The sequence below is a fragment of the Choloepus didactylus genome, chromosome 25 (assembly GCF_015220235.1).
Source record: "Choloepus didactylus isolate mChoDid1 chromosome 25, mChoDid1.pri, whole genome shotgun sequence".
NCBI lineage: Eukaryota > Metazoa > Chordata > Mammalia > Pilosa > Megalonychidae > Choloepus > Choloepus didactylus.
Genome location: NC_051331.1, coordinates 1,827,730 through 2,098,582, shown reverse-complemented (window position 1 = coordinate 2,098,582; position 270,853 = coordinate 1,827,730). Strand labels below are relative to the sequence as shown.

At 58.5% G+C, this 270,853-nt stretch overlaps 15 protein-coding genes and 1 long non-coding RNA gene across 35 annotated transcripts; 10 read left to right on the top strand and 6 right to left on the bottom strand.

The window, feature by feature from the left end:
* Nucleotides 1-12,582: 12,582 nt before the first annotated feature.
* On the bottom strand, nt 12,583-30,447 carry MAU2 (MAU2 sister chromatid cohesion factor). Of its 2 annotated transcripts, none has more exons than XM_037817995.1 (19): nt 30,132-30,447; nt 24,359-24,376; nt 20,944-21,009; nt 20,331-20,426; nt 19,141-19,235; nt 18,168-18,195; nt 17,893-18,048; nt 16,650-16,796; nt 16,479-16,569; nt 15,893-15,996; nt 15,560-15,637; nt 15,303-15,368; nt 14,832-14,915; nt 14,111-14,160; nt 13,936-14,013; nt 13,703-13,814; nt 13,504-13,594; nt 12,972-13,099; nt 12,583-12,790 (listed from the first exon to the last, which is right to left on the bottom strand). In XM_037817995.1, the coding sequence occupies exons 1-19, from the start codon at nt 30,405-30,407 to the stop codon at nt 12,716-12,718; spliced, it is 1,839 nt and encodes a 612-aa protein (XP_037673923.1). In that variant the 5' UTR covers nt 30,408-30,447; the 3' UTR covers nt 12,583-12,715. The 2 variants fall into 2 exon arrangements, with proteins under 2 accessions (XP_037673923.1, XP_037673922.1); XM_037817994.1 differs by having other exon boundaries at nt 14,829-14,915; nt 30,132-30,446.
* A 306-nt stretch (nt 30,448-30,753) lies between these two features.
* On the top strand, nt 30,754-49,037 carry SUGP1 (SURP and G-patch domain containing 1). 3 transcript variants are annotated; one of them, XM_037817991.1, is made up of 14 exons: nt 30,754-30,798; nt 32,406-32,577; nt 36,395-36,498; nt 36,879-37,106; nt 38,715-38,838; nt 39,916-40,016; nt 40,756-40,879; nt 45,608-45,933; nt 46,443-46,549; nt 47,092-47,269; nt 47,468-47,574; nt 48,093-48,238; nt 48,540-48,669; nt 48,848-49,037. In XM_037817991.1, the coding sequence occupies exons 1-14, from the start codon at nt 30,777-30,779 to the stop codon at nt 48,872-48,874; spliced, it is 1,896 nt and encodes a 631-aa protein (XP_037673919.1). In that variant the 5' UTR covers nt 30,754-30,776; the 3' UTR covers nt 48,875-49,037. The 3 variants fall into 3 exon arrangements, with proteins under 3 accessions (XP_037673919.1, XP_037673920.1, XP_037673921.1); XM_037817992.1 differs by having other exon boundaries at nt 30,777-30,798; nt 38,727-38,838; XM_037817993.1 differs by having other exon boundaries at nt 30,777-30,798; nt 40,768-40,879.
* A 2,348-nt stretch (nt 49,038-51,385) lies between these two features.
* On the top strand, nt 51,386-57,394 carry TM6SF2 (transmembrane 6 superfamily member 2). Of its 2 annotated transcripts, XM_037818019.1 has the most exons (10): nt 51,386-51,544; nt 52,906-53,009; nt 53,624-53,721; nt 53,792-53,895; nt 54,159-54,241; nt 54,754-54,878; nt 55,094-55,195; nt 55,507-55,599; nt 56,128-56,247; nt 56,830-57,394. In XM_037818019.1, exons 1-10 carry the CDS (start codon nt 51,450-51,452, stop codon nt 57,037-57,039), a joined length of 1,134 nt encoding a protein of 377 aa, XP_037673947.1. In that variant the 5' UTR covers nt 51,386-51,449; the 3' UTR covers nt 57,040-57,394. The 2 variants fall into 2 exon arrangements, with proteins under 2 accessions (XP_037673947.1, XP_037673948.1); XM_037818020.1 differs by lacking the exon at nt 52,906-53,009 and having other exon boundaries at nt 51,414-51,544.
* A 64-nt stretch (nt 57,395-57,458) lies between these two features.
* Nucleotides 57,459-65,687, top strand: HAPLN4 (hyaluronan and proteoglycan link protein 4). The gene is given in 7 exon segments (XM_037818011.1): nt 57,459-57,591; nt 58,024-58,094; nt 58,766-58,868; nt 59,091-59,453; nt 60,909-61,244; nt 61,695-62,047; nt 62,050-65,687. Coding segments are annotated over 6 exon segments (1,197 nt in total). The 5' UTR covers nt 57,459-57,591; nt 58,024-58,091; the 3' UTR covers nt 62,089-65,687.
* Nucleotides 65,688-67,625: 1,938 nt separating this feature from the next.
* NCAN (neurocan) lies at nt 67,626-88,677 on the bottom strand. 3 transcript variants are annotated; one of them, XM_037817967.1, is made up of 15 exons: nt 88,541-88,677; nt 84,696-84,775; nt 83,483-83,875; nt 81,709-81,883; nt 81,472-81,599; nt 80,892-81,185; nt 79,257-79,844; nt 77,728-79,065; nt 75,050-75,166; nt 73,790-73,903; nt 73,171-73,329; nt 71,994-72,076; nt 71,023-71,167; nt 70,091-70,273; nt 67,626-69,832 (listed from the first exon to the last, which is right to left on the bottom strand). In XM_037817967.1, exons 2-15 carry the CDS (start codon nt 84,766-84,768, stop codon nt 69,456-69,458), a joined length of 4,167 nt encoding a protein of 1,388 aa, XP_037673895.1. In that variant the 5' UTR covers nt 84,769-84,775; nt 88,541-88,677; the 3' UTR covers nt 67,626-69,455. The 3 variants fall into 3 exon arrangements, with proteins under 3 accessions (XP_037673895.1, XP_037673896.1, XP_037673897.1); XM_037817968.1 differs by lacking the exon at nt 88,541-88,677 and adding an exon at nt 85,860-85,962; XM_037817969.1 differs by having other exon boundaries at nt 69,556-69,836.
* Nucleotides 88,678-94,138: 5,461 nt separating this feature from the next.
* LOC119520302 (nuclear receptor 2C2 associated protein) lies at nt 94,139-95,845 on the top strand. Its single transcript, XM_037818056.1, has 5 exons — nt 94,139-94,351; nt 94,460-94,550; nt 94,678-94,783; nt 94,871-94,938; nt 95,151-95,845. Exons 1-5 carry the CDS (start codon nt 94,314-94,316, stop codon nt 95,265-95,267), a joined length of 420 nt encoding a protein of 139 aa, XP_037673984.1. The 5' UTR covers nt 94,139-94,313; the 3' UTR covers nt 95,268-95,845.
* On the bottom strand, nt 95,329-99,752 carry RFXANK (regulatory factor X associated ankyrin containing protein). 3 transcript variants are annotated; one of them, XM_037818031.1, is made up of 9 exons: nt 99,507-99,752; nt 98,984-99,142; nt 97,783-97,863; nt 97,589-97,654; nt 97,330-97,430; nt 97,063-97,161; nt 96,556-96,622; nt 96,177-96,257; nt 95,329-95,662 (listed from the first exon to the last, which is right to left on the bottom strand). In XM_037818031.1, the coding sequence occupies exons 1-9, from the start codon at nt 99,532-99,534 to the stop codon at nt 95,331-95,333; spliced, it is 1,014 nt and encodes a 337-aa protein (XP_037673959.1). In that variant the 5' UTR covers nt 99,535-99,752; the 3' UTR covers nt 95,329-95,330. The 3 variants fall into 3 exon arrangements, with proteins under 3 accessions (XP_037673959.1, XP_037673958.1, XP_037673960.1); XM_037818030.1 differs by having other exon boundaries at nt 97,063-97,188; nt 99,507-99,751; XM_037818032.1 differs by having other exon boundaries at nt 95,375-95,577; nt 97,063-97,188; nt 99,507-99,748.
* Nucleotides 99,753-100,210: 458 nt separating this feature from the next.
* BORCS8 (BLOC-1 related complex subunit 8) lies at nt 100,211-107,516 on the top strand. The gene is made up of 4 exons (XM_037818059.1): nt 100,211-100,549; nt 102,824-102,936; nt 103,340-103,404; nt 107,174-107,516. The coding sequence occupies exons 1-4, from the start codon at nt 100,513-100,515 to the stop codon at nt 107,286-107,288; spliced, it is 330 nt and encodes a 109-aa protein (XP_037673987.1). The 5' UTR covers nt 100,211-100,512; the 3' UTR covers nt 107,289-107,516.
* A 4,761-nt stretch (nt 107,517-112,277) lies between these two features.
* LOC119520282 (myocyte-specific enhancer factor 2B-like) lies at nt 112,278-125,584 on the top strand. 3 transcript variants are annotated; one of them, XM_037818021.1, is made up of 9 exons: nt 112,278-112,300; nt 121,834-121,916; nt 122,421-122,624; nt 123,517-123,651; nt 124,131-124,278; nt 124,429-124,562; nt 124,652-124,745; nt 124,848-124,959; nt 125,222-125,584. In XM_037818021.1, the coding sequence occupies exons 2-9, from the start codon at nt 121,863-121,865 to the stop codon at nt 125,445-125,447; spliced, it is 1,107 nt and encodes a 368-aa protein (XP_037673949.1). In that variant the 5' UTR covers nt 112,278-112,300; nt 121,834-121,862; the 3' UTR covers nt 125,448-125,584. The 3 variants fall into 3 exon arrangements, with proteins under 3 accessions (XP_037673949.1, XP_037673950.1, XP_037673951.1); XM_037818022.1 differs by having other exon boundaries at nt 112,281-112,310; XM_037818023.1 differs by lacking the exon at nt 112,278-112,300 and adding an exon at nt 118,365-118,449.
* Nucleotides 125,585-135,697: 10,113 nt separating this feature from the next.
* On the top strand, nt 135,698-159,293 carry TMEM161A (transmembrane protein 161A). Its single transcript, XM_037818001.1, has 12 exons — nt 135,698-135,758; nt 137,320-137,423; nt 137,770-137,850; nt 138,040-138,137; nt 138,219-138,372; nt 138,700-138,851; nt 146,332-146,392; nt 158,086-158,229; nt 158,311-158,388; nt 158,460-158,634; nt 158,722-158,818; nt 158,905-159,293. Exons 1-12 carry the CDS (start codon nt 135,756-135,758, stop codon nt 159,156-159,158), a joined length of 1,401 nt encoding a protein of 466 aa, XP_037673929.1. The 5' UTR covers nt 135,698-135,755; the 3' UTR covers nt 159,159-159,293.
* A 204-nt stretch (nt 159,294-159,497) lies between these two features.
* LOC119520305 lies at nt 159,498-162,577 on the top strand. Its single transcript, XR_005214156.1, has 2 exons — nt 159,498-160,293; nt 160,794-162,577. It is a non-coding gene; the product is annotated as an uncharacterized LOC119520305 (long non-coding RNA).
* Nucleotides 162,578-163,138: 561 nt separating this feature from the next.
* On the bottom strand, nt 163,139-182,941 carry SLC25A42 (solute carrier family 25 member 42). Of its 6 annotated transcripts, none has more exons than XM_037818015.1 (9): nt 182,891-182,941; nt 168,551-168,625; nt 168,139-168,257; nt 166,440-166,545; nt 165,572-165,597; nt 164,989-165,155; nt 164,570-164,686; nt 164,311-164,462; nt 163,370-163,842 (listed from the first exon to the last, which is right to left on the bottom strand). In XM_037818015.1, the coding sequence occupies exons 2-9, from the start codon at nt 168,597-168,599 to the stop codon at nt 163,517-163,519; spliced, it is 1,062 nt and encodes a 353-aa protein (XP_037673943.1). In that variant the 5' UTR covers nt 168,600-168,625; nt 182,891-182,941; the 3' UTR covers nt 163,370-163,516. The 6 variants fall into 6 exon arrangements, with proteins under 6 accessions (XP_037673942.1, XP_037673943.1, XP_037673944.1 ...); XM_037818016.1 differs by lacking the exon at nt 182,891-182,941 and adding an exon at nt 169,002-169,051; XM_037818018.1 differs by lacking the exon at nt 182,891-182,941 and adding an exon at nt 168,816-168,977.
* Nucleotides 182,942-184,075: 1,134 nt separating this feature from the next.
* LOC119520209 lies at nt 184,076-187,548 on the bottom strand. The gene is made up of 4 exons (XM_037817911.1): nt 187,388-187,548; nt 185,573-185,729; nt 184,274-185,510; nt 184,076-184,089 (listed from the first exon to the last, which is right to left on the bottom strand). Exons 1-3 carry the CDS (start codon nt 187,546-187,548, stop codon nt 184,794-184,796), a joined length of 1,035 nt encoding a protein of 344 aa, XP_037673839.1. The 3' UTR covers nt 184,076-184,089; nt 184,274-184,793.
* ARMC6 (armadillo repeat containing 6) lies at nt 187,046-204,426 on the bottom strand. Of its 3 annotated transcripts, none has more exons than XM_037817998.1 (8): nt 204,256-204,426; nt 197,725-197,888; nt 197,089-197,171; nt 191,310-191,883; nt 190,048-190,193; nt 189,431-189,562; nt 189,013-189,150; nt 187,046-187,865 (listed from the first exon to the last, which is right to left on the bottom strand). In XM_037817998.1, the coding sequence occupies exons 2-8, from the start codon at nt 197,843-197,845 to the stop codon at nt 187,653-187,655; spliced, it is 1,407 nt and encodes a 468-aa protein (XP_037673926.1). In that variant the 5' UTR covers nt 197,846-197,888; nt 204,256-204,426; the 3' UTR covers nt 187,046-187,652. The 3 variants fall into 3 exon arrangements, with proteins under 3 accessions (XP_037673926.1, XP_037673927.1, XP_037673928.1); XM_037817999.1 differs by lacking the exon at nt 204,256-204,426 and adding an exon at nt 204,075-204,086; XM_037818000.1 differs by lacking the exon at nt 204,256-204,426 and adding an exon at nt 203,963-203,982.
* Nucleotides 204,427-204,503: 77 nt separating this feature from the next.
* Nucleotides 204,504-236,583, top strand: SUGP2 (SURP and G-patch domain containing 2). Of its 2 annotated transcripts, none has more exons than XM_037817983.1 (12): nt 204,504-204,623; nt 205,018-205,142; nt 212,407-212,538; nt 215,453-217,042; nt 219,812-219,929; nt 225,536-226,014; nt 226,651-226,762; nt 230,181-230,653; nt 231,126-231,187; nt 233,819-233,955; nt 234,387-234,507; nt 236,368-236,583. In XM_037817983.1, exons 3-11 carry the CDS (start codon nt 212,418-212,420, stop codon nt 234,505-234,507), a joined length of 3,213 nt encoding a protein of 1,070 aa, XP_037673911.1. In that variant the 5' UTR covers nt 204,504-204,623; nt 205,018-205,142; nt 212,407-212,417; the 3' UTR covers nt 236,368-236,583. The 2 variants fall into 2 exon arrangements, with proteins under 2 accessions (XP_037673911.1, XP_037673912.1); XM_037817984.1 differs by lacking the exon at nt 236,368-236,583 and adding an exon at nt 234,690-236,361.
* Nucleotides 236,584-264,723: 28,140 nt separating this feature from the next.
* Nucleotides 264,724-270,692, top strand: HOMER3 (homer scaffold protein 3). Of its 2 annotated transcripts, none has more exons than XM_037818025.1 (9): nt 264,724-264,852; nt 266,262-266,340; nt 266,423-266,579; nt 266,667-266,798; nt 267,652-267,759; nt 268,370-268,491; nt 269,379-269,535; nt 269,645-269,842; nt 270,238-270,692. In XM_037818025.1, exons 2-9 carry the CDS (start codon nt 266,327-266,329, stop codon nt 270,427-270,429), a joined length of 1,080 nt encoding a protein of 359 aa, XP_037673953.1. In that variant the 5' UTR covers nt 264,724-264,852; nt 266,262-266,326; the 3' UTR covers nt 270,430-270,692. The 2 variants fall into 2 exon arrangements, with proteins under 2 accessions (XP_037673953.1, XP_037673954.1); XM_037818026.1 differs by lacking the exon at nt 264,724-264,852 and adding an exon at nt 265,335-265,524.
* Nucleotides 270,693-270,853: the final 161 nt, after the last annotated feature.

The following is a 270,853-nucleotide window of genomic DNA, read 5'->3' as shown; positions in this document are numbered from 1 at the left end:
TCACCACGGCGCATTACATCTAACAAATGCACCCAGATCAATATGGGTTTCTAACTATCCAGGGTTTTTTCTGGCTGCAAACATCCTTCAATTAAAAAAAAAAAAGCTTAAGAAACTTCCTGTTAGATAAAAGAGATGTGACGGTGGTGCCACCACCCGCCAGAGGGAAGTCTGTGGCCCCGAGAGACTGGCAGCACTCCGGTGGGGACGGCGCTCCCTTCCGAGCCACTCACCTTATTTTTTTAGCTTTGAAAAATAGTAGAAACTTCACTCCTTTCTCCTATGATGGAATATCTGCCCTTAAAAGAACTAAGAGAAATTTCAAGCTTGGCAGATATTTCTTTGCCTCGATCCCACAGTCGCTTTTTGCGTGTGAGGATGTTTTAAGGGAAAAAGCACCTTGGGAGCCTCCTGCGGCTGGGGGCCCAGCCCAGCTTCTCACCCACGGCTCCCCCCGGGTCGTGGCCATCAGGGGCAGACGTCGGCTTGCCCCCACTGGTGAGGGAAGAGGCTGAGCCGATCGCCGCGGCAGGGTTCTAGGGCTTTCTGATGGAACCATCTGCCCCACCCCCAGGCCCCCAAGCGCCGTCTCCACAGCTCTCGCCATCCCGGGGACTCCTGGGAGCTGGAGCTGAATTCTGATCTCCTCACGGGCACAAAGCCACCCGCTCAACACCGTTATTGTGCGGTGGGAAATGCCTTTGTACATCTCTTTCCCAGTCTTTTGTCCTCAAATCGGATCCCTTACCCTGAAAGGATGGTTCCCCTTTCAAGGTTCTGATGGGTAAGAACAAACCACCACATGCTTGAGCGGTCCCAGAATACGGATGCCAACAGTGTGACTGCAGTGACACGTCTCCCTGCTCGCCCTCGACCCACAGAGGGGAAAGCCAAGGGATACCCGCAAATCCGGCTCCCGTGTGGCATCGGAACACAGCTCAGCTTTGCCCCAAGTCTCAGGGAGGCCGTGGGCCTTGCAGGAACCACACAGGCTTCCTCCACTCTGGGCACATTCAGCCTGGGCAGGAGTCCGAGCACGTCCTGCTCTGGGGGTACCACAGCTGACCCCGAGTGTGCACTGGCCACGTGGCTGGCTCGTCGTCCCCGATTCGTCCATTTATTCATCCGCCCAGCGCCTTCCCACACGGTCACGGGGAAGCGTCCCCTCACTTCTGAGCCGGTGCCGGAGTGGGGCCACAACTTGTTCTCCTGCCCCACCCTGCAGGTCCTGTGGGTTTCGTTTAAAATCACTTTTCCGCCCCATCCCGGGACACCCTAACCCCTCAGCCGCTCTGCGCTGCCCGCCTTCATCCCCTTCCCCTCCGCTGCGCCCGCGGCTGACCAGGAAGGAGGCGACGGGCAGCCAGCTCTGCAGCAGCCACCTGCCCGGACTTGACTACACCAGGAGCGGAGGGCCCCGGAAACCCTCTAAGTGCTTCTGCACAGAGGAAAATAGCTCGAGTCGAAACTTGTGTCCACACGGTCCACTGACAGATTTAGAACTCAAATTATAGCCTGGGCAAGAGGCGTCACAGAGGACTCAAATTAAGGCAGACCCGGGTGGAGGCGAACAGGAGACGGCCAGCCTGAAATCGGTTCTAGCGGAGCCGGCCCGTCCGCCGAGAGCTCCGCTTCCGGAACATTCTCCCACGATCCGGGCCTGAGCCGAGCGTGTGGACACGAAGCGGTTACAAGTTACTCGGGTTTCACACTGAGCTCGTTCTGTCCCTCCGACCACCACTCAATGCGAGCATTCATCTCCTGGGCGCTGGGGCCCTGCATCTGGCAGAGCAGATAAAATTAGCCACTGCAGGGACTCAAAATCCAGGGTGGGCCACTGGGAAAAGCATGCCCGAGACCCGGGCCAGCCACGGAAAAATTTCCTCCGGGCCAGGCTGAAGTCACCGAGAACTCAGAGAGAGGGAGTAAACCCTCGGTCCCCGGCGTCCCTGCCCGGATCTGGGGCGACCCACTTCCTGCTTTGTGGTCCATAACTGGGGACCCTCCGGAGATCGAGGGGGGATGGCAGGGCCCAGGCAGGAAGAACCCCAAGGAGCATTCTCCTCCCTTTTTTACGGCGGGGGAGGCGGGGAGGTATGTGATGCCGGAGGGAGGCCTGGGGGACAGGAAGTTGGTCTGTCCCAGGCCTGACACTGTGAGAGGTGGAGACAACGCCCCTGCCGGGTCCCTCCTGCCTCCACGGCCGCCCGGCAGCTCTGCGGCGACCCCGCAGCTAGAAAACGGGGTGACTGAGCGAGTCATCTGATCCCCCAAACCGAACAGCCCTAGGGGGACAGGAGGGACAGCCCTCTCTTTCTCTGTCTCCTAACTTCTGCTCCAGCCACGAAACCCTCCAGGGTCCTGGAAGCTGAGACAAAAGTTCAGAGAAGACCCCAAGCCTGGCAAGAAAGAAGGCTGAATGGGGCCCATTTTTCTGATCTCTCGCTCCACGTTGGAGGGAAGGGTAACACAAGAGACACGAGGGGGCCTTAAAGTTGGGGGTCTAGAGGAGAAATGGGGGAAGGGCTTCTCCCTGACAAAGTCAGGAGGGAAGCCTCCGGAAAAGGGCACCCCTCAGGGCAGAGGGATCCACAGGGTGTCCCGTCAGGACAGGGGGTGCCTCGGAAAAGCAGACGTACACTTTGGAGATGCAAGGAGCCCGTGAGGGGAGGGGCAGCTCAAATTAGAGGCAGAACCTCCGGAGGAGCAGGGGGTCCCTCGGAAAATCGTGGCACCCATGGATCGGTGGGGGACCTGACAGAAATGGGAATATTTTGGAAAAGTGAGGGCACACCTCAGAGAGCTAAGAATCAATGGTGTTGGGGGTATGGGCCTTTCAGGATAGTGGGGGACCCCTCAGAGAAGTGGGGGATCAAAAAGGAGGGGATCCCATCAAAAGTGGGACAGCACAGAAAAGTAGGGAGCACAGTGGAGAAGGATTCTGTCAGAAGAATGTCTCAGGGGAATTGGGGGACACTTTGGAGATGGGGGATTACCCCAAGAAGTGGGAAACAGCCAAGCAAGAAAAAAGGGTCTCCAGAAAAGCTGGAAACACGGAAAACGACAGGTGCCCAAGGGATGTCAGAAAAGTTGGACAACAGCTCAGAGAAGCGGGGATCCCCTCAGCAAGGAGGGTCCCCCAGAGACTCCAGGTCTCCTTAGAGAAGCAGGGCCCCCCCACGGTGTCGGGGCTCCCCCCAGAGCATCCAGTGTCCCTGAGGGTCACTCCAAGAATCAGGGTCTCCCCCAGAGAGTCTGGGTGCCTTGGGGTCCCTCTTAGAGTTGGGGACCCCCCCCAGAAAGTCCAGGGTCCCCTGGGTCTCCCTCCAAGAATCCTGGTCCCCTCCAAGAGTTGGGGTCCCCCCAGAGAGTCTGGGGTCCCCTCAAGGTCCCTCAGAGTCTAGGGTCTCTCAGAAAGTGGGGGGCCCCTCAGAAAGTATGGGTCCTTCAGGGTCCCCAGAGTTCAGGTCCCCTCACAGTTGCTCCAAGAGTGGGGCCCCCCAGAGAGTCCGGGGTCCTCTGGGAGTCCCCTCCAAGAGTGGAGGACCCCCAGAGAGTCTGGTTCCCCTCCAAGAGTCGGGGTCCCCCCAGAGAGTCCGGGGTCCCCTCGAGGTCCCTCAGAGTCCAGGGTCTCTCAGAAAGTGGGGGCCCCTCAGAAAGTACGGGTCCTTCAGGGTCCCCCAGAGTCCAGGTCCCCTCACAGTTGCCCCAAGAGTGGGGCACCCCCCCCAGAGAGTCCGGGGTCCCCTGGGAGTCCCCTCCAAGAGTGGGGAACCCCCAGAGAGTCTGGTTCCTCTCCAAGAGTCGGGGTCCCCTCTGAGAACCCGGGTCCCCTCGGGGTCCCCCCGAGTCCAGGTCCCCTCACAGTCCCTCCAACAGTGGGGCCCCCCAGAGAGTCCGGGGTCCCCTGGGAGTCCCCTCCAAGAGTAGGGGACCCCCAGAGAGTCTGGTTCCCCTCCAAGAGTCGGGGTCCCCTCTGAGAGCCCGGGTCCCCTCGGGGTGCCCCGGCGTCCAGCTCCCCTCACAGTCCCTCCAAGAGCCCGGGACCCCCCCACAGCGCCGGGGCCCTGGGTCCCCCCGGGAGCTGCCCGCACTCACCCGAGCTGCTGGGCGCCCGCGGGCGGCACGGGCCGGTCGGGTCCGGTCGCGTCCCGCGGCGGCGGCGGCGACAGGCCGGCAGGACAGGACGCCCGCCCGCCGACCGACGGCGCGGGGGTGCGCGTGCGCGCGGTGCGGAGCGCTGACCCGGGCGGGAGGAGCGGCCGCCGCGCTCGGGGCCGTCGCTCGGCCTCGCCGCTCGCCGCGCACTGAAATTGCCCGCTTCGCCGCCCGGCTTCCCCGGTTGCTAGGCAGATTTCGCTGCACACACTTCCGGGTTGAGGCGCGTCTCGCGGAGTGGCGGCGCCGCGGGCCAATGAGGTCCCGCCCGGGTTCCGGGGCTCCGCGCCTCAGGCGGGGCGTGGCCCGCTCCGTGACGGACAGCGCGCGGCGGCCAACCAACGCGCGGGCCGGCTGGCCCACGGGTTCGCGCCGGCGGCCAAGGCGGGCCCGTAGGAGGTGGAGCTGGGTGACCGACAGGCGGCCAGCCAATGGAAGAGCTGAGCGAATCTCGGGACCAATCCGAGTCTGCGGGGGCGGGGCTTTAGAGTCAGGGCGGGAACCCCGCGAGAGGCGGGGCCTGGGACACGTCACTCCGTGGCCGGCTCGCTCGGACCCCGAGGGCGGTTCGGCTGGGGCGCCGGGCGGCAGGCGACTGGCCGGGCAGGGGGTTCCCCGCAGTGCTCAGCAGGGGCGCCCGACCCACAATGCACCGGAGGCGGCCCGGGCGGGCGGCGGGCGCGGCTGGGGGCGGCGCGTCCAGTCCCCGAGCGTTCCCGGGCCCCGCGCTCCTTCCTCTCCGGGCTGGGGCGCGACCCTCCGAGGACGGCCCGGCCGCCGACGCCGCTCGCGCGCTGGGGAGAACCCTCGGCCCGCGGCCCGCCCCGTTCCGAGGGGGATGTCGGGGTTCTCTCCCCGCCGTGTTCCGAGGGGGATGTCGGGGTTCTCTCCCCGCCGTGTTCCGAGGGGGATGTCGGGGTTCTCTCCCCGCCGTGTTCCGAGGGGGATGTCGGGGTTCTCTCCTTGCCTCTTCTGAGGGGAATTTGGGGGGTTCTTTCCTGATTCTGTTCTGAGGGGACACATCGGGATTCTTTCCCTGCATCCCCTTCTGAGGGGAATTGGGGGTTCTTCCCCTGACCCCATTCTGGGGGGACTTTGGGGTTCTCTCTATGCCCCCCATTCTGAGGAGAATTTGGGGTTCTCTTCCTGATCTTTCTTCTGAGGATAATTTGGGGTTCTCTCCCTAGCCTGTTCTGGGGAGAATTTGGGGTTCTCCCTGGTCCCCCCCAAGCAGGATCTGGGGGCCCGGGGCAGCTCTGCGCGTGTCTCTGACGGGAAGGGTGGACTCGGGCCCACCGGGCACCGGGTCTGGTTCTTCCCACGTGACTTGGTGGAACTGCGACACCCTTTCTCCAACGCCCACAGGCGCCGTGACCCAGGCTCCTGGACGGACAGACAGACCGACAGACCCACGTCCTTGAGTCCCAGGGGAATCACTTTTAGGGGACGTGCCGCATTGGTTTTGTAGACAGGAAAACAGAAGACGACGCCCGTCACCAACGGGTGAAGCCTGAACCCAGACTTCTCCCCCTTGGTGCCGTCTCTCCCAGGACGCTGTCGGGGAACAGGGTTGGAACCAGGCTGGCTTGGCACCCTGCCCCCCCAAATCACTACCACTCCTGCCCCCCCAAATCGCCGCCGCTCCTGCCCCCCAAATCGCCGCTGCTCACCCTCCCTGCGGTTGTGTGAGGTGGGTGAGGCCCCGTTCTCTGGGGGACTAAACAGGCCCCGGGTCCCGACGTGGCCCCAGACATGGGGATGAAGTAGAGCCGAGCCTGAGCTCCAGCCCAGACGTCCCGGTGCTCCCGCAGCCCCGTGTGGGGGGCCCGGACCCCAGCCCGGTGCAGCCGGCCCCCAGCCCACCTCCCTCCTCTGCATGTCTGCACTGACCCACTGCACAAAGTGGGCAGCTGGGTCCCTCTTTCCCTCTTTCCCGAATCCCCCCGAGACGCTGAGTTCCCGGAGGGGTCCCGGTGTTACGCACACACGGGCGCAGGCACACGGCGAGCCGCGCGCGAACAGAGATTGGGGGTCACAGCCCTCCTGGAGCGCCTGACCCCGTCTGCCCCCCTTGCGCACCCACACCCACGTCAGGGAACGCAGGGCCCTGAGGAGTGAAACTCCGCTGCTCCGTCTTTCCTTTCCCGAAGGAGGGCCCCAGAGAGCGGACGGAGTCCCGGTGCTGAGCTTGGGGCCTGCACTGTGCTCCTGTCCCCTGGGTGGACTCGGGGTCCCGGGGGCTCTGGCCACGCTTGTGGGTGGCACGTGGGTCTCGGCCAGGGGAGCTTCCGGCCCCAGCTGTCCTGTCGGGACAGGGCCTTGGGAGCAGCTTTCTGGAACACCCTGCCTTGGCCTGGCCCGGGCAGTCCTGCCCCTGCTCCCCTGTTGTCTGCCGCATTCTCCTCGTCTCCCCGGTGCTGCAGGGGTACAGGACGAACGAGAGGGGGACAGGGCTCTGAGACCGTCCACCAAGCTTCTAGAAGCACATCGGGCTGGGCAGGGGCTAGAGGGTGGTTGGAGGGAAGGAGACGACCGGCCCCGAGACCAGAGTTCACTACGCGTTTGCCGAGAAACCTTTCAGGGATTCACTCAGGCAAGGCCTCGGCCTTGGGGCCCCAGCAGGGAGCCGGAGGGAGGATGAAGCGGGGATGCTGCAGCCGAGGGGCTCGGGATTTACTGAGCCAGGCGCCCCGTTTCCCGTCAGTCAGCGTGGGGTCTGCAATCAGTCATGTCGGGGTGGCTGCAGTGGGCCCCCTGGGACCCGGGAATGCCCTCCTGGTGTCTCCCCGAGAAGGAACGGAAAGCGGGGACTCGAACAGCACAGGTGCTCAGGCACGAGGGTTCAGGCAGGTTATTCAGTCACCAGAACGTGGAGCCGCCTGGGTGTCCCTTGACGGGTGATGGAGAAACGAAACGTGGTGCACATACAGTAAAGAGAATTTAAAAAGCCACAAAAAGAAGCCAAGTGCCCCCACGTGCTATGACGTAGATGAACCTTGGCGACGTTGTGTTGAGGGAAATCAGCCAGATGTAGGGGGACAAACACGGCATGATCCCACTCTATGAAATAACCAGAAAAGGCAAATCCAGGGAGAGGGGCCAGGGACGGGAAATGGGGGGCCACGGCCGAGGGGTGTGGGGCTTCCATTTGGGGGGAGGGAAGCACGACGCCGAGAGCGGGAGGATCTCACTGCACAGTGAGCCCGGGAGGGGCCAAGATGGGAAAGTTCATGTGCGTGTTTCAAACATGGGGGAAAAGAGCAGCTGAAGAGACAATGATGATCAAATGCAATACATGATCCTGGACGGATCTAACAAAGGGGAACAGGCCCCAAAGGACATTATTGGGACATACGAAAAACTGGAATATGGTTCATCAGCTTTATGTCAACATTCAGTTTCTTGGGCTTGATGACTGCACTTAAGGAGGTCACATAAGTGAATATCTTGTTCTGAGGAATTATGAAGTGTTCAGGGAGCCTGATGTATATGCAGCCTACTGCAGAGGTTTGGAAAATAGATGGATGATAGGTAGATAGATGGAAACAAGGAAAAGAAAAGAAAAGAAAGAAAGAAATGAAAGAAGGAAAGAAAGAAAAAGGAAGGAAAGAGAAGGGAAGAGGAAAGAAGAAAAAGAGAAAAAAGAAAAGGAAAGTAAAATTAAGGAAAGAAAAAGGTAGGAAAGAAAAGGAAAGAAGGAAAGAAAGAAAGGAAGAGAAAAGGAATGAAAAGAGAAAAGAAAAGGAAAGAAGAAGAAAAAAGAAAAGGAAAGAAAGAGAAAGAAGAAAAAAGAAAAGGAAAGAAAGAAAGAAAAAGAAGGAAAAAAAGAAAAGGAAGGAAGGAAAAGAAAGAAGTAAAGAAGAAAAGAAAGCAAATGTGGCAAAACATTCCAGTTGCTGTCTCTGGGTATCCGCGTGGGGAGAATGCTGCAGTTCTCTGTACTGGGTTTGTAATGTTTTTGCAACCGTCCTGCAAGTTTGAAATTATATCAAAATCAAAAGTTTAAGAAAAAAGAGAGAGGCAAAAAACAAACTGGGGATACCCAATTAGATTTAAGCACACGCTTTTTATTAGGATGAGCGCATCGGACGCAGACCTAGGGGCCCTGCGGGACCCACCCCGGGGTTTGAGGGTCGCCCAGCAGCAGCCCCTGCTCTCGCCGGACCCAGGGTGGGAGCCGGGCGCCCCGGGGCGGGGAGGGGAGCAGATCCGGCGCTCGGAGGCCCCTGGCCCCCGACCGAGGTGACCATAACGTCCTTCCATGCCAGGAGGGCATGTGCGGCACATGGACGGGGGGCAGCGGCCTGGCCCCCACATGGACACGTGGCCCCTGACCCCTGGGGACCGCAGATCCACTTTCTGTTCCCGTGAACTTGCTCGTTCTAGATGCTTCATGCAGGTGGACTCAGGTGGCGCGTGGTGCTCTGCCCGGCTCCTGTCACCCGCTCCTTTCCGCAGCCGCGTGCTGTTCCACTGGATGGGTGGACCCACAGGGTTTCTCCGTTGACCTGGACGGTGGGAACGACACTGCACCATCTGTCCAAGTCCCCGTTTGCAGCTGTCTGGGGACTGGGCTTTGCTTTCTGAGGAGCCACCAGCAGGCGCTGCTTTTGCACCGAGCCCGATGCCCGGAGAGCGCACCCTGGGAGCGAGGAACCACGGGCCTGGCCCAGCTGGGGAGGACATCTCCACAGGGTGCCGTCCCCTCTCCTGGGGAGGGGTGGCTTGGGCAGGGTCCTTCCAGGCCCACAGCCCTCTCGGCCCTGTTGGTCAGTTCTGGGGACGGTGGCCCCACTGCAGGGACTTGGGCATTTTCCATTCTCTGGACATGGAGCCCTCAGTGTCCTCACACAGGGCGCAGGACGTCACCCGGGGCCAGGCCTTGGGGACAGTCATGGCTGCCCCTACTGGCCATGAAGAGGCTGTGGGCAGGGCCAGCAGCTGCCCGGCCACCCGGCGTCCACCCTCAGGGACCCCCGAGGCCTGGGGGCCCCGGAGCAGAGCTGGACGGCTGGGCCGCTGTGACCAGCTGCGTGCCCCTGCTGACCCCTGCTCTCTCCTCACACACGGTGACCCTCCTTGGGGGAACGCCCACTCCCCAGGGACAGGGAACTGGTCTCTTTAGGGTTCCTGCTGCGTCCCCAGCACCCGGACACAATAAGCGCCCCGTAAATATCTGCAGAATGAGTGGCACTGACACTTGGGGAATCACGGGGACAGGCCCAAGAGGGGAAACAGAGGCAGCGGGGTGCAGGCCATCCAACACCGGTGTCCACTGGGTCCGGCAACGTCCAGCCCAGCCTGTGCGTCTTCCATTCGGGGAGCCCGCGGTGGTCCCAGCAGGGGGGCCCCCTCCCTCCCACCCACCCACCGCCCGGCCTGTCGGGACGCTGCTCCGGGCCGGGCCCACTGCGCCCCCTGGCGGCCGATGCTGCAGAGCCTCGAGGCTCCCGAGGTTTCCCCGGCGTCTGTCTGTCTGTCTGTGACTAATTCTCCTTTCAGTCTGAGGACACCGGCGCCCCCCGCTCGCCCTCCCGGAAGGAACCTGCTCAGCTGCGCTCCGGATCCCCCGGCTCCATGGCCACGGCACGCTCCCTTCGTGCTCGGACACCCGTGTTTGGGGGCAGCTTCTCTGGGAGCTGCCGGCTGCCCAGCCAGGTCCCGGAGGCCCCCGAGCCGCCTCGGCCACCAGCGTTTGTGGGCACTCTCCTGTCCCGCTTCTTCTGGACCCCCTGCCCCGGCCGGCCCCCCCAGCCTCGCGACCTGGCTCAGGCAGCTCCCGGGGGTCCCGCACCCTCCCTGGGGTCAAGTGTGGCCTCTTGGATTCATCCTCGGGGGGTCAGCTCCAGCCTGACAGCGCCTCTGAGGGATGGGAGGACGGGAGGGGCCACTGCCTGCTGGGGGTCTCCTCCGGAACATTCTCCCAGCACGTGCTGACAGGTAGTGGCTCCGGGGAGGCGGTCATGGGCCAAGCTGCCGACCCCCGACAGCATCTGCTGGGAAGTGCCACGTGACGGTCCCCCGGGGGCCCAGCCCGTGTCCAGACAAGGCCACCGGCTCGTCCCGGGGCCGCACAGGGGACCCGGCACCATCGTGGGACCAGGGCTGCACACCCAGACTCAGTCAGGGGGTCCCAGGCTCACGGGGGCTGCGAGGACGAGGCAGGCGCCCACTGGGCTGTCAGCTGGCATCTGAGGTGGCCCCGAAGATGAAGGGTGAGCAGCGTCCCCAGAAACACAGAGGGGAGAGGAGCAGAGAACACAGGGTGGGTGGGGGGAGCCGTGCGACCCGAGGCCGTGGGGCCATCCTGTGTGCTCGGGAAGAAAAGGGGGTGCAGCTGCCAGAGGCTGGAGCGGTGGGGACGGGGAAGGGGTCCCGTGAGGTGGGGACGACTCGGGCGACAGGGGCTGACACACGAGCACTGACGCATCGGGCGATGGTCCCTCAGCTGTTTACTCTGAACACACAGGAAAAGGAACCCACAAACAGGGCGCTAGGTTCTATGGTTGCGTCGTATGAACATCGTTTTGTATTTACAAATTTTTTTTCCTGATCAAAGCACCGGCTGAAGTTACAGTTTGCTAAAATCATAAAACGTCACAAACTTAGTAAAAGACGTTAAACCAAGCACACTCCTATAAAAACCCGAAGGAAAACAGGCCGTGGTGTCCCAGGATGCTTCCTTGGCCCGTGTGTTCCAGAACCCTGGTACCAGCACGGGGGCCTCCCTGTCAGGGCCGGGAGTGAGCAGATGCACCCCCAGGCCTCACCCCACAGCCAGGCCCCTGTGAATGGGAGCCTCGGCCCCCCGCAGCCTGCAGAGGGGCTCAGGCCCGACGCGTCCACTGTCCCCATGTGACATGCACGGTGGTCTCCGGGGGACTTGCCACCCAGTGTGAATTCTTGCAACCAAATGAGAAATGCTGACATGCACCCTTCGCCCTGGTACAAGGGGCTTTATCCAGAACTTTCTGTAACGGGAAGACAGTGCTGGGAGTGGAGGGTCAAAGCTGGCACACACACACAAATGCACACACATGCACAAGAATGCACACACACAAATGCACACATATTGCACAAGAATGCACATTCACAAATGCAAACATGCACACATAAACACACACATGCACAAACGCACAAACCTGCGCACATATGCATGGACATGCACATGCCCAGACACACACAGATATGCACAAGAATGCACACACACACACACAAGTATGCACAAAAAAACACTTGCACTCACAAATGCAAACACTCAAAAACACACAAACATGCACACACAGGCACAAGCCCGCCCACATACATGCACATGTGTACAAGCACAGACATGCACAAATGTGTGGACACACACACGCACACCCACACACATGCACAGACACCCAGGCCCCCACACCCACCCTGACACGGTTTGGCCTCTGTAAAGCTAGGGTAGAGTAGTATCGAGTACTGAATTTGTAACTGTAAACGTTAACAATTTTATCCTTAACTTTACACACACAAAGAGAACAGGGCAGCCCCTAAAAGCACTTCCACATGGGGACGGAGGTAAGTTCTGAGCTTCTAATTTCAACTGCTCTACACGCAAAAGACCCTGAAAGTGAAAACAGACTTAATAAATACACAGACACGGACGTGCCCGAGGAGGGCCGGGGCTCCTATATAGGATGGAGCAGGCCCCGCGGCCTGGGGGTGTCGGGTCATCCACAGGACACCCCAATGCCTGCCCCTCGGGCCAGGGGCGTCCAACAGCCCCCGCGGGGACACTGACACTCTCAGAAGCCCAGGAGACCCTCGCCAGCCCCCTCACGGCACACCAGGGGCTCTTGGGGCCATGCCCCTGCCACAACCTCCCGAGCCATCGGAGACAGACGCGCAGAAGGGCTCAGATTCGGGTGGGGAACCCTCTGCCTGCCGCAGGCCACAGCGCCAGCTGCTGATGGAGCGCAAGCCGGTGAACATGGCGCCCTGGCGTCCACTCCCACCCCGGAAACCTCAGCCACCGCGGACAGGTGCCGGGGAGAGGGTGGCCTGTGGGCTCCGGAAGGTGCTGTGGGTGGACAGAGCCAGGCTCGGTGCACTCGGCGGCTCGGGCAGCGGAGAGGCCCACCCAGCTCAGACGACCGAGGGCTCACCCCCGACCCAGAAACGCTTCCCAGTGGGCGCAGCTCGGACTCGGGAAGAGGTGAGGGCAGGGAGCGTCCACCCTGAAGGCCGGCGCGGGCACACCGGCCCCGGCATCCATCCTGTCGGGTCGCAGGTGTCCCCTTCCCGCGAGGACGGCGGCCCCCAGCAGTCCCCACGGGCAAGGAAGCACAGGAACAGTCCGGGAGGACGACGGGCACCGCGGGGCCTCTTGGGAGCAGCGGCTCCAGCACTGCCCGGTGGGGAGGGCAGGAGCGCACAGAGCTTCCCAGAGCCGTGGAGATCCACAGAGGTCCGTGGAGGCCCATGGAGCTCACAGAGGGTCACGGATCCCTGTGGATCCCTGTGGAGATCCGCGCAGGCCCCAAGGCTGGTGTCCCCTCCGGAACCCGGTGCTGCCGTCCAACGTGCCTCACAGGAGACTGGCCAGGCTGGTGTTGGGTCCGTTCTGAGCTTGAAACTGCACGGGGGGCGGGCCCTCCGTCCACTGCAGGGGACGGACAAGCTCCGCTGAGGCCTTCCCGGGGGGGCAGCACCCCCAGCCCACGGCCCCCAGGAAGCCCCCATCGCCCGTCCAGGCCCCCCTTGGGTAGGGATTTAGGCACAGGCCCGGTGGGGTTCGTGGCCCCAGCTCTAGGTCCCTCCAAGCCCCCCACCGAGGCCCCTACCGTGATGAGGTTGTGCTCAGGGAGGCTGCAGGCCTCAATATGGTCCTGCAGCAGCTGCTGCGAGAAGTTCTGGTGCATCTGCGCGGCCTCGTGGGCATCCATGGCGTTGCCGCATGCTTTGTTCAGGTCTGGCGGGGACACACAGGTGGGGCCAGGCCCACCCTGCCACCCCGGCCCCCCGCACCTGCCCCACCACCCCCATCCCCCCATGCAACCACCCTGGGCCACTGGCCTTGTGGGGGTCTGGGACTCGGGAGAGCAGGGAGGGCCGGGGGAGCAGCAGGGGGGCCTAGGGACCCCAGGGGCAGGGAGCTCACTGGGCACCCAAGGCTGTTCAGCTGGGGTGGGGGTACCAACCAGTCTCCCCTGAGAGGTGTTTCCTAATCTGTAAAACGGGAGTGTCCCAAGAAGGCCCAACTAGCCCTGCTGTGCACTCGGCCCTCCCCAGTGGACACCACCACGGGGTGCCTGACCCCAGCATCCACTCGGGGGTCCCACGGAGAGCAGACCCTGCCCTGCACGCAGACCCCACCTCGCAGTAGCGCCGACGACCACAGCTGCACTGACATGTCTGGGATCTTGCTGGCGAGCTGCATGGCTGGCACCACCATGTTGTTGCTTTCCTGTGGGTGCAGGGGGGCACCTCAGGGCTATAGCTGGGACAGGGGGCCCCAGGGGCCCCCAACTCCCCGAGGTGCCCTCCCGCAGGCGCCACGCGGCAGGCCCCGCACCCTGTGGTTCCCCAGCACGTAGAAGATGTGGCCGAGCAGCACAAGGGAGCAGGCCGTCAGCCGGTTCAGGTCCTCCGCATTGGACATCTTCAGCGTTTCTCGCAGAAACCGCCTGCGGGAGGATGTGGGACATAGTGCTGAGCCCCTGCCCTCTGTCGGGGGCAGGAGGGGGTTGAGGGGCCTGGGGGGGCACCAGAAGAGGGAACCCAGGGCCCACTGTGCCCGCCACTCACTTGGCTTCGTTGTAGCGGCCCTGGAAGAAGGAGAAGAGGCCCCGCACGTAGAAGGCCGCCGCGCGGAGGCAGTGTGAGCTGGGGGGGGGGGGGGGGAATCAGAGGGGGTGTCAGGCCACCCCGCCGAGCCCCCGCCCCGGGGAGCCCGCCTGTCCCAGCCCTGGGAGGTGCCCACCTCACGGGGAAGCTGTGGTCCGGGTTGATGCGCTCCAGCAGGCTGTATAGCTGCAACGGACATGCCACTGAGACCCGGGCCCCAAACGCCAGGGCCTACCTGCCCTTGGGGTCCCGGGCTGCCTGGGCATCCCACCCTGCCAGGGGAGATGATCCCAGGACTCGTGGGGACGAGATGCACCCTTGGCCGGGGCTGGTGCCCTGGGTGCCGGGCGGCCAAGGAGCACAAGGGGCTGCGTGGCACGTGGAGGAGAGAGGGTGAGGGGGTGCCTAGGGGGCCCATCTGGAGGTGACAGGGAGCCCCTGGGGCTGTGTGAGCATGAGCCGGGGGTGGGGGCGGAAGTGGGGCCGAGGCCACACCACAGCAGACATGGGGGGCAGTGAGGGAATGGGGAGCCCGGGTGGCCCACTTCCCGGCCGCCAGAGCAGCTGGGGCCAGGCCTCCCACGCCATCACCACAGCCCGAGATCCCCGGGACCGGGAGACGAGCTGTGGCTGTGCCGATGCAGGGGCTGCAGTGTGAGACATGGCCAGACCAAGCCTCCCCGGAGGCAGGAGCCAGGAGCTGCGGGCATCTCTGACGGGGAACAGAACCCGTGGCTGGGGAGGGGGCTCTGGCCCGGCTGCTGCCCTGCTCCGGGCCACCCTGTGGTCTGGACGACGTCCCGGCCCCGGGAGGGGAGGAGAGCGGGCTCCCAGGCGGGCAGCGTGCCACCTACTACCTCCTGATGTCTGTTTCCTTCCCGGATGTAGACGCTCGCCAGGTTGGTCACGACGAAGGCCCACAGCTCCTGGTGGCTGGTGAGCTGCAGGGAAGGGTGCGTCACTCAGGCCCTTCGCTGCCGATGGAAAAGCTCACCCCCCAGCCCTTTCCCACATCCCCAATGGCCCCCTCGCCTCCCAGCCACAGATGACATGCAAGTGGATTCTTTGCATAAAACCTTCGTCCATGTCAGGAAGTTAGGAAAACAGGAAAGAAACCCCAGTGCCCTGACCCTGCTGCCAGAACGCAAGGGTGCTGGGCGCTGGCTCGACATCCTGCTCCTCTTGGGGACGGACCCAGCAGCTCCTCTGGGAGCCCCTGCCCACTTCGGCCTGTGTCCCCGTCCCGGGGAGGCCCCAGATGGGTGACACAGCTGCTGTGACGGGTGCTGGCTGCTGGCCCACCCGGCAGCCCCGGGGTGGCGTCTTACCCGCAGTGCTGTGGTGAACTGGGCCTCTGCGTTGTCCATGCAGTTGACCGAGACGCAGTACAGGCCCTGGGAGGAGGCACTGCGGTCAGGGGCCTCCCAGCGGGGGCCACACGGCCACCCCCAGCAGCCCCAATGCAGGGGGACGGGGAACGACCCGCCCCGAGGCTCTCAGGCCCATGAGCCGCCCGGCGCAGCAAAGCCTCTGGGGAATGTTCCAGATCTGACTCGGGGTGATGCCGGGGCGGCCATGCACTCACCAGCAGCGTGTGGAGCTGGGCTGCGTGGTTGGAGAAGAGCCTGGGTGACTGCTGGCAGAGCTGGCAGACCTGCGAGATCTGGGAGTGCGGGGTCGCGGGGTCACTTAGCCAAGCCTGATGATAGGGCACGCCATGCCGTCTGCCCACCCTGGGACCCGAAGTCCAGGGAACAGTCCCCCCAGGAAGGCAGTGTGCAGCCCTGATCCCATCCTGCCACTTGCCCCCTGCAGGGGCCCCAGGGCAGGAGGGCACAAGGACCCCAAGGGCACTGCCTGCACCCCCGTGTACCCGACTTGGGGAGAGGGTCTGTGGGCCCCCCGCGGCCCTGCCCACCTCCTGCAGTGCGGTGGCCTTGTGCCCGGTGACCAGCCGGCACATGACGATGTGCTCCAGCAGGATGACTTGGAAGGACGACAGGATGGGGCTGCAGTCGAGCACTGCGGAGGAGGCACCGGCTCAGACCCCAGCCCCCGCCCCTGGGGAATGGCACCCCCTCCCGAGGCGGGGTGACCATGAAGCTCCCTCGTGTAGGAGACCCTGGGAGCGGGAGGGCCAAGGCCATCCCCGAGGGGCTGGCAGGAAAGGACAGGGCACCCGTCAGGGCCACAGACTTGGGGACTCGCTTCCACCAAGCTGCCTTGGCAACTGCCGGTTCCTCCGCCAGTGCCTGCCAGGGCACGGGACAGGGGATGGTGCCCAGAGGCTCGGGGAGGCCCGAGGGCCGCGGCTGTGCCAGGCGGGGGCTGCAAGGGAGCACGGGTGCCGGGGACGGGCCCCCAACGTCGTCAGCCTCACACTGATACCAAGTGCGGAGAGAACCACCCGGCCTCGGCTGAGCCCCCGCCATCCCCGCAGGCACCACGCAGGGCCCAGGAGCAGGGACTCCAGGACTGGGGCTCCAGGCCAGCCCCCAACTCACTCTTGAGCTTCTCCAGCTGCATGAGGGCCTTATCTGTGTACTTCTGCGCCTTCTCCAGGTAGCCGGCCTGCATCGAGTGCATCACGGTCACCTGGAGGACAAGGCCACAGGCCACGGTCACGGGGGCCCGCGCCCCCCAGCCCCTGCCCCCCACCGGCGGGCTGCGCGCACCAGGTACACGAGCACACACATGTGCTCCTTGGGCAGCCAGTGGAAGAGGTCGGCGGGGTTGCTCGGCAGGATCTCGTCGTCGTGCAGCGTGGAGATGGTCTGGATGCACTGCTGCAGCTGCTTCAGGCATGGCTTCACGCTCTTCACCTGCGGGCGGGCGTGGGTGTGCACGTCTCCACCACACACCTCAGCTGCACACCTGGGCCATACACCCGGACATGCACATCTCCACCACACACCTGGGCCACACACCTGGAAGGCACATCTCCACCACACATCTGAGCACACACCTGGACGTGCACATCTCCACCACACCCCTGAGCTGCACACCTGGACGTGCACATCTCCACCACACCCCTGAGCTGCACACCTGAGCTACACACCTGGGCCATACACCTGGACATGCCCATCTCCACCACACACCTGGGTCACACACCTGGACGTGCACATCTCCACCACACACCTGGGCCCCACACCTGAGCCGCACACTTGGACGTGCACATCTCTGCCACACACCTGGGCCCCACACCTGAGCTGCACACCTGGATGTGCACATCTCCACCACACACCTGTCCTGCCACTGCCTCACCCTCGGTGCCAGGCCTCTTGGGAGGAGCCAGCCCCAGCCCCTCTGCCCCGCGGTCCCTATTCCAGGGGCTCCCTTCTCGTCACACCCACTCCCCGCGGCAGCCCTGTCCCCAGGTCAGGTGCTCGGCGCCTTTGTCGCGTGGGTGTCCAGTTAACCGGGTCAGGGCAGCTGACCAGGCCGACCAGAGGCCCTGCTTGAGTCATTCATACAGCCAGCCGGGAGGCGTCACCCCCTTTCTGCAGCCAGGCCGCCCAGAGGGGGCAGGATTGTCCTCAGGGGGCGGGAAGAGGGGAGCCCTGAGACCCCGTGGCCACAGGGAAGCTTCTCACTGCCTCCCCCACTGTGCCATCCCAGCAGCCCCGGGTGCCCATGAGGAGCCCCCGTCTGCTCTGTGCCCCCATGTCCAAACTCAGGGCTCGGCTCTGCACTCGCAGGGGCCCACATGGCTGAGGCCCGGCCAGCAGGGTGCAGGGGAGGGAGCCCTTCACCCAGGACAGGTGCCCACGGGACAGGCCCAGAAAGCCACCCGCGCCCCCACCGCCAGGAGATCGATCGCCAAGTGGAATCTCCAATGTGGTCCCCCAGCCCCAGCACCCATGGAGCCGATCCCAGCAAAGGCCAAGGGTGGGCAGCGCGGCCGCTCCGTCCCCGCACCTGCCCGGCGTCCAGGTAGTGGGTCACCTGCAGCACCAGGAAGAAGACCCGCAGGGACTCCTTCTGGATGGGGTTCCCCTGCCAGTTCTCGACGATCTGCCCGCACAGGGTCAGCAGCGGGTGCACTTCCTGCAGCTTCCGCTCCATGAGCAGCAGCTGGGGGGAGAGGGGTGTTGCTGGGGTGTCGGGGCCTGCCCAGCAGACGCCCCCACCCCGCCCCTGGGACCCCAACTTCAACCGTGAGCACAGGTGGGGGCCCGCCCGCACGGACTTACCATCCCTTTGCTGAGCAGGAACAGCGCCCTGGAACACAGAGGGGGCGTCAGGTCTGGGGGCAGGTGCACGGCCCGTGGGTGCTGCTGGAGGGGGAGGGGAGGGGGCCGGGTCCCCAGCATCCCGGGAGGCTGCTCGGCCCGTCCTCTGACATCTTTATTTGCCCTGCGCAGTTTAGACTCACAGTGGGCCCCAGGGGTCCGCTGAGGGGACGGGATGAGTTGGACACCCGGTGGGGATGGGGAGGACAAGAAGTGGCCCAGGTCCTTTAGACCTCCCTGCACTATCTCAACAAGCTCGTGCTGCTCCTGTTAGCGAGGAAGGTAACAACACGGACAGCTCTTTAGCTTCTGATCCCCAAAGCCGTCCTGCTGGGGGAAGGAGCCCAGCACAAGAGGCTGCGTGTTCTCTGCTCCCACTTACAGAAACACCCGGAATGTGTAACTTGCAGAGGAAGAAGCGGCTCAGGGTGGCAGTGAGGGGAGGAGAACAGGACATCAGGCACGACGGGTAGGGCTGGCTTGGGGGACAGAGGAGATTTGGCAACCGTGATGGTGACAGCAGCACAGCACTGAACATGATGACTGCCACCAAATCGTAACTTTACAAGCTATTAAAAGGGCGAGTATTGGTGTATGTGTTATGTGTATCACCATGGTAAAAGTAAGTCTAAGAAAAACCCATCAAGAGACGTTTACGAGATGGCAAGAAAACGGGCGGGGGCTGCCACGTGGGTGCCTGCTCAGAGGCTCTGGGCCCGAGCCAGCCGCAGGGAGGCCCCCCTCTCCTCACCCCAGGCTCAGAATTTTCCACCATATGAGTCTGTGGGGGCAGAAGGCCCCCCGAGGCAGCTCTAACTTGCTTCACCCGGGTTGGCTGGAATCTAAGTGCGGCTGGAGGGGGCTGAGGGGGGCCGGGGGTGCTGAGGGGTGCTGGGTGTGCTGGGGGGGGCACTTGGGGTGCTGGGGGACGTACCGTGTATACTCGGATCCCACCACCCGGGCGTACTCGGCCCCCACGCCCAGCAGGTCGCAGGCGGAGACCAGGTCCTTCTCGAGCGTGTGCAGCTGCTGCAGAGGAGAGGAGCACGATGCCGGTGCCACGTCGCTCCTGCTTCGAACAGAGCCCCGGCCGGCACCCAAGCAGCGCTGCCAGCGACTGAACAGAGCCTCTCGCCCAGGTGTCAACAAAATCACCTCAGCGCCAGCTCTGAGTGAAACGAATGCACTACCTCATCAGCATCAGCATGAACTGCTCCAGGTGTGAATTTCGCTCTGCCCTCAGCTGGTGCCATTGAGGCAGAACGGGGCATGGAGCCAGCATGTGTGGGGGCAGTGAAGGCCAGAGGGGGGATGTCTGGGGATAAGGGTCTCCAGGGAACTCCTGACCTGGAGGCCGCCAGGCTGCAAGTCAGGAGACTGCTGGGGGTGGTGCCAGGGAGGGGGCGGCCAGGGGCCCACTCAGTGCCCACGGCCCCTGCAACTGTGTGCAGTCGTGTGGACACGTCCCCACCTGCCCGGCGGGCACACACGCGTGCTTGGGAGGATGAAGGGGACAGGACACGAGGGCTTGCCCAGCCCTGAGGGGCGGGACCCAGCGTAGGAAAGGCCTGGAAGCCCTGGGGTGCGCTCTGCACAGTGGAGACAGTGGGGACCCCGAGAGCCAGGCCCTCCCTGGAGGATGTGCCCCCCAGGAGCGGGTGGACAGGGCAGCTCCAGCCCAGGGTGCAGCAGGCTGTGTAGACAGGCTGTGTAGATGGGCTGTCAGGGGCTGGGCTGGGGCAGAGGCCAGAGGGGGCCCCAAAGTATTTACTGGGGTGGTGGAGAGGCTGAGGCAGGGGTCCCAGTGGGGCAGGGGCAGGCAAAGCTGGGTGAGAGGGCAGCCCTGTCCCGCTCACTCTGCTGGACACCAGTCCCTCACCTGCAGCCACAAAGGCCCAGGATGGAAAACTGACACCCCCACCTCCGCAGTGTCTCAGACCACAGGGATCAGGGCACCCCAAGGACTGGGGGAGACAAAGCTCGCCTCAGGCCACGACTGCAGCCCCTTGGGATTCCAGGGCAGCTCTACAAGGTGCAGCAGGCCCTGGCCAGACGCTGCCGCCTGGCGACCACAGACAACCCACCACGGGCGCTGAGAGCCAGGCCTGGCCGGGCGGTACTCACGGCGAGCTGGAAGAGCAGGCGGCAGTGCCAGTACGGCGTCTGCTGGGACACCTGGATGGCTTTCCGCAGCAGGGGCTTCGCGGCGTCCACCGAGTTCTGAAAGGAAACGCTCGCGTTCGGGGAGGAAACAATGAACCGACTCCGAAGGCCGCGGGCTCAGGCCTGAAAGCCATCACCGCTCGAGCTCACTGGAGGATCCAGGGCTATCAGCCGACATGGTTGAAAGAGGAAAAGGGATTTTATCAGACTCACTAGCTGGGGAGTTTCTGAATCACTGTTAAAATAACCCCGTTCAACTAACGGAAAGTAGCCCTGGTTTGAAATCCTGCACAGTCACACCAGGGGACAGAATCCATCTTTGGCATTCGGTGACCAGAGACGTGGCGCCCCCAGTGCCCAGCACACCGCAAGGGGCACGGTCTGAGGGGAGAGGCGGCTCTCGGCCAAGGCCGGAACCAGGAACAAGAGGCCAGTTCCTGGACTTGCCCAGGCAACTTCCAGCAGCCCCGGGAGAGGGTGCAGCCGTCCCTGCCAGTGAGGCCGCGGGAGCCCGAGACCACCCAGAGCCCCCCTTCGCTGGGTGCCTCGGCCACAAGCCCTAACCCGTCCCTACCTCCTGGCAGTACAACTCGGACAGAAGACTTGCAGCCTCAAACTTCACATCTTCAAACTGAGGGATCTAGGGACGTCTCGTTAAGGAAACAGGACAGTTGCTAAGACATCAGTTTAAATGGCCTCAGCTTGGAGTGCCCCGGCTTTTTAAAGTTTTTATTCTAGTAACATAAACAGGACATCAAGTTTCCCACTTTAACCACATTGAGATTTGTGACTCAGTGGTGTTAGTTACATTCGCAACGCTGTGCAACCACCACCAGCATCTGGTACCGTGTTCCCATGGCCAACAGAAACTCTGCAGCAGTTCAGCTTTAACTCCCCCTTCCCGCCCCGCCCCAGCCCCTGGAAACCTGTATTCAAATTCTCGACTCTATGAGTTTGCATCTTATAATTATAAGTGAGATCATACAGTATTTGTCCTCGTGTCTGGCTGATTTCACTCAACACAATGCCTTCAGGATTCATCCATGTATCAGGACTCCGTTCCTCTTTACAACTAAATAATATTCCTTCGTATGCACAGACCACATTTTGTTTATTCATTCATCATGCGATGGACACTGGGGTGGCTTCCACCTGTTGGCAACTGTGAACGATGCTATGAACATGGGTGTGCAAATGTCTCAGTCCCTGCTCTCAGTTCTCTGGGCTATACACCTAGAGGTCGGATTCTGAATCATAAGGTTAATTCTTTCTTAACTTTCTGAACCACCAAACTGTCGCCCACAGCACCTGCACCATTTCAAATCCCCACCAGCATTGCATGAGGGTTCCTAATTCTCCATGTCCTCACCAACACCTGTTATTTCCCCTTTTTTTAAAAGAGTAGCCATCCTAATGGGTGTGAAATGGAATGGTCTCTCGTTTTGATTTGCATTTCCCTGATGGATAATGATTTTGAGCATCTTCTCATGTTTTTTGGCCATTCGTATATCTTCTCCAGAAAAACGTCTATTTAACTCTTTTTACCATTTGTTGTCTGAGTTGTTAGTCTTTTTGTTGTCAACACAGAGTATTTCCAAATAGGTTCTAGAAATTAAACTCAAACCAGATATACAGTTTCCAAATATTTTCTCTCAGGTGTAGGCTGTCTTTTCACTTTCTTCATGAAGTCTTTGACGCACAAAGGTTTTTAATTTTAATGAGGTCCTATTTACCTATTTTTTCTTCTCCTTTTCTTGCTTTTGGCATAAAATCCAAGAAACCGCTGCCTACACCAAGGTCCTGAAGACACTCACTACATTTTCTTCGAGGAGTTTTCTATTCCCGGTTCTTACTTAGGTCTTGAGCCATGTTGAGCTAATATCTGCACACGGTGTGAGGCTGGGTTCACCTCCAATCTTTGGCACCTGGACATCTAGCTCCCCCGGCACCATTTGTTGAAGAGACTATTCTTTCCCAATTGAGTGGACTCGGCACCCGTGTCAGAAACCAATTGGCCATAGATATCAAGTTGATTTCTGAACCCTCAATCCTATTCACTGGTCTCTCTATATACCCTTGTGCCCATTCCATGCTGTTCTGACCACAGTATTTAAAGCCAGGAAGTAAGTCCTCCAACTTCATTCGTTTTTAAGACGGCTTTAGCTATTCAGACCCCTTACTCTTCCAAACAAATTTGATGATTGGTGCTTCTATTTCTGCAAAGAAAGCTGTCAGAATTTTTATTGGGATGGGGTTGAATCTGTACATCACTTTGGGTCAAGTTAACATCTTAATTATAGTTAGGTCTAATAATGAGCGCAGAATGCCCTTCCATTTAAGTAGCTCTTTCACATCTTTTAGCGACTATTCCACGAATAGTCCTTTCTGGCCTTTGGTAAATGCATTACTAGTTGCAAATATAAACAAATTTTTGAAAAAACTTCTTCAGGTTGTTCATTACTAGAGTATAGAAACACTACTGATTTTTCAGGTGTTGATCCTGTACCCTGACACTCTGTTGAATTTCTTTATTAGCTCTAGGGGCTTCGTTACGGATTTCCTCAAGATTTTTGTATACAGGATCACGTCATCTGCAAACAGGGACAGTTTCACCCAGTACGATGCTGATTAATGGTGGTGACAGTGGGCAACCTTGTTCCCCATCTTAGAGGGAATGCTTCTGGTCTCTCACCGTTAGCTGCGGACTTTTCATATATGCCCTTTATTGTGCAGAGCAAGTTTCCTTCTGTTCTTAGTTTTCTGAGAGTTTTATCAAGAAAGGGTGCTAGATTTTGTCAAATGCCTTTTCTGTGCCAATTGAGATGATTAGGTGGTTTTTTCCCCTTCGTTTTGTTACTCTGGTGCATTACATTGATTTTCTTCTGCTGAACCAGCCTCGCATACCTGGGATAAAACCCACGTGATCATGGTGTATAATTCTATCCATGCTATTGGATTAGGTTAGTATTTTGCAGAGGATTTTTGCATCTATATTCTTAATAGACAAGGATCTGTAATTTTCTTTTCTTGTAGTATATTTATCTGGCTTTGGTATTAGGGTAATGTTGGCCTCATAGAATGAGTTAGTTTTTTCCTTCCTTTTCAATTTTCTGGAAGACTCTGAGCAGAACTGGTGTTAATTCCTCATGGAATGATTGGGAAAATCACCTGTGAAGCCATCTGGTCCTGGGCTTTTCGTTGTTGGGAGTTCTTTGATGACTGATTCAATCTCTTCACTTGTTATTGGTCTGTTGAGATCTTCTGTTTCCTTCGGTCAGTGTAGTAGTTTGGGTGTTTCCAGGAACTTGTCCATATCACCTAGATTCTCTAACTTGTGGGCGTATACCTGTTCACAGTATCTTCTTATGATTCTTTTTATTTCTGTGGGGTCAGTAAAAATGTCCCCCACCCCCCTATTTTTTAATTTACTGAAGTCTTTCAATGAAAGACCGCACTCAAAATACTTTTCATGTGTGCAGAGCTTCTGCTTGGGGCGATGGAAAAGCTGAGACAATGGGTGGCAGGCACAGTGGTAGGACACTGTGCACGTAACTGATGCAACTGAGCTGGATACTCGAAAGTGGTTAAAATGGGAATAATAAAATTCAAAACATTTAAAAAAGCAAAACTTCATCCTCTTTCCCAACTCTTTACAGCCCTCACAGAGCAGCTGCCCCGGCTCCCCCACCCCTGGCACCCCCCAAACCCGGGTCCCTTTTGAAGGTGGCACACGCTGCCAAGGAGCGCTGGGAAGGCACCACCAGATCCCCGTGGGCCCTCAGCTCCGTGTCCACGCAGTGCCCCGGCTTCTCCTGAGCCAGCTGCCGGGGACAAGGAGGACGACGTCCCCGGGACACTGTGGCCTCGAGCACAGACACAGGCTGACAGGGTCTCCGGGTGGCCTGGGACACGAGGCTCGAGTGGGCGCCGTGTGCCTCAGTTCACACACAGCCTTCCTCCGGGGAGCTGCACCGACGGGAAAAGGATACTTGCTGCGAGATCAGCCACTGAAAGAGAAAGAAACAAAGGTCACTCTTGGGCCCGAGCAGCAGTGCAGGCCGCTCGCTCCTTGGTGGGGTTTGCCCCGGTGCTGCTGTCGTGAAAGGCTGGAGTGGAGCTGGGGAGGCTGGAGTGGAGCTGGGGAGACGAGGGTGGGCTTGCTTCCTCCCCTATTCAGCAATGGGGAGTCAGCCGGCGGGGCCCAGGGAGGGAGGGCAGCAATTGCCCGGCCTCGCCAGGCAGAGAGACCGGGTCGGAGCCTGGGAGACCCTCCTGCCCAGCACGGCGGCAGCTTCAGATGGGAAGGAGCTCGGTGGCCCAGGCAGGGCGCCTGCACACACCACGGGGGGTGACGAAACAGCAGGTGACAGTGCAAGGGGGTCATTGCACCTGGGAAAGTGCATCCGGGGGCTCAGGCCTCCCTGAGGGGAGGGAGGGGCAGTGGGTCTGCCAGGGGCTCCGGGCAGGCAGGGGCCAGTTCCAGGGACCCAGGGCGGCACATGGAGAGAATGTGGCTTGGACAGCAGCAGGCTCAAGCTCGAGTGGTGGGCTCCAGAGCCCTGGGTGTGCCCGTGAAGTGGCCAGACTCCTGGCTGGACCCCCGAAGGTGCACCCCACCCTGGGAGGCCTGGCCACACCCAGCACCCCCCACAGAGCCCCTCAGCCACAAGCACCCACCCAGCAGCCAGCTGACGGGGGTCCCGAGGGCTGCGGGAAGGTAGACAGGCCTCGGGGAGGCTGGCGGGGAAGGAGGAGCTCTGGCAGGCAGAGGGGGCATGCGAGGCTGTCTGTGGGACAACAGGGACAGCTGCTGGGAATGCAGAGGCAGGTGTCCACCCTCCAGGAGCCCCAATTCCCCCACAGCCCCACATCAAAGCCCTGCAATCTGTGCGCCATCAGCACGTGCCAGGCCCGGCCCAGGGAAGGCCCGGCCCCAAAGGGCAGCCCCCAAGGGGTGCAAGGTGGGAAAGATGGTGCCGAAGCCCCCATAGGAGCAGGTCCCCTTCCACCCAGAGCACCGAACATGCCGAGTCTGGTGGCACGGGCAGCAACAGCCCACCCACCGGCAGCTGAGCCACCACAAAGCTGACCGCAGGCCCCAGCCCCCGAGTGCTTAGCACCCCAGTAGAGGTGAGCAGGCTGCCAAGGGAGAGAGCGGCACCCCTTCGTGTGGCCACAGGGACGCTGCCTTCCCAGCATAAGGTGCACCCCCAACTTGGAACTAAGGATGGCCCCACGAGACGCTGTGCCCACGCCCCCATCCTAGGTGGGCCCATACCAGACAAACCCCGTGCTAGCCTCCCCCCTGCCAGCCTGGCCCCCTAGCACTCTCCATCTGAGTTCTGTTCTGGGTGACGTCTGTCCAGGGGCAGTCAGCTGAACCGTGTGCCCGTGCATTTCCTCCATGAACTGGACGTGTGCTGATGACTGGCTTTCCTCTCGGCAGGCTCCCTCCATTTCCCGATGTGAGAGTTGGAGATCAAGGAGAAGAATCGGTCCACAGGCTTGAGCCCCAAACCGTCCAGAAGCTTTGCCCCCTGGCCTCTCGGGGAACGCCGGAGGTGCCGTCCAGGGCGCAGGGAATCCAGCCTGAGGCGTGGCCCTGCCATCTGAGTTGAGCGCTCCACATCAGTGTCCCTCGCTGCTGAAGCGTGGTATGGGGTCCCCATGGCTGCCAGCAACAGCGTTGTCTTCCAACAGCCCCCGACCTGTGGCCATTCCCCCACAGGGGTGCGACAGCTCCCCCAACTTTGAACACACACCCACAGTGGGTGCCAAGATATGGCCCCACAACAGCCGCCTTGGCCGGGGCATGTCCCAGAGCCCAGTGCACACCGGTGATTCGGCGACGGTCCCACCTGTCGGCGGGGAGGTGTCCTTTCACACAAATGTCCATGTTACCGAGGCTGCCCCGTCCCACGGCAAACCCGCCTTCCATGGCACCAGGCGCCTCCCTGTCGTCAACATCACGACACCTTCAGTGGTGACGTCCTGAGGGGTTACTACGCAGGGTCTCTCGTGAGGAAGGAGCCCCCGAAGGTCTGGGAAGACCCCAGGGCCAGAGTGTGTGACTCACTGCCCTGCTGGATGCCAATCGAACACCCTCGTCTTTGTATCTCTGCACAACTCTTAACACATAAAAACTCACTATTTGAGAACATGGAGAAATGAGGACGCCTATCCATCCTGCAGATAACGCGTGCAGGGTGCTCTACCCACAGCCACTCCTCGCCTGCACGATCCCGTGTCCTGTGACGTGAGGGAACAGCGTCCACGTCTTCAGCGCTGGCCCCTGCACGGGGATGGGAAGCCCAGCACTGCGGGCGGCCCAGAGAGCGGGATGGAAGGGCCAAAGGGGCCCCCAACTCCTGCCCAGTGGGCTCCGGGCAGGGCTGGGCCTCCAAGGTTCCTGCTTCTTGGGACCACAGGAACTTGTTTTCATCCTTCTAGAACAGTGCAGAGCTGCAGCAACTGCGGCTCCCTGGAAGAACGCTCAGCACTCGGGAGTGTGGTCTGGGGGGCCGGGCCGGGCCGCCTTCTGCAGGCACTCCACCCCAACCCCGCGGCACGGGCCCTGCCCGTCGGCGTCCTGCAGCTCTCACCAGTCGGTCAGCAGCCACCTGCCTCGCAGGCATGTGGAGGATTCGCTGGGACACCGGCTGGTGGATGGGGGGCCCTCAACACCCCACACAGATGAGAACCGGAAGAAAACGGGGAGCAGGAGCAGCCAGGCGACGAGACACTGGAGGGGGCCGGCGAGACCCAGAAAGTGCAGGACACAGAAACGAAAACAGGAGGAAGCCCGCATCGCTCTCCCACGAAAATGCTCAACAAGCTCCAGAGACACAGCTTCCGCCGGGCCTCTGCTCCCAGCCGTGGGTCCTGAGGACGAAAGGCTCCAGATCGAGCCCCGCAGGCCTTGGGAAGAGAAAGGGAAGTGTCTACTCGCTCGCTGGAAGAGCCAACCTGAGCCACGCAGGCCGAACCTGGAAGAATCAGTGAGGGGCTGAGCAGCACCTCCTGGAGCTGTTCACTGTCAGACGAGCAAACCCGCCATCAAAGGGCAGCTCAGCCCAGACACCGAAAACACACGCAGCCGGCACAGTTTCAGCAATCAGAAAAACCCACTCCTCAGACAACTGTCTGGAAAACAGAAAGCGACGGATGGCCGATTCCAAAGAACAGCACTTAGCCTCTGTGACTTTGGAATCAGGAACACGTGAGGGTCATGGCACACTTTTCGAGGAAACAAAAAGAAAGGTGATCATGGGGGAGAACTTCAAGGGGAAAGCAGACGTGCACCTGAGCCCACGTGTGCATCTTCTCTCGAGTCCACAGCAGGCGAGCAAGTGACTGAGACAAGATTGTCTGCTTCACAGATAGGTTTGAAAGCAAGACACACGCCTTGGAGCCTGAAAAAGGAGAGGAGACTGAAAACTCCCAAGGGAACAGGCAGGCTGCAGGAAAGCACAATAACGGAAAAGTGGAACAAAAAGGACACAGCCTGACAGTGTCAGCAGCAACAGTGCGGCAAATCCTCTCGGCCGTGACAGCTGTGAGGATGTGCCGAGCACACTGGGGACAGGGGGCCCACAGCTGCCCCGGGCCAGCCAGGGCAGGCTCCTTAGAGAGACCCAGACATCACCAACAGCCGCGCCCTCGAAAGAGCCCCTGCAGAGAAGGAGGAGCCCCCTCCGAGGCTGTGCCCGGAACACTCGACAGATGACCCTTCCTTCATTTCCTCTGAAGTCGGGAGACGTGTTGAAACACTAAATGGGTGAGAACATCGTCCGTTTCTCTGGACAGCCTCTAACAGACAAACACTGCGAGGGAGACAGACAGATACCCACAGATGGAAGGAAACATTATGGAAAAACATGACTACCAGGGAGGTGTGGCTCTCTTGGAAAGAAAACAAAGGACAACGAAGACAACAGGGAGAGATGCTGAGCGTGGGACTACATGAGGAGGCTCACCGAAGGTTTTACCCAGAGCGCTTACAAGTCAGAGCAAAGTATTGCAAACAAGAAAACAGGAGAACGGTCACGGAGAAAAGTGCCACAAAATACTTGACTCATTTACCTTTACGACAAAAAAAAATTGCTTCATTCCACGTTAGCCCCGGAGAAGAAAATAGAACCTCCTGGCCGTCTGCTCTCCAGAGATAAATATCAACAAACTATTTCAAAAGAAGAAGGTTCTCTAGTAGCTCTGGGAAAGGAAAGGAGAGAAGTGGATACCTGCCTCATTTGGGGAAAACGCCCATCCAATACAGAATAAAGACTAAAAGAGACATGCTCGCAGGTTGTGACACAAAAGGAGATGACAAAACTGCCCCAGAAGAAAAACTGCCAAGCTGCACATGGGGAAGCAGCGAGCAACGTGGAGGACAATGTCACTTTCAGTGAAACCTGGACAAGTTCCCAGCTGGGGGACGGGATCGACAGGCACAAAGCTGGCAAAGCCCTCACGAGATTCAGGGCTGCGTGGCACGGAGGGAGGGCACGTCCTGAAGACCAGGAGAAATGACGGTTTCAACAGCCAAGCTGGGCAAAATGCAGCCACCGAGCCGCGCCAGGCGACGGGCTGGGAGGCACCCCGGAGACAGCAGGAGGGAGACGGTGGGGTTTGTAGACAGTGGACAGTCCCCATCCTCGCCGGCCGCCCTGGGAGGCAACCCTGGCTGCTTCCTCCCACCACTTGGGCCGCCGTGCAGACATCCTCTCCACAGACAGAGATGCCCACCTTCACCCTTGTCCGTTTTTTCACGGTTCTGAGATCCCGACAGAACCTTCTCTCACCAGTGCATGTTCACTGTCTGCCTCCCTCACCTACGGAAGCTCATTAGATTGGCACGGACTGTGTTACCCATCGCTGATCCCCGGAGCCCAAGACGGGGCTGCCAACCAAAGACCCAATCTCCTCCCGAGGGCCACACGCTACCACCTGTGGGTGCATTCGGATCAATCAGGTTTACAAATCTGATCACTGATCCGAGAATCTCTCCTTTAAGCAGAATAAAGCCGGGTAAACAGCATTGGCGGGCACAGCTTCCACGGCGTTGCCATAACACGACCCCACTCCATAGTCCCAAAGTTGACTAAGGGGCAGAGTGCCCACTGCTTCCCCCCATGCCCCGAAGCAGCACCATCCTCTGGGTCCAGAAACGGGGTGCTGGACGGTGCTGTAAGGGGAGGACGGACTGGTAGGTAACAGGAGCCAGAGAAGCCACCAGCAGACGAAGGAGGGCTTTGGGGGGAGCAGGTACCGAACACGGTCCTGGATTCCAGCCCCTTCATTTCCACCTCCTCACAGGGCTCTGAATGGCCATGTCCTGGCCCCAGACCCCGGCCCAGCTGGTGGAGGACCCAAGACCCTCGAGATGCTCCGAGGAACCCAACTTCGGTGCCCAGGGAGGGGACGCGCTTCCAGACCTCAGATTCCCTTCCCCGACACCCACCTCTCCAGGATCACTCCAGGAAGGCTGACACTCTGGGAGAGCTGAGCCTGGGGGACCTACAGACGCAGGGACCTGGGTGGGGGTGGCCCGATGGCCCCAGTGAAAAGGGGGTCCCTCGCGAAGACCTGTCTCCGCTGACAGGAGACGACCCTCCGAATGTCCCAGAAGTTAAAAGGCTCGGGAACCCTCCCCTCCAGGGCCGGGCCTGGGCCCTTGGGAGAAAGGGCGGGGGCGCGGCTTCGCGCCCTCCCGAGTGGCTGGCGGCCCCGGGGCCCGGCCGAGGCGCGGGGGGCCCTGCTCACCGCCTTCTCCAGGTGGCTGCGAGCCTGCTCGCTGTTCTTGGTGTGGTGGTAGAGCACGGAACCGAGCTGCAGGTGCGTGCGGGCCTCGATGCGCGGCGGCGGCTTGAAGGGGAACACGGCCTGCAGGCAGTGCACGCACAGACGGATCTTGGGCGGGCTGGACGTGCGGAAGTGCTCGGCGAAGCCCAGCAGCGCCAGGTACCAAGACTCGGCCGCCTCGGCCTGCGCCGCCTGCGCCGCGGCCGCCTGGGCCGCCGCCGCCGCCTGCGCCGCCATCTTGGCCTCCGCGACCACCAGCCGCGGGGAGGCGGAAGCGGGCGCGCGGGGCGGGGCCCGGGCTGCTCGCGCCTCTCGCGAGAGCGGCCGCGCACAACATCCCGGGACTTGTAGTCCGCGTGTGGCGATTCCGCGGCTCCTAGCGGGGGTGAAGAGGGGCGACGACCTTCGGTGGGCGGCTCGGAGACACGACGGGGCCGGGGCCCCGAGGCTGGGAGCCCTGGGAGCGGGGAGGACCCCCTGTGTCCTCGCAGCGCGGGGGTGTGGCCGGCCGGCTCGAACTACATCTCCCATGAGGCCGTGCGCGCTATAACAGGACCCACCCCCGGAGACGTCGCCGGAGCATTGTGGGATTGAGCGAGTCTCAAGATGGACAACCGGGATGTTGCAGGTAACAGCCCCCGCCTCGCCTGCGGCGCCCGCCCGCGGCCCCGGGGCTTCGCGGCGGCCCCTCGCCCTCCTGTCTGGCCTGACTCCTTGCGCCGGCCCCTCGTCCCGGCTTCCGGGCGGCCCCCGGCGACGGCGGCTGCGCCCCCTGCGGTCCCCGGGACCCCAGACCCAGGCGGGCGCCGCGCTGCCGGGAAAGGCCGCCACCCGGGGCCGGCGCGAGCTCCGCTTCCCGAAGGGGCGGTGGCCTGGGGCTGTCCTGCGCCCCGCTTTCCGTCGCAGCTGCCCTCTGGCTGGCCGGGGTCCCGCTCTCTGTAGAAGCCGCTGCCCCGGCCCCGGGACCCCCGTAACGCGCTGACCCGGGGCTCCTGCGCCCCCCTCTCCTGCACAAGCGCTGTCTTCCCTCCCTCCCAGCCCTAAATCCCCAGACTGGGATGCACGGATATATGCAAGAAACAATTGGGGGTGCTCGCCAGGCGCTGGGGGTACAACAGTGACGAAAATGGGTCTCTGCCTCATGAAGCTTACTTTGTACTGGGGTGTCAGTCAATGCACAGGGGAGCGAGTGGGAGCGTGGAGTGGAGACCGCTGACAGAGGGCGGCCAGGGGAGGCCTTTCCCAAGAGAAGGCATGTGAGATGAGAAGATGCCAGCCGTGGGAAGAGCTGAGGGCCCAGCCTGGAGGGCAGATAGTAGAGGGGGAATGGCAGGTGCAAAGGCCCTGGGGTGGGATGGGCTTGTCATTCTGAAGAGCATCCAGGAGGCTGAGCAGAAATGGGGAAGGAAGTTGTAGATATGGGGTCAGGGGAGAGAGCAGGAACTGTCTCTGGCTGGGCCTTGAGGACTGACTTCCAGAATTGGGATGTTATTCCAAGTTCCTCAGGAAACCCTCGAGGTGTCTTTTCTGTCTCTGTAATCTTAAGATTAAGTTCTCCATTTGGAGGACAGCACCCACTTCCTTACTAGTCTCCTTGTTCCCTCTCCACTTGGCAACCAGAATGATGTTAAAGATAAAAATGCCGATTGGATTGCTTTATTCTGTGGCTTAGTACTCTCCTGTGTCTTCCTGAGCTCTTAAAGTGAAATCCCTTGTCACACCCACGTTTTTGTCCTCAGCCCCCTGCTCCCCCCTCAGCAGCCCACACTGGACCCTGGGCTGGTCCTCAAATGCTTTTTCCTACACCTTTTGCACTTTCTCCATCCTCCGTCTGAGCCACTCCCTGGTTGGCCCCACACAAGCCCATCCTTCCCGTGCTCTGCTTTCAGCTTTAGCACCTGCTTCTCCAGGCCAGTATTTCCTGGCCATCCTGGCTCGCAGGTGCTCCTTTGTTGTTCTGTCTCCCCCTCTTGGTTTCTAGCCGAGCCCTTACTGGGCTCTATAGTAATTTTTTTATTACAGGGCCCTGGTCTCCCCAGCGCAAGCAAGTCCCACATGGGCAGAAGCCACACCTCTTGCTTAGAGCCTGGGGTCTCCCCCAGTGCAGCGAGCCCCCCAGTCAGCGTCTGCTGACTCAGTTAAGGGTCAGACGGATGGTTGCTCTCTGGTCCATAGCAGGCCCTGGGGGACTGTGGAGCTGAGGCGATTTCCAACATGCTGCTTTTCCCTCCCCAGGAAAGGCAAACCGGTGGTTTGGGGTAGCGCCCCCCAAGTCTGGAAAAATGAACATGAACATCCTCCACCAGGAAGAACTCATTGCTCAGAAGAAACGGGAAATCGAAGCCAAAATGGAGCAGAAGGCCAGGCTGAACCAGGTGGCCAGCTCGCGGCCCCCGCTTCCCGGCGAGTGAGTGCCCCTCGGGGCCCGGGCTGGGGTCTGGGAGGCTCACTGGGAGAGCAGTGAGTGGGTAGCTGCACTCAGCCCCAGCTGCATGCAAGGAAGGCCCTGGGCCTCCCTCTCAGGAAGCCCAGGGGGGACAGGGGTCCATCTGCTACTCTGCTCCACAGTGGCTGTTTACCCACACTGGCTGCATGCCAGGAGCTGGGGGTGTAGCACAGAGCAGAACACAGACCCCTTCCCCACCCTAATGGGGCTCACAGCCTCCTGGTAAAGGGGGCTCGGCACCACCCCTGGAGCTGTCAGCAGATGAGGCAGTGTGTGTCTGCACACGGGCGAGGCTCTGAGTTCTAAGAGGCTGGCCTGGTTGGGGAGATGAAGGGAACAGAGCCCCTGTGCTTTAGGACGTGCACCTGATGGATCTGGCACCTGGTGGATCTAGGGACGGGGTCTGGAGTGAGGCAAGCAGGAGCTTGCGGAGGTTTTCCACCTGCGTGCTTTGACAAGTAGTGAGAGCACTGAATGCTTTTGAGGAGGGGGTGGTGATACGATCACGGTGACAAGATGCAAGAATTTCAGGCTGGAGATGGGTGACCACAGAGGCAGGCAGCACCTTCTCCATCTCCCGTGTCCTCAGCTTGGCAGGCCCCCTTTCTGGGGTCTCCTATGTGTGGGCCGTTGGTCCCAGCACCCTCCTTCTCTAGGAGCACGGTCACCCAGGGTCCGGCAGGAACCGGAGACCCGGTGTTGAGTGGCCAGCGGGTGGGCTCGTGGGCTCTCTCCCCTGGGGTTCTGGAAGGACTTGGGCCAACATGGCAAAGCCTGATAGAGCCCTTTCCAAGACGGTCCCCAGGGGCACTGCCAAGCTGCTGGGTGGCCACACCGGGATCCAGGAGCCTGAAAGGAGCGAGTCCAGGTAGTTTGGCAAACAAAGTTGTTTGCCCCGTTATAGAAGCAAAGTACAGGAGGGTGGTGACGGGAGCACAGTGTGTGAACCCAGGCCCTGCCACTGGCTCGGACGCTAGAGACGTCACAGTCGGACGTTTAAAGAAAAAGCCTTCCACAACCTCCCCCTCAAAAAACCAACCAAACAATAAAAACCGGCAAACCCTGGGGAAGGGGGACAGACCTGGCTTCCGGTGTTAATACATTACAATAGTCAAACGTCCAGTATTCAACAGAAAATCACAAGGCATAGAAAGAAACAGGAAGAGGTGGCCCAGTCAAAGGAGCAACATCAAACATTGAAAACAAAATTTAAAATTAGAAAAAAAAAAGAACACCAAGTTTTAGAATTGAGAGCTGAAAAAATAAAAAACATTGATTACCCAAGACATACATCTTGATATTTTCCCTTCTCATCTCTATTCTTTGTTTGGTTCAATGAAATTGGGGCCAATTCCACATCCTGCCTTTTTCTCTATGGTTAAAAGTATTTTCACGTATTCTAACGTGTTTTCAGAACCACCATACTTTTTTTTTTTTTTTTTTTTTTAAATTTTTAACATACCCTTTATTGATCAGATAGTTGCAGAGACAGGAAGAAGTTTAATCACGTATTAATTCGCCCTTAAATAGTTGCTGGGGCGACAAATCCCTCTTTCCTTTTCTAGAAAGGTGCCCTAGGTTGCATTTTTTTAAAAATTCAGTTTTATTGAGATATATTCACATACCTGCAGTCATCCGTGGTGTACAACCAACTGTTCACAGTAACATCATAGAGTTGTGCTTTCATCACCCCAATCTATTTTTGAACATTTTCCTTACACCAGAAAGAATAAAAATAAGAATAAAAAATAAAAGTGAAAAAGAACACCCAAATCATCCCATCCATCCCACTCTATTTTTCATTTAGTTTTTGTCCCCATTTTTCTACTCATTCATCCATACACTGGATAAAAGGAGTGTGAGCCATGAGGAGAACCACTGTACTTTTAAAGTTTTACTTATCATGAAATAAAATTAATGTGCCATTTTTTTTCTTCTTTAATGCAGTGTTACTGAGATACCTGCACGCACCACATAATCCATCCAAGTTGACAGTCAGCGGCTCTCAGCATCATCACGTGGTTGTGCGTTTACCACCATGATCGATTCACACGTTCTTAAAGCACTTAAGTCAGTGACATTCGGTGCATTCACGATGCCATTTGTCCAGTACCTGGTCCAGAATTCTCATCACCCCCAGAGGAGACCCCATCCCCACTAGCAGTCACATCTCACTGCCCACCTCCAGTCCCCCACAAACCCTGTCTGTTTTCTCTCTGTGCACTGGCCTCTCCTGCACACGTCGTATAACGGGGATGACACAGGATGTGTCCTTTTGCGTCTGCTGCTTCCACTTAGCACGTCTTTGGGGTTCGCCCGGGTTGCACTGTGGACTGGAGCTTCACTCCGTTTTACAGCTGAGTCACAGTCCATCGTGTGGGGTATAGACCCCTTCGTTTACACACCGGCCCTCGATGGACACTCGGGTTGCTTCCCTCTTTTAAAAGCTCTTGGAAATAATTCTGCACAAGCATCTGTTCAAGTCCCTGTTCTCAATTCAAATTCGAATACGTTTTGACATGAGCGGGTCCTTCCTGTAGATGCGCTTTAACATCCTATCTTTTTGTGTTCCACGGAATGCTGTATTTGGTCGCTTTACCTTCAAAATTTTAACATTGCAGGGCTGCCTGTCCTGCCCCATGATGTCAGTAATTTATCTAACCATAGCCTCTGGTTGAGCACGTGGGTTATCAGCCCTTTTTAGTTCTTTAGAACAGACTCCTGGAAGGGTTAGGCTCGATGTTAAAGGGGAAATGCTGGACTCCTGGGTGCACTGAGTTTTTCCCAGGACTCGGGGCATCACCACAGCGGGCTGTCAAGCCACTGCGGAAACCTTCCCAGGCGAGGTCTCACCGAGATTGGGAAAGAGCTTGTCGGATGGTAGACCCTGGAAGGAAAAAAGTGGGACACGTACCCATTAGCCACGTCCGATGCAAGCAGCTCTAATGCCTTCATTCATCAAGGGGGCAGGGTACAGGAACGGGGTGCTGTCCGAGGCTGGTGGCTGCCGTGTTGCGATGGGGAGACTTTGTCACATTCTCTCCTGGCTTTCTGCATCTTTTCCCTGCGTTTCCGTTGGCACCCCTACAGCTTTTATGATGGGGGAAAAGTAAATTTGAAAGAAAAGTACTTAGGCCTCTGGGTTTGTCTGCCTGCTGATTTGTTAAAAGTAGTTTCAGTTTTCTGAAATTATTAAAGTACAGCATACCCTTTGTTTAAAAAATAAGGAGAGGGGGTAGGTGTGATAGAAAACTAAACTCCCCCTGAACCCCATAACTGCCCACCAACCAACGGCCGCGGGTGTTTTCCTGGGTGCAGGGGACACTGCTCCATGGAGCTGGCAGTGCCCGCGCACACAGGCCCTGCTCTGAGAGCGGTCAAGTCTGGCTGGGAGGACGGACATTCAGGATGATAAAATCCTGGTACTCAGTTAGTGGCAGGAGTGGTAGAGGCCGTGGAGGCGGGAGCGGCCTGTCCCCACACACAGAGGAGCCGGTCCTGTCCAGGAGCCGGGTCGGGCTGCCCGGGACGGTGCTGCTCAAACCGGGAGGGAGGCCGCGCAGGCCTGCACGTGGCTGCCGCCCACCAAGACGAGGTGCGGCCTGCCCTCTGCAGCATGCATCCGGCCCCTGGGGTCTCAGGGGCGGCGGTGGGGCCCGTGCTGGCCGAGAAGGGCGTGCACGGGGAAATCCGCCCTGCCTGTGCGGTGTGGGCCTCCCACCATGCCTGCACTCCACCTCATGGGCCTCGTCCACCCTGTCCTCTGTCTTGTGTCTAGAATCGCAAACGCGTTCAACGCATCCTCCGCTTCCAACAAGTTTGCCAACGACGGCAGCTTCTTGCAGCAGTTTCTGAAGTTGCAGAAGGCGCAGACCACCACGGGTGAGCATTGCCCCTTCCCAGCATCCGTGCCGGGCTGCCCTTGCCCACCCACTGTCCCCACCCAGGGCCCCACCTCGCCTCGCCCATCTCAGCCGTCCGGGGACAGGCGTTGGGGTCATCTCCCCTGGGCACAGCGCAGCTGCTGAGACGGAGCTGGGCCTAGAGGAAGGCATGGCGGGAGGGGTTCGTGGGATCTGTCACTTGCGGTGTCCACGGGAAGATCTCCGAGTGGCCTGTCCTCGGCCGGTCAGCGCCACCGCCAGGAGTCGGGGGAACCGGGCTCAGGCAGGCACACAGGGTTCAGGGCCCACCTGGAGCAGCTGGTGTGAGCTGGGCTGGGGCGTTGGAAGCCCCGACACAGCCTCTCCCTCCTTCCGCAGACACCCCCCCCAGCTCGGCCAGCACCCCCCGCAGCGTGCCCACCCCCAGCGCCGGGAGGCGGCCCCTCCTGCTCAACAAGCGGCCCTCCCTGGGGCTGAGCAGCCCACCCGGCCCGGCCAAGAACTACTCCCACGCCAAGCAGCAACCCGTGGCGACCCGCCTCAGCGTCTTCCAGTCCCCAGATGAGGACGAGGAGGAGGACGACGAGCAGTGGCTGGAGATCAAAGGTAGGCAGGGGCTGGCTGTGGCCCCTGGGCCTAGGGTGCTGGGCGCATGGGCCTGGGGGGCTGTGGGGGGAGGCGTGTGGGGACCCCACCTGTGCTCCATCCCGAGAGCGGTGGGGACCCTCTGCTGTCCAGCTGTTCGGGGGCTGGGTTGCACAGCCTTTCTCGGGGAGCGCCGACACAGAGATGTGTCCCTGTGTGCAGTATGAGGGGGCAGCTCCTAGCCTGGGCGCCCACCACCCCTCCCTTCCGGGCCCACAAAGCCTCGTCCGTTCCCGCCAGTTGGGGCCGAGGTACACACGGGCAGCGGCCAGGGCAGCCTCCCCTGCGCTGGGGGTCCCGGGTGGCAGAGGAGGGGCAGGGGCAGCCGGCCTCCTTGGCACGCTTGCCCTGTCCACATTGAAAACGAGGCCCCTGAGGTGAGCAGGCGGCGGGGGACTGGACGCCGTGAGGAAAGGCCGGGCGGCCATTGAGTCACTGCAGCACCAGGTTCAGGCAGTGCCTGAGCAGCTCAAGGCCCGCTGGCCTATGGACCTCAGGGGTCAGAGGAGGCGGAAGGGTGGGGTGTGTGCTCAGACGACCCCACAGTCCTGGGGGCTCTACACGTCCACTCCCTGCAGACACACATCTGCCCCTGTAAACAGTGACCACGGCGGGTCATCACCGGGCCTGCGAGAGGGAGAGGCTCAGGGGACAGTGAGGCACACAGTGTCCTGGGGACCCTCCCCAGGCGTCACTGAGCTCCCTGGCAGCCCGTGCAATGAGGGGAACAGGAGCGGCCAAGCCCTGGTGTCTGGCCCAGCTGCTGGGAGGAGCAGACATTGCCAGGTGCAGGCAGCTGTGAGAACTCTCTCCTGGGAGTTTTTGTAAGAGGGATGCGGTGGCCCTGGTGGCCGATGGCCTCGGAAACGGCTCCCCTGGTGCAGGGCGGGGTTAGCACGTACGGGATCGCTGCATGGCTCTGGGCCCCAAAAGGCCCCGAGTCGCGCCGAGCCAGTGGCCTCGGTCTCCCCAGCACCCAGCACCTGGTGATGGTCCCGAAACGCCCTTTCCCCCTGAGGGAAGCCAGGACTTGGAGGCGTGGGTGGCTCTGGGTCGGGGCAGGAAGTGATTGGGATGTTCCCAGAACATCATGTCACAGCACGTGGCCACCGAGCCCCCAGACACTGCTAGGAGAGGCCCCAGCAGGAGCTCCAGAAGCGGCCCGAGTGGCAGTGGATTTGAGCCCGTCAAGAGTGTTTAAGGCTGAGTCCATCATACTTAAAAAAAAAAAAGAGAGAGAATTGGTCAACTTCAGAGAATAAAGGGAGCCAGTTGATTAGACTGAATCTGGTAAATAAAAGAACTAAGCATTCCGGAAAAGCAAACACGGAGGGAGCCCGGATGTGTTCCCAAGTCCACCCTGCCCGTCTGGGGACAGCACAGCCCCCTGCAACGGCATCCCCTCTGCCCCCGCGGCCGCAGCGACCCTCCCGCCGACCCCCCTCGCCGCGGATGCCCTGCGTGCTCCCCGCCTCTCACCCTCTCCCCTCTGTGTTGTGGTCCCTAGAGAGAGAGCCTGTTGGCTGTGGGGTGAGTGAGTTGGCCCCAGTACTGACAGCCTCCTTAAAGTTTCACCCCCAGAGGGAGCCGAGACTCGGAAAGTCATAGAGAAATTGGCCCGGTTTGTGGCAGAAGGAGGCCCCGAGTTAGAGAAAGTAGCCATGGAAGATCACAAGGATAACCCTGCCTTCTCGTGAGTACCTCCGCGGCCGGGGGGGCCGTTTTTTTTCCTCTTTTTTTTTTTTTAATTTTTTTTTTGGTAACATGTCCGTAACATAAAAGTTGCCATTTTCACTATTTTTGAGTGTGCAGTTGGGTGGCGTTACTTACATTCACAGCGTTGTACCTTTTCACCCCCATCGGTTACCGAAACATTTTCCGTCACCCCAGACCGAAACCCTTGTACATTAGGCGTTGACTCTCCGTTCCCTGTAAAGTGTGCTCTGTCCCCATGGATCTGCTTATTCCAGCTATTCTGCGTAAGCAGATTTCATGCCCTACCTTTCCTTTCGTGCCTAGCCCATATCCCTCGATCTGACGCCCTCAAGGCTCATGCATTCCATAACATCCGAATTTCCTGCCCTCTCACGGCTGAACAGTGTCCCGTCGCAGATGGACCGCGTTTTGCTTATCCGTTCATGGGTCGATGGACACGTGGGGGCCTCTACCTTTTAACTGTTGGAGAATCATGCTGTTCCAGTCCTTGGGGAACAAATACCCATCCCAGTCCCTGCTTCCGATTCTCTTGAAAGAATTGGAAAGAGTCCCACGAGCGCGGCTGCGGGTCCTACGGTAATTCGATGTTGCACTTCTCAAAGCACTGCCAGGCTGCCTTCCCCGGCAGCCGCGCCGTTCCACGTTCCCACCGCCAGAGCCCGAGGCGTCCTCCTCCCCGCGCTTCGCCAGCACTGGGCATTACCCGGACTCTATTTAGCTGTCTCCATGGCCGTGAAGTGGTACCCCATGATTGTGCTCTGCATCTTCTCGATGGTTCATGATGCTGAGCGTCTTGCTGTGCTCTCATTGGCCGTCTGTCTGTCCTCCTTGGGGAACCCATTTTATTTCCTTCCTGTGCAGTCGCACGTGAAGACACTCTGGGGTGCTGCTCACTCCCATGGGCCGGGAGCTGGTCGAGCACCTTCTAAGGGTGCCTGCGTGGTGCGAGACGGTTCTCTGCCCACCAGCTCACTCTCGCCTGTGCCGTCTCCCAGAGCTGCAGGACACCACCCACCTGGTAACTCACGCTCCTCTCTCGTCAAACTTCCGCCAGGTTTTTGCACGATAAGAACAGCAGGGAATTCCTCTACTACAGAAAGAAGGTGGCCGAGATCAGGAAGGAGGCGCAGAAGCCACAGGCCGCCCCCCAGAAAGGTGAGTGGGGGGGGGGGCTCTGGGAGCGTGGGTGAAAGACCACACCCCAACTTGGAAACGGGGTTCTGAGGCCCACGTCCGCCCAGCCTGGTGCCGTCCAGCTCTGGCTCTGCCCAGCCTGGCCTCGGTGGGCCTGGCGGCACCCTCCCCGCAGCGTGTTGACGTTCAGGGGCCTGGCACCCAGTGGCACTCACCCGCAGGCGGCCGTCCGCGTAGGGCAGGGTCGCGTCCAGCTTGGCGTCTGCTCGCACGTCCTGTGCCAGCCACCAGGGATGCTGCAAGGCAGAGGCCTTGGCCCAGGGGCTGGTGCTCGGGGGCAGGCGCACTTGGCGCCGGGACCTGGGTGGGCCAAGGGCAGAGGTGGAGGACATTGGCTGGTCCCTGCCCTACAGGAAGTAGATGCACCCCAGCCTGGTACTCATGGGCTGCAGAGCTCGGCTCACTGACCCACCCCATGACCTGGGGCGGACCCCCTGCCTCCACATCCCTCTGGCCGTGACTGGGAGCCCCATCACCCCCGTTGGGCGGCGCAGTGTGTCCTCGGGCCGGGATGGGCGGGCACACCCTGGGTGGGCAGGGGGACGTCGTCCGGTCCCAGCACATGCGTCTCACTGGCTCTTGCCTGTCTCTCTTTGCCTCGTTCCTAAAATAAGCCCCCGGTGGTGCCCGCGGGGCCCTTAGCGGCAGTTAGGCTGTGGGGTGTGGTGAGCTGGGCTCTGCACTGACGGGCTGCTTAAAGTTTCACCCCCAGAGGACGAAGAGGCCAAGAACCTCGCAGAAAAGTTGGCCAGGTTCATAGCGGACGGGGGGCCCGAGGTGGAGACCATCGCCCTCCAGAACAACCGGGAGAACCAGGCCTTCAGGTAAGGGGAGGGCCCCACCCTGCCCACACCCCCTGCCTGGAGGCCCGAGCCACGCGTTCTTGCCGTCCCTAGGACGAGGGGGAGTGAAGGCGGGGAGGAGCGTCCCCGCGTCTGTCCGCAGAGCAGGGACCCCAGCCTGCAGGCAGCTTCCAGAGACGGGTGACGGCGGCCGTGGCGGCCCAGCCCCCCACATGCCCACGACCAGGGGCAGGGAGGGGGCTCCTCTGTCACCAGGGCTCAGTCGGGAATGAACTCCAGGAGCGGTTGTCGCAGGGATGGTCAGTTCAGGGCCTTGGGACGGGGCTCCGGGTGGCAGCCGGTTGCAACTGCTGCACCTGAGCCAGGTGTGCACCGAGCGCAGGGTGTCCGAGGGACCGCCATGCTCGGCGGGTGGAGCAGCCAAGGCTGTGGGCCTGGCACAGAGCCCCATGGGGCTGGGGTGCAGGGCAGTGTTGGCACACGCTGGAGTGGGCTGTGGGGTGGGTGGGGTGCAGGCCCCGTGAGCGTTTGCAGCCACACTGCCCATGTCCTCCCCCTCTCCCAAGCCCTCAGAGGGGCCGAGCTGGGCAGGGACTGGCGACTGCTTCCAGGGTCCCTGGCCGCGGCTGTGGAGGGTGGGGTGAGGGCTGGGGGTGGGCCAGGACCTGGCGTAGGGGCTGCCCTCCGTCCGGGTGCATCTCTCACTGGGACCCAGGTGGCCCGGAGCCCTCGTGGAGCCCCAGGGTCGGGAGAGTTGGGGTCTGGGGTCTAGAGTTCAGAGAGGGGTCTGCCATGGGGCTGCAGCCCCCCAGGACGTCCCAAATCTCAACGTCTCAACCAACTGTGATGAGTTCTCGGAAGTAACACTTATCTAACGCTGAATAGGGAATGTCTTGTGTTCTGGCACTCGTCATAAATGAGTATCCACCACAGGCACCTTTCAGATGAAAGGCAGGCAGGCTGTGGAACCCGGCGAGATGTCAGGCCCTGGGCCTGCTTTCCCTGGAGGAGGGTCCAGGGACCCCGAGCTGCAGCCCAGCTGTGCTGTCGGGGACCCCAGCGCTCCCAAGAGGCCCTCGCCCGGCCCAGGGAACCACTACTGTGCGCCCAGCCAGCCTGAGGTCACTGGGAGGGTCTCGGAACAGGAATGGAGTCCAGTGGGCTGACGGGCTGAGAAGTCGCTGGAGGGGCCAGCCGGTGGGGTCCCCGGAGCAGGGTCCCCCCAGTACCCAATACCAGTGACAGGGACTTTCAGGTGCCGAGTCCTTGTCTCAGCTCCAGGTGGGGTGAGGCGTGAGGCAGCCCTGGGGCCCCAAAACACAGGGCAGACCGAACCATCCCCCACATCTCACAGGCACCCACGGCTCCTGTGGCTCGCGGCCCCACCCCATCCCTCCCAGTCCCTGGATCCTGGGCCCGTCATGGCTGCATACCCCAGCAGGCTGCGTTTTGGGAAATCATGAGCCAACCATGCATCTGGGGAGACGGGAGCCACTCACCCCTTTCTCTGTCACCCCACTTCCCAGATGCCATCCCCCTGCACCATCCATGACAGGGACACTGGGTAACAAGTTGAGCACCCGTGAGTGCCTCTCGCCGGCGAGGGCACGGCCCAAGGAGGCCTCTGACCCTTGGCCGCTGGGCCAGCGTCTGCAGGCGAGGAGATCGGGGCTCCGAGGCACGTGGAGGAAGGGGCCTCTGATCCGGGGAAGCCCACTCAGGGGTGCTCCCCCCTGCCCCAGCGGCAGCCCCCCACCCGGCCTGCTGCCTCAGAGGAACGAAATCACTTCAAAGTACACAGAAGACCCCTTCTCTCTGTCTAGGGCCTTCTCAAACCCAGCCCACCACCCACCTCCCTATTTCAACAAGTCCTTCCTTTTGCCTCGTTCTTTTAATTTTAACGTAACAATTTTTTATTGATGTGAAATTCACCTGAGGTTCAGCTAACCATCTTGAAGCGTACGCTTCGGGGGCTTGGCATGCGCACGGCAATGGGGTGCCTCTCCCACGTGAGAAACTTCCCGTCACCCCATGAAACAGCCCGGCCCCAGGCCCTCGTGCCCAGCCCTGCAGCCCCCGTCCGCTCTCCTCAGTGCAATGTCTTCAAGGCCCATCGTGTTGCCTAGTGTGCCAGAGTTCGTTCCTTTCCATGGCTGTGTCACGCTCCATTGTCCGTCCGGACCACATCTTGTTTATCCACCCTCAGGGGGTTCCACTTCTGAAGGGCGGCTCTGAACGAGGCTGCGATGATCTCACTGCGCCCACCTCTGCCTGAGTCCCTGCTTTCCTTTCTTTGGGGAGCGGGACTGCCGGGTCCCATGGCAAGTCTGTTTAGCTTTCCAAGGAGCCCCCAGATTTCTGTGGCGGGCGTCCTGTTTCTGTGTCCTCGTCAACATTCGTTATTTTCCGTTTTTCTAAGAACAGCCATCCCAGGGGCTGTGCATGGTGCCCCCGGGTTCTGATTGCCTTTCCCGGTGACTGAGGATACTGGGCGTCCCTTCATGTGCCTTCCACCCATTTGAACATCCTCTTTGGAGAAATGCCCATATCCCTCCTGTTCTGTTTGCTAATGCTGCCATCATGCAAAATGCCAGAAAGGGATTGGCATTTACAAAGGGGATTTATTAGGTTGCAATGTTACATTGAAGAACGGTGTCTGGAATGCCTCTGTCAGCTGGGAAGGCACGTGGCTGGCGTCTGCTGGCCCTGGGTTGTGTTTCAGCGCCTCTGTCAGCTCCTGTGTGTCCGTAGCTTAGCATCTCCAAACATCTTCCATCCACAACTCCAGGCATCTCTGAGCATCTCTGTCAGCTCCTAAGCATCTCTCCAAAAGTCTCGCAGCTGCTCTCGGGGCGTTTTGTCCTCTCTCAGCTTCTCCGGAGCAAAGTCTGGGCCAGCATCTCAAGATGTCAGCCGGCATCTGGCTCTTAGCCTAGCATATCCTGGGGCACTTGTGTCCCTCTGCTCTCTGTGACAGCTCCCTTTAAAGGACTCCAGTAAACCAATCAAGACCTACCCTGGATGGGCGTGGTCAAGTCTCCACGGAAACTTACAATCAAGAGGTCACACCCTAATCAAAAAGATTAAAAAATCTGCCCCCATAAGATGGCATTAAAGAATATGGTTTTTCAGGGAACATCATAAATCCAAACTGGCATACCTCCTTTGCCCATGTTTTTTTTTTTTTGTTATCATATTTTTTATTGTAGAATGTGATGATTTTCCAAGTACAAATTAACAAGGAGGTAGCGTATTACAAATAACATTATGGGTTACAGTTCCACAGTTTCAGTTATTTCCTTATTGTGAACTATAAGTATAGAAAGATAGTATCTTTCAGAATATGATTTAACAAGTAGTTATGTAGGAAATTCCAAAAATGTTATGAGTTACAGTATCATAGTTTCAGTTATTTTCTTATTGTGACATATAACACATACACAAAAGGTGATAACTTTCAAATTACAACTTAACAAGTAGCTATAGAGCAAATTTCAAGGGATGCTATGGGCTATGTTCCACCATTTCAGTTCTTTCCTTCTAGCTATTCTAATACCCTAGCAACCAAGAAAAAGAAAATTATATAAAGATTCAGTATTCATCATCCTTTGTTAAATTCCATTTTGTCTGTTGCTACCCCTTCCTCTAGTTTAATCCCAATCTTCAGGGATGTCTGGGCAGTGACCCTCCTAACCTGTTCGTGTTGAAAACGGGTGTCAACATTATGAGCAAACGGGACACATCTGGTTGATGTTCTAGAAGAGGCTGTTGCCTCTGGGTTTTGGGGCTTAGCCGGCACAGGAGCTCGCTGGAGGATTTAAGTTTCTCAAGAATAAACTCAGTGAGCGAAACTTTTATAGAGTCTCACAATAAGGATCTGGGTATTCCTTAGGGTTTTCAGGACTACCATTGACTTGTCCTTTGCCCATTTTTAAATTGAGTCGTTTGTCTTTCTGTTGTTGAGCTGATGGAGTCCTCGATGTATTCTACATGCTGGACCCTTCTCAGATGTGCAATTTGCAAATACCTTCTCCCATCTTCAGGTCATCTTTTCACTTCCTTGACGTCCTTTGACACTCAAAAGTGTTTCATTCTGATGGCGTCTGAATCTCCTTTTTCCTTTTGTCTCCCGTGCTTTTGACATCAAATCTAAGAACGCACTGCAGAAGCCCAGGTCGCGAAGCTTTACCCCGAGCTCTCTTCTAGAGTTAGTCTAATCTTGCTTAGGCCTCTGATCCATTCTGGGTTAGTTTTGGTGTCCAGCGTGAGGCAGGCACCCGTCCAGACAGGCTGTGGGCGTTTCTTTCCTTTGTTTCTCCTTGAAAGGAGAGGAGTCCCCGTGTCCTGCTTCTGCCCCGTGCCTTTGGAGCCCACGGTCTGGCTGTCCCCTCGTCAGGAGCTCTGTAAGGCAGATGCAGATGGGCCCTGGGGTGCCGGGCCTCTTGCCCCTCAAGGGGAGCTGTGCCACGGCCTTTATCTCTGGCCTGGCCCCCCAAGAAGTGGGGCCGCCAGCTCAGGGGACGTGCACAGGGCAATTGGCCTCTGACACCCAGGCTGGCTTGGAGCTCAGTGCCACCCCCTGGGGGCCCCCGGCCACCCCTCAGTTCACTTCAGAATTTCTCAGTGCTAGGGCCCCGTGCGTTCTGGGTCAGCCCACGACACCCAGAGCTAGGAGGTCACAGCAGAGACCCGAAGTGACCTGGGTCGGGGGCATGGGCCCAGCTGACAGGCTCCCCTTCTCCTTTGCAGCTTTCTATACGAACCTAACAGCAAAGCGTACAAGTACTACCGCCAGAAGCTGGAGGAGTTCCGGAAAGCCAAGGCGAGCCCCATGGGTGCTGCTACGGCGTCCGGCCCTCCTCCCGAGGCCTCGTCGGAGCCCATGCCCCCCACCACCGCCTGCCCCGCACCCCCCACGTCCTCCACCGCCCCCACTGCCACCCCAGCCCCCGCTGCCACCACCACCACGAAAAGGAAGCGCAAGAGCCGGTGGGGGCCCGAGGGGGACAAGGTGGAGCTCCCACCCGCCGAGCTGGTGCAAAGGGACGTGGACGCCTCGCCCTCACCGCTGTCAGGTAGGCCGACCCCTACCCAGGGCTCCCCATCCCCTCGGGAGGGACCCGGGGGACCGCTGCAGGGTGTTCTCCTGGGACAGGCCACTGCGGGCAGCTCCCCTGGCCCGTCAGCCTCCTCACCCAGCCTGGGGGCAGCTCTTTCCATCCCAGCACTTCCCCTGGCTTAGCACTGCCAGCCCTGGCCGAGCATGAATCTGAGGGGGACGGCACATCCCCTGGGGGGCTGGGGGGTCCCGCAGCTGAGTGGCAGCCCAGAGTCGAGTCCATGCCAGGCCCCCTGTGGATACACGTGCACACTCCCTGCTCAGCTCCTGTGTCTCCCTCTGCATTGCCCTGCCCAGTGGGCACCATGGACGGACATGCGCCAGGCATGGCAGCAGGGACGCCCTCTTGGTGCCCTGGGCCCGTTGTCCGGGATGGCTCTGCCAATGCTTCGGTTTCCGTGCAGGGACACTACACTGTCCCCCGGGGCGGGCCCCTCACCACCCGCCCACGTCCTCTATTTCCAGTTCAGGACCTCAAGGGGCTCGGCTACGAGAAGGGGAAGCCCGTGGGGCTGGTGGGCGTCACAGAGCTGTCGGACGCCCAGAAGAAGCAGCTGAAGGAGCAGCAGGAGGTGAGGCCCCATCCCCAGCACTGACCCGTCGTGAGGCTGCTTGTCGTGCGGTGTCTGCTCAGCGCCCGCTCGGTGCCTGGGGCGGCCACGGGGCATCACTCAACATGTTCCCTGAGCCTCCCCGGCAGGCCGGACCCCGCAACGAGGCCTCCCTTGAGAACCACCTCGGGGGGCTCAGAGCCCGGATCTGGCCGCTGGGGGCACTCGTGGCTGGTTGCGTCCATACAGTCTCCGTTTAGGCTTCCTTCCGGAACTTTCTCCCGGCCTCTGTGCGAGACAGAGTCCCAGTTAGCACAGGGGAGTCTGCGTGATGGCCCAGCTCACTCGGCCCTATCAGTTCTTGGGGAGTGCTCAGCACAGCCCCTGGGGCTGATGGCCGGACCTCTCCCCTCGACCCTCCCGGAGGTCAGCCGCGGCCCCGTGCCTGGGCCCAGATACACGGGGGTCCGTTTAGGCCCCATGAGGCAGCTGAGGGTCCCCCCGTGGAGCCCCCTGCCCGGGGCTGGGCAGCAGCCGCCGGCTCACTCCCCGCCCGCCCACAGATGCAGCAGATGTACGACATGATCATGCAGCACAAGCGCGCAGTGCAGGACATGCAGCTGCTGTGGGAGAAGGCGCTGCAGCAGCACCAGCACAGTTATGACAGCGACGAGGAGGTGGACAGCGAGCTTGGCACCTGGGAGCACCAGCTGCGGCGCATGGAGATGGACAAGACGCGGGGTGGGCGGGCAGCCCCGGCCAGGGAGGGGGCATCACTGGTGCCTGCTGAGTGGCCTCAGTTTCCTCGGCAGGAAAGGGGGTGGCCCCATGCCCCCGGGAGCAGGGACCAGTGCAGGGGAGCCCGCGGGGGTGGGTAGGGGGTGCTGTGGGGTCGCTGGGCCGGCCCCTCCCCCCCTGACGGCCCCCCTCTCCGGGCAGAGTGGGCCGAGCAGCTGACGAAGATGGGCCGCGGCAAGCACTTCATCGGAGACTTCCTGCCGCCCGACGAGCTGGAGAAGTTCATGGAGACCTTCAAGGCCCTGAAGGTGGGGGGCCCAGAGGGGCGGGGCCCACAGACAGCTGCTTTATGGTCATTTCCCTGGGCCGTTGGGAGGTTTTGCTTCCAGGGGGACCATTTAAGCCCAGTTCACAGGCAAAGCGTTTTCTCAAACACACGCCCTCCCTGTGGACTGGGCTCTCGAGGACAGGAGCTCTGCGTCCCTCCCCTGCCGCGGTCAGCTTCCAGGAGACCCAGCCAGCTGGCCCACCCCATCCCCTGCACTGGCCGTGTCCCCGGTGCAGGGCCTGGCTCTGCCCACCAGCCTTCACTCTGCCCCTTGGTGGCCGAAGCCCATGCAACTCATCCCCTTGCCCTCTTTGCCTTGGCCACCAGGGAGCTGAGCACTAAGTGTGCCTGTCGGGCCGGGGGGACCCTGGGGAGGAGGAGGGGCTGCAGTCAGTTCTTGCGGGGTCTGACCCTGTGGGAGAGAGACGGAAGGGCAGACAGCGCGGCCACAGGTGGGCCCTGGGGGCCTTGGCCTAACGGCCACCTGCTCGCCCACAGGAGGGCCGGGAGCCCGACTACTCGGAGTACAAGGAGTTCAAGCTGACGGTGGAGAACATCGGGTACCAGATGCTGATGAAGATGGGCTGGAAGGAGGGCGACGGGCTGGGCTCCGAGGGCCAGGGCATCAAGAACCCCGTCAGCAAGTGAGTGTGGGGCCCCAGAAGCCATGCCCACGGGGCATTACGCGGACCTGCCTCGTCCTTCCCTGGCCAGGCGGGCAGCCCCCACGGGGAAAGTGGAGCCCTCCTTCGAGTTCCGGGAAAGAGCGGGGCATTGGGGTGGAGGGGTGCTTTGGGGAGGTAGGGCGGGAGCTGAGCCCCCACGCCACCATGTCCAGCTGCCCCATCCAGGCCATACTGGCTCCTCCTCGCGCTGTGACCCCTGACCCTGCCCCCCAGTGGCCTCTCCGTGTCCCCGCACTCAGCTGCCTGTCCCCTCCGCCAGGGGCACTACCACAGTAGACGGCGCCGGCTTTGGCATTGACCGACCGGCTGAGCTCTCCAAGGAGGACGACGAGTACGAGGCCTTCCGCAAGAGGATGATGCTGGCTTACCGCTTCCGGCCCAACCCCCTGGTGCGTGGCCCCCGGCCCGGACCCCCAGCCTGGCCTCCCTTGCACTTGCCGTCGCCTCTCCACGAGGCCCTTGCAGCCCCCTCGGTCCACCTGCCTTGGTCCCTCCAGGCCGCCCCCTAGTCTGCCCTCTGCCCTCACCCTGGCCACCCCTTCTTCTATCTTTCTTTGCCTCCTGCAGAATAACCCCAGGCGGCCTTACTACTGAGTATCTCAAGAGAAACACAGACGTATTTTCCAAGTGGTCGTTCCTGGACTGCGGAATGTTCCAGCATTCCTGCCTGCTCTCCTGTTGTCGCGAGTGTCGTGTTGTGCATTAAAGTCCTGGAGCTCACCTGCTCGTGGCAGCCTGGTCCTGCCAGAACCCAGAACCCATGCGTGTTCCTTAGCAGGGCGCTGGGCATCAGAGGTGGTACTGTGGGGGGGGGGTTGCCCCTGGGGTCTCAGCCCTCAGGGAGCGTGCGTGGAGCTCCCTGGGGAGTGAGACAGGGAGAGGCCCTCAGTGGAGCTGCACCGTGCGGCCGCTGGAGGTGGGGGGCGCTGGGCACCGAGACCTGGCTGCCCTGGGGCGGGGGGACCCCCGGCCAAATCCAGCCTCACCTGCAGCTCCTGCGCTGGCCGTGAAGGCAGGGACACCGCAGGGCACACCTCAGCCCCTCCCCCAGCAGCGGGGGGCTGACCTGTCCTGTGGGCCTGGCCTCTTGCCTCTCAGCTGTCCCCACCGCTCATGTCTCAGGCTCCTTGGCACCCGACCCAGGGGCCCCCTGCCATCACTGGGGCTCTGCGTCCAGCTCTGGCCCCTCTAGGGGCCCTGGCGTGAATGCATGTGATGGGTGCACAAGTCCCTGGGTCCCATGCCTTTGGGGGACCCCACGTGGGGAGCAGCAGGCACCATGTCCACACATCAACACGCTGCGGTGCTGAGGGAGCCCGCAGGACAGGCTGGCAGGAGGGCTGCCCGGAGGAGGGCCCCTGGGGCAGTCAGCGGTGGGAGCCCTCAGTTCCCAGGGGTCTCCAGCACTCCCACCTGGTGTGCAAAGCGCAGCTGGAGTAGGGAGGCCCCGAACCCCACCTTGTGCCTTGGGGCCAGGGCCTCCCTGCTGCCTGTACCTGAAGGCTCAGAGCTGCAGTGGCTCTGGGGGCAGCAGCCACCACACGTTCTCTCGGCAAGTCCAAGCACCTGTGACCTGCGAGAGCCCGAGGGGCAGGGGAGGCGAGCAGTGGATCCCAAAGTGGCCCCTGAGGCTGACATGCTGCAGAGGAGAGAGGGAGCCGGGCACCCAAGGACCGGGGCGGTCTCTGAGGCCGGCAGCAGCACCACTGAGGCAGAGCGGGGGGTGCCGGCATGCTCAGGGCAGCTGGGTCCCCCCACGGGCCACTGGCCTCGGTCCCAGGTGTCCTGCCGCCCAGGGCCCCCCCTCTCTGAGCTCTGCTCCAATCACTCGGACATGGACTTTCCCCCAGGCCAGGGAGAGCCAGGAGCGCCGGAAGAGGCGGCCTCGGGAAGCCGAGTGCATGTCCGGTAAAGGCACCGGGCCAGGGCGCCGGGAGGGCTGCCTGGAGGAAGGGGAGCTTGAATCCCACCTGAGGGGGGGGGTCCCAGCTAAAGAGGAAGTACAGGAGGAAACAGGCCCGAAGAGATCCGAAGTTCACCCCTGGGGACGACTGGGGGAGGGGGCGAGGGGGGCCCCAGGCGGGAAGCTGGGGGCCTCCGCTGGCTTCATTTCCAAGGCCACAAACTGCAGGGGTGTCAGGCAGGTGGGCCCCTCTAGTTCTCGCCCCATGCCGGCGGCCCCTCACCGGTCCAGCCCCCACCTCCCCCCGGGACCCTGCCCGGCCTCCTCCCCACCCTTCTGAACCCTCCCAGGGCTCCCGGACGAGGTCCCTGGCCACTTCTCTAGCTTCGCCTTGGACTCGCCGGCTCCTCCATCAGGGCCCCCTAATCTCAGGCCCAGGCCCCTCACCCCCGTGAGAGCAGGGGCCACCGCCTCTGCTCCCCACCAGGCAGGGGCGGCCCACGAAACACACCCAAGAATAAGCAAATAACGGCACAGAATCATGACTCCTTTCGGGTACCCCCAACCCAAGGCGAGGCCGGGCCACGAGCGTGGGGAGGGGGGGACCCCGGGCCCAGCCACAGCTTCGCCCCCGGGAAGGCAAAGGGGCGCGCAGGGCGGTGGTCCAGGTGGAGGTGGGCGCCGGCGCCCTCACGCACAACGAACTCCCCTCGGACGCAGCTGCGCGGCCCCGGCACCTCCAGGCAGCAGAGCCGAAGCACCCGCCGCGTCGGGAAACTGAGGCTCGGTGTGACCCTCCGCGGTGTCCCGCAAGGGGACAGAGGGGCGGGGCCAGGGCAGAGGGGCGGGGCAAGGATGTGGAAGGGGCAGGGCCTGGGGAGGGGAGGATGGAGGGCGTGGCCTGAGAGGGAGAGAGGGGCGTTTGGTGGGCGGGGAGAGGGCGGGGAAATGATGGGGCGGGGCCGGGTGGAGGGAGGGTCCGGGGCCTGGAGTGGTTGCCAGGGGTGGGGAGTGGGCGGGGCCTGGGGAGGGGGCGAGGGGTAATGGAGAGGGCAGGGCTTGGGGGCGGGGCCTGGGTTGGTATGGGCGTGGCTTTGGGAGGGGGTGGGGCGCGCGTCGCGGGAGCTCCCCGGGAGCGCGCGAGGCGCCCTCGGCGGCGGCGGGGGGCGACCTTTGCGCGGGGCGGGCCGGGGCGGGGCCTGCGGGGCCCCAGCGCCGCCGAGCCGCTCTCCCGGGAGGCCGAGCCGGGCTGCGGGCGCTGCGGCCATGGAGCTGCCGCCGCTGGCCCGCGGGATCGCGGCGCTGTCGCTCGGCGCCGTCCCGGTGTCCTACGCGCTCAACCAGCTGGCGGGGCTCTCGCAGTACGTGCGGGGGGCGGGGGCGGCGGGCCCGCGCGAGGGGGCGCTGGGCTGGAAGGACCCCCAATACCCCCAAAAAAACCCTGCAAATGGAAGGACCCATTCCGCGGGACCCCTGGGTGGTTTGGGGCCTGGGGAGAAGGGACACTGAAGAGCGGAGCCCCTCAAGGGGCAGGGCTTGGGGGGCTCCCCGGGTCTTCTCCAGGGATGCGCCAGGCACACGCTCCCCGGCAGCGAGGGGTCCAGGGGTTGTCCCAGGCAGGGCTCCTTGGGCCCGGGGCTGGCCACACACGTCCCGCCATCGCCGCCGGGCGGGGGCCTGGGACTTTCTTCTGCCCCTCGCCTCGGTTTCCCCTACATGCATGGCCTGCTGCTGGCAGCTCTCTCTCCAGGTCCAGGCATCTTTCCCAGACCCGGCCCCGTGGGTCACCCACAGGAGTCTCCAAGCCCCTCACACTCCCAAACCCAGCCCAACCTGAGCCCAGATAGAAAGAACCTTGGCCCCAGGTTGCCCCCAACCCCCCCATCTACACTCCACCCCAATTCTCCATCCTCTCCTCACCCCAGCTCCTGAGTGAGCCAGGTGGCCACTAGGAGCCTCAGTCTCCTCATCCGTGTAATGGAGGTAATCGTGGATCAGCCCCGGGGTTGTGGGTGAGGATTAGGAATTGAGAGCACAGAGCCTGACAAGGTCTCCTCTGATTACTCTGATTGTGGGTGTTGGGAAGACAGCCAGGATGGGGTCCCGGGGTGGGGGGCAGAGGGACCTTGAGAGAGGACAGCCTCCCTGGACAGGCCTCCCACCCTCTCTGGGCCTCACTATGCCCACTCAGCCTCTTAGGCACTCTCCACACACCTGGGAGACCTGCCTTATCAAGACAGCGTTGGGCTGGAGTCCATGGGGGACCTGGACTTTCCCCGGGAGGAGTCAGGAGCCTCAGAGACAGGTGCTAGAGGGCATCCATCGGGCCTGGGAGCTGGGCCTGGCCAGAGGGGCTGGGAGTTGTGGAATCACTGACTGAGCAAATTCAATCAAAGGTAGATCAGCAAAGGATGGGTGAAATGGCACAGCCACAGCAGTTGTGTCCTCCTGTGTGCCTGACCCAAGCTAGCCACTGATTCCTTCTGGGGAGTCAGGGAGGACTTCCTGGAGGACAGGCAATGTAGACGGGCCGTGAAGGATGCGTAGGAGTTTGCCAAAAGAGACTTCCAGAAAGGGTTTCCAGGAGGGGGAGATGCAGGGCAAGAGCCTGGAGGTGAAGAGCAGGTTCAGGGAACGCATTGTTGAACGGACAGACGCATGGACACCTCACCAGGAACCTCCTGGAGGCCAGGCCTCCCTGATGGGGTTTCCCCCTGCACAGCCCCCTGGGGGTGGCATTGGCAAGCACCCTGATCCTGGCACTGCTCTTCGTGGCCATCCACGGCTTGTCCCACGATGAGATCTCCTACGACCCGCTGTATGCTGGTGAGTCGGACAGAGGGTTCCGGAAAAGGGGAGCTGTCTGGGCAAGGGCCTCTACCCTGAGGCTCAGAGCCATCGAAGGGCCTCCTCCATCAGACTGGGGGTCCTTGCAGGGCTTCTCCCATCCGAATGGAGAATTTCAAAGGGCCTCCCCGGTTAGACTGTGCCATTGAGTAGCCTCTGCCACCAGTCCCCCTTGAAGGGTCTCCCCTGTTAGGTTAAGGAACCTCAAAAGGCCTCCTCCTTCAGACTTGGGACTCCTGAGAGCCAGGCTGTGCCTCTTCCATCAGACACCCGGAATGGGGCAGGGCTGTGGGTCATGTGATCTGCGGGATAGGGGCCTGGAATCCTTGCCTGGAATCTGGGTCCCAGATGAGCAGCCTCCGGCCCCGCCCACACCAGTCAGTCACGCCCACACTGGTCTGGCCCTGCCCACACCAGCAGGCCCGCCCATGGTGGTCTGCCCCGCCCACACAAGCTGGCTCCGCCTTTTGCCGGTTTTGCCCTGCCCACATCCATCGGGTCCCGCCCACAGCGGTCTGGCTCTGCCCACAGTGACCACGCCCACATCTGCCAGGCCATGCCCACACCAGTCGCCCCGCCCCCTCTCCCCACAGTGTTCGGGGTCTTTGCCTTCACGTCGGTGGTGGACCTCATCATCTCCCTCCAGGAAGACGGCTACGTGGTGGGCTTCATGGAGTTCTATACCAAGGACGTAAGTGAGAGGGTGGGGGGAGGGATGCCCCTTTCGCCAGTGCCCCACTGAGCCCCCCACCTGCCCCCAGGGCGATCCCTACCTGCGCACGGCTCATGGGATCTTCATCTGCTACTGGGACGGCACCGTCCACTACCTTCTCTACCTGGCCATGGCCGGCGCCATCCGCAGAAGGTGGGGGCAGAGGGTGATCGGTTCCTCAGGGTGGGGTCCCCGACCAAGGTGCAGCCGGGGGAGGGGGTGGGAAATCAGGAGGCCCCTCTTCTAGAAGGTTCCAGCCAGTGTTGTCTAGGTTGGATTCTTGCCCCACCCGTCCTGAGCCAAGCTGGGAAGGACCCAGGGCTGGGGTTCCCCCAGGATGGTCTCTGGACCCTGGCTGGGGCCTGGAGATTCTGGGGTTGGGGGTGCCAGCTGGTCACCCTCGATCCCCTGCCCAGGAAGAGGTACCGGAACCTGGGACTCTACTGGCTGGGCTCCTTCGTCATGAGCATCATGGTCTTCCTCCCGGGAAACATCCTTGGTACGGACTCTGCCCCGGGGGACCCCCATCCTCCCTGGGCTGGAAGCCCCCCATTTCATCCTCTGTCCTCTCCCCAACATCTGCAGAGGCCCCTCCTCTCCCCACACCTCTCCCCTCCCAGCTTCAGCCAGCCTGCCCCCACCACCACCACCACTGCCACCTCTGGGTTCCCCATTTCTTCTTGGGGGCAGGAAGCTCGAACCCCCTTCCTCCCCAGACCACTGGCCTCTGACCCCAAGGATTTGGCCCAGAAACTGTTGACACAGGTAGGCTGGAGCCATATCCAGAAGGAGCTAGAGCTCAGAGGTAAACTGAGGCAGGCCACACAGCCTCTAAAGCCCAGGCTGAGGAGCATGGACTTATCTTCTGGGCACTGGGGAGCTATGGAGAGTGTTAGAGCATAGGCAGGGATGGTATTGGTAAATCCAGATGGGCAGTGGAGCCAGGGGTTCTGGTCCAGCCAGGCCTGGGAGCCCCTCCCCAAGTGACACCCCTGTCCCTCACCACGGCAGGCAAATACAGCTCGGAGATCAGGCCTGCCTTCTTCCTCACCATCCCCTACGTGCTGGTCCCATGTTGGGCTGGCCTGAGGGTTTTCAACCAGTCCCCGGAGCCAACCTGCTGTCCCCCCGCCATGGTGAGTGCCTCGCCCCCAGGCACCAAGCAGCCTCACCCCAACATTTGAGCGCCCCCTCACCCCCCGCCCCAGACCTCTTGTCCCCAACATGTCTGAACATCCTGTCTGATTTGCTTCTGGACAAGGACAATACCTCTTAGGAAGGGAGAGATTTCATGAGGGCCTGCTGGATACCGGACCACTCGTGTCATTTCTGGGCCTTTCCCATGGGGCAGGTGCAAGAGGAGCACAAAAAGGGCCTCCTGCAGCGGCCGGCTGACCTGGCCCTTGTCTTGTACCTCATTCTTGCTGGGTTCTTCACCCTTTTCCGGGGCCTGGTGAGTGTCCCCAGCCACCCTCTCCCACCCTCCCCCAGGGCCCTGCTCCCCATTCACCATTCCACACACGTTCCTTTATCCAGTACAAAAAGGGAAGTTCTTCCTCAAGTCTGACCTGAGTGTTCCATGACATAGCTCATTCCTTGCAGCCTCCTCCCCACCTCTTAATATCTTCGGATTCCTGGACAGAGGGAGAGGACCAGGGATGTGGGAAGCCAGAGCAAAGGGTGTGGCCCCTGCCTGAGAGGGCAGGAGAATCTTCTGGTAGGAGGGACGTCGGAGGTGAGCTTTAGCTTCTCTGTCCACCTCAGGTGGTGCTTGACTGCCCCACGGACGCCTGCTTTGTCTACATCTACCAGTACGAGCCATACCTGCGGGACCCCGTGGCCTACCCAAGGGTGCAGGTGAGAGACGCAAGTTAAAGTGGAGGCAGCACAAATGGCATTCATGGTTGTAGCTCAAAGAGTACAGATGGGGTCTTCAGGTATGGCTGGATCTAGGAGCTCAAGGAGAGTTCTGTCTCTGGGCTCTGCTTTCTTTGCAGAGATCACACTCCCAAGCAGACCCTTTGTGTGTGGCCTCTGGCAGCTCCAAACTTCCACTGGCCTTCCCAAAAAAACGGGAGCATTTATTTCCCTGAGACCTTAAGCACAATTTCGGGCAGCTTTGATTGGACAAACTCAAGTCACATGACCATCCTGTAGCCAATCATTATGGCCAGGGGATTGGAGGGTTTCTGATGGCCAGGCTGAGGTCATGTGACATTCCTGTGCCACATGGGAGGATTCTGCTCAATCTAGACAGAAAGAGGGTCTCCCCAAGGAAGATAGGGGAGCCATTCCCACAAGCAAGGGGTGGGGTGCTGGGGGCGGGGGAGGCCATCCCAGGAGACCCCCTGGGGCGGCTGCTCACCCCCTGGCTGTGTCCCCCAGATGCTGGTGTACATGTTTTACATGCTGCCCTTCTTCGGCCTGGCCGCCTACGCCCTCGTCGTGCCTGGCTGCTCCTGGCTGCCCGACTGGGCCCTGGTGTTTGCCGGAGCCATCGGCCAGGTGAGGCGAGGGCAGGTGCTTTACCTGCCGTCGTGCCTGCTCTGGGAAAGGGGATTCTGGGGCTCTGAGGGACCTCTGCCCCAGGTCCAAGAGGTCCCCAGTCTGAGGAGCACGGAGCCAAGCACAGACTCTCCACCCTTGGAAAGAGAAAGGGGAGGGACAGGAGCCAAGGAAGTGTCCCCAGCAGGAAGGTTTCCCAGGGGGTTGGGTCATAGGAGCTGGGCTTTGAAGTATAGATATGAGTTCTCCAGGCAGGAAAGAGCCTTCCAGAAGCAGAAACAGCATCAAGAAAGGGCAGAGGCGAGGGCAGTATTTAGCAGGGCCGCCACGTAGGGGAAGACGGAGGCAAGAGAAACCGGCAGCCAGATGCTGAGGGCTTTGATCTCTGGGTCTGGGAAGTTGGGCTGAGGGCAGTGGGGAGCCATGGGAGGTGCTTGAGCAGGGGAGGGCTCAGTCAGAGTCGGGGATCTGTTTCTGGGTTCCGGCCGTGCAGTGAGCCCAGACCAGGACAGTGGGGACCAGGAGGGCATGGACGGGGGCCCTGACGTTGTGCCCCCCCACTTCCCCCACCCCGGCCGCCAGGCGCAGTTCTCCCACATGGGCGCCTCCATGCACCCCCGCACCCCCTTCACCTACCGCGTGCCCGACGACACCTGGGCGTGCTTCTTCGTGTGCAACCTGCTGTACGCACTGTGCCCACACCTGCTGGCCTTCCGCTGCCTGCGCCAGCCCGCCTTCTTCCTGCGCCCACTGCCCCCCGGGTCCATGGCTCACCTCAAGAAGCAGCAGTGAGGGGCTGCCCGGGCACCCCGGACTCCGCTCACACGCCTGGCTGGCACTGCCCCAGGGGAGGGCAGGCTGGGGGGTTTTTTAGGGGTGGGAGGGACATCTCTGGGGGCCTTTGATCCTGGTGACTGGGACGAGAGACCTTGGGGCCCAGTGTCCAGGCAAAAGGGGGCCCTCTTCTTGGACCACATGAGGGACCCCCATCACTGCCACCCTGGATGTCGGGAGCCCGAGGTTGGCACGCAGCCGCGTTGCCCCGATGGGGCAATCGAAGGGCCAGCTGGCGGGATTGTTAATGTGTCTGTGTTACTAAGAAGAGCCAGCAGTCCCTGCTCCATCAATAAAGTTTAATAACTAAGAATGAGCATGGTGCCATTATTAAGCACCTATGGTACCCCAGCAGAGGTCGCCTGGGCCCCCTATTTCTGTGCTTATTGACACTTATTAGGCACCTGCTGTATGTCAGGTCATCAGGCCTCCACCAGGGAGCAGCGCATTTCCCAGAGACTGGCTCAGAGAGGGCGAGCATTTCACCCAAGGCCCCACAGCCGGCCAGGGGTAAAGTCGGATCCACAGTGCCATTCCCAGACACCCCCTTGGCCGAGTGTGTGGCTCCTGTGGGCCCCCCATCCTGTAGAGTGAGTGCCTTTGGGTTGTCAAAGCTGAGGACCCAGTGAGCAGAAGGACAGACACGCCAGGTCAAGCCCCTTTCTCAGGTTCCCCAGGCCCCCAGCCCCCCACACACACAGGGCATCCAAGAGGCTAAATTACAGCTTGACTCCATCAGACTCCCTCCTCCACTGTAAAGACAGGTAAACTGAGGCCCAGAGAGATTCCTCAGGAGGTCCAAGGTCAGCCAGTGGCAGCGGGAACGGGGCTTGCGGGACTCCACCCCAGCACTGCCCGCCCCCCGGCCCCGCCCCCCAGCGGAGCTCGCGCCGCGTCCCCTTTAACGCCCCCCCCCGCCCCGCCTCCCTCCTCCCCTTGCAGGCAGACGCCGGGATTGCGCCGCCCGCCCGCAGCGACCGACCCAGTCCTTCCCGGGGCGCGCGGGCAGGATGGTGAGTGGGACGCGGGCGCCGGGGGCAGGACGGGGAGCCGGGCTGGAGTGTCCCCCCACCCCACCCGAGTTTCTCTCGGTCCCCTTCTCTGTGCTTGTGTCGCTCTCTCCCTGTTCTCTCCGCGGCTCCTTCTTTCTCTCCCCCGCCCCAACTCCCCCTACCCCCGGACCTCTCCATCTCTCCCCCACCCCTTGCCCCTCTCTGTCCCTCTCTGTCCCTCTCTGTTCCCCCGTCTCTCCCGGCCTTTCTGTCCCGGTCCCTCTTCATGTTCTCCCCCCCACCCTCCATCCCTGTCCCCGTTTGCTGCAGTCTCCTGGCGCGCGGATAACCTTGCGCCGCTGAGCAGCTCCCCCCCCCCACTCCCGCCCGGTCCCTCCTCTCCCCCCCCGCCCCGGCCGGAAGGGGGCGGGGCTCCAGCTCGGGGAGGAGGGGTGGGGGTCATGCCGGACCGGGATGGGAGCGAGGGAGGGGGCGCCACCGGAGCGAGGGTGCCGGGTGGGCGCCGGCCTCCTCCTCCTCCTCCGGGAAGCCCGCCAGGGATGCTGGGCGCGGGAGGCGGCCCCACCGCCGGGACCCGGGTCAGGGGGGCCTGTCCTGGCCGGGCAGAGGCTGGGAGGCTGGGCCGGGCCGCGGTGGGCCCGCCCTGAGCCCTCCACCCCGGCGCCCCCCAGGTGAGTGCGGGGGCGCCCCTCTGGGCCGCGGCCTGGGGGGTCCTGCTGCTGGCGGCCCCCTCGGGCGCGCAGCGTGGCCGGAAGAAGGTCGTGCACGTGCTGGGTGAGTCGGGGCCGCGGGTCGTGGAGGGGAGCTTGGCCGCAGGAGCCGGGGGGTGGGGTGGGGGGGACCCCAGGAACCAAGGCCATGGAGGGGCGAGGGGTGCCCAGGTGGGTGAGGGGTGGGCGCCCCTCTGGCCGCCACGGTCCCTCATCCCCTCCCGTCCGGGTGGGGGGACCCCGCCACTTCCCCGCCGCCCCCTGACCCCTGCCCTGTCTCCCCCAGAGGGTGAGTCGGGCTCGGTGGTCGTGCAGACAGCGCCGGGGCAGGTGGTCAGCCACCGGGGCGGCACGATCGTCCTGCCCTGTCGCTACCACTACGAGGCGGCGGCCCACGGCCCCGACGGTGTCCGCCTCAAGTGGACCAAGGTGGTGGACCCGCTGGCCTTCGCCGACGTCTTCGTGGCCCTGGGCCCCCAGCACCGGGCCTTCGGCAGCTACCGCGGGCGGGCCGAGCTGCAGGGCGACGGGCCCGGCGACGCCTCCCTGGTGCTGCGCAATGTCACGCTGCAGGACTACGGGCGCTACGAGTGCGAGGTCACCAACGAGCTGGAGGATGACGCCGGCATGGTCAAGCTGGACCTGGAAGGTGGGCGCCGGGCAGGAGGGGCCGGGCCTGGGGCAGATGCTGGGTCAAGGTCACGTGAAGGACTTCAGGGCCTCTGGATGCAGGGCAGTGGTTCTCAGTCCCGGGGATTCCGCTCCAGAGGGGATGTTGACATTGCCTGGAGACATTTTTTGGGGTCACACTTGGGGGTCACACCTGCATCTGGCAGGTGGAAGCCAGGGGTGCCCCTAAAAAGCCTAGAATGCCTGGGATGGCCCAAGGGTCAGTAATGCTGAGGTTGAGAAAAGCTGGGGTAGTGTGAGCTTCAGGCACAGTGAGATCCAGGCACTCACAGGATGTCGGGAATCACCTTTCCACTCTGCTACTCTGAAGGCTCTTTCTCCCTGTATGGAACCAAAAACATTGGCCAGACTCGCACCCTTGGGTTTAGCAATCGATTTCCTGGGAGCTCCAGCGAGAGTCCCAGAGCCCTCTCTCATTGGCCCAGCTTGAGTCATGTGCCCCTCTCTAAGCCAATCACTGTGGCTGGGGGGCGGGGTGCACTGATTGGCTGGTCCTGGAGCAAGGAGGCGGGGATTTCTATCCGCAGAGCCCCTCCTAGCTGGTTTGCCTCGCTCAGTGGCCTTAGAAGATTCCAGGAAGAAGTCCAGTGCCCTCCTTTACTGAGCTTCATAACAGCAGCAAACAACAACCGCAGCAGCTTTCCTTTATTGGAGGTTTTCTCTGTGCCCCGTGCTTGGCTGATGGGCTTTCTTCAGTTCCCCCAAACAGTGGGGGAGACGCTGATGCCAGCAGTTGGGGAACGACTCAGAGAGGGAAGGGCCTTGTCCAGCCCCAGTTGCCCCTCTCATGCATCTGGGAAAGTATCCAACTCACCCCAAGCCCTGCACAGACACACAGGACTCTGTGAGCTGAGTTGACTGTGAGTCCGATGAGGGTTGAGCTGCCGAGTCTTAAGAACGGAAGGTGGAAGGGAAACCAACGGATACTGCCCCAGGAGATGCTGGGGATCAAAGGGGTCTTCGCTAGGGGCTCCCAGTCTGGGGGAGTCAGCACTGGACACATTCCCAGCTCCATGATGTCAGGGCTGGACCAGAAGGAAAGATCCAGAACTGAGGGGAGGAACACAGAGTAAAAGTACCTTGCACTGAATGGGGGAGGGTTATGAGAGTTGGGTTTTGAAGGCTGAATAGGAGTTCGGCATTGGGAAAGAGATGGAGGGAATAACATGAACAAAGGTATGCAGCGGCGGGAAAAGGGTGACGTGATTAAGTGTGCTGGGGGAAGGGTTAAGAGAATCCCAAGCTTGAGGCGAAGGGGAGCCACGGGGACAGGGGCGTGAGTGATGGAATGGAAGGGACCCAAACTGAGGCCCAGGAGTGGTCCACACGCCTCTGTGTGCCTCGGTTTCCCCAGCCGTTAGATGGCGGGCGCGAGTAGGCGGGTGCCTGGACTGACCCCCGTGCCGCCCCCCAGGCGTGGTCTTCCCCTACCACCCCCGCGGGGGCCGCTACAAGCTGACCTTCGCCGAGGCGCAGCGCGCGTGCGCCGAGCAGGACGGCATCCTGGCGTCGGCGGAGCAGCTGCACGCGGCCTGGCGCGACGGCCTGGACTGGTGCAACGCGGGCTGGCTCCGCGACGGCTCCGTGCAGTACCCGGTGAGCCGGCCCCGGGAGCCCTGCGGCGGCCTGGCGGGGAACGGGAACCCGGGGGCCGGCGGCGGCACCACCAACGCGGGCGTGCGCAACTACGGCTACCGCCACAACGCTGGGGAGCGCTACGACGCCTTCTGCTTCACCTCCAACCTGCCGGGTGCGTAGCCCTACAGACCCGGGAGTGCCAGGCCCCGCCCCGCCCGGGAAGCCCCGCTCTGGGCAGGGAGGCCCCGCCTCCAATCCCAGGTCTGCCACAGTCTTGCAGTCAGCTACCACGTGGCGGGGTCCCGGGCTGCAGGGGATGGGGTGGGGGTGGGGTGACCCCAATATCCAGGCTGGGATCCTGTTGCAAGGGGTGCCGGGGTGGTGGGGAGGGAGAGGAGGCCCGAGTACCTGGCCGGGGTTCCCGGGTTTTAAGGGTTGCGAAGCTGGAGAGGGGAGTCCCCAACACCCAGGTTGGGGTCCCGGGCTGCACGGGAACGGGTCCTGAATCCCCAGGCGGGGGCCCCGGGTTGTGGGCGTGCAGCGCGTGCGCGCTTGCAGAGGAACCGTGAGCCCCGAGGGCGGGGCGCGCGCGCGGCCCTGACCCCCCACCCACCCCCCGCAGGCCGCGTGTTCTTCCTGAAGCCGCTGCGGCCCGTGCCCTTCGCGGAGGCGGCGAGGGCGTGCGCGGCGCGCGGCGCGGCGGTGGCCAAGGTGGGGCAGCTGTTCGCCGCCTGGAAGCTGCAGCTGCTGGACCGCTGCGCCGCGGGCTGGCTGGCCGACGGGAGCGCGCGCTACCCCATTGTAAATCCGCGCGCGCGCTGCGGCGGCCGCCGGCCGGGGGTGCGCAGCCTGGGCTTCCCCGACGCCGCGCGCCGCCTCTTCGGCGTCTATTGCTACCGCGCGCCCGGAGCGCCCGACCCCGCGCCCGGGGTCTGGGGCTGGGGCTGGGCTGGCGGCGGGGGCTGGGCCGGGGGCGCGCGCGCGACCCCGCCTCCTGGACCCCGCTGCGCGTCTAGACCCGGGCGGGGAGGGACGGCCTAGTCTCCCGATGACCCCTGGGGACTGGCTGCGCCCCCTGAGCGCCCTGGAGACTGGCCGCGTCTCCTGAGTGCCCCCGGAGAGTGATCGCGCCCCCCTGAGGTCCCCTGGAGGCTGGCCAAGTCCCCCGGGGTCGCTGGAGACTGGCCGTGCCCCTAAGTTCCCCTGGACACTGGACACACCCCTGAGGTCCTCTGGACGCTGACCACGCCCCCTGTCCCCCAGGTCCCAGGACATTAACCACGCCTCTTGAGTCCCCAGGCAACTAGCCACGCCCCTAGGTCCCCTGGAGAATGACCACGCCCCCTTAAGTCCCCTGGACACTGGCGGCTCCTCCAGGGGTCAGGGGCTGACGATTGGACACGCCCCTGGGTGCCCTGGGGCCTGGCCACGCCCCTAGATCCCTAGGTACTGACCACGCCTCCTGAGTTCCCCTGGCAACTAGCCACGCCCCGAGGTTCCCTGGAGGGTGACCACGCCCCCTGACGTTCCTGGAGAGTGACTGCGACCCCTGAGGTCCCTGCACACTGGCCACGGCGCCGAGATACCTGGCGAATGACGGTACCCCCCTTTCCCGGGGTGCGGATCTCCCCCACCACCCCGACTTTTCCTGGAGAAGGACCTCTCCCAGACTAACAAAGGAGACCCCGCCGTTCCCCAAGGCCACCTGGAAACGCATGGAACAGCCCCCGCGGTCGTCTGGAGGCTGGACCCCCGGGATCACCTGGAGAGTGGCACACCCCCGCTTCCGGTCACCTGGAAACCTCAGGGTTCGCCAGGTGGCCATGCCCCCCGTGGTCACCTGGAGGCCCAGTCTTGTGCTCGCTCTCTCCACCGCCAGTCTGGATCCTTCCATCCCTCCCTCGCGAACCCCTCCAAGTTTCTGGGGTACCAGGTCACCGTCGAGAAGAGCCCCCCTCCAATTTCGGGGAGACTTCTCATGTCGTGCCTCACATGACCTCGCCGTGCCCCTCAAGAAGACACCTGAGGGGAGAACAAATCCGCCCCCCCCATGGAGGTTGGCGCCCCCTTCCCCAGCTGTCACCAAAGAGACCGTCCAGCTGCACGGGGGGTGGGGGGCCAGGCCCGCGTCACTGTCGCCATGGAGACCAGCCGCCCGCTGCCCACCGTCGCCAAGGAGACCGCTCAGCTTCTATCTCCTACCTGTCACCTGGAGGCCCAGCAGTGGAGACGCAGCAGCGGTTACCATGGATACCACGCCCCTCCCATCTCCCGGCCCCTCCAGGAGACCTACAAGCCCCCTTCCTGCTGTCCCTCCCCTGACCCACGGCCATGGAGACCACCCTTCCCCCACCTGACCCCGGGGTGACCCCAGCTTTGGTTCCCCTTCTCCGAAGGTCACCCCCTTCCTGCTCCCTACCCCCCAGCTCCTTCCCTGGCAGGCCTGGACGCCACCGCCATCGCCATGGAGACCAAAGTCTGCCGTCAAGGTAACTGAACACCTGTCCCCCAGGCGTTGCCTTGCCGACGCCCCGCCCCACCCAGCTGTCGCCATAGAGACTAGCAACATCGTTCCCATGACAACCGACCTCCCGCTCTCAGGAACTTCTCACGGTGGACCAGATGCCCGGGGCGCCTTCCACCCGGGTTCCAGATGTGCCCCTAGCTCCAGGCAGCATCTCCAGACAGTGGGGTGCTGGAGACACCCCTACCCCCCTCACACCCATTTTGCACGCTGTGCACAAGACGCCCGCAACAAAACTGCTCCTTGCAACACTGGTGACATGGGCACTGTCACATACGAGGAAACTAAGACTGGCGAGCCAGGTTTTGAGCTGTGCAGGCACAGGGACCCCCCTTTCCTCGCTGAGACCCCCATCCCTGTTCTCAACAAGCTCCAATGAGGATAGCTGACTTGGGGATGTGACCCAGAGACAAGTCCACCCCAGCCACCGGGAGACCCCTTCCCAGGGCTTGCCTGGAGGTGGGGGTGGGGGTAGGGGAGCTCTCCCCCCCCCCCCCCAGCCCCGTCACATCCCTCTCTAGGAAACCATCTGGCTTTGGAACCAGTGGACTCTGGTTCAAATCCCACCTCTGCCTCTTGATCACCGTGTGGCCAGGTGACAAAAACCTCTCTGAGCCTCAGTTTCCCCTTCTTTACAGCAGCTCCAACTAGGGCTGTTCTGAGATCCTGGAGAGAGTAAAGCACAAAGCAGGGGCTCAGTAAATCTTTATTTTGATGAATGAGAGAACGGGGCAGCCAGTTGGTAATTACTTAATAAATGCACGTTGGTGGACAAAATGTTTCCCAGCTGGGGTGCTTGGTGAAGAGCCAGTTGAGAAGGGTCCCTCGGGGCTCCCCACAGCCCTGACTCTCCCTCCCGCCTACGCCAATCTCTCTCCTCTCTGCTCCTCTCCCCTCTGCCACCCACCCCCCTCTCTCCCTTTGAGCCCCTTGTGGCCCTGCCATGACTCCGTCATTGACAAATCTCCTTGCACCCCTGCATACTCTGGGACCCCAAGAGTGTGAAGCTGGGTGAGGAGGTCCAAAAATTGCAAAGTTTCCCTGGTGTGGGGGAAAAGTTGTGCCCTAAGGAGCGCTGGAAAGTTTCTGGGATAGAAATAAAGAAGAAAAATAAAAGGTGTAAAAGCCTGACTCAGTGGCAGAAACAAAATGATTGGTGTAATTTAGGCTCAAGTTTAATCCCGCATGGGACAGAACTTCTAGAAGCCTCAGGAGCTCCTTGGGTAGGCTGCCTTGGGCTCCAGCTGGGCCCTAGCTTTCTCCAAGAGGGGCCTGGAAAGGGATGTGTTTCCGAAGGACGAGTGCAGGGGATTTTCTTTCTTCCTGGCCATTTACCCTGCTGCAATGCTTTCGGCCTCCCCAGCATTCCAGCCATCACCATCCCCATTTTCCCTCCCTCTCAGTCCTTGAGGGGCTGGAGGGCTGATTCCACCCCATTTGGCCAATGAATGTGGTTGCCATCTCCCTGGGTAACTTCAGCCCTCAGACACGAAGTTCGTGAGATTTGGGTGGCTGCACTGGGTCGCGGAAAGCTTCTTTCGGCTGGGGTTGCTGCACTGTTAGAATGGATGGATGGTAGCCTGGATACAGCCATTCCTGCAGCCCGTTTCAGAAAAGTCTCTCCCCCTCGTCTCTCCTCCACCCCCATTCAACTCCCAGAGCCCAGAGTTTCTTACCTGTCCTTGCAGACGTCTTTTATGTTCATTCAGGCATGTATACTTATATTTCTCCTATTTCCATACAAATGAGAGTGTGTAAACTCATTTGTATGTGACCAGAACATAAAAGTCACCCATTTTAGCCCATTTTAAAGTGGATAGTTCAGTGGCATTTAGTACATCTCTGATGTTGGGCTACTGCTATCTAGTTCCAGAACTTTTCATTTTTCATCACCCCAAAAGGAAACGCACACCCATTAAATAGTCACTCCGTGTCCCCCACACCCCCAGCCCCTGGCAACCACAGACCTGCCTTCTCTCTATATAAATTTGCCTATTCTGGATATTTCATGTATTTCATATACATGGGATCATTTTGGGTCTGGCTTTTGTATCTGGCTTCCTGTGATGGTTTGCAGCTGCAGGTACCCCAGAAAAGGCCATGTTCTTTTAATCCATTGCTGTGTGTGTAGAACTATTGTGGGTGGGACCTTTTGATTAGATTATTTCAGTTGGGGCCTGTCCCAGGCTGGTCTTAATCCTCTTACTGGTGTCCTTTATAAGAGGATAAAAGATAGAAGAAAAAAAACACAGAGAAGCTGAGTGTAAAGGACACACACAGAAGCTCAGAGAGGAAGCCACTGAGGCCACAAGCTGGGAGCAACGAAACCCAGGAGAGAAGGGAGAGAACTGCAGACATCACTTGCGCATGGCCCGGTGACGGGGGAGCTGAGGATGCCAGTGGCTGGTCTTGGGGAGAAGGTAGATTCCTGTTGATCGCTTGATTTGGACATTTCCATGGCCTCAGAACTGTAAACCTTGTATAGCTTATAAATCCCCATTGTACAAGCCCACTCTTTTCTGGTATATTGCATTTCATCAACTTTAGCAAACCAAAACTCTTCCTTCACTCAGTACGATGTTTTCAAGGTTTATCCGCATTGAAGCATGGATCAGCATTTCATTCCTTTTCATGGCTGAATAATATTCCACCATACAGATGGGCCACGTTTTGTTTCTCCTTCTTCACCCACTGGTGGACATTTGGGTTACTGCCACCTTTTGGTCATCATGAACAATGCTGCAATGAACAGACAGACATGCGCAGTAGTCACTTTGTAAGTAGCTTCTTTTTTTTACTTAATACTTTCTTTTTGAGATACATCCCCATCAGCATATAAAGAACTTCCCCATCCTTTTGTAGCTCGGAAAAGTTTTCCACTGTTTGGGCGTACCATACTTTTTTTTTAGCCAGTCCTCTAAGAGTGGACATTTAGATGGTTTCCTATGTTTTGCTGTTAGTAATAAGTTCACACATCATCTCACACAAGAGCAAGGATAACCATAGATAACTTCAGATGTTTGGCCAAGGGTCGTAATTTGCAATTTTAAATTAAATCTTCCCAGAGATGGGACCAACTTATATCCCACCGGTAAATGTGGGGTCAATAACTCGCCCTTCTCCCCACATTCCCCATGTCCTCATGAGCACAGTGTGTCATCAGTTTTTTACCTTTGCCAATCTGATAGGTGAAAAATAGTATCTCAATATGGTTGACACTTGCAATTCCCTTATTATATGTGAAGCTGAACATCTCCATCATACCCCCTGCTTTGAACTAGGTGCAGGGTGTTGGATAAATCATATATTATTCCCAATTCGGGCACATTGGTCTATGCAAGGCCATTTCTTGTTAAACCTATTTGTTTACTCCCTTAAGTTATGTTCACTTCCTTGTGCATTTTGGCATTCTTACAAAATGTGAATTATCTATATTTCGAGTCATCTATATTTCCTTTCTGTGAATTTTTGGTTCTTATCCTTTGCCCATTTGACTATCAGATTATATGTCTTTTTCCTATTGATTTGTAGGAGCTCTTTACATATTAAGTCAACAAATCCTTGATCTCTGATTTGAAAAATTGTTTCCAAGCTTGACGCCCACCTTTTGACTTTGCTTATGTTTTTCACCACTGTTGCTTTTAGAAAAAAGCCCACCTTCCTTGCCACGGCCAAATCAACTAATCCCTCACCAGCCTGTCTGCCTCAGTCCCCTCCACTCTTGCTCGCTCCTCTCCAGCCACTCTGAACTTGCTGTTTCTGAAATGAAACATGCTCCTTTCTGAAAGGCGGCCTTTGCCTCTGCCCTCCCTCTTTCTGAAATACCTCCTTTCCTCTGCTCCTCGTCTGGGTGATTCCACTCCTCCTGCCCTCCTCCTCCTCCGAGAAGTCTTCCCTGACCACATCCCACCTCTGTCCTCTTCTCCACTCTACCACCAGCACCCGGCAGAGCCCCTGGCTCTTAACAACCACTCAGCAAATATCCATTGAGGGAAGGAATGAATTAAGGGTCTGGAGTTGACAGGCAGGTTGAACTGTTAAAAAATTTTATTAAAATGTCCAAGAAATACATGAACGACCGAGTGTCAGAAACCAGAGACCCAGAGAGCACTGCCACTCACAGCAAAGTCAGCAGCACCCGACACTGCTCCGTGCACACGCACGCCCACGCGTGCCACACACATGGTACACACACGCACACACGTATCCCAAAGGGAAAGACCAAAAACACAAACCACCCACTTTAGAAAAGACCAGAGCCCCCTCCCTCCCGGCACGGAGCTGGGGTGGGGGCAGGGCGAGGGGCCCAGGGGGCTACTGGCAGGGAGCATAAACCCAGCTCTCCCCAAAAAACCTGCACCCCAGGACACCCCTTCCCCCACAAACACAGGAAAATTATTTTGTGACATGTGTGAGCATAGATGTTATTGTTATATGATTATTACTATCATATCTTTAAAAACCAAGAAGAGTCATCAAAGCAAGAAGACAAAACCTATATCCCTGGGGTCTCGCCGATCACCATGAGGTAGAACAGCGGAGTGCATCCTACAGGGAGGACTGAAGACACAGCGAAGGAAGGGTTTGCTTGCACTTCTCGATCATGTCCCAGATCTGCTCGTGCACGAGAGAAACTGAGCTTACATTTCAAGCCCTTCCCCGGTGAAAGAAGTATATTTGGAGCCAGAAAGAGACGGGTCTGAATCTCGATGTCCCTCCTGGCTGTGGACCAGTCACGCCAGGGCCTTCCCCTGTCTGCACCTCGGCTCTCCCTTGTGGGTATAACGGGAAAATAACGGCTTGAAGTCGCTGGAATGCCAAGACGACGCAAGGAGGTAGAGTGTGAAGGCTTGAACCTGCACCCACTCCACGCCTGTCAGCTATGAGTATCATTTCTGAAGGGGGATATAGGTTCCACCACACATATATCTCTCTACCTAACCCTTAGGCGGACCCTGCATCTGCTTTTTCTGCAAGGGCCACTCTCCGCTGTGGTTTTTAACACTGATGCACAGACTTCACCCACACTGGAAGTTGGCAAGAGTGGAGAAAGCACGAAACAAAGCTCCTGCAAGAGAGCAGGGGGCTGGAGGAGGCCTTTGACAGTTTGCAGACTTGGGGGAGAAAGGCGAGGCGAGTCTTTTCCCACTCAAAAAATTAAAACTTGGGGAGAAAAATGCATGTGTGTGCGCGTGTATTTCAGTTTTAACCCTGTGCACCTCTCGGCAATACGCCCCCGGGCAGGTGTGTTAACTACTCGAGGCAGAGACGGGGACTGGGCTAGAAAATTTGGCACCTCCTTGGTCTGCGGAGGAGGTTGTTTGTCTCCCTGAGACGTGGAGGGGGAAGAATCAGGGCTCAGCAGGCCCCAAATATCCTCAGAAGCGAAACCGCCAAATCTCAGTGCCGGACTAGGCTTGGGAGGGTCTGCAATACACTTTCCCTCGGATCCTATCCTTGTATTCCAACCCCTAACTCGAAGGGCTTGGAGGGAGGCTTCTAAAAGCATTCCTAAAATCCAGGACACGGGAGCTCCTTCCCACGTTTACCCACCAAGACCCAAGACCAAAGAGAGAGCCTTCATCAAGTTTTGTTCCATCCTTTTCTCCCACAGCTAATGACCTCAAATAAAGGCTCCAGCCCGCATTCAGGGACGCCCGACGGTTTACTGAGCCTGAATCTCTGGTGTGAAAAGCAATTCCTCAGTGTGGATTCAAACATACTCTCCAGGTGCCTCCTGAAAGGCTGTGTCAACAACCGGCAATCAGCCTTGCAAACAAAAGACCAAACCAGTGCAAACAATGATATTTGCTGATTGTGCTGCCCTCACCTGGGAGATCCGCCCAGAGTTCAGCCCGACTAGAATTGACTTTTCAGACACACAGCAACAACTGCCAAGAGGACCTCGTGTGTGCACGAAAGAGGAGAGGGGAGCTTTTTACAAAAGGAGTATGTGGGGGGAAGGGGGCGTGTGGCTCGGGGCACAGGAATTTCGGGACCATCTCGACTGGCTCTGGGCTCTGTCTCCCCAGGTGGAGGCTCCAGAGGACTTGTGGGAGGGGGAGTTGTGCTTTCTTTTGCCGCGTTCTTTTTCTCAGCAGAAATTCCCTTCTTGCTTCTCCCAGTCCTCCGCTGGGTGTTTCTTGTGTTTTCGGCGCTCCTTGCGTGATTTGTGGTGGTGATGCTGGTGGTGGTGCTGGTGGTGATGGTGATGTCGGCGCATGCGATGGGACCGTCTGGCTGCAGGGAAGGGAGGGAGGGAGGACAGGGGAGGGCGCCACGTGGTGAGAGAGGGTTGGCCTGAGGCCGCGGGCCTCCTGGGGGCGCGGAAACGGAAGAAACACCAGGCGGGCTGGTAAGTTCTCACTTATCTGCAAGGCTGTATTATCAGGCAGAAGTTAAGCCAGATCAACATGTGTAGTAATACGATGATTTAATTAGAGACTACAACTATCTGGAAACCTCTGTCGGAGTCTCTGGGGGCAGCCACTTACGTTTGGTGCAGACAATTTGAGGTCTCTCCCACTTGCCGTTGCCCCGGCAGTGGATGGTGGACACGTGGTGCTGGGCAAATCCTTCATTGCACTGGTAGCGTACAGTGGCATGGACATTGTACTTGGCCTTGCGGGCACCGATGAGCGAGGCGTTCTCCACTGCCGGAGGGGGGCCACACAGCACTGGGGACGGAGGGAACGCCAGTTGGGAAAGTGGTCAAGTCTGCGGCTGAACTGGTTTACTGTCTTGCTGGAAATGATATATCCCCCAGCCAGTTCCTCCCCTTTTGCCCATCCCTGACCTCCTAAGTGACTGTGTCTGGCTCTGTCTCCTCCACCCAAACCAAAGCTCCTTAGGGTCAGAAACCAGGTCTCCTTCCTCCCAGACACATCCCACCCCCTCATTCTTAAACCAAGCACAAGCCATGATAGAAATGGAGGAGATGGAAGGTAAAATAAATTGTCTGAACAAAGGAAAAGAAGAAAGGACATGAAGGTTGGCAAGGAAATGGAAGCAAGAAAGGACAAAAGTACAAGGGAAACATGAACATGTGCATGCCTACAAACAATTTCCTTAATATGTAAAGAGCTCTTAGAAATCAATAAGACTAACGCACTGGTTAAAAAAAAAACTAGACAAGGAAGATGAACTGGTTGGTCACAGAAAAATTAACAAACATAAATGGCTTATCAATATATAAATGGTTGCATATCATGAAAGACATGTAAACTAAAATAACAAGATACGATTTTTTTTATGATGAAGTGAGCAAAGATAAGTCTGAGAAGGCACAGACTTGGCGAAGGTGGGAGCACATGGGCACTCTTGATCACAGCTGGGCCGACTTCCACATTTATAAACTTAAATAAAAGGATGGACAGGTGAGCACAGGCAACAGGTAGTAAGGGCCGGCGGGCGAGGAGTGGAATACCCGTGCTTTTCTTGCAGATGTAGGGGAGGTTGTAGTTGCAGGGCACGTCATTCCACCGCCCACTCTCATGTGCCACCATCACCACACAATCCTCACCACCCGCGAAGAAATTGTCCGGCTGGTTCTCCCTCCAGTTCTCATATTGCTGCAGGAATGGAGAGCAGAGGGCGGGGAGAGGATGCTGAGGAGACCCACCTCCCGGCCCTGCCCACCGGGGGACCCCCCTAGCCAGTCCCTGCTCAAACATGCAGGGACTCCGTGTTCCCATCTCTACAATGGGCAGCACCCCACAGGCCCTAAAGCTGGTCACTCCCAAAGCCCAGGCCTCCTCATCTCTGGCCAGGGGACTGCAGAGGGACACTCCCTGGGCTTCCTGACTCCCATCTCACCCCCAGAGGCCCATTTTCCACGAGGGTTACTGTTCGTTAAATAGCATGAACAAAAGGTGAACTCAGCCTGGAAGTCCAGGAGGGCTTCCCTGAGGAGGTGACAGGTGAGCTGAGGAATCAAGGAAAGCAAGGGTCCAGGCAGGGAACAGAGTGTGCAAATGGCCCAGTGGCGGAACTGAGACTGGCCCATGTGAGGAGCCGAGTGGAGGTCAGTGGGGCTGGGGGTGCGCAATGGAGTGGGGTGTGGGCAGAGGGGGCGGGCAGATGGTTTGTTCAAGGTGAGAAGATGGAAACTAATCTCGGGAACATCGGGAGCCAGGGAGGGCTTGAAGCAGAGGAGAGTCCGGAGGGACGTGAGCATTTGAAAAGTCCTGCGGCCACCTGGGGAGGGCAGGGACTGTGCAGGTAGCAAGGGGGCGGGGTGTTGGGAAGTCAGGAGCAGCAGGATTTGGGCACCACCCTGAATCCCCTTTGTCCATTCCAGCATCTGGGAGCCACTGGGGATCCGTGGACGGCCACCTGCTGTGGCCCTGCCCAGGAGGGTACCAGGCGGACCCCTGGCCTGCGGCCCCTGCCACTCACCAGCCCCGTGTTGTCTGTCCACTGGAAATCTCGCTCCACGATCCTGTCGTTCAGGCCGATCCACGTGTTTTCATGCCCGAAGCCTGTGGGGTGGGCGGCCGTGAGGCTTGGACACCCCAGCTCCAGCCCCAGCCTCAGGAGGGGCGGGGCAGGAGGACCCAGAGCCCCTCCCCAACATGGGCGTGGCCTGGAGGACCCAGAGCCCTCCTCACCTGGGCGTGGCCTAGGACACAGAGCCCCTCCCCTAGCCTGAGCGTGGCTTGGAAAGCACAGAGCCCCTCCCAGCCGGAGCATGGACTGGAGCCCGGGTCCACCCCCACCCCCAGCAGGCGGGGACTCCGGTTGCCCCCTTACCCGGGGGTGGGGGGGGGGTTGCAGAAAGGGTTGGAATTAGGCCCCTGCCTTGCCACAGTTTGTGGCTTCAAACAACCAGAGGAAGGAATAAACAAAGGCAAAACATCTTTGGCAGGACTGAGGGTGTAAGGGGGCCGCGAGACCGAGCAGGGCCGGCACTGCCCAGGGGAGGGGGGCGAGCAGAGGTGGATGCCCTCGGTGAAGCCAAAGGACCAACGAGCGAGTGTTTGATGAAGTCAAAGGAAAAGAAACAAGTGGAGCAGGGACTGAACAAATGGGAGAATAACTGGGGGACAGAATGGGGGGAAACATGAATTAAGCAGAGAGATGAACAAACAGCAGGTCTCATGAATAAATCAATAAATGCCAACTGGGTGGATGCAGCATCTTTCTTCTCTCAGGGCTTCTGCAAAGCTCGTTCCTCCTTTCATCCCACACTTCACAGATGCCTCCTGTCTGCCCCACCCCCCATCCCCTAGCCCTGTTTCATTTGCCATCAGCTCACTTGGGACCAGCTAAAATGACAGTGTAGATTTATTTAATTAGACATTCACTTTTTTGTCTATCTCCTTCACTGGAACATCACTTCCCCAGGCCAAGGCAATGTCTTTCTCACTCACTGCTGGGTTTCGGTGCCTGGAGCTGTGCCCAGCACACAGCAGGCGCTCGGTCGATATTTGGTGAATGAACGGACGAATGAATGAATGGAGCGAACATGTGAATTAAGACGTGAGTGACAGAAGTGTGAATTTGTTAAGTGGTTGTGGCTTGCATTCACAAACATGGCTCGTTCGAGTGGCTTCCTCGGGCTGGGGTTCCCTACTGTTGATGAAGCTGTGCTCCTCGGGTGAGTGGACGCTGGTCAGATGGCCGGCTCGACGGCGACAGTCCCTCTCGGCGTCCTCCCACGCCCGCCGGTGGGCGGAATAGCGGTAGCAGTGGCCCTGGAACTTGTGCCAGCCGCGGTCACAGCCCTCCGTATCTGGGAGGTGGGATGGGAGCATGTGGGGAGGGGGGCTCAGTCCTAGGCCTGCCAGCTGGGAGCCCACCCATCCCACCAGGACGGGCACCCATCAGAGGTCACTGAGGGGCTAGCTCTCCCCTCTCCCCTCTCACTGAGCCTGCCCCTCCTGAGGCTTGCCCTCTCTCCATGCTAACATCTTTTCTTGCTGCTGAAAAATACTCATCAGCAGAATCACTACCTTCCCTCCCCTCTGTCCCAGTGGGGATGTTCCCTGAAATTCATGCTGCACCCTCCGTGTGGACCCAGAAGGCATGCAAGCACCTGGGAGCTCAGAAAATTGTCCTGGGAGGGCCTTAAATTGCCCCCAGGTGACACTCATGGCCAGGGAATCAGAGGTGTAGACCTGGGGTGGGAGATGGGGCCTCTGGCCAGGCACCCACCACATCCAGGTACCATTTCTGGTGTGGCAGAAACTAACCTTTCTCGCAGAGGCTGCCCCCGTAGCTGGGGAGGCAAATGCAGACGAAGCCATTGACCTCGTCGACACAGGTGCCTCCATTCTCGCAGGGGCTGCAGACGCAGTCGTCAATGTCTGGTGGGGAGCGGAGAGAGGCCGGTCAGGGGTCAGCGTCCCCTTGGCTCCACGGCCCACATCCCTGACCCTGCCATCTGTCCCGCCTGGGACCCAGTGCAGCAGGCAGCGATCTGCACAGATGGCCCGATGACCCTGTAGGCCAAGGGGGTGGAGCCTCACACAATTAACACGAATTAGCATTAACGAGAACAGATGCCACTGGGCCAGCCAAGGGCCAGGAGGTTAGCACTGCAGAATGTTCCACCTGAATCCATAAGGGTCAAGATTATACTCTTGCACTTGGCTTGCAGAACACTGAAGCTGGAAGATCTTTGGTGGGTATTTTAGACACACAGAAACTGCATTCTGGAGCATTTGCAGGGACTTGCCTAGAGCCACAAAGCTGTTTACAGCTAGAGCTTGATAGCCTATTTGAATTCCTTGTCTACCAATCCCTGTGTAGACAGTACTTGAGGCACATCTAATACAAGCAAGCAACTTCCCCTCTCTGAGATGGTTTCTTCTTTTTGCAAAGTGGTGGTAATAACAGAGCCTCCTCATGAATGAGCAGAGTCAATGCAAGGAGCTCAAGAAATTGTATCATTTATATTTATTGTTTTAGTTCTATAATTAGTGTGGATGTGAGTGGAGAGTCAAAGCAAGGAGCTCAATAAATTATATCACTTATATTTATTGTTTTAATTCTATAATTAGTAGTGTGGGCATGAGTGGAGAGTCAAGGCAAGGAGCTCAAGAAATTGTATTGCTTATATTTATTGTTATAATTACATAAGTATGAGTAGTTCCTGTGCTGGACTTTGAGGCTGGCATCCAAGGCGTCCAGTGGTAGTGCCGATACCCCTCCTCACTCAGCCGTGGGCAGGAGGAGACAGAGCCACATCATCCCTTTCTCTCCCCTCCCCTCCCTTGCCTGGTGGCAATGGGAGGCAGCACAGTGGAGCCTCTGCCCCTGGGATGAGAGCTCAGCTGTGGCAGATGGTTTGGTTCTGGTGCTACTTGGGACTGATTTAGCTGGATTTGAAGAGGAGAGAGGGGGCCTCTGAGGCCCTCACTTTGTGATCCCCTGAGTCCCGGCAGGCATTGCCTGCTAGGGCTCTGGAGTCAAATAAATCCAGCTTCAAATCCTGAGTTTGGGGCACTCACCGATCTCACAGTTCTCCCCGGCAAAGCCTTGGTCGCAGCTACAGCTGTACACGGTGTCATTGGCCTTGCAGGTGCCCCCGTGCAGGCAAGGGTTGTTCTCACAGGGCTCGGAAGGGGCTGCAGGAGAGACGGGCAGGGTGGGGTGGGGCTGGGCCACTGGCTCATTTGTCTGCCCAGAACCCAGACCTTGGGCCCCCAAAGCCCATCTTATGGGAGTCGCCTCTATAACTTCCTTAGCAAGCAGTCACCAACTTCCTCTTGCATGCCCCCTGTGATGGGGAGCTCACTCCTTCCAGAAACTGCCCAGAAGCACCTGTAGGCTGCCCTGCTTGTGGCAAAATCCTTCCTCAGACTGAGCTGGAATGGGGGTCCAGCAACCAGGGCTTCCTAGTTTAAGTGCCCTCCCTGGCTTGATCCCATCTTCTGCCTCAATGTCCCCTTCCTAGAAATTGCCCTCCTCCCAGTCTTGACGCCCTCCTCTTCTGCTGGACAAACACTGAAACTGAGGCCCAGGGAAGGACAAGCCCTGGCTCCAGGCCACACAGAGGGACAGTGCAAGAGCCGGGGCTGTTCCCCGGGAGCCCACGGTAAGGCCGTTCTCCAGCCCCTGTTCCCGAGAATCCATTCCTCTTTTGCCCTGGCCTGGGGCTTCACAGGAAATTGAGAGGGAAATAAGCAGTCACCTCCTTCCTTATCTCCCAGACTCTGCTTTCACCCTCTACAGGCAAACCTGAGTCAGACCACGACCCTCCTCTGCCTAGAACCCTCTATGGCTCCCCATCGCCCTCCCAGGAAAAGCTCAGCCCTCACAGCAGCCCACGGGGCTCTGCGCAGCCGGCTCCCGTCCCCTGCCCGCTCTCCCCTCCCCTTCACCATCCCTCGGTCCCTCTGCTCCAGTCACACAGGCCTCCTCGTGGTTCCTCCAACACGCCAGGAGCAGTCCTGTCTCAGGGCCTTTGCACGGGCTGGGAACGCTCTACCCCAGCTCCCCATGGCAACTCCCTCAGCTCCTTCAGGCTTCGCTCAAACTTTACCTCCTTAGAGAGCCTTTCCCGAACCCCCCATCAGATACTGCAACCCCCCAACATTCCTTCTGCCTCCGTCTGGCTTCACTCTTCTCTCTGGCTCTTATTTACTTTCTAACATGGGAGATAATTTCCTCATTTTTTAGGATTGCTGTTTCTTGTATCTGCTGGCCACATGCAGGCTATTTAAAGTTAAATTCACTAAAATGAAACAAAATTAGAAATGCAGTTTCTCAGTGACGCTGGCCACATTCAGAGAGCTGCAGAAAGCTCTGGAACATCAGCTGCCAGAGGTCGGGGCTTTGGGGAGTACATAGGGCCTGGGACACAGCAGGTGCTCAATGGTCTCTGTCCCCCGTGGGTGGCCGAGCCCGTCCCTGGGCTGCTGGGCCCCACACCCACCGTCGGGGGTGTCTGTCGCTGGTGTGGGCCCTGGCACGCACGTGTGCCCACCTGGGGCTGCCCGGCCGGGCCCACATGAGCCACACCAGGTGCCCAAAGCTGCTGGCACCTGCCCACGGGCGCGCGTGACTCAGCCACTAGCGGGTGCAGAGTGTATTTTTGGCTTCATTAGCATTTCTACTGCGAGCCGCGGGTGGGTGGGCACTGTCACCCCAGTGCTGCCTGCCTCCCCCACCCCAAGAATCCGTCCCAGTCCCAGACCTCCTGCCCGGACCCCAGGGGCTCCCGGAACAATCTCGATCGCTCTCTTCCACCGGCTTCTCGTCCCCCTCTCTGGCCGCCCTGAGGGATGGCCCCTTCCCTGTTCCTTGCTGGGTGTCACCCCCTCCCCGGCACCTCATTTATTTTTCACTCCAGTGAAATCAGGGTCAGGCTGTCCATTGGTGGGACACAGGCCTGGCCTCAGACACTGGGGGTCAAATCCCAGCCTGACCCCCTCCGAGCCAGACACCAGTGCTAATCACATCACCTCCCTGTGCCTCAGTTTCCCTGCCTCTTCAACCAGGATGATACCCGAATCAATCCCACGGGGACGTCATAAGGATGGACTGAATGGATTCCGTAAGTGTTTAAGCAATGCACCCCCAAACAAACAGACACTCCTGCCACACTCTGCCGCACCCTGGGGCCCACTTCTTTCCTGGACATCAAAGACAAGAGGATCCAGCCCCCCTGACACAGCCCAGAGGTAGGTGACAGGGACGGTGACAAAACCCCTCACCCCTGCTCTTTCGCTCGCTGCCATACTTTGCTTTCCAAAAACAGGAGCAAGTCAAAAGGCAGCAGAGAGCAGATGAAAGCTTTACGGCTCGGAGAAAGTGCTATGGGACCAGCTCCGCTCAGGGGGCAGCTTTTTCTGGAATCTTCCAGACATGGTGGCCATGGCGCTTGCCGGCTTGGGCAGCGAGGGAGGTTCAGCCCCTGACTGGCCTGGCATTGGTGTCAGTTTGCTCATCCATAGAATGGGGCAACACGCAAAACGCTGACGCCCCACCCCACCTGGCACCCCTGATCCACCACCTGCTGCCTACAGCCCCCCCATGCATTGCAATTCCAGCTCCAAAGCCCCCTTGTCCAGGAAGCTGTCCCTGGCCGGGCTGCAAGTGGGCAGAGACATGGTTTGCCGGCTGAACCCACCCTAAAATTCAAACTTTACCCAACGCCCCATCATCGCCCCAGTTGGAAACTCACCGTCTTCTTTGCTCCTGTTTGCAGGGAACCCCAGCAGGGCCAGCTCCTCTCCGCTGGCCGCCTCCTCCCAGAAGCTCTCCACACCTGGGGCCCCGGCCACGTCCACCAGATCAAACTCCCTGGGCCCCAGGGAGCCGGGCAGCAGGGTGCCAGGGGGGTCCCACGAGGCTGTGGGCTCCCCCAAGAAAACTGAGGCCGTCTCACCCCCAGATGGTGTCCAGGCAGGAGAAGCCGGTTCCCCCGGGGAGCTGCTCCCTTGCGGAGGGGCCGATGCTGCCAGCGTCCCCCGGGCCACCTCGGCCTCCGGCTCTGGGTGCGGCTGGGGACTCAGGGAGGCCAGTGGGGATGTGGCCAGGACCCCAATGTGGTCCTCCTGCCTCAGGGCTGTGAGGGACACGCCCATGCTTGTCTCCGCAGCTGCCTCGGGGCTCAAAGTGGGGCTTCTGGCTCCCTCAGGTACGTGGGATCCAGGACCCCAAATTCCACCAGCGTCTCCAGGGTCAGGTGTGGCTCCCAGGGGACCGGCCATGACTTCCCCAGCCTCCAAACTCGGGTTTTCTGCTCTGTCAAATGGGGTGACTCCAGGCCCCCCCGAGGGGGCGGCTGGAGAAGGGGGTTCCGACCCTGCAGTGTCCAGTGGGGGGCACGTGCTCTCCACCCCATCTGCGGTGGCCTCCAGGCCAGACGTGGGGCTCCCTGCTGTATGGAGGACGCCAGACCCAGAACTCAAGGGGTCTTGGACCCCCGCGGGCTCAGTGGCAGTCTGGGAGGGGGTGAGCTTGGCTACCATGTTTGCGGCCACTAAAGTCTGTGCTCTGGATCCGGGGAGCTCGGCTTTGCTGGATGGAGCCGGACTGGGCCCCCCGCTTTCTCCAGCATCTGCCCTGGTGGGGTCAGGGCCGACTCCGGCTTGCGTGTCCGTGGCCTCTCCTCCTGCTCCCGATGGGCCCGAGGAGGGGGTCAGGGGAAACGTGTCTGGGTCACTGGGTTCCTGGGAACTGGCTTTGACCTCGCCGTGTCCTTCGACCCCACCGCCCCCCGTGGGGAGGGGTGCAGGCTGGGTGGGAAGCCACGCTTTGGGGGCACGCAGCATGGCCACGACAGGGAGGTTTGAGGACGTGGCTGTTGGGGAACCCTCCTGGGTGGCCGAGCTGGTCTCCAGGCTGGTGGCCTCCGTGGGGTGACGGGGACGGTCAGATGCCACTGGCCTCGTGCCGGGGTCCTCAGCTTCCCTGAGCTCCAGTCCAGGGGGGTCCCTGCCGGGGCCTGAGATGCTGGCCGGGTCCAGGGTCGGGGGCCACAGCCAGATCTCTGGGGGTTTCCTGCCACCAGGGGAATCTGAAACAATATCAACGACAATAATAATAATTATCTCACCACACCTTCTCCTCCCAGATGGCCTGGCCAGGCTGGGGGACCCCGCTGGAAATGGGAGCCTCCCTCCCCCATCAGGGCACCCCAAGTGTGGCAGTGTCATCCCACCCCCAGCCCCCCAGCCAGGTCCTGCCGCCCCCCACACGCTGACTCACGGGCTTCATGTCCGTCCACCTCGTTGGTCAGGACGGCCCAGGGGTTTGGGCTCCGGCTGCCCACAGAGGCCTCCGTGGCTTGGGGGGCCGGGACAGCCTCCACGTGGTTCCCGGCAGCCCCCAGGGTGGGGGGCGAGGTGCTGGCCTCGAGGCCCCCCTCCAGCCCCTGCCCAGGCTCCTGCTGCTGGAAGTGGCGTCCATTCAACCCTTTGAAGCGCCCCCGCCTCCTGGGTGCTGGGGCGGCCTCAGTGGGCACATTGGCTGCAGAGCCCACTGCCAGGCTGCTGGGGCTCGGGGCCGCCGTGGTCAGCCACAACCCCTCAGCCTCCAGAGCTGGGGGTGAGGCCAGCGTGGGGACCCCGGGGGCAGGGCTGGGGGTCCCTTGGGGCGCCTGCTTCTCTGCCAAGATCAGGGGCTCGTTCCCCCCACTGGACACCAGAGGCTCCTGGAAGTCAGGGGTGATGGGCTCCTCCTCTGGGGGGCCGGGTTCTGATTCTCTGGCCAGTGGTCCTTCTGCCGACAGAATCTCCCCCTCATCTCCAGAGGTGGGGGTCTCAGGGTCTCCGTGTTGTGGTGTGGGGTGATGAGCTGTGGAAGAAAGCAAAAGAGGTGTTAAGCCTGGGATCTGGTTGGAAAGTTCTGCCTGACGTCTACCCATATTCCAGCATGCTGCATGCCCTCAGGGGCGTGGCCACTCAGGAAGCCCCCATCCAGGGGATGGCTTTTGGGGAGTGGTTTTCCCAGAGGGGCATGGTGTGGGCGTGGCCTCTGGCCACAGTCTGTCACGGAGGGGCGTGGCTATGAGAAGAGACATCCCGTTGGGGGCGTGGCCTGTGCAGGCACAGATATGCTGGGCTCTAGGGGCCCGACAGAAAAGGATGTACTCCTTGGGGCGTGGCTTTCCCTGAGGGGCGTGGTGAGTGGGCGTGGCTAATAAAGTAGCACTCCCGTGGGGTGTGGCCTACAGAAGCTGGTCCTAGGGACTGCCATCTGGTGGGGTGTCGCCCCAGGGCACGGCACCCTTGTGGGACGGGGACGTGGCGGAGGGGCAGCTGGATGTAAACGTGGTGGAGGCGGGGCCAGGTCGAGGGGCGGGGCCTCACGGGACGTGATGGTCGGGTGTGATCTTGCAGAAGGGCAGGCCCTCAAGAGATTTGGCTGGGATGGGGGGTGACCTCATGGAGAGGTGTGGTCATCTGGGTGGGGAATTGCGGAGGTGCAGGCCCTGGGGGCGTGGCCTCGTGGGGCGTGCCTATTAGGGCGGGGCCTCGTTGAGGGGCGGGCCTTGTGTGACGTGACCATGATGGGTGTGGCCTTGTGGGCGTGATCGTCGGGTGTGGCGTGGCCGTTGGGGCGTGGCCTCACTGAGGCGCGGGCCCTGGAGGGGCGTGGCATGGGTGGGGCCTGGACTCGTGGGCGTGATCGTCGGGTGTGAGGTAGCGGTCGGGGCGGGCCTGTGGGATGTGGCCATGGTGGGGCGTGGCCTTGTGGAGCGAGGCCGTTGGGGTGGCATCGCCGTAGGGGCGGGGCCATCAGGCGGGGCCTCGCGGAAGGTTCATGGCTTTCGGGGCGTGGCCTCACTGAGGGGCGTGGCCTCGCTTGGGGCGTGGCCGTCGGGGCGGGGTCCGCGCACACCTCGGAAGCAGTAGGCGTCGAAACGCGCGCCGGGCGCGGGGAAGCCGGTGCGGTTGGCAAAGCGGTAGACGGTGCGCACGCCCGGGGCCGGACCCCCGCAGCGCCGGCGCGGTGTTTGGATCGGGTAGCGCACGCTGCCGTCCGCCAGCCAGCCCGGGTCGCACTGGTCCAGGCCCTCGTTCCAGGCCAGGTGCAGCTGCCCCACCGACGCCAGCACGGCGCCCTGGCGGCGACACTGGGCCCGCGCCCCGGCCAGAGTCAGGCGGCGGGCGGGGCCCACGTAGAAGACCTCGCCTGCGGGAGGGGTGGGGGGTCAGGGCGGCCGGGGTGCACACAGTCGCAGACGGGGGGGGGGGGGTGCTCAGAGGAGGGGGCGTCAACCACTTTTTACAAACGAGGTGACCCAGCAGGGGCAAGTGGGGCTTCAGCGAGGGGAAGGGGCTCGGGAGGGGAGGCCGTGGCTGCAGGCTAAGAGGGGAGGAGCCTCGGGGGAGCTGGGCGGGGCCTCGGGGAGGGGTGAGGGAGGGGTGGTAAGAGGGGCTTGCGATGGGGTGGGCAGCCCTGCCAGCCCTGGACCTACCCCCCAGGTCGCGCGCAAAGCAGTAGACATCGTAGAGTTCTCGCGGGTCCCGCTGTCCGTAACTGCGCACCCCTGGCAGGCTGCTCCGGTCGCCATAGCAACCAGGACGGGACTGGGTGATAGGGTACCTGACAAGACGAGAAGGGACCCCTGTCGCATGCGTGCTCCTGGGGCCCCCAAGGACCCTCGTTCCCCCAGGGGCGAGCCTCCGCTTCCCCCAGCTCCCCTCCTGCCCACCTCACGGTGCGGTCGGAGAGCCAGCCGGCGTCGCAGTTGTCAAAGCCGTCCTCGAAGGCGGCCTGCAGGTGCCGGGGCGCCGCGATGGTGGCCGAGCTGCGGCGACAGGCCTCCTGGGCCTCGGCAAAGGTCAGCGCGTAGCGGTCCCGGGCGGCCCGGTAGTGGAACACGACACCTGCAGGGGAGCACCCATGGGGGTGGGAGGCGCTCGGGCTGGCATCTTGGGTAACACATCTCCCATGCAAAATGCAAAATGTCACCCCACCAGTCTGAAAATAATAGGCCTGCTGCGGGCCGGGCACCACATCCATCAGTGGGAGTGAGACCCCCGTGCCCCCATTTTACAGACAAGGAAACCAACAATAAAGACTCTAGCAGGCTACAAATGGTCATACAGCTACTTGGTGCAAAGCATGCGTAAACATTGTCTCGTCGAAATCTTATGACCCCCATTTTCCAGGGGGGGAAACTAAGTCTCAGAGGGACTGCAAGACATGTATCCAGGGTCACACAACCAGCACAGGGCATTGCCAGAATTCAAATCCAGGATAAGCTGATGCCTCAAGGCCAGGGTTACACCCTGGAGGTGACAAGAGGTGTGGGGAATGCTGAGAAGATTCTGCCTTTTAGGAATTAAGCACAGGCTGCAGGGGGAGGCCGTATGCAGTTCTTTGCCCATCCTGAAGATGGAGTCACGGAGGGCTTCCTGGAGGAGGTGACATGTAAGCCCAAGGTCAACCATTGATAATGGGCTCACTGTGATTCAATTTCTAAATTTGGGGATGAAAGAAACATGTGAGCAAAACAAAGGAATTAAAATTCTGCCCCATCTTAGACTGAGAGTTCCCACAGGGCAGGGAGCAAGCGGGTTGGGATGTGGTACGCACTCAAGATGTGTCTTGTTGAATGAATGAATTAAACGAACTCGGAGGTGGGATTCCCTTCCTTTACCACTAATCTGTTTTTTTGTCTTGTTTTGTTTTGTTGTTTTATTTTGTTGTGTATTGGAGTTTATTGTTTTTGAGAAGTGAGGCCTTTGAGAGGAGGTGAGTGGTGGATCCCCCAGTTCATGGCTGGAGCCGAGCTCAAGCACAGATTTCATAACCTTGTTTTAAGACCCCCTTACAGCTACCCAAGCCATGGGGCAGGGCATTTAGAGTCCTGTGGACAACCCCACAACAGAGTCAGGGAAATCGGTTTCTTGTCAGGAGTCCACCAACTGTTTCCACACAAAAATCCATCCACCGAGTCATTCAGCAAATATTTATTGTGCATCTATTACGTGTGAGGCGGATGCCATTCTAGGACTTGGCTTTAATCGTTTCATTCCTTTTTGGCTTTGTCCACCTTGATCAGTTAGGAAAACAGATATTTCAAAAGAGAATTTCATATAAGGAATTGGTTAAACAGGTATTAGGAAGACTGCTATTTACTTAATATATATTTTTAATCCACTTACTTTTTGGAAATAACCTCACCTTCTAGAAACTTAATTACATTTATTTTAAAGGGACATTTTATATCCTTGTTTCAAAAGCCAATATCCTTTGCTTTCCATAAAATCAGGTAGCCTTAAGAGGGGCTTAAAATAAGGTTATGAAATCCGTGCTTGATCTCGGCTCATAAAGGAGAAACAGGTTCAAGATGTTTCTTTGCCACTTCTCAGAACTCGAGCATGGAGAGGGGACGGTCATCTGGGACATGGCCATTAAGCAACCCTTGTGGGTGGGTCTCCGGCTCAGTCCCTTCCCTCCCACCCCCATCCCCGACTCACCGGTGACCTCCAGGGGCACCAGGTCCTGCTCGTCCTCGATTGCGCTCACCACCTGGCAGCGGAACAGTCCGGCATCGCTGGCCCTCAGTGGCCCCAGCAGCAGCGTGGCGTTGGCCCGGCGCCGGGGGTAGGCGGGCAGTGACACGCGTCCCTGCCAGCCCTTGGCCACCCTCACCACCTTGTCCTTCGCCACGAGCACGGGTGAGTCCTGGCGCTGGCCGGACGCCGTCCGCACCTTGGTCCACTTGATCCGCGGGGCATCCTGGGTGTCACCCAGCCGCGGGCGCAGGGTGAAGACACAGGGCAGGGCCACCAGCTCGGCCAGAGCTGCCCGCACTGGCCCGGACCCCATCTTTTGCAAGTGCAGCCCCTTCTCGGCGTCGTCCTGGGCGCCTGGGGTGGGATGGGGGGAGGCAGAGAGTCTCAGGGCCAAGGACAGAAGCGGTTACTATTTCTCCCATTTTACAGATGAGGAGACCGAGGCCAACGAGCACAACTGGCCCGTGCATCATCACCAAGCAGTGACAGCACTGTCCCCAAGTGGAAACGGAGAACTGGGGTCAGATCAGTTAACAGCTTTGCCTCTGCTCAAAACCCAGACCCACGGGCCTCTTTTTTTAAATGGGGACAGACATGTGAGTCCCAGGCCACTAACTTTCCCTCCTGGAGCACTGGGTTCCCCAAAAGTTAAGCAGTGGTGTTTGTGGACTCTTTTCCAGCTGCCAGCTTTTTTAATCTCCATTCTTTTTTGGTGGGTCCAGGAAACTGATGCCCAGAGAGGCAGTGGAACTTGCCAAAGGCCACACAGCAAATCAGTAAGGGCTCTCCGAAGTTTGGGCTTTTGATCCCCACCTGAGCAGATCCTGGAGAGGCACACGGACCCCGACTTCTCCTGCTCGCCCGTAGCAGACAGCGCTAATACATCTCTGCACTGTTCCCATCTCGCCCCCTCTCTCCCTCGCCCCCTCTCTCCAGCTCCTCCAGCAGAACTGTGAGAAGCGGGAACCTCCAGACTCCGTTGGCAGTGACTAAAAATAACACCTCAGGTGTCTCATTCGCTTTGGACTGTTCAAAGACCTTTTTCATCTATTCTCGCTTTATTCTCCAGACCAAGCCAAGGGACCGGCAGGAGAAGGCTCCGGAGTTAAAAAGCCTCCCTGGCGCATCACTCCCCCAGGCCTCGGCCCCTTCCCTTCTGCACAAGCCGACTCACCCTGCTCCCCAGCCACCAGCAGAAGCGTCTGGAACATCAGGAGGCTGGCGGTGTGGAGGGACAGGAACCCCATCCTGGACCTGGAAAGAGAGACCCAGGGGTGGATGGAAGGGAGGAGTTAGCCACTCGACATGGCAGAACCAAGCCCGCTAGTTCTGCAGAGCCGGAACCCAGAGCTCAGGGTGGCCGGCGTGTCATCCAGGGTCACAGGGCAAGCCCCAGGGTGGGCTGACTTCAGAATCAAGCAGTGAAGGCTCTTGGGGCAAAGCCTCGAGGGACTCAGACCCGGGGGGTTCTCTCTGCTTCTCCCTTGCTGTGTGACCCTGGGCAAACAGCTTAACCTTTCTGTGCCTCATGGGTCAGAAGGGACATGAAGTGGCTGGAAGGAACGGACGACTCAGTACATCTAAAAATGCTTAAAACAGCCCAGCACAGGCAAGCAAATCCAGCCGCCATTACAATTTTCATTATGATTGACCTTAAGGCGACCTAGATAGGGATCCCGTCCTCAGGTCTGCCTCTCCCATCAGACGGGGGGCTCCCAAGGGGCTGCAGCCTGCTGGGGTCCCAGGCCCTGACCCCCGGCTGGCCCCAGTGCCAGCCTTCCATCTGGGTTTGCTGACTGACACGATTCCCAGCTTTGCTTCCCGGGTTTGCTTGTCGCCATGATTCTATTCTTGGTTCCTGGGAGTTCTGAGGAGCTGCCAAGAACCAGCCGGAAGAGGGGGCCTCGCCCCAGCCCACCCCACTCGCCCCCTGACTTCTCGCTGCCTGGCAATGGTGCCTTCACGGCTCCCACTAAAGCAGCCAGCTGCGGCCCGCGGGCACGGACTGGACAATTATTAAGAGCCTACTGTGAGCGCGCCTCCTTCCAGGGCCCTCGCAAAGCTCACATTCTGCTGGGGACTGGCAATGCCGGGGAGGTGGGATTCTCTCGCCCCCCGGACCGCCCCCCGCTCCCCACCTCGGGCTCAGGAGGTAGGGGCAGACGGGAAAGGAGAACGTGCACCAGCTCAGCCCTTGTTGCCCCTCCTCAATAAAAGAATAACCCTAAGGGGTGTGGGTATGGGGCCTCGGAATGGGGCGCTATGAGGGGACAGCCCCCCAACACCCAGCACCCCTTCCCAGCTCCCAGAGGCCCCGGGCTGGGAGGCCAGCAGAGACCTGTCCGTGGTGCTGAACTGTCCGCCGGCCCCGCCGAGGAGCTGCCCCTTGGTCTCAGCCCTCCACCTGCTTTCGCGATGCCCCAGCGCCCAGAGAGGGTCAGCGGTTTGCCTGAAGCAGCACAGCAGGGCTGTAGCAGAGGCCAGTTCTCGGGCTGGTGCGCCCCATCCCCACCTCCACCTCCATCCCAAGCTGTCCTCAATTCTGTCCTTGGGGACCCTGAGGGAGTGGGTGCCCCTGCAGTGGCTGCACCTGCCCCAGGGAGCCCTAGAAGCAGTGACGTCAGAGAATTCACACACACACACACACACACACACACACACACACGCACACACGCACCCGTATGACTAAGAGTCAGACTGTGCCCTTAGATGACCTGGATTCAAACCTGCCTCTGCCACACTGGGCGGCCTTGGACACGGCGCTTCGTTGCTCTCTACCTCAGTTTCCCCATCTGCACAAAGGGGGATCATGCCCAGCACGAGCTTCATGGGTTGTCACGAGAAAGAAATGAGCTCACGGCGTCCTGGCACTACTCTCCCACGGGGTCCCGTGAGCTCACACACACCCAGCTGACCAGACACGGGCACGGACCCAGAATTCCGGGTTCCCAGCCCCCCACCCTCCCCGGCTCACCCCGTTACCTCCACCTCCCGACTTGCTCCCTCCTTAGCTCAAAATACCTCCTCCCCAGGGCGGCCAGAGGTGAGCGTTTGCACAGCTGTCTGGGGCCCGTTCCCTCATCAATAATGCATGAGCCACATGCATATGCAAGCAGGGGCCTGCGGGGCGCTGGGGGAGGGGCAGCCTGGGATGATGTGTGTGTGTATGTGTGTGTGTGTGCGCGCGCGCGTGTGCACGCGTGTCTTTTTCCCTTGCACCCACCTCCTGCCTCCCTGTGCCCCAGCTGGGTGAGTCTGCCCCTGCAGGTTTGGGGGTGCCTGTGACTGGGTGTGTGCCTGGGGTGCTGTGTCTGGGGACCCAGTGTGACCCCCCCAGATGTGCAGGTCCCCGTGTGTCTCAGGGACAGGGGTGAGTCCAAGTGTGTGCCCGTGCGTGTGCACGAGTTTGAATGTGGGACTCCTTGGAAGAGAAAGGAAGTCAGCTTAAGGACCCATCCGAGGCTGCCCCTTGGGGAACCCCAACCCCCTGCCCTGCAAATCCCCCCCTCCCCATCAGCTCCCCAAGTCCACACACAGACCACATCCCACACCCCGCACCCAGCGTCCACACACTGCCAGCCACATGGAGGGAAGCTGGCTGCAAACACAGGGACACAGGCACCGCCACACACCCCAGGCGCAGACCCCGGGAGCCACACACCCACCCATTCAAGCGGATGTTAACAAAGAGAGCACGACGACACGGGGGCTTCCAGGGCAGCCGGCTCGTCTTCTGCACAAAGACAGACACGAACAGGCCCACCAAGTAACCCCGTCAGGTGAAGCCCACACTCACACTCACACACCAGGATGCCTGCCCCCGGGCACCATCCAAGCAGGGCACGTGTGGCCTTGGTGACCGGCGCACACAAATCACCTTTCTACCTGGTGACGTGGGCCCCCAGCACAAGTTTCCTGACAAAGACACGATCCACCGCAGTCACATCCTGCTCACAGAGGACCCCGGACACCCCCTGCCCTGGCAGCCGCCCCTCCCCCCAGCCAGACGGCACAGTGGGGCTGCCGGGATTCCAGGGTCCCCCAGCCCCCCGCAGCTGCGTCCCCACCCCCCACGTCCTGGCGGCTCCCATTGATGCTACTGAGAGAAACAAAGCCCTGGGTGGCCCGGACAGCTGGGGTCCCCCTGCTCAGGCTGGCCTAGGGTCCCATCTCCCCGCTCCCCAATCCGAGCCAGCACCTGCCCCCCAGACGTATGGACAGAGGGAACTGAGGGGTGAGTCAAGGGTCTGAGTGGATGAGGAGGCGCTGGGGGTGGCCCCCTCTTGAGGCTGGGGGTCACATATGGGCCCTGGGGATCCAGAACTGGGGTGTCCAGGGTCTTCCCCCCAGTATTCGCCTGGAGGACCCAGTGTGCTCCCTGAGGGAGGGGACAACACCCCAAGTGCATATCCGAGGGATCAATGGGGAATCCTCAGGATGGGGGAGCCCCTAGAGCCTCCCCCCGGCCACAGCAGAGCACCCCAAAGGGCTTGGAGATCGCGGGGTGCCCTTCCCCTTGCCGAGGGGTCTCCCACTCATGCCTCAGCGCAGACCCCTTCCATTGCCCTCAGCTTGATTTGGGGGCCCCTCCTCGCTGCAGCCCTGCCTGGGATCCTCCATTCATTTGCAAATTGGGAATCCCCACTTAAAATCTTGGGGTGTCTGGGCTCAGACGCTCTTCCGGAGCCCCCCACCCAGCATCGGGGTGTCCGCCTCTTCTCTCCAAACTCAGGCGCCCCTCCCCCAGCCCTCGTTCCCGGGGCCCCCTCCCCAATCCCGAGACACCACCCCAATTCGAATCGCTCCCCAACGCGGGGTCGTCTGCGCCGTCGCCGGACAGCCCCTCCCCGAATCCGTGTTCCCCGGAGATTCCCAAGCCCCCCTCCCAGTTGGCGCCCCCTCCCCAGCCTGGGGCTCCCCCCTCCCCATTCTGGGGGCTTCGCGCTGATCCCAGGCCCCCGCCCCCATTCCGGGCTCGGTCTCCATCTCGGGGAGCCCTCCCCACGCCGGGCGCCCCACCTGGCTCCTAGCTCGGCCGCATCCCCGGGGCGGCCGCCCGGGCACAAAGGACGAGGGGCCCGGCTGGCTCCGCGCGGGGTGCAGCCCCGCGCCCTGCGCTCCGCTGGCCCCAGCGCGGCCCCGGCCGCTTATAAAGGGGCCGCGGGGCTGCTCTGCGCATGCGCGCCCGCCAGCCCGAGGCCGCCGGTTGCGCGAGGGGGGGCCCTCTCTTCACCAGCCCCCACCCCGCCTCGACCACTAACCGCGCCCAGGGGGAGACTGCGCCCGACACCCCAACTCGATGCAGGCCAGGAGCCTCGTGAACTGTCCCCAGCGGGACCCCCGGGGGGGGGGGGCAACCCCATTTTACAGGTGGGGAAACTGAGCCTGGCCGCGGCCGAGCTACTGCTCAAGGTCACGTGGAGGGGAGCGGCGGCGCTGGGGCTCGAACCCGGGGCTCCGGGGCTCAACATGACCGTCCAGGGATGGAAACAAGCTGCACGCTTGGGTCACACGAGGTGGTAAAAACACGCAGCGTTCCTGCTCCGGGCTGCTTCCACCAGGCCACAGCCAGAATGCGGAGTGCATTCATTCGTTCTTTCACTCATTCATTCATTCATCTGACAGCGTTTACTGGAGCACCCCTGTGTATTTGGCTGCAAAGATATTCTTGCTTTGGGCAAGGGGGTGAGCGTGTGTCCTTATGCAGAGACCCCAATCTTGACAAGCCAGGATCCGTGCTGTGGAATATTATTTGGCTAGAAAAAGGAAGTTCTGATTCACGCGACAACATGGGATGAACCTTGAAGACATGATGCTGAGTGAAAAGGAGCTAGACGTGAAAGGCCACTTATTGTCCGATTCCATTTGTGTGAAAGGCCCAGAGCAGGCAAATCCGTAGACAGCTCGGCGACAGGGTTTCTTTTGGGGGTGAGAAAAAAATTCTAGAACTAGGTAGAGATGGTGATTGTACAATATGGTGAATGCACTGAATGCCCGTGGATTGTCCACTTTAAAAATGGTTAAAATGGTACTTTATATATAGTGTATTTTGCCACAATAAAAAACATGCAAATAAGAAAATAAAAGCCGAGCGGGCTCAGCCAATGAGGGCCCTGGGCCGACTGCCCCCTCCTTCCCGGGGAGCCTCTCAGTGCAGAGATGGGGCTGCTGGGGCTGGGGGGTGGGTGAGCCCCCCAAACCCACCCCGAGTGTGCATCTGTGTTTGTTTGTGGGTCTCCGAGGTGGGTCTCATTCTGCTGTGGGGGGGGGGCCCACAAATGGGGGCCAGTCAGTTTCCATGAGATTATGGAAGCAGACCGCGGGAACAAAGGACGGAAGAGGGGACCCCATGTGAGGCCGCCATGTGTGCAGTTCAGCTCCCCATAGCCCAGGCTCTGCGCCTTCCCTGTCTCACAGCAGCAGTGCTTCTGGGTGAGTGAGCCATCTAATGTCTCCGTGCCTCAGTTTCCCCACCTAAAGTACAGATAATTAGCAGTCCCCGCCTTGCAGGATGGCTGGGAGGATGAACTGCAAAATCAGTGCACAGGATGGGGGGCTGCTCTCATGATGCCACCTGTTTCCCAGCTGGGGAAACTGAGGCTGGAGGGCATCCCTCACTGCTTACTTGAGGTTGCACAGCCTAGATGGGGGGGGGGCGCCTGGGTCTGTGGCCACAGAGGCCAGCCAACACCCCCAGCCACCCCCAGGGTCGGCGCCAGGGCTGAGCTCACAGGGGCTGGCTGGGGGCCCGGGGCCGGCTGTTGCTGGGGGCCTGAATGGAGGGGGACCTGCCTGGAAATCTGCTGTGCTCAAAGGGCTATTTATAGGCCTGTGTGGGGATTGGCTGAGCCCCCCTCAAGTTCTTGTCCCTTCTCTGCCCCCCCTACACTGGGGCCCGGCCAGGAGCTAAGTGGGGGGGCAGGGGGAGGGGGCTGGCTGGTCAGGACACGGGCTGGAGCCCCAGGGAAAGCTGGCTCTTGCGGTTGGACGGTGTCCCCCAAAATGCCTCTGAGCACCCCGACGGCAGCAGTGGTACCTGGACACTTCACACCCACCCACGTTCACATCTGTCACACACAATGTCACCAAGTTGCACCCCAGCCACACGCAAGCCACGCTCCTTGCACAACCGGACCTCCAGCCAAGACTGCACAGCTCGTCTCACAGCCCAGTCACCCCGGGAACCTTCACACACATGCACAGACGCCCCTGCTCATGACACCCGCAGCACGGCCTTTAACACCCGAGTCACTCACACCCACTGTGCACACTGCTTAACACCTAACTATGCAGCTGTGTCACACCCAACCTTGCAGCTGTCACACACAACCATTCAGCTGTCACACCCAATTGTGCAGCTGTGTCACACCCAACCATGCACACTGCTTCATACCCAACTGCGCAGCCATGTCACACCCAACTGTGCAACAGTGTCACACACAACCATGCAGCTGCATCACACCTAACCATGCAGCTGTCACACACTACTATGCAGCCATGTTACACTCAATCATACAGCTGCGTCACACCCAACTGTGCAGCTGTGACACACACAACCATGCACAGCACTTCACACCCAACTGCACAGCTGTGTCACACCCAATCATGCACACTACTTCAGACCCAACCATGCAGCTGTGTCACACCCAATCATGCAGCCACATCACACCGAACTGTACAGCTGTGTCACACACAACTGTGCAACCGCATCACACCCAATCATACAACTGTCACACACAACCGTACAGCTGTGTCACGCCCAATTATGTAGGCATATCACAGCCAAATGTGCAGCCATGTCACACATAACCATGCACACTGTTTCACACCCAACCATGCAGCTGTGTCACACCCAACCATGTAGCCGTGTCACATCCAACCATACAGCTGTCACACCCAACTGTGCAGCCATGTCGTACTCAACCATACAGCTGTGTCACACCCAACCATGCACCTGTGTCACACCCAACTGTGCAGCCGTGTCACACACAACCATGCACATTGCTTCACACCCAACCATGCAGTCATGCCACACCCAATCGTGCAGCCATATCACACTCAACCATGCAGCTGGCTCACACCCAATTGTGCAGCCACATCACACCTAACCATGCAGCCATGTCACACACAACTGTGCAATTGCATCACACCCCAACACACTGAAGCCTTGACTACAGCTCACAACATATTCAGCCTCACCCTGGTCACAAGCAGACACACATACAGCCACGGGTGATCCACCTGCTCACACTGCAGACCCTCGACATACCTCGCACTCCCCGTCTCCTGTACCCACACAGGGTGTGTCCGTGTCTTCTGAGCCCCACCAGATCTGTGCAGACCCAGGAGTCTAGGCCAGACCCGAGTCCTGGCCAGTCGGGGGGCTCCCAGCCCTGACAACCCAGCATACCCCCCCCAACCCCGACACCCTCTTCCTGCGTTGCAGCCTCCTGCAGACTCCTCAAGCTGGGATCTGGGAGCAACTGAGTAGCCATTCCCCAAAGGGGAAACTGAGCCCCAGAACTATCTGGGGGACCTCTCCTTGCCCCATTCCTGGATGACGGATCCAAGGACAGGGGGGGCCTGTTTGCTTCCTGGGTGGGGCAGCCTCACCTGAAGCAGCTGACGCCGAGTCCCCACTGCCCCAACCTTGCTGTGTGACTGTGACAAGTCTGGACCTTCTCTGAGCCTCAGTTTCCTCCCCTGAAAAGTGCAGAACTCAGCGCACCGAAGGGGACACAGGAATCAAACTGGAGTTCACATCCCAGTTCCCCTGAGTTCCCCAAGTGACTTAGTGGCTCTGTGCCTCAGTTTCCCCCACCGAACCACAGGAGCCACTCCTGGCCCTGCTAGAGCTCCCCCAGCCCCCCAGCCCCTGGGGTGGGGGAAGAGAGGGTGCACTCAGCCTCTCCGCCTCCCAGGGAAATGAATGGACCCCTTTTGGCAGCCGCCCTGGGAGCCCGGAACTGCCACTAATCCCCTGGAGAAACAGGAGGTCCTTTCATTCCCAGAAGCCGGTGGGGTGAGGAGGAGGGAAGGGGGCACGGAGCTGGCCTCATCCCAGTGGGCAAGACGGCCCCTGGCGAAGCCTGGTGTGGCAGGAGGGCTATAGGGCTATGCCTAACCTCCTGGGGGACCCGGTCAAGTCGCCATGCCTGGGGACCTCAGCCAGGTGACGATGGGACAGGCCACGGCAGGTGCAGTGAGCCAATGGACAGAAACACACTTGGCTTGGAGTGAGACACACAGCGACTGTCAACAACTACTGTTTTGTGTCAACCCTGAAGAGCCACTGAATTGTTTAATACTCCTGAGACTAGAATGCCCCTCCCCAATTTCACAAATGGGGAAACCAAGGCTCAGAGAGGTCAAGGTGCTTGTCTGAGGTCGCACAGCCAGGGAGTGGCCAAGCCAGGATTTCAGCCACATCTGAGCCTTCCCAGCTGCCTCTCAGAGAGGTGAGGGGGTGGTGGAGGTTTGCAGAGCTGAGTCTGGATGACACCAGCCCATGCCTGAATGCAGGACGTCCTGGCAGGCGGGGGCTGCCTCTGCTGACCCAGTTTCCTGGCCAGACCCTCCCCACATCCCAGGATGGGCTTGGGGAAGTTGCCCCCCAGCCCTTGAAGGAAGGGACTGGATTCCTGACCATTCAGCCAATGCCAGGAACTGCAGCTCTGTCTTGGAGCCCTCCGTTCATGCACAATCGAGGATGATTCGCCCGTTCTCTAACACCTTCCATGGCTCCTTGGGTCCTGGCAGGATCTGAGTCCACCTATTTTTGGACCTTTGCTGGGCTGTCATCCCTGCTGGGGACACCCTCCCAGACCCTGGGAAACTCCTGCCTACCCACTAAGGTGCAGAGGCAAGGTCACCTCCTCCAGGAAGCCCTCCCTCCAGGCAGAGCCCCTGCCCCCCACAGCCCCTTCTCATTCAACCCTGAACCCAAGGGCCTGGGAATGTCTGTGTCCAGCTCTGTCTTCCCCAGATCGGGGGGTTCCTCAGGCAAAGGGGCTGGAGCTGAACCTTTCCCTGTTCTCAGCCTCACTCAGCCCAGGACTGCACACAAGGGGGTGGCAGGAGGTGTTCAGTGTATCAAAAAACCAAATCTTTTTTTGGTAGCCCAGGCCTTGTGTGATCTGACCTGGCAAACTCCTATTCACCCTTCAAAACCCACTTTGCATGCCCCTTCTGCTAGAAGCCTTCCTTAACGGCATTTGGAGGGAAGACAGAAAAGGACCTCTGGTGTCACAGCGCGGACTCAAGGGGCTGCTGAGGACTGCCCCCTTTCTCAACTGTTCCTTTGGCTTCTAGAAAGCACTGAGGTGCAGAGGTTCTCAGGCTGCATTAGCACCTAGGGAATGGATTCATTGGAGATCTCAGGGTAGAAAGTCCTTCGGACTCCAAAACCAGTGCTCTGTACCCGCAGGCACCAAGAGACAGCTTCTCGCACGCCAGTGGCGCTAAATCGCTCTTGGTGCCCACTTCGCGGGAACCCCAATCATTACACTCAGCTCCTTTAAGAGGCGGGCCCAGAGGGGCGGAGTCACGATCTGCCCCGCCCCCCGGGAGCCACGGCTGGGCGTGGCCGCGCGTCCCACTGCGCCTGCGTCGCGCCCACGTGGTTCCGGGTTCCTGCTTGGGCTCCTGGCGCTGGGCGCGGGGATTCCTAGGCTGGAGGGCGCGACGATCGCCCCCGAAGCTCGCAGGAAGCCTCTTTCCCTGTGGCTTCGGTCATTTGCAGCCGCCTTGAACCCCCCAGCGTTCCCGGCAAGGGGAACCCTGTGGAGCCGAGATGACTCACTCTTTGGTTTGTGCGGAAACCGTGAGCAGGTGAGCAGGGGACCCGGTCAGGTGGTCGAGCGCCCAAGGGGACGGGGCTGGGGGCCAGGGGGCGCGGCCCAGCCCCCCTCTCCCCGTCCCTGACCCTGGTTTCTCCAGGGTCAGCTCGGTGCTCAATCGCAACACGCGGCAGTTTGGGAAAAAGCACCTGTTCGATCAGGACGAGGAGACCTGTTGGAATTCGGACCAGGTGAGGACCCCGGGGGTCCCAGGTGCTTGAGGAACTTCGGGGTGAACCCCTCCCCTACGCATTGCCGGGTCTGGCAGGCTCTGAGCCTGACTTGGCTGTAAGCCTCAGTTTCCCCGTCTGCTTCCAGGGCCCCTCCCAGTGGGTGATGCTTGAGTTCCCCCAGCGTGTCCGCATCTCCCAGCTGCAGATCCAGTACCAAGGGGGCTTCTCGAGTCGCCGGGGCCGCCTGGAAGGTGCTGGGAGGCCGCAGACGAGGGGCTGGAGGTGGGGGCTGCAGGGGGCGCCCCAGCCTCACCATCTGCCCCTTTTCTCCGCTGCAGTTTCGCAGGGGACTGAGGCGCTCCGTAAGATCGCAGATTTCTACCCCGAGGACAACAACTCCCTTCAGATATCCTGCCTCTGCCTCTGCCTCAGAAAGCCCCGGGCCCTGGGTGCAAATCCTGACACCGGACCTTGAACCTTCTAGGCCTCCTTTTTTTTCCTCCATCACTTAGGGCTGGGGGTGTCTGAGTTTGGGCTCTGACCCGGGTCTGGAAGGGATGGGGGCAGCTGGGTGGGAAACGAGTGGCTTTGTGTTGCCCTTGACTGCTCTGTGCTCACACCTTCCCCGTACCAGCCACCGAGGTGGACCAGCTGAAGGTGACGTTTGAGGACACCACCGACTTTTTTGGCCGTGTGGTCATCTACCACCTGCAGGTGCTAGGGGAGAAGGTATGAGGCTTCTGGGCCAGCCGCCGCCCCCAGGAAGCCCTCGGGGAATCACAGTGAGCCCACGAAGTTCTACACAAGAAGGTTTATTGGTTCTTCTCCGGAAGCATCCCATGCCCCCCAGGTCTGTCCTGAGCGTCTTCCCGCTGTCGGGAAGTGGGAGCCGCCCTTGAACCCAGTTCCGAGTCCTCCCGGCTCCGGGTCAACCCTTTGGTTCCCTGAGTAGCTGAGTCCCCAGCAGGTGGCCGTCACTCGGGGTCGGCGGGCACAAGGCTGCCCTGGAACAGTTTGAGGATGTGGTTCTCGATCGCCTGTTGCACTGGAGACGGGACAGGCGGGCGGCAGGTGTGAGCTCGGGCCCCACCACCCCGTGTCCTTCCCTCGGGGTCTCCGGGCCCTGAGACCTGGACGGAGGACCCCCTTTATCAGTCAGGAGCAGACGGTGGGGGGGTGGGGGGGTGGGGGCCCCTCCCTCCCCTTCCTGAGCACCACCGGGAAGACTGAGATTTTGTAAAACTTTTGTAAAGATTTATAAAAATGCCGTTTTTGAGGCTTTTTAGAGTTGTAAGAAAACATCTCTTATCGGAGTTGGCAAGTTGTGACTTTTATGAAAAAACAAGAGGGACTTGGTAGAACGATTTCTGTCCCAGACAGACTAAACCTCCCCCCCAAAAGGAAAGGGGATATGCCCTGAGCCCCATTTTATGTAACACATCCCCCCCCATTTTACAGCTGGGGAAGCCGGGGTCTGCTTCTTACTGTGGGACACCCTGGGAGAAGGTCGGGCAGAGGCCCGGCTGGTCCCCTCTTGGCGTGCTCACCCGCCAGGGCTTAGCACACACCACCGCCTTCCCTCCCGTGTCCCCGATCCCCACCTGCCCCCCAGCATGGGTCGGGGGCGCCCCATCTTGGGCCCACCTTTCCGGTACCCCAGGGCCACGGCGAGGTCCATCGGAGTATAGCCGGAGTCTGCCTCGGTGGTGAGATCGGCTCCCCAGGCTGCGAGTGGAGCAGGCGCCGAGTGGGGGGGATGTGGGGGCTCGGCAGGTCCAGTGACTGACCCCCCACCCACCGCCCAAACCAAGATGTGGTGAATCTCCACCTCTGGGATTCCCGAGGCCCCATGGCGAGTGCCGGAGTGGTCAGCCAGCCCCAGACTTCGGGGCTGCTCCACAATCTCCTCCCCCTACACTGGCCCTTGGAGAAAAGCCGAGGGTGCTGCCCTCTAATCCCCTCCAGAGCTGGGGCTCTGGGACCCCGGGGCCAGGGCCTCCCCCCACTCCTGACCCCCACTCACCCAGCAGGGCCTCGACACACTTCACATGGTTCCCCCGCACGGCGTACAGCAATGGCGTCCCTCCATTCTGTTGGGAGGCAGGGATAGGGGAAACCAGTGCTCTGTCCGTTCCCCAATTCTCAGGATGCCTCACACTCTCTGGGCTCCAAGCTGTGGTCCCTTCCGCTGCTTATCCTCTGGCCCAAACTTAGACACCCCTTCCTCCAGAAAGCCCTCCCTGACTTCCCTCCTCTGGATGGGCTGCCTCTTGGCTCCTGCAGCTGCCTGTGCACCTGCCATCACCAGTGCCATTCCCTAATTTTTAACTGTCTGTTTAGTTGTCTGCCTCTTCCTAGACCGGGAGTTCTGTGAGGCCTGAGGACAGCTCTGTCTAGTTTACGGCTGTGTTCCCAGCTCCCAGAGCAGGGCCTGGCACCCAGGAAGTGTCTGATAAACATTTGAAGGCAGCAACAGAGGCCAAGGGCTGTAGGGGTGCCTGGGGCGGTGAGGCAGGCAGGGGCACCTCACCCAGTCGTAGATGTTGATGTCCACGTCCCGCTCAAGCAGCAGCCCCACAATGTCCGTGTAGCCGCCAGTGCTGGCCAGTGACAGGGCACTCTCCCGCTCCTTGGCCAGGATGTGGGGGTCAGCCCCCTGGCAGGCACAGGGGGCGCTGAGCGGAGGTCTGGGGAGTCCCGGGGTCCCCCCTGCAGCCCCAGTTCACGGACAAGGCACCGGCAGCCGCCGCTGAGCCACCCCCACCCGCCAGCCACCCCGTCCTGGGCCCGGACGCACCCACTCCAGCAAGAAGCGGACAGTCTCGATCTCGCCAAAGGCCGAAGCCCAGATCAGGGGGGTGAAGCCGCGCTCGTCCGGCTTGTTGACAAGCTTGTCGCCTGCGGGGAGGGGGTGGGTGGGACCACTGGGTCGGGCCATGACAGGAAAGGGGGCTGGGGTCAGGCGCGGTGCGGCCCATGGGGAAACCGAGGCAGGGAAAACGAGCACACATGTGGACACCCATTGGTCCCACCAGCACCTGTGAACAGACACTCACCCTTCCTCAGGTGCTCCCTCAGCTGGCTCAGCTCCCCCTGGGCCGCGAGCTGGTGGATGGACAGGGCTAGGGGGAGCCGGAGAAGAGGAGAGCCATCCACACCTGCTCTGTGCCTCAGTTTACCCCCCACCCCGGCCAAAGGCACTCCTCTCAGCCCCTCCCACCCCGCCGGGCACTCCCTGGGCCTCACTCACAGTCCAGGGTAGCAGGCAGGGCTGACACTTCGTTTCCCCGCTGCCTGTTGGTGAGCGTGGTGGAGTGCTTCAGGGAGCTGCCTGCGGGGAGAGAGAGGAAGGGCCTCAGTTTCCCCAGATTGTCCCCATGATCTGTGATGGTTGGTTTATGTGTCAGCTTGGCCGGGTGATGGTGCCCAGCTGTCTGGTCAAGCAAGCACTGGCCTAATGTACTGCAACCACATTTTGTGGACTTAAATCATCAGTCAGTTGATTGCATCTGTGGCTGATGACATCTACAAACAACCAAGGGGAGCGTCTCCAGCCACGAGAGACGTTTCATACAACTGGTCAAAGGTTTTAAAAAAGGTGATGCCCTCAGAAGAGAACTTTCATCTCTACTTCAGCCAGCCAGCTTCTCCTGGGGAATTCGTCGGAAACCTTCATCCGAGCTGCCAGCTTGCAGCCTGCCCTACGGAATTTGGACTCATGCATCCCCACAGTTGCGTGAGACACTTTTATAGACTCTAACAATATTTACAGATATCTCCTGTCGGTTCTGTTGCCCTGGAGAATCCTAACACGTGATTGTTTCAGTTCTACACGAAATTTCTACACAAACATTCGCAGCAGCTTTATTTGCAACAGCCAAAAAATGGAGGAAATAGCCCAAATCTCCATCGGTGGATGAATGGAGAAATGAAATGTAGTGTGTCCAGACAATGGGATATTATTCCACCGTAAAAAGATATGAAACACTGAAACTTGCCACTACGTGGATGAACTTGAAAACATGCTGCGAGAAAGAAGCCAGACGCAAAGAGTCACAGATCGTCTGATTCATTTATGTGAAATTTCCAGAACAGGAAGATCCCTAGAGACAGAAGGCAGATTGGGGGTTGCCAGGGGCTGGGGGAGAAGGAATGAGGGGTGACGGCTGATGGGGACGGGGTTTCTTTTGCGGATAATGAAAAAGTTCTGGAAGCTGAGAGAGATGGGTGGCACAACAAGGTGAATGTCCCAAATACACTGCTGAATTTACTTTAAAATGGTTAAAACAGAATTTCAAGTTGTATATATTTTGCCACAATTAAAAAACGTGAAACAATAAAGTAAATAAACAGCCGCAGCCTGGCTGGGTGCAGAGGAAGCTGTGACCAGAGGCGGCCGTGAGTTCAGTGTCCTGTCCCCACTCCTGACAATCCGAGAGGATGAGTCTCACCTTGGGGTGAGGGGGCTCCCGCGTCCGCTTCAGGGGTTGCAGGCTCCGGGGTGCAGGGGAAGAGGCTGAGGACGATGGTGTCCGAGCCGTCTGGGTCCGGGGGCGGCTGGGCCGGGCTGAAGTCTTCTACAGGGTGGATGGTGGGCTCCATGGGGAAAGCTGATGAAGCCCCCCAAAAAGAAGAGAAGACAATAATCATCCACAGCTCTTAGGAAGTAGCTCTGAAGGTGGGTAAGCAGAAGCTCGGGGTGATCCCCAAATTGTGGCAGAGCCGGGAAATCAAACCAGGGTCCATTTGCTTCTCAGCCCCCCTCCACCCCACCCCCACCAGGGGATCCCAACAATGCAATGCTTGACAACCCCGGGTTTCAAAAAAGAAATCCTGCCTGTAAATGCAGGAGCAGGAGGCGGGATACAGGGGCGGAGTTAATGAATTTTCGCTGTGGTTATTTTTTGGGGGGATGGGGGGGTTTGGAACAAGTGAGGGTCCAGGAAAGATATACTTGGCCCCAGTCCCACCGACCTCTTCCCACCGGATCCGGGGGCTCCATTCAACCTCCTCACGAGCCTCCTCCGTCCCCCTGCGTCGCAAGCCGGGGTCCCCCAAAACTTGGGGGCCTAATTCACAAACTTTTATCCCCCAGTGGATGAAGGGGGGCACAGGATGGAGCCGGGACCCTCAGCACCCTGCCTTCCTCGGCCGGGACGGAGAGCAACTTGATACACGACCGCTGCCCCCACCCGGGAGTGCCCCCACTGCGCCTGCGTACCCCCGCCCCTCAAAACTGCGAAAGGGCCCGAGACCGAGGCGCTGCTTCTGGCCCTTTAAGACTCGAAGGAAGAGGCGTGGCTTCTGCTGGGGCCCGAGGATTACAGTTGCGCCTGCGCGTTCTTGCGCCCGCGGCATTAAAGGGAACGGGTCAGGCTCGATCGGGCTCTGAGGATTTCACTGCGCCTGCGCCCCTCCACTCTCAGCTCCGCCCACAGTTTTTTTTAGATGGAGCCAACCGGCTCGAGCTTGGGGCGAATGGGCGGAGCTTTCTCCAGTTGGAGGGCGGGGGCGGAAGTAGGCTGGATGTCCTGGATTTAAAGGGGCCACGTACCTATTACTGCCCCCCTCCTCCCATAATAACGTGCCCTCTGCGGTTCTGGGGGCCCATGAGCATGTGAGGCGGGGGGGCCACGGAGGGCGTTGAAACGGCCCGAGATGGGTAGAGTATGCAGTGTCCCCCTAACTCCGGAAAGGGGGGTTCTGGACAGGAGGGGTCCTACTGGAGTTTCGAGAGGGCTCCACTCCCTCCTTGCCCGGCCCCCAGCCGCGGTGCCTCCTTCCCCTGCATCTTTCACCCGGGGCTCCTTTCCCGTCCTGGGAGACGGAGAAAGGGAAGCGGGGGAGTGGTGTGGGGGAACCGACTGGTGCCGGAACTTGAGCAGCGAGGCGTCCGGTTTGCACGGGGGAAGACTTAGGCAGCCCTCCCCACGGCCGGACTTCCGGTTCCGGTCCCGGACGCTCCTGGGCCGCGGTCGCCATGGAGGAACCCGAGATGCAGCTCAAGGGAAAGAAAGGTGATGCCGGATCCCGGGCGGGACGGAGGGGGCCGCGTAGGGCCGGGAACTGGCGGAGGGGCGACCGGAGAAGGGGCGAAGGCGCGGGGCGAGCCGGCGGGGCAGGGGCGGGGGGTGGCGGGCGTGACTGCGCTGTCATGGAACCCCAGGCCTTTAGGGAGCCTCCGCGGTTCGGTTTTCCGCCTGTAGATCGGGGAGTGTAGGAGCCTCCTCCCTTCGGGCTTATTGTGAGAATTCAGGGACTCGCTGCTGGTGAAGCAGCGGAGGAGCGCCGGGCGTGGTGTCGGTGTGTGCAGTTTCCTCGCTTACTCTCCCATGTGCTTGTTTCATTGGCTTAGCAGACATTAAGAAGTCGTGCCGCTGCAAAGTATAAAATATCGTAAGCTATTTGCAAATCCTAGATGGCCTTATTTTCCTGCACGGGTTATTCCCAGCTCATGTTTAGAAAGCAGGAATTATTTTAATTCCCCTTTCTTGATAACAATACTGGGAGGTGTAAGCTGTTATTATGCTCGTTTTCAAGAGGAGGAAGAGGAGGCCTAAGAGAGTGAGGGGTTGCTCTGCTTGAAGGTGGCAGGCTGGGCCCTGGCCTGCTCGGGGCACAGCTGTTGGCTGGACAGAGTTACCCTGGATAGCCCCAAGCACAGCTTCCCTTGGCTCCCAGGCAACCTGGGTTCTCATCCTCACCTGTTGCTGCCCAGGGCAGTAACTTTGGCTCCATCCCTGTAGCAGCCCTTGATATGGGTGCTGTTATCTTTCCCTGCCTTCATGAAACCAACTTTTATTTTATTCTTATTTTCATTTTTTGCAAACACATAACCTGGCAAATTGTGTTGGTTATAAGAGAAAAGAACAAGGTGCTGAGATCAAGAGTGAGGTGGCAGTGGGCATCTGATTGAGCTTGGTGGCCAGGGAGGGCCCCTCCCAGGAGAGGACATTTGAGCTGAGAGATGAGGGATGAGGAGGAGGAAGTGGGGGGAGGGCTGCGGAAGGCATCTCAGGGGGTGCAAAGGCCCTGGGCCCCGGAAGGGCGTGGAGTTGTGCTAATTTAATAGCCACTGGCCAACACGGATAGTTAAGTTTAACTTATGTGAAATTAGGGAAAATTAGAAAACAAGTTCCTCAGCCACACTGGTTACTTTTCAGGTAGCCGGCTGTGGCTAGTGGCTGTCATCGTGGGCAGCACAGATTTTAGAACATTTCCATCACCTCAGAAAGTCCTTTTGGACAGTGCTGGGAGGGCCCACGGGGCCAGCGTGGTGGGGGTAGAGGGAGAGGGGTACAAGGCAGTCAGCAGTGGCCAGACGATGCAAGGCCTTGTGGGCCACGCTAAGGAAGGTGGATTTCATTCTCTGGCTGGTGGAATTGTGGGCGAGTTTCAAGCAAGGGAGGGGCCCATCTGATGGTGTTGTTAGATGCTCCCTCTGTCTGCTCTGGAAGCTGGAAGATTAGGGAGGAGGCCAGTGTCTAGATCAGTGGGGGCAGGTGGAGTGGTGGGAATGGGCCAGATTTGGGCTTTGTTTAGTAGCAGAACCCGATGGGATGGAGAGGGCAGGGGGCAGCTGGCTGGATGGGAGCAGTGTTTGTTGGCAGGAGGATTCCCGTGCATTTCATCCATGAGGGAAACGCGAAGGGGGAGAGGCTGAACAGGGGCAGGTCAGGGAAAAATCCGGACCCTGCAGGGGAGCTGGAGGATGGACTTTGTGTGACGGCTGCAGGGTTCTGTGATGGCTGGCCCACGATCATTCCTTGGCTTGTGGCATAACTCAGGCTCTGCTTCCAATCGTGGCTGTCTTTTGTCTGTCTCTTTCTGTCCAGTTTCTTATAAGACACCAGTTAATTGGAGCAGGGCCCACCCTACTCCAGGATGACATAGCTTCAATAATCTCATCTTCACAGACCGTATCTCCAGATAGGGTCATATCCTTAGGACCAGGGATTAGGGCCTGGATCTGTCTGTTTTGGAGGACACAGTCGAACCCCTAGCAACTGCGGTTGTTGGGCTAAAACGGATCTGAGGGATCCAGGACCAATGGTGTCCAGTCTGGGGCGGGGCTTCCTGCTCTGGCCCCGGGAGGATCTGTATGATCTGGCTGTGACCAGTGCCTCCAGCCCATCACTGGGGCTGGGGGGTGACCCTGCTACTGAGGAGACACATGTACAGCCCTGTCCCTGCTGGCTGGGCTCATGGCTTGAGGAGTCAGGGGTCTGATGGCTTGCCCCTTCGTTTCCCTGCCCTTCCCTGCCCGGCCATCCTGTGGGACCTGGAACCAGTCACAGACAAGTTCACCGAGAGCGTCTACGTCCTGGCCAACGAGCCAAGCGTGGCCCTGTACCGGCTGCAGGAGCACGTGCGCCGCTCCCTGCCTGAGCTGGCACAGCACAAGGTGAGCGCCCCCTGCCCCTGCCCCAGATGCCCCCCAAGCCTCTGCACCTCTGTGTGGCAGCAGGAATGCGTCCAGGTGGCCTGCGGTGGGCAGGACACCTGGGAGGAGGCCACGGTGGCCGAGCCCAGCTCTGCGTTCACTGTGACCCGTGTGGTGAGCAGGAGCAGCTGGTGAAGACCTGTGGGAACGGCATGGGGGGCAGCTGGTGCAGGGGCCCTTAGGCACGGGGTGGGGGCAGCAGAACCCACAAGGGAGGGGAATTGCGGGAGGACGGGCTGGGGGCTGGGGGGCTGGGGGGGCCTGGGCTCTGTGGCCCAGTGGGGACACGGGCGTCCTCCCTGAGTGTCTGGGAGGGTCCCTGCAGGCAGCTGCCCCCCTTCTCACACCTGCCCTCCCTCCCCAGGCCGACATGCAGCGGTGGGAGGAGCAGAGCCAGGGGGCCATCTACACTGTGGAGTACGCCTGCAGGTGAGCGCCGGGGACTCCCACCATGCCCTGGGCTCACCCCACACAGCCCCAGGGTTCCTTCCCCATGTCCCAGGTTTCCTGGGAAGTCGAGAACTTAGCAAATTACCGAGTCAGGTTTTGTTGTTGTTGTTTTGTTCTTTAAGGGAAAAAATACCCCATGTTAGTTTTCTGTGGCTCCTGTGACAAATTACCACAAACCGGGTAGCTGGGAACAAGACGTTTATTCTCTCACCATCTAGAGGCTAAAGAGTTCAAAACCGAGGTGCTGGCCGGGCCACACTCCCTCCGAGGGCTCCGGGAAAATCAGCCCTTGCTTCTCCCAGCTTCCGGGGGCTCCAGGCGTCCTGGCCTGTGGCCTTGTTCCTCCCGTCTCTGTCCCTGTGTCACATGGCCACCGCCTCCGGGTGTCTGTGTTTCTCTCTTGTAGAGACACCTGGCGCTGGCTTCGCTCCCACCCCAATCCTGAATGACCTCCCCTAACCTAAGCCCAGCCGCAGAGCCCCGATTTCCAAGGAGGGCCCTGTCACAGGTTCCGGCACCAGTGGACGTGTCTCTCTGGGGGACACGGTTCACCCACTGCAGACTCCGGTGCCCTGAGGGTGAAAGCAGTCACCGTTGCTTCTTCCCATCCTGGCCACCCCAGGAGTTCAGCCCCTTTCTTTAGGGTGCCATCTGCCTCTGGGGCGGGCTGGAGTCCTTTGGTGGTGGGTGGGTGCTCCTTTGGTAACACGGGGGTTGCTGCCTTCTGCCGTTTGGGTGTATGAGCAAGTCCTGCTGCCTTGGGACTGAGCCATGTGTCCTGCCGCCAGCTGCCATCGTCCCTCAGCTGGGGCGGACGGGTGACCCGACAGACGGCATCTCGCTGACCCGTGGCTGCAGGTGCCTTCCTGTACCCGAGGGGGAGTCGGGAAGGAGGCGGGAGCCTGGCACTTCCGGCAGGTGGGGGCAGCTCCTGGACGGCGTGGCGCTGCCTGCAAGGTGGGGGCCAACGGTGGGCACCTCCCAGCTGTGCCTTCCCGGGTCCTGCAGCCGCACCCCAGGGTGGGTGCCCTGGCCACACGCGGCTGCTCACAGGAAAGTGTTTTTTTTTTCGGCTTATAGTTTTTTTTTAACTTTCAAACTTATGCAACGGTTGCAAAACTTAATATATTTTCCATACTGAGAACTCCATTCTACCTCCACCCCGATGCCCAGAGCCACCCATTTCAACATTGTGCCACATCTGCTGTATCTCTCTTTCTATCCATCCGTCTGTCCGTCCATCTTCTAAACACCTGAGGGTTGGTTGTGCACATCATGTTCTTGAACGCTTAATGCTTCCATGTGGATTTCCCATGAACAAGGACAGTCACCCACTGTTTACTTTCCCGGCTGCTAAAACAAATACTGTGCAGTGGGTTGGCTTCAACAGTGGGTATTTATTGGCTCGTGGTTTTGAGGCGACAAGAACCCCCGAAACAAGGTGTCAGCCAGGAGACGCTTTCTCCCTGAAGACAGCGGTGTTCCAGGGCCGGCTGCCGGCGATCCTTGTTCCTGGGCTTTCCGTCACGTGGCGGTGCACATGGCGGCTCTCCTGGCTCCCCTGGGTTCTGGTGACTTCCGGCTCCTTCCAGCCTGTGGCTTTCTCTCTCTCTTCCTCTGTCTGAACCTCATTCTGCTCGTAAAGGCCTCCAGCCGCAGGGGCCCGGCCCACCCTGTTGCGCTGGGCCCACCTTGGCTGAAGTCATGTTGGCAAAGGTCCTGTTTATGAGGGGTCCACACCCTGGGGCGGATCCGGCCGGGTCCCCGGCTCCAGGCGCCACCCGTGGAACCACCTGAAGCATGGTTGCCCAGCTCACGAAGTTTAGCATTAGTAGAAAGTTGGCACTCCATTCCCGCTTTCCACCTGTCCCAGGAATTTCCTTCTGGGCCTTCTCTCCTCCGATGGTGGACTCGGTCCAGGATCATGGGGTGCGTTAACTGTCGTCCTTCTTTTCTTTTGTTTTTTTGTTTTTTAATTTTGAACATTGATGATAAGCTAAAAATCATTAAGCAGATGTAGGTTACAGGAGAGACAAGCATTCAAAGGAATGGAAGTTAGAATCACTTTGTTTCTGGTGAACTAGAGAACACAGATCCAGAGAGGGTGGACTGATCTCTTTTAAGATGCTTAAGGGTAAAGGTCAGGCCTAGAGATCAGTTACCTGTTGAGGTGACACTGTCTTTTCCTCTTTACTTCCTTCTCTTTCTTTAAGGTAGGAAGACTTCTTAATGCAGTTTTACTGAGACATATTCACACACCACACAGGCCATCCAAAGGCTGCAGTCATTGGCTCCCGGTGGCGGCACAGAGCTGTGCAGGCATCACCTCGTCATCATATCGTCGTCTTTAATTGTGGGAACATGCTGGACATCCAGCGAGAACGTTCCCCTCCACCCACTCCCGAGTGAGCGCGCCGTTCAGTGGGGTAAACTCACGGTGTCGCGGTGCCTCCCCACCCAGCGCCCTGCACCCACTAACTGATGACGCCCCTTTCCCCCTTCTCCCGGGCCCCTTGTAGCCTCCATTCTGCTTTCCGTCCCAGTGTTCACACGTAAGTGCAGATTTAAGATTCAGTTCCTCGCTCGTGCTGGCTGCATCGTGAGAGCTTAGTGTCCAGGTGGATGGTGCAGGTGAGGACCTGTCCACCGTCACAGAATGTTCCATCGGGCCAGCTGGTGGGAGGCTGGGCCCTCTGAGCTCTGCACGTTGATCTCTCACAAGATGTCAGTTTCTCTGATACCAAAAAGCTTCATGTTTTTCTTTACAGATACAAAAGATCTTGTCTGTAGTTGTTTCAAATGCTTTAAGTACATTAACAGTTGGTGTGAAAATGAAAGACGTTGAAATTGTGTCTAGGTTAGGATAAACTATTCAATAGTGAGGTTATCGGCAAGCTTTTATTTTTTTAACATTGTGGTAACATATATATATATATAACCGTAAAACTTACCATCTTAACCCCTTTTAAGTGCACAGTTCAGCGATAGTAATTTTATTCACAGTGTTGTGCCCCCGTCACCACCGTCCATTCCCAGAACATTTCCTCCCCCCAGACAGAAACCCTGTACCGATTGAGCAGCGACGCCCCGTCCCCTCTTCTGGGTCCTGGCAGCTCTGGTTTACTATCTGTCCCTGTGAATGTGCCTGTCCCCTCACCCAGCCTCGGTCCTCCTCCGGGCAGGGGTCCTCTGCTGGCGTCAGGGTGAGCGGGAGCACATCCGAACGGGGACACCGACACCCCGACCGTCGCTAAGCAGAAGCGACTCCCTGGAACAAAAGAACTTCCAGGCAATGCTTTGGGGTTTACTGCAGATGGTGCTGCCCGGGTGACCTCTGACCCAGCAGGAAGGACACTTACGTTACACATTCATCCACTGGCCCCACCGTGAAGCCCGGCGCGTGTGGCCGCGGCGCAGCCCCCGCCGGCTGTGGGCGAGTTGTGCTGGGGGCTGCTTTGTTGTGGCCAGGGGTTCCTAGCAACCTAGGGTCACCTTCCTGCTGCCTGAGCCGGGAGTAGGATATTCCCACGGCCGTCGTCACAGGCTCCTGCCGCCTTCAAAGAGGGACATGTGTTTACAGCAGGGCGGAGTGGAAGTGGCATCTGGCCCTCACGTGCTGTCACGTGGCTGTCATGCAGACGCAGTGGGAAAATCGGAACTTCGGGCCGCCATTGCTGAGGGGCCTGTGGGGGCCCGGCCCTGAGGACACCCCCATGGGGCGCTGAGCAGGTCCTTCATCCCGTTTCAGTGCCGTCAAGAACCTGGTGGACAGCAGCGTCCACTTCCGCAGCGTGGAGGGGCTGCTCAGGCAGGCCATCAGCCTCCGGGACCATATGAACGCCACCGCCCAGGGCCACAGGTAGCTCCCGCTCCTGCCTCGCCGCGTCCGGTGACCTCCGCCCTGGCCTTCCGCGCCTGTCGCGGTCAGGGCCAGCCTCTCTGCGGTGTCCTGGCCCTGGGCTGGGCGCTGGGGCCTGGGCAGCGACGGCCACGGACATCCTTGGGCTCACCCAGGGGCCCCCCGGGTGTGCTGCGGAGTCAGCCTCCAGCCCTTGGGCACTGGAGACAAGGAGCTCTCTTTGGGTTTTTTTTTTTCTCACTAACCCAATAAATGCACATTCGCACACTCCTGTCATCGCGTGTAACTTGTACGTTCCCCTGGGGCTGTGTCTGGCTCCTGGTAGGGTTCTGCCCCCAGCAGGCATTTCAAAAGAGAAACGAGCCCGGGCTGCTATTTTTAATAACGAAGGTGTGAGGATTGTCAAAAGCAAAAGAAGCTTCGGGAAGTAAAACCGGGTTTGGGCCTTGTTCCCTTGCACGCTGGGGGAGAAGGGCCTGTCTGGGGTTGTTGGCATCCGGCAAGGAGGAGGAGCCCTCTGGCTGCCAGGACAGGGACAGAACAAGGGGCATGGCCGGAGTTCCCCATGGAAAGCTCCTCACTCGTGGGGCACAGCAGCCCTCCCACAGCCATGACCTCCACTCTCGGCTCGTGGCTTCCGGGAGGCTGCCAGATGTCCTGCTTGTGCCTGCAGTTGCAGAAACACAACCCGTTTCCAAAGGTGTGAGCCGCTGCTCCAGGTGCTGCCAACACCTCTTGTCCCAGCCCAGGGGACCCAAGTGCCTGTGCCCAGGCCTGTGTGAGTCCCAGTGATGGCCTCGGAAGGGGGTGGCCGGGAGGGGAGGCAGCAGAGCATGACCTGAACCCACCCTCAGACCGGCTCTGAGGAGCCACCCTGCCTTCCTCGGCCTGATTCCAGAAGCCACCGGGCACTCTGGCCTTCTCCAGCCTGGGTCGCTGCTGAGGGGTGCTGTCAGCATCCCCTGCTCCGGGCAACCCACCTGCTTGGCAGCACGTGGGACTTGCTCTGGTGACCGCTGGAGCTTTGCTGGGCCGGAGCAGGTCCCGCCAGTGGGGGGGGGTTCCTGGAGGTCAGTGTTCCTTCTGGGCCCCTGCTGCTCGGGCATTGCCAGCCCCTCACCCTCCTCCCTCCCTGCCACTTCCCAGCCCCATTGTCCAGGCCCTGCCCTGTCCCAGCCTGATACCTTCTGGACTGAGGCAGGGAGACGCTGTGCCAGGTCCCAGGGAACTTTTTCTTTCTTACCGCCTTGGGCAGAGCTGCTCTGGCTCCGGGCTGGACAGGGGCTCTGGCCTGGCCAGCCAGCACCCACTTCCCAGCCTGGGGTTTCATTGGAGGCGGGCCTGTGACCCGTGAGAGCAGTGCCCCCGAATTTGGCTGCAGCGTGGGACCAGCCCCCACACCTGGGCGGATTGGGGGGGCTGCCTGAGGTTGAAGGAATGAGGTCCCTGAGACTCGCGTGGGGGCCTGGAGCCAGCCGCACCTGACACCGTCCAATCTCGGTTCTTCACGCTCACGCGTCTTCATGGAATTGCTTCGAGTTGGTTTCCGCGGCTGGCTGTGCAGAGCCCTCCCGGGCCCCGTGGGTCCACAGCGTGTTCACCGAGGCCAGCGCTCGGCCCACCAGGGTGCTGTGGGGTGGCCGGGGTGGAAGGCCCTGATGGGGTGTCATGGCCGTGGGGGTCTGAGGGCCTGGGCAGGTGTCGGGGACACAGGAGCTGCCCAGAAGTGGGGAGAGGCTGCCCTCTGCCCTCCTGGGGTGGGAGGGGAGCCTCTGTGTCCCCCGGTGCCCCTGGCCGTTCTCTGCCCATCCCTGTCCACTGCCGCAGCTTAGTTTGGGGGTGAGGGAGGAACCCCAAGTCAGCCCCACTGTCGGTGTGTGGCCTTGGTGAAGTCCCTGTTGCTTTGTCTGTAACTGGACAGTGTCATGGCCAGTCTGTCTGTCCATCCATCATGCTCACCTGCTCCAAGCTCCACCCTGCACCCGGGGTCCCAAGGGGACAAAACAGGTCCAGCCCTGGGCAGTGGGCGGATGGAGGCACAGACAGACGGACAGACTGTGGGACCAGCAGACAGGTCCACAGTGGCTGCTGTGGAGCGGCTCAGGCCCGGTGAGCTGGTAGGGGGCAGGTGTGGGGTGCCCCGTCGCCCTCAGCCCCTGGTGCCGGCCTGGCTTGGCTGGGGGGCTGTGCTGGGCTCTGGGTGGGCGCCCCTCACCCGTCCGGCCACCAGGGGGCGCGGGAGGCCTGGTCGCTGTCTGTGGGGACCCCCGCCCCTGCTCCTGTTTTCAGAGTGTGAGCCTAGGCCCTGGGGGACCGGGGGCTGCTCCCAGGTGCCCCCTGACACGCTTGTCCTGGTAGGGGGGCGTGGGGCGTCAGCTCTCCCAGATAGCCCCTGGCCTCCAGCGGAGACCCCCAGACATAGGACTGACCGCTGGGAGGGAGGTGAGTGCTCCCCGGGCATCTCCACATCTGTGGGGGGCTGGGAGGGCACCCCGAGGGGGCAGCAGCCTGAGCAGGCTCTGTCCTCACCCTGCACACTCAGACCCCCGAGAACTCCCTCCCCAGGTCCCAAACTCGGCCCTGCCCATGGGTGGAACTTCTAAGACACCCATCAGTGCCCTGGGTACACACCCAAGGCTGGAGAGACAGAGCCACACATGGACACCCCAGCCCCCTGGGTCAGGGCTGGGCCAGAGGGAGAGCGAGGCGGAGGGACCCCAAATGAGAGGGGCTCGGGAAGGCTTCCCGGAGGAGGTGGCATGGAGGGGGGCCACGAGACCCTCTACTGGGTGAGGAGGTGGGAAGAGGCCTGCCGAGCCGGGGGCAGCCTCACAGATCCCCGAGACCCCCGGCCCACCCTGGGAGGTGGGGGCTCTTCATCCCCATTTCTCAGATGAGTAAACTGAGGCTCGAGGTCACAGAGCCCGCCGAGTCAGGGCCCTGCCCACTGGCCACAGCGTCTTCACCGTGGAAGCTTGCCCTGTGACGTCCTGGGAGAGGGTCCCCCATCTTCCGGACCCCTTCCTGGGTTCTCTTCTCCTCCTTCCACCCTCCTGCTCCAGCAGCTGAGGGGTCCCCCCTCATCTGAGAAAATTGAGGTCCGAGACTCGACTGCTCACTTTGGGAGGGGGTTCGTGCAGGCTCACACAGCCTGGGGGAGTGGGTGGGGGACAGTAGGACATGTGGGGGCAGAGGCCAAAAAGGGGTCTGGTTATGGTCCCCGGAACTTGCACGGTAGAAGATGGGGCTGGCCAGGATTGCAAAGGAGGGGCGTGGGGGCCTGGGTGGCGGGAATGGGAGAGGGCCTGAGACGTGGGAGGGGGCGCCAGGGTTGGGGCCGGGCCAGGGGAGGTGGGGTGCAGCTCCCTGCCGCCCCAGCTGCCACCCTCACGTAACCAGAGCCTGCCTGTTGCATCAGAGGCAGGCCGGCTGCTGCGGGTAAACAGAGCGGCCCTCGGGGGGGCCAGGGCTCCCCAGCCACCCAGCGCTCCCCGAGCCTGGCTCCACGTCCTGGAGCTGAGGCAGAAGCCCCCGGATTGGAACTGTCCCCATGTGTGTCCTCAAGAACCTGAGAGTCTGGCACTGGTCATGGAGGGACGGGAGAGGGGCCGCCCCGAATTCACATGCTGCAGTGCGAGCCCTGTTTTCACATCCAGAGAGAAAGTTGTGTCCAGACTGGAAGTCCACACTGCCTGTGTCACAGACGGGGAGACTGAGGCTCAGCGAGGGGCACGAAACTCCCAGACCTCCCTGTTCGCTGCTTGTGCCCCCTGCTCCCACAGACACCTCCACTTGCTCTCCCTCCTCCTGTTGCCCCCACTCCCAGAAGACGGACACCTGGTCGCCATCACAAACTGCCAGCTCTCTCCCTTGTGTTTGCCCCAAATCGACCCCTCTCCCTCTGCGTGACCCTGCCTGGGCCCCACCCCCACCTGACACTCGGGCTTCATCTCCCTCATCTCCTCCCACCAAAAAATGCACAGCACCCTTCCTCCACTCCTTTGCGAATGCTGTTCTCCCCTCTTGGATATACTTCCAGTGGCAAACTCCTACTCACACTTCAAGGCCCAGTATGAATGACCCCCCTTCTGGGAAGCCCTCCCTGACGCCTGTGGCACAGCCCTCACCCCCAATTCTGAGCTCCCCCAGCCTTCCATCTCTCGCTCTGGCCCGGCCCTGACTCCACAGGGCTGGCGGGGTGTCTGGGGTGACTCTGCTGCCCCCTGGCCCGTGGGCTCCACGGCGTGGCCCAGAACAAGACGGGCAGTTAAATTCGTGCTGGAATTGTCTTCACTGACCCACTCTGGCACCCCTCTGGGCCTGGCCCTGTGCCGGGTGGGGCTGGGCTTGCCGGGAAAGGTGGGTTCAGAAGCCCAGGCTGTAGCCCCCCAGTCGAGGAACCAGTCGAGGAAATTCCAGAGAGTAACCCCAACCAGGGAGCCTGGTAGGTGGACGGGGCAGGGTCTTGGGGGCCCCCACCAGGCACCTACGCCCGTGCAGGCCGAGGGGGTCTGTTACCCCGAATTAAGAGTTGGGCCCAGAGCGGGGGTCGTCCTTGGCAGAGAGAAGGGCTCCGTCCCTTTGGGGCGGTGGGTCCCGGCTGGTGTACCACTTAATTCAGAACTGATTGGCTAGTGGGCCCGGTTAGGAACAGGGTGGGAACTAGGCTCAGGGTCACGGTCAGGGTTAGGGGGTCATCGGTGAAGTAGGGGCGCCCGGCGGCGGGCGGGGGCGGCCTGGCCGGATCTGAGCCCTCCCCTCCCCCTGCCCCCCGCCCCCACCAGCCCCCCCACCCGCCGAGCCTCGGCCACGCCCGCTCTACCCCGCGGGGCGGGGCAACGGCCAGTGCAGCCCGGGCCCGCCCTCCATGCAAATTAGCCCGCGCCCGCCCAATCGGCGGCCAGGAGGCGGGGCCCCGCGGCCGAGCACCGCCCTCCGCGAGCACACCTGGCCCTGAGCCACCGAGCCGCCGGTCCACGCGCGCAGGGGCCGCGGGAGCGTCGGAGGCGCCGGCAGGTGCGGGCAGGTGCGGGGCCCGGGACGCGGGCGTGGGTGGGCGTGGAGGGCCGCGCATGCTGGTGTGCTGCCGACGGGTTGTGTGTCCGGGCTTGTGGATCCCAGGGGCTTGTGAATCCGAGGGTTGTGGGGCCGTCGGGGTTGTGGGGCTGTCGGGGTTATGCAGGCGAGGATGTATGTCCAAGGCGTTTGTTGTCTGAGGGTGTGGGTCTGAGGGCTTGTGTATCTGAGGGTTGTGAGTCCAGGCGTGTGTGTCTGACAGGTTGTGTGCCCAAGGGTGCCTCTAAGGGTTGTGTGTCCGAGCGGTTGTGTGGCTGGGGTCATGTATGTCTGTGTGTGTGTGTCGGAGGATTGTGAGTTCCAGGTTGTGCATCCTGGGATTGAGTCCAAGGCCGCATGTCTGAGGGCTTGTGTGTCCAGGTGTGTGTGTCAGAGGATTGTGAGTTCCAGGTTGTGCATCCTGGAATTGTGTGTCCGAGGCCGCACGTCTGAGGGCTTGTGTGTCCGGGGTGTGTGTGTCAGAGGATTGTGAGTTCCAGGTTGTACATCCTGGGATTGTGCGTCCAAGGCCTCACGTCTGAGGGCTTGTGTGTTTGGGGGGTGTGTGTTGAAGGATTGTGAGTTCCAGGTTGTGCATCCTGGAATTGTACGTCCAAGGCCTCACATCTGAGGGCTTGTGTGTTTGGGGTGTGTGTGTCAGAGGACTGTGAGTTCCAGGTTGTGCATCCTGGGATTGTGCATCCAAGGCCTCACATCTGAGGGCTTGTGTGTCTGGGATGTGTGTGCCTGAGGTTGTATGAATCTGAGGTTGTATGTCCAAGAGGTGCATGTCTGCAGTCAGGTATCTGAGGGTTTTGATGCATGTTGAGGAGTTTGGAGAGCCGTGTGCCCAAAAGTGTGAGCCATGGATCGTGTATCTGCGTCTCTTGCTGCCTGCAGGGTGTGTGCGGTCTTATGTTGTCTTCCGAGCCCAGACCCACAGGCGGCACCACTGCCCGGCCTGCATCTGATCCCCACCTGACCTCTGGGGTCTGTACCACATGCAGTGATGTGGGGCCCACGGGGTGCCCGGAAGCTGGGGGGACCACCCCCCTCCCTGTGCCTCAGTATCCCCATCCGGGACACGGGTACAGCCCCATGGGGCATTGTCAGCGTGTGATGAGCCAGTGCCAGCAGCCTCACCTGTTCTACTTTGGGGATGGGGTCCCTGCCACTCTGGGGGCTCCAGACCTGCAGACAGCAGTGACCCAGGTCCCAGGCCACCCTCCAGAACCCCAAGAAAGCAGAAGTGGCTGAGGCCTAGTCAGTCCTACCTGGCCTGGCTGAGAATCCTCACAGTGGAATGTTAAGACCTGTTACCGTTTGCATGTGCAGACAGGACTCCCAGCCTCTTGGGGTGACAGAAACTGGGTTCGAACCCTTATTCCGACTCAGAAAGACCAGTGTGCACACGGGGTCAGGCAGCACCACCCCCTCCTGGCCTCCCGAGGTGAGGAGGAAATCTCAGCCTTCTGGTTGGGAATTTCAGGACATCCTGGGCCATGGCGGGTCTGCGTCCCCACTACAGGAGGGAGGGTCAGGTCCTGGACAACCAGGCCCCTCGGAGAACGGACGGAGCCCAGAGAGCAAAACCCGGGGGTCCCCGTCCCTCTCCGACCCTCCCGTGACTGGGGCAGGTTGGTCCCACTTTGCGTCCCACCTCCGGCTAGCGATTTATTTGGTTAAATCATTTCCCACCAGCGTGTATGTCTGGAAAAGGCCAACGAAGAGAAGAAAGGGAGTTATAGTGACTTGGAACCCCAACTCAGAGGGAACGGCAAGTGTAGACAGGGGTCTGGCCTTCCGGAAGGCCCGTCTGCACCTGGAGAGGGAGATGGCATTTTACCGAGAGGCCCCCACAATACACTGAGCCCCGAGTTGGGGTGGGTGATGGGGGAGGCTGCACATGCTGGGGTGCCCGGCTTCTGAGCCCCACTAGCAGCCTCCGGGGGCCTCGGCCTGGGAGCCAGTGTCTGGGACCCCCTGGCAGACCCAAACAAGCCCGGCACCCACTTCCAGGCTGGGTGGGTGCAGTAAGTTTGGGGAGCGGCAGGACAGTGACAGGCTCCCAGGCCTGAATGCCAAGCTGGGGTCTCACCGTATGGAAAATGGGGTGCTAGTCTCCGGTCAGTCCCCGTCCCCATTCTCCCCCAGGTGTACCTGAGGCCAAGGTGGGGCCCAGAAAAGGAGCCAGTGAGGCAGGTGGGGAAATGGAGTGGGTTACCCCTGTAAGCACAACAGGTGGTGGCATCGGCTTTGTCCCCTGCTGCCCTGCCCGGGCTGGGCCCACTCCCCTGTGGTTCGATACCCCCGCTCTACCAGGTCCCCTCTTCCCTGTGGCAGAAAGTCCTCCATGAGACTCCAGCCTCCCCTGCTCACACACCCGCCATGGCTCCCCAGTGCTCTATGGACCCCTCTCACCCCAGGTCCCCAGGCCGGCTCTCCCCATGTCCCTGCCCAGTGCCAGGCTGGTTTCCTCTCATCCTCGGAGCCACCCCTGACCCCTTTGTCTAAAGCGGCCCCCTCACTTGCCACCCCCGATCACCGTCCCCTGTCGAATCAGCCTTGGCCCCTGCTTCCCCCACCAGCCTGGGGCACGGGGAGGCCAGGCCGGGTCTGCCCCTCACAGTGAGAGGAGCATGGGGCCCGGAGATTCCCCAGAGCCCTGTCTTGGGGTCCCCGCCGGCCGCATCTCGGAGCTGCCAGGCTGTGGGGCGAGTGCCTTCCGGCCCCAGCGCTGACTGATGCCCTAATTTCCCAAGCAGGGAGGCCCGGGCCCTGGGGGATGACTTTCTGGGGGCCCCATGGGGAGAGCTTTCTCTGGAACAAAGAGCGGGAAACCTTGGGTTGTCCCTGCAGCCGCCGCCGCAGCTCAGGGAACATCACCGGCGGCTTCGCAAGGGCCCTACGCTGGACTCCAGCCCCTGGGGACGGTGGGGTCAGGTTCAGGGGGCTCTGGGGGCCGGGGTCCTAGGCCCCACAGAGGAGTGAGAGGGGGCGACCGGGCCCCGCTTTGTAGTGGGCAAAGTGGAGGAAGTGGCTGTCTCGGCCCGCGAGCACACCTGCTGCGGGCTGTACCTGCGGGTCCTGTGGAGGTGGTTTCCTTCTCAGGTGGGCCCGGGACCCTCCTCTGCCCCGCTCTGACTGGCTGTGAAGCTGGGAAGGTGATTAGAACAGGGGTCTCAAACCGACGGTCCCCGGGCCGGAGGGGACCGTGGCCCTGTTTTGGGGGCCAAGAGGCATTTCAAAGAAAACAGTCAAAACAGTTGTTCACTCATCACTTCAAGAAAGGGCGGTAGGGGCGCTGGCCGTGGGCCTGCCTGCTGGGGACGCCCTCTCAGAGTGGACACTGTCGTGGGGTGAAGCATCTGTTCAAGAAAGCAACAAAGCAGCACAAAGACTACCCGGTGGGGCTAAGCTGAAGGGAGAGAGGATCCTGCCTGGAGAACTCAGTGCCCCCAGAAAGGGCAATTTGGGCTGGGCTTTGATGGATGTGTAGGAGCTCCTCGGGCCTGGGCGACTGACTGGTCACAGGGGGAGCCTGTTGTCTGAGACCAGGCTGGGAGTCACTGTAGGAAAGAGGAAGGTCCGTTTGAACCCCAATGTCAGGTGCCTGGAAAGCGGCTGAAGGTAGGCTGGAAATTTGCTGGCGGAGGAGGCCATTCTGGGACCAGGGAGGGCAGGGGGTGAACTGGAGAGCTTGCTGGGGCCCATTGTACAAATGGGGAAACTGAGGCTCAGGGAGGGTCACACAGTGAGCGTGAGGTGGAGCTAGGGTTCGCAGCCGGGTCGAGCTACCCCAAGGCCTGCCACCCCCTGGACCCTGTCCCTGCCGGCTCGGGAGGGAGAAGTGGACACCACACATGGATGGAGAACCCCAGCCTCAGACCCCCAGGACCCCACCCCCAGGAGCACCCCCCACCTGCTCCCACATAGCCCGTGGCCCCCAGGACTCCCCAGAGGCTCACCTGATGTTCCACAGTTCTCCCTGGGGGGCACCGATCCCCTGCCTCAAGAAGGAAGCTGGAGCTGGGGAGACCACGCTGGGTGGGGGTGTGCATGTGTCTGGGGGGTCTGCAGGCAATGGAGAACCTGCGTGAGTTTGGGGGGCTCTGGGTGTGTCCAGGGAGTCTGCATGTTGTCAGGAGGGGAGGGAGTCTGGATGTGTTTGGGGGGCTTTGCTATACGAAGATCCACATATGTTTTGGGGGACACATATGCATTTGGGGGTTCCATATATATTTGGAGGATCGTGTGTGTTGGGAGTCTGGGTGTGTTTGAGGGGGGCTGTATGCATGGGGATCATTTGTTTTGGGGGGTTGTGCATGTTTGAGGGATCGTGTATATTTGGGGGTTTTGTGTGTTTATGGTTCATGTGTTTTGGGGGATTGTGCATATTTGGGGGGTCATGCATGTTTGGGGAATTGTGTATGTTTGTGAGTTTTGTGTGTTGGGGGATCGTGTGTGTTTGGGGGTTTTGTGTATTTAGAGATCTTGTGTTTTGAGGGGTCGTGTGTGTTTGGGGGGCTGTGTGTGTTTGAGGGGTTGTGTGTATAGGGATCATTTGTTTTGGGGAATTGTGTGTTCTTGGGGGTTGTGTGTGTTTAGGGTTCATGTATTTCGAGGGTGTGTTGGGGTGTGCATATTTAGGGGTTCATGTGTGTTTGGGGGCTAATGCTTCCTTCCTGATGCCCCCAGTTCCCTCCCAGGACCCCTGCTGGGGCCCTACCCCCGAGCTGAAGCCCCCCCAGGGCTGGGGAGACCCAGGTTTTGGGAGGGGTCCTTGCCGGGCCAGCGGGGAGCCCCCTGTGTGAGGACGGAAAGACTTAGCTTCTATGGACTGCTGATAGCAAAAGTCACCCCCAAACAAGCTCTGCCCTCCCCGTGACACCCCTGGAGGTGACTGTGGGCACCCCACCATTTTCTGGGCAAGGAAGCTGAGCCCCGTCCCTGCCAGAGCCCCCCGGCCCCAAGGGAGGTGCAGGGCCTGAGGGCCGCCGGGGGCCGAGTCTCCCCAGTCACCGAGGGGCCCCCCCCTCGGCCCCCGGGGGAAGAGGTGGCCCAGGGCCCGGCTGGGGATGGGGGGAGGTCGCCGGCAGCTGGGGTCTGAGCCATGGGCGCCCCCAAGAGAGCGGAGGGGGGGGTCCCGGCTTTCCAAGGGGCTCTTCCTGTCCCCATAATGAGGTACTTGGGGAGCAGGTGATGAAACCGCGGCTCGTGTTGCGTGAGGCGGGGCGCCGGGGTGACCGCCCCCTCCCCGCTCGGCTGCGCCTGTCTCCGGGGCCCTCCCCCCCCCACCTGCCTCTCACTTCTCCTTTCCCCCCTCCGTCCCAGGGCCCCCCCATCCGAGGCCATGGGGAGAAGAGGGGGGCCGTGCTGCACCCGAATCTCGGCTGTCACCCTCCCGCCGCCAAGCCTTGGAGGTCAGGGGTCTGGGACCCACTTTCCTGGGAGAAAACTGGGGCTTAATGTCCCCGAGTGTGCTGCCCGATGGCGCGCTGATACAGCACCCCCATTCCCAGGCCCCGCTTCCCAGAGGGAGCCCAGGGTTCGAGGTTTAGCCCCTTTCCCACAGCTTCTGGTGGGAGGGGGATTCTCACCCCAGTGACAGGCGAGAAGGGCCAGCATGGGGGGGTTTCCTCCCTGCACCCCATCCCCATCTCCCTCACCCAGGGGCCAGGAGGACTCGCCCGGCTCGGGAGGTGACGGGTCTCAGGACAGTGTGTTAAGTGACTTAGTGACCCCGAGCTGCTGTCCCAGGTGTTTGCACATGCGGGAAGTTGTCCTCGGTCTCCCAGCCAGGCCTTGGGCCACCACCCTTCCTGTCCCCTTGGCCACCAAGCAACTCGCCTGCTCCTTCCCACCCGCAGCCCCTGTCCCGGGAGCCGTGCCCGGGGTCACTTTTTAAAAATCCCTTTTATTGAGATACGTCATGTTGAGAAAAACGAATGGATTGTTGGAGTAGCACTCCACACGTTTACACAGCCAGACTCACCCGAGCGCCCATTCCCTGGATCAGGGGGCAGCACGGCCCCCGAGACCCCCCACCTTGGGCCCCTGCCTCAAGTTCCTGGCCGGAGCAGCTGCTGGGCTGACGTCTGTCCCCGCGGGTGAGTTTTGCCCGTTCACGTGGCATGTTCCCGCCGTGGGGTCTGGCCTCACCGACTCCTCACGCTTTCGGTGACACTGACCCCGGCCCTGCCTGGAGCCAGCGTGCACAGGAAGCAGGGATCGAGTGGACATTTGGGCCGCATCCCTTTTGGGGCTGTGACAAAGGAACGTGTTGAGAATGTCCCTGCTCAGCTCCGGTGTTAAAACACAGATTCGTTTCTCTCGTGTGAATCCATCTTAGATCTTTGTGCCGAAACTTGCTGGCCCTGGAGGATGAGTCAGGGTTGGACATAAAAGGGCTGCCTGAGAGTGACTTGGGGGGCTTCCGTCTGCTTCAAAAGTCCGGGTTAGTTAAAAAAACAAACAAAATTGGACTTTCCTTGTTCTTTGAGGTTCGAGAAACAGCTGTAAAACCTCTGGGCCCGTTGTCTTTTTTAATGGAGATCTTGAGTTGCTTTGCTTTCGTGATCACAGACCTATTTAAGCTTTTTACTTCTTTTGAGGTCAGTTTAACTCAGTGATGGGTGCACAGTCGGGGCTTAATAAATGCTGAGAACGAACAAGGGGGCAAAAAAAGGCGCCGGGGGGTGTTGGGCCTTCGGTGTCAAATGCCCACCTCCCACTTGCCCACCCACCCGGGCCCCCACCCAGCCCCTCCATCTAGGTCCAACTATGTGTTTCCCCCTCTGAGATGCCCTCCTGGGTTTCTCCGGGCTCCCCTTGGCGGTGTTTCTGTCTGCCTCTGGGCCGGTGGACACCGCAAGCTCTGCTTTCGGGCAGATGGGGGGAAGGGTGTGGGGAGCCCGCCTGCCTCCCCAAACTTCAGCCTCCTGGCTCGTGCCCGGCACATTCGGAGAACGCCACTCCTACCCCCCCACATTGTTCCGATCACGCCGACATCTGGAGACTGGGGTGCCGGGGTCTGTCTGCGGCTTGGGGTGGGGATTTGCATGTGGGGATAAATATATAAGTATAACCCGGGCCGGCCGCCCCCGCGTTCCTCAGTCACCCCTCTACACACCTGGGCCAAGCCGGGCCGGGGCCGGGGGCCCGATTTGCATGCTTGTGTATTTCTGGGCAGAGGCTGGGTTGGGGGAGGCTGAGAGGAAGTTGTTGAGGGAAGCTAGGGGTTCAGTCCCGTCTCCCTTGAACTGCTTGATTCACCAAATCTCGCCTGGTCCCCAGGGGCTCCCAATGTGGGGGAGACAAGGGCTGGGCCTTGGCAACCAGCCCCTCAGGGTCAGGGCTGGAGTCCAGAGGGAGAGTGGGGAGGTGTCCTGGGGGAGTGGATTGTTTGAGATGGGTTTTGCAGGGTGAATAAGAGTTGGCTAGGTAAAGCGGGGCAGAAGGGCTCTCCAAGCAGGGTCCTTTATGGAATGGAGAGGTGGACAAGGCCTCGTACGCCAGGCTGGGGGCAGAGAGGGTGTGATCCATCTGAGCATGCATCAGGGAGCTCCTTCCAGGACACAGAAGGGATAGCTTCAGTTCCTGGGTGATGGCGGTCCCAGGTCATCGGAGGTCAGAAGAGTGAAACCGTCTGCCTCTATCTCACCTGGCCCCAGAGGCAGGGAGGATCCGGTGGCTTCTGGAGGCCCCAAAGAGCCCTGGAGTACAGCGACTTAAAGTGTGGGGTGCAGGCTTGGCAAGGAGGGGCCCCCCTGCAGTTTCCACTGGACAACCCCTGGTCTCCTCTCCAGCCTCCTGTTGGCTCTACCCATGCCCCCAGCCGTCCTGCTCCCCGTGGCAAGGCTGGGCTGAGTTTTGAAAATGATAAATCAGGTTGCGTCCCTTCTCTGCTCAAAACCCTGCAGAGGCCCCCTCCATCTCTCTGAGATGAAAACCCTTGCCCTCCCTGTAGCTGAGCAGGCCCACATGGTTCAGCTGTCTGAACCCCCACATTCTCCCTACTCCAGCCTCACGGCTAGTTCCAGGACCGTCCTCAGGGCTCTTGCACCTGCTGTTCCCTGTACTGGAACTCACTTCCTGTCCCAGCTCTTGGGTCCCCCCCCTTCCAGGACCTGAGACTCAAGATCCAGCCTGGCCTGGCCCTGGCTCTCCGTGGGACCCTGGGCGTGGGGGGCGTTTCCGGAGCCACTGGGCACTGGGGCCTTGGGCCCAGTGCCCCCTCCAGGTCCCCAGGGACACGTCAGGGCAGGGGCAACACATCCCAGCCGTGGGAACGCGGCCGATTCCGGCCGGGGTTTAAAATTAGTCCCGGAGGTTAAATTTAGCAAACCAGGCCGGAGCTGGGGGGTAGGGCCGGGGGCTCTGCACAGGGAGACGACAACCGCTCAGAGACAGTGCCCAGAGAGGGTGGAGGATGTGCCTAGGGTCACACAGCGGCTTCTCAGACTCCAGGACCCCGGGACAGTGAGGTCTGGGAAGCAGCTATGGCCACTCCTGGGAAACAGGCCTCTATTTCCCAAAAGCTCATTTCTGGGGCTTGTGCCAGCGGCTCAGCATTTCGGCGCCGTGCCCGGAGAGGATGGGTTCCTTTGCCCAGGCTTGCCCGCTGGGTCCGAGGCTTGCCCAGGGCCCCGCTTTGTCACCTGGGAGGTGGTGGTGGTGGGAGCTGGGTTTCTTCTGAGCCGCCCATCGGGACCCCAACCCTAACCCTGTTCCGAAGTCTCAAAGCTTTTTCCGCGGAGCCCTGGGAAGCTGGGCAGAGCTGGGTTTTTCTTGTGTTCTTTTCCAAACAAACAAAAAAAAATTGAAACAAAAATATCATCCCCGAGGGGAGAAGTTTAGAAAAATTTGATCATCAAAAAGGCAAAAGAATTCACCCTAGTCCTCCACCTGGAGGTAACAAATGCCGGGGAACCAGTCACCGGCTCGTTGTTTTTCTTTTCTTTCCTCGGTGTAATTTTTAAATACGTTGTCTTGTGACCCCGAGCCTCGGGTTTGCTGGGTGGGTGGCAGGCGTGGGGTCCAGCGAGAGGAAAGGGGCCCGGTGTGTGACCCGACCCCTCTGCGTGTCCCCTCCACGCCATTCTCGCTTTCGGCAGCTTCACACATATGGGGTCCATTGTGTCCCTCAGGGCCCGGATCCCGGGGCAGCAGTGAGCACTGAGCGTGCCCGGAAGTGGCTGCTGCCTGGGTGGGGAAACTGAGGCCCAGGGCGGGCAGGCTCCCCTGACGCTCATGGGTGCGTGGTTTGGCCAGGCCTGTCCTACGGAATCATTCTGGAAGTGTTTATCGAGCTGCAGCTATGACCGTGGTGGCCCAGGGGACACGGGAGCCCGGCCTGCCTCAATGTCCCCCATTCTCTCCCCTGCAGTGCCTGGCAAGGCCCCAGTGGGGGCAGGGGGAGGAGGGGAGGAGGACTGGTGTCCCTGCCCCCCACTTCCCACCATGCACACCGTCCTCTCTCCGTTCTCCCCCAGACTGCGGTTGCTCCAGCTTGCCCGGGAGGATGGGGAGGAAAAAAATCCAGATCTCACGCATCCTGGACCAGAGGAATCGGCAGGTGGGCTTCTGGGTAGGGTGGGTGTTCACGGGAAGGTGTCTGAGTCAGGGTTAGAGCCCGGGGTGGGGGGTGGGGGCAAGGAAGCACGAGGGGCTCAATGCCGGCATCACAACTTTAAAAATAGTGTTCACTTATTTTCATGACCATGAGTTAATTTCTTTCCGCTGGTGGCAGAGGTGGACACAGACACCCCCAACCCTGTGGGTCAGGCTGGAGCAGAGGGAGGCCCAGGGCTGAGGGATCCCAGAGAGGGAGGGTGGACTCTGCCTGGGAGGACAGGGAAAACTTCCAAAAGGAAAGGGCATTTGGGGAGGGTTTTGAAGCATGAATAGGAGTTTGCCGAGTTGAGCCATGAGAAAGAACAGGGCCAACAGAACAGTGCGTACAAAGGCAGAGAATCATGAGGCATGTTGGGGGAACACTGAGACCCCTCCCCGTTCCCCCATTGCACCCCCAATCTTTGTCTCCTCCTGTCCCTGCCCATGGGGTGTGTCCTGGGTCCAGGTTACGTTCACCAAGCGCAAGTTTGGGCTGATGAAGAAGGCCTACGAGCTGAGCGTGCTCTGCGACTGCGAGATCGCCCTCATCATCTTCAACAGTGCCAACCGACTCTTCCAATACGCCAGCACTGACATGGACCGCGTGCTCCTGAAGTACACCGAGTACAGCGAGCCGCACGAGAGCCGGACCAACACCGACATCCTGGAGGTACCCCTGGGGCCATCCTCACCTGGCCCTACCAGCCCAGCACACTGCACATGTGCCTAACGATGCTGTGCCTTTGCGTGTGCTATTCTGTCGGCCCTGCTCTTTCTTGTGTCCCATCCCGGCAAACTCGTATTCATGCTTCAAAACCCTCCCCAAATGTCCCCTCCTTTTTGGAAGTTTTCCCTGTCCACCCAGGCATCCCTCCCTGGGATTCCGCTCACAGCCTAGTGACTCTTGGTTTGCCCAGAATCCTCACGGGCACGGCTGTCTGGGTTGGCAGAAGCCAGTCTGGGCTCACGGAGGGTTCCCTGGAAGGCAGGAATAAAGAACATCAGCCACTGTGCATTGGGGCTGGACCCCCTGCCCCTCACACACATCATCTCACTTGATCCTCTCACTCCCTGCCAATGTCATGCAGCGAAGAAGTCAAAGAGCTGGGCTTGTCTGTGTGTCCCCAGGACATGTGTCTGTGATAAATGGGGGGACAGAAACAGAGAGAGACAAGGAGAGTGCACAGGGAAGGAAGGGCAGAGGCAGAGGATAAAAGCCGCCAACAAACAGCAGAGCTTGCCTGGGTCCTCTGGGAGCTAGCTGAAGCCACAGGGCTGGGGAGAGGAGCTGGCCTGGGACTGCACCCAGGGACCCGCAGCATTTCTGGGAGGCACTGAGAGGAGAGGTGGGTGGGTGGCTCTGCCCCCGCTGTGCGACCTTGGCGGGTCCCGGGGGCTCTCTGGGTCCAGGGCGGGGCCCTTCCCTCCCTGGCACAGTCAGAGCTCGCTGAGGTTTGGTCTGTGAGATTCGGCTGGAGCACGCCATGCCTGCACTCCACTCTGCCCATGGCACTTGCTGGCGGTGGGGGTGAGGGTCTACCCGTGATCTCCCACCTCCACAGACGCTAAAACGGAGGGGTGTGGGCCTTGATGGGCCAGAACTGGAGCCAGACGAGGGGCCGGAGGGGCCAGGAGAGAAGCTGCGGAGGCTGGCAGGTGATGGGGGCGACCCGGCCCTGCCCCGGCCCCGTCTCTATGTAAGTGACCCCTGTCCTGCTGTGCAGGGTACCCTCGCCTCATCTCCTAGGCCTGAGTGATAGAGGCTGGGGCTGAGGGAGGGACTGGGGGCTGGAGGAGCCCAGAGTTTGGGGACATCTCTGTTTGGGTGGGCATTGGAGCTGGGGCTTTGAAGGATGAGTAAGAGTTCAGCAGGCAGAACCTTCCCTTCCTTTTTTATTTCTTGGATTCATCAAACACCCAGGGCAGTCCCCTCAGTGCTGACTCAGAAGCCTCAGCTCTGGGCCTAGAAAGAGCCAGAGACTGGCTGCCCCCAGCTCTGTGGGTAGGAGGGCAGGGTGGGGTGGGGGAGTCAGTGAGGGCTTCCTGCAGGTGGAGGCTGACCCCTGATGAGCTCCTCAGGATTTTCTCTTTTGGACTCGGCTCCCCCATCTCCATGGTCCACGCGGCTGCCCCCCACTCACTCTGGCTCACCAGACCTCCCTCCCTCTACCCACAGCCTGCAGCCCCCGCTATGCCCAGCCCCGACATGGTATATGGGGCCCTGCCCCCACCGAGCTGCGACCCCAGTGGGCTCGGGGAGGCCCTGCCCGCCCAGAGCCGCCCGTCCCCATTCCGGCCAGCAGCCCCCAAAGTCGGGCCCCCAGGTGAGTGGGGGGTGGCAGTGGGGGTCCCAGGGGGCTGTGTGGGTGGACCTGGGCTGGGGCACTGCTGCCTGTGTCACTTCTGGACGTCAGGCTCATGAGAACTATCGCCGGCTGACCCCTCTCCTGGGGTCTCCGTCCCCTGCCCCCCAGGCCTGGCACACCCTCTCTTCTCACCGACTCACCTCGCCAGCAAGACACCGCCCCCGCTGTACCTGGCTGCTGACGGCAGGCGGCCAGACCTGCCCGGTGGCCTGACCGGGCCCCGAGGGGGGCTGAGCACCTCGGTGAGTGGGGGGAAGGCAGGGGCCGGGCTGGGGGGTGGGGCTGGACGGCCTGGGGGTGGGCCTCAGTTTCCCCATCTTTCTCCCCACAGAGAGGTCTCTACAGCAGCCTACAAAGCCCCAGCTCAGCAGCCCCCCCGGGACCCCCGCTGGGGGGCTTTCCCTTCCTCCCTGCCGGCCCCCCAGGTACACACCCCCATCCCCGGAGACTGAACCCTGGGCCCTGGGGGGCGCCCAGGCCGGGCCTCAGCCCACCCCTCCTGCACTGCCCTCTCCCTCCACCCCCAGAATACGGCCTGGGAGACCCGCCGCCGCCCCCCGGCCTGCTGCAGCCCCCCGCCCTGGCCCCCTGGCAGCCCTCGAGGGGGGACGGCCCCTCTGCCGTTCCTGCCCAGCCCAGGTGAGCCTTCCTCCCCACTTCCGGCTTGGGGGGTTCCTCCCGGGGTCTCCGGAGCGCCTGGTCGCTGCTGCCCCCAGCGGCCATTCCTGGTACTGCGCGCCGCCCGCCGGTGCGCCGGGTGGGGGTGGGTGGCTATTTTGGAGGCCCCCGGAGGGACCCTCCACCCCCTCTTTTCCCAGGGTCCCCGTCCCTGGCGTCGCTCCGTCCCTCCCTCGCTGAGCTCACGGCCCCCTTCTCTCTCTCCCTCTCTCCCCCCCTGCAGTGGGGGCCGCAGCCTCGGCGAGGAGCTGCCCCCCGCCCGCGGCGCCTCCCCGCCCACCCCCCCGGTCAGCATCAAGTCAGAGCGCGTCTCCCCGGCCCCCGGGGGCCCCGGCGACTTTCCCAAGACCTTCCCGTACCCCCTGCTCCTGGCTCGGCCCCTGGCGGAGCCCCTGCGGCCCGGGCCCCCCCTGCGACGGCTGCCCCCCGCCGACGGCTGGCCCCGGTAGTGTGGTCCCGGGGGGGGGCGCCCAGCCTCTCTCCAGGCCTCGGAGAGGGCCCAGCATTAGGGGGGCCGGATTCGGAACCCCGGCCGTCGAGTTTCCTGCCCCCCTCCCGTGTGTGTACCCACCAATAAAACGCGCGCGGTGACAGCGGATCAAACGGTGCCTGTCGCTGCCCCGACGCCCCCCGTCCCCTCCCAGCGGCCTCCGGCTCGTCCTGTCTTGTCTGGGGGATACCCTCTTCCAGAGGCCGACCCCAGACGGGGGCTGGAGGACCCCTGGAGTCTCCGAGAGGACCCCCAGCAGGCCCGTGGGGGTGGGGACGAGCAGAGGACGCCGTGGGTGGCCCCGGGGGGTGGGGGGCCATCACCCCGTACAACCCCGCCCGCGTGGTCTCCGTGGGACCTTCCTCCGCGCCCCTCCACGGCTCCTCGGGAGAAAGCCGATCTCCTGGGGCGCCCCCACCCCACACACCCACTGCGGGGTGCCGCGCGGCCGGGGACTGCGCCAGAGCCACCTCGAGCCACCTGCAGTTCCAGCGCGAGGACCCCGTCACCCCCCGTCGCCCCCCTGCTTAAGCTCCCTCCCGCCTCCAAGGCGCAATCGCGCGCCACCGCCTCCAGGAAGCCCTCCGCGCTGCCCCCAGCGGAGACACGGCTCCGACTGCTTACTCAAGCAGGCGAGGAATCTGTGGAGCAGGGATGGCGGGATTGGCCAGGGAGGATGGAGACCGGGAGTTTGGGGGGTCCTGTGTATAAGGCCCCCCAGCCCTCTGCCCGAGGTCCAAAGCTGATTGGTCCAGCTGGGCCGGGGTGGGCGGGGCATCTCGACGGACAGCTCCGCCGAGGCGCTGCGGGGCTGGTGGAGGCCTCGCCCAACGTCGGGGGGCCCAGGCAGCCCCTCGCGTCCTCCCTGTCACCCCACGCCCCATCAGAGCACTTTTTTCAGGAAAATCCGAAGCCCAGCATTTTCCTGTGAGCCGCCAGGCCAAGGGGCGGACGCGGGGGTTCAGAGCGTGCCTGCGCCTCAAAATCAGCCCCAGGCGCCCCGGGATTCAGCGGAGGCTCCTGGGCCCACTTCCTCGGACGGGGAAGGAGCACTATGTGTCCCCGTTTCCCGGCTTTGGGGCGCCAGTTTGCAGGGGAGGGGCCCGACCTGATCACAGCTTGTGAGGGTGTCCCTCTCTGTCCCCGCCGCCCATAGCCCCTTCCTGGGGTACTCCCGGATCACCAAGGCCATAAATGATGGACAGCTGCCCCCCGGGGCCCCCACGGTGTCACACTCAGCTTACCCCGCATCCGGACACGGAGCCGGGAATTGGGGGTGGGGGAGGACAGGGGCCTAGGCGGCCCGTCCCCTTGGGGGAAACTGACGCACGACGAGATGGGGGCCATCCCAGACCCAGGATCTCACCCCCAACGGTGGACAGGGAGTTGGGGCAGTCCCTGAATCAGGGCCCACAGGCTAAGCGCGCAGTGTGGGGGTCATAAAAAAAGCTTCATAAGGCTTGGGGGTGCCCAGGGCGGGTGGACGTGGCTCCGGCTCGCGGTACCCGGGAGGCTGCACTACCGCCTCCGGTCACCAGGTGGCGCCCGGCAACGGCTGTTGGAGTCTTGTTCTCGCCAGAAGTAAAAAATAAAAGAGAAATAGTAATATAAGTAGCAAAAGCAAAATAACACAAAGAGAAAGTAAAATAGTATTTTATGAAATAAGTGAGCAGTACAAATTGGTAACCTGTTAATGTAACATGTTATATTATACCATGATAAGCTATAACCTATTAAAGTATTATATATATGATACATGATACATAATGTATCCACATGTAAATATAAAGTAGATATAAGATTCTATAAAATGCAATAATGAAAATATAGAATAGTAATATAGATAAGTAAGTAAGTAAATTAAATCTGCCTTTGTTCCAGGGGGCTGCCCCAGGTTCCCTGGCTTGGAGCCAGGACATCATATGTGTACAGGTGTCCTGGGCCACGTGGGACAGCGGGCAGGGTGCGTGCCGAGGCCCCGGAAATGCCTGTGTGGTCAGATGCCAGCGACAACGTTGGCTTCATGGGTGCCCCTGGTAGAGGACATCAAGGAAGCAGGGTCGGGTGGAGGTGGCGACCGTGGCACCGTCTAAGGGCAGCCCAGAGATCTCGGCCAGGGCCAGGGTCACCCATCAGAGGGGTCCTGGGTCCCCCTGGAGCTCAGTCACCGGCTGGAGGCACCATGGCCAGGGTACGTTGCGGTGGTGGAAGAGACAGCACGGGCAGAAGCTTTGAGGTGGGTGGGAGTCAGGGGGCACCCCATGGGAATCGGAGAACGTGGTACCCCCAGTGGAGAACAGACAGCATGGTGTCACCAATGTGGATGGCATGGGGAGCTTCCAGGGGAGAACTGATGAGTAGGTGGGAGCCATGGACGGTTGCGAGCAGAGGAGGATGAGGTCCTGCTTCGGAACTAACGGGCCTCTCTTGCTGCTCAGGGGCGGGGACAGAAGCCAGCAACAGAGGAGGGGCAAGCCGGCGAGTGATGGCAGTGGTTTTTTTTGGGGGTGTAAGAAAGGAATAAGTTTCGTTTTTACATAGAGACAGCATGGAATAAGGGAAATGGAGGGAAAACCAGTTTAAACAAGCCCCAGACAAAGAGAAGAGAGAATCTGCCTGATGTAAAGAGACATGAGGTAGTATCAGAGGTGGGAACTCACAGCAAAAAAAATAAAAATTTGGGGGGGGATTGGCTAATCAGTTCAAAATCTTAATAATGAGCTAGTTGGCTCTCTGGGATTGGCTGTACAAATTAAAATCTCAAAAGATGAATTAGTTAGTGTTCTCGGATAGGCTGTAACCTCTGTAGTACCCAGTCAATGGGGAAACAGGGGAGGGACTTGCGAATTAGGAGTAGGAGATTTAAAGATCGCCATTCTCTTCCTCTGGCGCGCCAGCCTTCCTTCCATGTGTTTGGCTGGACGCCCTATCTTGCAAGATAGTAAATAAATTCTTTTCTCCTCCAGAACCGAGAGAGCGTTTATTCCCTTACAAGTACCACTTTATTTCCAACAACTTGGGGGCTCGTCCGGGATCCAAAGCTTCGGAGGGGGACCCCCGAGGTGGACAAAGGGAAGGCGCGCCCCGCTGATTGAGCGGTCTCGGACTCCGCCATTGGGGGCCCATCTCCGGCAGCTAAAGGGCCCGAGACCAGATGCTTGAATCTGCCGGTTGTGGATGAGAAAAGGGGAAAATGAAAAGGCCTGCCTCTGGTTAACCAGGCAACTCCGTGCACGGACCAAGGTAAGGAAAGAAATATTATATTACCTTGCTGGTTAAAGCATTCTGAGAGTCTAGGGCTGATCCTGAGGGAAAGATGCCCAAACAAGACTCAGAATGGGGACATTCTGATGAGCCTAGAGCTGATCCTAAGGGAAAGATGCTTAGGCAAGACTCAGAATGGGGAATAGAGGCAGTCAGCCGGCTGGGAATAAAGGGAAGGGGGTACCTTTAGGGTCCCTGGGGAACATTCCTCTAAATAATCCATTAGGAAACATGTTAAAACATTGGGCTAAAAGTAATTGGACCAAGGGAAAGGGTAAAAGAAAATGATCAAATATTATTGTTATGTTTAGACAAAAAAAAAAAAAAAAAAAGGCATTTTGCTGCCAAATATATTCTGGCCAAAATATAAGGCAGATAAGAGTTGACTTTGTGCTGACCTCGTGTGTCATGTTAATAAAAATAAACCTTTTTCCAAGGCAGAATTGAACTGTGCCATGTGGTGGCTGCAGAAAAAAAAAAGAAACTAAAACCTGGGATAAGCATTCCCCCACCTTATGGTTTCCCCTCCCCCACTGGGGCGGGAACCATTAAAGCCTGGGGTTTTAGTGGAAGCAGTCTATGCCCCCAGGCAATTGGAGAGCCAGTTAATGCTGACTGCTCCAGTAATTACAACCCACCAAAAGTTAAGAAAAAGAAAAAAAAAAACGGAGAGATTTCCAAAAGTTTCTGTTTCTAAAGGCTCTTAAAGAAAGAAAGGTAAGAATCATTAATAAAAAGCCTAGCAAGGCTAGCTAAATAACAATTAACTTAATTCTTAAACTCCGGTTTATGTAAATATCCCTTTCTTGGGAGAAGAAAGGGAAATGGGAAAGAGGGCGGCTATGAGAGAAAGAGAGAGACTGCATCCACCTAAAATAAAATTGGCTGTACCCATATCCCCAAAGAACGATGAAAGTTGAGGTCTGAAGTCAAGTGGTCTCAGGCTGGGAGAGTGGAGTGGCCCACATGCATGAAAAGGGTAAGTTTGCCCTGGGGGTTGAGGGTGGGCCTTCCGCCTCAATGCTCTAGAAAAGTTTTGCCGCCTCAGGACCCAGAGGGTGGAGCACATTCCCAGGGGAATGCGAAAAGCCTGGCTGCCACCCCACTGTTCAGAGAAGGTAGAGCCTTTACCCCGAAGAGGCAGAGTCTGGGTGGCACCCCGATGTTTAAGAAGGGTGGGGCCAAAAAGGTAATCTCCCCAACATCACCCCAGACTTTGAAAAGAAAAGGGCTGCCACAAAAGCCTCTAAAAAGGGTTGAACTCCCACTCCCTCAAGCCCCAAGAATACAATGTCATTCTGTTAATAACTCAGACTTTAAAAGGTCAGCTATATAAAGGAATTTTAGCCTAATATTCAGAGAAGATCCAAAAATCAATGAATGGCTAAATAAGCCATTAGAGGAAATATTCAGAGTCAACAAGCCAGGGAAGAAACAGACAAAAGTGAGATAGAGAAGTAATTGGAGCAGTTTAAAAAAAAAAAAAAAAAGGAGGAAGGAAATTTGTAGCATGGGGTTTGTGTAATTCTCTATTCATATACTTATGTAGGGCTAAACAGGTATTAATAAATACATTTACATATTTTAGTGTGCTGTGTAATTAAGTCTAAGGCATGTGGAAGCTACATTTAAAGTCCCTTAATGTGTGTATCAGGGTATATAGAAAGTTATATGCACATTTTTTAGGACTGTATTTGGATACATTCTGAGAGTTAAAACTTCATAAATCTAATGGGAGTTTAAGTTGTATGTTTACACAGGAATGTGGGATAGTTGTATTTGTATGTAATAAAAGCATGTAATATAATTACGTAGGAGTCTTTCAAACTGTGAAAGTTTGTCAGTGTGTAATTTAAAACTTGGCAAAAATTTCCTGTGTACTCATCTATAGTAAACTGAAGCTATTTCTTTGTGTCTTTATAGCGTATACTAGTTTGTGTGTACTCTAAAGCTGGGCAATTGTGTGCAGTTTCACAATAGTGTGAAAAATGAAAAAAAGTGAGAAAAACTGTGTAAAAGTTTTCTATGTATGTGTAACAGTAGTGTATTGGCTATACATGCTTGTAAATGGGAATGTATGTCTGTTTCGTATGGTTATGAGTGTGTATATAAGTTATATGTGTCTGTATTCCAGATATATGAGACTGTGTATTCTTGTAAAAAGCAGAATAATTTTTCTGATATATTTTGGGCAAAAACAAAAGGTCCATACTCAAAGTGCAAGTAAATGTTCCTATAAAAGGGTTTAAGGTTCACTAAAGCTGAATTAAACAAACTTAGAACAGTAAATGGTTCATATCTCTTCCCAGGTCTCCATTTGGTAATGCCAGGTTGCTATCTTAACATTAAGTCTAATAGGAATAAAAACACCACATATATTGTCAAATACTACACACCAAGGCTTGTCCTCCTCTCCCTGGAGAGTGAGTTTTTACTCATCTAACAGCAAAACTTGTGTGTATGTTCAGGGTATGCATATATGTGAATCACGTATATTCAAGCATCACTAAACTAGGTGTACTAAAAACTAAATTTTAAGTTAGCATTTAAGAGTGGTAAGCCTTTTTATGTTCATTAATCTTAGGTTATTGTAAATTATAGTTGTCCTTTAGTCTAATTGTTTCAGCCCGAAATGTTGGTAAGTTCTTGCTGCTCTTCATGCACATGACTTCAGGAGTGTCTGTACCTAAGGCAAGTATTAGCAGTTTTACACTAGGGGAGTCATTAGAGGGGTGCAAGCCATGTGTAATTTAGTACTTAGGCAATTATAAGGTGTAAGCCTTTGGTTTTTTGGTTTGCCTTTCCCCAGGAGGACTAGAGAGCTCCCCTCCCTAGACACAAAGGATCTTTTTCTTAAGAATTATATACTGGCCTTGTCTTCTACTTTATCATCTCTCAGGCACCGTGGACTGTTGGCTCAAACCCCGCCTCTTGAATTTGCTGCCCATCGACATCAGCCTGGCAGCTGGGTTCTGATCCAGTCGTGGAAAGAATCCAAACTTCAACCGATCTGGGAAGGACCCTATCAAATCTTGCTAACAACTAAGACGGCAGTCCGAACGGCAGAAAGAGGCTGGACTCATTACACACGAGTGAAGGGACCGGTGCCTGAACCAGACGATAAGTATCCAGCAACTCAACCTGAATCCTGGAAAGTGACTCCTACCTCAGATCCCCTAAGGATCACCTTAAATAGGCAACAGTTGAAAGAACATACTAGGAGGGAGGAAGGGCTGGATTAAACCCTATGTTTGCATTGTGCTCTGTGTATAGCTTAATGATGAAATTGCTTATACTGATCATAATGTTCTATATTCAAGGAGTAACAGGTTCTGCTAAGCTGGTTATAAGTGTAGTCAAAGGCTTAAAGTCTCAAACTGTACAATTTAATGTCTGTCAAGTAATGAGCTGTAAAAATCTAAAACATCAGCAACAACTGAGGAAGGAATATAAGCATTTATGAAAGCAGACTGTTCAAGTAGAAAGCAAGATTGTTGAGGAGCAAACATTTAAGAGTATAACTTATGAGACACCTAACCCCTGTTATTCTTGGAACACTGCTTGGTGGACCACACAGTATGAGGGATGGGTCTTAACCCAGGTTGAAGAAAAAACCATTAAGAAAAACTTGGCTGGAATTTAACTCTCCAGTACAAATTGACCCCAAGGTCATTAGAATACTTAAGGCCAAAGACTTAAAGCAAACCACAGAAATAGAGACAGATTATGGAAATACAAATGCCTGGGTAGAATGGGGCAAACATACCATCCAAAGTCTAAACAGAAGTAACTGTTTGCTTGTACAACCAAACAACCCACTGTTCAGATTATGCCCTTCCCCTTGAGGATGAAAAAGCATGAAAGGGAGTTTAAATGTATAACACTCCTCTTTCAAAATGCTACTCCTGGTGAAAGTTGTAATACGTTGTCCTCCCTTTTCCCTCCAGTCCAGGAGGGAAGTGTCAAAGCCATACCAGCATCTCACCTTGGTCCCGGAAACCACTCTGCCTGTCTCTCCAGATGGGAAGAAGGGCTCCAGGATCTTGGTACCATGGCTTTGTGTACACAGGTGTGGAATGTAAGCAAGGATAGTACTAGCAACTTCTCCAGCCTAACTATACCCCGAGCAGACCTCTGGTGGTACTGTGGGAAGGGCATCCTCTGGCCAACACTACCTGAAAGGTGGGGAGGAACCTGTGCTCTGGTTCAATTGGCTATCTCATTTACCCTGGCATTTGAAAGTAATAAAGTACCAACCCAAGGCAAAGAAAAAAAGAAAAATGTACAAAGTGTACCTAGTTCCTTCAATAAAAAATGTTTGTAAATAGCATAGGGGTTCCCCAGAAAGTTCCTAAAGAGTTTAAAGCTAAAAATCAATTAGCTGCAGAATTTAAATCATCCTTATTCTGGTGGGTCACCATCAATAAAAATGTCAATCATCAGCTAAAATTTATCAACTATACCAAGAATGTCATTAAAAAATAGCAGAACAGTTAAATGCCACTAGCCGAATGGCATAGGAGAACAGAATGGCCCTAGACATAACGCTAGCTAAAAAAGAAGGCATCTGTGCTATAGTTGGGGGAAATTGTCGCACATTCATCCCCAATAATACTGCACCTAATGGAACTATCACCAAAGCCCTACAAGGCTTAACAGCCTTATTTCAAAAAACTAGAAAAGAATTCTAGCATTAACAACCCACTCATAGAATGGTTGGAAAATTGGTTCAAGAAATGGAAAGGAATTGCAACATCTATTTTAATTTTCCTTGTCATTCCAGCCAAAATGTTTATAACAAATAGGTGCTACATAATCCCGTGTGCTCAAAGGCTAGTTCAAAAACCCATCAAAACCACTAGAATAAAAAATAAAAAAAAAGATCCCTATGATAAAAAATGTGAAAAAGCCCTTAGCAAATTTGAAAATCTAAAATGTGAAAACTAAAAGTGTTTAAAAAGAAAGAGGAGGGAATCTGTAAGAAAGGAATAAGTTTCGTTTTCACATAGAGACAGCATGGAATAAGGGAAATGGAGGGAAAACCAGTTTAAACAAGCCCCAGACAAAGAGAAGAGAGAATCTGCCTGATGTAAAGAGACATGAGGTAGTATCAGAGGTGGGAACTCACAGCAAAAAAAATAAAAATTTGGGGGGGGATTGGCTAATCAGTTCAAAATCTTAATAATGAGCTAGTTGGCTCTCTGGGATTGGCTGTACAAATTAAAATCTCAAAAGATGAATTAGTTAGTGTTCTCGGATAGGCTGTAACCTCTGTAGTACCCAGTCAATGGGGAAACGGGAGGGACTTGCGAATTAGGAGTAGGAGATTTAAACATCGCCATTCTCTTCCTCGGGCGCGCCAGCCTTCCTTCCATGTGTTTGGCTGGACGCCCTATCTTGCAAGATAGTAAATAAATTCTTTTCTCCTCCAGAACCGAGAGAGCGTTTATTCCCTTACAGGTACCACTTTATTTCCGACAGGGGGGCAGGTCTTAGGGAAGAAGCAGAGTTTAGCTGGGTTGAGATGTGTGTGAGTTGCCCCTGGAACCCCCAAGTGGGGTGCTCAGTGAGTGGCAGCTGGACCCGGAAGTCCGGAGCCCAGGGAGAGTCTGGGTGGGGGCCTGGGGAGCCCCAGTGTCATGATCATGAGGGTGATGATTGTCCCATCACCCAGACCTGAGGGAGGGAGCAGATGAGAGGGCGTCTTCCCCCACCCCACCGGGTGCACAGTGGGCCTGCAGAAAATTCTCCCCCTTTATTTCCTGGTCCTCTTGCCCAGCACCCCTGTCTGCTCCTCTCTCACCCCTGTCTGCTCCTCTGTCACTTCTTCCCAAATCCCAGCTTCCCTGGACCCCACCTTTTGGCCCTGCCCCATCCTGTAGCCCCGAGAGCGCCCTGAGAAATCCTAGAGACTATCATCTCTGCCATCATCCACTCTCCCTCAAGGGGCACTGAGCCTGGGAACCAAATTCTCGGTCCCCAGGGAGCCCTGTCCATCTGCTGGACACACACAGGTTCAGACACAGCGAGTTCCCTGCAGGGACATCCACACACACTGATAGACACCCTGGGGGAAGCACATCAACCACAAAGCCCCACAGGCCCCCAGCCCCTCCCGCTGCATATGTTTATTCTCAGGCAGACACTCCCACCCATGGGTGCTGGCGTAGGTAGATGGTAAAACCCAGGGGCGTGTGATGGCGTCCCTTTCCTCCAGCCTGTGAAGTGGAGCACCTCAAGCTCCTGTGGGGAGCCTCCTTGATCCAGCCTTGCCTGAAGCCATCACCCCAGAGTTTTCTGTTGCATGAAACCTTTTGTGCTTAAGCCAATTTGATTTGGATTTTTTGTGTCTTGCAACTACCTAGTCCAGGTGAATAGAGAGGAATAAGACTTTTGACAGGTGAAAAGACTGAGAAAGGAGGCACTGCTAGATGGGGGCAGCGTTTACAAACGCCAGGAGGTCTGAGGGGACATGGTGGTGTCCAGCTGGATTGTCATGCTGGCGGTGGATTTAAGTCCTGCCCAGGGGGCTGAATCGAGTCTGAGCACTTAGGGGTCTAGTCAGTGGGAGCCATTGGAATGTTCTTGAGGGGGGAGGGGGATGAGAGGATAAGCCAAGCCTAGAGCTCAGAATGGTTTGTTTGGAGACAGCGCGTGGCTGCATGGATGATCTAGCCGCAGGCCTGCGACATAGGTGCAGGCGAGGAGACTGAGTCTCAGCGAGGGGAAGCTCCCGGTTTGGGGGCCGCAAACGCCTCCCGGACACAGCCGGGACTCGAACCCCGGTCCCCGCTCTCCCGGCTGCGTCGGACTACAACTCCCGGCATGCACCGCAAGGCGCCGCGCTCTCCTCCCCCTTTTTCCTCGCGGCTTGCCCTGGCTCCCAGCCTGCCTATTGGTCGAGCGAGTTGCTCGTCAGAGCTCCCTCGGGCTCTCATTGGTCGGCTCCCCGCGAGGCGCCCCCAGACCCGAGGGTCCGCGCACTGCGCTCCGGGCCGGCGCCATGGTGAGCGGGGTCCCGGGCCGCGGGCTCCCGGGGGTCGGGGCTCCGGGGAGGGGTTCCAGGGAGGTGCGGAGAACTCGGGGGTACCTCCGCGAGAGCTGGCTGCCCTGGGGGAGTCGGGGTCGCGCTGGGGGGGGCGTCTCTCTGGGGGCCTTGGAGGGGCTCGGGGGTCGCGCTGGGGACCTGGCAGCCCTTGGGCGTTCTGGGGGTTCGGGGCGCGAATCTGGGGACCCTCTAGGGGGATTTGGGGTCTAGCCCGAGTGGTCTTGGTCCCACGGAGGGGGTCTCGGGGGAGCGCGGGGAAGGGCCCCCCGGGTGGGCGAGGACGGCCCGGGTGCCCCCTGGGTCCCCAGCGGCTCTGGCCGCCCACTGGGTGCCCCGCAGACTTAGCGGGGTTCCCCGACCCCGAGGGGTCCGACCTGAGCCGAGGGAGGGGGTCGGGGGTTCCCTGAGGGGGAGAAGGGGGGGTCGCCTCGCTGTCAGCGGGGACGTGCGCCCCGGGAAGGGCGTGAGCTGGGGGGGCCCAGAGGTGCTTCCAGGCCCCTGCAGACGGTGGCGGGAGTTGTGGGGGGCGCGAGGACCCTCCTCTCCCTCCATCCTGTCCTGGGTGCGGGGGCACTGGGGTTGGTGACAGCCACGCCATCTCCTGAGGCTCGGGGGGATCCCCGGCTGGTGGGGGAGCCGGACAGCACCGGGGCCAATGCGGGCCGGGGAGGGGCTGGGGGGGGACGTGGGGGGCAGGGAGGGGGGAGGTGTTGGCCCCTATCACTAGGGGCGGGTGGCCCCCTGGGGGACTGGATGGGCCGGTGTGGGGGTCTCCAGGGGGCAGATGAAATGTGGGGTTGGGGTTCAGCAGAGAGGTTGGGGCTGCAGGGGCCTCTTTGGGGTTTTGGGGGGCTGGGTTGGTGGAGCAGCCGCTGGGGCACGGCACCCCTGTAAGCTGATGGGAGGTGGCACCCCAGTTTCCTTTAGCACTGAGGGAGTCTCATGGTCTAGGGGTGCTTCCCACAGCAGCGGTGCCCTCCGGGTGTGCCTTCTCTCCTGTCACCCCAAAAGACAGTGCTGGGTCCTGAGTCACAACCCACTAGCTCATTCTTCCCTGACTTAAGGACTGTTTTATTCATGCAAATCCATTTTAGTATTAAGTTAACCTCCATCCAGGACGAGCACAGGGACAAAGCAGGAAGTGCCCCATATCCAGATGAGGCCCAGAGGTTAATACCTAAGAGCCTGTGGCAGAGGTCCACTGAGACCCCAGTCTCAGCACTAGCCAGTGTGTTTCTACTGCCTGAGCTCCGGCCATAGGGGGACTCCGGCTTTCTAACCTTGTGAGGGGCCGAGGGCAGGGGTAGGGACAAGTGGGGGCCATTGCTTGGGTTGTCCCCTTCCCTCGCCCCCCCCTCCCCATCGCCCCCGTCCTCCCAACCCAAGATGGGCCGAACAGCTGGAACCAGGGAGCCTGTCTCTCCGCTCTGCCCGGGCTTCTCTATAAATAGCCCAGGGGTGAGTGCCCTGGGCTCGGGTTCCGGAGGAGCTGCTGCGAGGTGCCGCCCTGTCCCTCCAGGCGGTGCTGGGAGTGCAGCTGGTGGGGACGCTGCTGGCCGCTGCCCTCATGCACCGGCTGGGCCCACACTGCTCCTTCGCCCGCTGGCTGCTCTGCAATGGCAGGTGACGCCGGAGCGGGGGGCGGGGGTCCCCCAGGCCCGTCCCTGCGGCCCTGCACACCCCGCCTGCCGTCTCAGGGTCTGCTCCCCTCCCACCCTGCTTGTTGGCTTGGTTCGGGTCTCCTGCCCTGCCTGGGGATCTGGGGGGAGCTATGAACTCGCTACCCCCCAAATTTCCCCTCCCTGCTCCCCTGCAAAGCTGACGAGCAGATTCCGGGGTCCTGTGGCCTCTGTCTCCCCAGGACCCCTCTTGGGTTTCCCATTCTGGCTGCCCCACCCCTCCCCCTGCTCCAGCCCCATGTTTTGGGGCTCCCTGCCTCGATCCCCCATGTCTGCCGGCCTCCCCTCAGCCTGTTCCGGTACAAACAGCCGTCCGAGGAGCAGCTCCGGGCCCTGGCTGGGAAGCAGAGACCCCGCGGCAGGAAGGAGCGGTGAGTGAGCACCCCGGGTGCCTCAAGCGTCGCCGTCCCTCACCCCAGTGCTCTCGGCGTCTGTGTGGGGCCAGCCCCTGGGTGGGGTGTCAGCCCCCCAGCACGGGAGGCTTGGGGTGGGGCTGCGTGCCAGGCTGGGGGTGGGACGGGGGGCTGCCATGCTGCTCCGTCCGCTTCTCGCCCCCCCAGGTGGGCCAATGGCCTCGGCGAGGAGAAGCCGCTGTCTGTGCCCCGAGACGTCCCCCTCCAGCTGGAGACCTGCCCCCTCACGGCCGTCGACGCCCTCGGTACCGGCCGGGCCCGGCCCCCGACGCCCCCCGTGTGTCCCCCTCCCTGGGTCGGCCGGGGCTGACCGCGTGTCCCCGCAGCCCTGCGCTTCTTCCCAGAGTACCAGTGGTTCGTGGACTTTGCTGTGTACGCGGGTGGCGTGTACCTGCTCACCGAGGCCTGTCACGCGCTGGGCCCAGCCACGGGGGGCAGCCTGGCTGCCTGCTGGTGCCTGCTGGCCGCCGCCTGCTCTGTGTATCCTTCCGCGGGACCCCCGCCCACCGCCCCGCCGTGGAGCCCCCTCGGGTTCCTGGACACCATCCGGACTCTGAGGCTTTCCCTAGGGTCCCGGGAGGCGCCCCTGGGGAACCCCTCGATGGGTGGGGGGCACAAAGCCACTGTTCAATGGGCCACCATTGGCCTGCGGAGACCCCCGTTCTGCTCACGTCCTCCCTCTCTGCTCTGGGGTCTGGGGATCCCGGCTCCTCCCAGGCGCCCCACAGCTTCTGCTGGGTCGGGCGGGGGTGGAGGTGGGGGGCAGGTGGGGGTCCCCATCTCGCAGCCTCCTCAGCTCCCCGCCAGCAAGGTGCTCCTGACGGTGACGTGGCTCTACTTCGGCGTGGAGGGGGGCGGCGAGCGCTCTGTCTGCCTCGTCTTCGCCCTCCTCTTCCTGCTCCTGGCCCTGCTGGCGCAGGTGGTGCGGGAGGAGACGCTCGAGTGGGGCCTGGAGCCAGGTGGGTGCCCCCGTGGGGCGCGTCAGGCATCGCACTCCCAGTTCAGTCCAGGGGCAGGCCCAGCACGCAGGCATAAGGACGAGGGTGCAGGGTCGGCGCCTCCCAGGAAACAGGGAGGCCCTTTTCTCAGATGAAACGGAGCGCGGCTGGCCCACACCTGGCTTTTTTTGTTCGAAATGCTACATCTTGAGGTCATCCCTGCTGCCCTGTAGGAGTGTCCACACCTAGCGGCATGGTGTGGACATCCCACGGTTATTTAACCGCGCTCCCGTGTGTGGACATTGACGTCTGTGTGTCCTGTCCCTGCGGGACGGTCATGTGGTTGCGACAGGACCACAGATCACCTTCCAGGAAAGAGGCTGGGGCCAGCCTTGCCCCACACGCTCGGTCACCACGGGCTTGTCCTCTTGGCTCACCCGTCGTTCATACACTGCAGAGCCACTTGCACTGCCCACTGGAGAGGGCTGTTGTTCCTTTCTTTGACCCAGTTTTCTCCTCCATTGTTGTCCCCCCCTTTTATTTTTACTCACGGTTTTATTGCGATGTATTCACGCACCACACGATCCATCCAAAGTCTACAACCGATGGTTCCCAGTGTCATCATATAGTTGTGCAGTCATCACTCAAAACTAACCAACAAACAGACAGAAACCACCTCTAAAACATCCCGTAGCCTTATGCCCCCGTTTTATCGACCCCTAGCACTGGTGTGCGTTCATTACTGTGGACAGAAGAATATTAAGATTCTACTGTTAGTTCTGGTCTGTAGTTCGCAGTAGGTGCATTTTCCCCCAAGCAGCCCTTGCAATTCTGTCGTACGTTTGCTCTAGTTCATGAAAGAACCTGTTTATATTTGTGCAGTTAATCACAGGCATTGTCCCCCACAAGGTTCACTGTGTTATACGTTCCCAGGCTTTAACCTCCAGCTTTCCTTCTGGGGACACACATGACGCTAAACGTCCCCTTTCCACCACACACACACACACACACACACACACACACACACTAGTAATTATATTCACAATAACGGGCTCCATCACCGCTATCTGTTTCCAAACATTTACATTCAACCTATCTTAAGAATTCTGCACAAATTCAGCATCCACTCCCCATTCTCTGGCCTTATGCTACTTCCTCATAACCCATGTTCTAGATTTTAGCTCTCTTAGTTCACTTATGATTAGTTCCTAGTACTGAGATTACATATTTGTCCTTTTGTAGCTAACTTATTTCATTCAACATACTGTCCTCAAGGTTCATCCACGTCATGTGCTTCAGGACTTCGTTCCTTCTTCCTGCTGAGTAATATTCCGTCCCGTGTATACACATTTTGTTTATCCACTCCTCCTCTGTTGATGGGCACTTGGATTGTTTCCATCTCTTGGCAACTGTGAATGATGCCATTGTGGACATTGGTGTGCAAGTGTCTGTTTGCGTCGCTGCTTTCAGATCTTCTGAGTATATCTAGTAGTGGGATTGCTGGGTCGTAACCTTCCTCAGGAACCCCCAAACTGTCTTCCACAGCAGCTGCACCATTTTGCATTCCCACCAGCAGTGAATGAGCGTTCCTGTTTCTCCACGTCCTCGCCAACACTTGCAGTTTTCTGTTTGGTAAATAGCCACCATTCTCCTAAGTGTGAGATGCTATCTCATTGTGGTTTTGATTTGCATTTACCTAATAGCTACTGATGTTGAGCATCTTTTCTTGTGCTTTTTAGCCATCTGTATTTCTTCCCTGGAAAATACCTATTCAAGTTTTTGCCCATTTTTAATGGGGTCGTTTGCGTTCTTATTGTTGAGTTGCAGGATTTCTTTACATATTCTGGATATCAAAACTTTATCAGATACATTGCTTCCAAATATTTTTTCCCATTGAGTTGGCTGCCTTGGCACCTTTTTGACGAAGTCCTCTGAGGCACAGAAGTCTTCAATTTTGAGGAGTTCTCATTTATCTATTTTTTCTTTTGTTGCTTGTGCTTTGGGTGCAAGGTCTAATAAGTGATCTCCTAATACTAGGTGTTGAAGATGTTTCCCTACATTATCTCCTAGGAGTTTTATGGTGCTGTCTCTTATGTTGACGTCTTTGATCCACTTTGGGTTAATTTTCGTATAGGGTGTGAGGTAGGGGTCCTCTTTCGTTCTTTTGGATGTGGATATCCAGTTCTCCCAGCCCTACTTGTTGAAGATGCTGCCTGTCCCAATTGAGTGGATTTGGGGGCCTTGTCAAATATCAGTCAGCGATAGATCTGGGGGTCTGTTTCTGAACTCTTGATATCTTTCCATTGGTCAGTATGTCTGTCTTTGTTTTAGTGCCATGCTGTTTTGACTACTGTGGCTTTACAGTAAGCTTCAGAGTTAGAAAGTGCAAGTGCTCCCACTTCATTCTTTTTAGAATGTTTTTGGCAATTCGAGGCCCGTTTCCCTTCCAAATAAATTTGATACTAGCTGTTTCAAGCCTGCAAAGTAGGTTGTTGGAATTTTGATTGAAATTGCGTTGAATCTTAATGACATTTAGCATTCCTATCCTTGAACACAGAATATCTTTCTACCTATTTAAGTCCTCTTTTGATTTCTTTTAGTGAAATTTTGTAATTTTCTGCGTAGAGGTCTTTTACATCCTTAGTTAAGTTTATTCCTAGATACTTGATTCTTTTAGTTGCTATTGTAAACGGAAATTTTGTCTTGATTTCCTCCTCGGATATCTCTTTACTATGGTATAAAAATCACTTCTGATTTCACATGTTGATCTTGGATCCCGCCACTTTGCTGAACTCACTTATCAGGTCTAGGTAGCTTTGTTTTAGATTTTGGGGGACTTTCTAGGTATAGAATCCTATCATCTGCAAATAGTAAGTGTTTTACTTCTTCTCTTCTGATTTGGATGCCTTTTGTTTCTTTTTCTTGCCAAATTGCTCTAGCTAGCACCTTTAGCACAATGTTGACTAATAGTAGTGACTGTGGGCATCCTTGTCTTGTTCCCAATCTTAGAGGGAAAATTTTTAGCCTCTCAGGGTTTTTCATATATGCCCTTTATCATATTGAGAAAGTTTCCTTCAATTCCCACCTTTTGAAGTGCTTTTATCAAGAAAGGTATGCTGAGTTTTGTCAAATGTCTTTTCTGCGTCAATAGGTGATCATGTGTTTTTTCCACTTCAATTTGTTAATGTGGTGTATTAGGTCAATTTTCTTGTGTTGAACCACCCTTGCATACCTGGAATAAAACCCACTTGATCATGGTGTGTACTTCTTTTATGTACCGTTGGATTTGATTTGCAAGTATTTTGTTGAGGATTTTTGCATCTATATTCATTGGAGAAACTGGTCTGTAGTTTTGTTTTCTTGCAGTGTCTTTATCTGGCTTTGTATTGGGGTGATGTTGGCCTCGTAGAATGAGTTAGGGAGTGTTCCCTTCTCTTAATTTTTCTGGAAGAGTTTCAGCAGGATTGGAACTAACTCTTGTTGGAATTTTTGGTAGAATTCCCTGTGAAGCCATCTGGCCCTGGGCTTTTCTTTGTTGGGAGGGCTTTGTTGACTGATTCAGTCTCTGCTTGTGATCGTTTTTTGAGGTCTTCTGTTTCTTCTTGAGTCTGTGTTTCTAAGAAGTTGTCCATTTCATCTACCTTGTCTAGCTTGTTGCATAGAAGTGTTCACAGTATCCCCTTTTGATCTTTTTTGTGTCTTTAGGGAACAAAAGAACGACCCCCCTTCCCCAATTTCTGATCCAATTTATTTGCATCTTCTCTCGTTTCGTCTTTTTCAGTCTAGGTAAGGGTATGTCAATTTTATTGATCTCAAAGAACCAACTTCTGATTTTATTGATTCTCTCTTGTTTTTTAATTCTCAATTTCATTTATTTCCCCTCTAATCTTTATTTCTTTCCTTCTGCTTGCTTTGGGATTAGTTTGCTCTTCTTTCTCTAGTTTCTACAGCTGTGCAGTTAGTTCTTTGGTTTTAGCTCTTTCTTCTGTTTGAATGTAGGTGTTTATGGCTATACGTTTCCCTCTCAGCACATCCTGTAAGTTTTGATGCGTTGTGTTCTCGTTTTCATTCATCTTGGGATATGTACTGATTTCCCTTGTAATTTCTTCTGATTTGCAGGAGCTCTTTATATATTAAGGAAATTAGCCTTTGTGTGCGACAGGCAGTTTATAGTTTACCGTTTGACTCCTTCTGTGTTCTGTGAGTGATCTTTAGGAACATGGTTGGGGTCACGTCGTGTCTCTGCCTGGTGGCATCCCTGTTTCTCCAGCACACCCCTCAGCCTGCCAGCCCCTTCAGCTTTGCCTTCTCCCGTTCTCCCCGTCGTTCCATATTTAAAATCACGCTGCTCGACAGATCTCTATGCCTCAGTCTCCCTGTTCATGAAGGGGTGATGACTGTACCCCCTCCCAGGGGCCCCGAGGTTGGGGTGACTCCATCTCTTGGGAAAGTGCTCAGCTCCTGCCCGGCTGGTGAGGCCGCATCCTCAGGGGCAGCCCGTGCTCGTCTGACCACAGGGAGGCTGAGGGTCTCCTGTTTATTTGTAGCCCTTGACCCTTCCATGAAATGCCTTCCACGTTGTTGCCTATTTTCCTTTTGGGCCACATGGCTTTTCTTCTTGTTGATTTGTGGTATTTCTTTATATATGATGGATACTGATCCTTCATTAACTTGCGTTGCACATACTTCATTCTGTCAAATCTGACATGCCATTATTTTATGGACTACAATAAAAGATAAGTCCCAGTCCTCAAACTGTTACACACCTTCCATTGCCAGGTGTATCCCAAATTCAGGGGAGTGAAAGCAAGGGAAAAAAAATGCACATACTGGAATTGATCAGATCCCAATTTGTTGTGCCTTTTTTTCTCTCTCTAGTTTCTGCGTGTGTGTGTGTGTGTGTTATAAAATTTTTCCTCATTTTATTTTGAAAATTGTCAAATCTCCAAAAAAGTTGGGAGAATCTTCTAATAGACCCAGATTTAGCTTACCACATGTGCATGGTTTTCTCTGTGCACACACACACACGTGCGCTCACACTTTTATTGAGCCACTTGAATATAAGTTGCAGCCATTATCTCTCATATCTCAATGAACACAGGTTCATTGCTTTCCTGGAATTTTGTCTTGAAATGTTTCCCTTCTCTAAGAGCAGAAAGATGTTCTTTATTTTCTTATGAAATTTTTCTAGTTTTGCCTTTTACATAAGCCCTTAAACCCCCAGCAGTTAATTTTTGTGTTACAGAGTAGGAATCAAATTTTTGTTAAACATTTGCATTTTTAGTGAGTGATGAATTCTTTTTTGTCTTTTTTCTTCTTTTCTGATCCTTCCCCTTCTCTGCCTTTTGTGCTACCAGCTCCTCAGGACGTTACGGCCGCACCGCTGGGCTGCCTTGTTTGGATTCTTAATTGAATTCTGAGCTCATTGGTTTTCAGCCTTTTCTAAGAGAAGCCCCCCACCCCGTCTTAAGCAGTGGGAGTGTATTAGCTCACAGTTTTGAGGCTAAAAGAAAGTCCAAATTAAGGCGCCCTCACGGCAGCGCTTTCTCCCCAAAGGTGGTGGCGTTCTGGGCCGGCCGCCGGCAATCATTTGTCCTTCGTTTGTCACGTGGCGAGGCATGTGGTGGCACCTCCCAACCTCTCACTTCCCTTCTGGGTCCCACTTCAGATTTTCTAAGATGAGCTTTTAAAGCTGTGAATACCAACTCCCCTTTTGTGTACTGCTGAAGTCTTGACTTGTGTTTTGATAGTTCTGGTGTTTCTTTGAACTTCTATTGTGATTTCTGTTTAATCTGTGAGTCATGTATCAGTGTTTGATATAGATTCTTTGAAATTTGGTAAGATTTGTCTTCTGGTCTAGAAAGTGATCATTTCTTACGAATATTTTGTGTGCTGTTAAAGAATGTATATTGAATGGTATAGCATCTGTATGTCCAATAAATTCAAATCTCCATCTTTCTTTTTGGTGTCTTTGACATGTCAGTAATTGGGGAGGTTAATCTCCCTCGTGATGGTGGGGTTCTGAATTTCTCTGGGTAGTTCTGTCAATATTTTCGTTACAAACTGTGAGGCTATTTGTAAGGTGTTTGCAAGTTGAGAATGGCTGTATCTTCCTGAGGATTCAGCCTTTTGTCCCTAATAATGTTTTTATCTTGATCTACTTGTCTGTTATGAAAATAGCCTTTCCAGTTTTCTTTTGACTAGTATTTGCTTTATCATTTTAACATCTGTTTTCTTTCACCCTTCCAGTGACTGTTTCTTGAGTATATCTCCTTCGAAGAAGATACAGTGGATATTTTCAGTAGAGTCTGACAGTCTTTTGTTGTTTAACTTCAGAGTCTAGCCCACTTACATTTATTGTGGTTACTGACATATTTGACCGCCTTCTCCCCTCTGACAGTTTGCTCGGTACCTTTTCCCCTGTCTGCCTAATTGTTGTTCCTTTATAGGTGATCTGACCTAACTCCCCGACTGCTTTGCCATCTCTGTTATTGGTGTCTGCGGTTTTGCTCCAGTCTGTCTAGGTATGGATTTCTGTTTATCTGTCTGGTTTGATCTACTTTGTGTGTTGTCCATCCTGCAGGCCTCTCCTCTCCTCTGTTCTCTCTCTCTTCTCCCGCTGGGGCCCTGATTTCACTTATGCTGGACTTTCTATTCAGTCCTCATCTGTTAGCCTTCCCTTCATATTTCCATCTTCTTGTCTTCCTTGGTTGGAATCTGAGTGATTTCTACAAGCTGACTTCCAGTTCATGCATCCCTCCTTCAGCTGTTTCAGTTCTGTTTAGAACAACCTCTTGCTTGTTCTGTGCTCCCATCTATTATTTCCTTAGCCATTTCACATGTAATTAATGCCAATTCTGAGATCCTTGGGGAATTGCATCATTTGTTTGTTTTTGTGGGTTGTGGTAAGAATCGTGTGAGGCCATTTGTAAAAAGTGCCAAGCATGTGACCGGCAACTCATAAGTTGGTCGTTATGCCTTTAGTTCTGTAAAAACGAGACCAAATTAGTCAATTTGTACCATGTTGCATCCCCACACTTATTATTTAAAAATTTTTTTTTTGCGATACAAACTCCCCCTTCCTTTGTTTCTCCTTAAATTTTACCCTATTTCTTTAGTCATTTCACTTGTAACTGAAGAAGCCAGTCTCAGATCTTAGGGTCTAAACTTGTCCTTGGGTTTGCCTTCTGACTCTCTCTTATGGTGGTTTGTTTCCTTGTGCTTTTGGTCACCTTTGGCTGTGAGCCGTATGTGGCTGCGCCCAGTAGCTGGGGGACTGGATAGGAAATACCTGCCTGCCCAGAGGATTTAGGTTTTCTCCTGCCTGGAGCCCTTCCATGGATCCAGGACGCTCAGGCCCTGTGGCCCCCTGCCCTGTTCAGCAGTCTCTGCCTGGAGCCCTGGCACCGGGCCTGGCCTCCTTTCAGCTCATTGCTATGTGGGGGGCAGAGAGGTTGGAGGTCTGGAGGGCCCCACAGCGTCCTCTCCATGTCTTCCCCAGGCCTGGACAGCCTCACCCAGAGCTTGGAGCCACTTCTGAAGAAGCAGGGCTGGGACTGGGTGTGAGTCCTGGGGACAGGGTTGGGCTGGGGGCCTCCTGGGCCTGAGGATGGGGTGAGCTGGTCGGAGCCTCCTGGGAGCGTGGGGCCGGGGGACGATGTCAGGTGGGGGCCTCCCGGGAGTTGTGGAGCTGGGGGCCGGGGTCGGGCTGGGGTCCCATGGGTGTGGGGCCTGGGGACAGGGTTGGGCTGGGGGCCTCCCGGGCCTGAGGATGGGGTGAGCTGGTCGGGGCCTCCCGGGAGCATGGGGCTGGGAGACAGGGTCGGGGTGGGGGCCTCCTGAGGCGTGGAGCTGGGGGCCGGGGTTGGGGGCGGGGGGCGGGCTGGGGTCCCATGGGTGTGGGGCCTGGGGATGGTGTCGGGTGGGGGCCTCCCGGATCCCGTGGACGGTCGCCCTGCTGCACGGGGAGGGGAGGATGCTGACGGCCCTGGGGCTCGCCCTCCCGCCCTCCCGTGCAGGGCACCCCTGGTCAAGCAGGCCGTCCCCCTGTCCCTGGTGGCCGTGGGCTCCGTGCTGGGCCTGCCTCACCTTCCGGGCCTGCGGCTGGCTCAGACGCACCGCGACGCACTGGCCATGGCGGAGCACCGGCCTGTGCTGCAGTTACGTGGGGGCCGGCCGGGTGTGGAGGGGTGGGGTCGGGGGTCGGGGTCAGCCGCCTCAGCTGCCCCCTCGCCCACAGGCTCCTGCTGCACCTCAGCTTCCTGTCACCGCTCGTCATCCTGTGGCTCTGGACCAAGCCCGTCGCGCGTGACCTCCTGTGAGTGCCGGGGTGGGGGCGGAGGGAGGGCCGGGAGGGAGGACGCCCACTAGCCTCCCGCCCCCCGCAGCTGTCGGACGCGGCTTTGACGCGCTGCGCCTCTGGGTGCTGCTGGGGCTGAGCCTGCTGCGGCTGGCGGTGACGCGGCCTCACCTGCAGGCCTACCTGGGCCTGGCCCGGGCCCGCGTGAGCACTGCGGCGGGAGGCCGGCCGCATCGAGGCCCGCGAGCTCCAGCAGCAGTACGGGTGGGGCCAGGGGCCGGGGCAACGGTCGTGGGGTTCTGCCCCCGGCCCCGAGGCAGCCCTGCCCCCTGCCCTCTGCCCCAGGTGGTCCGAGTCTCCTGCTACCTGCCCGTGGTGAGCCTGCAGTACCTGGCGCCACTCGTGTCACCCTCAACTGCACCCTGCTGCTCCAGGCACTGGGTGAGTGGGCGCGGGGGGCGGTGGGCGGTGGGGCGGGGGCTGCCCCTGGGGCCCCCAACTCCCTCCTCTTTCCCCTCTCGCAGGTGGCTACTCCTGGGGCCTCGGCCCGGCACCCCCACCGCCCCCACCCCGCCCTTGGCCAGCGCTGGCCCCCTTGGCACCGAGGAGGACGGGAGGGGGGAGGTGTTGGCCCTATCACTAGGGGCGGGTGGCCCCCTGGGGGACTGGATGGGCCGGTGGGGGGTCTCCAGGGGGCAGATGAAATGTGGGGTTGGGGTTCAGCAGAGAGGTTGGGGCTGCAGGGGCCTCTTTGGGGTTTTGGGGGGCTGGGTTGGTGGAGCAGCCGCTGGGGCACGGCACCCCTGTAAGCTGATGGGAGGTGGCACCCCAGTTTCCTTAGCGCTGGGGGTCTCATGGTCTAGGGGTGCTTCCCACAGCAGCGGTGCCCTCCGGGTGTGCCTTCTCTCTGTCACCCCAAAAGAGAAGTGCTGGGTCCTGAGTCACAACCCACTAGCTCATTCTTCCCTGACTTAAGGACTGTTTTATTCATGCAAATCCATTTTAGTATTAAGTAACCTCCATCCAGGACGAGACAGGAAAGGGCAGGACAAAGCAGGAAGTGCCCATATCCAGATGGGCCCAGAGGTTAATACCTAAGAGCCTGTGGCAGAGGTCCACTGAGACCCAGTTCAGCATAGCCAGTGTTTCTACTGCCTGAGCTCCGGCCATAGGGGGACTCCGGCTTTCTAACCTTGTGAGGGGCCGAGGGCAGGGGTAGGGACAAGTGGGGGCCATTGCTTGGGGGTTTCCCCTTCCCTCGCCCCCCCTCCTCTCGCCCCCTTCTCCCAACCCAAGATGGGCTGAACAGCTGGAACCAGGGAGCCTGTCTCCCCGCTCTGCCCGGGCTTCTCTATAAATAGCCCAGGGGTGAGTGCCCTGGGCTCGGGTTCCGGAGGAGCTGCTGCGAGGTGCCGCCCTGTCCTCCAGGCGGTGCTGGGAGTGCAGCTGGTGGGGACGCTGCTGGCCGCTGCCGTCATGCACCGGCTGGGCCCACACTGCTCCTTCGCGGTGCTGCTTGCAATGGCAGGTGACGCCGGAGCGGGGGGCGGGGGTTCCCCCAGGCCCGTCCCTGCGGCCCTGCACATCCCGCCTACCGTCTCAGGGTCTGCTCCCCTCCCACCCTGCTTGTTGGCTTGGTTCGGGTCTCCTGCCTGCCTGGGGATCTGGGGGGAGCCATGAACTCGCTACCCCCAAATCGCCCCTCCCTGCTCCCCTGCAAAGCTGACGAGCAGATTCCGGGGTCTGTGGCCTCTGTCTCCCCAGGACCCCTCTTGGGTTTCACCATTCTGGCTGCCCACCCCTCCCCCTGCTCCAGCCCCATGTTTTGGGGTCCCTGCCTCGATCCCCCATGTCTGCCGGCCTCCCCTCAGCCTGTTCCGGTACAAACAGCCGTCCGAGGAGCAGCTCCGGGCCCTGGATGGGAAGCAGAGACCCGCGGCAGGAAGGAGCGTGTGAGTGAGCACCACCGGGTGCCTCAAGCGTCGCCGTCCCTCACCCCAGTGCTCTTCGGCGTCTGTGTGTGGGCCAGCCCTGGGTGGGGTGTCAGCCCCCCAGCACGGGAGGATGGCTTGGTGGGGCTTGCATGCCAGGCTGGGGGTGGGACGGGGGGCTGTATATGCTGCTCCGTCCGCTTCTTGCCCCCCCAGGTGGGCCAATGGCCTCGGCGGGAGAAGCCGCTGTCGTGCCCGAGACGTCCCCCTCCAGCTGGAGACCTGCCCCCTCACGGCCGTCGACGCCCTCGGTACGGCCGGGCCCGGCCCCTGACGCCCCGTGTGTCCCCCTCCTGGGTCGGCCGGGGATGACCGCGTGTCCCCGCAGCCCTGCGCTTCTTCCAGAGTACCAGTGGTTCGTGGACTTTGCTGTGTACGCGGGGTGGCGTGTACCTGCTCACCGAGGCCTATCACGCGCTGGGCCCAGCCACGGGGGGCAGCCTGGCTGCCTGCTGGTGCCTGCTGGCCGCCGCTTGCTCTGTGTATCCTTCCGCGGGACCCCGCCCACCACCCCGCCGTGGAGCCCCCTCGGGTTCCTGGACACCATCCGGACTCTGAGGCTTTCCTAGGGTCCCGGGAGGCGCCCTGGGGAACCCCTCGATGGGTGGGGGGCACAAAGCCACTGTTCAATGGGCCACCATGGCCTGCGGAGACCCGTTCGCTCACGTCCTCCCTCTCTGCTCTGGGGTCTGGGGATCCCGGCTCCTCCCAGGCGCCCCACAGCTTCTGCTGGGTCGGGCGGGGGTGGAGGTGGGGGGCAGGTGGGGGTCCCCATCTCGCAGCAGCCTCCTCAGCTCCCCGCCAGCAAGGTGCTCCTGACGGTGACGCGGCTCTACTTCGGCGTGGAGGGGGGCGGCGAGAGCTCTTCTGTCTGCCTCGTCTTCGCCCTCCTCTTCCTGCTCCTGGCCCTGCTGGCGCAGGTGTGGGGAGAGGAGATGCTCGAGTGGGGCCTGGAGCCAGGTGGGTGCCCCCGTGGGGCGCGTCAGGCGTCACACTCCCAGTTCAGTCCAGGGGCAGGCCCAGCACGCAGGCATAAGGACGAGGGTGCAGGGTCGGCGCCTCCCAGGAAACAGGGAGGCCCTTTTCTCAGATGAAACGGAGCGCGGCTGGCCCACACCTGGCTTTTTTTGTTCGAAATGCTACATCTTGAGGTCATCCCTGCTGCCCTGTAGGAGTGTCCACACCTAGCGGCATGGTGTGGACATCCCACGGTTATTTAACCGCGCTCCCGTGTGTGGACATTGACGTCTGTGTGTCCTGTCCCTGCGGGACGGTCATGTGGTTGCGACAGGACCACAGATCACCTTCCAGGAAAGGGCTGGGGCCAGCCTTGCCCACACGCTCGGTCACCACGGGCTTGTCCTCTTGGCTCACCCGTCGTTCATACACTGCAGAGCCACTTGCACTGCCCACTGGAGAGGGCTGTGTTCCTTTCTTTGACCCAGTTTTCTCCTCCATTGTTGTCCCCCCCTTTTATTTTTACTCACGGTTTTATTGCGATGTATTCACGCACCACACGATCCATCCAAAGTCTACAACCGATGGTTCCCAGTGTCATCATATAGTTGTGCAGTCATCACTCAAAACCTAACCAACAAACAGACAGAAACCACCTCTAAAAACTCCCGTTACGCCTTATTGCCCCGTTTTATCGGACCCCTAGCACTGGTGTGCGTTCATTACTGTGGACAGAAGAATATTAAGATTCTACTGTTAGTTCTGGTCTGTAGTTCGCAGTAGGTGCATTTTCCCCAAGCAGCCCTTGCAATTCTGTCGTACGTTTGCTCTAGTTCATGAAAGAACCTGTTTATATTTGTGCAGTTAATCACAGGCATTGTCCCCCACAAGGTTCACTGTGTTATACGTTCCCAGCTTTACCTCCAGCTTTCCTTCTGGGGACACACATGACGCTAAACGTCCCCTTTCCACCACACACACACACACACACACACACACACACCACACACTAGTAATTATATTCACAATAACGGGCTCCATCACCGCTATCTGTTTCCAAACATTTACATTCAACCTATCTTAAGAATTCTGCACAAATTCAGCATCCACTCCCCATTCTCTGGCCTTATGCTACTTCCTCATAACCCATGTTCTAGATTTTAGCTCTCTTAGTTCACTTATGATTAGTTCCTAGTACTGAGATTACATATTTGTCCTTTTGTAGCTAACTTATTTCATTAACATACTGTCCTCAAGGTTCATCCACGTCATGTGCTTCAGGACTTCGTTCCTTCTTCCTGCTGAGTAATATTCCGTCCCGTGTATACACATTTGTTATCCACTCCTCCTCTGTTGATGGGCACTTGGATTGTTTCCATCTCTTGGCAACTGTGAATGATGCCATTGTGGACATTGGTGTGCAGTGTCTGTTTGCGTCGCTGCTTTCAGATCTTCTGAGTATATCTAGTAGTGGGATTGCTGGGTCGTAACCTTCCTCAGGAACCCCCAAACTGTCTTCCACAGCAGCTGCACCATTTTGCATTCCCACCAGCAGTGAATGAGCGTTCCTGTTTCTCCACGTCCTCGCCAACACTTGCAGTTTTCTGTTTGGTAAATAGCCACCATTCTCCTAAGTGTGAGATGCTATCTCATTGTGGTTTTGATTTGCATTTACCTAATAGCTACTGATGTTGAGCATCTTTTCTTGTGCTTTTTAGCCATCTGTATTTCTTCCCTGGAAAATACCTATTCAAGTTTTGCCCATTTTTAATGGGGTCGTTTGCGTTCTTATTGTTGAGTTGCAGGATTTCTTTACATATTCTGGATATCAAAACTTTATCAGATACATTGCTTCCAAATATTTTTTCCCATTGAGTTGGCTGCCTTGGCACCTTTTTGACGAAGTCCTCTGAGGCACAGAAGTCTTCAATTTTGAGGAGTTCTCATTTATCTATTTTTCTTTGTTGCTTGTGCTTTGGGTGCAAGGTCTAATAAGTGATCTCCTAATACTAGGTGTTGAAGATGTTTCCCTACATTATCTCCTAGGAGTTTTATGGTGCTGTCTCTTATGTTGACGTCTTTGATCCACTTTGGGTTAATTTTCGTATAGGGTGTGAGGTAGGGGTCCTCTTTCGTTCTTTTGGATGTGGATATCCAGTTCTCCCAGCCCTACTTGTTGAAGATGCTGCCTGTCCCAATTGAGTGGATTTGGGGGCCTTGTCAAATATCAGTCAGCGATAGATCTGGGGGTCTGTTTCTGAACTCTTGATATCTTTCCATTGGTCAGTATGTCTGTCTTTGTTTTAGTGCCATGCTGTTTTGACTACTGTGGCTTTACAGTAAGCTTCAGAGTTAGAAAGTGCAAGTGCTCCCACTTCATTCTTTTTAGAATGTTTTTGGCAATTCGAGGCCCGTTTCCCTTCCAAATAATTTGATACTAGCTGTTTCAAGCCTGCAAAGTAGGGTTGTTGGAATTTTGATTGAAATTGCGTTGAATCTTAATGACATTTAGCATTCCTATCCTTGAACACAGAATATCTTTCTACCTATTTAAGTCCTCTTTTGATTTCTTTTAGTGAAATTTTGTAATTTTCTGCGTAGAGGTCTTTTACATCCTTAGTTAAGTTTATTCCTAGATACTTGATTCTTTTAGTTGCTATTGTAACGGAAATTTTGTCTTGATTTCCTCCTCGGATATCTCTTTACTATGGTATAAAAATCACTTCTGATTTCACATGTTGATCTTGGATCCCGCCACTTTGCTGAACTCACTTATCAGGTCTAGGTAGCTTTGTTTTAGATTTGGGGGACTTTCTAGGTATAGAATCCTATCATCTGCAAATAGTAAGTGTTTTAACTTCTCTCTTCTGATTTGGATGCCTTTTGTTTCTTTTTCTTGCCAAATTGCTCTAGCTAGCAACCTTTAGCACAATGTTGACTAATAAGTAGTGACTGTGGGCATCCTTGTCCTTGTTCCCAATCTTAGAGGGAAAATTTTTAGCCTCTCAGGGTTTTTCATATATGCCCTTTATCATATTGAGAAAGTTTCCTTCAATTCCCACCTTTTGAAGTGCTTTTATCAAGAAAGGTATGCTGAGTTTTGTCAAATGTCTTTTCTTCTCTGCGTCAATAGGTGATCATGTGTTTTTTCCACTTCAATTTGTTAATGTGGTGTATTAGGTCAATTTCTTGTGTTGAACCACCCTTGCATACCTGGAATAAAACCCACTTGATCATGGTTGTGTACTTCTTTATGTACCGTTGGATTTGATTTGCAAGTATTTTGTTGAGGATTTTTGCATCTATATTCATTGGAGAAACTGGTCTGTAGTTTTGTTTTCTTGCAGTGTCTTTATCTGGCTTTGTATTGGGGTGATGTTGGCCTCGTAGAATGAGTTAGGGAGTGTTCCCTTCTCCTTAATTTTTCTGGAAGAGTTTCAGCAGGATTGGAACTAACTCTTGTTGGAATTTTTGGTAGAATTCCCTGTGAAGCCATCTGGCCTGGGCTTTTCTTTGTTGGGAGGGCTTTGTTGACTGATTCAGTCTCTGCTTGTGATCGTTTTTTGAGGTCTTCTGTTTCTTCTTGAGTCTGTGTTTCTAAGAAGTTGTCCATTTCATCTACCTTGTCTAGCTTGTTGCATAGAAGTGTTCACAGTATCCCCTTTTGATCTTTTTGTGTCTTTAGGGAACAAAAGAACGACCCCCCTTCCCCCAATTTCTGATCCAATTTATTTGCATCTTCTCTCGTTTTCGTCTTTTTTCAGTCTAGGTAAGGGTATGTCAATTTTATTGATCTCAAAGAACCAACTTCTGATTTTATTGATTCTCTCTTGTTTTTTAATTCTCAATTTCATTTATTTCCCTCTAATCTTTATTTCTTTCCTTCTGCTTGCTTTGGGATTAGTTTGCTCTTCTTTCTCTAGTTTTCTACAGCTGTGCAGTTAGTTCTTTGGTTTTAGCTCTTTCTTCTGTTGAATGTAGGTGTTTATGGCTATACGTTTCCCTCTCAGCACATCCTGTAAGTTTTGATGCGTTGTGTTCTCGTTTTTCATTCATCTTGGGATATGTACTGATTTCCCTTGTAATTTCTTCTGATTTGCAGGAGCTCTTTATATATTAAGGAAAGTAGCCTTTGTGTGCGACAGGCAGTTTATAGTTTACCGTTTGACTCCTTCTGTGTTCTGTGAGTTGATCTTTAGGAACATGGTTTGGGTCACGTCGTGTCTCTGCCTGGTGGCACTCCCTGTTTCTCCAGCACACCCCTCAGCCTGCCAGCCCCTTCAGCTTTGCCTTCTCCCGTTCTCCCCGTCGTTCCATATTTAAAATCACGCTGCTCGACAGATCTCTATGCCTCAGTCCTCCCTGTTCATGAAGGGGTGATGACTGTACCCCCTCCCAGGGGCCCCGAGGTTGGGGTGACTCCATCTCTTGGGAAAGTGCTCAGCTCCTGCCCGGCTGGTGAGGCCGCATCCTCAGGGCAGCCCGTGCTCGTCTGACCACAGGGAGGCTGAGGGTTCTCCTGTTTATTTGGTAGCCCTTGACCCTTCCATGAAATGCCTTCCACGTTGTCTGCCTATTTTCCCTTTTGGGCCACATGGCTTTTCTTCTTGTTGATTTGTGGTATTTCTTTATATATGATGGATACTGATCCTTCATTAACTTGCGTTGCACATACTTCATTCTGTCAATCTGACATGCCATTATTTATGGACTACAATAAAAGATAAGTCCCAGTCCTCAAACTGTTCACACACCTTCCATTGCCAGGTGTATCCCAAATTCAGGGGAGTGAAAGCAAGGGAAAAACATGCACATACTGGAATTGATCAGATCCCAATTTGTTGTGCCTTTTTTTCTCTCTCTAGTTTCTGCGTGTGTGTGTGTGTGTGTTATAAAATTTTTTCCTCATTTTATTTTGAAAATTGTCAAATCTCCAAAAAAGTTGGGAGAATCTTCTAATAGACCCAGATTTAGCTTACCACCATGTGCATGGTTTTTCTCTGTGCACACACACACACGTGCGCTCACACTTTTATTGAGGCCACTTGAATCATAAAGTTGCAGCCATTATCTCTCATATCTCAATGAACACAGGTTCATTGCTTTCCTGGAATTTTGTCTTGAAATGTTTTCCCTTCCTAAGAGCAGAAAAGATGTTCTTTATTTCTTATGAAATTTTTCTAGTTTTGCCTTTTACATAAGCCCTTAAACCCCCAGCAGTTAATTTTTGTGTACAGAGTAGGAATCAAATTTTGTTAAACATTTGCATTTTAGTGAGTGATGAATTCTTTTTTGTCTTTTTTCTTCTTTTCTGATTCTTCCCCCTTCTCTGCCTTTTGTGCTACCAGCTCCTCAGGACGTTACGGCCGCACCGCTGGGCTGCCTGTTTGGATTCTTAATTGAATTCTGAGCTCATTGGTTTTCAGCCTTTTCTAAGAGAAGCCCCCCCACCCCGTCTTAAGCAGTGGGAGTGTATTAGCTCACAGTTTTGAGGCTAAAAGAAAGTCCAAATTAAGGCGCCCTCACGGCAGCGCTTTCTCCCCAAAGGTGGTGGCGTTCTGGGCCGGCCGCCGGCAATCATTTGTCCTTCGTTTGTCACGTGGCGAGGCATGTGGTGGCACCTCCCAACCTCTCACTTCCCTTCTGGGTCCCACTTCAGATTTTCTAAGATGAGCTTTTAAAGCTGTGAATACCAACTCCCCTTTTGTGTACTGCTGAAGTCTTGACTGTGTTTTGATAGTTCTGGTGTTTCTTTGAACTTCTATTGTGATTTCTGTTTAATTCTGTGAGTCATGTATCAGTGTTGATATAGATTCTTTGAAATTTGGTAAGATTTGTCTTCTGGTCTAGAAAGTGATCATTTCTTACGAATATTTTGTGTGCTGTTAAAGAATGTATATTGAATGGTATATGCATCTGTATGTCCAATAAATTCAAATCTCCATCTTTCTTTTTGGTGTCTTTGACATGTCAGTATTGGGGAGGTTAATCTCCCTCGTGATGGTGGGGTTCTGAATTTCTCTGGGTAGTTCTGTCAATATTTTCGTTACAAACTGTGAGGCTATTTGTAAGGTGTTTGCAAGTTGAGAATGGCTGTATCTTCCTGAGGATTCAGCCTTTTGTCCTAATAATGTTTTTATCTTGATCTACTTGTCTGTTATGAAAATAGCCTTTCCAGTTTTCTTTTGACTAGTATTTGCTTTATCATTTTAACATCTGTTTTCTTTCACCCTTCCAGTGACTGTTTCTTGAGTATATCTCCTTCGAAGAAGATACAGTGGATATTTTCAGTAGAGTCTGACAGTCTTTTGTTGTTTAACTTCAGAGTCTAGCCCACTTACATTTATTGTGGTTACTGACATATTTGACCGCCTTCTCCCCTCTGACAGTTTGCTCGGTACCTTTTCCCCTGTCTGCCTAATGTTGTTCCTTTATAGGTGATCTGACCAACTCCCCGACTGCTTTGCCATCTCTGTTATTGGTGTCTGTCGGTTTTGCTCCAGTCTGTCTAGGTATGGATTTCTGTTTATCTGTCTGGTTTGATCTACTTTGTGTGTTGTCCATCCTGCAGGCCTCTCCTCTCCTCTGTTCTCTCTCTCTTCTCCCGCTGGGGCCCTGATTTCACTTATGCTGGACTTTCTATTCAGTCCTCATCTGTTAGCCTTCCCTTCATATTTCCATCTTCTTGTCTTCCTTGGTTGGAATCTGAGTGATTTCTACAAGCTGACTTCCAGTTCATGCATCCCTCCTTCAGCTGTTTCAGTTCTGTTTAGAACAACCTCTTGCTTGTTCTGTGCTCCCATCTATTATTTCCTTAGCCATTTCACATGTAATTAATGCCAATTTCTGAGATCCTTGGGGAATTGCATCATTTGTTTGTTTTTGTGGGTTGTGGTAAGAATCGTGTGAGGCCATTTGTAAAAAGTGCCAAGCATGTGACCGGCAACTCATAAGTTGGTCGTTATGCCTTTAGTTCTGTAAAAACGAGACCAAATTAGTCAATTTGTACCATGTTGCATCCCCACACTTATTATTTAAAAATTTTTTTTTTGCGATACAAACTCCCCCTTCCTTTGTTCTCCTTAAATTTTACCCTATTTCTTTAGTCATTTCACTTGTAACTGAAGAAGCCAGTCTCAGATCTTAGGGGTCTAAACTTGTCCTTGGGTTTGCCTTCTGACTCTCTCTTATGGTGGTTTGTTTCCTTGTGCTTTTGGTCACCTTTGGCTGTGAGCCGTATGTGGCTGCGCCCAGTAGCTGGGGGACTGGATAGGAAATACCTGCCTGCCCAGAGGATTTAGGTTTTCTCCTGCCTGGAGCCCTTCCATGGATCCAGGACGCTCAGGCCCTGTGGCCCCCTGCCCTGTTCAGCAGTCTCTGCCTGGAGCCCTGGCACCGGGCCTGGCCTCCTTTCAGCTCATTGCTATGTGGGGGGCAGAGAGGTTGGAGGTCTGGAGGGCCCCACAGCGTCCTCTCCATGTCTTCCCCAGGCCTGGACAGCCTCACCCAGAGCTTGGAGCCACTTCTGAAGAAGCAGGGCTGGGACTGGGTGTGAGTCCTGGGGACAGGGTTGGGCTGGGGCCTCCTGGGCCTGAGGATGGGGTGAGCTGGTCGGAGCCCTCCTGGGAGCGTGGGGCCGGGGGACGATGTCTGGTGGGGGCCTCCCGGGAGTTGTGTAGCTGGGGGCCGGGGTCGGGCTGGGGTCCCATGGGTGTGGGGCCTGGGGACAGGGTTGGGCTGGGGGCCTCCCGGGCCTGAGGATGGGGTGAGCTGGTCGGGGCCTCCCGGGAGCATGGGGCTGGGAGACAGGGTCGGGGTGGGGGCCTCCTGGAGGCGTGGAGCTGGGGGCCGGGGTTGGGGGCTGGGGTCGGGCTGGGGTCCCATGGGTGTGGGGCCTGGGGATGGTGTCGGGTGGGGGCCTCCCGGATCCCGTGGACGGTCGCCCTGCTGCACGGGGAGGGGAGGATGCTGACGGCCCTGGGGCTCGCCCTCCCGCCCTCCCGTGCAGGGCACCCCTGGTCAAGCTGGCCGTCCGCCTGTCCCTGGTGGCCGTGGGCTCCGTGCTGGGCGCCTGCCTCACCTTCCCGGGCCTGCGGCTGGCTCAGACGCACCGCGACGCGCTGGCCATGGCGGAGCACCGGCCTGTGCTGCAGTTACGTGGGGGCCGGCCGGGTGTGGAGGGGTGGGGTCGGGGGTTAGGGGTCAGCCGCCTCAGCTGCCCCCTCGCCCACAGGCTCCTGCTGCACCTCAGCTTCCTGTCACCGCTCGTCATCCTGTGGCTCTGGACCAAGCCCGTCGCGCGTGACCTCCTGTGCGTGCCGGGGTGGGGGCGGAGGGAGGGCCGGGGAGGGAGGACGCCCACTAGCCTCCCGCCCCCCGCAGGCTGTCGGACGCGGGCTTTGACGCGCTGCGCCTCTGGGTGCTGCTGGGGCTGAGCCTGCTGCGGCTGGCGGTGACGCGGCCTCACCTGCAGGCCTACCTGGGCCTGGCCCGGGCCCGCGTGGAGCAGCTGCGGCGGGAGGCCGGCCGCATCGAGGCCCGCGAGCTCCAGCAGCAGGTACGGGTGGGGCCAGGGGGCCGGGGCACGGTCGTGGGTGCTGCCCCCCGGCCCCGAGGCAGCCCTGCCCCCTGCCCTCTGCCCCAGGTGGTCCGAGTCTCCTGCTACCTGCCCGTGGTGAGCCTGCAGTACCTGGCGCCACTCGTGCTCACCCTCAACTGCACCCTGCTGCTCCAGGCACTGGGTGAGTGGGCGCGGGGGGCGGTGGGCGGTGGGGGCGGGGGGCTGCCCCTGGGGCCCCCAACTCCCTCCTCTTTCCCCCTCTCGCAGGTGGCTACTCCTGGGGCCTCAGCCCGGCACCCCCACCGCCCCCCACCCCGCCCTTGGCCAGCGCTGGCCCCCTTGGCACCGAGGAGGACGAGGCCCGGCGGACGGCGGCCCGGATCGCGGGGGCCCTGGGCGGCTTCCTGACACCCCTGTTCTGCCGTGGCGTCCTGGCCTTCCTCATCTGGTGGACGGCCGCCTGCCAGCTGCTCGCCAGCCTCTTTGGCCTCTACTTCCACCAGCAGCTGGCAGGCACCTAGCTCCCGGGCCCCCTGTGGCCTCAGTTTCCCCACCTGCACCAGACTGGGCCTCGGCTGCGCCACCCCAGACCTCCTCGCCACCGTGCCTGAGCGGAGCCCTGTGGAGCTGGCTGCTGCCTGGAGACTGTGCTGCGGTCCTGGTGGCAGGAGGGTCCTGTGGCCCGGTGCTCACCGGCGGAGCGGGGGCTGCTCTCGTGAACCAATAAAGCAGCGGCTGCTTCTAGAACGGGACTGAGTGGCCTGGGGGAGGGGGAGCCACAGGGGCCGGGGTCTCAGGGCTGGGGGCCGGGGTGAGGTCGAGGCAATGCTGAAAGGTGGGAGGAGCTCCGGGGAGGTGGCACCGGAAGAAGGAAGGGGGACAAGCAGTGACAGCCACACGGGACACGAGCAGGAGCAAGAGGGTGGACGGCACAGGGGCAGACAGGAGGTGAGCAGCCCGCGGCGGCCACACCACCCTCGGCCACAAGGCCACGCAGTAGCCGGTGTCATGCAGACCGGCCGAGCAAGGGTCCAGTTGAACACCGATCCTTCCCTGAGCCCGTAAAAGCGCAGGAACGGGGTTTAAAAAGATACAAATTAATGAGGTCAGGGAGAAGGGAGAACGTTCCAGAAGCTGGGGTTCTGGTGAGGCGCTGTGGCTGACAGCCGGCTGTGAGGACCCTGAGCCAGCCTGTCCCGTCTGCCTGCAGGGCCTCCAGGCCGGGGGCACCCACAGGACACCGGGTGCAGAGAGGCCCGAGCTCACACTCCCTCTCGGCTTTCAGAACCTTCTAGGAAGGAGAATGGCGGCTTCTGGGCAGCCCAAGAGGAAAGACCTACAGTCCAGCTGCCTCGGTCATTCCCCGTCCCCACTGGCCCCCATGGGCCCGGGTCCTCCCGTCGGCCTTCCTCGTGTCTCACACCCGGGGCCTGGGGATTGGGGGGGTGTCGGTGGGGAACACCCAGACGGGAGACGGACTCGGGAGAAGAAACTTCATCCAGGATGTCCTCGGAGGTGCCGAGGCTGCATGTGCTCGAGGGAGAAACGTTCCAGCCCTGAGATGAACGCCACGGGGAGATGAGGTCGCGGGGACCCTGCGGAAGGAGCGGCGCACGCAGGGCGAGGGGGAAGGAAGCCAGGAGAGGCTCCTGCCAGGTGCGCCGGGAGACGGGGGCTTCCAGGGCCAGGGCTCCGGGGACCCGGCAGCACCCAGCCACGCCTCTGGGAGAGGCCAGAACATTCCAGAAGCCCTTGCCAGCTGCCAGCCAGCACAGAGCAGGCCAGGGGCTGCGGCTGGAGACTGCAGGAGATGCAGTGTCTCAGGGGCCCAGGGCTGGGCCCGGCAACTGCCCCCTGATGCCCACAGGCTCCCCTGGCCCCTTGCTTGGCTCTGGGAGCTCAGCGAAGTGCTGCTCGTGGGGATGTGTGAGGGTGGGGACCCCGGCAGCTGGGACCCCAGGGGCCGCCACAGCTCGGGCTGGTCCCTGACTCCTTGTGGCACGTTCCACAATTAAACAAGACGGCGAGGGGATGGGGGGGCTTCTATCCTGACGATGATACCCCAGCTGGGCGCCCCGTTGCTCACTCACTCGCCACTGGCCACCCCTGGGGTTGCGGGGCTGGTCTGTGGAGCTCAGCTGTCGCCGTGGGGACAGGGCACTTCTGGCACCCGGTGAGGCCTGGCAGCTGCTCTCACCCCCCCCGTGCCCAGGGCGGCCCGTCAGCCCTGCCAGAGGCCAGACACCCACTGCCCTGTGCCCACGGGAACCAGGGCTCGGGCTGGAGCGGACAGAGGAGGCAGCACGAGGGCCACGGACAGATGCCAACCGGACGGCAATGCGGTGCCAGCCCATGCCTGTTCTTTGGCAAAATTAAAGGCCGGACTCCGCTGGCAGCGGCTAAAACCCCCCACACTGTCCATGGGTGCCTGCGTGACTGCACTGGAGAGTGGCGTGGACCCCGCAGAGGCGACCCCAGGTGCGGGCAGCCCCCGTCCTGAGCCATGATCCCGACAGCAAAGTCACAGTGACAAATTATCCAATGTCCAGGCTCTGGGGAGCGAGAGCCACCAAGTCCCGACACTGGCGCCAACATGGAAAGAGGTGTTCCCAGGAGGATGGGTTTCCAAGCTGGACCGGGTAGAAGAAGGGACTGAATCCAGGCAGCAGCCTGGCCTCAGGGTTCCCTTTCCCCTGGGGTCAGTGCAGAGGCTGCTCCTCGCTGGGTAGGGCCGGGGGTGGGGACCCCACGCTTTCCTCACAGGAACGCCGGGCATCTTCATCTTCAGTGGTTCTCGAAAACCTCGAGTTGGGGACCTGGGGGGACACAAGGCCAGGAGAGGAAACGGGGAGCAGGCCCTCCACAATGTCTCCGGGGTCCTCAGGGCAGCCACCCTCCAGCTCTCGAGGTGCAGGCCAGGGTGGGTCGGGGTTGGTGGGATCCAGGAGCACACGGCCAGGGCAGGGGCCACTGTGTCAGCTACACTGTGACACCGATGGGCACTTCCCTGACCCTCGACCCGGCAAGTTCATCCCTGGAGACCTGCCTGACAGACGTCCTCGTGCATGACCACGGGAGGCACACGAGAGGCTGACAACGGGACCCCCGGCTCTGTGGCTGAAATGAAGCCAGTTGGCGACTCGTGCTGCTGGACCGGGAGCAGCGGCTGAGCTTCAGGTGGGGCTCGATCCAGCAGCCCTGACGAGGTCCCGAGATCCCCGCTGCTCCTGAGCTCTGCTGTCCCGGGGTGTCAGCTTGCCCTGTGGTCACCAGACGCCCCAGCTGCAGCTGGGGTTTTCTCCCCATGGGGCTGCCCTGGAAGCAGCCAACAAGCATCCTTGCCACTGCCCCCGGCCCTGATGGGGTTGCATGCCCCCTGCTATACATCGGGGGCTGCTGTGGGAGGTGCAGCTGCAACCAGAAATCGGGAGTGGACGTGGGGATCCAGCTCAGCAGCCCGTCCTCCAGGTCACTCCATGTTGCTGTAGCAACGGTCCACCACCAACCTCGATGCCCCTGGGCCAGAGCCGGGCTGCTTTACCACCGGCCACCTCCCGTGGAAATCCCACATGACTGCAAAAAAACGGGGCGACCTTTGCCAGGTGCGGTAGGCTCCCCGGCCAGTGGAGCCCCCCATGCGGGTCGGAGGCTGCAGGTGCTGACGCCAGAAGGAAACCCACCCGGAGCGCAGAGCCACTTCTGTCCAAAAGCTTTCTGGACAACCTCGTCTTTAGGAAGTCACAGGACGCATCGATTCAAACAAAAGCAGATACGTTAAAAAAAGAGAGACGCCACCAAACCTAACGCACCAACTCGTGAGAATGAGCTCACCTGGTTCAGTTCACAGAAGAGACGGAGACGAACAGGTCATTTCAATATTTATTAAATATACTCTCTTGGCACAAATCTTTAAAATATATAAACATCATATATAAACAAAGTGTTCTCACGGCATCAAAATATAACCCCGGGCCAGGCCGCCAGGGGGGGACAGTGGGCTGTCTGGGGAGGCCCCCCGGCCCCCTGCCCCCAGTCTGGGGTCTCCCCCTCACTGGGGGCTTGGGGGGGGGCACCCAGGCCCGTCTTGTCGGGTCTGGGGGGCAGGAGTCTCACCCAGCAGGCCCCCCTCAGCCACCACAGGCTGCCCGGGCCGCGGGGACAAGTCTGGGGGTAGCTGACAGGTGTCACAAGAGGGACAGAGGGGACCTCCCGCCCACAGGTCCGAGGAGAGAGAAGCGGCACCCAGGAAGAGAGCCCCTGCCTCCCCGGGCTCAGTCGAGCCCAAGATGCGAAAGGAAAAATCAAGAAACCCAAACATCATTAGGGAAAGGGTGTTGAAGGGCCCTGGGGACAGCCTGGGGCACCCCAGCTCCTGGCACACCCTGACCCCTGACCCCAGGCAAGGGACAATCCTGCCCCCAGCACCGACAGCAGCTACCCCGGGAGCGTCTCTGCAAAATCAAACCACTCCCCAGGGGCAATGCACCCCACGCGTGGGGCCAGTGTCCACTCGGGCAGCTCCAGGGACCCCGTGGGTGTCACGGAAGGGTCAGGGGCTGGGAGCCCTCCCCCCACTGGGGCAGGAGTGGGGGAAAAGAGGGGAGGCGACCCAGGCACCCTGCTTCTCAGACATGTCAGGAGCTGACACCCCAACCTGAGGCCGCTCCAGCCCCTTGGGCGGCCTGCAGCACACCCCGCTCGGGGCCAGGGCAAGACCCCGCAGGGCCTCCAGGTCCCGAGGCAGGGCTGGCTCGGAGCAGTCGGCCGGTCAACCGGGAGACCCCCCAAGGCCAGGCCAGGCCCACCAAGCAGCAGACGAAGCCGGAGCGCACCAGAGCCCTGGGGGTCCCGCCGGGCAAGCGAAGGGGGCGCCCCCAGCTCAGGCGTCCCGGGCGGCTGCGCCCTGCAGGCGCCGCAGCAGGATCTGCAGGAGGTCGAAGGTGGTGAAGCTGACGCCCACGGCCACGGGCCCCTTGACCCAGTTCATGCTCAGCCCCTTGTAGAGGCCGCGCACGGCGCCCTCGTCCCGCGCGATGGTGCGCAGCGTGCGCGCGATGGAGGCACGCGGGTGGCCCGTGACGCCCGCCGTCTGCAGGCGCCGCCGCACCACGTCCAGCGGGTACGAGGCCGACTGGCCCAGCAGCCCCGCGCAGGCCCCGAACAGCATGCGCTCCCCCGGCGAGGGCTGCCGGCCGCCGCCGTACTCTGCGGGGGACACGGCGTCAGCGCCCCGGGCCCCGCGCGCCGGAACCCGCGCCTGCACGCAACCCCGTGTGCACACCCCGCGCCCCCAGCGTCTGCTGCCCCAACAAGCTTGAGAAAAAGGGCAAAAGGGCTAATTGGAAAAGAAAAAGCATCAAGAGCCCCGTGACTCGGCCCCGGGACGCGGAGGGGATGGGACCCCGAGCGGGGCCGGCGCCAGGCAGGAGAGCGCATGGCCGCTAAGGAGGACGGGGCTTCCTGGGGGGAGAGGTTTTCCATCCACAGCGATTTTTAAAGCGCCTGGTTATGAATTAAGAATTATGGGGAGAGCAGGACAGGGGCGAGAGAAGCCCCAAATGGTGGGGACAGCCTCCCACACGGGCCCGGGACGGCGGGACAGATTCCCGGACGCCCCCAGCGAGGCGTGGACAGATGTTCCTCCCCCCCCCGCCCCCGGCGGCGTCCCCGCACCTCTGTGCAGCCCCTTGAGGGTCTCGTAGGTGAAGAAGCTGAGCCCCGCGTAGGGAATCACCCCCAGCACGGTGGGCGCGAAGCCGTGGTAGAGCGTGCGCAGCCCCTCCTCGCGGTAGATGCGCGCGAAGACGTGGAAGATGTTGCTGTACCTGCGGGCGGAGACGCGGGGCTGCGGCGGCCGCTCCTCCCTCTTGGGCGCACTTGGGGTCCCCCCATCCCAGGATGCCCCGCAGACCCCGAGCTCCCGCGGACTCACATCTCCTTCGGGGTGACGGCCATGCGCGCGCGGACCAGGTCCAGGGGGTAGGTGAGCGAGGCGGCCGTGATCCCCGCCAGGGCGCCCGCCAGCAGCCGCGGCCAGGGCGGCAGGGCTCTGCGGAGGCGGGCGGGGGGGGCGGTGGGGAGGGCCGGCCGGGGCGCCGCAGGCCTGGGGGACCCCGGGAGGCAGCTCCGGCTTCCCGCGGCCTGAGGGCTCTGCGACCCCCCCAGCTCCTCCACCCCACTTTGTGCGAAGTAAGGGATGAAGGCCTTTCCCAGCGCGCGCCCGGCCCTCCCTCCGGCTCCGAGAGGATGGAAGGGGGTGATGGGGGCGGGAGGGGGAACTGGAGCTCGGGGGGGAGGGGGCAGGATCTCGGGGGGTGGGAAAGGATCTCGGGGGACGGCGGCGCGGCTCACCCCCCGCGGAGGCCGTAGTAGCGGCCGAGCACGCGCTTGTACTCCTCGTGCGCGCTGAACTGGATGGCGGCGTAGGGCACCACGCGCACCATGGTGGCCGAGTTGCCGCGCCACAGGCTGAGGAAGCCCTCGGTCTGGTACGTGTGGTAGATGAGCCGGAAGGCCTCCTGGGGCGGGGAGGGACGGGTCAGCGCCCCCGCCGCCGCCCCAGGCCCGCCCACGACCCCAGGCTCTGCGCCCGCGGCCTGGAGCCGGGAGGGGACGCCCCGCCCACCACGCAGCCCCGCCTACCTCTCGCCCACGCCCCGCCCGGCGGTCCTAGGCCCCGCCCACCACGCCCCGCCCACCTCCCGCCCGCTCCCCGCCCGGCTGCCCTAGGGGCCGCCCCCTCCCCCACGCCACGCCCCGACCCCCGCCCTCTCCGGCAGCCTCGCGTTAGAGGTTCCCACGGATAAAAGGGGGCGCCCGCTCCCGGCTACCAAACCCCGGCCTGGAACTGCGGGCTGAGCCCACCCGGGCCGGTCAGTTCCCCGAGGGGCTGGGGCGCTGGGTCCCGGGGCGCAGGGGGGCCTGCCGGACTCACCTTGGGAGAGAACCTCTTGGAAGACACTGGAACGAAACAGACACAGACAGGTCGTTAGGAGGCGCAGGGCAGAACCCCGCCGCGAGCCCCCAGCCTCTCCCCTGCACACAGCCCAGCCGGCCGAGACCCCACACCTGGAGTGTTTGCACAGCCAGTGCCCCCCCCAATCCCCCCCCCCCCCCCCCCGTCTCCGCAGAGGGACCACACACGGTCAGCCCCCCCCCCACAGGGGACCTGAGGGCAAGCCTGTTCCCAGTGCCTCAGTTTCCCCACTGTCAACGGGGGACTGGGGGCGGCTGAGACGGGCCCTGCGAGGGGCGGGCACGGACGCAGGTCAGCTCGGGACGCGGAGCCGATACTGCTTGTCTGGGCCACCAGGGCCTCCCGAGGCTGGGTGCGGGATCACTTGTAAAGGGGGACCTCACTCCCTCGCACATGCCCATCAGGGTCTCGCGTTAGGAGCCCGTGTGCGCTGGGGGAGGCCCTGGAGTCCCCACGGTGTCCCCCAGGGATGCAGTGTCACCCCACAGGGACCCCAGTCAACAAAAGAGAAGGGGGGCTGCTGACCAGCCGGGGGCGAGGGGCCCTCCCCTAGCCCGAGAACAGGACACGTGCAGGGGTGCCCCCAGACGCCTGGCAACAGAGACAATGAGCTGCCCTGGGCCTGAGTCGGGGCTCCCTGGGTTTGGAGGAGGAGTGGCCTGGCAGGGGGCCCCAGTGCCTCGAGATCCCCCACAGGACCCTCCATCCCCCCACCCTGAGGCTTGTGTGCCCTCATGTCCCCTGGGCCCCAGGGGTCTGCAGGAGGCAGGTTTAAAGCGCACCATGGGGGAGGGAGAGGCCAGACGGACGGATGGACAGCGCCCACCTTGGAAGATGATCTTGGTCCGGTCCAGGGGAGCGACTGTGGTTTTGGCGAGGGCACCGGCCAGGGCCCCGGACAGCAGGGAGCTGAGGACGTCCCGGCGGCCCTTCTGGAAGAGAGAGCCGGGCACCGTCAGGGTGGAGGGGCCCTGCTGCCGCTTCGGGGGCGCAGGGAGGACCCGTGACCTGCTTAACCCGGCAGGACCCTCCCAGCCACAGAACTTCCCTGAGAAACACTGGACCAAGGGGAGCGCTGTGGAAACTTCTGGACCATTCCGGGATATTCTGTACATACAAGCTCCCTCCCCCCACCTGGTCCCATGGAGCTGCCGGTCCACTGGGCGAGTCAGATACGAGCTAGATCATCGCACAGAGCACCCAGGACGTGCTGGGAGGCCGGTGCGGGGTTCTGGGAGAACGAGGGGGCGGGGGGCAGAGGCTGAAGGGCGAGGAGCTAATCGGGTGGGGCGGGCGTGTCACAGCACAGAGGGGGAGACAGCGCACTCTGAGGCCCCAGTGAAAAGGAGCAGGAGGCCCTGGGGGACCACAAGGAGGGCCGGGGGGTAGGCCCAGGACAGGAAGGGGCACAGGCAAGAGAGATGAGGAGGGCAGGCGTGGGGCGCCCCAGTCAGGGGCTGGTCCTTGTCCACAGAGACGAGAGACGGGAGCCCAGGAGAGGGAGCCGGCGCCCCTACACCAGAGAGGCGGTGGCTGCCGCAGAACCAGGCTGCAGGGCGAGGCCCAGGCCCAGGGGGACCACGGTGGGCAGCGGAGTTGTCTCGGGGACGCACCTGGCTGCCTGGGCCTGCTGGACGGGGTCCAGGGTCTGTCCGCACACCTGGTCTGGGCCCCGGGACCCCTGCAGCCCCTGACGCAGCCTGCCCCTCCCTCTCCAAATGGACATCTCCCATCCGGGGTCCTGAAGCCAGCCTCCACCTCATGGGGTTCCCCCTCGCCCCCTCAGGGATCCCCACCCGGGGTCCCTGCTCGTCCTGCACAGCACACGCCCGAGCTGGCTTCCTTGGCCCAAGGGGCCCACGTGGGACCTGCTCTCCTGGCTATGTGGTTCCGGCCTCAGTTTCCTTTCCCCAAGGGCGCCTGCAAGTAAGGGGCATCCCATGGACAGGGCCCGGCAAGGGCTGCCTTGGGCAACCGCTTCTGGCAACTTCTCTAAAGACAATGACTGCTCATTCTCCCAAGGGCACGGGCACCACGAGGTGGCCCCAGGGTCGATACTGGCCACGGAGGTCTCACGGGGGGCATGCCGAGAGCAGGAGATCTGGGACATGGCGTCCCTGCGCAGGACATGCCTGCCTGGGGCCGTCTCCGTGTGCAGGGGGCAGCCGTGACCCCTGACCCGCCGGCCGCTGCTCCTGGAGCTCGGGGAGAGGCTGGGGGCAGGACGTCACCCCAGACTCTGACCGGGTGCACCTGGGATGGCCGGCGTGGGCACCCAGCCCTGCTCCGGCTGTGATGGGGACGGCCCGGAGTGGAGCCCGTTTCTCCAGGGGGAGCATGGGAATCGCAGATGGATGTCAGGGTGCAGAGCAGCCCTCCCCGCACCCCCCACGCCCCCTCCTACCATCTGCAACCAGACAGGTGGGGCTGGCCCCTCAGCACCCCCAGACCGCAGGGGATGGGACGGTCACCCCCAGGGCCCAGAGCCGAGCGGCTGCCTGCACCCAGCGGGGCCGGGACCTTGCCTGTGGTGAGACGGGCGGGGACAGGGCGGCCTCGGTCTCCTCTCGCAGCCGCACGGCGCCATCCTTCAGTCCATCACCCATGCCCGGCCCGCAGCGGACAGACGGCGGGACACTCGCTCCTGCAGGGAGGGGCTCTGTGAGACCCATGGGCCAGGACCCACCCTGAGCCATGGGGACCAGAGCCGCTCCCCATGGCCATGCCCGGCCGGCTCTGGTCCCCCGGGGAGGCCGCCCGACCCTGGCAGGCTGCGCCATTTCCAAAACCCTCTCCGCTGCCCCTCCCGTGGGAGCAAGGTGCCTGCCCAAGGCTGCAGAACGGCGCGTGAAGGGTGCGGCCGGGCTGGGGGGCTGGGGGGCCTGCTGGGCAGCTGCACCACCCCCACTGCCTGCCACCCGCCAGCAGCCAAGTGACCTTGGGCCTCGGGGTCCGTCCTCAGGACTCCTCCAGGGACGTTAATCATCTTACAGCTCCCTGGAAGCAGCTGCCCTGCAGAAGCAAAGTTCACAGTCCAGGGCCCATGTCACCCGCTGTGTCCTGTGGGAGTGCACACCCTGCCCGGCAAACACCAGTGAGCTCCCTGCCAGCCAAAGGGAAAAGCGACGTGGGGAAGCATGGCACCGACACACCACCGGGCAGCAGGTGTCTGCGGGCCTTGGTTCCGTGTCTGGAAACTCGCCTTCTCGTGAGCGCTGCAGACATCCTGGGGCAGACGTCAGGGTCTCCTGCCCCTCGGTGCTCCGGCCCTCCCCTCTCTGCAGCCAGCGTGGAAGGGACACGGCATCATGTCTCAGGGATGCCTGAGTGGCCCCTGGGTGTGTGCCCTGGGGGACTGGCGAGCAGGGATGTGGACAGACGCTGGCACCTGTGTGTCCACCACAGCCTTACTCCCAGGAGCCAGAGGGGGAAACAACCCAGCGGCCACCAAGGGAAGACGGAGAAACGCAGCAAGGCCCAGCCCCACAGTGGAATATTCAGCCACAAAGAGGAGGACGTGCTGGCCCAGGCCGTGACACGATGAGCCTCGAGGACGCTGGGTCGAGTGAGAGAAGCTGGACATGAGGACGGATGTCTGACTCCGTCCACATCTAGTATCCAGGAGAAGCTGACTCACAGGGCGAAGGCTCCAGCCTTCCGGGGGCCGGGGGGCCAGGGGTGGTTGCAGAACGGCGGGGTTTCAGTTTGGGGTGACGGAAACGCTCCGGCAGTGGCTGTGGGGCGCTGGCCCAGCCCATGACCGTGACCCTCCCCGGAGCGTGGACATGAACGTGACCTGACCGCGGGGACTGCCGTGTGGTTATAACTTGCACAGGTCCTCCTGGCTCCCCGGAGCGCCCCAGTGCTGGGAAGTGAGGGGTGCCAGGGGAGACCACGGAAATGAAAACCACAGCGGTGGCCTCACCACAGGGCGCGGCAGGGAGGCCGAGGGCCGGAAAGTGGGGCTCCCGGGTACAAGCCTGAGGCGCAGCCCTCCTGGGGGCGGCAGGAGCCCACCGGGCCCGCGTGGTGGTGGGAAAGCGGCAGAGACCCCACCGAGGGCAGCCACAGCCCCTGACCCGCCGCTGCAGCACTGCCCGGGCCTCGGAGGCCAGCAAAGCCCGAGAGCCACAGCCCAGGGGCTCGGGGCAGAGAGGGCCGTCGGGGACACCAAGGAAGCCGGATAAACGCGCACACGTGCTCGTTTCCTGGTGCAGGACGTCAGCAATGGGGGCCCGGGCTGGGGGCCCTGCCTCGTCTTCACGCGCTTCTGAAGTGACTCCGACTTCCTGAAAAGGTTACTGGGCCCCGTGGCCCTTCCCATCAGTCCCAGGAGGGCCCACCCTCCCCAGTGTGCGGGGTCTGGGGTCTGGCGACCGGCTGGCCCAGGCTATGGAGGGACCTGCCCAGAGCCCCAGAGCCCCCGCGGGACCAAGTCTACAGGGTGCTGTGGACAGAAGGCAGGGAGAGGCTGCGGGGAGACGGACGCTGGGGGATCTGAGCTGAAAGGAGGACAAGGTGGGGAGACCGAGGCGAGGGTGAGGGGCTGGGAGACCCTCCCACGCCCTGTACCCAGCCGGGACCACCTCGGTCCTTGGGGTGGCTTCACTGCCCACGAGGCACCAGCATGGGGCTCCCTCCGGCTAGGGCCCCCCTTCCCCGAGGCCTGGGCCTGGGCCCCGCTCTGTCCCCCTGCCCCCCACTGCCACCCCACAGTCCCCTGTACAGCAGCAAGGCCAAAGCTCCCTTCAAATGAATACAAGCTCCAAACAAAAGAGAGAAAACCAGGATCCCAGGACCCGAGACGTGGCTGGGATCTGCCCTGGGGTTCCCACCCCCATAGAGAGGCTCTTGGGCTCCCTGAGTGGCTGGCGTGGGCTTGGCGTCAAGAAAGCAAGGGGGATATGCGGTGTGAGGTTGGGGGGCCTGAGCTGCCCAGAAGCAGGCATAGCAGGGTGGGGGGTGCCCCAGGACGGTGTGGCCACGGGCCAGTGAGGACCCCCAATGGGCCCACGGGGCAGCCACGGAACCGTGTGTGCGCGGTGGTGAAATTGGGAGATTCCATGTCACACGTGCATATCGGGGAGTGAATCACGGCCCCCGTGAAATGTGGGTTCAGATCCCAACGCTGGTGCTGTGTGCGGGCCGCGTTTGCAGACAGGACCTTGGAAAGCGTCACGAGTTGGGGCGCCCACGCTGAATGGGGGGGCCCACATCCCCTGCAGCTCGAGTCCTCGGGAGCAGGGAGACTGGACGCAGAGGAGCAGCCCCAGGGCGGCCAGAGGCTGGAGTCCCCGGGACCCCGAGGAGAAGGCCATGAGACAGGGAGGCCACGGGCCCCGAGACCGCAGCCAGGAGACCCCGGCCCCCGCCCTGGAAACCTCGAGCCGGCAGATTCCTGATGCCAAATCAACTGGGAAGGTACCTGCTTCAGAAGCCAGGAAGCCGGGACAACATGTTCCAGGAATAAACAAACTTACAGGAAAACACAGACTGAATCAGAACCACAGTGCGGCCCACAGCCCACCCCGAGGCTGGCAATACGGAAAACAGAAAGGAAGGCGCGCAGAACGGGCCCCCGTGCTCTGGGGTGGGTGGCTGCGTGGCGGGGGGCAGGGTTTCCCTCTGGGGCGGTGGGGGACGTGGGGTGGTGGCGTCCGGGGCCGTGAGTGTGACGGGCTCCGCTGGGTGCACACCTGCCAAAGGCCCGGGGCTGATGAGCACCCCATGCACCCTGCGGGCGGCCCCCCACCCGGGAGCCCCTCCTGGGCCTGGGGTGACGCGGGAAGCGGCGCTGCCCCTGGTTGTTCCCCTCTCAGGGACCCTCCTGCCCTCCCGGGTGACCTCCAGGGTCGAGTTCAGTGCCGGGTGGGCGCATGTCCACGCGAGCTGGGAGGACAGGACACACAGACGCAGGGAGGGGCCCGCGTGGACAGGGAGTGGAGCTCGGGGGTCCGGCAGGGAGGGGCGCAGCACCCAGCCGGGGCGTCCGTGCAGGTGTGGAGGCGGGAGGCAGGGGGTCCGCGGCGGGGTCACACCGAGCCCCCTCCCCACGCACCCCCCGGCCCGGGCCGCGAGACCGCTCAGGCAGACCCGGGACATGGACAAACACGGAGGCGCATTCCGCCAGACTGGAGGGAAGTCACAGGCAGGTATTTGGTTCAATTTCCCAAACTAAGGTTTCAACAAAAAACGTCCTTTGATCTCATCCTTTCCCTGGACTCTGTAACTGAACATAAAAAGCCAGAGTGATGTGACGTATGATAGCACCAGACCAGGCACCTCGAAACAACGCACCCCAAAGTCCCCTGCGAGTGGTGAACCCAAGGTGGGGGGGACAGGCCAATTAACAGCCTCTTATTTCGGAAGCATTGTCGAGGTTTTTGCAAATTGTGAGCCCCACTTAAGAGATTTGGGGTTTTATGCGATTCTTTAGGAAGAGTGAGATGTTTTACTATGTGAATCTACAAAAAGGAAAAGTTAATTTGAAAAAGAATATGTCAGGTTGCATTTACATATTTTCAGAAATGTGTCTAGTCTGTAGAACCTATTCTGCAATTTTCAGTATGCTATAAGGTATCCATAATTTCTTTAAACACTACAAATAGTTTTATCTAAAAAATAAAACAAACCCAAAAATGTGCCCAGCCCCTCCCAAACCAATTAACCCCGAGCTTGGAAATTAAAGATCTAAATAAGTGGAAAACTATTCTATGCTCCTGGGTTGGAAGATTTAATATTATTAAGATATCAATTATATTCAAAGCAATATAAAGACTCAACGCAATCCCAATCAAAATTCCAACAGCCTTCTTTACAGAAATGGAAAAGGCAAACATCAAATTCATATGGCTGTGAACAATCGAATGTACAATTTGTTTTGTATGACTGCGTGGTATGTGAATATATCTCAATAAAATGATGATTAAAAAAAAATTTAAAAAATAAAAAAAAAGAGAAGAAACAGCCACAGAGGGAAGACAGCCATGTGAAGACAGAGGCAGAGATTGAGTTATGCTTCCACAAGCCAAGAAACATCAAGGATTGCTAATAACTGCCAAAAGCTAAGGAAGGACAAAGAAGGATTTGTCTCTACAGGTTTCAGAGGGAGCACAGTCCTGCTGACACCTTGATTTTGTATGTCCAGCCTCCAAAACTGTGAGACAATAAGTATCTGTTGTTTTAAGTTAAAAAAAAAAAAAATTCATATGGAAGGGTAAAGGACCCCAAATAGCCAAAACCATCTTGAAAAAGAAGAAAAAAGTTGGGGGACTCACATTTCCTGATCTTAAAACTTACTACAAAGCCACAGTAATCAAAGCAGCATGGCACTGGCACAAGGACGGATACACAGACCAATGGACTGAAGCCGAGAGCTCAGAAGTCAACCCTCATGTTTATGGCAACTGATTTTTGACACGGCTGCCAAGTCCACTCAACGGGAAAGATCAGTCTCTTCAACAAACGGTGCTGGAGAACCGGATCTCCACACGCAAAGAACGAAGGGGACAGCTACCTCACACCACACACAAAAATCAACTCCAAATGGGTCAAAGACCCAAACGTAGGAGCTAAAACCACGAAATTATTAGAAGAAAACACAGGGAAGCATCTTCAAGACCTTGTGTTAGGCAACGGACTCTTAGAGGGCACAAGCGACAGAAAAAAAACAGATAAAATGGGCTTCATCAAAACGAGAAACTTCTGTGAATCAAGAGATTTTATGAAGAAAGTGAGAAAACCAGCTACAGAATGGGAGAAAATATTTGGAAACCACATATCCAATAAGGGTTTAATATCCAGAATATATAAAGAAATCCTACAACTCAACAACAAAAAGACAAACAACCCATTTAAAAAATGGACCAAGGAGGTGAATAGAAATTTCTCCAAAGAAGATAGACAAATGGCCAGAAAGCATCTGAAAAGACGCTCAACATCATTAGCCATCAGAGAAATGCAAATCAAAGCCACAGTGAGAGAATACTTCACGCCACAGGGATGGTTATTATTGACAAACCAACAAACAAAAAACACAGAACAGAAAATGACCAGTGTTGGCGAGCCGGCGGAGGAACGGGAACCCGCGTGCCTGGCTGGCGGCCTGTGAGATGGCGCAGTCGCTGTGGGAAGGCCTGGCAGTTTCTACGAAAGTTAAACCTAGAGCTTAACCAAGGCCTGGCACGTCCACTCCTGGGTTTATCCCCAAAATAAGTGAAGGCGGGGACTTGAACGACACCTGCCACGGACGTTCACTGTGGCCTAATTCACAAGAGCCAAACGGTGGAGGCAGCCCAAGGTGCACCCGCAGGTGACAGAGGAACAAAACGTGGTCCCTGCACATGACGGAGGGCTATGTTACTCGGCCGTCAAAAGGGGTGACGCTCTGACAGCTGCCGCAGCGTGGGTGAGCCTGGGAGCCGCCGTGCTGAGTGGAGTGAGACGCAGAAGGACAGACATCAAATGATCTCACTGACGGGAAAGAGCTAGAATCTGCAAACTCAAAGAAAGCAGAGCACAGGTTATCGGGCGGGGGCAGGGGCCCGGGGGATTTGGTGCAAAATGCACGCAGGGTTTCTGTTTGGGGCAAAGGGAAAGTTCTGGAATGGAAGGTGGGGAGGGCCCCACAATACTGTGAGTGTGATTCATCCCGCTGAATGGTGTGCTCAGGAGGGGCTGGGATGGGAAGATTTATGTTGTACCTATGTTTCCAAAATCAGAGAGAGCGCGAGACAGTCAGAGTGAGAGAGCAAGAAAGCGAGAGAGAACAAGAGAGCACGAGAGAGAGAGAGAGAGAGAGAGAGAGAGAGAGAGAGAGAGAGAGAGAGAGAGAGAGAGAGACTAAAGAAACAATAACAATTAAAGACCATACACAATCCTGGATGTTGTCTGATAATGAAGGAGAAAATTCCCAAAGGGACACTGTTAACACTATGAAAAAACTGGAACTGAGACTGTCAGCTTTAGATCCATGTTAAGTTTCTTCAACTTCAAAACTGCACTTAAGGTGGTTACATAAGCGAATATCCTTGTTCTTAGGAAATGTACAGGGATGTGTTCAGTATTCTAAGAGCATGATGTGTACAACCTCTACTCAAAGGTTCAGAAAACAGATAGAAGGATGGATGGTGGATGGAAGGAAGGAAGGAAGGGTGGATGGATGGATGGATGGATAGATGAATGGATGGAAGGATGGAAGGAAGGAAGGATGGAAGGATAGATGGATGGATGGATGGATGGAAGGAAGGAAGGATGGAAGGATGGATGGATGGAAGGAAGGAAGGATGGATGGATGGATGGAAGGATAGATGGATGGATGGATGGATGGATGGAAGGATGGATGGATGGAAGGAAGGAAGGATGTAAGGATAGATGGATGGATGGATGGAAGGATGGATGATGGAAGGAAGGAAGGATGGAAGGATAGATGGATGGATGGATGGAAGGATGGATGATGAAAGGAAGGAAGGATGGAAGGATAGATGGATGGATGGATGGAAGGATGGATGGATGGATGGAAGGATGGATGGAAGGAAGGACAGATGGATGGATGGATGGATGGATGGATGGATGGATGGAAGGACGGATGATGGAAGGAAGGATGGAAGGATAGATGGATGGATGGATGGAAGGATGGATGATGGAAGGAAGGAAGGATGGAAGGATGGATGGATGGATGGAAGGATGGATGGATGGATGGATGGAAGGATGGATGGAAGGAAGGAAGGACAGATGGATGGATGGATGGATGGATGGATGGATGGAAGGATGGATGGATGGATGGATGGAAGGATGGATGGAAGGATGGATGGAAGGAAGGAAGGACAGATGGATGGATGGATGGATGGATGGAAGGATGGATGGATGGAAGGATAGATGGATGGATGGATGGATGGATGGATGGATGGAAGGATGGATGGATGGATGGATGGAAGGACAGATGGATGGAAGGAAGGAAGGATGGATGGATAGATGGATGGATGGATGGATGGAAGGAAGGAAGGAAGGATGGATGGATGGATGGATGGAAGGATGGATGGATGGAAGGATGGATGGATGGAAGGATAGATGGATGGATGGATGGATGGAAGGATAGATGGATGAATGGATGGATGGATGGAAGGATGGATGGATGGATGGAAAGATGGAAGGATGGAAGGATGGATGGTACGATTTGGCCTTTGGCAAAATGTTAAAAGTTCGTGGGGAAAAAGAAAGTTGGTGGGTCTGGGTATCTGGGGGGTAGGCTGGATTTCTCTGTATGGGGTTTGTATTATTTTTGCAACTGTCCTATAAGTTTGAAATTATTTCAAAATAAAAAGTTTTAAAAAATTCCCATTTAACCGTTTCTCAGTGCCTGATTCGATGGCGTACCACCACCCGCACCACCCATGACCAAAACTTTCCCAGCACCCCAGGCGGAAACTCTGCACCGGCGAAGCAGTAGCACCGTTCCCCTCCCCCAGCCCCAGGAACCTGGATTCTGGATTCTAACTCCATGAGTTTGCTCATTCTAGATGCTTCCAATCAGTGAGCTCATGCAGTATCTGTCCGCGTCTGGCTTCCTCCACGCAGCACGGCGTCTTTCAGGTTCACCCCTGTTGCCGTGAGGATCAGAAAGTCACCCCTCTCCACGGCTGAGTAACATTCCATCGCGTGGGGCAATGGCGTTTCATTTCCCTGTCGCCTGCTGCCGGACCTCGGCTGCTCCGGCCACCTTCCGGCTAACATTCCTGCACGTGTCTGTCTGGGTTCCTGCTCCCGTTCTCTGGGGCACAAGCCTAAGGGAAAACTGCCAGGGCACGTGGTGACCCTGGTGAGCCGTCAGGCACCGTGTCGGCACTTCCAGAAACGGCTTCAGGTGCCGGAGCTGACCACGGAGTGGACCTGTCTCCCCGCGTTGGGCGGCCCCCAAGAACAAGCACTTATCTCTCGGACACACGCCTTCTGCCTGGGCACCCTCTCAACTGCCAACAAAAACCCAAAGGGGCAGGGCGCCGGGTCACATGGTGACACGACTCACTGAACGGCACCGTCCGGGAAACGCTGACTTGGGGTCGCAGGATCGTAAAGTTTGCAGGAACCGACAGTCACTGTGTAACCCAGTTTATGTGAGACGCCGGGAACAGGCAAATCCCCGGGGAGAGACGGCAGGTGGGGGAGCTGGGGGCTGCGGGAGGAGCTGTGGGGCGTGCCCGCCGATGGGCAGGGGTCTCCTCTGGGCATGAGGAGAACATTCTGGAGCCACACCAAGGTGGTGTTCGCAATACGGTGGACCCAGCCGTCAGTAAACGTCACTCACTCCACTGTACACTCTAATGCAGTTAAAATGGTAAATTTGCCGGTCTATGTGTTTTATGACAGTAAGTTTTAAAAAGTCAAGGTTTAACGCACGACAGTGCCAGCCCCTGCCCAGTGCTCCCCTGCATGGCCGAGCGTCCTCCAAGCCCCTGCCGGGCGCCAGGCCCACCCACGGGAGGCAGCGCTGGAACGCAGATGGAAACGTTTCCAAGCAGCCGGGAAGGGATGCGGTCACTCCTGGTAATCAGTCACTGGGTCAACAGGAGCCGATTCCCAGGCTGTCTGCTTGGCGATCAAGCTGTTTCCCTGCCGGCTGCCGAGCATTCCCTCTGCCTCCGAGCCCAATCCAGGTGTCTGCCCGGGCTTTGCAGAGGGACTTGGGCTCCTGCAGGCCTGCGCTGCAGCCTTGACGGGTCGGATGTGCAGGCATCCACTTCTAATAGATGCCGGAAGGTTCTAGAGTAAATACATCTCCTCGCTCCTCGCAGACGGTGCTGCTGACACCAGTCACCAACAGCCATGGATGTGACGAACTAAGGCCTCCATCCACAGACGGGGTGCACTTGGGTACTGGGGCTCAGCCCAAGATCCCCAGGCTCTCACTACGCCGAACCACGCGGTGCTCGGTGCCTGCACACCCCCCCAGCAACATTTGCCACACGAGGCAATTATTTCACCAGACGCGCTACGTTCTGCTTCAGCTGCACCCCCATCCCCCACACCAAATGCCTGGCAAACTCCTCTGCATCCTTCAAAGCCCGTCCCAGATGCCCCACACTCTCCGCCCCCAGGGTTACGGCTGGACTCTGTGGTTCTCTGCTGCCCCGTGAGGGCTTGTGTCCCATCCGCCTCCCCTGATGGGCTGTGGGTCCCAAGAAGGCGAGGGCTGGACATCACGCTCCATGCACATTCCCAGCACGGCTGCTGAATTCCTCGCTCCCCTTCTTCTATCCCTCGGCCACATCCCCAGCCGGAGGCATGCAGAGGTGCCCCTGCTGTGCTGTGGGAGGACGGGGCGCAGCGTGTGACCTTGCACGCGTCCCCAACTGCCCCAGGCCTCAGTCTCCCCATCTGTCACCACCTGCCCAGTGCCGGCCAACACCCTTCTCCCTGTGAGTAGCTGGTGGCCCACTCCTGCCCACTGGGACCTCAGGCTGCACAGCATCTCTGGCCCCCTCCTTGTTCTCAGCCTTTGCCCCCTGCAGACCCCCGTTCAACCACATCGTCCCCTCACTGGGCCTCTGCAAGGGCTGTGCAGCCGGACTCAGCATCCGTCCTCCGGGTGACCGCCACCCCCCAGTCCAGCAAATGACAGTTCATTAGGAAGCAGATCAGCCCGTCCCCTCCGAGCCCCTCCCGATGACGCAGGACAGACCGCGTCACCTCTGAGCTGACAGTCGAGGTTGTGACTTGGGTCACCTGCCATGACCTGGCCTGGTTTAACACCCCTGTCTGCAGCCCCGGGCCGCCGGCCACCAGGCCTGTGTGGGACCCCGTCTGGAGCCAGGCCCGCCCCGCCAGAGCCCCCCACTCCCACGGCGGTCCCAGGGGGCGGCATCGCCTCGGGGGACGGACGCTGCCGCCACTGCGGAGTGACGGGGTCTTGGATTCTAGCCCCTCACCCATACCCCCACCAGAAGTTTCCAGGACCACCTGCCCCGGAACGGCCAGGGACACGCATGGAGGACCCCCGAGCCTGGCTGGGCCCGCAGAGTCGGGAATCTGCCTCCTGGACGGTGCAAGGCGCGACGTGCTGCCCTGACCGCTGCAGCTCAGGACACAGAACACAGACGTCCTGGCTCGCTTTCCCGCCAGCAGCCTGAGGACAGCTGCCAAGACAGCGACAGCTTCAGCACCTGCCACATCTCCCCACGGCCTCCTCCCAGCATGCAGCGGGCAGGCGCCCCACTTTACAGACAGGGAGGCCCCTAAGACACTCACAGAGCCCCCTCCCCTTCCCAGCCCTCGTGGCTTTCTCTCAGGCCCCACATGTGCTGGGATGCCCCACGTGCTGTTCCCCCTGCTAAGACATTTGGCCAGGCAGCTGTCCCTCCTCGCCAGCCTCCGACCCCAGGGGCCTGTCCCCAACCTCCTGAACTTGATGGCACAGTACCCACGGGTGCTTCTCGGACGGACCTCTTCCAATGGGATGGGCGACCCGAGCCCCCGTCGTCACGGCTCTGCCTCACCAGGGGACAACGGTGTCGTGGGCTCCAGGTGGGTCTCCTCCCGGGACCACTGCACAAGTGTCTGGGTCTGAGGCAGCTGGAGGCCCGAGTACCTTGGGGGAGAAGGCAACCCAGCTCCCCCACATTCTCCCTGGGGGTCCCGGGCCCCCTGGAGCTCCACCGCACTTCCGTAAAGCGGGGATAACCGCGGAGTCAGCTCACAGCCCTAGAGCCACGCACCGTGGAATGAAGCAAAGCAGGAATTCAAGCCGCGTGTCCACCATCCCCGTCCTCACCGGCTTCGAGCAGATTCGGGGTGGTGAGTGAAGGAGGGAGCTCCGGGGTGACACACACTCGGGCCATTCCGGGGGGGCTGGGAGACGCGGCATGGCCCCTCTGCCCTGGCTCGGGACAGGCCTCTTCCTGCCCAAACGACAGCGGCAGGTGGAGAAGCCCCTCCCGGGAGAAGGGGCACCTGGCAGGTGCTCGGGCAGGTGCAGTGGGTTAAACAGGGCCCCCAGCTCCCCATCCACTGGGAACCCAGACTATAATCTGCGTGGAGACAGGGTCTCCGCAGCAGTGACTAGTTAAGGGTCTCGAGGGAAGACGCCCTGGGATTACGGTGGGGCCTGAGTCGAGATGCAGGGACACGTGGGGGACAGGGGCAGAGGGGGGGGAACACGTCTACAAGCCAGGGGCCGCCGCCACCAAGTGGAAGCAGCCAGGAAGGCGTTTCCTCGAGCCTCGGACGCTCTGGATTGACTTCTGGCCTCCAGCACTGGCGAGAAGCCACCTGTGTTGCCCTGAGCCGCCCGGCTTGTGGTCATCTGGTATAACAGCCACGGGAGAGCGATCCAGCAGGGGTCAGAGGCCGTCCGGAAGGCCAGCCTGTGCCTGGCTGATGGCCGTCCCCGGCCCTGTGGCCCTGCTCTCCTCGCCAGACCCCGGGGCCAACTGTGGGCAGAAAACCCGGCTTCCACAGAACTTGGTTGAGCGCAGGGGACCCCCACACGCGGCCCGAGATGGCTGCAGAAAAAGGGGCTCCGGGAACAAAACAAGTGTTGCCGAGCCCGTTGTAAAAATAGCACAGTGACCGGGGATGAGCCGCCCGGGACCCAGCTCCACTTCTGGGTGTGAGTTTTCACCCCTTCCCACCTTCTTTCTTTAGACACACACGTCATACGCTTTTCACAGAAAAGTAACTTATAATTAAAATAAGAAATGCATGGCGTTCTTTAAAAGCTGGTTTGTGAAACCCAAACAAGCTAAGGATTCTGACCATCCAAGTATTCCGATCAGAATCTCTAATGGCTAAAATAGGAAAGAGAAGGACAAAACAAACCAACAAACAGCCGGGATGAGCTCACTGGGAAGGGCCTGCTTACCCCACCTGGGCCCAGCAGTGGGGCCCCCAGACCCACCGAAGAGCCCGGTAGCGTTTCCCGCCAGCCTCACATGGGACAGCTCGGTCTGCTCCCTGCCAGCTCCGGGTGGGAAAGAAAAACAAAAAGCAACAACTGGACATTCCGTCCAGCGATGAATCACTCATCCCGGGTGCCCTGTGTCAACCCTGGCGCCCCCAGCTCTCCAGGGCACCTTGGTGGGCTTTGGGGTCTCCCTCCGAGCAAAGCCCCCCCACCCCTTCACAGAGGAAGGATCTAAATCCCTGTCAGACTGCACTCCAGTCGGGGCGTGAAGAGAAACCCGGAGCGACGACAGGTCCGAGCTGTGATGACCGCTGCGGCGGGCAGGAGGCCAGGGCGCAGGAGGGGGCACGGCAGCGGTTTTAAAGGATCTCCCGCACCGGGTCTGAGTGACCAGACCAGAAAGACCAGCAGGACACTGGATAGTGAGTTGTGTGGCCCTGGAGGGGGCAAACAGGCCGTGTCTAACACGATGGCCACAGAGGCCAGGAGGACGGAGCCCTGTCCAACCCCCAGGGGGACGCTGACGATTCAGACGGGCAGGCCCCTGGACCCAGCCATGGCCAGCAGGCCCCGCAGACGTTCTCTGCCTGGGAAGACGGGGAGGATTTGCACTGCGCGGCACAAATGTTCACGTATTTGCAGAAAGCATGAATCCATCTTTTCACTGCAACCGTATTTGACAGCAGTGCCAGGCAGCCACCAACTAGGGAGCCGGTCAGGTAAGCGATGTCGCTACAATAAAATCCGACGCAGTTAGCAGCTGCGTTGAGAGAGATGGGGGACGTGTTGTCCCCCAACCTTCCAAAGGACACAGGAGAAAGCATCAGCAGTGGCGCCTCGGGAGGGAGGGACATGGGCAGCAGGGAGGTCTGCGGCTCCTTAGGTTCTTTTATACAGTTTGGTTTTATTTTACCACAGCCACGGACTTCCTTGTCAAAATTTATATTTACATGTGCATATATTACACACACGCGTGCATACACACATGTTTTAAACGCCCCTTTGTGAAGCTGCACAGAAAACCCCAAAGTGTCGGTTTCGACAGGAGAAGCGGAAGGTGACGTGACCCCCCCGGAACATTCCGACACATTCTTTGCAAGCGAGAGGCACAGAGGAAGGTTCCCAAGCACCCTGAAAGCTTACAGGAAACAGCATGCTGCCGCTTTTAGACAACAAAGCCACCGGCTCCCTCTGCACTGGACGCTCGCAAATCACATGCAGCCAGACTCGAAAAGTTCCAGAAAAAATGTTTTCCCAGCGCCCAATGGGCTCCAGTGTGGTGGTTGAGCCCCCGTGGCTGAAACCTCAGCCCGCCCCCTCGGGAAGGGGGTTCCCTACTCCCGGGTCTGCAGCCAGAGGCTGACCCAGGCTGGACGGGACCCGGGGGGCCAGGCCACCCCGTCGCAGGGAGCACCCCTGCCCGCCCCGGGCTCGCGGGTACCTGCCCGCACGGCCACCCCTTCCCGCTCAGCCCTTCCGGCCCCAAAGTCACGACTCCTGCAGCACAGCCCCGGCGCAGGGACAGCGGGGACAGAGGGGGCCCTCCCTGCCCACCCCGCAAGGACGCAGGCGGCAAACAGATGGGCGCCCCGGGGTGGGGGCCCTGGGGTGGGGTGGGGGGCTCGGCCCTGGGCGCTGTGGTCAGGGAGGGGGTTCTGATTCTGCCCAGCTGAAGGGATCAATCTCAGGCTGCGAGTTCACTTGATCGTGTCATGCACTGATGGGAATTAAGGGCAAACACCTGGGCAGGGGGGCATTTTTTTTTGGTGGGGGCAGGTTGCAGTGATTCTGAGACAGCCTTGGGTGAACGTGAGGGAACCCGGGGTGGGGTGCAAAGACCATTATAGAAAGGGGCACAGACCCTGGCGATGAGAGTGATGTGTGGGTGACAGGGAGCTGTTTTGGGGAGGGGGTCCCTGAGGGCCCCGAGCCAGGTTGCTGAATATGGTGGGGGTGGGGGGAGTCGGCGAGCGGCACAGACCCGGATGTGGGGGTCGGGGAAGGGCCCCGGGGTGGGCGGTCCCAGGTGGCACATCTGCAGGGCCGGAGGGGTCAGCGGGGTCAGGTGACGTGTGGGGGCGCGCATGAGTGCGGGCGCGGTGGGGGGTGCTGGCCCCGGGCCTGCGTGGGGCTGTCAGCGAGGGAGCAGCCTCAGGTGGGTGGGGGTGTCAGCGCGCCTGGGGTGTCAGTGAGGGGCTCGCACCGCCCGGTGGGGTCCTGGGGGGCCCGGGCGCAGGCTGCGAGGGTCAGGGTCCCGGAGGGCTGGGCCCCCCCCCTTGCACTTCTCCTGCCGTCGCCGCCGCCGCCAGGCCCGCCCCGCCTGCCCCCGCCCCGGGCCCCGGGACAGCCCGGAGCCCCCGCGCCCCCCACGCCCCCCTCACCGGCCGGGACGCGCCGCCGCCGCCTCCAGCCTTCGCCGCCCCGCCTCGCGCACCCCCGCGCGCGCCGCAGGAGGGGCCCTCGCCGCGCCCCGATTGGCTGCGTCCCGGCCAATCGGTGCGTGGGACGGCAAGAATTGGCGAGAGCGAGGCAGACAGGCAGGTGCTATAACCAATCATTGCGGAGCAGAGGCGGGACTGTCGGGAGAGGCCGTGGGTTCCTCGGGTGGCCCCCGTGGGTGCGAAGGGCTGGGAGGCGGGGACCCGGAGGGAGGCGAGGATTGGAGGCCTAGGAGAAGACGGGCAGTTTTGGAGACCAATCGCTGCGGAGAGTGATCGGGGCCCGGAGGGCGCCAGTGCACCCAGAGTGGCTGGGGCGAGAGGGACGGAGGGCGTACTTCTCAGGGCGGCGAGGATTGGCTGCGATACCGAAGACAGGCGGGCCAGGCGGCCAGTCGCTGGGGCCATGGGCGGGGCTCCGACGTGCAAGGTGCAGTTTGGCCCGAGCGCGGCGGGAGGTGGCTTGGGACGCCCACGTGTGCTGCCCCGGGGCTGGGGGACGAGTCCGAACTCCGGGCGCCAGCGCAGAGGCGGGGCCTGCAGATGATTCTCTGTCCCCCACATTTGCACCCCACTCCCCTCGGGTGGACGGAGTGGTGCACACCGACTCGCGCTGTGTGAGCTTCTGGAAGCGTCTGAACCTCTCTGAGCCCAAGCTTCCTCCTCCCTGCTAGACTTCCTGTTGCCGCTCCCCCGGGAGAACTGACATCCCTGCCCTCTCCTTGACCTTCTGGTGAACGCATTTGGCCTCCAGCAGGGCACACGGGGTCTGTGAACCCTGCGTCCCCTCGCCTGACACGTGTGGTCCCCGGGATAACTGCGGACAGACGGCTGGGCTCTGCCCCTTGCACCTCTCTGAGCCCACCGTGTCCCTCCGTCCTCTGGCTCACCACCGCGGGATGGAGGGGGTTACCCGGCTCCGGTTTCCCCTAAGGCTGAGCCGAGCTGGTGGAGATCAAGTTCGGAGGCAGGGAATCCTGGGAGGGAGCAAGACCAAGCTCACGTTCAGGGCCACTGTACCAGCCTCCTGCCAAGCGGGGAACCGGAAGACGGCACGTGGGTCCCGGGTGGGGGGCGGCCTGAGGTGTGAGCCCGGGGCCGTGGTCTTCCCACGGGGGCGCCTCCCAGCTGTGGTTTGTGCCCTGGCAGGAAGGAGCAAGCGGACCCTGTTGAGGTCCTACTGGGTGCTGGACCCGGAGCTTCCCCAATGTCACCTGGCAACTTTGCACCCCCCCTTCACAGATGCGAGAACTGAGTCCCACGCTGGCTGTGCTCCTGGTGGAAGTGCCCAGAGCTGGGGTGAATCCCACTGTTTTATTTACTTACTGGCCCCCTGACTCAGTTTCCTCCGTACCTCCCACAGTCGGCGTGTGTGTTAACTGAAGGAACGCAGGTGAAAGGCTTCCATCTGCTGGGCCGGCCACAGCAAGTGCTCACTCAGGGAGTGTGGGTGAGGGACCCCTTATTCTCGGGCCTCAGTGTCTCTGTCAGCAGGGATTTATGGAATGGGGGTTAGCCCACTTATGGGCAAGATTTGCAACCGGAAGAGGGAGAGGTTTATGCCGGAGGCTCCTCCACCCCCACACCTCCTGGCCGGACCCTGGTGCCCCTGGGGATGGTGCCAACCGAGGCAAGGGTCAGGCAGTGGTCCACGCTGCCAGAGGTGTGGGCTGGGCGCTGGTTTCTGCTCTCCGTCAGCAAGCTGCTGCCACCTTCCAGGCCAGCCATGCCCTGTGCCAATGGCACCCACCCCCACCCACGGGCAGCTTGGTGGCATCGGGCCAGGGTGCCTGGGACCCCAGCTCTCCCACATCCCACCAGCTGACCCTGGGTAGGACGCTCCTCCTTACCCCCCAGTTCCCTTTCCCACCGGGGGATCCCCAGGAACCACCTTGCAGAGCAGCCCTGAGCCAGGCCGGGGCACAGTGTTGCCAATGATTGGCGAAGGCCAGAAAGGGTGAGCCATATGGTCAAGGTCAGGTTTGAGGCTGGCAGCAGGGGAGGGGCCCACAGGCAGGGCCACCAGGCCCGAGTCCCCATGTCCCCCGCAGGTGCCGGCTGAGAAGGCACCGCTGTTCCCTGCCCTGTGGGAGGGGGATCCCTGGTGTGGCAGTGCCAGTGGCCGGAGCTTCCCACGGCAGCTGCCCAGAGGCCCCGAGGGGCCGGGCCACGCGCCCATCAGCGAGGACAGCAAGTGCTCCTTAGGGTCACGGAGGCTGCTTGCAGGGTGCCCCAGGCAGGCCCTCACAGGGGCACATTTACCCTGTCTGCAGGCGAGGCCTGACTCGAACCTGGGGCTGGCAGGCGAGCTGGCTCCTCCTGCCGCAAAGAACCATGGGTCTTGGGCCTGGGCCTGGGGGACCCCACCAGCCCGCGGATGCCTGAGCACGGCCTGCCGAGCCGCACCTAGCAAAGACACCCGGCTCCTGGGCCCAGGAGGGGCGGCCTGATAAGCCAGGGCTACCCGTCCCTGCACAACCTCCCAGAAGAACTTGGGCCAGCGGCTCGGGGAGGGTGCAGGGTTGGCTGGGGCCAGAGGCCGCTCCCCACCCTCGCCCCAACACTGATGAGTTTATTCAGGTGAACTTTCAGGAAGCTTTAGTGCAAGGCCCTCGCTGAGCTCACTGGCAGCAGGCGACAGAGAAGGGGCACCCGGGCGATGGGTGGGCCTGGCAGAGGACACAGCCCAAGAGCTGAGCCCTGATGCCAGGGAGGGGCTGCGGGAGAGCTGGGGAGCTCCATGCAGAGGACCTGGGGGGGCACGAGCCTGGGGGGGCTGGGCCTGTGTGGAGAAGGGTCAGCCCAAGAGCCTGAGAGCCCAGCAGGCCCCCTCTACGTGACAGACGAAGATGCAGGCGGCTCCAGGGATGGGAGGACTTGCCCCAGGTCACAGGCCCCCCAGGGCAGGCCCGCCTGGCCCCAAGCTTGGGGTCCCCAGCGGTGGGAAGGGCGCCCACACTGGGTTAGGGAGGTGGGACCCCAGGGACGGCCTCCCAGACCCACGGTTACTCACACTGGCTGATTTCCACAGAAACCGGGGACCTGGGGGAAAGGACCGTGATCTGGCCCTCCTGGGGTGAGTGACAAATAGGAGGGGCGGGCAAGAGGGGTGATGTGCCCACCACAGGTCCCGAGGCTGCCCTGAACCCCAACTGGCCGTGTGGGGGGGTCCCAGGGTGAATTCCCAGTGCGGCTTTGTTGTAGGTGACCAGGCAAGGGAGGGGGACCCCCAGAACACCCGGGAGGGGGCCGGGACCCCTAGAACACACAGATGATGACCTCCACCCTGCAGCTGGGGAAACCAAGGCTCAGAGGGGTCCGAGGGTGGCGACGTGGCCAGGTGGGTCAGCCTGTAGCCTGGGCTCAGGGGCACCAAGGCCCTCTGCGCCAGCCCTGCCCCAGCCACCCTTGGAGGGGACGCCTTTGCCACTCTGTTGTACAGAGCATTGAATTGAGGCTCAGAGAGGGTGGGCCACTTGCTCGAGCCCACACAGCCGGGTCAGGTGGGACTCTCGGCAACAGTGACCTGGCGCTCATGGGCCCCAAGCTCCCTCTGACCATGGGCCCAGCAGCCCGCCCAGCCGAGGGGGACGGCGGACGTTCACAGTGGCAGTATTCACGAGAGCCGCAGGGTGAAAGCAGCCCCGTGTCTGCTGTCAGACGGATGGACAGACAACTCAGGGTCCGTCCATGCCACGGAGCATCCCCCAGCTGGGGAAAGGAATGAAGTTCTGATACGCACGGCAGCATGGATGTACCTGAAGATGTCATGTGGAATGAAAGAAGCAAGATTGAGGGACGGCTGGTGTAGGTTCCACTCGCAGGAAGGAGCTAGAAGATGCAGACTTGCAGAGGCTGGAGAGAGCTGAAGCTACAGGGGTGGAGTGGGGGTGCAGTTATTACATAACAGGTGTGGAGCTTCTGCCTGGGGTGACGAGGTTTTGGTCATGGGGTGACAGTGGCTCAGCTCCGAGTGTAACGCCACAGAAGGGGACCCTTGAGGGGTTAAAACAGGGCACGTCATCACGCCATGTTGCATATGTGTTACCACAACAAAAACAGACCTACAACTGGGCAGCCCAGAGGATGCCCTGACGGTAACTGTGGACTTTGGTTTGTATAATTATAAAAACAATTAGCTCATCCCTTGTAACAAACACCACCGAGAGGGGTTATGAACCGGGGAAGCTGTGTGTAGGGGAATGGGAACCCAATCACTTTTCTGCAAACCTACAACTGCTCTCAAGTTCACCTAAAAGGACACACAAAACCCTTCGCTGCCCCTCATGTTGCCCTGTGGCCACTGGCTGAGCCCCCTGACCACAGTGGGGCCCTCCACAGCTCACCCAGGGCCCCAGAGACTGACGCCAGGCCCCCCCAGCCAGAAAGGAGAGGAGCGAGACCCCTTTATGGGTGGGAGACTGAGGAGAGGGCCCGCACGTCAGGACCACAAGCCGCTGACACTGGTCGGCGGCAGCTGCCACGTTTCGCTCAGGACGGGGGCCGGGGACTGTGCCCTGTGCCCCCCAAGCTGACAAAGTCCTTCTGGATGGAAGGGTGCGGGGCAGGGGGCGGCCAGGTCCCCAGGGGCTGCTGTCCATGTGCAGACGCCCACTTGCGCCCACCCTCTTGCTGGGAGGGGAGGGGGTGGTGTGGTGGGACACGGGTCTCCCCACTCCAGAGCTGCCGCCCAGCTAAGCTGCGGTCACGGTGCCAAGTCACCCTTCTGGCCTGTCCACAGCTCACGGAGCTCCACGCGGCAGCCCAGGTCCCGTAGGGCGGCCTTGGCCACGTCCTCGCAGTCTGGGTGGGCGGCACGGGCCTGTGCGATGAGGGCCTCGGCCCCCAGCTCCAGGAGGGGCTGAGAGAAGGCCTGGCTGCGGGCCACCAGGTTGCGGATGAGCATGCAGGCCTGTTTCTGTGAGGAGAGCAGAGGGTGCATGGGGTTGGCTGGGGTCCACTCAGGCCTCGGGCTCCTTGTCTAACGCGACTGTGGCCCACCTGTCCTCCCATCTCATCCTCTCAGAAATCCTGTGAGATGGGGCTAATCCCATCACCCAAGCAGAGAAACTGAGGCTGAGGGAGGCTGAGTGCTTGGAAGCTGGAGCTGATCCTGCAGGTGTGGGAACTCAGGGGCTTGGGAGAGATGAAGGGCAGCCCAAGGGACAACCCTCCCACCCACTGAGGCTGGCACAGGAGCCTGGGATTTGGGAAGAGGGACAGGGGTCTGAGGGCTGAGGGGCTGCATGCTGGGTCCATCTGTCTTTTTCACTTCCAGTTACTCGCTGGTTGCAGGTGCCAGATTGTGGCAGTGCAATGTCCTGACCGGGTGCCCATCTCCAGCAGATGGTGTGAGGGGCTGCTCAGCCAGGGAGCTGGGGTGAATAAGGTGATAGGCGAGCCGGGGGGCCAGGGGTGGGGGGTCCCTGATGAGGGATGGGGCCTGGTGAGTGGGAGGAGGCCCCAGGCTGGGAGGAACAGGACCAGTAGCTTCCAGCACCCAGCCTCGGGGTGTCCCGGGGCTGGTGACCCTCTCCTCCTCCCTCCCACCCACCCAGCCAGCTAGCTGGACTGTAAAGGAAAAACGGAGGAGGACTCGCAGAGTGGCGAGGACAGTGGGAGACACGCAAGGGACCTGCCAGGTGAGGATGTGCACGACAGGGAGGCCGGGGCCCTGCTGCCCACTGCCCACCAGCCCACGCCCACCTTCCCGTGCTCAGCGCGCCGCCCACTACCCCGCCCACCCGCACGCTAGCCTCTCGCCCCGCCCACTGCCACCTGCACGCCGGCCTCTCGCCCCGCCCACCCGCACGCCGGCCTCTCGCCCCGCCCACTGCCCACCCGCACGCCGGCCTCTCGCCCCGCCCACCCGCACGCCGGCCTCTCGCCCCGCCCACTGCCCACCCGCACGCCGGCCCCTCGCCCCGCCCACTGCCCACCGGCACGCCGGCCTCTCGCCCCGCCCACCTGCACGCCGGCCCCTCGCCCCGCCCACTGCCCACCTGCACGCCGGCCTCTCGCCCCGCCCACCCGCACGCCGGCCTCTCGCCCCGCCCACTGCCCACCTGCACGCCGGCCTCCCGCGGGTGCGCCTCCATGGCCTGCAGGGCCGCCAGGGCGCCGCCGCCCTCCACGATGACCCGGCTGTTCTCCGGCTTGCGCAGGGCGAGGGCGCCCAGGGCCGCGCAGCTCTGCTCACACACCTGCGGGCGGCACCGTCAGGGACTCGCCCCTGGGGTCCTTGCGCCAGCAGCCCCCGAGGGCGGGACGCGGCTGCCTCCTGCTCCTCCGCGCCGGTGAGGCCAGCAGCCCGGGGGCTCCTCGAACCCGCCCCCCCACCCCACCCTCACCCCCACCCCTGGCCCACACCCCCCTCGCCCTGGCCCGGCCCGAGGGAGTGGGGCGCAGCATCAGGCCGCGGGGGGCCACTGAGCTGTCCCCTGGCCCCACGTCCCCCCTGCTGTTCCCCAGCCCCGTGGGTACCTGGGGGCTGGCCAGGTGCCGGGTCATGGCGCCCACGATGGCCTCTGTCCCGCCGGCGCGGACGATGGCATCCTTCACGTCGTCGTTGCCGGCGATGGCCCGCAGGGCACTCAGGGCCTGCTTCACGAGGTCCTGCACGGGGCCGGTGGGTCAGCCAAGGGGCCTTGTTGTCACTGCCCGGGGGGCTGGCGGGGGTGACGCTGGGCAGGCTTGGAGGGGTGGACACCACGCAGCCCACCGGGGTCCAGGGTGCTGCCCACCAGGGGCTTTGCTGGGACTCGGGCTGCCCCACAGAGACGCTCACCCGAGACAGGGAGGGAAACCGAGGCCCACGTCCTCGACGTTGCAGGCGGCTGGGCCCAGACCACCCCATTATCCGGGGGGTGGTTTCAAGTCAACTCAGCCAGCCCAGGACCAGCCAGGCCAAGGCCGTCTCCAAGGTGGCGAGGGCCGGGCAGAGAGCAGTGTGCCCCCCGCAGCTTCTGCCCTGCCCATGGGATGGAGCAAAATGAGGGGCAGCAGCTCCGGGGTGGGTGCTGGCTGGGCATGGCAGGGGCTCCCGGGAGGTGACATGGGAACTGGGGGGCCGGGGGCTGCGAGCCGGCCCAGGTGCTCACCTGGTGATCGGCGCCGTCGGCCAGTGGGCCCAGCAGGACGTCGAGACCCCCGAGGTCCACCATCTCCTGGCAGAACTCGTTGCGGACGGCCAGGCGGGACAGGGCGCCACACAGCTCGCCCAGGACGCCGGGGTTGTCGGGGAAGGCTGTGGAGAGGGAGGGGCGGGCTCAGTGCAGACCCCGCCCTGACAGGGGAGCCCCAGGAACGACCGGGGGCTGTGCCCCAGGAGAATGAGCCCGGGAGCCCATCACAGGCCTCCATGGGTCGCCCGGGCCCACAGTACCCTCTGCTCGCTGCTGGGGGGACAAATGTGCACCCCAAGAAAACTCCCACCAACCAAGGGCTCAGGTGACCCCAGAAAACCGTAAAGGCATGAATATAAAACACCCGAGACAATTTCTGTGATCTGGGGGTGGGAACGGGCTTTCTGAGAGCGACATGAAACCCAGAAACCACAGGGGCTCGTGTAGGCAGTGGTGGCCCCGAGAGAGCTGAACTCGGGTGCCATTGACAGAACCGGGGGGGCAGCAGGATGGGGGTGCCGGTTCTGCGGCAGAGCCATGTGTCCACGTGACTTGATCCCACACTGGGCTCGGGTTGCTGGGGGCAGGTTTGCAGCTGGGGGGGTCGCCCTCCGTGACAGCTTTACGTCAACGGGGTGGCCCCGGATAACCGGGGTGGGCTGCACCCACCCAGAGGCCAGGGACCAGTTCCCTGCAACAGATCCCTTTTCCTTTCCAGCAATAAATCTCAAGCAACTAGGATAAGACTGTTTCTCCGGAAGAGCCCTGGCTTGCACAAGCGCCTGGGAATGGCTGAGAACACGCGAGATCCCCCAGTGGGGAAGCAGCCCGGCCGCACAGGGCTTCAGGGCCGTTGCCACCATAAGGCCTTTCCCCAGTGGGGCCGGGGCTGTGGGGCCCAAACGTCAGCCCTGTTGCGGGGAAACCCTGCGCCGGCTCCCCATTGTCTGCCCTTACCCACAGACACCCAAATTTGTGGACAGACAGTAATAACGGTGTAAACCTCTGCCCAGACTGGCACGGTGGTGACCAGCAAGCCTTCCCTTGCCTTCCGGAAGGGGCACCCCTGTCTTCCTCTGCGGGGGCTCCTCTTGGGTTGGACAGAGCTGGTGGCCCTCCCCAAATGGCTCCAGAGACGGATGGGGGACCTGGGCTCGGGCCACGGGAGGTGGCCTCAAAGTCTCCTGGAGCCAGCTGTGCCTGAAGCAGCCCTGAGCCCGCTCGCTGGCCCCTCCTACCTCTGGCGGCCTCGATGAGGACCCACAGGCCCTTGTTCTCCTGCACGATCATCTTGGCGTGGGCGTGGGCGTGGCCAAAGGGGACGCGGATGTCATCGTCGAAGGTCATGATCCGCAGAGCGCAGCAGGCCTCCCTGACCACGTCGGCATGGCGGCCATGCCGGGTGATGGCGCCGGTCAGCAGGGGCAGCACGCCGTCCCTCACCAGGTCCTGCCGGTTGCGCTCGTGCCGCAGGCAGGCGTGGCGCACGCAGCGCAGCCCCGAGCAGGTCAGCTCGGCCGTGTCGGCGTGCCGGGCCAGCGTGGCCACCAGCAGCCTCCGGCCCTGGGCATCCAGGAGGTCGGGTTGGCCATCAGTCAGCGCCGAGAGGGCGTCGAGGGCCAGGAGCAGGAGGTCCTGGTTGCCCACTGCGGCCAGCTGCCAGGCGGCGAGGAGCACCGAGTAGGCGCCGTGCTGTGCTGCCAGGAAGCGGCAGCCCTTGTGCCGCTGGCACTGCTCGCAGAAGCGGGCGAGGTGGGCCAACACCTCCTGGGGGCGCGCGCTGGCCACGCTCTCCTGCAGGGCATCCAGGGCCTGCGGGACACAGAGAGACCCCTGAGGCAGCACCCGCGGTGGACGTGATGCGGCACCTCTGGAAGCCTGGGGCACCAAGAGGCCACGTGGTGCAGCCCCAGGGCAAGGGAGAGACCCTGCCACCCAGCACCCTTGCCACACCTGAGCACAGACGTCTCGGCCACTCCAGCGCTGGCTGCTCACCTGGGCAGGCCCCATGTGCAGGACAGACAGGACGGGCCCAGCCGTCCCACAGAATTGCTGCCTGGGGCCATTTGTTACGCGGCCATAGCTGACTGGCGCTCCCGCCAGTGGGTGGCTCTCCGAGGAGGGCGGGAGTTGTCTTCCCCAGGCCCACCCCACCCCAGGTGCCTCCTTTCTGTCTCTCTCCTTCGCTCCACTAAGACTGACTGAGAACCGGCCATGGGGAAGCACGTTAAACACACAGTCGATTCCTCCAAACTCAACTGTAAGCCCTTGAGGAAGGGCAACGAGGACAGAGAAGACACGCCTGGCAGCCATTCCGCACCCGGCCTCAGCCTCAGCCAAGACCCCCGGTGAAGCTGCTCACAGAACCACAGGAGCCGGGTTCCAGAGAAGCCAGCAGCCGGAAGGGTTTTCCACCCGCCTCCACTGCCACAGAAGGCGAGGCTGGCTGCGTCGGCGAGTCCTCATGAAGCCTCACATTTGTCATCTTCCCTGGCTGGATGTCACAATTCAACAGACTATCAGCACATAAGCTGAAGCCAGAGGGTGTAAACTCCAGCCATGACGCAGTAAAATATCAAAATGTCCAGGTTGCAACAAAACATACAAAGAAACAGGAAGCAATGGCCCAGGCCAAGGAGACGAAAGATTCAGAAAACATCAGCGAGGAGGAGCAGACCTGGGACACACGAAAGAAAGACTTCAGTGTGCCCAAAGAGCTCAAGGGAAACAAGGACAAAGAACAAAAGGAAATCAGGAAAACGACAGATGAACAAAAGTAAAGATCTATAGAGAGACAGAAATTATGAAGAATAACCAAACAGAGCTAATGTCCACAGTAACAGAAATTAAAAACTCCCTGGAGGTGTCCAGCAGCAGGGAGGAGCTGGCAGAAGAAAGAATTAGAACTTGAAGATAAGACAATTGACACTGTCCAGTCTGAGGAGCGTAAAGAAGAAAGAACAAGGAAAAAGGGCACGGAGCCTGAGCGAGAAAAGGGCAGAGAGCACGCTCAAGGAAATAATGGCTGGAAACTTCCCAAATTCAAGAAAAAACATAAATATACACATCTAAGACGCTCAATGAACTCCAAGCAGGATAAACCCAAAAAGACCCACATTGCACCAAGTTATAATCAAACCGTTGAATGCCAAAGACAAAGAGAATTCCAAAAGTCGCAGGAGAGAAGCCACGTGTGCAGGGGCCCAGGGCCCGGCTCCCCTGCCCCGATGGGGAATGGGGCTCCCCAGCATGGAGCAGCCTGCGGGACTGGGACAGAAGTTGACGGTCATCAGACCTCCTCGGGAAGAAAGTACATGCAGATGGGATCATAAACAGAGCACAGAAGCTCCCCTCCCAGATCACTGTTGGTAACAAACCTCCAGACCTGTGTGTCAGGAGGCCCCGCTGAGACTCAGTCCTCACACCCTCTGGAAGGCTTTGTCCTAATAAGCCCTTTGCACTCCCACCCTCGCGGAGCGCTGAGTCCACTTTCCAGCCGGCCGCCGCCGGGAGAACCCTCTCCTGTCCATAAGTCCTAATGAACCCGCGTCTCACTCTGTCCCTGGCGTTCCTCGGCTTAAGGCCGTGCCAACCGAGCCCTTCGAGAGCAGGGCTGGAACGATGTGTCACACACAAGGAGCATCACTGAGGCCAGTTTCTTCTCATTAGAACCCCTGGAGGCAAGAAGGCAAAAAGAGAACACCGCCAACCTAGAACTGAATTCCCGGCAACACTATCTTTCAAAACCGAGAGAGAGAACCTTACCCAGGTAAACAAAAGCTGAGGGATTCGTCACCACTGGACCGGCCCTGCAAGAAAAGCTACAGGGAGCTGTGCAGCTTGGAAGGAGAGGACACGGGACAACTGACGGAGCCACACAAAGAAATAACGATCCTGGGAAAGTAACGATACGAGTAAATGTAAATGCCAGACCAGCATATATTTTATTTGTAACTCTACTTTTTTATTTCCTACAGGATCTAAATGGCAAATGCATAAAATGTAATGATAAATCAAGCGGTTTTGGACTCATCATGTATAAAGATGTAATTTGCGAAGAGAACTACACACAGGTGGGGGACAGACAGGGACAGGAACATAGTTTGTGTGTCCTACTGAAGTTGAGTATCAAAGCAAACGAGAGTGTTATAGATTTAGGATGTTAAACTGAAGTCCCATGTAACCACAAAGAAAATATCAGGAAACAAGCAAGCTCACAGAGACAGAAAGTAGAGCACAGGTTGCCTGCCAGGGGTGGGGGCAGGGGGGATGGGGAGTCAGTGCAAAATGAGTGCAGGGTTTCTGTTTGGGGCGAAAGGCAAGTTCTGGAATGGAAGGTGGGGGGGGGCACCACAACATCGTGGATGTGATTCATCCCGCCAAACAGCATGCGCGGGAGGGGCTGGGATGGGGAGGCTTGTGTTGTGTACATGTTTCTGCCATAAAGAGAGAGAGCAACTAAGTAAAGGATCGACAATGGAATGCAATGGATGACCTCACACAGGATCTAAGGACAGAGGAGAAAAGGCTCAAAAGGACGTTACCGGGACCTAAGAAAAAACTGGAATGCAGACTGTCAGCTTTACATCAGTGTTAAATTGCTCGGACTCGATAAGGTGATTACATAATTGAATATCCTTGCTCCTAGGAAACATACAGGGAAGTATTATGTGTTCAAAGAGCGTGATGTGTGTAACCTGCTCTTGAAAGTTCAGAATAGATGGATGGACGGATGGAGGGACAGACAAAATGATACGGCAAATATGGCAAAATGTTCAAAGTGGTGGCTCGGCGGGGGGGTGCGGGCAGGGGGGTGCTATGTGGGAGTTTCCAGGATGGGGTTTGTATTGTTTTGGTAACTATCCTGTAAATTTGAAATCGTTTCAAAATAAACAGTTAAAAAACCAACAACAGAGGGCACGGCACGCATTTCAGCAGGAAGCCTCATAAGAAAGTTGAAAACACTTCTGACGCACGTGCCTTTGAGCATGTGCAGGGCTGGAATCACGACGGTGCCGTGTTTAGTCAAATACGATAGAAAAATTAATTCCAAATACCTGCACAGCAGTGTCCCTCAAGTTTCAGTTAAATCTTTGTCCTGGATCTTATCACGGAGCTGAGTTTCTACATCAGCGGACAAGGAAGCCTGGTTTCCCAGGCCCCGGAAGGCCGGGCCGGCTGGCTTCGGACATGGCGCTTGCTGGGGTGGCAGTGGTGGGCTGCGCCTCTCGGCCGTCCCTGTCACCGGCGGAGGATCTGCCACCAGCCCTGGTTCCCTCCCTCCCTGCGAGGGCTCTGATTCTGCAGCCCCCCGTGCATGTGAAGGGTCTTCACTCACACTTTACTCAAAGGGAAGTCTTGGTTGCATTTCTACCCGTCTGTTTGCAACAAACACTAGGGCTCTAGCAGATTCATTTCAAAAGGCCCATCAAGGTGGGTTTCTCTCCCTCGACAGAGCAGTGTTTTTCACACACTGAAGCCCCTACACACAAGCAGAGGTGGACGGTGCCGTGAGGGGCTGTGAGGAGGGGGCTGATTCAGGAGGGAGGAGAGAACGAGGATGGTGGGGTGCAAGCCTGAGTTCAGGGTGCCGCCTCCAGGGAAGACAGTGAGAGCGGGCGGCCAGGAGGGACAGGGCAGGGACTCGCAGGCGGCCAGGAGGGACAGGGCAGGGACTCGCAGTTTTTACTATAAATACTTGAGCTCTGCTTGATTCTTTTATGCCCAGAACATGTTTATGTTCTTAGGCTGGAAGATAGCAGAGCAGTTCCGAGCCTGGCTTTCGCTGGAGAGGGACCTAGGTCAGGCTCACAGCCCTGTCCTTACTCCCTGTGACACTCAGGAGGTCACTGATCCTTGGGAAGTCCTTCCTCATCAGTCAAACGGGCTGGTCACAGATGGAGATAATGCATTCTTAAGAACTTAGCCCAATGCTGAGCATTCCGTGATTGCTAGCTACTATTGTTCTTGAGATCCTTCATATATAAAGTGCTCCTACAAATCAATAAGATGAACATCCCCCAACAGAAAAACTGACAGAAGACAAGCTCAGGCCCACAAAAGAAGAACTAGGTAGCCAATATTTTGGACATATGATCACCTTCACAAGCAAAGAAAGGCAGAAGAAAACAGCGATAAGGCAACGTTCACAAGACCTCTGAGTGGCAGGAGATGACGAGAGCCTTGCCTTAGGCAGGGCTGGTTTGCCGTCCAGGTTTCCTTTTCCAGGTTTCCTGCCCTCATTTACTCTGCCAGGGAAGACCTCTTTTTTATCTCTTTGGATCTTAATTTCAGTGCCTGTAAAGTGGGGCTAATTACCCTAACCTTGCAAGGAGCTGTCGGGAGAAAAACTGAGAAAGTGCAAGGGAAGCCTCCAGCTCAGGGCTGATGCCCAACGAGCATGGGAACCTACCGCCGGTTTACCAGGTTCAATGGAGGCCCTGAGGGAAAGTGTGTGACCCCAGCGAGCTCGGCCTTCCTCGTGGACGGAGCGGGTCACTGGACAGCAGCACCCGCCCCAGTCCTCGTTTCTCTCCCTCGGAATCAGGGACACCAGCACCTACCCCACATGTGTGAAGTGCTAAGGAGATCCCAGCTGTGAAGTGCTGGGAAACAGCAGGTGCTCAATAAATGACAACTCCTACCATCATCCTGCTCTTTCTTCCCGTGGCCCCGCCAACCTCTTTCTTTGCACAAACCCGGGAGGTCCCAGAGGAGGCTCCCCGGGGTGCTCAGCCACGTCCCTGTAGGACCCGGAGGCCCTGTACTGCCTGAGCCCCGGAGGGCGCGTTCGCTGGCTGCTGGGGCACGTGGGGGCCGTGCGGAGAGCGGGCCCTCAGGATGCTGCCAGGAGGCCATCCTTCACCCAGGCCCGAGCTCAGGGGGACCCAGCCGCGCTCTCCGTCCATTCCATCTGTCACCTGGGAATCAGGGAGCTCCCCTCCATGGGCTCTCAGCCCCCTAGAACCGCCTGCTACCACCTGCCGGACACCCACCCCGCGCTCCGCCAGCTCATACCTGCAGGACGTCGTGCTTTGGCTCCTGGGATCCGTCCGTGGCCACTTTCGGTGCCGTCTTCACAATGTTGCTGAGATCAACCCCTGCAGGGAACAAGCCCGGGCTGGGGTCGGGGGCCCCTCTGTGGTGCTGGCCCAGCCCCCAGTCCCCGGCCTGCTCCCCGCCTCCCCGTGGCTGCCCCGTCCCTGTCCCTGTCCCCCGCTCTGGCGGCTATGCAAGGTGGCCCCTGCTGGTGGCTGTGAGCAAGGGAGGCCACGACACAGCGCCAGACGGAGAGGAGGGGACCCCAGGGCTGCCCCCACAGCGCCCAGTCACCTTCCAGTGGTCCACGGACCCCTTTCCTGCATCCGCACCCCGCCACGTGGCCTGGCCACAGCCCCAGACCCCAATCTCAGGGCCCTGCTGGAGCAAACCACTTGTCTCCTGGGGGCCGGGGGAGCTCAGGTTGGGGTGCAAGGGGCAGGCAGACAGACAGACGGCACTGTTTCCAGGAGGTGCTTCACTCAGGGAAAGCCCCTCCAAGGAAGCAACCACTGAAACGAGACTACCCAGAGGGCTGTGTGTGTGTGCGCACGCACACATGTGAGGGGGCGCTCCTGGGGTGCAGGGCCTGTGCCGCTTCCCGCCACTGCCCACCTTGGGACTCGAACTGCTCCACGGCCTCCGCCACCGCGTCCTCCGGCCCCATCTCAAACTCCCGGATGTTCTCCCGCACGGCCGCGTCGAAGGTCTCCTGGGTGATGCGCCGGGCGGCCATGGCCAGTCTCCCCCGTGGGGTCCGGCCAGCGGACGTCCCCGAGCTGGGCAACGAAGGCGAGACGAGAGCTCCAGCACGGTGGGCAGGCACCTGGGGGGGCTGCCAAACCACCTTAAACCGGCATGTGGGGAGCACCAGCGGGGGGCAGAGGGGGTGACCCCCAGGAAAGCCCCACACCTGAGAGCACACAGAAGGGCCACGTCCCACTTAAGAGAGGGCAAGGGTCATGTCAACAGACGCAGCCGTGCGTGTGTGTCCTGGTAGTAAAAACCAACCGACCAGTCAACCATTATTTCAAAGGCAAGACAAACAAAAAATTAATGGAAATAATTTCTGATAAGGGGAAGGGCGTGGACAGAGCAGAGGACAGGCCTGGAAGCCGGGCTGCTTGCTCCGAGCGGGATGTGAAATGGGGACTGTCAGGGAAATACAACCGCCGAGAGTGAAAATGAAAGCGATCGCCAAATGAATTGATCGCCCATGAATTGAGCTGATCCATTCACCCTCTCCCACGGGGCCTGCTCTCTCCTGTCTACGGACATGGGTTGCTTCAGGGGGTTCTGAAATGCAGCAATAGGACCATCCATCCAAATGGACCGCAAGAGAAGATCTCTGATGGTTTTTGGGATTTCTGTGACTGGAAATGGTCTTGACGAGGCTACTCTGAGGCCATTATAGCTGTGGCAAATTAAGGAATAAGGTGTTTGCCATTCGGAACCCGCCTAAAAGTACAAAGATTCATCGAGGAAATTGGAGACGTTACGCACAGAGGCAGCACTCCTAAATTTGCGGGGGGAATAGTGATGTGAACTCGTGAAAAGTTTTCTCTTAAATGGATGTGAACCCACTTTTCTAGAAAAGGGACCTGAGGAGACGACCCCAGCAGCCACAAGCACCCCCGATGCCGACAGTGACTCCCAAACACCACCTTGTAGCGGGAGGGGCCGGACTGCCTGCAGGTCTGGCAGCAGGAGGCTGAGATCGGAGCAGCCTGTGGCCCCGAAAGCCTCTGGGGCCGCATGGGAAGGACTCGGATGATGGGGCAGTGTTTCTCTCCGGGGGGAAGGAAAAGTTCTGGTCAAGATGGCGGAGATGGCAGCACAACCATGTGAGGCGATTAAGGCCACTGAGCTGTCCACTTGAAAGTGGTTAAAGCGGAAATGTTATATTGCGTGTATGTTACCATGGTAAAAATAAAAAAATAAAGAGAAGAAAAGGGGACTTGGGAGCAAATCCAAAGGGGCAGCCCCTGCCCCCCAGCCAGAGGTGGGACAATTGAGCATTCGTTAAAACAAAAATCCAGCAGGCACCTAATGAAAATCTGCCCATTCATACTAGTAGACAGATGGCCCAACTCGCTGTTCTGAGAACTGGGATCCCGTCTCCCCTGCCCGAGGGGGCCCAGGTCCCCCAAGAGATGCCACTTTCCAGATGAGCCCAGCTCATCATCCAACGGGGAACAGGTCTCGGCAAGGGTCAGAACTGGCTGCAAATGGACGGGGGATCTGAGGATGGGTGGGTGGCTCAGGCAGATAGCGACTGGACCCACTGGTTCAGTGTCCCGGGATGGCCTCGGCCACACGTGGCTGTCCAGCAGCTGAAAGGTAAGTCACTGAGAGTTTAGTTCTGTATAGTTTTAATTACCTTAGATTTAAACAGCCACGTGTGGCGGGTAGCGAGCATGTTGCGTGGGACAGCACCAAATCCAACCACCAGACCTCTGGGGCAGGGGTCACAGTCACGCAAAGCATGGGGGTGGCTGCAAAACCCCACCGGAGGACCTCAACCATGGGGTGACAACCCAGGATCCTCGACAAATAAATGCAAGAGAGAAAAAAGGAAGTTGTGCTGGCTTGAAGAGTGTGCTCCCCAAATTTCATGCAGGACCTCAGAACATGAACTTATTTGGAAATGGGGTCTTTGTAGATGTATTTTGTTAAGATGAGGTTCCTAAGGAATCCACACAAAAAAATGAATGAATTCAGCAAGGTTTCAGGATACAAAAGCAACAGGCAAAAATCAGTTGAATTTTTGTATATCAGCAAGGAGCAATCCAAAAGGGGAAAACAAAACAAAATAACCCTCCATTTACAATAATATCTAAAAAAAGAGTTAGGAATGAATTTAACCAAGGAGGCAGAAGACTTGTACACTGAAAACTACAGAACATTGCTGAAAGACCTAAATAAATGGAAAGACTTCCCGTGGTTATGGAATGGAAGACTTAATATTGTCAACATGGGAATATTTCCCAGAAAGTGCTCTACAGACCCAATGCAATCCCTATCAAAATTCCAGAAGGTTTTTTTTTTTTTTGGCAGAAATGTAAAAACCCATCCTAAAATTCATACGGAATTTCAAAGACCTCAAATAGCCAAAATAATCTTGAAAAAGAAAACCAAGTTGGAGGACTCATATTTCCCAATTTCAAACCTACCACAAAGCTACAGGAACCAAAACAGTGTGGTACTGGCGTAAGGACAGACGTCGAGACCAATGGAATAGAACTGAGTTCAGGAATAAACCCAGACATCTGCGGCCAATTGATTTCCCACAAGGGAGCCAGATCCGTTCAATGGGGAAACCATCTCTTCAACAAATGGTGCAGGGACAAGTGGGTGGCCACACGCAAAATCGAATGGGAGCCCACCTCTCACCACACACGAAAAGGAAGTCAAAATGGGTCAGTGACCTAAACATAAAAGCCCAAACGACAAAACTCTCAGATGAAAACAAGGGAAGTCTTCAGGGCCGTGGGTTAGACAATAGATTCTCAGATATGAAGAAAGCACGGGCATCCTGAGAATCCCGAAGAATAAAGACTCTATACAAGTTTCACTCGCTAAGTTTAGTTTTCAGAAACTAAATCCACCAGAGTGTTCCTAGGCCGGATATGTCCCAAACTCAGAGGCAACAGCCTCTCCAAGAACATCAACCAGATGCAGCCCCTTCCCCATAATGTCGACACCCCTTTTCAGTATGAACAAGTTAGGGTGTCACTGTCTAGACACCCCTGTAGATTGAGACAATGATCAAACGAGAGGGAGGGGTGGTCACAGACAACAGAGGATCTAGCAGAGAATTATGGCCATGGAATCTTTAAATAAATATATATACATATATATACATACATATACATATATATATATGTATATGTATGTACGTATTTAGCCTCTAGGGTATTAGAACAGCTACAAGGAAATAACTGAAATGATGGAACTGTAACCCACAACATTCATTTGCTCTATAATAACTTGTTAAATTGTACTTTGAAACTTATCACTATTTTGTATGTATGTTATATTTCCATGAAAAATCTTAAAAAAGAAAGAGAGAAGGTTCGGGAGGAATGTAATAACTTAAGGAACACATCAACCAAAAAAAAAAAAAAAAACAATTAAAGAAAAAAAAGGAAAGAAAGCAAGAAAGCAAGCACAGGCAAAAAAGAAAAAGAACAAATAAACCAAAATTAAAAAGTTTTGTACATCAAAGGAGAATATCAAGATAGTGAAAAAACAACCTACAGGATGGTATAAAACGTTTGCAAATCCTATATCTCATAAAGGTTTAATAACCAGAACATATAAAGAACTCCTACAACTCAAAACAAAAAGACAAACAGCCCAATCAAAATATGGGAAAAGGACTTGAATAGATATTTCTCCAAAGAAGACAGACAAATGGCTACTAAGCATATGAAAAGATGCTCATTATCATTATCCATTTAGGGAAATGCAAATCAAGACCGCAATTAGATGCCACTTCACACACACTAGGACGGCTATTATTTAAAAGAAAAGAAAAAAGGTGGTGGAGGTGGAATAACAAATGTTGCCAAAGATGTGGAGAAATTGGAACCCCTGTACACTGCTGGTAGGAATGCAAAATACTGCATACACTGAGGAAGACAGTTTATGGTTCTTCAAAAAGTTAAACACAGAATTACCATGTGACCCCTTAATTCCACTTTAGATATGTACCCAAAAGGACGGCAGGCAGGGACTTGGCAAATACTTGTGCACAAACGTTCACAGACGCATTAAACAACAGCCAAAAGGCAGAAGCAGCTCAAGTGTCCATAGACAGATGATGGATAAACACAATGTGGTCCACCCAGACGATGGAATATTATTCGGCCGTGAAAAAGGAATGAAGTTTGGATCCAGGCTACAAACATGAATGAACCTAGAAAACATGATGCCGAAAGAAAGAAGCCAGACACAAAAGGCCACATATTGTAGGATCCCATATGAAATGTCCAGAACAGACAAATTCAGGGAGAGAAATAGATTAGGGGCTGGGGAGGGGGGTAAGGGAATGGGAGTGACAGGTCGCTCGTGGGGAAGGTGCTTCCTTCCGCAGTGATGACAAGGTTCTGGCACTAGATGGTGGTGACGTTCTTGCAATCTTGTGAATGTACTAAAAACCACTGACATGTACACTGTAAAAAGGCGAATAGTGTGCTATGTAAATTACAGATCAACTGAAAAAATACTATTGTTTAAAAGCAACAACAGATGACAGCCAGCCCAGCCCACACGCAGCCTGGAAGCCAGGGGCCAGTGTGAATGTCAGATGACCCAGTGGCCCTTACTAAACTATTTTAAGATATTATGTAGATATTACTATTACACCCTATGCCCACTAACAGCGCTGTTGTCTAATATACAGTCCATGAGCAACTTTCCTCAGTTGTCCGAACGTCCTTTAAAACAATTTTTTGAATTCTGGCTCCTGGTCCACGCATTGCCTTAAGGGTGTGTTGGGGGAAAAGGGACACGCAGGGGGCAAAGAGCCTTTCTTTTGCTGCTTAACAGATAATTTGGCCAATTTAATTTTTATGGGGGGGGCAGGGCATCACCCCCCACCCCCAGCTCACTTCCCTGGACATCCCCCCACCTCTCCCTGCTGCTCCAGAAGAACAAAGAGTTTGTTTAGGGCTTGCCAGGTCACTGGTGAAGGAAAAGAGTATGGCTCTCCTGTCGCCAGGTAAAGAGTTTCTGGGGTGGCCTGGGGTCCCGGCCAGCTCCGGGGGCAGGGGTTTCCAGGCTGGGAGCTGCAGGATCAGACGTCTGTCCCTTCGCTTCCGGCCCAGTGGGCCAGCAGTGAGTGCCACCACCACGCCTTTTCTACAGACGAGGAATCCGAAGCTCAGAGATGGGAAGCCCCTGCCTGAGGTCACACGGGCAGTAAAGGGCGCGGCTGGGACCCCATCGTTCTATCCTGCCTCTGCAAAGCTCCTGCCAGTCCTTCCAGGCTACCTCCTTCTGGGAGCCTTCCATGGTTTCTCATTCGGAGTCTGTGCTCTCTGGCCTGGCTCCCCTGACCCATGACGTTCCCTCTGCCCAGTGCTGAGCTCGCTGAGCTGGGAATGTCACTGTCCAGTCCTGTGACTGCCCCTGAGTCGAGTCCTCCAGGGTCCCCTAGGGCTGGAACAAGTCAGGAGAAAAGATGGCGCCTGGACACGCTCATCTGGGCACCAGGCCAGGGGAGTCTGCAAAAAGCATTACCAGCCCCCGTGATGCGGCTGGGGTGTGCGGGGGAGGGAGGTGGGCACTGGGGATTCCCAAGGCAACTCCACCAGTTCTCTCTAACCCGTGGTTTTACTCATCAAAAAACAAAAACAAAAACAAAACAGCCCCGGGACGTGCCCGTGCAACTCCCTCCGCCCACCGCGATGCAGGCACTCCCCTCCCGGCCACGCCCTGACCCTCTATGCCCCACCCATTAGCCTACACCGCTCACCTGCCCGGCACACCCCCTGTGCCGGTTTCCTGACCCTCAGGGAGCAAAACCCTCACCCCTTACCAGCACTTTCCCTGCTGGGCCTCCCCCCACCTCTCTCTCACTCTTCCCATCTACCTGCAGCCCCGCTCTCCAACCGCCTCATTCCTCTTCGTATTTGCACGGTGTCATCTCTACCTAGAGCGACACCGTTCACTTATTTATTCCCTTGTGCTGTCTGATCCCCATCGCCTCTGACACTGACTCTCCATGAAAGCTGGGGGGCTAGGAGAGCTGGATGCGCAGCAGGCGCTCAGCTCAGGGGCGACGGATCAATGAGTAAATGAATGGAAACAAAGCTGAGTCCAGAGAACCGGGGAATTTGGTCCTCACCGGCTCTTTAAGATTCCTTCACTCCCCCCAAATCGAGACCCCGTCGCCAGCCCGGCCCCGCGGCGCCCACTCCCCTCCCCGCGCGCGAGGGGCGGCGGCAACGGCTGCTCACCGGGTCTCGGCGGCCACGTGGGGAGGGGGGTGGGGCTCGCGGCTGTCACTAAAAGGGTCGACTTGACTCCTGCCGGCCGCCGTACGCGCGCAGGCGCACTAGCACCGCCCACCTCCGCCCCGCCCCCCCAGCCGACCGATCCCGGGGCTACCGCGGACGCAGGTAAAGCCAAAAGAACCACCTGCTGCGCGGCGGCGGGGGCGTCCCTAATGCTTTTTCCTGGCTGATCACCGTTGACGCTGCCCTGTCCTGGAAATCTCTCGCCTCGGGAGCGTCCGTCCCGAAGCGAGGGACAGCACGCCTGCGCGAGAGGGCTCGGCGGCGGCAGCAGTTTGCGCCTGCGCATGAGTGTCCGCGGCGTCCCGCGCCTGCGCAGAGGGGCTCGGCGGCATCGCGCGCTTGCGCAGAAGGACCCGACGGCGTCCTGCGCCTGCGCGGCGCGGCGCTGCAGAGACCGTTGGTCATTTGCATGTCCCCGCCTCGCGCGGTGGTGGCGGCTGAGGAGCCTGAGGCGGCGGCGGGGGCGGCTCCGCGCGCGGTGGGCTCGGGGTGAGGCCCTGCCCCGGCGGCGGCGGCGGCGGCGGCGGGAGGACCCCGGGGTGCGGGGCTCGGCCCTCTGGCTGCGCGGCGGCGGTGGCGGCGGCGGCCCGGGGATCGCGTCGAGGCCTCCTGGGCCCGGAGCCCTCTCGTCGGGGTCCGCGGAGGCGTGCGAAGTCGGGCCGTGCCCGAGGGGCCGCGTGGGTCCCGCGTTCATTCATTCCGCCCGGGCCCGGCGCGGCGGCCGCTGGCGGGGCGATAACGGCGGCCGGGGCGGAGCGGGGCGCTGCGCCCCCCTGCACCCCGCCGTCAAGGTCTCCCGGGAAAAAGGAAGGCAGCAGCAGCAGGGCCGCGCCCCACATGCGAGGGGCCCTTGCTCAGAAAAGCCTTATTCTTGTCTTGGCAGCGAGGCCCCCGTTGTTTCTCCTTTCTGACAATTGTGGTGTCGGGAGTGGGATCCAGCTGCCAGCGCCGGCCCCCGGGAGCCCCCCGAGCCCCCCGAACCCCGTCCTCTTCGGGACCTTCGGTGAGGTGAGTCGGAAATTCCAGCGGGGACCGGGAACTCCCGTCTCTTTGGGTCCAGGTCTCGATTCCCCTCGTTGAGCAGGTAGCCTGGTGAGGCGTTTTGCGGTTCACGCTTGTAGCACCGACTAGGAGCTGATTTGTTTTATTATTCTTGGGTTATGGGCAATAAAGCATCAACTCAGGCCCCCTCAGGGAATCTCGGGTTCCAAACGGCTGCTCATCATACATGTAGGAATTTTGATGCCATTGGTTGCAACTGTCTTAGTAAATGGGCTCAGCTAACCTTCAGTGAGCCTTAATTGAATGGCCGGTTAACACCGGGCTCCTGTGATCGCGCTCAACTTCATTATCTCGGGGGGAAAACTTGCCAAGCGGGACACCTGTAATATATGGTTACTGGAGATGACTGAGAGGGAGCATAAAGCTCAGTTAGAGTCACTGGGTGAAACAATGAAAAAACGTAACAATGCAAGCCCACAATCTCGTGTCACAAACTGAAAGCAAAATCTGGGCCCTTGCTGCTGCTCCTGCTGCTGCTTTAGCTCCTTCTCCCGTTGTGCCACCCAAACCCCTGTGTCCTCCCCTCCCTAAACCCAAATGCCCTCCTGCGCCGCCACTGCCAGGCCCGTTAAAAGCCAGCCCACCTGACCCAGCCCCAGCGTTCCCCTTCAAAATCAGAGCTAAAGTGGCTGAGAATGAGAGTGGAACAGAAGTCATAGTGACTCATTATTCCTTTATTTTTTTCAGCAAAACCAGTTTTGCTAAGCGTCTCCCCATTCTCTGGGAAGATCTCACAGCTTTCCAGCACTGATTTGAGATTCTCTCTCTCACCCACAAACCCGGTAATCCTGACCTTTACTGACTTTGTCAGCATGGGCATGCTGAGCATTGGTTCACGTCAGCCAGCATTGCCAACTTTAGCTCAAACCCTAAATATGACTGAAATTCTGACACACTGGGAAATGGCTTCCCAGCCCCCAAATGCCCTTCCAGGACCATAAAATCTGCTCCTCCCTGGCCCTTCGGCCTGTCCAGAGTCCCAAGAATTAAGCAGAAAGAGGGAGAATCCATTTATGAGTACTATTCCCAATTCACCAAAAGTTGTGATGCCGGTTCTGAGCTAACTCAGCCATCCTGGAGCATTAGTTAATGACACCCTATGTTGTTAGAAGGAAAACACCCTGAAGTCTACGCTAGTCGCACACCACTTCCTCGATCAGCAGATGTTATAGTGGGCACACCTGGAGCCCCTAAACTAGGCGCCTGCCATTACTTAAAGCGCCAGGTCTTTGGAAGAATGAATGTCCTAAGAAACTGAAACCTAATGCCCCTGCCACCTGCTCAACTTTAAACCATGGCAAAACCACTGTTCCCCTAAAGAGCTCCCCTTTGTAATCCCCCCTTCATGCTACTCACTCCGAGGGGACAGGGATCTACCCAGTGAGCACAGTCAGTGTTGCATCCCTCGGAGACATTCCCCTAACTGTGTGGTTGCCCCTCTCCGTTCTTGTAGACTCTGAGGCTGCTTTGTCCTCCCAAATCCCACACTATTGTCCCATGGGCACATGAACCATCACCCTAGTCGGGGTTGCCAGTCGCCCCTTCTCTGTACCTGTTTCCCAGCCTCTTCCCTTTATACTTGGAGGCCTTAAAGGAACTCACCCTTTCCCACTGTCTTCTACCTCTGACACTTGCCTCCTGGGCTATGACTGTTCATCATGGTTTCATGTGTTCCTCTAGTTCCAGCCCATGGGCCAGATTGTCCCCACTGTCCTTGATAGCGCTGGCGGCTGATCATACCCCATCGTGGGTATAGGCATCGTCTCAGCCATCTCCCTTGACTGGTGTTCTCCCTGTCCCATCTGAATTGTGGGCCCTCGACTCCTGATGTTGGAATAGTGCCCCATCACAGTTCAAGGTGACCCCAATAAATCCCTCCCCCAAGAGCCTCTCAGCTCATCAGCTGTTGAAGGCGCCCAACTCATCACTCAGAATCTTCTCTCCAAAGGTCTCGGTCTTGCCTGTACTGGCCCCTGTAACACCCCATATTCCCTGTTGGAAAACCTGGTGGTGGCGGATGGCTGCACGTCTGTGATCGCCGAGCTTGTAACTCCATTGTGATTTCCCAAATACCCGTTGTGCCTAATCCCACACCCTTCTTCACCTCATCCCTCCCAAGTCTAAATTCTTCACTTGCATCAGTCTCTGTAGAGCCCTTTACTCTGTCAGTGTCTCCTGAAAGCCTGTACCTCTTTGCCCTCACCTGGGATAGCCGTCAGTACACTGGAACGTTCTCCCTCAAGGGTACACCAAATCCCCTTCCTGCTTTTCCCAAATCCTTCGTCACGTCCCGTCTGGCCTTTCTTCCACGGGATCCACTCTTGTGCAATGTGCAAATGATCTACTAGTCTGTCCTCTCGCCATTATGTCAGTCTAAAGGATTTTTTACAGCTACTGATTGCTTTAGCCCTCAAAAGACACAAAGCTCCTCTTGAAAAATCAGTTTACTAAGCCTACTGTCAGATCCGTCAGACATATTGTATCTGTCAGCGGCTCTCTTTAGACAGCTCCAAGGAGTTTATGCTTTCTCGCACCCGCCACCAAACAGCAGGCAGCTTCGAGCACTTTTAGGACGTATGGGGGTCCTGCTGGCCATTTATTTCTGATCCACAGTAATTGCCCGGCCCTCACACGAACTCCCGCAAAAATGACCACCAAGAACCCTTCTCCCGAGGTAACCGCCTTTAACCACCATTCACATCCTCAGCACGCCCTCATCAGCCACCTTTCCCTGGACTTCCAAATTACCCAGTTCCTTTTCTTTTTGAGACTGAAAAAGGAGGGAATGCAGGTGGGGTCTTCACCCCAAAGCATGCATGACACCTTCAGCCCTTTGGCTACTCAGCGGGACCCTGGGTGCCATTGCAGAGGGCCTTCTTCCCAGCCCTCAGGCGGTCAGTGCTGCTGCCCAGCTGGGGATGCAGTGTCTGCAGTCCCCCAGGACTCCCGTTCAGCAGCTCTTGTCCCCTGTGCCATAGAAGCCTTACTCGGCAGCTACCATACTCAGCATTTTTCTGCTCGTTGCCTTGCAAGCCCTGTAGCATGCCTTCTCAGTGCCCCAAATCTCTCCACTAGGCGAGTTAAGACACTCAGCCCTGCCACTTTCCTCCCCAAAATGATCTGTGATGATGGTGGTGAATATGATGGCATAACATTGCCCGGTAGTATTTTGTTCCCTAGGCCAGACTTGAGTGAAATACCATTGAAAAATCCTGATATAGTTCAGTACACTGATGGCTCCTGCCTAAGAAATGAAAAAGATGACTTAATGGCCTTTATTTGCTTTAAATAAAATACGAGTAGAGGGAGGGGCCCAGGATCCTCAAATGGGGCCATGGAAAGGACAGATGGACTTGTAGTCTTATCAGAAGTGCTTACATTTCCAACGATGAGGTTCCCACATTACTGTACTCACTAGGGGCCAGAAAAACTCAAAGATCTAGCCCTAAAATACTGGCAGGGGAGATTTGGGAAAGCTGCCCAGCAAGCAGTAAGTTTATGCACAGTTTGTCACCACCGTAACTCTGCCACACTTTTCTGCCCTGCACCTGGTACGTCCCCCCTCCCAGAGGCCCATTCAAGGTGACACATTGACTTCATCTACTCCCTGTCATGGCTGCAAGTGTTGTCTAGTTAGGGTCTGTATATTTTCTCTGTGGGTTGAAGCTTTTTGGTTAGAAAGCTACAGCTACTTGTGTAGCTAAAACTGTAATAGAAAAGAGTGTTCCCTGTTGGGGTGTCCCCAGAGAAATCCAAAGCCGTGGGCATACTCATTTTATAGGGCAGCCCCTCGTGGGGTTGCTTTCTTTCCCCTGGTCTTACAGCAGCTCCACAGCACCAATCACCCACAGCCTTCAGGCTTGGTGGAACGCACCAGTGGTGTGGTTCAGACTCAGTTAGGAAAACTTCCTGAACGGTTCTCCCTGCCCTGGACAAAAGTCCTGCCTCTAGTCCTCTTGAAGCTCCCAGGAAGACCTTTTGGGTCACGCAAGTTGTCCCCTTATGAAGGACTCACAGGAAGCCAGTGCCCCTTTTTCCATGGGCCTAAACAGTGGAAACTCAAGCCACCCTGTCCTCCTCCTGCCAGAAACGACCCTAAATGATACCCGACTTGGGCAAGACCGTTTCCGAGTCTGCCTCTACAGGTCCGCCTGTGGCTCCAGGCCTCCCAGTGCACCCCAGTGACTGGGCATATTGAAAAGGTCACCTAAGAAAATGCTCCCTCGGGCCACGCCGGAGAGGACCAGGCCTAGTTCTCCAGACCATTCCTGCAGTGAAACGGAAAGTCTTTGACACCTGGATACAGCTGTCACACCTGAAGAAAGTGCCATCCCCTGCCCGGACATCCCACCTACAGAGACCTGACCCTACAACTTAGTAAGATCCAGAAGCCACTGGCATCAGAAGTATCTGCGTTCCAAGACCTGGATGAGCACTGAATAGAGGCCGCCGACGTTGTAGTGAACTGCTTTTCCAGACCCTGGATGTGGGCTGAGTATACTTAAAATCTCATCTCTCCTTGGTCATTTTAAACGCACAATCTTCCCGGGTGACGGAAGACTTGCTGGCCCTGTTACCTCCTTCTGTCTCAGCACCACTGCCCTTCTCTGGGTCTTCATAACCTGCTCTCCTGTACCTGGTCTCCTTAAGCTGACCTGTTCTCAGTTACCAGTTCACAGTGAATAGCCAGATTTCAGACCCTTTGGTTCCTTCCGTCATCCTGTTACTCCACCGTTTCAGGTACTTGGGCTAATAGTGCTCTTCTCCAGTTCTCCCAGAAGTTTAACTATTGGATCTGTTATGCCAACCCCCAAAGTTCCAATCCCACACCTATTGGGGTTCCCCTCTCTAGCATTTCCAGCGGACCCCAGATCCCCAGCCTCAACATGACATTCTTTGTGCCTTGCTCACTGCAAGTTAAAAATGCTGAGCTCAGAGCACAAATCCCATTTCCTTGTCCTGCCAGATGAAAAATTAGACTCTAGTTTCCAAACAGCTGATCGTCTCTTTGCTGAATCAAGCTCTGGCAATGAAACCACCATAAATGCGTTGGTAGGAATCTTAAATCTTACCAAGGCTAATGTCAGAGACCCCCCCCTACCCCCAGTCAACTCATAGAGATGTTAGACTCTCATCCCTCTTCCCTCATTTCCGACTGGACTCAGTGTAATCTCACATCAGCACCTCGATAATAAATCCTCTTAAGTCTCCCTGTCATGCTGCTACTGCCTGCCTGCCTCCTGGAGCACTCGCCTTCCGCTGCCTTAACAGTGTACTCTACAGGGAGCTGCATCATTGGGCATCTCAGACCCCCAAGCAGCCACTGGGCTAGTTCTTGCTGGAATTAAAACCATGCTTGGTCTCCCCGCCCCGGGCGGTAGCTTCACCTGTCGTGAACAAACTCTTTAGCCTTACCTCTACCCTTGAAACGCTAGCCCAGCAGACCAGTAAGGCCCGCCAAGGCCTGTACATCTCCTGAAATTCTCTAGCCAACGCAGTCATGGGTGATCAACTGGCCCTGGATTACCTTTTAGCTGAAGAAGGAGGTGTGTGTGTGCCGTCACCAGCACTTCCTGGTGTATCTGGATTAACACCTCAGGACAGGTTGAGACGAATGTTCAGGAAGTCTACAGGCAGGCCAAGTGGCTGCAAGACATGAACCTTTGTCCAGGGGACCCCGGGGGTCCTTCAGGGGCTTGCTGCCCACCGGCACTTGGTGGTGGCCCCCAGTCTCCCCCGACTGCTTGGGCACCTGCTCCTCTTCCGCCCCGTCATCCTCCCGCTGGCTCACAGCCTTAACCAACAAGAGGGTCCCCCTGGGTCTTCAGGTAGTCTCGAGAGACCCTCGACCAAAAGGTGGGAATGTGAAAACAGGATGGTTAGGACTACGCTACCTGTCTTGACTTGCTCGAGCTCTCACATCATCAGGGGAGAACCCAGTCGACTGGGAATCCAGTGAAACCAACTGGAAAGCCTCTCCAGCTCGACACACCGGTGATCTCCTGCGTGCCCAGGACATTTCTGGGCACACAACTGCAAGACCAGGAAGAACCAGTTTAAGGCAGCCACAGAAGGTCCACTGACGAACATCCTGCCTCTGTGGATCTGAACTGGCCGGCTGTGTCCGAGGACGCCCCGCTCCGAAACCACTCCCGGCAACACCCACGCCCTCCCCAGGCAGCCCGAGCCCGGGGTGGCCCACGAGCTGCCCCCAGCCCCAGCCCTCCAGCAGGTGCCACTTGTAGGCTCAGCCACACGCGCACGTTGCTTCTGCTCAGTAAAACTTTGTTCTTGTCTCTGCGGCAAGTCCCCTGGTGGTTTCTTTTTCTGACAGGCCTGTTTCACAGGGGGCAGGAATGGAGGTGCGGACGACTTAAGGCCCTTGCCGAGGAAAGGGCAGAGCTGGGACTTGATCCCAGGCAGTGTGCCCTGAGACCCTGGAGGAGAACAAGGGGCGCCCTAGGGAAAGTGCGGATGGCTGGGCGATGGGGGTGATGGCTGGCTGTAAGAGATGAGGCAGGAGGGGCAGTCTCGGGTCATCCTTGTGATTAAGTGCACAGCCCCACCCCTTGGGGTTGCATCTAGGCTTGAGTCCCCACTGTCTGACCTTGGTCATTCGTAGCAGGTTTCCTCCTTTTTGGGGGGTTGTTGCAAGAAGTGGGAGTGGGTGTGTGTCCCCCTTACACAGGGCCTGGGTGGAGGGAGCCCCAGTAAAGGCTGGCCTTCATCGTCATCACTCGTCTGGGGCTCCACCGCTCACCAGTTGAGAGGCCCTTGTGGAAGTCAGTTCTCCAAGCTCTCTGCCTCCATCTGTGAAGGGAAAACAGTCAGCCTTCCCTAGCCACCGCGGGCGAGTTACCCTCCCACTCCCCACCCCGCTGCTCTGTTCGGTTCCTTGTGGTGATTCACACCATCCTGTAGCCACCCCAGGAGATAGGGAGGCTTCCATTCAGCCTCTTCGAATGGATTCCAAGGAGATGTGTGCAGAGGAGCAAAATGATTTGTCCGAGCTCACTTTGCCGAGGCGGGTCTTGCTGCTTTTCAGCCAGTGCGCCCGTGAGCTTCCCGCGGGCAGGAGCCTCCTTAGAAGAGGGCCGCCAGCTCTGGGACCATCACACCAGATAAGGCTGCAGATCCTTGGGCTCCAGGGCTTGGGTGCAACGGGGAGTCTCGGTTGCTCGTCTTAGTGTCTTTTTCCCCTTCCCCACAGGTCCGGGAAACATGGCAGCCAGGCGGATCACGCAGGAGAGTTTGGATGCTGTGTTACAAGAAAAAGCCAAACGCTATCACACAGACCCCAGCGGCGAGGCTGTAGGCGAAGCTCTCCAGTTTAAAGCTCAAGGTGAATTTAAGTGGCTTTTGGGGGGTTTGCAGGGATGGGTGACTGGGAGACAGGTAAGAGGATTTTCATGCCTTGGGTAAACCATAAAACCATTATTACTCTTACTTTCCCTGTTTGCCAGTGGGAGATAAAGTTTTTTCCTGGTCTACCTGTCAAACCCTTACACAGAAGGGAGTACTGTCCTATCTGGAATTTCTAGGGAGCTGAGACTGCTGCTGCACCTCTCCTCCCTGAGACACAGCCCCCACCCCACAGAGGGTTCTGGAGTGAGTCTCCTGCCCCCAGATTCAGGCTCTTAGCAGCTCCCACCTGGGTTGCAGCAGCACCCCCCAGCTTGGCCGTCACCCTGCCTCACTCCCCTCTGATCGGGGCCAAGGCTCTGCTTGAAACCTTGGGGCTCCCCATTGCTGGCTTCTGTCCTCAGGTGAGGGCCGGAAGAGTCCGGTGATAAGGTGATGCACTATGTGCTTCAGACCAGGTGGGTGACAGGAGGGAGCACTGGGGCCTCTGGAGCTGCCGAGGGCAAGCCCTGTCTGAAAACGTCCCCTCTGAAAGTTTTGACTTGCCATGCCAGCAAAATTAAAAAACAAAACCAGAAATAAAACCGCAAATGATGGCCAAAGAGGTTGCAGGATCCCCAGGGATTCCTCTCAGCTCCTGCCCCACACCTCCTGCTTCAGGGACACGGTGATGCCTGCGCTTCCTCTGCTCCGACAGACGCCTTCCCCCGGTGCCTCTCCACGCTGGTGGAGCTGCCCAGCCATGCCCCGTAGCGGGCTTTGTACGCCTCCCATGAGGCCGGCCCCCCGCAGTGCTGCTGGCTACCGCCCGTCTCTGGCGCCAAGGGCTGTTCTCAGTGCTGGCTGCTGAGTCCGGATGCTCGGGGTCCACAGAGCTTACTACTCGCTTTGGAGCTGAGAAATCAAGGCTCAGAGCTCCTCTCTAGAGCCGGAGTTTCAACAATTGAGTAATGCACAAAACCATCCTGTTGTAAGAGATTTGAACAATTAAGGAGTAGGGAAGAGTAAAATGTGAGCAGCTTCTTACCCACCTCCTTTACCCCCTTGGAAATGACCATATCCCTGATGCTTTGTGTCCTTCGTTCCGTTAGCCACAGGACTTTTGCACAGTCCCAGGTACATACATATGTGTTAACGTGTACGCGTGGAGGGGGAAATCTCCGTTCATCTTTATCTGTCGACTCTACACTCTAATCTGTGTTTTCTTCCCAAAAGAAAGATGGGGTGTGGGAGGTGGAATGAGAGACCCAGCAGGACACTAGATTGTTCTGGAAACATCTCTTTGTCACAGAAGCTGCACTGGTAGTGGTTGTTCTTTCTCTGTATCTCATCTCGACCCTGCATTTGACTGCATCATTTTAACAGGCCAGTGGGAAGCCTTGTCAGGCCAAATCAGCTGCCATGCTGTAGCTCTGACGCTGCGGCCCCTCCTCCAGGACCCACGGTGGTTCCCCAGCTGTGCTTCTCTGTAGAATCATCCGGGGACCTTTTAAAAATCCTGAGGTCCAGGTTGTACCCCATCCTAATTAAATCAGGATGCACAGGGTGGGGCCCTGGGTTGTGTAGCCACCTTTTGGAGCTGCCCTCGGGCCCCCTCCATCAGCTGCTCCTGGTAGACCTTCCCCCCAGCCGCTCGGCCTGGCCCCTCACTTTCTGCAGACTGCAGCTCATGTGTGCTGCTGTCAGAGCAGCCTCCTCGACTAGCCTGTCTGACGAGGGCACCCCTTCCTCTCCGGCCAGTCTGCTGGGCCCTTATTCTTGGTGCTGACTTACACCTAATGCATTTCTCTTCCTTGTTGGGCTCCCTCCCTTGGGGTGTCTGCTCTAGAGAGCAGGAACTTGGCTGTGCTCCCTTCTCCACTGTAACTTGCACATCGGGAGTAGCGCCCGCACACAGCAGGTGCTCAGCAAATGCTTGAACACATGAACCTACATTTGCACAGGCTTTGGCTTCCTGTGGCCTCTCCAGCCCAGTGCTGCCTGCTGGCATCACTTCTGTGTTTCTGTTTTCATTTGGTTTTTGGAATAAGTAATAGATTCTGATTCAAAAGCCAGATGGCTAAAAAGACATTCAGTGAACAGCTTCTCGGGCAGCTTCCTTCCCCAGCGCCATGCAGTTTCTCCACGAGTGTAGCCGCAAATGCAGACACGCAGCCCTGTCCTCCTCCTTGCCCAGAGGAGGGCAGACAGCACACCCGTCCCCTTGTGTCCTGGCATCCCTCGATGTGGCTCTGCCAGCTGCTGCCTTCAGCAGAACCTGGCTGCCTCGGTCTCTTCACTCAGCTCCAGAGAGAGTGCGACTGGCTCGGCTGACCTTCAGGAGTGATTGTCTCTACCAGCTTTGAACAGCCGCTCAGTCGTGGGCCTGTCAGGGTGCTTTGTGGGCGAGGGGTCAGCCATTCCTGCTCCCCCAGTGGGCTGTGGGCAGGGAAGTCCTGAGGAAGGCATGAGGGCAGGCAGCCCCCACCAGCCTTTCTGCTCTGCGGGAGACATAGAAACAGTGGTGTTTCATCTGCAGTCAAGAGTCAGGTGGTTTGGGGACCACACACCCTTCCCTGAGTTGGTTGTTGCCCCAGTTGCCTATGGGGACAGGGCGAGGAGCCTGCCCCAGCGGGGACACTAGGGGGCATCGGTGGGCTGTGCTGGGCCTGAGGGATGGCTGCTGCCTGCCCTCGGTGGACTGGGCTGGGGTCAGATGCAGGCCACTGCTCTCAGGTCACCTGGTTTCACACACATTAAGTCCAGATTTATAAGCAAAACCATTCACATTATAAACGTTGGCAACTGTTACTAATTTGTGAGAAGCCCCACAGCCTCATCAATCACTCCTGCAGGCCGGTGTTCCGTGACCATCGTCTAAAGTCCCTTTTGTGTTTCTCTTTGGATTATTTCAGATCTCTTAAGGACAGTCCCAAGATCCAGAGCAGACATGTACGATGACGTGCACGGCGATGCCAGGTTCTCCCTCGGCACTTCCATCGCTCACGCTCGAGAAACCGGTAGAGGTGATGTGTTCCCCGGGCCTTCCTTCAGGCCGAGCACCCCTTCTGTGAGTGATGACCTCTACTTCCGCAAAGACTGTGGCCGGGACTTGGAATTCCCCCAGGCCGACTCCCGGGACCAGGTCTTCGGCCACCAGAAGCTGGGACATTTCCGTTCTCAGGACTGGAAGTTTGCACTCCGTGGCTCTTGGGAACAAAACTTTGGTCAGCCCATTTCTCAAGAGTCCTCTTGGCCACAGGAGTTTAATTTTGGTCCTTCTGCACTACTGGGGGACTTCGGCTCCTCCAGGCTCGTCGATAAGGAGTGTCTGGGAAAGGAGAGTCCCAGCTATGACGCGGGCACCCCGGGGGAGGCAGAGTCGGGGCACAGAGCTGGTGGCCAGGGGCAGGGCAGGGGCCGGGCTTCCAGCCTCGCCGACCAGGAGAGCAGCCTTCTTGGAAAGGGGGAGGCTCAGGGCGTGCTCAAGGTGAAAGGGGATATCGGGAAGCTGGTAACGCTGAGGAACGTGGGCACAAAGAAGCTGCCCCCGATAAATCGCATTACACCCAAAACTCAGGGCACCACCCAGCTCCAGAAAGCCACCCCAGGTCCTGAGGTGACCCTGGGGACAAACCCAGGCACAGAAGAGATCCAGTTCCCCGCTCAGAAGATTCCTCTGGGGCTTGATCTGAAGAACATCCGGATCCCCCGGAGAAAGATGAGCTTTGATCTCGTGGACAAGTCTGACGTCTTCTCAAGATTTGGGATAGAAATAATCAAATGGGCAGGGTTCCACACCATAAAAGATGACGTCCGGTTTTCCCAACTCTTCCAGACTCTCTTTGAGCTCGAAACGGAAACCTGTGCTAAGATGCTTGCCTCGTTCAAGTGCTCCTTGAAACCAGAGCACAGAGATTTTTGCTTTTTTACTATCAAATTTTTGAAGCACTCTGCTTTGAAAACACCCAGGGTTGACAATGAGTTTTTAAACATGCTCTTAGACAAAGGTGCTGTGAAAACCAAAAACTGCTTCTTTGAGGTCATCAAGCCCTTCGACAAGTACATCATGCGGCTTCAGGACCGGCTCCTTAAGAGCGTCACGCCCCTGCTCATGGCCTGCAACGCCTACGAGCTCAGCATCAAGATGCAGACCCTCAGCAGCCCCCTGGACCTGGCGCTGGCCCTGGAGACCACCAGCTCCCTCTGCCGGAAGTCGCTGGCCCTGCTGGGGCAGACCTTCGCCCTGGCCTCGTCTTTCCGGCAAGAGAAGATCCTGGAAGCCGTCGGCCTCCAAGATATAGCCCCCTCTCCTGCTTCGTTTCCAAACTTCGAGGACTCCACTTTGTTTGGAAGGGAGTACATCGACCACCTGAAGGCCTGGCTCACCAGCAGCGGCTGCCCCCTGCAGGTTAAGAGGGCCGGCCCGGAGCCCACACGCCAGGAGCCCGTGCCCACCGCCAAGCCCGAAGCCCCGGCCCAGGCTCCCGGAGGGCCCAGCGGTGGTAAGGACAGCAGCCAGGCGTCCTGTGTGTTGTGGCTCATTGCTTTTGCTGTTTCTTTTGGTAACATGTCTTAACCTGATTGACGTTTTCACACAGGTTAGACGCACCTCCGCCGAGTGAAAAGAAATCAGGATTCTAGTAGGAAACACATTGGTCAGTTTATGTGTCTGCTGCTCATTCCAGAAACACGTGTTAGGGATGTGTCTGCCACAGAAGTCTTTAGATATTTTGGAGTGACAGACGCCTTTGAGGCTCTGGTGAGTGGCTGAGGCCCTTGCCAGGAAAAACATACATGTATTCATACACAATTCTTCCTCTGTTTTTGAGGTGATTGTGCTGTCCTGAAGCCACAGTGAGGCGCCCCCATCCTGACACAGGCCCCGTCCAAGGTATTACTAGGAGGGAGAATAACTCTGGGCCCAGCCTCCCAGGAGACCCCTGCTTGCCAGGGGAGGTGACCCTGTGACCTCCCCACCTTTGTGCTGGGGTCCAGGGGAACCCAGGAGTGCCCTCAGGCTGTGCTGAGCCCAGGAAGCAGCCAGCCAGGTAGGGTGGATGGGGAGGGTACCTGCCCAGCCCGCGTCCTCACCTGGTCTGGCCAGACGTCCCAGGGGCCACGAGGGCGCCGTGAGGGAGCCGTGAGAGAGCCATGAGGGGCAAGGTCCAGCTCCCTCTCATGCCTGTGCCCAGGTGGAAACACCCTTTCCTGTCTGTGTCGGGAAGGAATGTGGCCTCGGCTTCCATTGCTCCAGCCACACAGGAAGTCTCATTTGTTCCTTCATCCCTTTCCTTCAGCTGCTCCCGGAGCTCTGGCCACGCCCGACTCTCTGAAGTCCCCCCACGTGGGGGTGGCCGGGCCGCTCCCCTTCTGCAGGCGGCTCCCACCCTCCCCAGATGGGAGGAGGGTGGGACATGGGTCCGACAGCATGGCGTGTGCTGCCCTTCCAGCTCTCACAGTGGGGTTTTTCTTTGTAAACGTATGTGTGTATGCACATATAAAGACTATATGTATTTAAACTTTTACAAAACTTGCATGTTTATTTTTAAAGAGTACAAAGGAAGAGAAATCTTTGCTAGATCTACCACCCATAGAAAACCACTGTTAACCTTCCGGCCCCCACACAACCTCTCTGTTCTGCAGCCTTTGCTGCCTCGCAGTGCTGCCCGCAAGGAGAGCCCCCCTTTCCCTTCATGCTGCACTCGCTGCCTTTTACCGGAGGCTTCCGCAGCCACATGGGTCAGGGGTCACCTTGGGCTCCCCAGCTCGTGGCGCCTGTGTTCCTGGCAGGTTGATTCCCATCTGCCAGGCGCGGCTCCACATCCAGGTGGGGCATTTAGACGTCTGGGTGGGCAGGGGTCAGGGGCAGGGGTCTCCCCTGACGCTCAGTGGGTGCGGGGGCCCTGCTGCCGGTTTCCGTTACGTTACTAGAAACGTTGCGGTGGCGTCTTTGGGCAGGGGCACGGCACGTGCTTTGGTTGAACTTAGTGATTTTTACTACTTTTCATCTTTTGTTTTTAAATTCTCCTCTAAAGATACGTTCTCAGGCGTAGAATTGCTGGGCCAACGCTGTGACCCCCTTTCTGGCCCAGCCTTATGGCGCCTTTTTGCACCCTCAGCTGGGGGGTGGTGGCAGCGGCCTAGGGTGTCGTGGCCATGGGAACATCCTGATTTTGAACCACTCGTTCTTCTGTGAAGTTACGTGAAAACGAGCGGTTCTGTAAAATGAGAGCCAACAGAAGCGTGATTGGATAGAAATGCAAATTCCCGGGGCCAGTGGTCGCCAGAACGTGCCGGCCCCTGTGGAGAGGCCGCCGGTGGGTGAGCTGAGCCAGAGCTCAGGGCCCGTGTCGCTGGCGAGGGAGGAGGCCACAGACCCCTGGGAGCCAGACCGTCTCGTTCTCCGAGAAACTTGGTGCTTCCGCCCCGTGGGTGTAAATCAGAACGGTCAGGGCGAAGGGAGCACAGCCTTTAAAGACGGTGTTCTTTACACACGCTGAGCAGACCTTTTCTGTGGACGCTGACTTCGGAACCAGTGACTTTTTAATAATATGGGGTTCTTTTTTGTAAATATATGTGTATATACGTAAAGACTACACATAAATACTTTCATACATATGTAAACTTCAGATACGTAATGCTGTTTACGAAACACATGCGTGTTTATTTTTAAAGTATACAGAGGAAGGGAAATCATGGCTAAATCTGCCACCCATAGCAAACACACTGTTAACTTTCCACTATATTTCTTTTTCCACTCTGTATATCAATAATTATGTATTTTTTCATCTCTCCTTTATGTTGGGAATCGTAATCTAGATACATTTTGCTGTCTAGGCAGGTTTTATGTAGTGTGTAGTATGTTTAAGTACTTTTTGATACCTAGATGATAGGTAATATGTATGTACATATCTGTGTGTCTATCATGTACTATAAGTTCATCTTAGCAACAGATATACTTTACATTTATGTTTTTTCTCTGATGCTCCATTGTGGACATTCAGGTTACTGAGTGATCCTGCCGAGTGCCCTTCAGCTGCTCCCTGTTCTTCCTCCCATCAGCTGGGTGTATCTGCGTTGCCCTGTGTGGTCACTGTCGGCTTGTGGCATCTTTTGGGAGGATGTTTTGCATGTTGGTTTGTAGGATAAAGCGCTGTTTCCTGTCCCTCGTGAGATGCGTCTTGGTGGTGCCTCTCACTGACTGTCCGGGTCTCCCCAGGACCCTGGGGGTCCCGCACGGCGCTCAGAGGCGTGTTTCTATGTTCCCACAGTACCCCAGCGAGCAGACCACAGGGTGGTGGAGACCCTCGACAAGCTGGCGAAGCGTGTGGCCGAGGGCGGCCTGGCCCCCAAGGAGAGGGCGCTGCTCCAGGAGGACCCTGCTTACTGGTAGGCATTGACACGGCGCCCCGGGTCCCCTGGGGGGCGGAGGGGACGTCCTGGCTGTACAACAGGGTGTGGCCGGGTAGGGGAGAGCAAGGGTTCGGCGTCCAGTTCCCCAGTGCAAGCCCAGCTCCGCCGCGGGCCTGCTGTGTGACCTTCTCACACCCGAGGCCCAGAGGTCACAGCCCAGCTTCACGGCGTCTGAGACATGAACGGACGTGGGAGGGACTCTTGGGTCCTGGCAGCCATGCGTGATTTATCGCTAGTAACTCTTCGGCCCCTTCATACAAGGAGACTAACTTTCTAAAATGACTGTTTTCCTCATAAATGTTGTTTGTGCCTGTTGGAGGAACCCAGAAGAGGGGCAAGTGGGGCTCACCTGGGCACCCGCCAATTCAGCCCCCACCCATGTCTCTGCTTCCCGGCTTTCTGCTTGCAGGGTGCTTTCCTTTCTGTTTTAAACATGTCCTGTGATGGGTGCTGCCTGCCCTTTTTGGGGTAACATGAGAAATGCTTGTATTCCACACCTGGTAAACCTGACTTGAGAGGCCCTGCCCCGGAGGGGTGGTCAGTGTCCAGGTGGTCCCGCGGCCTCACTGGCTGCCTGCGGACGTCTGGGACGCTGAGACTGCACCTCGGGAGAGCTTAACGCCTCAAGGTTTCAGGTGTGTTCAGGGTCACCCCTTGGAATTAGTCTGCTGGAGGTGGGAAATTTTTTACAGTTTATGAACTTTTTCTAAAAGTTGCAACAATGGCATATGCCCTTTGTAAAAGGAGGGGAAGTGACACGCACCTTCCGGGCAGCCGCCTCTTTCCCGCTCTCACGCTTTGCCCCCTCACCAGTGGCCGTGTCAGTCATGCACTGGCCCCAAACCCGACTCGGCCACCGGTGGGGTCTTAGATCAACCCACTTTCCCCACTACAGAATACTGTCACAATGAGGATTTTTTGCTTGTACTTCTGTAGTTGGGCAATATCTAGAAATGAAATTTCAGGGTGGAAGGGAACGCACATTTCAGTGGCTTTTTCTCTACATCGTGTTTCTCCCCAGCCTCTCTTGACCTTTGGGGCTGGATTGGGCTCTGCTGCGGGGCCGGCCCGGGCATTGCAGGGTGTGGCAGCAGCATCCCTGGCCTCTGCCAGCTGGACACAAGTAGCAACCCCCTCCCCAGCTGCGGCACCCCACAGGGTCTGCAGACACTGCCCAGTGCCCCTTGGGGCAGTTGCCCTGGCTGAGGCCGCTGATGGGAGTTACTACATCATGCCCAGGGCGCCCCTTGTCCCACCTGATGTGCTGCCCCTCGGCCTTCAGCCAAGGGTTTTTTTTAAAAAGATAATTTCCTGATGTGAGGTTTACCTTATGTTCCTGCATGGGTGGGTGAAGTTGGCGTTTTCCCACAGGCCGCCTCATTGTGGCTTCTCCTTGCGTGGCCTCTCTTGTCTATCGTGGTCAACGTCATCCTCTCTCTGTCCTGGTGTCCTTGCCGTTGGGGTCAGTGAAGGTGCTGGAAAAGCAGGTGTTTCCTTGGGCAGTGCCCGGCTTCATTTACAGGAGGGGGGTTTGATTTTTACAGAGTTCTTGAATTGTTCTGGATTATTTTCATGTATTGAATGAGATAGGACTGTCACTTAAAATTTTAAAATCCCCACATAACCTGCCCCAGCATCATGTATTGAAGACGCTTTATTGAACAACCCAATGCTTTCCGGGCATTTCACTGATTTAAGCGCAAACTCGCCGAATCCTCCTGACACCCTTTGGGGCAGGTCCCCTGCAACCCTCATTTCACAGGCAGGAAACCGAGCTCCCAGGGGCCTCCTGCCTTGCCGACGCCCAGCTGCTGGTGGCCTGTGGGGCCCGGCCCATGCTCTGCTCTTCCCCGGCAGCCTCGGGGCAGGCGAGGTGGATGCCGGTGCCTCCTGGCTGCAGGCCCTCTGCACTCGGAAGCAGCGGACACAGGCACCCAGAGGCCTGGGGCAGCTTCCAGGTGATTGACAAGTGGGCAGGAGGGACGAGGACCCCAGGCGCATGGCCACCCAAGAGGATGCAGGTTCCCGACAGCCACTGCCCAGCTGACAGACGCCATGGTGGGCTGGGGGCAGGTTGTGCTGCAGACCCAGAAGCCAGCATTCAACTAGACATCAAATAATCGAGGAAAACCACACGGGAGGGAGAATCACCAAATGCAGCAGAGCTGGCGTCTGAGAAGACAGAGTTCCCACGAGAAAGAGGAGGTTCACCTACGCACGTGCTGTATCCAAGAAGCAGGAACTGGTGGGCATGGAAAAGAACCTGTGAAGGGTCTCAGAAGTGAAAAATGTGATTGTTGACGTAAACTCCCAGCGGTTGGCTGAGGAAGTCGATTTGAGGAGGACAGACGAGGCTGCTACACGGCAGCAGTGAGGGGGGCCCAGGCGGTACCACCGCCCGTGAGCACCGCAGAAGGAATCGCCCAGAACCCGGACTCTGGCAGAGGAAAGAGCATGGTACAAAAACAGTGAGAGCCGAGAAACAAGGAGGTTTTGTTTTTGATGTGTACATTTGAGTTTTTAAATCAAAGCAGCACTTGTATGTGGTTTACAAAAGAACCAATCAAGCTTCTAACGAGAAGCGAAACACGTCTGCTGTGACTCCTTGTGCCCCAGCCGTCTTCCTCGGGGGCGGTCAGTTTTTGTTCTCGAGCTGCTTGAGGCTGCCAGTCAGCGATGAGCCTGTGTGGCTTTTTCTTGTGCGTTGCTTTCGCAGGTCGTCTGACTTCCTGCGAGGGCCCGTGAAGGCTGAGCTCACTCTCCTCCCGGGGTATGGGCTCGTAGCCGTTTGCTGGGCTCCTTCCTGCAGAGGCCCCAGATGTGCTGATCAGTTCTTTCTGTCCCGGCAAGTGGGGGTTGAGAACCCTGGGGGACAGGTGGGAGTTGAAGGGGTGCTGTGACCTGCCTCCCCGTGCGGTGGGCTCCTAGCGAGGCCTGGTGGACAGAACTGGCCTTGGCCTCTGCATGCAGGTGGCCCATCTCCTTCCAGCTCTCCAAGGACCTGTGCGATGTGCTTCCTCCATGTCTGCGAGAGGCTGGAGGTGCCAGTGTGCAGCAGGTGGAGCTTGAGGGCCCTGTCACACTTTGTTTTCGATCTGTGTTCTGAGTTACCCCTAGGAGCAGGATGGCCTGCCTCTGCTGGACCCTGCTTTCCAAAGGACAGGCCAGCAGCGCCCCGCTTGTGCCAGACTCAGGGAAGGGCGGGTGGCCAGGCGACCCCCCCGGGCTGGCTTCTGCAGCAGTTGTCCAAGGGCCCAGGGTTGACACCAAGTCTGAGCAATGGATCTTGGGGCGGGAAGTCCAGTTTCCCAGATGACCTAAGAACGTGAGGTGGCGAGGGAGGCGGCAAGTGGGCCCTGGGGTTCCTGAGGGGTTGGAGTGAGGGTTCGGCGGAAGAGGAGCTGGCCTCAGGACAGCAGGGGCTCCAACGGTGTCCTGGAGACGGCCACCAAAGGAATAGAGAAGGGATGTGTAATGTCCTCACTACTGGAAGGAAGGAACGTAGCACAGAAAATACGTTCAGTCCAAAAAAAAGTGAGAGGAAAACAAAAAAAGCCAACAAGAAGGAAGGGCAAATAGGAAACAGGGCAGGGACCCAGGCGGCCGCACCAGGAGCCCACAGGCCGCAGTGGGAGATGCCAGCTCATGTCTCCAGGGCCGAGCTCCCTGGCACCGGCCATTGACACCAGCGATACCTAAAATGGAGAAGACGGGTAGAAAATTACACAGCAAGGCAGCGCTACCAAAGAAAGGGGTGGAAATGTTAGTTCAGATGGAGCAGATGTCAAGGAGAGAAGTGTCGAAGGGGACGGAAGAGGCCGCTGGTGAGAGGACAGTGAACCCTGATGCCCCAGCAGGGGGCCTTTGAACCTGGTAAAGCACCAACATTTAGAGATGCAGGAGGAGCTGGCGAGCCCCCAGCCTCATGGGCACCGGGTCTGTCCCTCCAAGTGGAGAAAGGATGGAACCCAGGGAGCGGTGGGTGTCAGCGCATCAGCTGGCTGGGGTGGCAGTGCCAGTGCTGGCTGCGCAGCTGACACATGCCGGGCAGCTGTCACAGCCTCTTCCTCATGGTGAAATGCACAGAACTCAGGCCCCCGGCAGCACAAAGCAGCTTAGTGCTCCCCCGGGGTACAGACACAGCAGCCGAGGCGCAGGGGCTGTGCGGATCTGAGTGGGCAGGCGCCTTGTGGGTGTGGGGCCACCGGGACAGAGTGCCACCCATGGGGCTCTGGAGGCCGGGGATCGAAGGCAAGGGGCTGGCAGGACTGGTGCCAGCTGAGGCCTCGGGCACATGGCTGTCTCATGGCTGTCAGCCTGCCTCCAAGTTTCTTCTCCTCGTAAGGACACCAGTCACATGGGATCAGGGCTTCATCCTAAGTAATCGCATTTTCACAAGCCCTGTTTCCCAGTTGGATCACGTGCAGGGGTGGGGTCAGGACTCCAGCGCCTCTTTTTGGGGGACGCAGGCTAGTCCACAACCTCTGTGTCCTTGATCTCACGCTCCGCGGGAACTTGGGGTGCCTGCTTTGGGGCTGAGGTCCTCAGACCTGCCCTGGAACTGGAGGGCTCTGGCCACCAACCCTCCCTGCTCAGCTCACCACTGAGCTCACCAAGGACCAGAGCCAGCCTCCCCGGTGTTCTGCGTGCAGCTGTGGCATGTCTAGGGCAGCTTGGAACCAGGCTGCAGCCTGTCTTCTCCAATCCATCTGGACCTTGACCACGTGCACGATGCGAGCCGAGCTCCCTGTTGGGGCTGTCTGCGGGGTCAGGGCCCCCCCACCGGGCTGCGGGTGCCCTGTGATGTGAGGCTTCCTGGCTTCCAGCAGCTTCCGCATCGCTGGGGTTGGGGCACCCCAAATAACGCGCCATCTTTCCATCAGGCAACTTAAAAACCACCCAAAGGATTGCAGCATTCACCAGACAGTTAACCCCGATGGAGATGTTCACACCCACCAGGAAGGAAGAGTCCTGTGGGCTCATGGGCTGGCTGCAGCGCGTCAGCAGACACTAGCAGCCACACGGGCCACCCGCCCGCCCGGGAACTCTAAAGATGCTGCTTGTGGCCCTTGAGCAGGGGGAGCACTGGGGACCTGCAGGCAGAGGGCATCGCCTCCTGTGTCTTGGAGACGGAAGGAGGCCCCAGGCACGGGAAGGGAAGAGGTGGAAGGCAAGGCGCGAATGTGCGTCTGCCGGACTGCCCGGCGGGAGAACCTTCCCCGGGCGATGCGGAAGCAGCACCTACCGAGTCCGTCCTAAGTGAGGGAAGCAAACGCACGAGGTCCAGGCTGCACTGTCCCCCACCAGCCCGGCATTGCGTTGACACATCCGTGTGCAGCTGGCTGTTCTCCCAGCGTGTCCGTCCCTGTGGTTGGCCTCCTCCCCACAAGCGCTCTCTCCTGGGCCCCGTGGATCACCAGCCCCGGCGGTGGCAGGGACAGTCCAGTGAGCGACCATCACCTCCCTCGGCTGAGACAGGCGTGCTGTGCCGCCCTGAGGCTTCGGGGGAGCTTTGCGTTTGCAGGAGCAGCGCGGCACCCGGTCACGATTTAACAGGTGTTTGTACCTTTCTTTTGCTGTAGGTTCCTGTCCGACGAAGACAGCCTGGAGTACAAATACTACAAGCTGAAGTTGGCGGAGACGCAACAGAGGAGGCAGGCCCTGGCCGGGGACGAGCATGAGCAGCCGCCGACCTCGGCCGAGTGCGCAGTCAGGGCCATGCTGTACGCACGCAGGGTGCGCAGCCTCAAGAAGAGGCTCCTGCCGTGTCGGCGCCGCGGGCTGCTCCCCGGCCAGGGCCTCCGGGGCTGGAAGGCGAGGAGGGCCACCACCGGGACCCAGACCCTGCTCTCCTCGGGCAGCAGGCTGAGGCCGCACGGCCGCCAGGCACCAGGCCCCGCACCGGGCAAGCCCACCAGGCCGGGGCAGGAGTGCCCGCCACCCCCCGCCACGCCCCCTCCTCGCGACCCCAGCCCAGAAACTGCAGGCCCTTGCCCGCAGCTAGCAGGAAGGGACGGCTCCAAAGCTCCTCAGACCTCCTCTCCCTGCCCACCTGCCGACGGTGAGTGCCCACCCTGACGGACGCCGGGACCCCCAGAGGGGCGGCCTCAGCAGGAGGGGCCCACAAAGGCGCCTTCTCTCCTTCACTTCCCCGAGGGGCGGGTTGCGCGGCCCCCCCAATCCCTGTGTCCTTTAGGGTGGGGCTGCTGCCAGGCACTGCCCACCACAGATCCCAGGGCTCCCTTGTCACTCTGGAGATGCCCCGCTGGCTAGGCCGCCCTGGCAGGACTTCAGGCTCTTTACTTCCTTCACGTGCCGTTGCACATGCCAGAGGCTGCCGCAGCCCCTCATGCTGCCCCTTCCTGCACACTCCCTGGAGGTCCCGACTTACCCTCCCCTTCTCCTGGTGACACATCACTCTCCATGGGAGGTCTCACCCCACCAGGCTTCCTGTTCAAAGTGGGTGGAGACGCAGAGGCCAGAAGCCATCCTCTCAGCTCCCGGCTGGCCACTGCCATGGCTGCCCAGAGCCTGTGGAGCTTCCGGGGACTATCGGCCGAGTGACCGGGGTGACCAGGCCCCAGGCTCCCATCCTGGGAAGGCAGGCTGGGCCCAGCCCCTCACTGCTGCCATGTCCTGCTGGCCCAGGGCGCAGGGTGAGGGGATTCGCTGCCCAACACCGCTTTGTGTTTTGCAGTTGACGCGAAGACCATGGAGACGGCCGAGAAGTTGGCCCGGTTTGTTGCTCAGGTGGGACCAGAAATCGAGCAGTTCAGCATCGAGAACAGCACCGACAACCCCGACCTGTGGTGCGTACCTGTGCGTACCTGCCGGCCCCAGGGTGCCCCATGATGGAGACCCCAGCCTCGCTCGGGCCAGGTGGCTTATGGTGGGGAGGGTGGTGGGTGTCGGCAGCTCAGGATGGGTTTTCAGCCAAAGGGAGCGTGCAAGAGAGCAGTGTCTGCCGTGGGGTGCCGTGGGGGGCCTGCCCTCATGGGGCAGCAGCATCTGAAGGCGGAGGTGGCATTGGCCAGGGGAGGGGGAGAGAATGCTCAGGGGAGGGATTTCCAGCCTCTCCCGGCCTCCTGGGGCAGCTGAAGAGCAGCCAGTGCGTCTGAAGACCTGAGCAGGGGCCAGAGGGGAAGCGGAGGCCAAGGCCAGGAGGCTACAGTGTGTCCTGGGGCTCTGTGGGCTGTGGGGGGTCCTGGCCCTGGCCCCCGGGAGCTGGGGAGCCCTCGGCTGATGGGCACCGACACGGGAAGGCTGAGCACCGAACCCAGCCCCAGAGGCTCCTGGGAGTGGTGGATGGTGGACTGTGCAGGCTGCCGTCCCTGCTCCTGACCCGCTGGAGAGTCTGCCCTGGTCTCCCTGTGGGAGGACGCGGCCTCTCAATTCCGCCTGGCGCTTGTGGGGTCTCCAGGCACCATGTCCTCCTCCAGCTTGTTCACGACTTGTGGCCCTCACCACGGGGGGCCATCCTGCTTCCCAGGGGGCCCTGGAGGTGGGGTCAGGACCCTGCAGACCTCGGCGTCCCTCCTGCTCACAGTAGGGGGCCCCACCCCTCACACTTAGGGACGGCCTGGGGCACAGCAGCCAGGATCACTGGTGTCCTTTGCATGGAGGACGGAGCCTGAAAGAGGGAGCCTCAGGTGTGGTGGGCCTGGCGCTCGGGCTGGCCCAGAGCATGTGCCTCACGGCCCTGTCCCCTGTCGGCCTGGTTCCTGCCCTCACCACCCCATCCCCAGTGCTCGGGACAGACCACGGCTGCTCAGTCAAGACCAGGCTGGCTCCGCACTGCTGTCACCCTTAGAAAAATCTCCCCAGCACCATGCTCAGAAGCCACTGTGTCCCTGCTTGGTACACGTGGCTGTGGCGTCCCCTTTACATACCCCCAGGTTCATTTTTTTTTTCTGTTGCTGCTCTCTCTAGGGGTTTGCTCTGTCGTTTTCTTTTTCATGTATTTTATGTAAATACATCCGTCTCCGCAGGGCTCTAAGGTAAGGCCTCTGCAGAAGGGAGACGCAGGAAAGCCCCATCCCATCCTCACCAGCCACAGGGTGCCACGTCCACTCGCTGTGCATGTGTGTGTGCATTTCCCTTTCTCCTTCCACCAGAAGTGCCGTCCTCCCTGCGTCCTCTCCCGCTGCCTCCTCCCTTGCCTGCGGGCCCGGGACCACCCTTGGGGCACACCTGCTGCTCTGTGTGGTGAGGGGCACCTTCGGGGTCGCTGGGCGGCGGGGGTCTCCCCTGTCCAAGGGCCCCCAGCAGTGTCTGGGTGCCCTTCCCCTCCTTTCCCTGCAGCTGTGTGTCCTGCTTTTGCACCAAGATGATTGCTAAGAAATTTCCAGTTTTTTCAGGAAAGCTTTAGTTTGTGTTTTTCATATTACAAGCATAATACAACCTTTTTCCATATGCCGAAGCCACTTTCTGTCTCTTGTAAGCTGTTGTGTCCTTTGCCCTTTCTAAAAACAGCTTTATCAGGGTATAAGAGACTGGCCACCCCTGTGTGGGCTGATCCGGTAGGTTTGACAGGCGTGTTCACCTGTGACGCCGTCCCTGCGCTCAGGACACTGAGTATATCCCGTGCCTCTCCGTGGCCGGCGACCTGCCTTCTGTCGCCATGGAGGAGCCGGCACTTCCCGGAATTGAGTGTAGATGGAACTGGGCCGCGTGGGCTCCTGGGAAGCCCGGCTGCCTGCTCTCGGCGGAATGCGTGTATGGGAAGCTAATTCCTTTTTCCTCCCCGGTGCTGTTCCGTTGTCCGAGTGCCCGTCTCGAGGCCCCGGTGGTTCTGGCTTTGGGCTGCCGTGGATGCTGGTGTGCAACTCCTCGTGGAGACGGCAGCTGCTTTCCCCTCCACCCACACTCAGCACCACGGCCGGGGCCGTGTGCCAGCTGCACGCACAGCTTCCTGGAAACCTCCGAGCCGCCCTCCATGGCGGCCGCACCAGCTTCAGGGCCCCCCGTGGCCGTGCTCTTCTCGCGTCTGATGATAATGGATGCTGGACGTCTTTCTGGGTGTTTCTTCTTTGGTGACACATCTGTTCTCATCCTTCACCTATTTTTTTTTTAATTGGGTCATTTGTTTTCTTGATGATTTTTCAGAGTTTGTTATATATTGTGGATTCAGGTCCTTTATCGGATGTGCAATTTGCTAATATTCTCTCCCAGTCGTGACTTGTCTTCATTTTAAGTGTCTTTAGAGGTGAGAAATTCAAGTCAGATTCCTCAGTGTCTTCTCATAGCTTCCGAGTGTCGAGTCACAGGCTGTAGGGGCGTCCCCTGCTTCCTTCCAGAGCTCTCCCGCTTTGGTTTCCCCGTTCAGCTGCCCACTCTTGGGGGTTATTGGTGTGGAGGGTGCAGGGCGGGTCTGGTTCAGTATCTGTCTGCGCAGCTGGCTGGTCATGCCGACACCACTCATAACTGCCTCCGTCATTCCCTGTTCTCATCTTTCTCGTCTGTCCCCTTGGTCTGTCTGTCTGTCCATGTGTTGGCTCCACATTGTTTTAAGTTCATGGTAGGTTTTAGTGTCTGGTAGGACTAGTGCCCCTCTTCATTCTCCGTTCTCTTGCATATTTATTTGTCTATGTAAAGTTCAGGATCAGCTCATCCAGATGCAGAAAAAATCCCTGGACACTCATGCATTACAAAGAGGAGAAGTGACGTCTTCCTGTCCTGGCTGTCCTTCCATTTGTCGGGTGCCCTTTGTGTCTTCCCAGCGGCTCAGGCAGCTGCAACACCATCGCTGTGGTCTTGGGCCTGAGGCGGCAGCTGGTGCCCGAGACGCAGGTGGCCTGGGGCGCCGCGCCGATGTGGCCATGCAGCGGGAGGCAGGTGGGGGCCTCGGGAGCCCCTGCCTTGCCTTGGGCTCCCTGCCCCCCCCCGGGGGGGGGCTGCCCTCACTGCAGCAGGCTCACACCGGGGTGAGACCAGGCGGGTCTCCTTCCTGCACCTGCCCCTGTCCCCCGAGAAAGCAGTGAGGCCCCCAAGGTTCTGGTCGCTCAACGAAGTCCCTGATGTTCCCCCCACCTTCCCGCGCTGTTGGGAAGCTGCACTGTAGGCCATCATGGTGTGGGAAACAGCCAGCGAGGAGATCAGGCCCTTTGTGGCCTCCTCCAGGTCCGCCCAGCCTGTCCCAGGCGGCTTCAACGTATACAGATGGCGCTGACCCCTGCGGCACACTCAGAGATGCCCCTAGCTGACTGTGCCTTTTACCCCCGATCGCAGGTTTCTACACGACCAGAACAGTTCTGCGTTCAAGTTCTATCGAAAGAAGGTGTTTGAGCTGTGCCCGTCGATTTGCTTTCCATCCTCCCCGCCCGCCCTCCGTACCAGCGAGAGCGCCGATCCTCGGGGGAGCCCTGTGCGCCCCGCAGAAGGGGATGGCGGGCGTGCAGGGGGGCGCCCGCAGCAGGAGGCCGAGCCGGAGAGCCCGGAGGTGCTGCCTGAGGAGGAGGAGGAGGAGGAGGAGGATGAAGAAGAGGAGGGGGTTGCCCAGCCAGCAGGAGTGGCCAGCAGGGCCGAGCCCCCTGAGGGCAGCCCCCCGAGCGAGGCTGCAGAAGAGGACCCGGCGGGCACACCTGCCCTCGCCCAGGCCGCCTCAGGGGGCTGCTTCCCCCGCAAGAGGGTGAGCAGCAAGTCCCTGAAGGTCGGCCTGATCCCGGCCCCCAAAAGGGTGTGCCTCATCCAGGAGCCCGAAGGTGAGGGCCCGGCGGGCAGGGGGCCCTGGGGTGTCCTCCTGGGGGGTGGGGTTCTGTGTTTTTGTGTTGCAACCCCCAGCTCAATGGAGCAGGTGATAAGAGGAAGCCAAACACTCTGAGCTGCTTTCATCTAATGTGACAGCCCTGTGCCAGGCAGCCTCGTGCATGGGGAGTGCCGGGGACTTGAACTCATGGCAGCGGGTTAGCTGCAGCTCAGCATAGCACGCTGGGGGTGCAGCCCCCCGCAAGTCGGGCCCTTGTCGAGGCTGGAGCAGACCCTGCTGCCACGGGAAACAGTCCACGCCTCGGGTGCCTTTGCTGGGAACTTGAGGGGTCACATGTCCATGTTCCTGGGGGGCACACCCAGGCCATACCTTTCTGGTGGCCACCTCAGGGCTGCAGCCCAGCCCCCGACTCCCCCGGCGCGCAGCGCAGTGCATCTGGGTGTGCAGGTGTTTCTCGTGTCTTCCAGTTCACGAACCGGTTCGCATCGCCTACGACAGGCCCCGGGGTCATCCCGTGTCCAAAAAGAAGGTGAGGCTGGCGGGGTCCCCTCAGGCGGCCGTGCTCTCAACCGAGCCGCTCCCGTCTCGTGGGGGGTAAAATGCACAAACCCAGCGCTTGCAGCCGTGTCGCTCTGAGGGCTTCTCTGAGCCCTTTGCCCTTCCCGTCTAGCTGCCCTCGAGGCTGGGTGGGTGAGCCCCAGTGCTGTCGTGCCAGCACAGCACCTTGGTTTGTCATGTGGCAGGAAGCAGAATGGGCTTGTTTATTGGTTAAATAGTCAGCACCTCCTGCATGCAGCGGTCGGCCCCCGTTGCTCCGCTCCCTCTGCCCCAGAGCCCACCCTGAGCAGGGCCGCCAGGGGCCGCCTCCTGCATTGTCTGTGGAAACGGGCGGCCGGGGGGGGGGGGGGGTCCATGTGGGGGCCTGTGGGAGAGTGAGGGGCAGGGAGGCCATGTAGAGATCTGGAGTGGGTGGGTGGTGCGGGGTGCAGCGGGCCGGGGCCCTGGGCTGGTGGGTGCCATCAGGTCTGCTCCAGGGGCTCCTTGGGATGGGATGGGTTCTGGGTGCAGAGGGAGACAGGCTGCACTGGGCCCCAGGCACTCCAGGGAGGCTTGCTGGGCAGGAGGGGTTGCTCTCCACTCCATGCTGCTTCAGGTAGCCAGGAGGGGAGAGAGTGCAGGCCTGCCTCAGTGGGCCCGAGGTTGTCGGGGTGAGGAGAGCTGGGGGCAGCAGGGCCCTCGGTGCCAGGCAGGCCTGTGACCAGAACCTGCCCTCTGTGGGCCTGTTTCTGCACCTGTGAGGGGCAGCCCTTCAAGGACAGAGCAGGAAGCCACCCCCAGCTCCCCAGAAAACTTGGCAGATTGCTTCTGAACACAAGGAGAGAACGTTCTCAAAACCCTGCTGGGGCAGAGCCCACTGTGCCCTTTGCATGGCCACCCACCCTCCTCCCCCCAAGCAGCCTGTGCCCCGTCCTCAGGGCCCCCCTCATGGTGCCGGAGCCCTTGGCATGGTCCTTTCTGGGGGTGCATCTTCTCCTGGCCCACGCACCGCAGAAGCCACCTCTTCCCGGCCCTGGGGAGCTGGGGTCCCCACCCCACCCGCCCCTGGGAGCTCTCACGCCATGACCGGCCACCAGCCCCTCTGATGCTGCTCTGTCCCTGCCCAGGCAAGGACACCGAGGTCTGAGAGGCCCCGGCCCGGCCATCCCACCTCAGACCCCTCCTCCATGGCGCTCTCTGCTGCCCGTGGACCCCCTGCCCTCCCTCCCAGCCACAGGGCACTTGGTCCCCAAGGCACAGCCCTGGGCCTGGCTCCCACCCCAGGCCGGGGCTTCCTCCACGTGCTCCTCCTGAGCACCCCGAGTGTGTGTCTCCTGCCAGGGACCTGGAGGCTTGCCCTTAGCTGAGGCCATGGGGGGTTGGGGGTGGGTGTGGTAGCGGCCACAGGGGGCCTTCGGAGGACCTGGCTGCCCTCGCGTCCTGCACCTGGTCCTCTCCTCTCCTCCCTGGTTCCCCTCAGGGCCCCCCCACTCCCATTGGTCCAGCTGCCCGCTCCCAGGGACAAACGGACGGGTGGGTGTGGATGGGGGGTCTGTGCCCCCAGTGGGTCGTCCAGTTCCACCCAGCAGCAGCGGCCATGCCACCCATCCTCCGGGAGCTGGCGCCACCCTCGCAGAGCCTCAGCCCAGCTTGTCGACCACGTCCAGTCGGCATGAAGCCAGGTGCAGGCCTTGCGCAGATGGGGAGCCCTGGGCCAGCGGGGTCCTGACTGGCACCCAGGGCTCGTGGGGGCTGCTCGCTGGACAGGGTGGCACCACAGCTCTCGGTACCGCCCGTCTGACCGCGCTGACCTCCCATGTCTGCCCGTCCTCGTCCCCTCCCAGCACGTCCCGGGCCTGCCCTTCACCATCTGCTCTTGGTGCCCACTCAGGGTCCCCAGGCCTCCTCCCTTGGGCTCAAGGCTGTGGCACGGGGGCAGCAGTCAGGGTGGAGGCCCCTCCTCGCAGACGCCCTCCCCAGGAGTGTGTCCACTGGGGTCCCGCCAGACTCCCCTGGGTCTCCCAGGGCAGCCAGAAAGGACTCGGGCCCTGGGGGGGCTGCTCGGGCCCTGTTCCCCCTGCTTCAGGGTCCTTGCTTTCTGGGGGTGGGGGTTTCCCAGGCATCGCAGGGCTCACCCTTCCTTTCTCCGTCTTCTTCTGGCTCTGCTTACAGACTCCTGTGTCCCAAAGCCCACCTGCCCCTTCTCTGCTTCCCCTGGTCCCAGCTCCACAGAGGCTGGGCCGAGAGCTGGTGGGGACCTCAGGCCATGGCCTCGAGGACCTGGGCCCACCCTGTGGCTGGGAGGTCAGGGAGACAGTCCATGGGGACACTGGACGGGGGCTGGCACACCTGGGCCCAGGCTGCTGGCCATCATGGGTGTGGCTGGGTCAGTTGTCCTCCCACCCCCGTCACCACCAGTGTCTTTCTGTGTTCTCAGGCAGCCCCGTGCAGGTAGCCGGAGGACGAGGGGGCCGGAGATAGTTGGGGCAGGGCAGTGCCGCGGTCCCAGGCAGCCCCTTTCACAGGCCATGTCCCGGTCTCGGCCTCCCAGCTGGGAGAGGTCCTCCGGGAAGAGAGGCCCCAGTGTGCTGCAGGTCTGGGTGCCCTGCCCCTTTCTCCTCAGAAACCCAAGGACTTTGAGTTCGCACAGCAGAAGCTGACGGACAGAAACCTGGGCTTCCAGATGCTGCAGAAGATGGGCTGGCAGGAGGGCCGCGGCCTGGGCTCCTGCGGGGAGGGCATCAGGGAGCCCGTCAGCGTGTACGTAGCTGTGGGGGGAGAAGGGGGCCCTGTGCAGGCACGGGGGTCTGCACGGCCCCTTCTGGTGTCCACATGGACCCTGAAGCCAGCTCTTCCGGCCTCGTTGTGTCGTCCACAATGGCAGGCCCCAGGGCCTTGCGGGCAGGTCTGGGCGGTGAGACCCTAACACTCTCCGTGTCACCGAGCCCATGAGCAGGCCAGGGTGGGTGGGCCAGGGCCACAGCCTGCTTGCGCCCCGACACCCTCCACGAAGCTCCCCCGGCCGGGGAGGCTTCTGGTGTGCGGCCTTTGGGTCGGCGCTGCCCAGGTAGGTGCACGGCCCCCGCCCGAGCCGGGCCTATGTCTGTCCCTTTCTTTGACGTCCCCGGGTCTCACCCCGCGCGGGCACTTTGCCCACCTGAGTGCGGCTCACACTCCGTTTCCTCCTGTAGCGGAACCGCCTCGGAAGGGGAAGGGCTGGGAGCCGACGGGAAGGAGCCTAAAGAAGACACCTTTGACGTTTTCCGCCAGCGGATGATGCAGATGTACAGGCATAAACGGGCAAACAAGTAGGTATGTGTTGGGCCTGGCGTGAGGGCCTTGGCCAGCCTTCCAGGGCGCTCAGTCATTTCTTCGGAAAGATCGCTGTTACCCACCCCCGGGCAGCCCAGCAGCCAAGCACCTGGAAACCAGAAAGTTCTGTGAGGGAAACAAAAGGCGTCTCAGGACGTGCGTGTCCACTTCTGACCTTCCAGGTTGGCCTGAAGGAACGAGGCTCCTGCCAGCCAAGCACAGCCGCAGCAGCCCCCGCGCCCGGGCCCACGGCCGGCCTCCCCGAGGGCTCGGCCTCCAACACGCACAGCCCACGTGGCGACAAGCCACTTCCGGCTTTTCTCTTGCTCAAGCTCGAGTTTTCCCTCACAGATGACAGACTTTTCTCTAGTCAGGAGCGGACTGGGATTCCAGAAGTTTCTGGGCAAACATGGAGCCTGCACCACAGTCTGGGCAGCTTTGCAGGGGCTGGGCCCACGAGAACTCCCTCTTCCCTCTTCTCTGCCAGTCCACTCACCCCAACTCGGTTTTGAACAAAGCAATTCTCTTCCTGGACAGATGAAAAATGAATGCAGATGAGAAACGTCTGCCTGAAGGATCGTTCAGGCTGCGCCTGGCCCGGGTCTCGCCCAGAGGTCAGGAGGAGGCCCCGCTAGGGCGCCCGAGCCGAGGCTCCCCGCCACTCTCCCTGGAGAGCACAGAAAGCACCATTTCAAAGTGTTAAACACGCATCTGCTTTTGCTTTTCCCAGCGCTTTTAGCAGCAAGCCACAGCCAGGCCCCCCGGGTTTCCCTTCCTATGCGGCCGTGGAGGCCGACTCGGCCTGTCCCTCTTCAACTGGGGGCACGCTGCTCCCCGGGAGCACTGTCGGCACATGGGACGCAGCTGCCCTTGCAGCCCGACTTCTCACTGCTCTCCAGCATCTGAGTGGGGCTGTCGGCGGCGCTGGCAGAGCCTGTGCTCCGACCCACGGCCTCACAGGAGCCCGATGCGCCTTGGCCAGGGGAAACCCTTGACCTGATGACTTATTTATGGGGTCTCGCACATAACGCGTCCCAGGCAACTGGAGGCGTCTTGGCAACCGCAGGAGGTAGCTGTACTCCGTGGGGGCTCTCTGGTAAATAGCTTCAGCGTTTCCCAGACCTGCACGACTCTCAGGATCCACAGCAAGAGCAAATATGGTTAGAGGTTTAAAGCCACATGCGGAGGCCCCTCTGCCTGGAGACCCTTCGTGTCCCCCTGGGGCAGCCCCGGCAGCTGTCTGTGCTCTCAGCACTGGCCACCTCCATCGGGTCCCGTCTGCCGCTGTGGGATTCATCCTCCTTCTGAAGCACTTGCCTTGCACTCTTAAGTAAGCGCTGAGCTCTGAGAACTTGGGGCCTTGTGGACTCTCTGGGGCTGGAGGACGCCAAGCAATGGTGCTGTCAACTGACCTGCCCTCCGAGTGTCCCCCGAGACCGACGGCCCGTGCCATGAAGCCTGGGGCTCAGCTGGCTCCTGGCTGCTTGTGCTGCACAGCCGGCAGCCTTCCTACCATGGTCTACAGATGCCGGGGGTCAGCGTGGGGAGGGGCTGCGCACACTCGGGGGTCCCGCCACATGACCTGTTTGCAGACAAAACTGTTTCACAATTCCCGGCTGCCTCGGCCCCTGTGCCCACACCCCAGGGTGACCAGCTTTGTGCCAAGACAGCCTGTGACCCTCCAGCCTGGGGTCTGGGACCTCTGGTGACGCAGGTCGCTGTGGAGTCAGAGCCAGAGCTGTAACCACGGCGGGGGGGCGGTGACCTCAGGGTGCCCCCTCCCTGCGCCGCCGGCTGCCCGAGTGAGCTGCGAGCAGCCACCCGCCTTCACCGCAGTCCCCATGTCTCTCTCTCTCCTAGCTCCAGCGTCTGCGTGAGGACGGTAGGCTGCTCCCACAGTGCTGACGCCCTTGGTCTTGGGCCAGTTTCCAACCTGGAGACCCTCACGTGGCACCGCGCGTCGTCCTAGGTGCACCACAGGCGTTTGTGACGTTACAGGAGTTGTTGTTCTTTATCTAGGAAGTTGTGAATGTCGTTTATCACTTAGCAGTTGCAGTAAACGTAGAAGAAAACCAACTCCCCATGGTCTCCATGGATGTGTTCTAATGTCAGACCCGTGGAGCGGCGTGTGCGTGATTGTCTGGCAGAGGCAGAGGACCAGGTGCCAGGCAGGGGCTCCTGGCAGCCTCCCTCAGGTTGTCGCCAAGTCTCGGGAAGCCCCGGGGTGCAGGGGCAGGTGGGGGCTGCTGTGGGGGGTGACCGCAGGGTGGGGGGCTGTAGGGTGACTACCCTGGACCCATCTTCCTCCTCACCCACCTTCCCAGCCTGCCTCTCAGGGCCTTTGCAGGCCTTTCCCCCTGCGAAGCGGACGCCGTGCGCAGGGGTCTCCATGCCCCTCACCTGCCCCGTGAACCAGCCCAGGAGCCGCCACCCTGAGGCAGAGGAGGGGTCTGTGGTCACCCCAGGCACCTGGAGGGGGTGGGTCCCCAAGCACCAGACCCCCGCCCAGCTACCACAGCCCCGAGGAACCTGCCGCCTTCCACAGTGGGGAAACTGAGGCCCAGAAAGGGGGAAGAGCCCAGGGGCCCAGCTCTCCCTCCATCATCCCACGCCCTTGGGTGGGTCCCTGTGCCTGTCCGGACCTCACTCTCCCATCTTGTACAGACCCAGCTCCCCCCTGCGGTGAGCCCCACCCTCCCCGCGCCCAGCAGTGACCCCACCCGAGTCCCTTCGGGAGAGTCCGGTGTTGAGGCACCGGAGCTGCCCAGCCGGCCTCCTCCAGGCAGCCCGCCGTGCTTGCCCCAGCCAGCAGCTCGCTGGGGGCGTCCGTGTCCAGCTCTGTCTCGCTCGCGGGGGCTCCCCCTCCCAGGTCCAGATCCAGGTCTCATCTCCAGATCCCCAGCCCTGAATCCAGCATCCAACGAGAGCAGAAGAGCAAGGGCCATACAGTCTGCTGTCCGCACACACCTCGGGGATTGAATCCACCTGGGAGGACAGGCAGGGCCCGGCCCCAGCACCAGGGTGGAGCAGTGGGTAGCCCCGAGCTGGCCCTGTCCCCGGACCTTGGGTCCGTCAGCGGAGGAGGCCGGGCTGGGAGGGGCCAGAGGCCCTGGTGTCTGGAAGGCGGTTGTCTCCCGACTGTTCACAGCCCTGCTTGCGTGCCTCGTGTTGAGCCGTCTAAAATGGAAACAGGAACACAGAGAAAGCTCCGCACCCACCTGCAGACAAGGATCCTTTGAGACATGAGCTGGCCGGACGGTGGAGCTCTGGCTGTTGACGCATTTATGTGCAGCTTCAGACCTTGTATGATTTCAGAGTGACACAAAAAATCAGATAGTTGTGAAATCTTTGGGTTTGTTTCAAGGATCAAAGGGGACCCCAGGTGCTGCCTTCTGGGGACGCGGTACAGCCACGGTAGACATGCACTCCCCTGGATCTCCTGGGGGCCCTTCCGGACTCTGACCCTGCAGTCCATCAGAGGTCCCCCCATTTTACAGTGGGGAAACTGAGGCCCAGGACAGACTTCAGAGCCCACAGCCAGTCACCAGGGTTTCCGCCAGAGTCGTCAGTTCTCAGAGCCGCAGGGTCTTAGCCGGGTCTCCAGGATGACAGCCAAGCAGCGGGACGTGCAGGAGCGTCACCCCCTGTCCTCCGGGCCCCAGCTTCGAAAGCGGGGCGTCCCTCTCCTGTCCCCCACCTTTTACTTTTCCTGGGAAGGGCTCAGGGCCTGACTGAGGGGCACATGGCTGCCCGGCTTCAAATCCGCAGCCCTCAGCTGCTGCATGTGCCCAAGGACCTGGGGTGCGTGTCTGCCCTCTGGCCTCAGTTTCCTCATTGCGTGACGGGAGAGACTCAGGGTCCAAGCCCCGGCCTCCACCCCGTGACAGGAAGGGGCTCAGCATGGGAGTCCCGAACACTGCTCCCCACCCAGGGGGTCAGCCAGGAATTCATCGGGAAGCGACGTAAATGCCCAATAAATACACCGAAAGGGGCTTCCTCTTGCTGACAGAGGGCACATGCAGATGGAACCCAGGAGCCTGGCAGAAATGCTAGAAAAGCCAACCCCAGTGTGGCCCGTGTGCGGGGACCCGGCTCCCTCATCTTTGCTGGCTTCCACGGGTGTTGCTCCAACCTTTTGTGTTTTTTTAAATTGTCCTAAAATGCACATAACATAGAATTAACCATTTTGAAATGAATGATTCACTACGTGGCTCTAGTGCCAGAACATTCTCATCACCCCCACAGGAGCTCCCGTCCCCACTCTCCAGCACGCCCCACCCCGCCACAGCCCCTGGCAGACACCAGTCTGCTTTTGTTCCCTTTGGGTTTGCTTCATCAGACCCTCCTTCCCAGTTACAGCCGAGTCGTGGTCTACCTTCCGTTTACCTTCTGTCAGCAGGGGACACTTTTGGCTTTTGTGACTAACCCTGCAGTGAACTTTGGGGTCCGAGCCCCTGTCCGAGCCCCTGCTTTTCACTCCTTTCCGTGTATACGCAGGAGTGGAATTGTTGGGTCATAGTATAACAATTCTGGGTCTTACATTTTTGAGGACCCCCAAACTGCTTTCCCCAGTGACTGCACCACAACCCGCTTCCAACCTTTTTGCAAACGGCCAGTGTGTCCTTACAAGCGCGGGCTCCCTGTCCCCAGCGAGCCCACCAAAGTTGAAGCCTCGGGGACCGTTGAGTCCTAAGGCCTCGTCCGTGGTGTCCACGTCCCAGGGACAAAGCAAGCAGTAGGAGGGAAAGAAGTCTTCAGATCTGAATCTTGCGGCGCCTTTAAAGAACGAGTTAGCATCTGGAGGTTAAAGGGTTTCAGAAGACTGCGATGATGTCATTTCTGCAAACATTTCATCAAATACAGATAAATAAACCCCACGCACAGGGAGGGACGTGGGTGATGTAACTGAGTGTGAAAAAGCTGAGTCCACGTCTCAGGAAGGCGGCTGGCTCCAGGGCAGGTGTTTTCCCAGCTTTTGCCAAAAGAAAATCCGTCAAAGGATGGTGAAAGGAAGTAAAAATGACAACGCACGTGCAGGCCGTGATTGTCGGCCTTTGTTTCCGAGGCAGCTGCGATGCTGGGAGAGAAAGCACCAGAATTGAACCGAGACAGTTTCTTCTTGCGCGAACGAGTGAAAAAGGCTCACTTCCTGCAGGGTGGTTTTTGGGAGGCTGCCTTGGGGTTTTGCTGGAAACCTGAAGGATGGATCAGAGCTTGCCAGACTGAGCAAGGAGGGAAGGCTGGAGAGGACGGTGACATGGGTGTGGGGCTCCCGAGCAGAGGGAGGAGGTGGGTTTTATCCTGAGGCAAGTGGGAGCCAAGGAGGCTGTGGAGCACAGCAGGAGTGTGGCCTGGTTTAGGCTTTTTTTTCTTTTTTCTTTTTAGGTAAATGACACATAAGGTAAACTTTCCCATTTAACCATTTTGAATTTAGTGCATTCACAATGCCGTGCAACCACCTCCTCTGTCTATTCCAGAACATTCTCATCACCCCCAAACCGAAACCCTGTCCCCGTGACGTCACGCTCCCTTCTCCCTGCCCCAGCCCCTGCCCACCCCCAGCAGCTTTCCCACCCTGCATTTACCTGTTCTGCACTTTCCATATAAACAGAATCGTTAAAGGTTGTGGGTTGAACCGTGTACCCTGAAAGATACGTCGACATCCTGATCCTCGGCCCCTCACAGTGGGCCCTACTTTGGAAACAGGGTCTTTGCAGAATAGGATGAGGTTGTCCTGGGTTAGGGAGGGCTGGGCAACCCCACAAGGAGAGACTCACGTTCAGACGGACGGACAGACAGAGAGCAGACGGTCGTGCAAGGACGGAGCTGACACAGGGGTGAGGCGGCCACGAGCCAAGGGGCCCCCAGGGCCTCCAGAGGCCGGGCAAGGGGGGCCCTGTTCACAACTGCACCCCAACTTCTGGCCCTTGTGGTTCGTCGTTACGGCGGCCACAAGAAATCCAGATACCCATGAGGTGGCCATTTGTGTCTGACTTTTCCAATTTCCACATGAATATATTTTGCTTTTTCAAAACCAGCCTTACTGAGGTATAATTTATATACCAAAAAGTCCTTCTCGTTAAGCGTTCTATTCGGTGGTTTATCATGAACTCACAGGCTGTGCTGCTATCACCACGGTCTGGTTTTCTCATATTTCTATTCCCTCCGGAGACATCTTCTGCCCATTTGCAGACCCTCACCAGAGACCTTTATTTTTTATTTTTTTTTTCATTAAATTCTATTTTATTGAAATACATTCACACACCATACAATCATCCATGGTATACAATCCACTGTCCACAGTATGATAACATAGTTATGCATTCATCACCACAATCTATCTCTGAACATTTTCCTTACATCAGAAAGAACCAGAACAAGAATAAAAAATAAAAGTGAAAAAAGAACACCCAAATCGTCCCCCATCCCACCCCATTTGTCCTTTAGTTTTTATCCCCATTTTTCTACTCATCCATCCATACACTAGATAAAGGGGGTGTGATCCACAGGTCTTCACAATCACACTGTCACCCCTTGTAATCTACATTATTATATAATTGTCTTCAGGAGTCCAGACTGCTGGGTTGGAGTTTGGTAGTTTCAGGTATTTACTTCTAGCTATTCCAATACATTAAAACCTAAGAGGTGGTATCTATATAGTGCATAAGAATGTCCACCAGAGTGACCTCTCGACTCCATTTGGAATCTCTCAGCCACTGAAACTATTTCGTCTCATTTTGCATCCCCCTTTTGGTCAAGAAGATACTCTCAGTACCATGATGCCGGGTCCACATTCATCCCCAGGAGTCATACTCTGCGTTGCCAGGGAGATTTACACCCCTGGGAGTTGGGTCCCACGTAGGGGGGAGGGCAGTGAGTTCACCTGTCGAGATGGCTCAGAGAGAGAGAGAGAGGCCACATCTGAGCAACAAAGAGGTACTCAGGGGGAGACGCTTTGGCACAATTACATGCAAGTTTAGACTCTCCTTTGCAGTAATGAGCTTCATAAGGGCAAGTCCCATGCTCGAGGGCTCAGCACATCAAACCGCCAGTCCCAATGTTTGTGAGAACATCAACACCAGTCCAGGTGAGGGTGTCCAACACATCCGCACCTTCCCCCAGATCCTCGGTGCTGGGGAGGGGGAGGCTATAAATATATTTTTTATTATCTGCCCAAATTACTCTGGGATGTGTCACTATTTCACTCCAGCCTATACTAACCTACCATATCTCACTTCCTATTCAACGTTCCATGCAATTGTGGTGTTTGAACAAATTGACTGTAGAGTTGTACCGTTTAGAAAATTTAGATCCTGTACCAAATAGATATCTATTCCCTTGGTCTCATATGGAAGTTGAAGTTTTAAAACACAATCAGTTTCAACCTTTACCTTTTGGCCTGGCTTGCCCTGGAGACCTTTATTTTTTAAATTAATATTTTTATTGCAGTAACATATATATAGCCAGAACGTTGCCACTTTAACCATTTCTCAGCGTATAATTCGGTGGCATTCATCACCGTCACCATGTCTACTTCCATCTTCACCATCCTTGACCAAAACTTACCCATCCCCCTAAAGAGAAACTGCACCCACAAAACACTGGCCCCCCAGCCCCCTCCCCAGCCCCATAACCCCCAATCTACTTTCTCTACGAACTCCCTTTATCTAGAAGCTTCCTGCAGGTGGAATCAGACCATCCCTGAGCTTTAGGGTCTGATGTTCTCCCTCAGCATCTTAGCTCCAAGGCCGAACTCTGGCCTCCGCTTCTAAAAGAGAGTGTGGAAGGGCGGGAACAGAAGTGGACACAGGGCTGAAAACAGCAGGAAGTTGCTCTCGCCCAGGGACGTGTAACGGGGCTCCGGGAAGGTCCCTCCTGGCCCCATCGGCTTCTGGTGTTTGCCAGAATCCCCAGAATCCCTTGGCTTGTGGCCACCTTGGCACAATCTCTGCCTCGGTTGTCACATGGCCGCATCCCCTGTGTCTGAGAACACCGGTCACTGGGTCTCAGGCCCTATCCAGAATGAGCTCGTCTTAGCTAATGCCGTTGGCAAAGCCCCAGTGTCCAAACAAAGCCACATTCCGAGGTTCCAGGCAGACGTGAATTTGAGGGGGTCACAATCTGACCGCACTCATGAGTCCTGGTGCCCCCCACCCCCCAGGTTGGCCAGAAACCTGGACCCCGGAAAATCGGCCTGGCGCCCTCCACCAGGAAGGCTGCTCTGAAGGCCGTTGTTGAGCCCGCAATGGTCACTTCGAGGAACCCAGAGCTGGCCACGGCCACAGCCTTTGCAGAAGCGGCGCATCTCTCCGCTTGCCTGCCCTGGGCTGTCTGACGGCGTCCCCAGAGTCATCCCTGCCTCCTTTCTGGTCCCCGGTGTCTGTTCCAGCTTGTACCCAACTCACTGCCTCCCTCCAAAATGCTTCCGGAGGCCACAGAGGCGCAACACGGGAAAGCAGGATGGGCCGGGGCCTCCCAGGAGATGGTCGGCCTTTTATTTAGCGTGTTTGCTGCTCGGCTCGGCACGCACACCCTCCTCTCGTCATTGACAGCCAGGCCCATTTCACAGACGAGGAAACCAAGGCCGGAGAACTTGGTTCACAGTCTTTGTCTCACCCGCAGATGACAAATCCCACACACTGCGTTGGCCGAAGCAACAGGGATGTAACGTCTCACTGTTCTGGACTCCAGCACTCCAAGATCGAGGCCTTGACAGGCTGGGCTTTGTCCTGAGTCGGTGACGTCTGGCACCACTCTCCACCATCCCCCAGCTCCTTGGCTGGCGAGTCTGCCCCCGACGCATGGTGACCGATTGCCATCCCCCCTGGCGTCAGCTCCCCTGCTCTCCACTGCCTTCCAGTTTCTACCTCCACCTGCAGTTTCCTTTGTACATAAGGACCTCGGCTGTACTGGATGAAGATGCTGATTCAATTGGCCTCGCCTGGAGATCTGGAAGCTCCTGTCACAAATGAGCCCAAATCTTAACTGCTAACGACGTCTCCAAAGGTCCCGCTCGTAAGAGTTCACGGGAATGCGGATTAAGCCTGGAAAATGTCTTCGAGGTGGGGGGGACGTGATTCAGTCCCCAACAGGGCTGGACCCGGGAGAGCAACTCTGGCTGGAAAACGTCGAAAGTGTATCAACCAATTAATGGAGCTAAAAATGACTGCTTCAGGCTCTGCTGGATCAAGGCGCTCGGCCAGCCTCCTTCATTCTCCATGTCAGTGCCATTCACAGTGGGCGAGATGGTTCCCTGCAGCTCTCGGATGGCCCTGCCCATGTACACACCTAAAAAGAGCCGCTCCAGGCATCAAGTTGAGTGAAATAAGCCGGACACGGAAGGACAAATACTGTATGATCTCACTGATACAAACTAACTATACTATGTAAATGCACAGACATAGCATCTAGATTACAGGTCACCAGGAGATAGAATGAGGGTCGAGAATGGGGAGCAGATGCTTAATACGTGCAGAATGTTAACCAGGTCAAACTTAAATGTTTGGTAATAGATGGAGGTGATGGTAACACGTTACTGTGAGAATAATTAACAGTGCTGAATGGTATATGAAGGTGGTGGAAAGGGAAGGTTTAGAGTCACATACGTCACCGGTAGGAAAGCTGGAGGTTAAATCATGAGAATGTATAGAACAGTGAATCTTGTGGTGGACAATGTCCGTGATTAACTGCACAAATATAAAAAAGTTCTTTCATGAACTAGAACAAATGTATGACACTATTATAAGGAAATAATAATAGAGGGGGACGTGGGGAAAAGGCACCTATTGCAAGCTAGGACTATAGTTACCAGCAATATTTTAACATTCTTTCATCGACAGTAACAAATATATCACCCAATGCTAGGGGTCAACAGTAGGGGGGATGAGGGATGTTGTGGGGTTTATTTTTTATTTTTATTTCTTTTCTGGGGTAATGAGAATATTCAAAAATGGATCGTGGAGATGTGTGCACAACTATGTGGTGATACCACGAGTCGCTGATTGTACACCTCACATGGCTTGTGTGGTGCCTGAATGTATGTCAGTAAAATTGCATTTAAGAGAGAGAAAGAGAGCAAGAGAGTGAGAGAGAGAGAGAGGTGGCCACAGAGCCGCATCTTCTCGGCCCACCCTGGGGGACGCTCCCATCTTGGAACAAGTCCCAGTGGCTAGGGGACTGCACGAAATGGCAGGGCCTTGGCAGCCTTGTGACGAGGAGAGGCTCAGCCCTCAGCAAACCAGAGTCTGCCCCTAGGAACGGCCCAGGGCCGGGCAGGGCCAGGTTGGGGTCCTGGCCTCCCCCCCCAACCTTTACTGGCCCCGGCGGTTTTTGTCCATCGTGTCCACCCATCAGATGCCTTGGGCTTCAAAATCTTCACCCTCCAGGCTTGGGGAAAGCCCCCTCAGCCCACTCTTGATCCCTCCCCTTCTCCGAGCCTCAGTTTCCTCATCTGTAAAATGGGCTGTCGAGAGCATCTAGTCCTCAATGAGCGCTTGGAGAAGGTCACAGCAGATTTACGGAAGTGTGAGATCCAAACTAAGACAAAAGGAAAGAGGCTTTTCATCGTGAAGGTGCAGGTTGGGAGACATGTCAGCTAAAGATTCAACAGGAAAAGTGCAGGGAGGATGGGGAGTTTGAGGGCAACTGGGTCACAGCGAGGTGGGGGTACGCGGCTACTGACGAGGCCAGCCCCTGACGGCTGCATCATCTTCTGCAGAAAAGCACAATTCTAGCTTCCCCCAGCCCTCCCCAGCCCCGGCCCCTTCCTCTGCCCCAGTTTCTTGTTTACCTGTGGAGGGCCACGATTTATTTTCAGATGAGAACGTCTGTCCCTGTCCTCACTCTCCACGGCCACCTGCCAAAATCATGCACACTGGCCACACCGGGAGACAGGAGGAGAGAAGTAAGCCAACCTAGCCCCAAGACAGTGACCCCTGACAGGGGTGCACTCAGACCCTCAGGCTCTTTTTCATCTTCACAGGTTGCAAACAAGACGTTCGGGCGGCCCATATTCTCCTGTTTCTCCATAATCCTAAGGAACGAAGAGACTGATGCGTTTTTGTATAGGCTGGAACGAACCAGGCGTGGTTGAGGCTGGGTTGTGACGTGTCTATACAAACCCGTCTCAGTTCACAAAGACAAATGAGGATGAACTTGTTTTTGTTTTTATTTTTAAATGCATGCATTTGTTTCTTACACTTTATTGTCGAGTTCATCATCATCCCCCACCTTTGACTTGGCAAACACCTTATCATCCTTCAAAACCCAACCCTCCGTCCTTCACATTCGACACAAATGCTATTTCTTTCCCCCTGTGTTGTAAGAGAGGGATCCTCAGCACTATGACAACCCATTGATGACCCCTTCTTCCCCTCTGGCCTGTTTTGCCCCCAGCTCAGTGCCTGATACACAGTAAATGTTTAACGATTGTTTTGAATTCTGTTAAAATGCAGCCACATAGGGAGGATTTGGGGAAGATGGTGGAGTAGAGAACTCCAGGGATCAGTCCCTCCACCCAGACAGCAAGAAAACTGGCAGGAGCGGTCTGAATCAACTATTTGGAAACTCTGGAGTCACCGGGACACTGGGCAGCACCGCGGGGACAGCTGCCCGGCTCCCGGTCCAGCTCACTGGCTGTGAGGACCCAGGCCTCCAAAATCCCCAGGGGAAGCAACAACAACAACAACAACAAAAAAACAAAAATAAAAACAAACTAGAACTATCAATCCCAAAGGAATGGGAGAACTAGATTTTCAGAATACAGCAACACAATATTCAAAATATCCAGTTCACAACAAAAAATTACAAACACACAAAGAAACAGGAAAAATGGCTCATTCACAGGAAAAAAAGAATTTGCCAGAAAGCATCTTTGAGGAAGCTCATATATTGGAACGATTAGTCAAAGACTTTAAGTAAGCCATCATAAATATGTTCAAATGAGCTAAAGGAATCCATATTAAAGAAAAAAAAAAACTAAAGAAAATCAGGAAAATATCTGAACTAAATAAAGAGATAGACATTATAAAAAGGAAAAAACAGACATTTTGGAGCTGCGAATTAGTTGTTGAAATGAAAACCTCATTAGATGGTTTCAATAGCAGATTTGAATAGGCAGGTGAAAGGATCAAGCAAACTTGAAGAAAAGATGATTGAAATTATCCAGTGTGAGGAGCAGAAAGAAAAAATAATGAAGAAAAAGTTGTGGCAAACAGTGTGGTTGTTCCTTGGAAAATTAAACCCAGAATTACCATATGACCCAACCACCCCATGTCTAGGTGTGTACCCCAAAGAACTGAAAGCAGGGGCTCGGACAGATATTTGCACACCGATGTTCACAGCAGCTTTATTCACAATCGCCAAAAGATGGAAGCAATTCAAATGCCCATCAACAGAGGAAGCAATAAACAAAGTGTGGTCTATCTGTCCAGTGAAATATTATGCAGCTGTAAAAAAGAATGAAGTTGCGAATCCAACAACATGGATGAAACTTGAGGACATCATGTGGAGTGAAATAAGCCAGACACAAAAGGGCAAATATTGTGTGATTTTGCTGATAGGAAATAATTAAAATAAGCAAATTCATAAAGTCAGAAACTAGAATCCAGGTGACCAGGGGCTGGGGTGAGGACAGGGAATGGGGGGGTGGTGGTTCATGCTTAATGGGTTCGCGTTTCTATTTGGGAGGATGGAAAAGTTTTGGTAATGGATGGTGGTGATAGCAACACAAAAGGCAATTGTAATTAATATCACTGAAGTATGTATTTGAATGTGGTTAAAGGAGAAATTTTAGGTTCTATATATATTATGAGAATAAAAATGTAAAAACAACCACATAGGAGTGTGCAACACATACAGTGAGCCCTAATGTAAGCTACAGACTATAGATAATAGTATAATTATAATAATATTATTTCATCAATTGAAGCAAAGATACCACACTAATGCAAAGCATTAATGATAGCAAAAACTGTGTATGTGTGTGTGTGTGTGGAGGGGGATTATGGGAATTCCGTATTTTGTGTGTAATTTTTCTGCAAACCTACAACTTCTCTACTAAAAAATAAATTTAAGAAAGCAGTGACGCGCTGATCGAGGCTACAACATCACTTCGAGTGAAATAAGCCAGACCCAGGACAAATACCGTGTGATTTCTCTGATGTGAAATGTAGAATAAGCAAATTCGTGGAGACCGAAAGCAGAGTGGTGGGCACCGGGGCAGGCGGAGGGGAACAGGGAGTTATGGCGAAATGAGTCGGGGTTCTGGTTTTGGATGATGAAAATAATCTGGAACTAGATCGCAGTGAAAGTGACACAGTTTTGTCAATGTCCTGAATGTCAAAGAACTGTCCACTTAGGACGGTAAAAAGGATTTTTATGTGACGGATATTTTACCACGATTCACAATACATTAATTAGTACTTTTTTTTTTAATGCAGCCAAACAGTCACCAAAGTCCCCACTCCACGCGCTTTAGAATCCAGTACATGGTCCCAGTCTGCAACCCCCATCACCCATCGGAGAAGGGGAATGTCATAGCCCCCAGATTTCTCAGCTCGCCTCGTAAGGGGACCCTCAGATCCCGGGAATGGAAATTGTCCTTTAAAATTGGCAGCTGTCATTCCCCGTGGCCAAAATGAAAAGTTTGCTGAGAGAGGCCCAGCTCTCGGGCTGCCCACACCCAGATCTGTGTCTGGGTCCGGGGTGCGGTTTGGCCCATCTGGCAACACCCCGTCCGGGTATTTGGGGTCAGCCCCTTGGCACCTGCTGTGGTGTGTCCCGGGCACTGGCCGTGGCCAGGGAACCGGACAGCGTCCAGCTGGCCAAGGCCAAGGGTTGCCGCTGGAGCCCTCCGGCGGACACTCTCACCACGTCTTGAAACTGTCTTTGTGCAAAGTAGCCCGCATCTCCCCCGATCGTCCCGCTGGCACGCCACCTCCTCCAAGAAGCCCTCCAGGATGTGCCTCATCCTGTTGGGGGGATGCTGGGACGGGGGACCAGCACGTCTGTGTAGAAGAAGCCAGAAGGGAAAGGGCAGTGGGAGATGAGGAGGAGGTTGGCAGCAGGGGCAAGAGCAAACTTTGTCCCAGGGCCATGAGGAGCCATAGAAGGAGCTGGAGCGGGGGAGTTCAGTGTCGTGGCCCCGTACGTCAGTGGCAACCCCTGGACAAGGACGGCTGCCTGCTGTCCCGACTGCCAGCTGGACACCCCACTCCCTTCTCCCAGGCAGCCAAACACACCAAGCTCCTTCCTACCCCATGGCTTTTGCACAGGCTTTCCCTCTGCTTGGAATGCTTTTGCCACCCCTTCCTTGTGGCTGACAATTGTCACCTCCTCCAGGAAGCCTTCCCCACCACCATCAGCCTCTTTTATGTCGTCCTGTTTTACTTAACAGCTTTGGAAATGGCGTTTTCTGCTTGTTCCACGTCTCCTAGAACTGCCCGCCCCTTGGTAATGTCTGTTAAGCAAACGAATGGACAATCGCATCCCCTTCTCCTTCTCTCGCTGTTTAAGCTGTGACTCTCTACTCAGAGATTCCTTCCCCCTCTTGCCCCCAAGGTTTGGGTCCCACCATGGAGATCTGGTTTTGTTAACTGTCCAGCTGTACAGCCCTCTGTCACTACTGCCCGCAGGCCGTCCCTGCAGCCTCCACCCTCACTCCCAGCAGTCTGTGCCCTCAGCAGCTTCCAGAGGAATCTTTCTAACACACAGCTCCAGTCGGGAGCCTCCCCTGCTCTCACACTCCCCATGGCTCCCTGTCACCCTCTCTGCCCCTTAGCCAGAGCCCCTCAGGGTGGGTCCTGTCTCATTGTTCCTTCTTCTCCAGACCCAAGCTTCTCCCTTGCACAGATTGTCCTTTCCCTGACTCACTGCTTGGCGAACTCCTATTCACTCTTCAAAACCCTGCTCAAATAGCCCCTTCTCTAGAAAGCCCGTTAATGAACAAGGTAAAATTCATGTGGCATAGAATTACCCATTCTAAAGTGAACAGTTCCATGGCCTTTTGCACATTCACTGTGTGGTGCAGCCACCACCTGCACTGAGTTCCAGAACATTCTCATCACCCCCACAGGAGCCCCCATGCCCATATGCCATCACCTCCCAGTGCCTCCCCCTCCCGTAGCCCCCAGCCGCCCCCCACCTGCTCCCCATCCCTGCGGATCTCCCTGATCTGGACACTCTGTACAAATGGAATCAGACAGTATGTGGCCTTTTACATCTGGCTTCTTTCAATGAGTGCAACGTTTTCAAGGTTCACGCTTGTGGGCGCTGCGTCAGAACATCACTCCTTCTCCTCGTGGAATGGTTTCCCGTGGCATGGATGTTTCTGTTTTCCCACCATCTGTTGAAGGACAGTTGATTGCTTCCTCCTCCCGGCGGCCGTGAATCCGGCTGTGAGTCACATGTGTGTCCAGCTTCCTGGTGATGTGTTGCCCTTTCTCCCGGGCAGGAGGAGCGGAGCTGCTGGGGCAGGCGGGGATTCCGGGTTTCTCCTTGGAGGACTCCAGCTTCCCAGAGCCAGTAGCTTCTGCAAAGCGCCTGCTCCACGTTTGCCTCGAAGTCCCAGCCGGGAAGCTCCGCGTCACTTTTGCGTCCTCCTCACCCTTCCTGGTTCCAGTTGGCACGTTCTCGTTTTCACAACATCACGTTTGGGCTGTTTCCGTGCAGCCCTCAGCCCACGTGGCTCGATGCCATGGGCAGTGGCTTGGTGCCAGGCCACCCTGCCCATCTGAGTAACCGGGGGGCTCAGTGCCCTCCTCGCCAGGGACAGGTCACCAGGGGCTGGGGGTGGGGAGTGACAGCTCATGGGTCAGAGTCTCCGTTGGGGGTGAGGAGAATGTTCTGGAACCAGATGGGGTGAATTTTTTTTTCAAAGGGTAAATTTTATCTTAATGAAGAGGAACAAAACAAACAAGCAGAAATCCATCCCCTTTCCCCCCCCAAAACCTCCAGACACTGGTCACCCCCAATCCACGTTCTGACTCTATGGGTTTGTGGTTCTGGACGTTTCTATAAATGGGATCCCACGATACCTGTCCTTTGGCGCCCGACTTTGATGTCCGTTGGTGTTGGAGGCTGGCTCAGAGCTCTGTCCCTTCCACAGCTGAGTAACTCTCCGTCAGAGGATTAAGGCGTGGGCTGGTTTTGCCTGCGGTAGGATTTCGTGTCAGCAGAACCTTCCAGGCATACTCTTTGTTGTCTAGCACCTATGAGATCCATCCACGCTGTTGAGTGCGTCTCGCGTTGTCCTTTTTCGTGGCTGTATGATATTCCACGGCTCGATTTTCACACAGCGTCCCCTCCTGCTGTGGCTGGTATTTGCGTCGTACCCTCTTGAGGTGGCTATGAAGGTGTTTCCCTGAGCATTTTTCTCCAGGTCCTTCCGTGAGTGCAGGCGGAGATCCTTTTGTGTCCCCAGGAGCGAGTGACAGGTGAGGCCTCGATCACCTACGTTTGGGGACAGTTTTGCTTCCAGCCCCACCCCACCGTCTGTGATACAGTTTTGTAATAACCTGCTGGGCTCGGGGGCTGCCCCTGACTCCCGTTATTGGAATTATTGCCAAGTTGGGTGTCTTCTCCCCAGGCTGGACAGGGAAGGGCATTTTAGGGCCTCTGATACCCCAGCTGCCAGTACCCAGGGCTCCCACGTACTGAGGTCACTTCCAACCTCCCACTTCTGGTCACAAAATTACAAGCTGCCGACTCTCTGAACTGGGCCAGCAATGGGTGAAAGTTCTGAACTCCTCCTGAGAAGGAAGAACATTCTGGAAAGCTGAGGTCACGAAGCTCATGTTCACCTCATATATTTAAAAATATCACAGTTGCCCAATGTAGCCACTGCTACGTGTGAGGATAGATCCCCAAAAGGCCTCCATCCTCAAGGAACTCCCTCCCCCCAGGCTGGGAGCCAAGCCAAACACAGAAACCCCAAGCCACAGGGCCAGGGCTGGGCCGGGGGAACCCAGAGTAGGGAGCTGGGCTCTGCTGGGGGTGTGGCGAGGCTTCCTAGGTGGAGGAGTCAGGAATCTGGGCATTGAAGGGTGAATAGGAGTTCGGTGGAGACGAGGTGACAGACAGGACGAGCTGGCAGGAGAAATCTGCAAAAACAAGTGTCCGTGGCCCTGGAAACTTCCCGTTGGCCAGACAACCTTGGCGGAAAGTAGTGGACGACTTTTTTCAATGCCAGGCCCCTCAACCAGGTCCGAATTATTACATTTGTGTGGCTGTCCAAGTAATGCGTATTTATTGCAGAAAGAACAACCAACAAGATAAGCCCAAAGAAAACAAAAACAGATGTCGCCCATTATTCTTGAAAAAAGATTTGTTCCTGTTGTCAAGTATTTCTTAGTCTTGGTTCAGGATCGCTCCACGGCTAGCACAGTGGTTTCTTGTCATTCATCTCCGCCGAGACAAACTTGGTTGGCACTCGGCTGTTTTCCAGATGACAAACACGCTGGAGGTAAAGCACAGCCAGTGTTTGTGAGCACAGGCTCCTCTCGGCCGGCTGTGTGACCGTGAGCCAGTCGCTGCCCCTCTCTGAGCCTCTGCTCGGCAGGAAGGCCAACAGCTGTGCTAACTTTGGAGCCTGCCATGCTCGGAAGTGGGGGTGAACGGGGTGGTCCTTGCCACTGGCTGTCGTATCAGGGGCTGCCGGGGGCTCAACTGCCCACGTGGAAAACACAGCTCAGCCCTTTTACCGTAGCTCGTGTTTATCTCCATTTTACAGAAGGGGAAACTGAGGGACGAAAGCAGTAGGCGACTTGACAGGGCGCACAGATACATCCTCCAAATGGCTCAAGGTTTAAGAAAGAAAGCCAATTCTTACAAAATAAGCCCCTGTTGTCTTATTTTAAATGCAATATATTTGCTCAGTATGAAAACTTCAAATATAAAGAGTCCTATGGGACATATAGGTTGTACGTATGTTACTAGAGTAAAATTAAAAACAAAAACCCATGTAACTGCCCGACACAAACAATGAACCCCAAGTTAAACCGTGGGCTACCAGTAGTAGAATAATTATAAAAATGTGCTTTCATCAATTGTAGGAAATATTCCACACCAAGGCAAGCTGTTCATAATAGGGTGGCATATAGGAATCCTATATTTTATGCATGATTGTTCTGTAAACCCATAACTTCTCCAATTAAAAAAAGAAAAAAAAGTCAAGGACATGGACATAAAAATGTGCATCTTGGAGGGAATGTTGAGGAAAGAGAAATGAGACAGATAAAGCAGAACGAGGCGAGGCGAGGCAAGGCTGAAAAGGAGGAGATCTGGGCCAAAATTACTTTCAGCTTCATTTCTAACATTTCTATTTCACTGAACATGCCTCCAGATTTTGCAGCAGTTGAAACATTTTGGGCAAAGATGAACGTGTAATTTAGAATTGTTTAAACCAACCTCCGCTTCCTTAATGGGCACTTTAGGAAGTCTGGCGAGACAAATAGAAAACTTTCCTTAGAACTTATTTGGTGTCGATCAGGAAAAGAATCCTGTATTTGAGGGCTGATCCCCGTTAACAACGACTGAGGCTTTCAATTCCCACAATCTTAATAGCCGTAAAAATTTCGTTTTGATCCAGTGGCCCCAAAAAACGTGCTTCCACTCTCATATTAATCATATTAATCATTTCGAGCCAGTCTGTGCAGCTCGTTTTTCCCTTCGATGTGCCATCGTAGCCCCTCTATTAGCATTTTTATACTTTTAAAACTTTTTCATTTTCAAATAATTCTGGATTCGCACGCCATCATCAGAAATACCAGGGCAGCCTCCAGCCCATGTTTGGGGGTGAATTCTGTGCACCCCAAAAGGCACATCCGAGTCCTAAGCCCTGGTCCTGAGAAGGGGTCTCTGGAAAAAGGGTCTCTGCTGATGCGATAGGCGAAGATGTGGCCGAACTGACCAGTGACCTCAGAAGAAGGAAACTTGGAGACAGACAGACGCCCGTGTCTGTCTCTCCAGGCCGCTGGGCTGGCGGCTGCCCTGGGGACCCCGGCTTCCCCCAGCTCTGGAAGGAACCCACTTATCTCGAGGCCAGTGTCACAACCCGGAAACGGACGCTGGTGCCGGCTGCAGACCCTCGTCCTCTGCCTTCCTCCGGGGCCTCGGCCCGTCTTGAGGACATTTTAACTCTAAGAATAATAGTGACAACGATGGCTGTCGTTGCTGGGGGGGGACCGGGCACCAAATTCCCCAACAGCAGGACAAGCTGGGGCGGCTTCTCGGAGGTTTGGGTACAACGTGAGGGAGGGATCGGGGTTTGTCACACACATGCCCCGGATGGCCAGTTGTTCCAGAACAATCTATTGGGCAGCCCGTCCTTGACGGATGTCACGAGTTAACCAGGGGCAGGCAGGGACTCGGGGGGACTCGGGGGCCCTCATGGGCCCGTCAGCTGCCCGGAGGCTCTGGGCAGTGTGGGGTACGGGGTGCCAGCAGGCTCCGAGCCGCTTCCCTCCTGCCACCCGGTCCCCAACCCCACTTTAAAATCTGTTTCCTTCTCCTGCCTTCTGGGGGGGACGCTGGACATCCCGGGACACCAAGCTCCTGCCCTCACCCGGCAGGGGGTGCTCCAGGGAGGGCGCCGGGCAGCGAACCCCACAGCCACGCGGGGTCAGGACCCCTAGGTCCCCCCAGATCACAGAGAGGCCCCGCTCAGCACCCACGTGTGTCCCCGCTTTCCACCGCAGCCACGGGGAGCTTTCCGGAACGTGAAACTCAGGGTGTGGGACTCCCCAGCTCCAAACCCACCATGGCTCCCGTCCTCCCAGAATGGGGCCACCCCTCCCTGCAGCCCTCGGGGAGCCGCCTGCCTGCCCCGCACCGCCTGTCCCCCATCTCCCCATCACCAGTCCTCCTCTCTTCCCTCCCTCCTCCTCCTCTCCATCCTCTTCTACCTCTTTCCCTCTCCCTCCTCCCCTCCCTCCTCCCCTTCCTCCTCCCCTCCCCTCCTCTCCTCCCCTCCCTCCTCCCATCCCTCCTCCCCTCCTCCCATCCCTCCTCCTCTCCTCCCATCCCTCCTCCTCTCCTCCCCTCCCTCTTCCCTTCCCTCCTCTCCTCCCTCCTCCTTCCTCCCCTTCCTCCTCCCCTCCCTCCTCCCCTCCTCCCCTCCCTCCTCCCTCTCCATCCTCCCCTCCCTCCTCCCTCCTCCCATCCCTCCTCCCCTCCCTCCTCCTCCTCTCCTCCCCTCCCTCTTCCCTTCCCTCCTCTCCTCCCTCCTCCCCTCACTCCTTTGTGCAACAATATGAACTCCTGGACTTTTTTTTGGTGAGGGCATATTTGTATGTCCTGATTTGATTTCACTGTATCCAAGTGAAACAGTTAACTTCTGGGATAATCCTGTATTCGATCTGCAAGGCATGATTTTCAGATAATAAGGGGGCCCTGCCCAAAATTTCGATAACGGACAGTCTGTGACTCGAGGAAGGCTGTCTTTTTCCACAAATGACGACTCCTTTCTCATAAATCCCACATGCCCACCTCCTTTGCTTCCTTTCATTTAAATAAACTTTTATTTTGAAATAATTTCAAATGCACAGGACAGTTGCAAAAATAATACAAACTCTAGACGGAGAGCTCCAACATACCCGCCACCCGGACACCCAGAGACACCACCTTTTAACATTTTGCCACATTCGCCATGTCATTCTGTCTGTCTTTCTGTTATCTGCTTATCCATCCATCCATCCGTCCATCCACCCATCAATCCATCATCTACATCTATCTATCAATCATCTGTCTGTCCCTCTGTTTTGTTTGTCTATCTACCTCTCTGTCTATCCGTCCATCTGTCTATCCATCATCTGTGTATCTGTCTGGCCACCCCGCCCGGGCACCCCACTCCTTCAAGGGGGACAGGTGCTCAGGGACTGTGCTTGCCGGGTCAGTCTTCCGAGACATTCCTGGCAGACGGAGTGAGGACAGGTTTGTTTCTAAGAACCCGTTATGATTCATCTGATATTTCCAAACTCACTTCTTTAGGGTCTCAGAATTTTACTTACCTTCCCTGCTTTCATGTTTGTCTTTCCTTGAACCCTGGGGAGTCTTGTTGCTTCGTAAGAGCACTGACGACGTCGCTAACTTGTGTTACTCCAAAATATAAATAATAGTTTCCAGAGAGACACACAAAAGTGATCACCAACAATGTGGTTGTCAGAGGCAGCCGAAGTTTTCTCGGCCTTTCTTTTCACCCTCGGGAGACGTCGCACTAGGAAGGAGTGTTTCAGAGTCCCCGAAACAGCTGCTCTCTGTGGGGTTACACCTGAACAAAGTGCTGCAAACGGGGGGCTTCAAGCTGCAGAGATCTCTTGCCCCGCAGTTCTGGGAGCTGGAAGGTGGAGATCGAGGTGTCGGCTCTGACCTCTGCAGGGGACATCGGCTCCCCAACTCTCCTCTCCTTTGGCAATGGCCGTCTGGGGTCACATGGCCTGCTCCCCACATCTGTGACCCAGGGTCAGGACTTAGATGTGTCTTTTTGGGGGACACATTCAACTCGTAACAGTCTCCAAACCAAAAGCACAAGTAGGTCCTGTTGTCTCATTTTGCTCACGATTTTAAGGGGTTCTCTCTCTCTCTCTCTCTCTCTCTCTCATTTAATGTTGTTTTGCAACCATCTAAAGCATTTGCACAGTCCCAAAGTTGCACCTGCAAAGCAAGATGAACCCCAAGAAGTCTTACTTTCAGGTTCCCTTCCTCTCGTTCCTTTCCTCCCCGCTGGGAGGGCTTTTACAGGGGATGTTGAGGTTTAGTGTCCATTTTATGCACAAGCAAATACGAGCTCAATTGTGTGCTCCTTAGGAAACGACAGCACACCCTGTGCACGCTTCTTGGCCTGGCTTCCACTCCCCGTTGCGTTCCCCAGCGCTGCCCTCTGCAGCTGCCCCATGCCCTGTGGGAGTTCCCCCCGCCAGCCCCTCTGCAGGAACCCCAAATATGACAGGGCCTCGTGCATGAGTCTCTGATTGATTCCCAGAAGCCGAATCGCTGGTTCCAGGGACGGACAGACACACCGATGTGCTGACACCCCGTGCCTTCCACTACCAGCTCCCACGCTACCCCACACCCCAGAGCCGCCCGCGAGCGGGTGCCTCCGACCCCACCAGGATGTCAGGCCTCCAACTCTGCACAACGGAGGAACGTTGGACACGTGTCCCTGTTTGCAAGGTTGTTCGGTCTGTTTACTATCATCCCTCCCTCTCTTTTGAATGTGAATTTTTTTTAAGTTTTTTTAAGTTGATTTTATTGAGATATATTCACATATCATACAATTTTCCCAAGTATACAATCAGCCATTCACAGTGCCATCATAGTTGTGCATTGATCACCCCAATCTATTTTTTGAACACTTTCCTTGCACCAGAAAAAGTGAAAATAAGAATAAAAAATAAAAGTAAAGAAGAACACCCAAAACACCCCCCACCCTATTTTTCATTTAGTCTTTGTCCCCATTTTTCTACTCATCCATCCATACACTGGATAAAGGGAGTGCGATCCACAAGGTTTTCACAATCACACTGTCACCCCTTGTAAGCTACATTGTTACACAATCGTCTTCAAGAGTCAAGGCTACTGGGTTGGAGTTTGGTAGTTTCAGGTATTTACTTCTAGCTATTCCAATACATTAAAACCGAAAAAGTGCTATCTATATAGTGCATAAGAAAGTCCACCAGAGTGACCTCTTGGCTCCATTTGGAATCTCTCAGCCACTGAAGCTTTATCTCGTTTCATTTCGCATCCCCCTTTTGGTCAAGAAGATGTTCTCAATCCCACGATGCCGGGTCCAGATTCATCCCCAGGAGCAATATCCTGCATTGCCAGGGAGATTTACATCCCTGGGAGTCAGGTCCCACATAGAGGGGAGGGCAGTGAGTTCACCTGTGGAGGTGGCTTAGCTAGAGAGAGAGAGAGGCCACATCTGAGCAACAAAGAGGCATTTGGGGAGACCCTTAGGCACAATTAAAAGCAGGTTTAGCCTCTCCTTTGCAGTAACAAGCTTCATAAGGGCAAGCCCCAAGACGGAGGGCTCAGCTCATCAAACCACCAGTCTTAATGTTTGTGAGAACATCAGCAACAATCCAGGTGAGGAAGCCCAACACCTAGACATCCTCCCCCAGCTCCTCAGGGGGGCCCTGCACATACGTGTATTTTTAATAGCTTTTTTATTATGGTACAATACATATAACATAAAGATCATTTGAGTCGTTTTTTTAAGTGTGCAATTCTGGGACATTAAACACACTGACGATGTTGTGTAACCGTCACCACCATCTATTTCCAGACAAAAACTTGTTTGAGTGAAGCAATAACCGCCCCACCCGCTCCCCAAACCCCAGAACCACTATTTTGCTGTCTCAATGAGTTTGTTTCCTCTGAGTATTTAATATAATTGAAATGAGTACTTACGCTTCTGGGCCTGGCTTATTTCACTCCGCATGATGTCTTCATGTTGTGATGCATCAGAACTTCATTCCTTTTCGTGGCTGAAGAATATTCCTCCATAGGGATGGGCCGCGCTCTGCTTGTCCGCTCACCCACCGAAGGACACGTTTTGTGCTCTCGTGAATAAAGCTGCGGTGAACACTGGGGTGCAAGTATCTGTTCAAGTCCCTGCTTTTGATTCTTTAGGGTTCAGACCTAGAGGTGGAATTTTCAGGTCATAAGGCAATTCTGTGTTTAACTCTCTTCTGAGGAGCCGCCAAACTCTTTTCCACAACAGCTGCTCTTGCAGTCTTTTCTTTACAGTGATTGACATACTTCTTTGTTTTTAGAAACTCTTTACATATTAGGTACATTAACTCTTTGTGACATAAGTTGAAAATATTTTCCCTGCATCATCATATATCATTTTCCTTTGCTTTCATGGTTTGTGGACATGAAAACATTGTGTTTTATTTTATGCATTCCCACACACACGCCTGTAAAGGCAGGTGTCCTTTCCCTTATTGCTTTGCCTTGGGAAAGCTCTCTCCATTCCCAGACTGCAGAGGAAGGCATCTGTGTTGTTTTCCAGGGCGGGGAGGGTGAGATTTCACATGAGCATCCCTGATCCACTTGGAATTAGCCTCCTGGACCCCAGGAGGTACAGACCCAATTTTATATATATTTTTGGTGTGCTACCCACCGCCCGACACCCAGCTTTCCCCATCGATTTGAGGCCGGGGCTCCTTTGGCCAGGGGATGGCGTTTGAGCTGAGATGTGGGAGTCCCTGATACCTTTGGGGGGACCAGCATACAAAAAGCCCCCTGGCTTAGGTATCACATGCGCCATCTCCCACACCCTTGAACAGCTTCTCCCAAGCTCCCCCCAGGATGGCAGGTGAAGCTTGAGGGAGCCCAAGACATGAGGAGGGTCCCCAAGTTGTGAGGAGGGTCTCCAAGACATGAGGAGGGCCTGGCCACCTCCTTTCCGGCCTCCATCCCCCCAGCCCCTGTTTGCTCTGGGGATTTGTTGTAAAAGAGAATTAAAGAGTTCAGGAAAGCAGGGACCCCACATCCCAGAATTCCACTATCCCAACTTTTGGGGTCCCCAAGATTTGGCAAGGGGGCCGGCAGTGGGGTGCAGGCCCCAGGCTGAGCCCGGCCTGCCCCCCGCCCTCTGCTCCTGCCCCACCCTGCACCCCCTGAGCCTCATTTTCCCCCAGTGTCAAAGGGGGCAGCTCTGGGCTTGGCTGACTGCTCTGCTGTCTCCATCTTAAAGTTCTCTATAATGTTTTCGCAGAGGACCCCATGTTTTCCCTTAGCACCTCCAATTACAAGGCCGAGGCTGCCCCTTTCCCCTCCTTTGGCCAACACCAGGCACGCTGGGGGCTGTGATGCCAGGAGGGAGCCCGAGCGGGTCTGTGGGCAGCTGCCCGAGGCCTCCCGGTGGAACAAGGTGGAGCGGATTCGAACCCAGGCCCCAAGCTGGGCACACACATAGCGTCTTCCTGTCCGTGTCCCGGGGCCCAATGTGTGACCCTCAGTGGCCCCCCACTTCCCCACCCGGGGGTCAGCAGGCTCCTCGTGACCTCCCCCCGGAGCCTGGGGGCCGGTGATTTCCCGGGAAGCAGATGTTTCCGTCCTGTTCCAGGCTTGGGATTTCGGTGATAAGATCACGGAGCAGCGTCCAGAGGAAGGAGGGTCGAGCAGGGTGGGGGAAACTCGGGGCCCAGGAGCTCGGGGCTGGTGGCTGTCCCCGAAGGAACAACAAGAGAATGCCATTATGTGATCTATGCTACATATGATACGACAATAACAAGGCCACTTGTTTATCAAGCGTGGCCCAGTTTTACAGCCTCTGCATAAAACCAAGGACAATGACAGAATCTCCCACTTCCGTCCAATCACCAGGCAGCGGCCGAACGATGCTCATCTGAAAGTGCCAACTCAGGTCACGTCCTTCCCCTGCTCAAAAGCCTCCCATGGCTCCCTAGTGCTCCGAGTCCAAAGTCCACACACCCCGCTGGGCCCTGGCCCCACGGACCTCCTCTCCCTGGACTTTGTCCACTCCAGCTGCATGGCCTCCTCGGTGCCTGCCTCTAGGAACCCGTCCCCAGTCACCCTTGTCTTTGCCTGTGACTTTACCCGGTTTTCTTCCCTTCACAAAATGCCCCAGGAAGTCACTGTATTTGTTCCCGTATTTGTTTTCTGTCACCTGGGACAGAGCAGTAAACATGAATGAATGGAACCAACAAGCCCCATTTTACAGAAGAGGAAACAGGGGTTCAGGGTGGTCCCCTGCATGTTCTTGGAGAAGGGTCTGCTGGACTCCTTGAGTCTGAGCCCAGACTGGACCAGATCCACCTCCAGGTAGGAGAAGCCCCCGCACCTCCAGGTGAACAAGACTCTGAAGGCTGTGGGGAGCAGAGCTGGGCCCCCAGACCCATATCCAGGCCCAGCGTTGCTTCTCGTCGACCTTTACTTGGGGCCAAAGCTGCCTTCTGGGTCAGAGGCCAGGCCCAACATCTGGGCTCATTCTGATGGGTCACAGAAAGTCCAAATCATGCTCTGAGGCCACGGAAGTTTCTGGAACCGGGGAGTACACTAGGGAGCTGATTAGAGGGGTTCCTGGTGGGGAGGCTGGTGTGGGGGTGGCCCAGGGGGGCGGCAAATCCTCCCCTTGGCAGCCCGAGGGAGCAGGCTGCAGCGGCTGTGAGTCACCCTGGGAGAACATTCCGGCACCCCGCGGCCCGCGTGGGCTGGCGCCGAGCGGGAACACAGCCCCCGAGCCCCTCCGGGCCGCCTTCCCGGCCCCCGGCTCCCTGTTCCCCAGCTGCTCCCTCAGGGCCACAGAAGGCGCGTGGGAGAGGGGAAGGCAGGCGGGAAAGGCGCCGCGGGCAGCTCTACCAGACGCCCCGAGCACCCTGGGGAGGCCCTGCCCCTGGCCGAGGCCCCAGAGTGTCCAGCTGCCGCCTGAGCCTCACGGTCTCTGCTCAGATGGGGAAACTGAGGCCCAGAGAAAGGCAGACTCTGCACACAACTCTGCACGCCTTGTTCTCTCCCAAGGATTTGAACCCTGCACATCGTGTCCCTCCCTCTCCCCGGCTCCAAATCTTGCTGTGGCTCCCCAGTGCCCTTTGCATGAAATCTGCATCACTGCCCCTGAGACCTGCCTGCCCCCCAGTCTCCCCCTTGCTCACTCCACCCCTGTCACCCAGGCTGTCCCACCCCAGGACCTTTGCACTGTCCCTGCCGTCTTTGTGACTTATCGTCCCCAGCTGGTCCCTAAGGGAAGGTGCAAAGAGGGGAGCCCACGTGCCCAGAGACATCGGCAAGTTGGCGGGAGGCAGGATTTGTACCCAAGCCCATCTGACACACACAAACACACACACACACATGCACATGCAATGCATGCACGCACAAACAGTGCTGCATTAAACACGCCCCCAGACCGGTCCACCACAGAGCTAGCTGAGGCTCACTCCCCCAGACCCCGTCGCCTCTGGCCGGGTACCAGGGAGCCCCAGTCCTGGGTCCAATCCTCTCCCCCAACCCGGCTCGAAGAGCTCCTAAACCAACCCGACCCCAAGTATCCCCCTGCACCCCCAAAAGTGTCCCTCCAGCATCAGCAGCACTTTCCCCGCCCCACTTTCTGCCCTTCAGCGGACGCCTGACAGAGCCTTCCAGAACGTCGCAGCCAAAAATAATCGGGCCCTGACCTACCTCCCAAAAGTGGGGCGGCCCCGCCCTGCCAGCTGGTACCCCCAGGGTAATGAGTGCGTGTGGCAAATGAGGGTAATTAGGTTTGCAGAACCGAAACACAGGTCCCGGCTTGGTGCTTGGGTGGGGGGGCCCGATCACCGGCTTCCCTCTCCCCGCCCGTCCCGCAAGTCCACAGCCCAGTGCCAGTGCCCCCTCTTCCAGGCAGCCTCCCAGATTGCCCCTGTGTCTCCCTCCCCCCAGCCTCTCTACGCTATGGCCTGGGCAGCACTTGGCTCGGTTGCTTCCTGCAGGCTGTTTAATGAATTAACACTGGCCTTGGGTGTCATCAAGTTGGATTCACCTTCAAGGAATGTGAAATTACCAATAATATTGAGATGCCCCTGCAACACGACCTCCAGAGGTCCAGGGAACCATCCTGGGCTGGGAGATGGAGTCAGAGCTGGACACCGACACCTCCAGCCCTGTGGGGTCCCAGCTGGGCCAGCAGGAGGGAGGGAATTTGGGGAGGATCTAGAGGGCTTCTTGGAGAAGAGGGCATTGGAGGTAGGGCTCTAAGGGATGAATAGGAGTTTGCCAGGAGGCTAAGGTCTGTGGGCTGGCCAACTGGCTGTGACTGCGGGAATGGGGAGAAGGAGAAGAGGGCCTCGAGGAGCACACGAGGGGCCAGGAGATAACGATTTAGAGGATATATATCAATTGGGTTCACTTCCTGACTTCAAGAGCTCATGTCTGGTTAGGGCCCTTTGACCCCTGAAAAAGGAAATGTTAAGAACTTGGCTCAGGGTCAAAAGTCACATGCCCAGACAGCAAAGAATAAACAGCAAACATTTACTGAGCATCCAGGGTCATGCCTTCCTCATCCAAGAACTCGTTGGACCCCTACATCAAACCTGGAAGTGGGCACCATTCTTATATCCATTTTATGGATGGGGAAACCAAGGCACAGAGTGGGAAAGTAACTTTCTCGAGGTCTCACCACTGGTGAGAGGCAGGACTGGGATTCACTCTATGGCCCACGTGACTGCAGAGACAACCAAGGCACAAAGCTGGAGCCTGGGGATCCCCTCCTCCTGCTCACATTTACAGTTAGGCTTGCAGGTCGGGCTTGATCTAGGCTCTGAGACAGAGCCCTGGAAGAGGTGGGTGGGAACCAAGTCACGCCATCAACATTCAAAGTGGCCACCGTTTGCAAAGCAAGCCCTCCCGTGCAGGTGAGATGGGAAAACTCTACAGGAAGAAGAGACAGTTTCACTTCTTGGGTTGGATTTGACTAGGCAGGGACCAAGGACTGACTCTTAAGAGCCACTCTGCAAAAATGTCAGCTTGCCCAGAGCTGAATGAGTAGGTTTGGCTCTTGCTTGGTTTCTCCTGTGACGAGAAGCTCATCCCCACTCCCTCACCCCCTTCCTCAGACCCAAGGGAAAACTGTCACTTATAGCCATCCTCTTGGGGGGTGGTGGCTTCTGCCTGTCCAGCAAGGACATCTTCAGTCTCTTGGAAGAGAAGCCCCAAAGCCCAGGCAGAGGAGGGCTCAGGCTGGGACAGGGATGGCAGCTCGGGGCAGCCCCCTGCCCTTCTATACCAAGGGGACAGTGAGGAGCGACTGGCATCATCTGCATTCTCCTTGGCCCCTTATCCCCTGAGCCCTGTGAGCATCAGCCCATTCTCCAGACCAGAAAACTGAGGAGTATGCTGAGGAAGCCCCTCCCTTAGCCTGGACTTGGTCGAGACAGCTTCAGGTCAGGGTTGCTCAAGGCCAGTCCCAGCCCAGCCCCACCCAGCCCCACCCAGTCCTGGCAAACTACTGAACTCCCTGCCGTCAGCACGCTGCTGCTGCTTTCTGCCCATGCAAGGAGCAATGTCCGCCTGGGCCCCTTGTCCGGCTGCCCCCGCAGAACAGGCCTGGCCCTCAGCACCCCAGAAGTGGCTTCCAGAAACCTTGGCCCGGCCAGCAACTGTCCCAGTTATCTATTTATTTTTTTTAATGATTTTTTGGTAATAAGGAAAAGTCACTCTTTGCATAGAACAGACGGTATTTTTTCTCTGTTCCCCACAGTGTGCAAGCGTTTTGTGGCTCCAGGCCTGAGAGTGAAGCCAAGTCCCTTGCTTATCCAGATGCCTCGTGGAGTGAGAAGGAGCTGGGGAAACCGAGTCTGGGCCTCAGTTTCCGCAGCTGGAGCAAGCAGTCTCCCAAGGAGCGCCCAGGCTGGGGAGGTGGGCCCGGCCACGACTGATGAGATAGACAGGTAGCCTGGCTCAGGGTCACAGGGCAGGATTGGGGGGCCCTGGCTTCCTGCAGGGGAGGGGCCAGGGGAGCTGAGCCTGGAGGACAGCAGGAGTGAAGCCAGAGGAGGGGACAGCTCGGCCCAGACCTGGAGGGGGGACATTCAGATCCAGGCCTGGGAATCAGCATCCAGAAAGGAGCTGACCCAGAATCCAGCTGTGAGTCATTTGAAGGTCGCAGGCGGCTCAGAAGTGGGATTCTTGGGGGGGGGGGGGGAAGGAAAGGAAAGCATGGGGAAATTGGGGGGGGGGGGGAGACACAAAAGCCTCCGAGGTTGTTGGGAAACTCAGACATGGGCTCAGCCTCAGGGGACCCAGGTTCGAGGCGTCCTGCCCCCCACCCCTGGACACCCTGTGGCTTTGGAGATGGCTCCAGGGGATGGGCAGCCAGGAGGCTCACAAATGTGGGGCAGGTGAGGCCCACCCGGCTGAGCCCCAGAAGTCTCCCCTGGACAGCTGTGGGAAAGGGTGAGCTCCCCGTCACCAGAGGTGGCTCACCCAGGCCTGCCCAAGGGGGGTCCACCCCGCCAAGGGGAGATGGACCCAGGGGACCCCTCTACCATGGCCCGGGGACCCCACGGCCACAGGGAAAACAACCACAAACCAACTTCCTCCGCCCTGTTCCGTCCTCCTGGGGGAGGCAGAGCCCAGCAGACCCCAGAGGGCAAGTAGTGGGGGGGCGCTCCCCCTTTCCCGCCAGGCCCCCCCAGGTTCCCCCCAGGTCTCCCCGGCGGGGCCGGCAGGGGGCGCTGCGGGGCGCCCGGGGAGGCGGGGCGGGCGGCGGCCGCGCGGGGACCGGGGCGATGGGACCGCGGGCGGCGGCGGCGCAGACAAAGGCGCGGGCCCCGGAGCGTGCAGCGGGCGCCGCGGGGCCGCCCCGACCTGCGCCCCGACACTCGCCCGGCGCCGGCCGGCAGGGTGAGCCCGTGCGGCCCCGGGGAGGAGGGCGGGGGGGTCCCCGCGGCTCCGGACGCGCGATTGGGGTGACGGGTAGCGCGGGGTCTCCGAAAGTTCCGGACCCGGGATTGGGGTGGCGGGTAGCGCGGGGGTCCCCGAAAGTTCTGGACCCGGGATTGGGGTGGCGGGTAGCGCGGGGGTCCCCGAAAGTTCCGGACGCGAGATTGGAGCCTGTGAAGAGGTCCCCGAAGTTCTGGAATACGGGAGAGGGGGGCAGCACGGGGATCCCCTAAGTCCCCGACTCGCGATCGGGGTCGGGGTGGGGGTGGAGAGCGGGGATCCCCGAAGTTCCGGAACCGAGATTGGAGCAGGCAGCCGGGAGGGGGGTGTCCCCAAAGTTCTGGAGTCGGGGGGGCACCGCGGGAGGGTCCCCGAAGTGCCGGACCCGGGGTTAGAGCAGGCGGCAGGGGGTTCACAAAGTTCTGGACCCCGGATCTGGGGAGACGGCGGGGGTGGGGGGGGGTCCCCGAGAGTTACAGGATCTGCAGTTGAGGCGCGCATGGGGCGCCCCGCTCCTGGTCCGGGTGGGGGCCTGTCCTGGCTGAGTGTCAGGGACCCCGGACTGGGGCGCACGGCGTGGGCCTCGTCCCCCCAGCGCGATCGGGGTTCCCCAGGCCTGGGCGTGCCCAGGAGGTGAGTAACTTTCCCCGGACGCGGCGAGTCGCGGCAGGAGCGGCCGGGCGGAAGGGCCTGAGTTCCGGGGATCCCGGCGCCACCCCCAATCCCCACCATGCCCCGGCCCGGGCCGCCCGGACCTGCCCCCACCCCCGCCAGGGCGGCCGCCCCTCCCCCAGCCGCGGGGCTCCGGTTTCAGACCCTGTGACCGGACAGCAGCTGCCCAGGAGGGGAGGGGGGCACCCCAGGGTCACCCCTCCCCCCACAGAGGGCACCCGCGAGGTCTCCCTTCCCCCACCTGGCCGCCCCCTCCCCCGGGGCCTCTCCTGGGTCCCCCACAGACCCCTGGAAGCTGGTTTGGAAAGTTTTTTCCCTGCAGCTATAGGGGGGTGGCTAGAGGAACAAATGGGGAGGCTGGGGACCCCCTCCCTGCCCCCCAAACCTGTTCTGATGGGGTGGTGATGGTGCCTCTGATCTAGGCTGGGGGCTCCCTGGGGATTTGGGTGCCTCTGTCCTAGGTGGGAGCTGGGAGTCCCTCCGTGGCTCCCCCAGTAGGCACCTGGCTGTACCCCCACTTTTGGGGGAGTGATGGGGGCTCTGGGAGAAAGTGCTGAACAGAGCTGTGCTTGGCCTCTTCTCCCCGGGATTGGAGGGGGCTTTGCCAGGGTACCCCTGGAAAAGGGCCCTGAGATGGGAGCCCCTCAGCCTTCCCCGGCCTGGGGGACCCTCACAGGCCCCCCCATCTCCCTCCCCAGGGGCCGAACCAGCCGCTGCCAACACCCTCTGGCCACCCTGGGAGCCCCCCAGCCCAGCCTGACCAATGTCCACAGCCCGGTGAGACCCCCGTCCCCCGCTGGCCCGACCCCCCGCTTGGGTGGCGCCGGCCCCCGCTGAGCATCCTGTCCTCCCACCCCAGGGAGCGCCCCATTTTCAGCACGCGGGCCCACGTCTTCCAGATCGACCCCGAGACCAAGAGAAACTGGGTCCCCGCGGGCAAGCACGCGCTCACAGTCTCCTACTTCTACGATGCCTCCCGCAATGTCTACCGCATCATCAGCTTTGGGGGTGCCAAGGTCCCTGCCCGGCCGGGGGTGGAGGGAGGGGGTGGGATCACAGCCACGACCAGCCCCCCCCCCCCGACCTTGATCTCTGCCCCCCAGGCCATCATCAACAGCACTGTCACCCCCAACATGAGCTTTACCAAAACCTCCCAGAAGTTCGGGCAGTGGGCGGACAGCAGGGCCAACACCGTCTACGGGCTGGGCTTTGCCTCCGAGCAGCACCTGACGCAGGTGGGCCTGGGGGCGAGGGGAGGGGACGGTCCTGGGTCCTCCGTCTCCGTCACAGCCTCACCCCACCCTTGGCTCCTTCTGTATTTCGATATTGTCTTAATGCACCATTTTCTTTGATAGCTGGTGCTTTGGTTCTGCAGAGGCAGAATGCTTTCCCCTTGTCGTATTCTAGAAGCTTCTTTCTTTTTCCTTCATATTTGGGTCTGGAGTTCACTTTTGTGGGTGGTGGAGGTAGGAGGGGCCCAGGTTTGTTTTTTCCTCCCAGAAACACATCCATTTGCTCTCCAGCCATTTTGCAAAGAGACCATTGTCCCTGCTGGGTTGTGCTATGCCTTTATGTGACCAAGCAGCTTGTGTGTGTGTGCTCTCGGTTTTTTTAAAAATATACATTTTTAACTTGAGGAAATTTATTTTTTAATGCAATTTTACTGAGATAAATTCACACACCACACAATCCTTCCAAAATCTACAATCACTGGCTCACGGTATGACCACACAGTTGTGCTTTCACAGGAGATTTATTTTTAAATGAAAACAAAACAAAAAGTACACCCCCTTAACCAGAAAACTGGTGTCACTTGCTCTGAATGGGAGGTAAAGGGAAAGGAGAAAGGGGGGTTGATTTCTCGTTGAACACCCCACTCTGCTACCCTGATACCTGCTCGGATCTTTGGGGTGTTGTTTCCCAAGCCTAGTCCCCCCCTTTCCAGTGTGTGAGAAGAGGGACTGAGCACAGTCCGAAAGGGCTCCCCGAAAGTGACGGAGCTGATGCTGGGTGGGGGCGACCTGGCGGGGCCCCAGGGGAGGTGCTGGGAGCTTGTAGACTGACTGTACGTCCCCCCTGCTCCCCCAGTTTGCTGAGAAGTTCCAGGAAGTGAAGGAGGCAGCGAGGCTCGCTCGTGAGAAGTCTCAGGATGGCGGGGAGCTCACCGCCCCAGCCCTGGGGCTTGTTTCCCACCAGGTCAGGGTGAGACCCCAGAACCAGGCAGGCACTCAGCCAGCATTGGGGGTCCCGGTGCATGCTGCGGGCTGGGGACCCCAGGGAAGGAGCACAGTAACGAACGGCCCTTGGGCGTATATTCAGTATCATTTATTGAGCACATACTATGTGCCAGACATGAAGGCTGGGCGCTGGGGGTACAAAGATGAAAAAATGGGGGCCCTTGTCCTCGTGTAGCTCATGGACCTGGGATAAGTACAAATTCAGGCTTCCTGGGGACATCTGAAATGGGATTTTGGAATTTGGCCCCCTGGAGCAGCTCCTTGGGTTCAGATCATCCCCCACCTTGTGAACTGCAGCTCTCCGTTGGCTCCCCGGGGTGGCTGGCCAGGGCCCAGGCAGGCCAGGTCGGCAGGGCCAGGAATCCCGGCCCAGGGCCGTGGGGAGCCACGGAGGGTGGTGGGGAGAGGAGGGACACACTGCACCCCCGGGCTGGGAAGCATCTCCGGGGCCCTGGGTTCCCAGGCCTCGGGTCGCGATCCCTTGACCTCGGTGTCATCAGCCCGCGAAGGGCCTTCTAACCTGCCCTTGACCTGTCCTGAAGGCCACCGTGATCTCGCCCCCTCCGCAGGTGCCCCCAAGCCCCCTCGTCAGCGCCAACGGCCCCGGCGACGAGAAACTGTTCCGCAGCCAGAGCGCGGACACCCCCGGCCCCACTGAGCGCGAGAAGCTCAAGAAGATGCTGTCGGAGGGGTGAGGGGCGGGGCGAGGTTTGGGGGCGGGGCTGGTGGGAGGGGCGGGGTGAGGGCGTGTGGGCGGGGCTGGTGGAAGGGGCGGGGCATAGAGGTGCGCTGAGGTAAGAGGGTGAGTAAGGGTCGGGACCACGGGTAGGGGGTCCTGACTCTGAACCCAAGACAGGAGGAGGGGGGTTTGACCACACACCCCCTCTGCCCATGGCCACGCCCTCTCATCCTGGCCCGCCCCGCGATGGAATAGCCACGCCCCCTGAGCTAGCTTTGCCCTCCACCCCTGTTCTGACCGAGCCCCGACAGCCCAACACCCCAGATCTGACCCGGTGTCTCCCTGGGCTGATGTCATGCCCCTCTCTTGGCCCCTCCCCAACAAAGACCGCGCCTCCCGGGAAGCCCCGCCCCAAGGCTGACACCATCCTGGCCCTGGCCCTGCTCCAGGTCCCGCCCCTAAGCTGGCATGGCCTGGTCCCGCCCCCATGTCGGCACCGCCCCTCCCTTGGCCCCACCACGTCCAGACTAGGCCACCAGGGGAGCTCCGCCCCATCCCACGTCGGCCCCGCCCCCAAGCCGGCAGGACCACCCACACATGGTCTGACCCCGCCCCACCCTGACCCCGCCCATCACGACCACGCCCCCTGAAAAGCCCCGCCCCTCACCACCCCTGGGAGCGCCGCCCCGCGCTGCCCTGCCCCCGCCCCCTGGTCCTGCCCCGCTCTGGCCACGCCTCCAGGAAGGCCCGCACCGCCCTGACCACGCCTCCAGGAAGCCCCGCACCGCCCTGACCCGCCCCTGGCCCCGCCCCACCCTGACCACACCTCCAGGAAGCCCCGCCCCAGCCGCGCCCCCGGGGAGCCCCGCCCTGCCCTGAGCCGCCCGGCCGGCCCGCAGCTCGGTGGGCGAGGTGCAGTGGGAGGCCGAGTTCTTCGCGCTGCAGGACAGCAACAGCAAGCTGGCGGGCGCCCTGCGGGAGGCCAACGCTGCCGCGGCGCAGTGGAGGCAGCAGCTGGAGGCGCAGCGCGCAGAGGCCGAGCGCCTGCGGCAGCGGGTGAGGGGCGTCCCCGGTGGGCGGGGGGGGGGTCCCCGTGGGGGCCTCGGCTCGGGGAGCCCGGGAGGGTGCAGGCCGGGGCGTCGCGGCTGAGTTCCTGGCCGCGCAGGTGGCTGAGCTGGAGGCGCAGGTGGCCGCGGAGCCCCCCGCGGGGGGCGAGAAGGAGGGCCCCGGGCCGGCACTGGGGCAGCTGGAGGCGCTGGTGCAAACCAAGGACCAGGAGATCCAGACGCTGAGGAGCCAGGCGGGCGGCCACCGCGAGGCCCTGGACGCTGCCGAGCGCGAGGAGGTGCAGCAGAAGGTGCAGGTGAGGCGGGGGGTCCTTCACCTGCACCCCAAAGCCCCTGGCCCGGGAGAGAGAGGTGCAATGGAAAGGGTGGTCCTAATTACACCAACGAGCGACTTGGAGTCCCAGCAGCCCTCGCTCTCCCCAGCCTGAGGTCTGCGGGTCCAAATCTGGACCCAGGCCCAGCTGGCCAAGTATCAGCTGGGCAATGTCCACAGGGCACTTTCTGTGAGCCCAGTGTGCAGGGATGTTAAGGGATCTGGTGCCCCCAAAAGGGTTCCGGGGGAGAGAAATTGGGGGACTCTGGCAGTGCTGTCCCGGGCAGAGGGGTCGGCACGTGCCAAGGCCCTGGGGTGAGGCCTGGCGCCCCTCGGGGCTCAGAGGGGTCCCCAGCCCTGGCCGCCCTCTCCCTGCAGGAGCTGGAGACACGCACCGCGGAGCTGGAGCACCAGCTACAGGCCACGGAGCACGGCCTGGAGGAGGCGCGGGCCGAGCGGGAGCGGGCACGGGCGGAGGTGGTCCGGGCCACGCAGCTGCTAGATGTGAAGCTGTTCGAGCTGAGCGAGCTGCGCGAGGGCCTGGCCCGGCTGGCCGAGGGCGCCCCCTGAGCCCGGACACCGGGGGGTCACTGCAGACACCAGGGACGCCAGGGGCCTGGTTTTCCGGGGGCAGGATTCCTGGGGTGCAGCCCGGGCCGCAGGCGGCAGGGGGGTGGCTTGTCTGCCCCGGCAGGAACTGGGGGACCCGACTCAGCCTGGGGGGGCCCTGGCTTGGCCACTCATGACTCGGGGTTACTTTTGAGCTTTTCATTGTGTAGAATTTTTAGAATCCCTGGGGCATGTGTTGATGCCGATTACATGTAACAAGCGTGGCTGCGTGTGTGTGGTGTGTGGGTGCTCCCAGGGGAGGATGGGGTGCTCAGGGGCTCTGCCGAGTCCCACCCATGTGCCCAGATCCCCAGCTCGGACTCGGGAGGCCCCCGGTTGAGCTCCCTTCACTCCAGCCACCACCCCAGAATTGCTGGTGGGTGGA

Bases quoted from the DNA above. Each gene is read 5' to 3' on its own strand.
- RFXANK (XM_037818030.1), bottom strand. From the start codon at position 99,534: ATGGAGCCCCCGGATCCGGTGGGAAGAG. The intron at 97,655-97,782 runs GTGAGTGAGGCC...GGCTCCCCCTAG, and splicing joins CCTGCCTGCTACCCTGGACT to CCCTGTCCATCCACCAGCTC. The intron at 96,623-97,062 runs GTGAGGTGCCCC...GCCTCCCAACAG, and splicing joins ACATCAACATCTACGACTGG to AATGGAGGGACGCCATTGCT.
- LOC119520282 (XM_037818021.1), top strand. From the start codon at position 121,863: ATGGGGAGGAAAAAAATCCAGATCTCACGCATCCTGGACCAGAGGAAT. The intron at 121,917-122,420 runs GTGGGCTTCTGG...TCCTGGGTCCAG, and splicing joins TGGACCAGAGGAATCGGCAG to GTTACGTTCACCAAGCGCAA. The intron at 124,960-125,221 runs GTGAGCCTTCCT...CCCCCCCTGCAG, and splicing joins GCCGTTCCTGCCCAGCCCAG to TGGGGGCCGCAGCCTCGGCG.
- NCAN (XM_037817967.1), bottom strand. From the start codon at position 84,768: ATGGGGTTCCTGTCCCTCCACACCGCCAGCCTCCTGATGTTCCAGACG. The intron at 79,845-80,891 runs GTGTGCGCGGAC...TTTCTTCCACAG, and splicing joins CGACGCCTACTGCTTCCGAG to CTCATCACCCCACACCACAA. The intron at 70,274-71,022 runs GTATTCCACTCC...CTCCGTCCCCAG, and splicing joins CATCTGCAAGAAAAGCACGG to TGCTGTGTGGCCCCCCTCCG.
- LOC119520209 (XM_037817911.1), bottom strand. From the start codon at position 187,548: ATGGACAGCAGCCCCTGGGGACCTGGCCGCCCCCTGCCCCGCACCCTT. The intron at 185,730-187,387 runs GTGCGGGCCCTC...TTCTCCACACAG, and splicing joins CAGCGGCTTGTGGTCCTGAC to GCCCAGCCCCCCCAGGCTCG. The intron at 185,511-185,572 runs GTGAGCTCAGCG...TAAACTCATCAG, and splicing joins TTCTCTGTCGCCTGCTGCCA to TGTTGGGGCGAGGGTGGGGA.
- TM6SF2 (XM_037818019.1), top strand. From the start codon at position 51,450: ATGGAGCTGCCGCCGCTGGCCCGCGGGATCGCGGCGCTGTCGCTCGGC. The intron at 53,896-54,158 runs GTGGGGGCAGAG...TCCCCTGCCCAG, and splicing joins GCCGGCGCCATCCGCAGAAG to GAAGAGGTACCGGAACCTGG. The intron at 54,879-55,093 runs GTGAGTGCCTCG...CCCATGGGGCAG, and splicing joins CCTGCTGTCCCCCCGCCATG to GTGCAAGAGGAGCACAAAAA.
- MAU2 (XM_037817994.1), bottom strand. From the start codon at position 30,407: ATGGCGGCGCAGGCGGCGGCGGCGGCCCAGGCGGCCGCGGCGCAGGCG. The intron at 14,916-15,302 runs GTAAGACGCCAC...CCTTCCCTGCAG, and splicing joins AGTTCACCACAGCACTGCGG to CTCACCAGCCACCAGGAGCT. The intron at 12,791-12,971 runs GTAGGGGCCTCG...CGTCCCCTGCAG, and splicing joins CTGAGCACAACCTCATCACG to TGGACGGAGGGCCCGCCCCC.
- LOC119520302 (XM_037818056.1), top strand. From the start codon at position 94,314: ATGACTCACTCTTTGGTTTGTGCGGAAACCGTGAGCAG. The intron at 94,551-94,677 runs GTGAGGACCCCG...GTCTGCTTCCAG, and splicing joins CCTGTTGGAATTCGGACCAG to GGCCCCTCCCAGTGGGTGAT. The intron at 94,784-94,870 runs GTGCTGGGAGGC...TCTCCGCTGCAG, and splicing joins TCGCCGGGGCCGCCTGGAAG to TTTCGCAGGGGACTGAGGCG.
- SUGP1 (XM_037817991.1), top strand. From the start codon at position 30,777: ATGGACAACCGGGATGTTGCAG. The intron at 47,575-48,092 runs GTGGGGGGCCCA...GCTCGCCCACAG, and splicing joins AGACCTTCAAGGCCCTGAAG to GAGGGCCGGGAGCCCGACTA. The intron at 48,239-48,539 runs GTGAGTGTGGGG...CCCCTCCGCCAG, and splicing joins ATCAAGAACCCCGTCAGCAA to GGGCACTACCACAGTAGACG.
- SUGP2 (XM_037817983.1), top strand. From the start codon at position 212,418: ATGGCAGCCAGGCGGATCACGCAGGAGAGTTTGGATGCTGTGTTACAA. The intron at 219,930-225,535 runs GTAGGCATTGAC...CTTTTGCTGTAG, and splicing joins CAGGAGGACCCTGCTTACTG to GTTCCTGTCCGACGAAGACA. The intron at 226,015-226,650 runs GTGAGTGCCCAC...TGTGTTTTGCAG, and splicing joins TCCCTGCCCACCTGCCGACG to TTGACGCGAAGACCATGGAG.
- ARMC6 (XM_037817998.1), bottom strand. From the start codon at position 197,845: ATGGCCGCCCGGCGCATCACCCAGGAGACCTTCGACGCGGCCGTGCGG. The intron at 191,884-197,088 runs GTATGAGCTGGC...TGTGTCCCGCAG, and splicing joins CAAAGCACGACGTCCTGCAG to GCCCTGGATGCCCTGCAGGA. The intron at 190,194-191,309 runs GTAGGAGGGGCC...CCCTCTCCACAG, and splicing joins CCTCATCGAGGCCGCCAGAG to CCTTCCCCGACAACCCCGGC.
- HOMER3 (XM_037818025.1), top strand. The intron at 266,580-266,666 runs GTCCCTGCCCGG...TCTGCCCCCCAG, and splicing joins TCAGCTTTGGGGGTGCCAAG to GCCATCATCAACAGCACTGT. The intron at 269,843-270,237 runs GTGAGGCGGGGG...CTCTCCCTGCAG, and splicing joins AGGTGCAGCAGAAGGTGCAG to GAGCTGGAGACACGCACCGC.
- TMEM161A (XM_037818001.1), top strand. The intron at 137,424-137,769 runs GTGACGCCGGAG...GCCTCCCCTCAG, and splicing joins TGGCTGCTCTGCAATGGCAG to CCTGTTCCGGTACAAACAGC. The intron at 137,851-138,039 runs GTGAGTGAGCAC...TCGCCCCCCCAG, and splicing joins CCCCGCGGCAGGAAGGAGCG to GTGGGCCAATGGCCTCGGCG.
- SLC25A42 (XM_037818012.1), bottom strand. From the start codon at position 168,393: ATGGCGCAGCCTGCCAGGGTCGGGCGGCCTCCCCGGGGGACCAGAGCC. The intron at 166,546-168,138 runs GCAAGGTCCCGG...TCTCTCTTCCAG, and splicing joins CCCCGCCCGTCTCACCACAG to AAGGGCCGCCGGGACGTCCT. The intron at 163,843-164,310 runs GTGCGGGGACGC...TGTCCCCCGCAG, and splicing joins CCTCAAGGGGCTGCACAGAG to AGTACGGCGGCGGCCGGCAG.
- BORCS8 (XM_037818059.1), top strand. From the start codon at position 100,513: ATGGAGGAACCCGAGATGCAGCTCAAGGGAAAGAAAG. The intron at 100,550-102,823 runs GTGATGCCGGAT...ACCTGGAACCAG, and splicing joins GCAGCTCAAGGGAAAGAAAG to TCACAGACAAGTTCACCGAG. The intron at 102,937-103,339 runs GTGAGCGCCCCC...CTCCCTCCCCAG, and splicing joins CTGAGCTGGCACAGCACAAG to GCCGACATGCAGCGGTGGGA.